At 36.7% G+C, this 221,514-nt stretch overlaps 4 protein-coding genes, 1 non-coding gene and 1 pseudogene across 12 annotated transcripts; 1 reads left to right on the top strand and 5 right to left on the bottom strand.

Moving 5' to 3' along the window:
* Positions 1–5,256: 5,256 nt before the first annotated feature.
* Positions 5,257–81,710, bottom strand: C2CD6 (C2 calcium dependent domain containing 6). Its single transcript, XM_064485101.1, has 16 exons — positions 81,460–81,710; positions 72,398–72,484; positions 68,771–68,822; positions 67,039–67,184; positions 63,952–64,071; positions 60,813–60,857; positions 59,809–59,877; positions 58,015–58,094; positions 54,651–54,797; positions 48,179–48,284; positions 46,263–46,329; positions 41,791–41,834; positions 40,200–40,493; positions 12,948–13,022; positions 8,372–11,896; positions 5,257–5,741 (listed from the first exon to the last, which is right to left on the bottom strand). Exons 1-16 carry the CDS (start codon positions 81,694–81,696, stop codon positions 5,451–5,453), a joined length of 5,385 nt encoding a protein of 1,794 aa, XP_064341171.1. The 5' UTR covers positions 81,697–81,710; the 3' UTR covers positions 5,257–5,450.
* A 1,781-nt stretch (positions 81,711–83,491) lies between these two features.
* Positions 83,492–86,008, bottom strand: LOC116152955 (enolase-like; annotated as a pseudogene).
* On the bottom strand, positions 85,528–102,670 carry TMEM237 (transmembrane protein 237). Of its 2 annotated transcripts, none has more exons than XM_010991725.3 (13): positions 102,488–102,670; positions 100,456–100,487; positions 99,838–99,848; positions 98,859–98,915; positions 96,525–96,662; positions 93,900–94,020; positions 92,961–93,118; positions 91,574–91,697; positions 91,089–91,280; positions 89,932–90,005; positions 89,207–89,300; positions 87,937–88,058; positions 85,528–86,148 (listed from the first exon to the last, which is right to left on the bottom strand). In XM_010991725.3, the coding sequence occupies exons 1-13, from the start codon at positions 102,527–102,529 to the stop codon at positions 86,087–86,089; spliced, it is 1,227 nt and encodes a 408-aa protein (XP_010990027.3). In that variant the 5' UTR covers positions 102,530–102,670; the 3' UTR covers positions 85,528–86,086. The 2 variants fall into 2 exon arrangements, with proteins under 2 accessions (XP_010990027.3, XP_010990028.3); XM_010991726.3 differs by lacking the exon at positions 102,488–102,670 and adding an exon at positions 101,721–102,370.
* A 1,034-nt stretch (positions 102,671–103,704) lies between these two features.
* MPP4 (MAGUK p55 scaffold protein 4) lies at positions 103,705–137,928 on the bottom strand. Its single transcript, XM_010991728.3, has 21 exons — positions 137,841–137,928; positions 136,376–136,497; positions 134,118–134,195; positions 131,914–131,994; positions 130,630–130,761; positions 129,896–129,977; positions 128,632–128,717; positions 127,351–127,422; positions 126,552–126,748; positions 123,739–123,803; positions 121,915–121,932; positions 119,187–119,225; positions 117,224–117,244; positions 115,206–115,220; positions 114,026–114,067; positions 111,780–111,950; positions 110,456–110,536; positions 107,386–107,479; positions 106,877–106,985; positions 105,743–105,877; positions 103,705–103,940 (listed from the first exon to the last, which is right to left on the bottom strand). Exons 1-21 carry the CDS (start codon positions 137,926–137,928, stop codon positions 103,749–103,751), a joined length of 1,920 nt encoding a protein of 639 aa, XP_010990030.3. The 3' UTR covers positions 103,705–103,748.
* On the top strand, positions 104,858–104,959 carry LOC116153221 (U6 spliceosomal RNA). Its single transcript, XR_004137004.1, has one exon. It is a non-coding gene; the product is annotated as a U6 spliceosomal RNA (small nuclear RNA).
* A 7,708-nt stretch (positions 137,929–145,636) lies between the features above and the next one.
* On the bottom strand, positions 145,637–210,621 carry ALS2 (alsin Rho guanine nucleotide exchange factor ALS2). 7 transcript variants are annotated; one of them, XR_010380666.1, is made up of 35 exons: positions 210,554–210,621; positions 199,059–199,138; positions 197,484–197,638; positions 193,660–194,582; positions 190,326–190,683; positions 187,717–187,885; positions 186,707–186,803; positions 184,477–184,554; positions 181,320–181,502; positions 179,481–179,652; positions 177,378–177,558; positions 175,225–175,290; positions 170,795–170,957; positions 168,709–168,840; positions 168,187–168,315; positions 167,746–167,816; positions 167,305–167,371; positions 166,839–167,041; positions 166,655–166,720; positions 165,537–165,635; positions 164,799–164,963; positions 163,576–163,687; positions 163,283–163,360; positions 159,423–159,556; positions 158,352–158,519; positions 154,481–154,598; positions 153,524–153,681; positions 151,408–151,530; positions 149,953–150,129; positions 149,076–149,121; positions 148,791–148,852; positions 148,065–148,214; positions 147,813–147,909; positions 147,172–147,269; positions 145,637–145,836 (listed from the first exon to the last, which is right to left on the bottom strand). XR_010380666.1 is itself a non-coding variant. In XM_031451984.2 (34 exons), the coding sequence occupies exons 2-34, from the start codon at positions 199,076–199,078 to the stop codon at positions 145,798–145,800; spliced, it is 4,959 nt and encodes a 1,652-aa protein (XP_031307844.2). In that variant the 5' UTR covers positions 199,079–199,138; positions 210,554–210,621; the 3' UTR covers positions 145,637–145,797. The 7 variants fall into 7 exon arrangements, 4 of the variants coding, with proteins under 4 accessions (XP_031307844.2, XP_031307845.2, XP_010990031.3 ...); XM_031451984.2 differs by lacking the exon at positions 147,172–147,269; XM_031451985.2 differs by lacking the exon at positions 147,172–147,269 and having other exon boundaries at positions 158,352–158,516.
* Positions 210,622–221,514: the final 10,893 nt, after the last annotated feature.

The raw sequence follows: 221,514 nt of genomic DNA, 5'->3' as shown, positions 1-221,514 counted from the left end.
AATAGATTGTTACAAGATATTGAATATAGTTCTCTGTGCTATACAGTAGGTCTTGTTATTTATCTATTTTATATATAGTACTATGTATCTGTTAATCCCAAACTCCTAATTTATCACTCCCCTACTTCCCTTTTGGTAATCATAAATTTGTTTTGTATGTCTATGAGTCTGTTTCTGTTTTGTAAATAAGTTCATTTGTATCATTTGTTTTTAGATTCCACATATAAGTGGTATCATTTGATATTTGTCTTTATCTGTCTTACTTCACTTAGTATGGTAATCTCTAGGTCCAGCCATGTTGCTGAAAATGGCATAATTTCATTCCTTTTTTTTGTTTGAGTAGTATTCCATTGTGTGTGTGTGTGTGTGTGTGTGTGTGTGTGTGTGTGTGTTTATCCAGTCATCTGTCGATGGCCATTTAGGTTGCTTCCATGTCTTGGCTGTTATAAATAGTGCTACTATGAACATTAAGGTGCATGTATCTTTTCGAATTAGAGTTTTTGTCTTTTCTGGATATATGCCCAGTAGTGGGATTGCTGGATCATATGGTAATTTTATTTTGTTTCTTTGTTAAAAAATTTTTTTTTAAAAAACAGCTTTACTGAAGTATAACTGATACACAAAAAACTGTACATATATAATGTGTATATTTTGGTGAGTTTAGACATATGCAGACACCCATGATACCATCACCACAATTAAGAAAATAGACATATCCATCCCCTCCCAAAGTCTGCTTGTATCCCTTTGTGTGTATGTGTATGGTAATAACATTTAACATCAGATCTACCCTCTTAACAAATTTTGAAGTGATTTGTACAGCAGATGGGAGTTTTATAACACACAGTTTCAGTTATGCAGCTAGAATGTAAATTCTAATTTACATTCATTAGATTATGATTGAGGCTGATCATATCTTCAAATTTTAAAAGGCTTTGCAGTTTTTCCTCTAAATTCATGTCTTTACATAGTTTTTTTTATCATGTTGTTGATAGTTTCCCTATTGATCTGTGGGCAGTGCATATTTTAAGAAAATTAGCTTATTGGCATTATTTTTCTTCAATTTTTAAAAGTGACTTGATATTTGTATATATTGTGAAATGATCATTACAGTAAGTCTAGTTAATATCTGTCATCCTACATAGTTACAACACAGTTTTTGTTTGTTAACCTTTTTTTTGAGGTATAGTCAGTTTACAGTGTTGTGTCAGTTTCTGGTATATAGAATAGTTTCCTTTTCATATTCTTTTCATTACAGGTTACTATAAGATATTGAATATAGTTCCCTGTGCTATATATAAGGACTTTGTGATTTATCTATTTTATATATAGTAGTTAATATCTGCAGATCTCACACTCCCAATTTATCCCTTTACCCCCTGGTAACCGTAAGTTTGTTCTCTATGTCAGTGAGTCTGTTTCTGTTTTGTAAATAAGTTCATTTGTGTCTTTTTTAGATTCCACATATAAGTGATATCATATGGTATTTTCATTTCTCTTTCTGCCTTGCTTCACTTAGAATGATGATCTCCAGGTCCATCCATGTTGCTGCAAATGGCATTATTTTATTCCTTTTTATGACTGAGTAGTATTCCATGGTATATTTGTGCCACACCTTCTTTAATCCTTTCATCTGTCAGTGGATGTTTAGGTTGTTTCCATGTAAATTGTAAATAGTATGCTCCCCAGTTTTTGGAGCAGAAACCCCCAGTTCCAGTTCTAATCAGCGGTGTGAAGTAGGTGGGACTGGCATGCTCCCTTTGGGAAAGGAGCTGCTGTGTATTACTCCCCAGGAGCTGTCCACTGGGATGTGTGCTCCGTGATGTTGCTTGTCATCCAGTGTGCAAGCTCACAAAGTACACTGTTGTTGGCACTGCCCTCGACCCCACCTCCATTGTGGAAATACTGGTAATCCACCCAGATTTCAGCCCACCTCTGCATATGGACAATCCACCAGTGCTTGTGTGCTTCCAGAGGGGAGCTGTGCCCACTGTGAGCATCAGAGAATAGACTGTTATGGTGAGGCCATGCCCCTCCCTTCTCATGCGCATTGACAGTGGGGCTCCTATGGTGGACCTGGGCTTCGTCCTGTGTGCACCCCCAGACCCCAGGTCCTTTGGAGTCTCCATGCAGCCCAACCAAGGCCTCTCCCTGGGTCTGTCTGCTGAAGCCCATGTTTCAGCACCCAGCCACTGCCCACACCAGTAGGTGTGGATCTCAGGCTGGGCAGTGCAACAGGGTGGCCAGTATAGTGTGTTCTGGTCTCTTTCTGTCTTGCTTGCTTCAAGCCAGCTGCTGCACTCTCCTCTGAACCTCTGAAGCTCCCAGTCTGTCTTGACTGACCCCCCAGCTAGTGAAAGGGGTTTGCAGGGTGAGGGAACATTTCCCCTTTCACAGCTCCTTCCCAGGGGCACAGGTCTTGTCCTGATTCTTTTTTTTTTTTTTTTTTTGTCCTACCTGGTTACTTGGTGATCTTTTTTTGCAGCTTTGGTTGTATGAGACCTTTTGCTGGTGTTCTGTTCATGTTCTGTGAGAACTGTTCTATATGAGATGTATTTTTGATGTATTCATAGGAGGGGTGAACTCCATGTCCTTTTATTCCGCCATCTTGAGCTCTGCCCTTCAGTGGATTTTTTTTTTATAAGGAAGTGGCTCCCACGATTATAGAGGCTGACAAGCCCCAGCTCTGCAAGATGAGTGGGCAAGCTGGAGACCCAGAATAGCCAACGGTGCAGTTCCAACCCGACGGCTGGCAGGCTGTGGACCCAGGAAGAGCTGATGTTTCAGTTCGCGTCCAGAGTCAGGAAAAAACTGATATCCCCATTTGAAGGCAGTCAAGCAGGAGGAATTCTCTCTTACTCGGGGCAGGCGGGTGGGGTGGGGAGGATCAGCCTTTTTCTTCTATTCAGGGCCACCCACATCAAGGAGGTCAATCTGCTTTATGCAGTCTACAGATTTAGATGATAATTTCATTCAAAAATTCCCTCACAGAAAGAGCCAGAATAATTACTGGGCATCCTGTGGCCCAGTCAAATTGACACACAAAATTAACTATCGCAGACAGTAGATACTGTATGACATCCCCTCCCTGAAAGTCAGTGCATTTAATTTTGCAGCATGGGCTCCTGGCATGTTGTGTCAGTTTTCTATCACTGCTGTGACAGATTACTATAAATTTGGTGACTTAAAACATTACAAGTTTATCATCTTACAGTTTTGGAGGTCAGAACTGTAAAATACACTGGCAGGGCTATGGTCCTTCTGGAGGCTCTAGGGGAGAATTTGCTGCATTTTCCAGCTTCTGGAGGCAACCTGCCTGCCTTTGCTTCACAAGCCAGCGTTTCTTCAGCTTCTGTTGCAGTGGTCACACCTCCCTCTCTGACTAACCCTTCTTGAAAAAACTTGATAAAACTCTTGATTGTATTGGTCTTATCCAGATAATCCAGGATAGTCTCTCCATCTCAAGACCCTTCATTGAATCAAAGCTGCGAAAGTTCCTTTTGCCATATAAGGTAACATAGTCACAGCTTCCTGGGATTTGGACGTGAATGTATTGAGAGGGAAGGTCATCACTGTGCCTCCCACACATGTCTAATCTCACCTTGGTGTCTGCTTTCTGAAGGATTCAAACTAGCACAGCCACCTTAGCTAAAACGCCCTCCTGTGCACGTCTGCAGTACTTTCCCCACAACACTGACACAAACAACTCTGTTATAACGGCTTCTGTGTTTATGTTCCTGACAGACTGTGGACTCCTTGAGAATATTGTCTTATTCGTGAGTATATTCCTGGTATGCAGCAAAGTGTTTGGCATATTATAGACATTTAATAAATATTTAAGGAATTCTTCCTTGAATAAAGGGCATGGGTTTTTTCTTTTGTTCTTTTTTAAAAGCCTTTTGAAAAAATTTGAGAGATTTCTATAGTAGGAATATTGCCATTAAAAGTTTAATGAGGCAAAGTGACTTGAGATTTTCCATCCAGTAGATATTTCCTCCTTAACTGCAAGCCAGATCAGTGTTTTTCCACATAAATACTGTTGATCAGATTGCCTGTTAGCTCTCAAATCCATTTCTCCACTCTTCCCCTGCTCTGCTTCACAGGGAACTACATTTTGCATGCCCCCTCACTTTTTGGTTTCCAGAGAGGCAACAGCAGGAGATCAGAAGGCAAGAAGAGAGAGAAGAAACAGTTATTTCTCACCCCTTGACCCACTCCCCCATTTCTTGCGGTGTCTCTCTGGGTGGCTGTGTCTTCTTTGTCTTCTGGCTTTAGGACTCTGGTCACGCCCCTTCCTGCTGTCCCTTCTGTCTGAGGGGTGGTATCAATTTGTGCTCCTGCCAACCCCTGGATTGCCTAACCAACCATCCCTTATGGATTCTTGCCTTGGTTCCATCACCCGTGAAACCAATTCCCTGTGTTCTATTTGAAAGATCCAGAGGTATTTGTGATTTCCCAGTCACACTCTGACTGATACATGTACTAGCAACTTTGAGCAGTACTAGAAATTCCTGGTCTCAAACAACAAATGACTACCTTGGTTATACCGTGAAATGAATGTTCAGGAATTATGTTTCCCTCTGTCAATTCTATTTAAACTCCACAGACTTTATGACTTATGGTAGAAAATGGAAACTGGCAAAAATTCTATAAATTGAAGTTCTCACTTACCAAGTGAACCAAAGTTCAACAAGATCCAAATATTGTACTTGATAAGAATAGAACCAATTCTCAGAAGTCTGATTTAAATCCTATGCTGATTTAGCTAATTTTTTATGCAGTTTCTGTTTTATATAGTTTCTTCCTGAGTTTTGTGTTATTAAGAAGCTCTTTCCTAATTTTTCAAGTAAGTCAGAAAGTCACTCCAGCATAGAAGATGCCTCAGGAGTTAGTATTAAACTTGTTCTTTATTATCTTTATAGTGTAAGAAAATATAATATCAGATGATACTGAAGTTAGTAGACGTTCTGTAGGCCCAGAGAACTGCATACTTTTGAATCTGGAGCTGAAGAGTTAGAATAAATTCATAACAAAAGGCTAAGCATACACACATAAGTACAAGTAGAAACCCTGAAAACTGGGTGGCCAGGGATAATTTAGAGCATAGCAAAGATCTGGGACGTCAGAAAACTGACTTGGAGTGATAGTTATATGGTGAAAAAGGGGGAAAGCTGGAAAATAAAACTTCACTAATAAATATGTATTTCTGAGTTTGTTCCCCTAAGGTTCATAAACAAAAACACATTTACATCAAAAGTGTGTTTCTTTTTCATTTTAATTAAAACAAAATGGTTCTAACAGATGAAATTTGGTTACTGACTTCTATCACACAAAAGGACAGATCTCCAAACCATTTTGTTAATTGGAGAAATGATATTCTAACTGCTGGCCTCACATATCATTTTGAACTGTTTAACATTTGGATAATATCACAAATGAGCGAACGCTTTTCAATATGCTCTTTTAAATTTTTTTTTTGGCCTAATTTTATAGATATCAGAATCTGGGATTGGAGGATTTATATGAACTAAGCCTGCTGAAACCATTCGAGGGCTTGTCAATTTCCCAGTGTAGCTTTCTCCTCGTTTGTTAACCTCTGGAGCAGTATACGGTCTTGCAGAGTGTTTTAACTGATTATGGCTATCATCTGGGCTGTTTCCTAAAAGCCTTGCTCTTGATTTTGCTTTTTCAAGATGCTTAAATGAAGTCTCGTGTAAATCCTCAAATCCATCCAAACAATCCTAAATATTAAAATAAAAGATCAGGTTGGTGAGTTAGTTTTCCTAAAGAGCACATTTTAGATTTATAAGGACTAAAATTTGTAATATCAACAAAGAAAATGAGAGCATTCAAATGTTTTATAGGAAGTCCCCAAATTTAGACCCTACACTCAATGCCTGTCATTAGATACCACAGAAATTATACTTTAAAAAATCTTATTGTTTCAAAGGATATTACTTCAATAGGGATGGAAGACATGAAGCTGGAAACCAGGAAAACTTAGTAAGGGAGCTGACCCCAGGGATTAGACTCCTAAGCAAAGCCAGCACTCCTATAATTCTCCTCCTCCAAAATCTCTCTTCCTCAACCTCAAATATAAATTATGAATGCTTATATTTTACTTTTTATATCACCCAAACTTCCATTCTTTAAAAGTTAACAAACATCTTCTTTAATATATACTTATACACACATACAGAGCCCAGCATCTAAGAATATGTTTATAATGTTTATATTAAAATATTTTTGTATATGGTCTGAGGCTAAGCAAGTAAAACATTTAGAAAAATTGCTGGAAAGATACATACCAAAATAATTTTTTTAAATGATGGTTGTGTTAGGATAGTGAGATTATGGGCTTGGTTTTCTTTCTGTATTTTTTTTTCAGATTTGTATGACTGTATTTTATTTTAAAAAAATATAGTCATCTACAAGCACTCATAGGAGGGTATGGAGTTATTAGTCATTTCTCAAATTAATGTAAACTTGTTTCCTCTGCAGTTTGAGCAGCTTGTCCCTTAATGCTTTGCAGAGATGGCCACACCAAGGGAAAGGGCCTGCTTTGATTTGGAGAGGAGGTAAAAGTAGATTAATAGAATTGGAGGGTGGGAGGAATTTAGGCATGACCAAGAAGAATTAGGTCAGCAAGAGAGAAGACTTATCAAAAAGGAAGTATGAAGGGTCTACATTTTTGCCTGGATTTGCAAGTAAACATTCTTCTTCCCTCTTAAGTACATGGAAGCAATTAGGTAAGTCACAATATTAAGGGAATTTCTGCTACACTGGTGAGTAACATAATTTTTACTTCACAGCTGATATAAATGATTACTAGAGTGCTAGTGGAGGGGTGTGGAGAACCACACCACTGGTTATTTTTCTGGAAGCTCCTGCAACTCAGTTTCTCTGTCTTCTAACTTGATTGCTTTGGTAGACATCCTGGATTTTTAGAGAATCAGATAAGCAATTCTTTCTGATGATCTGAAATGTGTCCTTACCACTCAATTCTGTTAATTTCACTAGAGAGAATATAGTTTAGGTACTGTTGGTTTAAAAGAGGGAAATAAAGATTATCTCCCTTGACCACTCTTAGGATAAGGGTTCTAAGATCCTTTATGATCCCATACCATATAATATAAATGCAAATTTTTGTTTTGTTTGGAAAGTGATATTACAGACCATTTTCTGAAGAAACTTGGAGAAAATCTTTCCTTTCCAAAAACTATGAATCCATCTTCTACTTCCTTTTCCTTGTTTGTACACATGTGCACAAACACACACACTCACTCACTTACTAAATTACTGAATTTAGAAAAGAGAAATTGAAATTGAGACTATATGCTATATTCATATTTATCCTGCTACAAATCTGCTTTACTGTTTACTAAAGCTAATAATTTCCTTTACTATGGAAAACAGTTCAAAGCAACTATTCTGAAATTAGATCTATTTTCTCGTTCAGAGGTAGAGTTCTACACATCAAATTATCAATATAATACCACTTCAGAATTTGTGACTTTTCCCAACTGTGGGTCATGCCTGTTTATATATACTAATAGAGAAGAGTAGTGATCCAGAAAATTAAAACAAGTCCCTTCCATTCCTAGATTTTAACTTTGTTTTAGAATGGTCTATATAAAGAAGTATGGTAGCAGATTTACCTCCCTAATTGTTTTATGTTAATATTAAAAACAGACATGAATCCCTATGTTTCTCAGCACAGGATATGGCAGAGGGGTGGTGGTGAAAGAAGAAAAGAGTAGAAGTTAAACTGAAATTTTGCAATTCTTAATTCAATAGATTGTGAATTTTGCATATCTCTAATGCTTAGCAGAATAACTGGCACATAATAAGAGCTTCATATTTGTTTACTGAAACAAAGGTAATTCAGCTATCTGAAAAAAAGACTTTCTACTTCTACTTGCATGAAAAGAAAACCCCAGTATACTTTTCATAGTATACAGCCACTGCAAGTGTTTGTACAGGTCGTGCCTGTGCAACAGCTCCAGCTGAGTCAGGGCTGGAAGTAGCCAGTTTTCCACAGACAGAGCTGTGTGCCCTATCCAGGCTGTCTCAGCCTGCAGTCTGCCCGGAGCAAAGAGTGCTTTTTTCTAATTCATGTTCCAGAGGGGGTCCCCTTTATTTAATACAAAGGCACAGAATGTGTTAATAATCCTTTTGATTTTCTGATTGCATTTTGAATGAGGTGAAGTGATATTTGAATATCAGAAGAATTTTTAAAATCTGAAAATCTGTTTATCTTGGGGCAATTAAGGTTATACACACACTTGCATGCAGACACATATACTCTAAGTAGATTATCTATAGAAGTTTGCCAAATACAGAAATAGAAGACTTGGAAAAACAGTATTACATGTATGGTTCTTCTTGCAGTCCAATGAAGCAGTGTTCTTGGAACAGATTTTCTTAGAATTCTTGTGGTGGGCAGTGTGGTTGGTAGTATCTTAACTATCTTGTTAAATGATTTTTCTTGTTTGCTGCTGGCATGGACTTTTTCTTTTTGGACCCTGGGCTTTAGATGTTCTCTCTTTAATACTTCCGGGAAAAGGGATGGTTTTGAGTTTTTCTCAGCTACCACAACTTTATATTTAAGCAATCGTGATTCAGGGACCTTGGTACATCTTTCGTTGCAAAGTTTGTTTGGTTTTATATAAGGAGTTTGTGTTTCTTCTTTGTAATGTGCATATGTTACTAAATGTCGTTTTTTATTATTGTTATTATTTCCTTTCAATCTCTGACAATACTGGCCCTCTAATTCTGATTCCTCCCCAGCCTCTGAATTGAGACACATTAAAGTGTTATTCTGCCTGGAAGGAAAAGTGAGTTTGGTTATGTAGTCCTCATATTCATTCGGCATTTTGCAGTTAGGAATTCTTGGATACGGTGACAGCGCTGCTTCAGCTTTTTCCTCTACCATCAATTTATAGATGTTATCACACTCCTTTCTGTCAAGGGACTTCATTTTTAGTGTCCTTTCAAAGCAAGGATTTGATCGAGTTATTTTTGATTTACCACTCCAAATATGTGGGTCTTGAATCTCTGTTTTAAAATCAAAATTTTCTGCTCGAGGAAGTTGCACGAAACCATGTCCTTCCCTTTGTTTCCTAAGCAATGTATCTGTCAGTCTTTCTGATGATTTATTTAATGGAATCGCCTGGGTATTTTTGTTGGAAGAAGGTTGTGCTTTAGATAAACTCAGTGTTTTAGCTGCTTCAGGGCAATAATAAATTTTCTGTTCCCTAATTTTTGATGGATTTTCTTCAATATTCTGTAAAGAAAAATGTTCTTTTTCCTCCTTTCTGGTCAACTCTGTTTCTACAAGTCTATCTTCAAGAACTTTTTGTGAAGTGGTTTTTTGAACAGTTTTTGAATATTTATTTTGCTTTTCTGATTGCTTCTCCACAAATTGATTTTCATCTCTTAAAGACAAATCTGGCTTTATACATTTTAATGGTGTGGAACTAGAATTAATCAAATTTATGTGCTGGCTGATCCCCTCTAATTGCCTTTCTGTGATTAGTCCTGATTTTGACAGTTTCTCTATAAAAAGGCTCTGGAGGTGTTTGCTTAAATCAGCTTTTATATTTAAGAGTTCATTTTCTGATAAAGCTGTAAGATATTTTTGTAGGGATTTATTTAAGGGATATTTCATGTTTACTTCAAGCCTTTTACCAAAACTCCCCCTTGAAATATCTTGTCCTAATTTGTTAAAAGACATAGAGGGGCTTTTAGCTCTTAGAAAAGCTACGTTTGAGTGCATAGACTTAGATTCTGCTTCTTTAAATAAACTGTTTTCTGAAAAATTTTTTAGGAAATAGTTTTGGAGAATTTCATTTAAAAAAGACCTTAGCTTTATTTCCAAATGTTTATCTATGAAATGATGATTAAAATTGTTTACAAAAGATATGATTTCTTTTACAGTTCCTGAATATTTCTCTAGAAAAATATTTTGCTCTTTTGGTTCTGCTTTCTCATTCATCAAACACAGATTCTGGTAGATTTTTGGTAAGTCCTCCTTGGTGATATGTCCTGATTCTGAAAGTCTTTCTACAAGGTAATGCTGAATATGTTTACTTAATTCAGATTTTAAATGTTTTATTTCTGACTCTGAGAGTTCTTCTAGAAATACACGCAGGTTTGGACTTAAAATAGGTTTTCTATCTAGTTTGTCTATTTTATCAAAATCCTCTTTGATTTCTTCAAGGTCTTCAGTCTTGTTTGGAAAAGGATGCTCAATTAGTCTTTGTAATTCTTTGTCAGTTTGTCTGCTTTCAGACTTACTATATTTGAAAAAAACATTAAATATGTTTTTCAAAAAGGATTTTAACATTATTACATCAGAGTCATTGAGTTTACCTATTAACGAGTCACTTAAATTTTCTAAAGTAGAACTTAGATCATTTTCTTTTCTGTCAAGTCTCTGACTACTACTTGGCAAATCTGTTTTTTTATCTGGTGTTGACTGATATTCTGAATCTCGTGGGGATGTATTTTGGCTTTTGTCTATGAATTCAACTCTATTAAAAGAAGAAGTGGTTTCTTTGGGAATGATGGGTATATTCGGCTCTGAAAGATGTTCTGTTTTGTTTTTGATTTCTGAATAATATTCTATGGACTCCTTTGGCTTTTCTTTAGCAAAGGCTGTCTCTGTATCCAGCAAAAAACTCTTCTGGTATTCTTTATCTAATTCTATTACTTTGATCACCCCAGAATCTAAAAGAGTATCTACAGGAAATGCTTGTATTATCTGGCTTATAACAGATTTGGCTGGAGGAAATTCTGTTTCATTATTGTTTTCTTCATAGTGAACTAGAACATTGGAAGACAAACTCTCCCAAGCTGTGGGTAACAGACCCTGTGAGTTCATCTGTGTCTCACTTGATTTTTTCACTCCTGTCCCCAATTCTGAGAAGATCGGTGCAGTGAATATTTGCTTTATAATATAATCATGTACAAAGCTATTCAAATCTGGTGTGGAGCTAGATACTTCACTATCTAAATGTTTCTTTTTGAAACTACACTTTTTTTTAATTGGAAAATCTATGTTACCAGCATCTAAGTGTTTTTCAGAGACAAATTCCCTTTCTACCTCTGGGGAATTTCCTGGTACACCTTCTGAATGTGAATCTGCAGGACTACCTTGACTTATTTGACTTAAAAGAGACTTTGAATTTAAAATGTCTCTTTCTGAAAGCCAGGTATTTAAATCTTGAATTTTTTCAAATACTTGGTCTTCCAAACTACTTGGTCGTTCATCACGAACACCCAGAAGTGGAAAACTATGACTCTTCTTTCTTGCTTCAGTGTCCATAGGAACTTCCGGTGTAGAAAATAATTTATCTGAAAGGTCTTGCAGATTTTCACTTAAAATTGACTTGAGCACCATTGACTGTTTTAAATTTTCTATGTGGGAAGTAAGACTTAATGATTTTGAGAGGCGACACTTATTTACATTTACTTTTCCAGTCGTCGATGATTCTCCCTCAAAGTTTGGCAAAGATACATTAGGTAGTCTTTCCGGTAACTTATTAGTATCTAAAGTCTTTGTTGTGGTGATACTGGGATGATGCGCTAGATTATTCTTAGTGTCTAATGTCTTTATTGTTATGATCCCAGGATCACGGGCTAACTTATTCTTAGTGTCTAAAGCCTTTACTGCGATGGTATCAAGATCACGAGGCCAGGTTTTGCCAGCAGGTCTCTCAGTTTTTGAATGTGTTGGGTAAGGAGGATCTTGGTCTTCATGCTCTATAACCTCTGCACTTAAAATATTTCTACATTTGAACATATCATGGTCTTTCCTTTTTCTGACTGACATTTTGTTGTTTATATTCCTTAGAAAGGGATCAAAACTGTTCTCGATGTTGAATTTCTGGAACTGTAACATTAAAAAAAAAAAGGTAAGAAATTGTATAGCATTTATTTTGAATTTATAATAAAATTTCTAGCTAATTTTCTGTGAGCAATAAGTCAACTTATCTATTCATCTTCCTGCCTTTTACAAAGAGAAAACCAACTTTAATTATTTTACAACATTTGAAATTGGAATAATAATAAGAATTTTCATGCAAATTTAAAAAATTTCTAATTCTGGTACTATTTTGTGTTAAAGAGCTTTTTGCTACCTGGAATATTTTTAAATACCTAAAAGAGACTCAAAGTAGTTTTTTTAAAGAACTCAATTTCCAGTGTTAGCTGCATTTGGTTAGACAACTGCTAACATCAGGATCTAAGTCCTACCCATATATTTTAGTAGCAATGTAGGAAATTTTTAAAAATGCAAAGCAAGTAGTAGATACTCCATCAGAAGTATCATAAATATTCTCTCTTGACTGACTTGAGAGGATAGATCACCTGCCTTTATGTCTGAGAGTTCCAACAATGATGAGTTCCACCCAGTCCTTTGTATGTTACAGTAGAATCTTGCTTTCTGATAAATTTTATATATGCCTCAGAAACGGTAGAGAGCAGTACAAATATTTCTAGATTACAGTGAAATTTCAGTGTAATATCTAAAGGCAGTTTTGTGGCTCTGGGATCAGGCTATTCTATGATTGAAAGAGCCTTCAAACTGAAGTCTCTTATTCAAACTCTTTGTTAATACAACTTTTACATTATCCAACTGAAAAAAGCAAAATGTGAAATAATCAGCCTAGTGTTTTAGTTTATATGATTTTCAAATGTTAGTTGATGTCTCGGTGACAGCATAAGAATCCCTGGGTTTTTTCAGAAATACAGATTCCCAGGGTCCATTTCTAGACTGAGATTCACTTGATCAGAGATGGGACCTGGGAATATGTATTTTTGTAAAGATAAGTGAATGTTTCTAATAGGTAGTCTGGTTTTGGAACCACTGAATTACACAAAGTATTAGAGAACCCTAGTATTTGAGTATAACTGATATTGAGATAAGAAAATTCAGGACTCACCTGATATTTTGGTTTGAATTCTACATATTCTGGTCTGAAAGATGGTGAAATGTATTCTTTTGGTGAAAATACCACCTTGTAGAAAGAGAAATTTTAATTTTAGACTGCTTGTAATGAAAGGATATTTCCTAAGATAATTTTATTCATTCAATTGTTAATAAAGATATTAAATATTTTAAAAACTAAGTATTTTTCTCATAACTACTATAATTTGCCAATCATCAAAGAAATGTATATATGTAATCTTAGCTTCCTTGATACAATATTCACCCTATTGAATATGTAAAATCAAAATAATGCTCAGCAACTTCAAGCAGAAACAAAAGTAGAAAAGAAAGAATTGTTAGAACAAATGTAATCTAATTTTAAAAGGTTGTGAAACGCTTTAGATAATAAATGGTGTCTGGTATTATACTGAGATGGCATTTTCAGTAATTCTTCACCTGTAATCATTCAATGGGTACTTAATGCCTAAGGAAATATTTGGTGCTAAATCAAGGTGTGTAGGAAGAATTACAGAATCACAGAACCATTGAATTTTTAGAGATGGAAGACACTTTAGAGAAAATCAAATCCTACTCTTTGTTTTACACAAGAATCTGCAGTTGAAGTTACTGCCCTAAATTATCCAGATGATTACTAGCCTAAATCCTAGGCATCGTAAATTTTCATCTGGTGCTCCTACTACCGACACAAGACTGCAGTGGAGGAGACTGGTGCTTTGGAAGCATCATAATGTGCATCCACATTTCCAACTCATCTGAAGAAAATCTGACATCAACTTTTTGCAGAACACTTTTGGTACTATAAACCACTTTCCTATATATTATATCCTTTAGTCCATAGAAGTTCTATTATATATCAAGTCAGTAAAAATAATGATTCAATGAATGATGCTTTCATAAGAAATATTTTTGGTTTAAGTGTTCATTAATATTAAGCAGTTAATAACATGACTTTATTCTTAAATCTTCAGCAGCTTCCCATGTTTTGTTATGCATTGTCCTCACATACTGACTATATTATTTCTGCAAGTATCTCAATATTCCCCACTATAGTTTCTCTCCTCCAGGTAAATGTGTCTAACTCTGAATTCTTGAAACACATCTCGTACTTTTCCACACCGGTTTTTTTGCTCATTTTGTTTTTCTTTGCTTGAATTTCCTAAAATCTCCCTTTAAAAGTTTAAATTCTAACACTTGAAAATTCATTGGTTTAAATGAATTTAGTAGAAAATTAAAATTAAAAATAAATGAAATATGTATAACAAGGAAGTGGAAAAATAAATAGTAGAAAAAAATATACTCTCATTTTTGTGAAAAACACAAAACAAATAAAAACACCCCCCTAATATAGCCATGGAAAAATATATGAAAGGATACAAAATGCTAACATTGTTTTCTCAAAGGAAAGGAAAGAGGACACTGTTAACTTTTACTCTGTTTAATTCTGTATTATTGATTAGATGAACATAAAATACTTTTGTGAATAAAAAATCCAGAACAACTATATTAGAGGGAGATGCTCAGGATGCTAGGGAAAAAACAGTAAAACAAGCCAATACAGGAGATTCAAGATGGTAGGCTGAACATGTGGGTTTAGTTTCTCCTACCTCCCAAGGGTCCAGCAAATTAACAGGAAATAATACTTCAAAAAGACAAATATGATGACAAATTGTCATTATAATGGAGTAATCACAGTTCAGGCATATAAAAGCAGAGTCTGGCGGCCATTGAGGATCTGGTCTCAGACATGGCTCTGCACCACCCAAAATGTGAACTTTCTTTGTACTAGACCCAAGGACACCACCAGCCATATTCAGAACAACACTTGCCAGCTGCAAACTTATGGTCTTAAGGTCTCCTCTTGTTACTATGCAACCATATCAGACCCCAACCAATCCTTACTTTAACAAGCACCCTTACTTTTTGTCAATTCTAATCATAATTCTTGATAAACAACTCATGTAACTAGCTGTAACCTTGAAGTTTTTGCTTTTATAAGCCTCCCCCATCTTGCAGTCTCGCAGAATACAATTCAAGCACTTGAAACTGTGTCTTCCAGGCTGCAGTCCTAACGAACTCCAAATAAACACCTTTTTATTTCAATCAGGTCTCTGTTTCTAAAATTTTGGTTAACAAATCCCATGGCAATACTGGAAATCAGTAAGGTGAGGCACCAAGATCAAGAAAGCTGAGAAAATTCAGAAAATATGAAAGCAGATGAGACTGACTTAAAAAAAAAAAAACCCCATCAAGAAAAGCAGAGCTTTAAACAACAGAAATCAGGAAGACCTGAGAAGCAATAAATTCAAGGTCAGCATATACAAAGAAAATCAGATGATGCTGCAATCATCATAGTTATTAATTAAAAAGCTGCATTTGGAACAGCTGGATCACTTGGACCCTTCTTTATCACTGTTCTCTTTCTCAGTGCAAACAGAATACATTGCTGGCAGCATTGTCTTTCCCCGGTCACTCACCAAACACCAACAAAACACAACAAAATAAAATAAAAAACAACACCTGCTCTCTAAAGAAAATGTGTAATCTCCCTAGGTGGAGATCCTATATGGGTTCTGAGTCTTGGCAGAGAAGCTTGTTGGCACTCACATTTCCACATCAGATAACTGAAGGGGGATAAAAAGAAAGGAAGTTCTACCCAGGAGAGAAATACATTCATTCTTTGGAAATGTTTTAAGATCTCCAGCCATCCTGCCTGTCTTCTTCCATCCCCACACACCCTCAGGGAAGCCTGCCTGTCAAACAGAGCATACCTATACAACCAATGTATTCCTTTATTCACAAATATAAACTGAGCCAATAAAGCTCACCAGATATATGAGAAAAATCAGTACATGTAAGTGAAGGATCAATAAGAATAAACAGAACTAACCCCAGAGTAAACAAAGTTATTTCTGAGGAATGTGGGGGAAGGATGACCCTTGGAAAAGATTCTAAATAGTACCTTCAGAAATAATTCAAAAGGGTATTGATTTCCACTTAGGTGTATAATAGGCAGTTCAAATTTAATGTATGCATAATAGGACTCTAGATTACCACCCTACTCCACTCTACACTTAAAAAACCCACAAAACATTGGCTATTCTGTTTTCCCTCATTGTCAGTTAATGGTACCACCAGCTACTGTTAAGCCAGAAATCTGTGTCACTCTTTTCCTCCTCCTACTTTCCACATCTAACCCAGCATTAAGTCCTGTAGCTCCTGCCTTCAAAATATATCAAGTTTCCAAACACATCCTATCATCAACCCCTCCCTCTACCACTATAGCACAAGCCACCATCATCTCTCCCCAAATAACAGTCTCTTAACTAGTCGTCTTGCTCCTGGTGACTGATAGTTATTTTCCCAAAGTACATATTATCTCAAGAATCTTAATTTTTTTAGGGGCAGAAATGACCCTTACTCAAAAAGCTATATTTTCCAGCCTCCTTTAAAGACAGGAGTGGCTATATGACAAGGTTCTGGCCAACTGCATACAATTGGAAGTTGTTGGGAGAAGCTCCTGAGAGAGTATCTTAAAACAGGGGCAGAATTAAGGAAATAATCCCACTTACCATCACATTAAAAAGAATAAAATACCCAGTAATAAACTTACCTAGGGAGACAAAAGACCTGGACTCTGAAAACTATAAGATGCTGATGAAAGAAACTGAAGACAAAACAAACAGATGGAAAGATATACTATGTTCTTAGATTGGAAGAATCAATACTGTTAAAATGACCATACTCTCCAAGGCAACATACAGATTCAGTGCAATCCCTATCAAATACCAATAGCATTTTCCACAAAATGGGAACAAATAATTTTAAAATTTGTAAGGAAACACAAAAGACTCCAAATCTTGAGAAAGAAGAACAGAGGTAGAGGAATCAGGCCCTCCGATTAAGACTAGACTGCAAAGCTACAGTAATCAAAACAGAAAGGTACTGGTACAAAAACAGACACATAGATCAATGAAACAGGGTAGAAAGCCTAGAAATAAACCCACACAATTGTGGCCAATTAATCTATGACAAAGAAGGCAAGATTATACAATGGAGAAAATAGTGTCTTCAATAGGTGGTGCTAGGAAAACTGGACAGCTACATGTAAAAGAATGAAATTAGAACATTCCCTAATACCACATACAAAAATAAACTCAAAATGGATTAAAGTTCTAAATGTAAGACCAAATATTCTAAAACTCCTAAAGGGAAAGACAGCCAGAACACTCTTGGACATAAATCACAGAAATATTTTTTTGGGTCAGTCTCTAGAGTAATAGAAATAAAAACAAAAATAAACAAGTGGGACCTAATTAAACTTAAAAGCTTTTGTACAGCAAAAGAAGTTATAAACAAAAAGAACAGACAAGCTACAGAATGGGAGAAAATACTTGCAAATGATGCTACTGACAGGGGCTTAATTTCCAGAATATTCAAACAGCTCATGCAACTTAATAACAACAACAACAAAAAAAAACCCTAAACAACTCAATCAAAAAATGGGCAGAAGACCTAAACAGACATTTCTCCAATGAAGACATACAGATGGCAAATAGGCACATGAAAAGAGGCTCAACATGGCTAATTATTAGAGAAATGCAAATCAAAACTACAATGAGGTATCACCTCACATCAGTTAGAATGGTCATCATCAAAAAGTCTACAAATAGTAAATGCTGAATAGTGTGTGGGAAAAAAAGGAAACCTCCTACACTGTTGGTGGGAGTGTAAGTTGGTGTTCTCTATGGAGAACAGTATGGAGGTTCCTTAAAAAACTAAAAATAGAGTTACCATATGATCCAGTAATCCCACTCCTGGTCATAGATCTGGAAAAAACTCTAATTCAAAAAGATATGTGCACCCCAATGTTCATAGCAGCACTATTTACAATTGCTAAGATATGAAAGCAACCTAAATATTCATTGACAGATGAATGGATAAAGAAGATATGGTATATACATACAATGGAACACTACTCAGCCATATAAAGGAATGAAATAATGCCATTTGCAGCAACGTGGATGGATCTAGAGATTATCATACTAAGTTAAGTAAGTCAGACAGACAAAGAGAACTATCATGATATCACTTATATGTGGAATCTAAAAAAATGATAGAAATGAACTTATTTATAAAACAGAAATAGACTTATAGACATTGAAAACAAACTTATGGTAACCAAAGGGGAAAGGGGGAGAAGGGATAAATTAGGAGTTTCGGATTAACAGATACACACTACTGTATATAAAACAGATAAACAGCAAAGATCTACTGTATAACACAGGGAACTATATTCAATACCTTGTAATAACCTATAACAGAAAATATGTAATATGTATATGTATGTGTGTGTGTGTGTATATAACTGAATCACTTTGCTCTACACCTGAAACTAACACATTGTAAATCAACTATACATCAATTAAAAGACAAAACAAAATAGAACAGAGGCAGACTGAGCTGACAGGTACTTAATTGACCTTCATCCCTTTCCTTCTTCCTGTCTGGAACAGATTGTGATCTGAAGGTATAGAGTCCATTTTGTGTTACCCTGCAGTAACATGCACATACTGAAGATAGATTCCAGAAAGAAAGGAAACATGGGTCCATGATGACATCATGAAACCACTGCACTACTACTTAAGGCAGTGTTTCTAAGTTTTTGTTACTCATAGATAAACATAATCAGTTAAGACTGATCAAACAACTTCCACACATACCGACTCTATTCTTCCACAATGGAATCAAGCTACAAATCAGTAATAGAAGGAAACTGGAAAATCACAAATATACAGAAATTTAACACAGTAGCAACAAGGACACTCAGTGCCAAGAGCTTGGTTTCTAACTATCATTCTCCAGTAAAATAACTAGAACTACTTGTAGAAATGATTGATTCTAGGACTGGAGTAAGAAAAATACAAGATAAGCCTGGAACATCTTATATTACTAAAGAGTATGAAAGTGCTCACAAAACAAAAGGATGGGGGCATGTCAAAGGGACAAAGGACACACCAAAAGAGGTCCCACTGGCCAAAGCTGGAAAAATTTATAGACAAAATAAATAAAACCATATTGGATTATAACCCAAAATAGAAAATATGTAAGAGTTTATAGTCATAGAAATAAATGATATAAATAAATAGAGAAGAGACAAATCTTCACAGAAGAATTCCAAAAAATACATGTAGATTCTCCCCCACCCAAGAAGTGGAGCTTAATTCTCACCCGCCACCCACCACCACACACATATACACTTGAAAGTGGGCTACACTTATGGATTTGCTTCCAAAAATCAGAGTAGTGAGAGAAAAAACCAGTAACTTCACCATGGAGAAACCTGGCAACCACAACTTTAAACAGGTGGTGAAGGTGAATATCACTAGGGTCATCAAATAGAAATCATGAACCCCAGATGTGATGTGTTGAGGAGCATTTCATCATTGTGGTATTTTCCCCCAAATCTCATAACCCAAGTCAAATCATGAAAAAAAAAACCAAAACCACCAGACAAGCACATATTGGGGGACAGTATACAGGATACCTAGCCAGTGCTCATCAAGATTATTGAAGTAATGAAAAGAAACAAAAACAAGGACAATCAGAGAAACCGTCACAGACCAGAGGAGTCTGGGAAAATATGACAACTAACTGTAATGTGGTGCTCTGTATTAAAACCTGGAACAGAAATAGGACATTAGTAGGAAAAATGGTGAGACTCAAAGTCTGGAGTTTAGTTATCAGTAGTGTACTAATGCTGGTTTCTTAGTTTTGGCAAATGTCACATGGTAATGTAAGATGTTAACACTGGCGGATAACAAGTGTTGATGAGATTGTGGAGAAAAGAGAATGCTGATGCACTGTTGGTGGGAATGCAAACTGGTACAGCCTCTACGGAAAACACTGTGGGTTAAGGGGCAGTAGTTCTGAAATTCCCCAGAATAAAGACTTCTCTTAATATTTTTATATCAAGTTATGTGGTCATCCTTGTAGCCACAGAGGCAGAGTGTCAAGTTTGCCAACTACACCAAGGATTGGAGTTGAGGCAGGGATAATATCCTCAAGAAGGGATATTGACAGACAAAAATATGTTAACTATATGAACAGTTAATAAATAGTATTGAGACAATTGTCGATCCCTTTCAGTAAAAATGCCAAGTCTTACCTCATACAAAGAAAATAAAGTATAGATGGATTAAGTATTTAAATATAAAAAGTATATATAGAAAAACAGCTAGGAAAATGCTGACATAATCTTGGAGAGGGGAAGGATGTTCTAAAGAAGATATAAACTAACAGCCACAAAGGAAAAGGTGCCAGATTTAACCACAGAAACATTACAAATTTCTATAAGGACCCCAAAGAAGTTAAAAAATGTGGTAACAAGCAACATAGATGATAAAGCATTGTTATTCCAAATACATAAAGCATTCTCACACATAAAACACACAACCTAACTAGTAAATATAAGCAGAGATTATAAAGTCAAATAACAAATAAAAATGGATAATACATGAAATTGTTTACTCATTAATTCTCAGGAAAATACAAACTAAAATATCAATGAAATATTTTGTGCATCAAACTGGAAAAACAAAAATGACCAGGCTGTGGGATAATGGGTATTTTCCTACATGTTGGGTGCAAATGCAAATGCAAATTAGTAAATCTGGTTTAAAGGACAATCTGGCAGTATCTATCAGAATTAAATATGCTCATACACTTTGATCCAACAATTCTACTTCTCATATTTATCCTGTAATATATATGTCCTGGTGAATAAAGATTATACTTACCACTTAGAAAGTGACTATTATGTTCCAAGCCCTTTAAAATTATTTGGGATAGATTGACAGTATACTCATTTCGCAGATGAGAAAACTGAAACTCAGATGTAAATTGCCCAGTTATACAACCGTGGTAGTGGAAGAATCTCATATGAACCTAGATATTTCTGCTTGGTAAAACCCAAGCTCTTTTTTACTATATTGTACTAGTTCTCTACAATCACCAAACACTGCCTTTCACTGGTAGGTGAAAGTAAATTCCCCATCCCCATTCCTTTCTTGCATCCTGACCTTTAAGGAAATGATTTAGCATCCTGTCATTGTCAGGGTTTAAATAGAAACTTACTAAGCTATATCTTGAACATCTTAATTTATGAAGGGGCTCTAAAAATGTGAAGGAACTATTGAAAGACTGTCACCTGAATCAGCTATGAGTTAAAAGAGATGTTAGTCCTTTCCAATTCAGATTAACACTGCAGAAGTTTGTCTCAAAATACTGCATTTCTTTAACACACTGTCTACCTTGGCTCATAAAAAACTCTTCTTTTAACTTCAAACTTCAAAGTTTATTTTACCATAGAATTCTGAAGAGTTTGTGACTTGTTTATGAAGCAATTAGCTTAGACTTTCAGGAATTTGTTCTAGAACTCTGATGTATCTTCAATTTACAAGCCTGTTACCCCAGGTGACAGATTCTTTCAACCTTCTAATTCTGTTGACTACATGTAAACTATGATTTATGGGTTACCTACTGAATTTATCTTGTTCAACTTAGTTTAATCTGTCATGTACAGGTCCAACTAACACCCTTAAGAAAAATATTTAAGGTAAATCTTCTTCCTTTTTTAAAAAATTAGATTCTTCGTTTTGAAATAATTGTAGACTTCTGTTCAGTTGAAAGGAATAACATAGAGACCATCCACCTCCTATTCAGTTTCCTATTCAAGAGTAACACCTTGTGAAACTTTCGTAAAACATCACAACCAGGATATAGACATTATACAGTTAAGATGTAGAATATTTCCACAAGGATCCCTAATGGCCCTTTATAGTCACACCCATTTCTTTCCTGCTTTCACCTCCTACTTAATGCTTGGCAACTACTAATCTGTTCTTCATTTTTATAATTTTGTAATTTCAAGAATGTTATATAAATGAAGTCATACAGTAATGTAGGACATTTTGGGATTGGGTTTTTTTTAACTCAGCATAATTCTCAGGAAATCCATCCAGGTTGTTGTATGTATCAGTGTTCCTTTGTATTTACTGTTAAGTATTATTCCATGCACAGTTTATTTAGCCATTCTCCAGTTAAAGAATACTTGAGTTGTTTCCATTTTTTCACTATTATAGTAAGGCTGCTATAAATATCTGTGTTCAGGGTTTTTTTGTGATCATAAGACTTACTTTGCCTGGGATAAATGCCCAAGAGTGTACCTGTTGGGTTATATGGCAGTTGCATATTTGGTATTTTGAAAAACTGCCAAACTGTTTTCAGGAGTGGTTATAAAATTTTACATTTCCATCAGCAATTTCTCCACATTTCATCAGTACTGAATTTTATTACTGTCTTTTTATTTTAGATATAAAACTTAGGTCAAGGTTTGGTTTTGTTTGCCCATCACGTCCAGTTGCTCCAGCACTACTTGAAAAAGCTATCATCCTCCATTAAATTGCTTTTGCATCATTGTCAAAAATCAGTTGGGTGTATTTTTGTGGGTCTATTTCTGTGATGTCTCTTCTGTTGTCTTGATCTGTGTGCCTCTCTCTCCTCTAATACCATACGCTATCTTGATTCTTGATTACTATAGTTACATAGTAGGCCTTCATATAGTAAAATGATTTCTCCTACTTTCTTCTTTTTAAATGTGATTTTAGCTATTCTAGGACTTGTGTCTTTCTATATACATTTTAGAATAATCTTGTCTATGTTTACAAAGAGCTGGAATTTAGATAGAAATTGCATTAAATCTATAGGTCAATCTGAGGAGAGTTGACATCTTTACTATGTTGAGTTTCCCCATTCATGAACATGGTATGTCTATTTATTTAGATCTTCGATTTCTTCCATCAACATTTTATAATTTTATCATCTGGATCCTTTATTTTGTTAGATTTATTATTTATTTGATTTTCTTTGGAATTACTGTAAATGTTATATTTAAAGTTTTTGCTTCCACATGTTAGTACATAGAAATTCTGCTGATTTTTCCATTTTGAATTTTTATCCTTCAATCTGCAGAACTCACTTATTAGTACTACTGATTTGTTTTGTTTTTTGTAGACTCCTTGGTATTTTACATAATTCTTTCATCTGAAAATAGAGACAGTTTATTCCATCTTTCCCTTTCCAATCTGTGTGACTTTTATTTCCTTTTCTTGCTCTATTACAATGGCGAAAACTTGAAGTACTATATTGAAAAAGAATAGTAAGAGCATACATCTTTGCCTTGTTCCTGATCTTGGAAGGAAAGCATTCAGTCTTTCACCATTAAAATAATGTAGTCTCAAGGTTTTTGTAGATGCTCTTTATTATGTTGAGGAAGCGACCCTCTAACACTAGTTTGCTGAGAGTTTTATATCATGATTGGGTGTTGATTTTGTGAAAAACTTTTTTGATATGTCAATTGATACAATCACATGATTTTTTTTCCTTTAGTCTGCTGATACGGTGCATTACATGGATTGATTTTCAAATGTTGAAACTAACTTGCATATCTGAAATAAATAACAAAGTTTGTCATGGTATATTATTCTTTTTATACAGTATAGTATTGGTGTGCTAATATTTTGTTGAGGATTTATGCATCTAAGTTAATGAGAGATATTAGTCTGTAGTGGGGTTTTTTGTACTTTTTTCCCCAGGATTTGGTCCATTTCTTCTAAATTGTCAAATTTATGAGCATAAATTTTTTTCATTATTCCTTTATTATCTTTTTATTGATTGTAATATATGTAGGGGTACACTAGGTTTCATTCCTGATTTTGATGATTTCTGTCTTCTTTCTTTTTACCTTTGTCAGTCTTGTTAGAGGTTTATCAATTTTATTGATTAAGAACCAGCTTTCTTCCTTGATTTTCTCTATTTTTTATTAGCTTTCCATTTCATTGATTTCTGTTCTTTATTATTTCCTTCCTTCCTTCTTGCTTTGGGTTTATTTTGCTCTTATTTTTCTAAGCTCTTGAGGTGGCAGCTTGGATTACTGATTTGAAAGTTTTCCTCTTCCAGTGTATGCATTTAGAGCTATACATTTCTCTCAGGGATGTTTTAACTGTGTCTTATCAATTTTGATATGTTGTATGTTCACTTTCATTCTGTTCTATTTTTCTTTATTTCATTTGAGATTTCCTCTTTTACCCGTGGATTATTTAGAAGTGTGTTGTTTAATTCCCAAGTGTTTGGTTATTTTCCTGTTGTCTATTGTTGATTTCTAGTTTGATTCCATGTTATGTAAGCAAGATAAAGATGGCCTCTGTATATTGCCCTCTTGTTCACAGCAGGCTGAGACCTATTAGCTCAAAAGCCTGCCAGCACTTGACTAAAATTTGAACATACTCAATTATCTTAAATACAACCCAACTAAGCAGATTTTTAGCTCTTTAGTGCCTGCCTTCTTTTCATACTCAAGAAATTGTGCCCAGCATATACTAGTCATAGGTAAAATAAACCCCAGGGGTATAAAGACACTAAGACTCTGCTGCACTTTGGAGTTCTCTGACCCAGAGGCTCCCTGACAGGCTGCTGAGTGAAATCACCTAAACATGTAACCCCCTCTCAGATACCCCTCTCCTCTAGGAAATTCCTTGTCCTTCTCTCCTTCTGAGTAGTAGCCTCTGTGCTGTAGCCTCTAGATGGTCTCATGCTGTGACTTGCCCCCACATGCAAACCTGTCAAGATGTCACTCAAATAAAGCTTACATGTACTATTGCCACCTCATGGTTACATATTTTTCCTTGATCAGCCCCCAAATCTCTTGAATCTCTTTTTTCCATTATGGTCAGAGGGCACCACTATATATGGTTTTAACTCTTTTAAATGTGTTGAACTTGGTTTTATGGTGCAGGATGTGGTCTAGGTGAATGTTCAACGTGTACTTGAAAACACGTACTCTGCTTTGTTGGATAGAATGTCAGTTAGATCCTGTTGGTTAATTGTGTTGTCAAGGTGTTCAATATTCTTGCTGATTTTCTGACTAGTAGTTCTATATATTACTGAGAGTAGGGTGTTGACATTCCCAACTATAATTGTGAATTTCATTCCTCTTTCAGCTGTATCACATTTTGCCTTGTGTATTTTCACGCTTTTTTACTTTAGGATTATTACGTCTTCCTGGTGGATTGATACTTTTATTATTATATAACGCCCCTACTTGGCTCTAGTAATTTTCTTTGCACTGAAGTCTATGTACTCTATCTGATATTAATACAGCTATTGCTGAATTTAATGATTACATTTTGCATGACATATCTTTTCCCATTCTTTTGCTTTTAATTTACATATGTTATTGTATTTGATGTTAATTTCTTGTAGGCAGCATATTGTTGGATAATGTTTTTTATTCACACTGCCAACTCTGTCTTCCAAATGGTGTATTTTGACCATTCACCATTTACTTAATGGTGTATTTACATCATTTACCATTTACTAAATTTCCACATCGGTTACTATTGACATATTGGGCTTAAGTCTGCCATTCTGTTATTATTTTCTGTTTGTTTCCTCTATTTCTCATTCCTTTGTTTTTCTTGACTTACCTTCCTGTGAGTTACTTGAATATTTTTTAGGATTCCACATTGATTTACTTACAGTTTTGGAGTATATTGTTTTTTACAGTTTTATTAGTGGTTGTGCCAGGTATTATAATATATTCAGTTAACTTACTATACTCTACTAGTACTGATATTTTACCTCTTCAAGTATAGCAATTTAATTCCAAGTAGGCCCTTTCACTCTCCCTACTTAAAAAAAATAACTGTCTTGAGTATTTCCTCTACTTAACATTGCACATCACAGCAGTAATCTGTGTTGTAATCTTTGTTTCAATCATCACATATTATTTAAAAATTCATGAAAAGTAAAATAGTCTATAATATTTGCCCATCTGATATTTCTTTCTTTCTGTAGTTCCAAACCTTCTTCTGTTAATGGTTTTCTTTCTTTTTAGAGACCTTCCTTTAGCCATTCATTAAGAGTATGTTTGCACCAACAAATTCTCTTCGTTTTCATTTGCCTGAGAATGCCTTTATTTCCTCTTCACTCCTGAAGGATATTTTTGCTGGGTGTAGAATTCACAGTTGCCAGTTCATTTCTTTTAGTACTTGAAAAAATGTTGTGCCACATCCTCTGGTTTTCACGATTTTAAGTGAGAAAATCACTGTTACTCAAGTAGGTATTCCCCTATAGGAAATGCAGTGTTTCTCCTGGATGCTTTCAAGATATTTTTTTCTTTAGTTTTTAGAAGTGTAAAAACGTTGTGCCTTGGTATAGATTTCTTTGGGTTTATCCTCTTTGGACTTTGCTCAGCTTCTTTAATCTATAAATTTATGTCTTCCACAAAAGTTGGGATGTTTTCAGCTATTATTTCTTCAAATAATTTCTCCTTCTCCTCCTCCTCTTCCACTTCTTTTTCCTCCTCCTCCTCCTTCTTCTTTTCTTTCTCCCTCTTCCCATTCTCCCTCCCATCTCCAATTCTTCTGGGATTCTAATAATATGAATATTAACTCTTCTGTTATTGTTCCACAGGTCCCAGAAATAATGTGGAGTTTTTTTTTTTTTCAGCCTGTTTTCTTTCTGTTGTTCAGGTTGGGTAAATTCTATTGATTTCTATTGATAATTCCTCAAGTTCACTGCTTCTGTCCTCAGTCATCTCCACACCACTACTGAGCCCAATCAATGAGATTTTAATTTTGGTTATTATCTTTTTCAGTTCTATAATTTCCATTTGGTCTTTTTTATAACTTGTATTTCTCTGCTGATAATTTTTATTTTTTCATTTGTTTCAGGAGAATTTATGATTGCTTGATGAGGCATTTTTATGGTGGTTGTTTAAAGTCCTTAGATATTTTCAAATCTATTCCTCTTGGTATTGGCTTCTGTTCATTACCTTTTCTCATTGATGTTGTGGATTTCCTGGTTCTTGGTATGACAAGTGATTTTCAATCATATCCTGGACTCTTTGGATCTTACAAGACTCTGGATCTTTCAAAATATTTTTTAGCTGGCAGTCACCCTGTTGAGGTGCTGCGTGGGGGCCAGCCAGGTGGCTCTGCACGTTCAGCTTCCCACCAGGCTCCCCTGACACCGCCCTAGCAAACATGGGGCAATGACTCACACTACCTTGTTGCAGACAAGTAGGATGGACATTGAGCCCCTCCCTCTACCCTGCTGGCATCTTTCCAGGGAAGTGGGGCAGCCACTTGCACCACCTCTTGCTTCCACGTGTGGGTGTAAGGCCATTTCTCCACTAGGCCCCTTGACAACAGGCAGTACAAAGGGAGAAGCGAAGTGCCATGTAGCCTGCCTCTCACCACCTAGTTTTTACTCACTGACGTCAGGTGAGGGTGGAGGCTCAGTTCCCCACTGGATCCTGCTGACACAGTGAGGAGGATGAAGCCTAGTGATGACTAGGACCATACAGCACAGCCTCGTTAAATCTTATTGCCTCTAAGTGCAGATAGGGGCACAGCTGGCTACTGGACCCTGATGGGAGAATCAGAGCATTGCCTGCTTTCACCAGGCAGGGAATGAAAGATAAGCTCCCAGCCTAGCCACACCAACACTGTCCAAGCAGGGGGACTGGTACCATGTGTGGAAAGAGAAGGCATGTGGTTCTTGCATTGGTGTTTGGCTCAAGTAGGGCAGGTATTGCCAAAAGAATTTTCTGCTGTTAGCCCACCCTTTTCTCGGTCCCTTGGCTAGTGGGTAAAGGCTTTCCTTGGAACTCTTTTGTCTATTGGCAGCTTCTAGTTGGAGGCTTCTGCAACACCCTTTTCAGAGTATAGGGGATCCAAAAAAGGAAACTTAAGAGAACTCACCACCATGTCCTCCTCAACTCCTGAGATCCCCAGGCAGTCTACCTTCTTCTTTCCATATTTCAGACTTCTATGCTTGTTTGTTGTGTTATATGTACATTTTTTAGTTGTAAGGGAGAAGACCTGGGAGTAATGGGGCTATTCCATCTTGGCAGAACTGAAGTCTATTCATTTTAATGTAAAACTTCTAAAAATTTGTAGGTTTCTTTAGCATTGCTGTTTAATTTCTCTACACTCTTATAGTAACAATTTTGTACTTTGAACAACAGCAGTACTAGAGTAACAACTTGTAAAGATAAGTTGGGATGTCCTTACCTTAGGAATTAGGAGATCTCATCTTGATTCCTACCTAGTTGGTATATATGAAGGCTATCCTTTCTCCTGCTGTGTTAGCCATTGTGCTTCTCCCTAATCCCGTGATAAATCTTTTTCCTTATCCTCCATTTACCCTTTCTTTTCTTCTTCTGCATACATTTTAAAGTGGTGAACTTTTGTATACCAATTATATAAATTGTATGCATGTGTATGTGTCTGTATGTGTTTCTAACAAAGAAATATACCTATCATTTGCAGGGTTTTCATTGAGTTGAACACCCCTCTCCCCACCTAGGCTTTGACTGCCCCCAGTCTAGACCTTGAGGAGTTATAACATGCAGTTCCCCACATGCACTGGTGGACTTTGACGTTGGCTGCAGGTGATCTTATAGGAAGTGAGGAGTGCAGTATCCCTGAGAATAGGAAAACATATTTAGGGTATACTTGTGAGCATTTGCCTAACACTACCGACACCTTGAGGGGGAAGTTACAGAGCACCTGGTAGACAGAAACTATTAGTGGTAACAGTAATAAACCAAAACCCATATGGTAAATAAGTAAAATACAACATCCACCTGGTGACTACCTTGTACCACTGTGCTAGGTGCCAGAAGATAAAAGATGAGTGAGATAAATACCTTGCCCCAATCTAGTAAAGGCCATGGTCACATAATCAATTATAAAGGATGGGATATTGCTCTAGTGGTAATGTGCCAAATCACCATAGTTAATATGGAGTCAAGCCCAATCTTAACCCAACTGTCAGATCATCTTTATCTGTCAGTTTTACTTTGCTTATGCATACTGTGCTTTATAAATTTATCTCCTTTAGAACAATCGTGTTCCTGTAATGTAATGGTTTATTCCAAGTAAGTCTTTTCCTCTTTCTGGCTATAAAGTCTTTGAAGTCAAGAGCTACATTCTTTTCATTTTTATAGCCACAGTACCTGGCACATAGTAGGCACTTGTTGAAAAACTTGTTGTCAAGTTCCTAGGTTCCAGACATTGTTCTAGATGCTGGGAATACAAGACACAAATTCTTAGCTGTCACGATGCTTACATTCTGGTAAAGGAGATGAACCACTATGATTAAAGATCATAGTGCCCTGTCATTTAGCAGGTGGTTTGTACTTTGCTTAGGAGTCTCTAAGTGAATACTCTGAAGACCCTTAGGGCTGCATATTTCTGATAAAATTTGTCTTTGTTAAAATAGTCAGAGTTGGAATAGACATAAAATCTTTGTTTCTCTAGTTCATTGATCCTATCACAATATGAATTGCTTGAATGGTCCTGCGAATGCCATTCCATGAGGGTTCAGTTCAATTCAACCAACACAATGAAGCTGGCAAGGCACTGGAAAATATTTTACATATATTAATCACACTGGATCACACTTTTTGGTTAAAAAGGCCTTTCATTACCCCCATATCTACCCTCCCTCTCCTGCCCCAGTTCTGTTAGGTACATTCTTCACAGAATGCTCCCAAGGCATCCTATCCACTTATTCAGTATTACAGATGTATTATAATTCCCCTTTTCTGTCAGCTATATTCACTAATACATTTTTAGTTACTTAAGATCAGGGGGGCAGGAGAAGGTGGTTGATCATATGCATTCTAGGGTCAAATCCCAACTCCCTCATCTAAACTTACTGAGCCTCCATTTCCTCATCTGCAAAATGTATACAATAACAATGCCTACTTTGCTGTAAGGATTAAATAAAATAATGCACATAAAAAGCTTAATAGACACCCACCTATAGTATATTATTGTTAACTATTAATCAGCATGGTGCCTGCTATACAGTAGGTAGTCAATAAATGTTACATGAATTAATCTCTGTATAACCCCAGCTAATAGTGAAGAAACTGGTGCCAGAATCCAAATCTTGTGACTCAAAGTCTTGTACTCTTTCTGTAACAATAAGATATCTTGTAGATATTATGCAACTTTTTCCCTAAATAACACTTAGAACAGTAATCAAGTGGGATTTTTGTGCTCTTTTTAGAGCATGAGCCTGGAAAAAGTAGTTTGAAAACCAAAACATTCAATTTCCAGGATATTTTAATAGCTTATTGGGACAACTGGATGGAAGATTAGAATAAGTAATGTCCTGGACAATTGGGATTTCTGTCTTTAAAGTGACTAAGCCCTTTTGCACAGAGTCCAAGACATTCTTATATCAAATTCTACTCTCTACAAAAGAGAGTTAGCATGGTTCTAATGCTTGAATTAAGAAGTCAGTCATTAAAAATTACAAAGAGAAGCACTTACAGGTCTTTTAGGGCTTAGAATCTTTCCCCTGGTGTGAGCATGGTTCATTAACTACTGAGTGCAAAATATGAAGTAGACCAAGTTTTGCTTTCTCTTCTCACCTTTCATCTCTGTGGGGTTTTTTTTTTTTTTGCCTGATCCTCACCCTAAGCCACATAACCCTTCTTCCATTTCTGAAATACTGCTGTTAGCCTGCCATGGCATTTAGACAGTTGAACGCTGAACAACTGAAAATTCTTAAGATGCAGAAAAAGGAATCCAGTATAGTTAATTTCAAGTATTAATGGAAAATTGGGATGAGGAGGATGGCTTCTTTAAAAGTGTTAATATCGCAGCAGCTGGGCAGAGATAGTCTATGTTTTCCTGGTACTACTGTGAGTTGCCTATTGAGCAACAGCCATTTGAGGAGAGGCAGAAGCAAAGAATTAAATAGTACATATTGCTAGAGTTAATTTTATATTTGTATTGCTTTATAATAATTTATACATTTATAATAAACTATGATAAAATAAATACAAGTAAAATTAATTTACAATAAATTAATAAGTTCACAATAATAAAGCATATGCTTTCTTGATGACAGAATACTGTCAGTAAATATTAATTAATTCAAAACAATGTAAAATGTTAACAATGGTTTTTAAAGGATATATCAATCTACTCACTGATTTTCCTTTTCTGTTTGTATTTTTCTGTCCAAAGTCTTTATCTTGCATTAACTCAACTGAAAAAGAATTTAAAAATAATAATTAAGTTAGCATTTGTGGCATTTGACAAGGGTGCTCTATAGACATGTCTCTAACGTGTACAGCACAGCAGTTAAGAGCAGAGGGGGCTGGAACCTGACAGCCTAAGCTCGGTCTCTGCAACTAACTAACCATCTCACAGTGGACAAGTTATCTTCTTGCCTCTCTCTGTCTCAGTTTCATCTGTCAGAGGGTGAAATCCCCTCTCATAGGACTGTGTGGTTTAAAGAGCTAATGCATCTAACACTGTGTCTGGAACCTAATAAACACAACCAAATGTAAATTTCGCTGTTATTGCTACCGTCATTGCTACTCCCTCTCTTCTGACCCCTGACACACTGCCCCCTTGGATCTGTCATCGACTAACTCTGATTGTTAAAATGCATATGTTGTTACTAAAATTAAATGTCATCATGCACTGTATTTTATGTAAATAAAAGATTGTCTTTTAGTCAGATTATAGTCAATGTATTGAATACTTCTACTCTTCTGGTTCTTCCTGCCAGTTCGAAAAGTGAAGTAAAAACTTATAAAAAAAAAAAAAAGAAGTCTCATTACTGCACTCTAGGTGGTTCTGAATTGTCTGTGGCTGTTAAAGATTACGCACCTTATTCAAAGCTGAGCTTGACTTGACATTAAAAAGATTACTTTTACTCATCCTTCTCGGAGCCTCAGTTTAGCCTGTCCTCTAGCAGTCATGTGGGTAATCTTCCATCACACATTTGCTATACATACCCAACTCTGAAAGCTGTGTGGACCAACAGTCTACATCCTAGATACCTTTCATGAATAATTATGTATTTCCTCAATTCAATTCATAACCCTAGAGAGGAATCTTACATAATAAACTCAAGAGAATGTATAAAGTATGGAGAGGAGCGACCACAGTCTTCAATGAATTGTGCTGCTGGGCTAAGATAAATGTGCATAAACATCAGAGCCAGAGGGTGTCTATGAAAATAGCTCCCAAGTAACTGGGCGAGGCATATGCCTCTAATTTGCTTAAAGGTAATGCTAATTTAAGAAATTTAGCAAGAGTGCTGTATGAACCCTACTAAATGAACTCTTTAATGTACTGCATTTTATTTTATATAATGTATCTATAGAAGTATTAGGTTAATTATGTAAGACTAGTCTGCATAAGTAAACCGAAAAGTGTAATGCAAAATATAATAAAGCCATTTTAAAATAGATTTAGGAATCTTGAATAGTTTTTAAAAGACTCTGATCAGATATAAATTTAGGAATATAGATTTTTAGAGAAACTGGAGACCAAACAGTCTTAAAACCATCTCCCTCATTTTAAATATGAGAAAAATCCAAAAAAGTTAATAACCTGACCAAGAGCAAATAGGAGTGAGCAATAAAAAAACCACTGTTTTTAACTCTAAGCATTAACTTTTTCAAAGGTACACCATTGATGTTTTTTCCAATTCTGATTTTGTTTTGACGCTGCTTATAAAGTGTCCTCTTTACTCTTCAGAGGAGAGTGGACCACTGGCTTGTCTCACAGACTTCTTTTATAGAATTTTCAAACTACTTAGCCTTTCTATGCCTCAGTTGCCTCATCTATAAAACTAGGATAATAGTGTCAATTTCACAGGGTCGTATGACTATTAAATAAATTAATACATGTAAAATGTTTACAAAGCTATGAAGATTAAAGAAGGCAATGTAAGACAACCGCAAGGGAGTACTGAAATATTTTCTCAATATCTAGCTTCATTCTTTCATTTTTAAAATGGGAAAATCAAGGCTTTTGTAAGACAAATGGTTGCCTAAAGTCACAAGGCTAGTTAGTGGCAAGGCAGGGGTGAGATCCAATTTATCCCCTCATTAATATTTTCTATTACTTGATAGATAATTTCTCCTTTTTAAGGAATAGTCAGAAATAATAAAATAAGGAGTTTTCCTGCTATTCTATTAGATTTACTCCAAAAGTTCTTTTATGATTAGATTGCAAAGGATATTAGAATGAAAGTCTTGTAGGAATCATATCATGGGTACCCAAGTATCCTAGTCTTCCAGGATGTCTTATTATTCCTAAATGCTATTCCAAATGGTAACTTTTTCTTCTAGAATAAATTGTAAGTTAGGTGTACTTTAAATTTTTCCTGATATTTAAAGTATTCCTGAAACTAACATCCTATGTTTTCAAAAAGCTTCCTGCACCCAATATATGTTCTTAGAATTGTTAGTATTCTACAGAACAGATGTATAAATACATATACATATGTATGCATATGTATAAATACAAAGACATATATGGCTAAAGCATTAATTTGTAATCATTTTCATTTCACTACATTTAACTATTCAAGATAAGCCCAACCTCCCTTTTTGGGGGATTCTTCTAAAAGGATACTTCTCAGTCACACTTTCATCAGATATTTTCCCTGTATGTCCTTTTTAAAAATATATATATATATATTTTTTCCATCTTCTATTCCCCAGTAAGTTCTTAATTAGAGGACACTCTCTACAGTTCAAGGATGCTTTCAGATTACAAAGAAATGTGCTTGCTGCTCATCTTCCCTGTCAAGGGTTTTCATTATCTTATTTTCTCCTCATTTTAATTAGATTACTAATCTCCTCTGGATGAATATTCAGTTACTACACAGCCATGTTCCACTTGTTAAATATTAAACCAGCTCTGTACTAAACTGTAAAAAGTTGTTGCCTCAAGATGTCCAAGTGTCCATCTCACATTCATTGCCCTGGCTACCTTGAATCCCTTAGGAACCTCCCATTTCCTTCAACCCCAACATGGCACAGCAAGGGACCTCCAGAATCCTGGTCCAACAGCGTTGTCTGGTCTGGATGCTCCCTGCTTATACTATACTGGTTGTTAAGTAATTTGAATATCACCTTTGGCTTTATTGATATGTCAAATGTGTCTTCATTAATGATACCTCAGAACTCCTTAAATGTTTCATGCATGTAAAATAAATATCTAGGATCTTAAGGCCACCTGTATTTTGTTTTGCTTGATCTCCTACTAATATTATAATTCCATAGGTTTTCATGTCAGTAATCACAAATATCTTAGTGTAATTTGAAGGAATATCTTGATAATAATTATTTTACATGAGTTCATGTTCTTAATTCACTGAATATTTGAAAATTACAGCTATATATACAAACCATTACTTACCTACACTATTAGGGATATTTAAATTTTCATTCACTGAGCTAAAGGAACAATATGAACTCTGAAATAAAAACAGATGAGAGAAGGCAAATAGAAAAACAATTAAATATCAATATGATTTTTAAACTTGGCATTACTGATGGCTATAAATAATAATAAAGTGAGATCCAGTGTTACCATTTGGCTTTATTTTACATAAGGAAAATAATTCTCTTATTTATATAATATTAGTAGGCTGTTGAGGTAGGAAATGGCAAGCATCAAAAAAAAAATGACATTACTTTGTATATAACTGACTTCTTATTCTCTCTAAGCCCTAGGGAACAAAAATAGTAACTTCAAAGATAAAATAAAAATAAGGTTAATATCAAAGAAAACATATCAAAAGTGAATGGAGAAGTGATATCATGAAAAATGGTAGGGTAAGGTGGTCAAAGAATTCATCTCTTCACTGAAACATATAAACTATCAAAGATTGACAGATAACTGTTTCAAACTCCATAATCTCATACAAAACTCATAGCAGCCAGGGATTGGTTAATTAAAAAAAAAAAGGACAGCTAAATTTTGGTGTTTTAAGAAATCTGTCAGGTCATTAGCTCACCACTGAGATAATGGAACAGAGATTTCAGTGACTGACCACAAATGACAAGGAATATAGCCTTTGTAAAAAAAAAAAAAATAGTTTGGATAGGTCACTAAAGAAATGTGACTGCAGCCCTTTAAAATCAACAACAGTAACTCTGGAGAAGAAGAAGAATTTAATTTCCAGAGTTAACATTATAATATTTAAAGTGCCAATTTCTAACAACAACAAAAAACAAGGCATACAAAGAAACAAGAAATATGGCCCATTCATAGGAAGAAAATTCATTGATAGAAATGTCCCATGAGGAAGCCCAGCTATTGGATTTACAAGACAAAGGTTTTAAAACAACTTTCTTTGGCCATCATTTAAAAAGTCCACAAACAATAAATGTTGGAGAAGATGTGGAGAAAGGGGAAACCTCCTATACTGTTTGTGGGAATGCAGTTTGGTGCAGCTATTATGGAAAACAGTATGGAGATACCTTTAAAAACTAAAAATAGAGTTACCATATGATTCAGCAATCCTACTCCTGGGTATGTATCTGGATGAAACTCTAATTCAAAAAGATACATGCACCCCAATGTTCATAGCAGCACTACTTACAATAGCCAAGACATGGAAACAACCTAAATGTCCATCAACAGATGACTGGATAAAGAAGATGTGGTGTGTGTGTGTGTGTGTGTGTGTGTGTGTGTGTGTGTGTGTGTGTAATGAAATATTACTCAGCCATAAAAAAGAATGAAATAATGCCATTTGTGGCAACATGGATAGACTTGGAGATTGTCATAGTAAGTGAAGTAAGCCATAAAGAGATATCACATGGTATTTTTCCATGTGAAATCTAAAAAAAATTAGACAAATGAATTTATGTACAGAACAGAAACAGACTCACAGGCATAGAAAACAAACTTTCAGTTACTGGGGGCTAGGCGTGGGGAATGAGGGATAAACTGGCAGTTCGAGTTTTGCAGATACTAACTACTATATAAAAAATAGATATACAGCAGGGTCCTACTGTATAGCACAGGGATCTATATTCAATATCTTGTAATAGCCTATAATGAAAAAGAATATGAAAAGGAATATATATATGTATAACTGAATCACTATGCTGTACACCAGAAATTAACATGATATTGTAAACCAACTATACTTCAATTAAAAAAAAAATTTTTAATAAAATAAAACAACTTTTTAAAATATGCTTAAAGAGCTAAAGGGACTCATGTACAAACAACTAAAGGAAACCAAGAAAACAATGAACAAAAAATATATATAATAAAGAAATAGAAATTAGAAAAAGGAACCAAATAGAAATTCATCAGAGAATATAATAATTGAAATAAAAAAATCTTGAGTTCAAAAGCATATTGAGCAGATAAAAGATGGAATCAGTAAATTGAAGATAGTACATTAAAATTATCTAGTCTGAGGAGCAGGAAGAAAAAAGAATAAAGAAAAATGAACAGAGCCTAATGGACCTGGGGGACAACAATCAAATATACCAACGTACACATTATAGGAGTCAAAGGAAAAGAGAGAGAAATGGTCAGAAAGAATATTTAAAGAAATAATGGCCAAATACTTCCCAAATTTACTAAAAGGCATGAATCTACATACCCCCAAAGCTCAACAAACTCCAAGGAGGATAAACTCAAAGATATATACATCAAGACATATTATAATCAAACTCACAAAAGACAAAGAGAGAACTTAAAAGCAGCAAGAAAAAGGTGACTCATCACATACAAATTTCATCAATAAGATTAGTAGCCAATTTCTCATCACAAACCATAAGTTAGTAGACAGTGGAAAGAAAAAACTGTCAATCAAGAATCCTACAACAAGTAAAACCATTCTTCAAAAATGAAGAACTAAGATATTCCTGGATCAATAAAAGCTAGAGGGTTTTGTCACTATTATTTCTGCTTTACAAGAAATGATTAGGGAATCTCCCAGGCTGAAAAGAAAGGACACTAGACAATAATTCGAACCCATATTAACAAAGAACCCTGGAAAAAGTAACCATGTGGCTAAATATTATTATTATACTTTGGGCTGTAACTCTTAAAGTTTCCTACATGCTTAAAACATATTTATTTTTATTGAAATATAATTGACATACAATATTGTATTAATTTTAGGTTTATATAAAGATTATGTGTATATATATATATGTATATATTGCAGCATGGTTACACAATAAGTTTAGTTTATATCCATTGCCACACATTTATACTTTTTTTCTTGTGATGAGAACTTTAAAGATTTACTATATGCAACTTTCAAATATATGACACAGTATTGTTAACTACAGTTACTATGCTGTACATTATATCCCAAGGACTTATATCTTGTAACCAACAGGTTAATAATTTTGCCCCGCAAATAATTTTGCCCTGCAAAATGCACCTCTGGTAACCAACAGGTTAATAATTTTGCCCTGCAAAATGCACCTCTGGTAACCACAAATCTGGTCTCTGTATAAATGAGTTTGGTTTTTGTTATTTAAATTCCACATATAAGTGAAACTATGCAGCATTTGTCTTTCTCTGTCTGATTTATTTCACTTACCATAATGCCCTCAAGATCCTTCCATGTTGTTGCAAATCACAGGATTTCCTTCTTTTTTATGGCTGAGTAATACTGCATTGTGTATGTATACTACATTCCCTTTATCCATTCATCTATTGATGGACACTTAGGTTATTCCATATCTTGGCTATTGTAAATAATACTTCAGTCAACATGGGATGCAGATATCTTTTTGAGATAGTGATTCTGTTTTATTCAAATACATACCCAGAAGTGGAATTACTGTACCGTATGACAGTTCTATTTTTAATTTTTTGAGGAAACTTCATATTGTTTTCCATAGTGGCTGCACCAACTTACATTCCCACCTCTTATTTATTTTTAGTATTATTTTGTAATAAGAAAACTTAACATAGCAAAATTTTAAGTATACAACAGAGTATTGATAACTGCACACACTATGCGGTTCAGTAGATCTCCAGGATTTACTCATCTTGTATAATCCAAACCTTGTACCCTTTGACTAATATTTCCATTTCCCCCTCTCCCAAACCCTGCAACCACAATTTCACTCTCTGCTTCTGTGAGTTTGTCTATTTTAGATTCAACACATAAGCACCATCATGTAGTACTTGTTCTCTTTGTCTGGCTTATTTCACTTAACATAACATACTCCAGGTACATCCACATTGTTGCAAAAGGATTTCCCTCTTTCTTTTAACTGAATAATATTCCATTGTATGTTATATATCGTACTTTTAAAATCCATCTGTCAATGGACACTTAGGTAGCATTCATATCTTGGCTATTATGAATAATGCTGTGATGAACATGGGTAGGTAAATATATCTTCGAGATCCTGGTTTCAATTCCTTTGGATATATACCCAGAAGTGGGATTGCTGGATCATACGGTAGTCCTATTTTTAATTTTTTAATCAACTAATTGGGATGTCCATGCATCCCAACTGACCACAGAGCTTTAGCTGTTCCCATCAGGGTGTAGGACACATAAGTGAGCCATCATGAGTGTCCCAGCCCAATCAAGCTCCCAGATAGTTACAGGCAAGCCAAAATCAACTAAGCAAAACAACTGCCTAGCTAAGCACCACACAATCTTGAGAAATATATATAAATGGTAGTTTGTTATGCAGCAATAAATAACTCACTTACCAAATTAAAACTGAATATTTTGGAAGTCAGACTCAATAAAGAAATTAAAAGGCAAACCACAAACTATGAAAAAGTATGTGCCATGAATATACATGGTTAATATCCTTATAATAACCAAGAGAGCTCATTATAAAACCTAAACAACATCACCAGGTACTCAACAGAAAAAGAATGGACATAATCTGTCTACTCACAGGGAAAATCAAAATGGCTAATAAGCATGAAAAAGTTTTCATCATTATTTAAAGTATCAATACGCAAATATCATTGGTGAGAATATAAAGCGGTACAGTCTTTCAGGGAAGCAATTTGTCAACTTGCCATTTCTATAAATATATGAGGAGATAATCACAGGTAGAAATAAACAGGTAAAAGGATATTAATTTCAAGCTTAATGTCCAAAAATATAGAAACTGTTTAAAATTATTGAATATCTGTATTTAATAATAATCTACATCTTCTAAATTTTTTAAAAAATCCAGGTAACATGCTTATAATGTCAAGTTTAAAAAAGGATAATATAAAATTATATATACATATAGTTTAATCCAAGTTTTCAAAAATAAATAAGAGATATATATGTGCATAACAAAGACTGATAGGAAATAAAATTATTAAATGTGGCAGTACAATTATAACTACTTCTATTTTCTCCTTTATGCTTCTATTTTCTAAATTTCCTATGATGATTGTATATTACTTTCATATTCAGTAAAAACAAGAATGTTTTTCTTGTTAAGTTACATTGGTTAGGGTATTGCTCTAGGTAATTAAGAGTAATTCCCCAACTAGAGATATTTAATAAAATTGTATCTTTTGGAATTTGGAAAGGAATTTAGAAAGGACCTAGTATGATCTATGCATTCAATAGATGAGAAAATAGAGATTTAGATGCCCAAGCTTGCTGAAGTATTCAGAGGTAGAAACTTACTTAGAACTCAGATGGTTTCCTCACTGACCAGTATATAATTTTAAACTGCTTTAAATAAGACATAAAGATCTAAGTAGAATAACCATCATTTTGAGAAATGCTTTACCCTGATATACCTTTAAATTTACATTCAGATCATTTTCATTTTAAACTATGAAATTATTTGTAACGGGGAGCACACATGCTATTTCCTATAGTTTCATTAAAAACTTCCACTGAAGTACCTTCCCAGACTTCCCTTTGAATTTCGATTTTGTTATGTTACATTTCCAGGTGAACTTCATACCAACCCGTGACACTGCTTTGTATTACTGGTATCTCAGCTCACTTTGCTTTTCCTTCAAGGGTTTTTCCTCCTAACTTGATGAGTAGGGTAGGAATGTTAGATATACTTAGACAGACTTCTGCTTGGAGATATTGAATGCATTTTCAATTTATTTGTATTTAATTTTTTAAATTTATGAATTATTTTGTTTTTCCTAGTCTCGTACTTCTAATATGAGGGCAGATACCTTTAAAGTTCAAGGTCTTCCTTTGGATCATGGCTTTGAAAGCTACCTCTTGATTCTGAATCTGGGGAACCTAAGCTTGTGTTCTTTCTTCAAGCTAAGCTTAGGTTGTTGCTTTGCTACCTAATTTCTATTGGAGATGAATCTAAGTTTCTCCTCTTTATTCTACCTGGATTTATATTAATATTTTTCAATTTTACCTCTGATGGAGATGAGTCTGTTTTGAAAAGGCTTGGACGTCTATCCTTCAATTTTTCTTCTGATGTAAAGAATACATTTTTCACTTTTCTCTCTGGTATGGCTACTGGCTGGTATTCCTCTAAAGCTGGTATTAAGTCTTCTTCTGTTAATGTCAGGCTAGGAACAGTGGGCAACGGAGTATCTATTTGCTTTGTTGACGCACCACTTTTAGGAGCAACAACACTGGAATCATCTTCACCTGACTGGTTTAAAGTTGGTAGAATCAGGCTTTTCTTACCATCATTATCCAGTAACTAGAAAATATATCAAAAAAAAAAAAAAAAGCCACTGATTAATCATTACCGACTAGGAAATATTTTAAACTAACAAACCAGACTTAAAATCATTTGTACTTTTATCTTTTATCATAACAAGTTACCATCAATATTTGTAAATTATTACATTCTTTATTAAAAGCATTGAGAAATTCTCAGCTTGCCTGAAACCATGGACTACAGAATATTATCCATAAAAATGATCACACTGCATTATAAAGTGGTGCTCCTCATATATTCATATTTTATAAATCAGCAATGTCTCAAAGAAGAAAATTGAGAGGTCTGACATTTTACTGTTACTATACTATCACCAATATATCATAAAAGACGAAAGTTTATTATAGCAAATTGGCACAAAGAACAGTATCATAAAAATCACAATTATGTCATAAAAGAAATTTTAACAGCAAAATAGTACAAAGAATAGTATCATAAGAGAAAGGACAGTCTGTTAAGCCAAGTACATTTAGCCATATGAAAAATTCTCTGTGTTATCTTTTTTTTCTCTCTCCTTGGACTGTGGAAAACAGTTTTAGTTGGAATTTTGGGAGCCCCTGACCCAGGAATTGAAATCATTGTCTTAATTGTCAAGTAGTACAGAAGAATCTTTTTATTTTTTATTAGTTTACATGGGAATCCACTGCCCTATGGAACGACTACCTTCTGTAAAATTAGCTAAAAAGCAAATAATATTATGTGAACTCTACTTAATTCTATTATAAAATATAACTATTATTATAGTTCTATTATAGAGAATATATAGTCCTGTTATAGAGAAAAAACTAAAGAACGTAATTAGGTCTGTGACAACCATTTCTAAGATCATTGTGCAGCACTTCATGCTTTAACTTGTTTCTCCCCTTCTGTTCGTGAATACCTTTTGTCTCCTATATTTGTATGTATTTTAAATGTTACATTTGATGCTGAAACTTCCCTTTTAACAGTGTGATTTAACTTAAATAAATTGTGTAAGTGTAAAGACATTCTTATAACAAAAATAAACATGAAAACGTGAATAACTTCTTTTTTTAATTTTTTAATTTTGAGGGGAAGGTAACCAGGTTTTTAATTATTTTGGTGGAGGTACTGGGGACTTCACCCAGGACCTTGTGCATACTAAGCAAGCGCTCTAACACTGAGCTGTACCCTCACGCCCCTTTAATAACTTCTTGAGTGCTTTTTTCTTTACATCTATAAATATTTCTCCATTTAAAACTATTTCATCCTTTTATAAAATAGTAACTATTAGAAATTCTCTCTCAAGTTCCCTTACCTCACTTGGAATAGTTTCAGCTCCCTTCTTTATAAGAGGGTTATCTGTTAAGAATTAATAGTGTTTTATTATATATAAAACAACCAACACATTATTTATATACACTAATAAAATATTATAATTTTCTCACCAAGAACAATTTAAATCAAGGCAGCTATTCAAACATAAACACTACATATTTAGCAAAAATAGGCTGGCGAATCTCTGGAAAGATGAAGGAGTGGTAAATGAGTAAGTGCAGAGATAAAATGAAATGTATAAAATGTTAGGATTTCAGATCCATCAATATAGGACATAAAAACAGTTATATACTGCATTTCGCTAAAAGTCAAGAGGAAATAAAATAAATCCTAGATATTTAGTGACAGAGTTGGGACTGGAAAAAGAGATTAGAATAAAGTTGCATGTAACTGGAGAAAATAGGACCATTCAAGAGAGGCTAACTGAATGCTCCAATCAAAAGACATATGGTGGCTGAATAAACAATAAATAAGACTCATCTACATGTTGCCTACAAGAGACTCTATTCAGAGCTAAAGACAGAGAGAGACTGAAAGAGCAGGTGTTAAAATAATTTGAGTTTGGATAGTTTATGGTGCACATTATAGTTTGGTACAGTCAATCTAGTTTGTGAATCACAATACAGGTGGGTTTTTTTTTTGTTTCAATATAGATGTTTTGTTTGTTCCAAAAAAAAAAAAAAAGAGGCTAACTGAAGTACTTGTAAAATTTTCCTAGAAATATAATACATATTTAACAGACAAAAAAGAAAAACCTAAAAGGGAGAGGGAATAAATAACTGAGACACAAAGGAATGCATAAGTCTAGTAAATAACAAAATTTATTAAGGTCACTGTTAGCTTCATGACTGCTCTCAGCTCATTTTTCTGAGCCTTCGTTTTCTCACATGTAAAAAAAGATCAAGATAGCTTATCTCATAGGTATGGTACAAGTTTATATAATATGAGAGCAATATGGTTAGATGCTTGACCTCTTGGGTCAAACAGACTAGGTTCAAATTAATGGCTGTGTGACCTCTGTTTGATTTGCTCCTCAGTTTTTTCATCTGTAAAATGTGGATAAATAATAATAGCACCCTCAATTGACTGCTGTGAGGACTGATATATATAATCCAAGTCAAGTGCCTGGAACACAGTGATCAACAAATGTTAGCTGTAACTATAGGAAGCTACTGGAATAAAAAAAGGAAAGAAGTCACTAGATGATCCAATAGGAGTTGAAATTAACTCTTTGAATAAGTGAAAAAAAGTAAAGAAAAAAAAAAACAGCCCATGGTAACCACCAGTGCAAAAGAGAGGTTAAACTCCAATCTTCAACAGTGATATTGAAGAGGGAAACTGTGATTCTCCTACAAACTAAAACTTGAATGTTTCATTTAAAGAGATTAAAGATGACTATATGTATGTATATGCATAACTGAGGCTCTGTGCTGTATACCAGAAATTGACACACTGTAACTGACTGTACTTCAATTAAAAAAAAAAAGGAGTATGTTAAAGATGCAATAGCTGGGGAAGTAGAATTAGAGAAGTAACCTGCGTCAAAACCCTTATAACAACAAATCATTAATCCATACCAGCAGAATCCAAGATTTTAAAGACAGAGTATTATGCATCTATTTTAACTTACTAAATGAATCTTTTAACAGAGAGATTTTATTTTCATTGAGTTATAGTCAGTTTACAATGTTGTGTCAATTTCCAGTGTAGAGCACAATTTTTCAGTCATACATGAATATACATCCATTCATTTTCACATTCCTTTTCCCCATGACTTACCACAAGATCTTGTATATATTTCCCTGTGCTATACAGTATAAACTTGTTTATCTATTCTATATATATCTGTCAATATCTACAAATTTCAAACTCCCAATCTGTCCCTTCCTACCCCACTCCCCCTGGCAATACAAGTTTGCATTCTATGTCTGTCAGTCTGTTTCTGTTTTATATTTAAGTTCATTTATTGTCTTCTTTTATTTTTTTAGATTCCACATGAGTGATATCATATGGTATTCTCCCTCTCTTTCTGGCTTACTTCACTTAGAAGGATACTCTTCAGGGACATCCATGTTGCTGTAAATGGCATTATGTTGTCATTTTTATGGCTGAATACTACTCCATTGTATAAATATACCACATCTTCTTTATCCAGTCATCTGTCGAATGGACATTTAGGCTATTTCCATGACTTGGCTATTGTAAATAGTGCTGCTATGAACATTGGCGTGCTGGTGTCTTTTTGAATCAGGGTTCCTTCTGGATATATGCCCAGGAGCAGGATTCCTGGGTCATATGGTAAGTCTATTCCTAGTCTTTTGAGGAATCTCCATACTGTTTTCCACAATGGCTGCACCAAACTGCATTCCCACCAGCAGTGTAGGAGGGTTCCCTTTTCTCCACAGCTCTCCAGCATTTATCATTTGTGGACTTTTGAATGATGGCCATTCTGACTGGTGTAAGGTGATATCTCATTGTAGTTTTGATTTGCATTTCTCTGATAATTAGTGACATTGAGCATTTTTTCATGTGCCTATTGATCATTCATATGTCTTCAGTGGAGAAGACACTTGTTCTTGTTCAGCTCTTCTGCCCATTTTTGGATTGGGTTGTTTGCTTTTTTCTTATTAAGTTGCATGAGCTGCTCATATATTCTGAAGATCAAGCCTTTCACAGTTTCATATTTTGCAAAAACTTTCTCCCATTCTGTAGGTGGTTGTTTTGTTTTGCTTATGGTTTCCTTTTCTGTGCAAAAGCCTGAAAGTTTAATTAGGTCCCATTTGTTTATTCTTGCTTTTATTTCTATTGCTTGAGTAGACTGCCCTAGGAGAACATTGCTGAGATGTATCTGAGATAATGTTTTGCCTATGTTTTCTTCTAGGAGGTTTATTGTATCTTGTCTTAAGTCTTTGATCCATTTTGAATTTATTTTTGTGTATGATGTGAGTGAGTGTTCTAGCTTCACTGATTTACATGCTGCTGTCCAGTTTTCCCAACACCATTTGCTGAAGAGACTGTCTTTATTCCACTGTATGTTCTTGCCTCCTGTGTCAAAGATTAATTGACCAAAAGTTTGTGGGTTCATTTCTGGGCTCTCTATTCTGCTCCCTTGGTCCATATGTCTGTTTTTGTGCCAATACCACGCTGTTTTGATTACTGTAGCTCTGTAGTATTGTCTGAAGTCTGGGAGGGTTATTCCTCCAGCCTCATTCTTTTTCTTCAGTAACGCTTTGGCAATTCTGGGTCTTTTGTGATTCCATATAAATTTTAGTATGATTTGTTCTAGTTCTGTGAAATATGTCCTGGGTAATTTGATAGGGACTGCATTAAACCTGTAGATAGTCTTGGGCAGTATGACCATTTTAACAATATTGATTCTTCCAATCCAAGAGCATGGGGTATCTTTCCATTTTTTTAAGTCTTCTTTAATTTCTTAAATCAATGATTTATAGTTCTCCATGTATAAGTCTTTCACCTCCTTGGTTAGATTTATTCCTAGGTATTTTATTACTTTGGGTACTATTTTAAAAGGGACTGTTTCTTTACTTTCTTTTCCTGTTGATTTATTATTAGTGTAAAAACGCAACTGATTTTTGTACATTAATCTTGTAACCTGTTACCTTGCTGAATACTTTTATTAGTTCTAGTAGTTTTTGTGTGAAACTTTTAGGGTTTTCTATATATAGTATCATGTCATCTGTATATAGTGACAATTTTACCTCATCTTTTCCAATTTGGATCCCTTTTATTTCTTTCTCTTGCCTGACTGCTGTGGCTAACAGTTTTTTTTTAAAAGACTGCATGAAGAGTATCTTTTATTAATTAAATATCTTACTGATAATTTGTATGAAGTTCTCAAATTTAATGCTAACTTAATTTCTTGTCCCTCTCTCCTCCTTTCTCTTACCTATACACACATAAACACACATACTCACACATACCATCTACATAAAAGAGACCAATAGTTCTACAGTTAACAATGTTGACCAAAAATATCTTTTCACAGATTACACTTAAGATTTAACTTTTTTCTTGCTTTTAAAAGAGGAAAGGAGTATTAAAAAATAAAAGTAACTCTTAACTGGATCTAAGTCTTTTCTTTGGAGTGTTACAAAATAAACAGTATATACCAAAACTATAATGAAATGTATTTTTTTAACCACTGGCAGGTTAGCACTTTATTGAGACTATTAACATCTTTAACAATGAAATAACACACTTTATTGCAAATAGAAAAAAGGCAGCTTCCCCCAGGAATCTCTGAGAGGCAACACAAGAACAAAAACTCATGCAATTAATGAAATGTATTTTTATTCCCTAAACAACAACAACAAAAAAAACAAAAACAAACAAAAAAAGAAATCCACTTAAAAAGAAATTACTAGTTTTTTTGTTATTTGTAATTTTTAGTTATTTTTAATAATAAATACAGAAGTAAATTAATTTCTTAACCTGATGTTACAATATTGGCAGGTTTCTCTTCAAATTGGCTTTCAAGTACCTCACTGGTATTACTTTCCTAGATGAAAAAAAAGAAAGAAAACATATTAGAGACATATTTAAAGAGCTAAAAAAAAGTTTTCTTTGCCTTCACAGCTTCTTTCAATACTTTAAAAAAAACTTACAGAAGACAAGAACATGGATTTGTAAGAAAAGCAAATCAAACAGTACTATTTTAAAGAGAGGCACACCCTGGCTAGGAGTTGATGGTCCAGGGAGAGGAGACCCAAGAACTGATAGGGTATTTGAATGACAAATTTGAATGATGAGAGAAGAAGATTACAAGATAAATGACATAATGTTTACCTTCAAGGAGTATTAGAGGATGCCTCCAGGAAACAATCACTTTTTTACTGCAATACATTATGGTCCATCAGTTGCAAAGTGATATGGCTCTTTATAAAATTCCAAGAAGAATTATCAGGTGGGGTGACCACTGGCTCTTATAAAATACTGATTTTTCAATGAGAACCCCAAGTCCAGAGTTTAATGAAAGGCCCCCCAAGTTTTCCATAAAATACTAATTCTGTATTAGTAAATGCTAATCAATTTATCTTATAGCAGCACAACACTGCCCAATTATCTCAGAGGCACTGGAAAACATGAATACATCAATATGTTATGACTACCATTTCAAGGCTGTGATTCTAGTCAATGTTTTTATTTATTCACTGAAATCCCTATGAATCCTTTATTGCCAGGTCAGAATGTATATAGATTAGATCACATTTCTAAATATTAAACCTTACTTATATATCTGATAAGGGTCTCGTATCCAAAATATATAAAATCTCTTACAACTCAACAATAAAAGTACAAATAACCTAATCAAAAATCAGCAAAAGATACAAATAAAAATTTATTCCAAGAAGATATACAAATGGCCAATAATCACCTAAAAAGATGTTCACATTATTGGTCATTAGAGAAATGCAAATCCAAACCATAATGAGCTATCATTTCAAATCCACTAAGATGACTATGATTGTTTTTTTAAAAAGGAAAATAACAAATATTGGAGAAGATATGGAACCTTCATACATTGCTAGTTGAATGTAAAATTGTGCAGCTGCTGTGGAAAACAGTTTGGCAGTACCTGAAAAGGTTGAATGGGGAATTATGATGTAATCCAGCAATTCCACTCCCAGGTATATACCCAAGAGAATTAAAAACATACATTCACACAAAAACCTGCACATGAATGTTCACAGCAGCACTATTTATAACAGCTGAAAAATGGAAACAACCAAATGTCCATCAGCTAATGAGTGGATTTTAAAAAAGCAGTATATCCATACAATGAAATACTTGGCAATGAAATGAAGTATTGATACATACTACAAAAGGGATGAACCTTGAACACACTACACTAAGTAAAGAAGCAAGTCATAAAGGACCATATATTGTATGGTTCCATTTATATGAAATATCTAGAATAAGCAAATCTATAGAGACAGAAAGTAATTAGTTGTTGTCTAGGGCTAGGAGGTCATGGGGCGTTTGAAGGGTATAGGCTAAGAGAAGTGGGGTTTATTTTGGGGGTAATGAGAATGTTCCAAATTGATTGTAGTGATGGATGCACAACTCTGCGAATATACTTAGGGCCACTGAATTGTGCACTTTAAATGGATAAATTGTATAGTATGTGAATTATATCTCAACAAAGCTGTTAAAAAATAAACCTTATAAATTATCAATCAGTATTTACTGAATGTCATATTATCAAAATAGGAAAGTACATGAACTATGAATAGCATTTTACACAGAGGGAACAAATAAGCATTATCTGATAATCATTTTAATTATTATAGTTCTTTAATAAAAAGTAAAAAAAAACTATATATAGGCAAATGTATTATATTAATTACCTTAGGTTCTTTAAGTTCCAACTTTGGGTTAAGAACTCCTTCTAAATAGCTAGCTTTTTCTATCCATGTACTCAGATGTCTATATTCTTTTTTCATTTTTTCCAGCCTAAAGAAAGTTACAGATTTAAAAAGCAAGTGCCAAAAGAATATATATGGTATGAATCAAAGAAGAACACATACAATGTGACACACTGATAAGAAGTTCTTAAAGAAGAAAACCAACACTATATTGTTGAAGGATACAAAGGAAAAGGAATGATTACAACAAAAATCAGGGTAGTAGTTACCTGGGGAGAGTTAGGAAGAGGCATGTAATCTCATAAGAGCACATGAAACACATTTATAATATTGGTGGTATTGTATTTCTTAACCTGATTGTAAAATATCTAGGCAATGATCTTATTATCTTTATTTATGTTATAATACATGTTTTAGAAATTATCCTATATATAGGTCTCATTATTTAAACTATATATACGTATTTTATAAATTATTCAATATATATGTGATATCTTCTGCAATAAAATAAATGAAAAGAAAGAAAAGAAAATAGGAGTAGTGAAGTAATTACTGTGGCAGGAGGGAGACAGGAGGGCTTAGAGAAGTGTAAGTGAGCTAAATTTTCATTTGCCACAGCAGGAAGTTGATAGACAATGTTTAAAATAGATAATACATAAGAACATGACTAATCTTATGTAGTTTAAAATCTAAAAATAGAAAAATAAAATCATATCAATAGTATCTCTTTTTATAAAATAATTTCCGCTGTCTCTTCACCTAGCTAAAGAAATGTATGAGGAGACATTTATAATAATATTTACTTGATATTTCCAAATGGTGGGATTCAAGGAGAGCTTTTATATTGTTCTTTGTATCTCTTTATTCCTTGAATAATTTATATCATTATATCACTTTTATGATAGTAACATCATTATTTTATTGAAGCCTGGCTGATTTACAATGTTGTATTAGTTCTAGTGTACAGCATAGTGATTCAGTTATGTATATATATTCTTTTTCATAATAGGTTATTACAAGATATTGATTATAGTTTCCTATGCTATACAGTAGAACCTTACTGTTTATCTATTTTATATATAGTAGTGTTTATCTGCTAATCTCAAACTCCTAATTTATCCCTCCCCACCACCTTTCCCCTTTGATAACCACAAGTTTGTTCTCTATGTATAAGTCTGTTTCTGTTTCGTAAATAAGTTCATTTGTATCTCTGTTTTAGATTCCACATATAAATGATATCATATGATTAAAAAAAAAGTCCACACTACCCAAAGCAATCTACAGATTTAATGCAATCACTATAAAAATACCTATGATATTTTTCACAGAACTAAAACAAATAATCCTAACATTTATATGGAACCACAAAAGATTTCAAATTGCCAAAGCTATCTTGAGAAAAAAGAAAAAAAGCTAAATGTATCACACCTCCTAACTTCACACTTTACTACAAAGCTACAGTAACCAAAACAGCATGGTACTGGCACAAACACAGACATATATCAGTGGAACAGAATAGAGTGCCCAGAAATAAACCCATGCACTTATGGTCAATTAATCTATGACAAAAGAGGCAAGAATTTACAATGGAGAAAAGACAGTTTCTTCAATAAGTAGTGCTGGGAAAACTGGACAGCTATATGTAAAACAATGAGATTAGAACAGTTCCTTACACCATATAAAAAATAAACTCAAAATGGATTAAAGACCTAAATGTAAGACCTGAAATCATAAAACTCCTAGAAGAGAACCTAGGCAGAACACTCTTTGATGTAAATTGTATCAATATTTTTTTTTGGATCTGCTTCCTAAGGCAAAAGAAATAAAAGCAAAAATAAATAAATGGGACCTAATGAATGGGAGAAAATATTTGCAAATGATATGACCAACAAGGGATTAATATCCAAAATATATAAATAGTTCATACAATTCAACACCAGAAAAACAACCCAGTCAGAAAGTGGGTAGAAGACCAGAGTAGACATTTTTCCAAAGAAGAAGTATAGATGGCTAACAGGCACATGAAAGATGCTCAACTTTGCTAATTATTAGGGAAATATAGATCAAAACAACAGTGAGATATCACCTCACACCTGTCAGAATGGCTATCATCAAAAAGTCTACAAATAACAAATGTTGGCAAGGATGTGGAGAAAAGGGAACGCTTGCACACCATTGGTGAGAATATAAATTGGTGCAGCCACTATGGAAAAGAGCATAGAGGCTTTTCAAAAAACTAAAGATAGAACTACCATATGATCCAGCAATTCCACTTAAGTATATAACCAAAAAAATGAAAACACTAATTTGAAAAGATATATGAAATCTAATGTTCATAGCAGTACTATTTACGATAGCCAAGATATGAAAGCAACTCAACTGTCCATCAATAGATGAATGAATAAAGAGAATGTGGTATATACACACAATAGAATACTACTCAGCCATAAAAAGAATGAAACTCTGTCATTTGCAGTAACATGGATGGACCTACAGCATATTACGCTGAGTGAAGTCAGACAGAGAAAGATAAATACTGTGTGATATCACTTATTTGTGAAATCTAAACAATAAACGTATCTAGCAAAACAGAAACAGATTCACAGATATCTAGAAAACAAACTAGTGGCTGCCAGTGGGTAGAAGAAATAAAGGAGGAGCAAGATAGGAGTATGGGATTAAGAGATCCCATATACAAACAAAAATGTATAAAATAGATAAGCAACAAGGATATACTGCACTTCACAGGGAATTAGAGCCATTATTTTGTAATAACTTTTAATGGAGTATATTCTATCAAAATACTGAAACACTATGCTATAGACCTGAAGCTAATTCAATATAGTAAATCAACTATACGTCAATTTAAAAAAAAAAAAAGAATTCACTGTCAAAGAGAAAAAAGATAGAAAAAGAAATCTGTCATGATTTATACACTAATAATGAACTATCAGAATGGGAAATTAAGAAAACAATCACATCAAAAAGGATAAAATACCTAGGAAAAAATCTAACTAAGGAGGTCAATGACCTCCTTTGCAAAACAACGCAAACAAATAGAAAGATATACTGTGCTCATAGACTGGGAGAATTAATATTGTTAAAATGACTATACTACCCAAAGCGATCTACAGATTCAATGCAATCCTATCAAAGTAACAATGGCATTTTCCACAGAACTAGAACAAATTCTAAAATTTGTATAGAAACATAAAAGTTCCTAAATAGATAAACAATATTTAGAAAGAATAAAAAAGCTGGAAATATGCTCCCTAATTTCAAACTATATTACAAAGTTACAGTAATCAAAACAGTATGGTACTGGCACAAAAGAGACAAATCAATGGAACAGACATGAGGGACCAGAAATGAACCCACATTTATATGGTCAATTAATTTATGACAAAGGAGGCAAGAATATACATTGGGGAAAAGACAGCCTCTTCAATAAATGGTGCTGGGAAAACTGGACAGCTACTTGCAAAAGAATCAAACAGGACTACCTCCTCATATCTACATACAAAAAACTTAACTCAGAATGGATTAAAGACTTAAATGTAAGACCTAAAACCATAAATCTCCTAGAAATAAATATAGGCAGTACATTCTCTGACATCGGTCTTAGCAATATTTTTTTGGATATGTCTCCTAATGAAACCTAATTAAACTTAAAAGCTTTTGCACAGCAAAGGAAACCATTAACAAAATGTAAAGACAACCTACTGAATGGGAGAAAATATTTGCAAATGATATGACTGATAAAGGGTTAATATACAAAGAAGTCATACGACTCAACAACAGCAACAAAAACCCAAACAACCTGATTAAAAAATGGGCCAAGGACCTGAGTATACACATTTCCAAAGGAGACGTACAGATGGCCAACAGGCATATTAAAAGATGCTCAGCATCAGTAATCATCAGGGAAATGTAAATCAAAACCACAATGAGATATCACCTCACAGAATGTCAGAATAGCTATTATAAAAATAGACAACAAATAACAAGTGTTGGTGAGGATGGGAGGAAAGGGAACCCCAGTGCACTGTTGATGAGAATGTAAATTGGTACAGCCACTATGGAAAACATCATGGAAGTTCCTCAAAAGATTAAAAACAGAACTACTCCAAGACCCAGCAATTCCACTTCTGGGTATTTTTCCAAAGAAAACAAAAACATTAATTTGAATAGGTATATGCTTCTCTCTGTTCATTGCAGCATTATTCACAATAGCCAAGATGGAAGCAACCTAAGTGTCCACTGATAGATGCATGGATAAAGAAGATGTGGTATATATACATGCAATACCACTCAGCCATAAAAAAGAATGAAATCTTGCCATTTGCAACAATATGGATGGATCTAGAGTATGTAATGCTATGTGAAAAGAGTCAGACATAGAAAGACAAATACTGTAGGATTTTACTTATATGTGGAATCTAAAAAACAAAACAAATACAACAAATCAGAGACAGAGTCATAGATACAGAGAACAAACAGGTTGTTGCCAGGCTGATGGGGGATGGAGAGGTGAGTGAAATAGATGAGGGAAATTAAGAGGTAGAAGCCCCCAATTACAAAATAAGTCACAGGGATGAAATGTACAACTTGGGGAATATAGTCAACAATAATGTGATATCTCTGTAAGCTGACAGATGGTAACTAGACTTATCATGGTGATCATTTTGTAATGTATAGAAATACCGAATCACTATGTTGTGCACCAGGAACTAATATGGTGTTGTGGGTCAGTAATACTTCAAAACACAAACAAACTAATAGAAAAAGAGATCAGATTTGGGATTACCCAAGGCAGGAGGTGGTGCGACAGGGAATTGTATGAAGGTAGTCAAAAGCTATAAACTTTCCAGTTATAAAATAAATAAGTGCTAGGCATGTAATGTACACATGATTAATATAATTAACACTGCTATATGCTATATATGAAAGTTATTATGAAAGTAAATCCTAAGAGTTCTCCTCACAAGGAAAAATCTTTTTTCTTTTTATTTTATTTTGAGTCTATATGAGATTATGGATGTTCAGTAATCTTATTGTGGTAATCATTTTATGATGTATGTAAGTCAAATCATTGTGCTGTGTAGCTTAAACTAATACAATGCTGTATGTCAATTATATCTCAACAAAACTGGAAAAAAATAAATAAATGTTACTGAATGAATAAAACATAGGACTAGAGGAAAAAGAGGGTCCTTGGTCATCAGCTCAGTGTTTATGAATTAATTTATAACTCTGAGTAAAAAGTTGTTTAGTTATAATTGTTTATACACATAAACAATTATTTAAAAAATATTTGGGAGTTCTGTCTCTAGCAATGATGGAATAGGTTATTTCAGACAAACCATCTCACTGCTCATCTTAAAAAGCTAGAAAAAAGATTTAAAAATTTTTTGTTTGAGATAAGTATATAAGGATGGGGAACAAAAACCAGAATTCAGACCCCGTTAAGGATGAGAAGCCATGGTAAACACCTAGGCTTTCTAAAGCACCACACAAGAAAAAGTGCCTCCTTAAATATTGTACCCTAGTTGCCTCACACTAGTCCCAGTCTTGATGCTAGAAATAAGAGTAAACCAGAAAACGACTAATGCTCACAGGAACTAAAGCCCAAGTCATTTCAAACCATTTCAATCTCATCTCAGTTGAATTAAAATGATCTGGGATCGCTAGTGTTCCTAGGATACCTGGCTGCCATGTAGAAACAAATGTATATATTGTCTGTAAAAACATATAATCAAGAGCCTCAGATTAGTTCTACAGATTTTCAAATACAGTGTTTGGCACTCGATAAAATCAACTAGGCATATGAGAATATATGATTTGACTGAAAACTCTGAGAAAAAAAAACAATAAAAATAGACTTAACAGGAAATTCAAACAATCAAGTTATCAGAGATGAACTCTGAAATAATAATGATTAATATGTTCAAAGAATTAAAAAGTAATACTGAGGATTTTGGTAGACAAGTGAGAACTATAAAATAAAGGAAAATTCCATAACTGAAAAGGAAATAACTGAAACTAAGAATTCAGTTGGCTTAACAGCAGGTTAGAAACAAAGAACAAAGAATAGGAATTATAAGACAGACCAGAAAAAAATATCTGGACTAAAACATAGGGAAAAAAGATGGAAAAATACAGAAAAAAGGATGAGACCGATAGAATATATTGTTGAGTGAAGAGGCAGAACAAATATTATACTTTCTCCCTTAAAAATGAGTTCTCATCTCTTTTCTTGACATAGCATTGACTTTTTTAAACAGACACTTAAATATGATAAGCAAAACTCTGAAAGAACCTCTGAAACCCATGAAATATCATGATGAAGGTTTCTGGACCAGTAGCAAGCCCACGTGTCAAAGGAAAAAATTAATCTAAAGAACATATAAGTAAGATGAATTTTTTTGTTTTGTTTTGTTTTGTTGATTTTTACCTTTCCCGAGGTTGTTGCTGAAGTTTTTCAAGTCGCACTACAGGTGACTGGTTGGATTGGGGCACTGTAGTGGATGCCCCAACAGTAACATTCAACTCTGGGGATAAGAATGCTGGATATTCTATTGGCTGTGGTATAATAACATTTCTGCAAAATGATAATAAAGTTAAATATTAAAATTATACAAAAGTACACTTCTAAAATCAGTGTTAGCTATCACTTTTTAAAAACTGAAGTATAGTCAGTTATAATGTGTCAATTTCTGGTGTTCAGCATAATGTTTCAGTCATACATATACATACATATATTCATCTTCATATTCTTTTTCATTAAAGGTTACTACGGGATATTGAATATAGTTCCCTGTGCTATACAGAAGAAATTTGTTTTTTAATCTATTTTTACATAAAGTAGTTAATATTTACAAATCTCAAACTCCCAATTTATCCCTTCCCACCCTCTTTCTCCCTGGTAACCATAAGATTGTTTGCTATGTCAGTGAGTCTGTTTCTGTTTTGTAGATGAGTTCATTAGTGTCTTCTTTTTTCTTTTTTTAGATTCCACATATGAGTGGCATCATATGGTATTTTTCTTTCTCTTTCTGGCTTACTTCACTTAGAATGACGATCTCCAGTTCATTTAGGTTTTCCAGTTCCGTGACTGTGCATCCTACTGTAAGGTCAGGCCTACAAAGAAGAGCAATCACAGGGTTCTACAAGGGTGGCTTCTTTCACAAACTTATTTCTCACAGTCGTGGTGAAAAATGTGTCTTCTGAAACCTCCCAGGGTGAATAAGTAGGTCTTAAGTGACAAATCCACTCTAACACTACAATCTCTCTAAAGTTTTGAATCCCTCCTCTACATTAAATCAAAGTAGGTCTGGCATTTTCAGTTCATTCACAGTGGCTATCTTTTGGTCCATGTTTCAGTAACCAAACTGTTGGGAGTCTTTTTTAACTTCCCAAGCTGCAAATCAAATGCAGAGGCTGACAAACTGCAAGATCTGCAGGATGAGTCAGCAAGCTGGAGACCCAGGGGAGCCAATGGTGTAGTCCCAGTCTAAAAGTCTGCAGACTTGAGATGCAGGAAGAGTTGATGCTTCCATTCAAGTCCAGAGGCAGGAAAAAGCCAATGTTCCAATCAAAGGCAGGAATTTTCTCTCATTCAGGGAAGGGTCAGATTTTTTGTTCTATTCACTTCTTCAACTGATTGGATGAAGCCCACCCACATTAGGGAGAACAATCTGCTTTACTCAGTCTACTTACTTAAATGTTAATCTCATCCAAGAACACCCTCACAGAAACACCCAGAATAATGTCTGACCAAATATCTAGGCACCGAATGGCCTAGTCAATTTGACAGAATTAACTGTCACACCCACCAAGTCATTGCCTTCATTCCAATTGTCAGTATCTCTCATGTACACTAATACAACAGCTACCTCCAATCTTAAACCATTCTGTCCATATTCAATCCTACTGACAGAATCATATAAAAATGCAACTTGATCATGGTATTTCCCCCACTAAAAATTCTTCAATGGCTCTACATCTGAAGCACTTCCAAAATTTTCCAATAAAGACTCCTGCGGGTAGAAGACAACGAAGGTCTTCAGGGGTGTAACTTAATGCAATCAGACACAAACCACATCATTTCTTGGAATCATTTTGTTATCTTGAAAATGTATGTGACTTTTATATTCCAAGGCATAACATGTAGATGTTAATTTTAAGATAACATTTCCCTCTCAAAATCTCTGAGCAAAATAATGCTCCAGAAAGATGCACTGTATTTTCCAGTGCCTTTGTGTTGCTCTGCCACACTCCTGAGGACTCAGAGGAACAAAATTTACTCACACATGAGAGCCCTAAACCTTCAATGATGATGATGGTGATGATAATATATTTATTACTTTAATAAGTAGCCAACAACTAACTAGGAATTTTACCATTTGCTTTCATGTTCTAAGTCTTTATATGTAACTTACTGAATCATCACAGTAACTTAATTGGGTAGTTATTATTTTTATCCCACTTAATAGATAAAGCACAAAGAGTCTAAGTAAGTTGCCTAAGGTTGCACAGCTAGTACATGGCAGAGCCGAAATGGTAAGCCCTTGTAGTCTGGCTCTAGAGTCTGACCACCATATCTTGTCCCCACCTACTGCTCCAGGTCATCTCCCGTTATTCCCCTCCATGCTCCTATGCTCTTAGCAACCCACAACTAACTACTCACTGTTCTCCAATATAACATACCCTCTTGTGGATCCCACCTTTTACTTACGTGTCTTTTGGGGGCAGTGTGTCTCCTCACCCTTATAAAATCAACCCGATGCATTACTATTCATTTTTCAAGTCTTACTTCAAGACTTGAAGTGGAGCCTTACTTGATAATACTTTCCTCCTAACTCCCCTGAGAAGTATGAGAAGCTCCATGGCTGTGTCCCACAGTCCTTTATGTTTACCTCTAGGAAGGCTCTATCTCATCTGTATCATCACATTTCTTTTTACATGTTACCTTTGCTACTTGAGGGCAGGGACCATTTACCTTTGTATTATTACTGCCTCGTGAAGGTAGCAAACATTCAGTAAGTGTTGAATCAGTGGATGGATAAGGAAATAACAATCAATAAACATAAGAAAATCATTCAACTTTACTGTTCCAACAAATCACCAATATTAAGTGAATAAAATTTATTTTAACAATAATACCCAGTGTTGATGAGACTTCAGAACAATATGCACTTCAGAAAATAATTTCCCATTCTATACCTAATTCCCTCAATCTCATTTAAAGTATTTTCCATTCCTTATTCTTGGATAGCACTGTAGATTAAATATCTCTCCCTCAGGTGATCTATTTTTACTGTTGGCATTTCAACACTGTTTGACATACTATATTTTAAGCTTTGGTCTGCTAAAGACATTTTTTGACCATAGACTTTTTGCTGAAGATTTTAAAGTAACAATTGGAGTATGTGGAAGTGGAGGTAACACTACTATACTGCAGAGCAGAAAACTGACAACTATTAGGCACCTTGATCTTAAAAGTTCCTCATGTCTTTCTGCAAAAGGAATATCTCACTGGCCAACCTTCCTCATCAGGTTTCTCCTCTCTTCCCTCCATCAGCCATGAAGTTGGCAACTTCTCTCTTCTTCTTATCTCCAGACTTCCTCAACTCCTCTCTCCAGGGTTACCCCCAGAAACTCAAAATCTCTTCCATCTTAAGCAAAACAATTCACTTTCTTTACATTGGAGTCTAGCCCATTCAAGCCATGCCTTAAGACAACCAAAATGCTCCATCAATGGATTAAATATTTTAAATGCCACATGATATGATTGTGTTAATAAGACTAACACTTACGTCACAGGGTCTGTTCTTTCTGGAGGCGGTGCAACATTCATAAACATACATGGCTCAATCATTCTCTGAAGAGGTTTTAACTGAAGAAGATAGTAAGTATATATTAACACTGTTTAGTTACCATTACAGTTCACCCTAATGCTACTATCCCCTGGGACTACAGAATAGGCCTTAAATGATACATATATGGAGAAAAGGAATTAAGAGAGGAAGAAAGAATGAACACTGAGCACCAAATATCTGCCAAGAATTTTACAATTTTAATATTATTTAATCCTTTCAATAATCCTGTAAGGTAGATAACTGCAACTATTTTACAGATAATACTGAAGACCAGTTCTTTGTTCAGGGTTACCCAATAGGCATGAGAGGCAGGATTTAAACGCAGCGCTCTCTCCCCCAGTGCAGTAGTCTTCACATGCTATCATGATAGGTAAGTAGGGGACTATATTACTGAAAGGTTCACAGAAATGAACTTTTATGAAGCTGAACTTATATGAAATTTCCCACTCTTTTCCTTACAATACCTTTGCTCTGAGTTTTAGTAGAGTCCACCTACATAAAACAATACAATACTTGCCCAGTCTTACTTGAAATGGATGTATCTCCCTAAGAATGGGATTGTCACATGATATACTTATATTCAGACAGAACACCTACTTCTGAAGTTGGTGCTCATAAACTACGACTGCCACAAAAAGGATTAAACAATTAGGAATCCCTATTAGGCCTAATTCATGACAAGAAAATAAAGAAAATAGGCAGAAAGAAAAGAAAAATAAAAGCAGAAAAAGAAAAGCTCATGCCTAGTATCAGTATATTACTCACTTGTGATTCAAAATGTGTTAAAAAAACATTATGATATATACCACAGGCAAAATTTAAAAACACATTTCACAGGGACTTCCCTGTTACCACAATGGCAGACATACTTAATAAGACTTCTGTATCAACTCTCAATTCATAATCAAAAAACAACCAAGAGAACAAAAAACAGCAAAAACTGAAAATTGAAGATTGTATGTAAAGTATAGGGGTCATTTCCCCTATATACCAGAAGTACTAATGGGAGCAGATTTATAAATTCCCAAAAGCTGTGATAATACCCAGGGATAGCAAGAGTTTTTTCAAATGTGTGGTGAAAATATGTGTTGGTACTACTTTTCTAGGACAATTCCTTGGTCATTACTGACAATAACTTCAATTGTCATTACTGACAATTCCTTCTAGGTCATTACTGACAATAACTTCCATTCTAAGAATCCAGCCTAAGACATAATGGAAGAAAATGATATAGGTTAATGTACAAAAATTTTCACTGCAACATGGATATATGTCATAAATTTAAAGGGGCAGGCTAAAGCTAGGAAGGGATCTTCTTTGGGCATATTACTCTCTTGACGAATCAAGAAGGGCTGATGTTGGAATAGTCATGGGGAGAAAGGATTGTATGTGATCAGAGTACAAAATATTAACTGAACAACATCAAGGACTCCATTTCTAATAATTGCTTTTAGATATGAAAATCCACACTCACTTCTTAAATACTTAAATTTTGTTTTCAATGTACATACACACGCAAACAAGTTGTATAGTAAAGACATTTGAATAAAATATCATTATTTTTAAATGTATAAACAAATAATGGAACAGTTTCATTTTTCTTTAGGCCAGAAATGGCATTCCTTAAAAATATTTATTTTAAAGAATTTATCAAACTGGAAAGAACAAAGGCTGAGGAGGATGATTTGACTAAAGAGTTAGAGTAGAATTATTTTCAAAAAGGGAACTAACCTGATGTGAAAATCCATAACCAAAGTTTCCATAGGAGAACATAAATTCCACTACCACCCTGCAGATAAACTAAACATGTGCCAAGTTTATTTTATTGCTTGATCGGAAAGCTATTTTAACAGAGAAGTGATAGCAAGTGATATTTTTACTTCACAAATTTGTAAGTTAGAAAAACCAAAACATGAATCTGTTGATTAAAAAAAAAATTTACACAAGTAACACCTACAGAAGAATCCATGATGTTCCTGAAATGTTAAAAACCTTTTATGCTAAAATTAAGGAATATTATATGATTAAAATATGAAAAATATTCATTTATAATTGTTAATACAATTATGCTGAGATACACTTAAATATATCAGCATTCTTATCCATTATATATATTTAAAGTATTTATTCACACTTTTCCCATCTCCACTTCCATTTTCTGATAAAATTTTGATTTATACAAGTGATTCCTTCTCTCTGAACCCCAGCTTGCTCACATGTGAAATGAAGGAGGCTGTCAGAGGTTGTGACCTCAAATGTCCATCATTCTGTTTTTTATGTCCCTTGTCCCTGATTTAGTTATTGGCAGCAGAAGCTTCTCTGAGTAGAAGATCAATTAATCAAGATAGTAAGTTTTAAGTATTTAAAAAGAAATTCAAGTAAGAACTATAAACAACTCTTTAGAAACTCTTCAAGGAGAAAAACAATACTTCCTCAATTTAGCAAGTGAGGATCCTGAGGTCATGCAGTCAAAGAAGCAGCTGGAGGCATTTCACTCTCCCACCCAACAATTTCTAATTTTCTTGTTCACCATTTGGCAGTAAGATAGCAGCATTTTTAAAAAGGTGGAGATGAAGATTTTCGTGAGCAAATATTATACTCTCTATTTAATACATTTCTATTCATTCAAATAGTCACTGGTAGGGTAACAAAAGAATAAAAACAGTATCGGAGTAAAGTTAGATGAAATGTTAAATGTGTGCACAAAGCTTTGGAAGTTTCAGTAAAGTTCTTACCATGTGTTTATTCAACATTTGGAGTTCTTCAGTAAAGCATCCTTTCTAGAAAACAGTAAGAAATAATAAAATTCTTAAATATAGAATCACTGATGTTGGTCACTTGTATATTATCTAAACCATCTCATAAATTTTAAAAAATTAGGTAATGATTTTAATGTACTTATTAATTTAATAGCTAAAATACAAATACAGTGAATGTTTAGAAGAAAATAAAAATTCCAGATTGTACCAGAAATAAATGTTAATATCTACATTTATGTTTTAAAGAAAAATGTTCCTGCTACTTACACTTCCCCTTTTTGGAAGTCTTAGAGGAAGAGCCATGCCTGCACTCCTTTGAGGGGTTACTTAAACATAAGTCTACCTGATAGGCTGACTCATGACAGAACTGCGTGCTTCTCTCATCCTTTGGGGACTGTTGGGATCTTTTTGACCAGGTAAACCTTTGGTATCCCTGGTCATCATTTCTGGTCATCATTTCTGGTCATCCCTGCTGTGCTAATCCAACATCCAATGGTTCCCTTTCTTCCCAGCATTTTCCACTGGGGCTCATGAAATCCCCATTCCACAGTTAACAAACAACTTTACATCTTCAACTGCTCCACTAAACATTCCCCCTTTGCTTTCCCCCAGACCTGACTCATCACTAAGGATGCTGCTCCCCTTTCAGACTCCTCAAGCAAAGGACCACATAGCTCAAGGTCAGGTGGTGGAGTAGGATCCTCCACACTCCCTTCTACTGCTTTCAGATCTTATTATTTTAGGTAGATAGAAAGCTTTCCTCTTTTATGCCTCATGCTATCTGGCATGTCTTTCAGACATTCTGGTCACTAATGCTCACTTGGCAGAAACTTCGGCACCTGGTCTACATGTCCTCTGTACCCGCAAACGTAACAATCCACAAGAAACTATTTATCACCTGCCCTCTCAGCTCCTGGTGAGGCATTATAATGAGGAAAATAACAGGTCTAGAAATTGAATTTGGTTCTTTTTATATTTCCTATTTTTCTGCTTATGTTTATGAAAAAAGAATTAGAAGAAATTTTTGAGAACTTAAATGTTATATTAGAACTGTAGAATAAGGATAATATTTTTCATTTAAAAAATTTACTCTTATAAAAATAAACACTGGAAAGTTTGCCATATAACTATAGTCCAAACATAGCTCCTTCAACAAAATGTTACTAATAAATTATGTCACATTTTTCTGACACCTAAATTGCCATACAAAGTAAAAGGAATTTTAGTCATTTCCCAGATCTTCTCCCCAGATTCTTCTGAGAACCCTCAGTTGTTTACTCTTATTCATAGTCAATATGTTCTCCTCTGTGATCACCTGATGCCTCTTTGCTAATTTATTAGAAAGCTATCTGATTTCCTAAGCTCTTATCACAAAAGGTTTCAAACATATCAATCAGTTGAAACACTACACGTTCCATATACTTTCCATCTAGATCAAATGTAATTACTTATGCTAAGTTCAAGCTCTTGGTTAAGTGGTGACTATCACTTCTTCTTTTTTTTCACCATAAATTATGAATTTATTATTAGCTTTTAAATTTAGTTTAAAAATCAAAGTAATTCATATAAATAGTTTTAAAAGGAGTTAAATCATAAGTATAGCATTATATTTCCTTTCCTGTAAACTTTTTTCTTAGAGCTAACCTATTTTTTAAATTTTTATTGAAGTATAGTCAGTTAACAATGTGGTGTCAATTTCTGGTGTAAAACACAGTGCTTCAGCCATATAGGAACATACATATATTCATTTTCATATTCTTTTTCACCATAAGTTATAAGATATTGAATATAGTTCCCTCTGACATACAGTATAAACTTATTGTTTATCTATTTTATATATATTAGTTAGTATCTGCAAATCTTGAACTCCCAATTTATCCCTTCCCCCCAGTAACCATAAGTTTGTTTTCTATGTCTGTGAGTCTGTTTCTGTTTTGTAAACAAGTTCATTCGTCTTTTATTTTTTTTAGATTCTACATATAACCGATATCATATGGTATTTTTCTTTCTCTTTCTGGATTACTTCACTTAGAATGACATTCTCCAGGTCCATTCATGTTGCTGCAAATGGCATTATTTTATTCTTTTTTATAGCTGAGTAGTATTCCATTGTATAAATATACTACCAGTTCTATTATAGAGGAACATTTTCCCCTTTGCAAAAATTATTCTATGTGCTGTTACTTTGGTACCATGTAAATATCTTGTCCTCCAATAGCCTAAAATTTTTAGTACCATTACTAAGTCTTAACTGACTTAATCATTATTCACTATGAAGAGTTGCAAAAATGTTGAATTTGTAATTCTATCATCCCTGCCATATTTATTAACTGACATTCTTCTGTTAAAAATGTAAAACTTCCTTTTCTCTTCCCATGCTCTTTTTTTTTCTTTTTTGAAGTTCACCAAGGATTCATCGATTTTTCTTTAATCAGAATTTGTAATGATCTTTTTGGTGGTTAAATTATCCTCAAACAGGCCAGGAGGAACCCCTGCAATCTGGCTCCCATGTCTTTTGAAGGAACTCCATTACTCTTTGAGGGCTTCCTTGCTTTATGTCCTAACAAATACTTCTGAAAACCCTTCAAATTGTTTATACTTGTTCACTAATCAGTTAGTCCTCTTCCTCTGAGTTCAGGGCAACTATGGCTACTGGAAAGTGAAGCAGGGACTCCTAGAAAGGAAAAATCAAGAGGGAAGGTACCACAAAATCTATGTATAAACTCTGCCCCAAACTTTGGCTGACCCCTAAATGACACATGCCCAGGGCAGACCGCAAGCAGCCCAGCTAAGGATAAAGAACTGAAACTGGTGCTGCCAGTTAAGAGAGTTTGTGGTTTGAGTCTTGTTTTAAAACATTTCAGAAAACAAAACAAAACATGCTTAGTCTTTTAGGTTGTATCACTGCCCTTCTAGAAAATAAATTTTTAAAAACATTACGCTGTTACAAACCAACTCTTTTTTTTTTTTTGAACCAGAGGGAGATACTGTTTACTAAGCACATGAATTTGATGACAGATAATAAACAAAAGCAGTCCATCAGGTATAAAAAAATCATAACAAACATCAACTGGACAATGTGATATCAAGGTGAAAAAATGATTTTGATACATACCTGAATTACTTCATAAAGATGTACCTGAACACTCCCTAAAAAATTAGGCCTTTTTGTATCATCATATCGCATTAGTTCTAAGTAAATATTATTCTTCTCATCATCTTGACGTCTGGGAACCTTCATAAAAAATACATATGAAAAGAATTAAATTTTCAGCCTGAATTTCTGACAGAATTTCTGAATACATCTATAAACTACGTATATATATGTACACACCTAGTGATTAGTTTTTATGTTATTAGCCAATCTCAGTCACATATACCCTAATGCCAACAAAAATAAGGTTCTTGTTTATGTCTAATGTCACTTATAGTCTTTTTGAAATATCCACTGCTAACACTCTCTTTTTAACTCTACACGAAAGTTTAGCCTCAATACTCTACTGAAACTACATTTTCAAAGGTAGTCCAATACCCAATATCCAATCCAAAAAATGTAGGTAATCCAAACATCTAATTTCAAAACACATCCAATATCCTTTCCAGTCTTTGCTCTTTAACTTTTCGATAAAATTCATATCATTGTCTCAACTTGAAACTCTCTTCTAACCTTGAACCCTGTAACACAATACCATCATTATGTGACCTTTAAAATTCATACACCCTTTTGCCAATTTGAGTATTAGAATATTAGTGCCTTTAAATTTTTTAATTGAGATATAATTGACATATCACATTGCATTACTTTTAGGTGTATAACATAATGATTTGCTATTTGTATATAATATTAAGTGATTATCACCATAAGATTAGTTAACATCCATCATTACACAGTTACAATATTTTTCTTATGATGAGAACTTTTAAGATCTACTCTTTTAGCAACTTCCAATTACATAATACAGTATTGTTAACTATAGTCACCATGCTGTGCATTAGATCCCAAGGACTTATTTATCTCATAACTGGAAGTTTGTACCTTTTGACCACCTTCACCCATTTCACACCCCCACCTCGACCAAGCCCCAGCTTTGGCAAACACTAATCCATTCTCTGTGTCTATGAGTTTGGGCGGGGGTGGGGGGAGGAGCGGCTTTATTATACATACAAATGATCAAACAGTATATGTCTTCCTGTGTCCAACCCATTTCACTTAGCATAATACCCTCAAGGTCCAACCATGTTGTTGCAAATAGCAGGATTTTTTTCTTTTTATGGAACATGTTTCTAATCTATTCACTGTGGATGGACACTTAGGTTGTTTCCATGTCTTGGCTATTATAAATGCTGCGATGAATGTGGGGGTGTAGATATCTTTTTGAGATAGTGATTTTGTTTTCTTTGGATAAATACACAGAAGTGGAATTGCTAGGTCATCCGCTGGATGGTTTAAGAATCCTCAAGCTTGACACAAAATGGTTAAAGTGATAAATTTTACATTATGTGTATTTAACCATTAATACAAATGAACAAAAACTATTTTTTAAAGCCTTCAAGTATGGAATATAAAGTGTTCAAGTGGCACCAAACCGGCAGTGGCCTCAAGTCTCTTAGAGGCAAACACAAGTACTCCTCAGAGATGCTACTTTCATCCTAGGCCTCAAAGAAGGCCCAAAGACAATTTTCCAAGGAAAATGAGTACATAAGGAATGAATTTAATTACTAAGTCACTCCCAAACTTTCCATTAGAGTTTCACTAAAACTCTCCTCTTATTAGACTCAAACTAATGACTCCTATTAAAATAAATACAGGGAAAATATTTTGATTATTCTAATGAAAATAAGTACCCTGTTAATATATATTGTTTTCTGGTATTAATTTAAAGTTTTATTTAAGTGGACATATATCCACAAAATTCTTGAAAACTTTTCAATGAAGCTGAGGAAAATTATTTGCAAAGTAAAAGAAATAACACAGATTTCCCCTAGCAAAACAATGCCTTTTTTAACCTATGTTTAAAGAACTATCTTCAATACTCAATACTTAGGCAAAATGAAATATATATATGGCATAGAGGAAGTGTTTTAGGACTTCACTAAAATTCAACTAATGTAATAAAATTATTAGAAACAATTGGACTAATCAATGAATCCTATGGCTAAATGAAAGTGTTGCTCATTTAAAAGACAGTTCAGATACATTTAAGATTCTAAGAAGCTTAACTATAAACAGAAGCAAACTCAGCACAGCAAGCTCTGTGTGAGAGGGAGTTTAATGAAGTGAGCCTAAAGCCAGATTGCATTCCCGGCTCCACCAATTACTAGTTCTATGACCTTAAGAAAGTTCTTTAAACCTGACACTACCTGTTTCCTCATCTGCAAAACAAGGATGACAGTAAGTGTATAGATATTCTGAGGGTTTGTTATAAAGACTGAACAAGCTAATCCATGCAAAAATAATTAGAGAGAGTATATATAAGAAGAAAGGAGAGAGGGAAAGGAGCAGGAGGCAAAAAAAAAAAAAAAGAAAAGAAAAGGTGTGCTATGGACTGAATGTCTGTGTCACCTCAAAATTCATATGCTGAAGCCTAAATCCCCAATGCGACGGTATTTGTAGTGGGGGTGTTTGGGAGGTAACTAGTTCATAAGAGTGGAGCCCTCGTGAATCTGGTAAGTATCCTTATAAGAAGAGACGCAAGAAAGATGGTCTCTCTTTGCTCTCTGACATGCAATGAGAAGACAACCACTGGCAAACCAGGAAGCAGGTTCTTACCAGACTCCAGATAAGTCAGCACCTTGATCTTGAACTTCCCACCAACCAGAAAGGTGAGAAATAAAGGTCTGTTGTGTAAGTCACCCAATCTATGGTAATTTGCTTTAGCAGCCCAAGCTGACTAAGACAGAGTGGAAGAGGATAGATGGGAAGAGAAGAATATGACAGAGAAAAATGTGTGCCTGCATGATAAACACTCAGAATCACAGACAGCAGGATCTCAGAGAAGAACACCATGATGATGTATTCTAGAGTAAATTATAAAAACATCAACATAGTCTATAATATAGAAGTAGAATACTATAAAATATCAAATAAAAAAACATTGCTTTGGTTTCTTTCCTATCCCCTGGAAAAAAAGATACTGTAAGTGTAGAATATTTGAAACTATAAAAATGCATACTTATATCTAGAAGAGAACTTTAACATTACCTTTACAGAAAAATACTTCACATCATCAAATGTAATTATAGTGTTCTTTTCATTGTTTGAGGATAGCAAGCTATAAGTTTTTGTACATTTCACCATGTTGTTTATAGAGATGCGAATGAATAAATTATTACAATATTGTAAATGGACTGAAAATAGATATTTAGGAAGCAAATCTTGTTGTAACTGATTAATAACACATTACAAAATTAATCCATTAAACAATTGAGGAAGTATATTTTGTTGTTACTGAACAATAATACACTATAAAGTTAATCCATTAAACAATCCAGGCTAAAACCTAAGAATCAATCAAATAAATACATAAATAATAGAGCATATTAAACAATAAGGAAAGTCTTTTAAAAGAGTATTTTTGCCCATCAGTGGTAGGCACAATATAAGGAAAAGGTTGATTCTTCCTTAGATCACTTCTCATTATTATTATCCTCACATTTCCATTATAATTCCTTTGCAATTTTTCCTTTATATTATTTTTAAGGTGACTAAAACATTGGCAATATATACTTGAAAAATTTTTCCCAAGCATAATTATGTAGATATTTAAAAGATATGTCATTTCAGAGTAATTTATTCTTAATTTTAAGACAACAAAATTTAAAACAGCATTCTACTTTTTAACTCATTTCATTATATACTTATACCAGATTGGTCTATATTTTTATCTTTCATAGCACTTCATGCATTTAAAAATTTTGTTTTTATGATTGTCTTCAAAACTCTTTTTATATAGAATTCTCTTCAATAGTTCACTTTACATAAAAAAAAACACCAAGTCTTTATAATGAGACTGGTTTTATGCCATGATAAATCTAATAATAAGCATTCAGCTTATTTAAAGGCACTGAGAAAAATAAATCCTTTAAAGAACGTTTAAGAAAAGCATAGTTATTACTTAGAAATAAATTAGTATTGGGGGGAGGGTATAGCTCAAGTGGTGGAGTACATGCTTAGCATACACAAGGTACTGGGTTCAATCCTCAGCACCTCCTCTAAAAATTAATAAGTAAGTAAACCTGATTACCTACCCTCCAACGAAAAAAAAAAAAAAAAGGAAAGAAAGAAATTAGTATTATCATACAAGAAGATATATTTTTTTTAATTTATATGATGATCGGGATGGATTACAGACAGTTAAAAATGTCTTGTCACTCTCCACATCAAAAAGTGGAGTTTATTTTCCTCTGCTCTTGAATATGGCCTGGTCCTGTGACTCCCTTAACATGAGAGGGACATGATCACAGCTGAGACTAGGATAGGCTGAGAGAGGCACCAGCCAGGGTGCAAAATTTAAAGTCACATCAAAGTTTCAGTAATCAAGATTGTATTTCAATGTACTGTTTTTAAAATCAAAATTAATGCAGAATTTTTTTTTAATGATGACAGATAAGACCCTGAGACTACATGGAAAGAAAGGTCTAACCCTTTCAGCATCCCAGCTAAGTCCAGTCTTTCAGGCATTCTCACCAAAGCACCAGACATGTAAACGAGCCATTTTAGATACTCCAGCCCCCCTGAACTGCCAGATGGCGCAGGCCCGTCTGTGATAACATGAAACAGAAGGACCACCCCGTGAAAGCACAGATAGTGACTGATAATAAAATGGTTAATGCTTTAAGCCACCAAGCTTTGGGGTGTTTTTTAATGCAGCAAAATATAACTCAAACAGTCATATATAATCATAGTGTGGTTCTTAAATCAAAAGAAAGGATACTCCTAGGCGTAAAATTTCTGCAGTTCTTTACATTAATAGCCAGACAGCCAACCTGTAACAATCAAAAAAACCACAGTGAATGAATTTTTAAAAGTTAATTTTCCTTCCATTTTACTCTACACAAACTATATTTTTAAAAAGTTTCACTTAGTTTTTCTCATTAGAAATAATGCTTCTTAGGGGGAGAGTGTAGCTCAAGTAGTACAGCGCATGCTCAGCATGCATGAGGTCCTGGGTTCAATCCCCAGTACTTCCCCTAAAAATAAATAAGTAAACCTAATCAACTTCCCCACCAAAAGAAAAGAAAAGAAATATTTTTTTATTAGAAATAGCTAATTAATAGAAAACACCAGAAAGCAAAAATACATAAGAAAATAGGCAAGATTTGGTCCAAGTAAACCTAAAATAAACAAGAATACAAAGCAAAAAAAAAAAAAAAAAAAAGTCATTTATTAACTTCAGTCCAACTATCCCCCTTTGAATCATTTTTATTTTACATTAGGTGAGAACTGATAAAAACAATCTTGCATATAATAAGAAATATGACTTGCTTCAGATAAGCTCTTATCCAGCATCCTAAAACCACTTCATTCATTCAACAATCATTCATTGAGTATAATATGTGAAGGGCTATAAAATATTCATTCTCTCTTGTGTAAAGTGTTTGTAAATGTTAAAGAAAATTGTACCCTGTGTTTAACCATAAAATCAAGCACCAAATTAATACAGGAATACTTGAATACTAATATGCAGTATTAGCCAAATATAAGCCATTTGGTCTTCAGTGATGTTTGGTCTTAAAATCCAAGTAAAAACAACAGCAATATTATATTAAATACTGTGAAGCAAAATAAATGTCCCAATAGTAGTTTCAAATGTAATGTTAGTAATTATAAAGATTTGGTTTTAGAATAATACAGAAAAAGAAGTTAGCACTCAATACTTAAAACTACTGTATCTGAATGATGAAATTCTGAAGAAGAAAATATGGTAGTCTATTTCTTAAGGAGACATAAGTACGAAATGTTATGTTCTAATCCAGGTGGTACTTAAAATGGTATTGCCACAGATGAGTCCATGAATCATGGATTATTTCTTAAAATTGAGTGTACACAGGAGGGTAAAACAGAGAAATACAGCTACAATTTTGTACTGCATAGTTCTGTATATCAGCATTCTGTCATACATCACTTACCACTTGCCCAAGAATCTCAACATGAAGCCATTAATGACTACCCTAACTTTCCTTATATTTCAATAGCTTTTATACTTTTACATAAGAGATCCATATAATATAAAAATAGAATAAATTTCTATTGAAGTATAGAAAAAGATTTAACACTCAAAAATACAATGGTGACAAATGACAAATGCTGGAGAAGCTGTGGAGAAAGGGGAACCCTCCTACATTGCTGGTGGGAATGCAGTTTGGTGCAGCCACTATGGAAAACAGTATGGAGATTCCTCAAAAGACTAGGAATAGACTTACCATATGACCCAGGAATCCCGCTCCTGGGCTTATATCCAGAAGGAAGCCTACTTCAGGATGACACCTGCACCCCAATGTTCATAGCAGCACTATTTACAATAGCCAAGACATGGAAACAGCCTAAATGTCCATCAACGGATGACTGGATAAAGAAGATGTGGTATATTTATACAATGGAATACTATTCAGCCATAAAAACCGACAACATAACGCCATTTGCAGCAACATGGATGCTCCTAGAGAATGTCATTCTAAGTGAAGTAAGCCAGAAAGAGAAAGAAAAATACCATATGAGATCGCTCATATGTGGAATCTAAAAAACTAAAACAAAAAAACAAAGCATAAATACAAAACAGAAATAGACTCATAGACATAGAATACAAACTTGTGGTTGCCAAGGAGGTGGAGGGTGGGAAGGGATAGACGGGACTTTAAAATTGTAGAATAGATAAACAAGATTATACTGCAAAGCACAGGGAAATATACACAAGATCTTACGGTAGCTCACAGAGAAAAAAATGTGACAATGAATATATATATATGTTCATGTATGACTGAAAAATTGTGCTCTACACTGGAATTTGACACAACATTGTAAAATGATTATAAATCAATAAAAAAATGTTAAAAAAAAATACGATGGTGACCATTCACAGGCTGCGGATAACAGATTCTGAGACACATCTGTGGCCCAAAGCAGTAACGGCATCAACACCTTCACCCCCAGATGCTCTCAAACGTGCACTTAAAACAGGAAAGCAACCAGAACCCTGTTCACAAAAACACTTCATGTGCCCAATTTTAAGACACGGCTTTTTCACATTTTTTTTTTCTGAAAATGGGATGTGACTTTTAGAAACAGGAGTAGTGGGTTGTGAGGCAGTTATCATGGCCTACATACATCCCAACCTCGCCAAATTGCTGAACGTTCAAAGAGGAGGTGATGTGGCTGAATCATGCACTGAGAGGAGCCATTAGTCACATACCAAACATCTCTCTGTCAAAACTTCCAGCTGGCTCTTAGGAGAAGCTTTTTAATATCTAGCAACATGTAATTCACATGAGGGAAATACAAACATTGAGGTTAGGAACTGTGGGTGAAGTAGAAGTATTCCTCAAAATGTGAGTTCTAAAGAGATGCAGAATCATATTCAAGAGTATGAATTATAGAAATTAGTACATCAACGTAACGACATGCACAATAGTTTATGGACAAAAGTGATTTCAAAGAGCCTTTCCTAAGTTTAGATTTAGACAGTGAAGGCTTATACTCCAGCTTTGATTGCGAAATAGGGAAGAAAGTGTTACATATGAATAAAGGTAGGCCATGGTCATTTAAAAAAAAAAAGTATACATTAATTATTCTTACTCACCCCCCAAAAGGTGGTGTTAAATTCATCATATATTTTTTACTCAAGAAAATGTATTAGTATATGATAAGAGAAGAGAAGAGGGACAAGAAAACTCTCACTTTATACCCATTAACTCTTCTCATGGTGTTCAGAAAGTACAGGTAACTGTAAAAGAATACAATACTTGACAGCCGTAAACGCACACAGATCCTCGTGGCCTGTACTCTTTCTATGGCAACCAAAAGAGAAAACAGGTTTTTCTGGTTCTCAGCCTGGATATTAGGTCCCAGCTGTGTGTTTGTGTGTACACGTATGACTGATAAGTGTGCTTGCTTTTGTTTCTGTGGTTTATTATTTTTGGATGAGGGAGAGTTGTGGGATCAATTTTCACTCAAACTTTCCTAAATCTGACAATATATATAATCATCTGAAGAGTTCAACAAAAATACTGATTCCCAGACTCCAGTCTCAGTTTCTAAGTTATCACATCTTAGGTGGGGCCCAAGAATCACTGTTTTTAAAAAGTATCCCAGGTAATTCTGATGTAACTAGAGTTTGGGAAATTCTAACACAGACAACATTTTTTCAGTGAATCAGGATGTTTTCCATAATTTCAGCAATTATTAGAATGCTTTTTTGACTCCTAAAAATGAAAAATTCATAAATATCTTTATCAGAGGACCATTTTCTATACATACTTTTTTGATGCCAAATAATAAACATTAACCAGTCATCATATGAAATAAGAAATAATTTATAGGTTATTGAGGCTTAATTCATACATACCACATCCCCAAACGGCACCAAGGCTGATGTTTCAGGTGTTACTGCCAGTTCTTTACTTTCAGACCCTTTAAGAGTTTTCCTTAGCATCTACAGTGTAAATAAATTAAGACTTTAGAAGGCAAAGAAGAATACAATTAAAGACTACTTCAATTCAACAAACATTTTATGAGTATCTAGTATGAGGTATTATATATTTTATAATATATATTCTATGACTTGAAAACTCATCCCTATCCTCACTAAGTTTATCAGTAAGTTATCAGAGAAACAAAATGTATACAATTAAATATAAAATCATTAAGGGCGTCACGAGAGAGAAGAGAAGTGCATAATAACATGAGCAATGTGTTCTCCTTGCGAACTACAAAAAATTGTCACTACCATATTCCAGACTCAATCTGATGTGAATTAGGTCCTGTATCCCACAAATGGCAGTAATCCTGCTTGGAAATTATCCCAGTATTCCTTCAGTTAATAGCCACTGAAGGAATGAGAATTTAACCCTTTGGAATATTAGGCACACTGGGAAGGAGCTATGAATAGATGGCTTTTGGTTTTTAGTTGTGTGATTTTGTCCAGAGCAACTTCACTAACTGATACTTGTGGGTTGATATTCAACTTTGTCCTTAAGGGCTCTGGTCACTACACATAATGGTGAGCCTTTAAAAATTACAAGACATTTTAATATACATTTTTAAAATAAAGTAAAGAGAAAGGGAAGGGAGGGGAAAGGTAAAGGGAATCGCAAATAAACTGCCTATTAAAAATCTAACCTGAAAAGAATTATATTTATCCCCAACCTTAGCTGAATTTGAATCAACATGGACTTATTTATGAGCAATAGTTTCTCAGGAATCTTTGTTGTTATATGTCTTTCAAGAATCACTTGTTTAATTTTTATAGTTATAATAAATCCTTAGTTATGCTGAAAACTGTTTTAAAGTATTCAACAAATATGTCAGTTGTACTGAAAACATTTGTTTTACATATCTTGGATCTTTTTGTTATTCTTGCAACTGATTGGTTTAATGTGTTTTACACATGATTAATTCATAGTTTAAGGTAACTGAATGACAATTACTGGACTGTTATTGTCACAAAAATATCAATCTGTATACAGTGTATGTATTTAATACGGAACCTCATACTTTCTAATGATTTAATAACCTTATTATGGAAGTCTACTTTGAATATGCAATTTTAATAGCTACAAAATAATTGGGGGAAAATCCTTTAGAATACTAATACTTAATTTACCCTTAACAACCTGGCATTTTGGTAACAACTCCTCATTTTATTGGCTTTTCACTTTTCCTACCTCATACCGGCAGAGCTCTCTTCAACAGCATCAGCTGAGCAAAACAACTCTGCCAAATTCTATTAGAACCCTGAATAAAATTTCCAAAGACTAGTCTCGTAAAGCCTCTGACACCACCTAGAATTTCTCCTGAACCCACAGAGAATTTTAATTTTAGTTAATCCCACTATGTCTTTCCGCCCTATTGCTTTTGGCCCCACCCTGAACAGAAGTTCCTGGTGGCACTTCTCTTAAAAGGCTGTACCCTCACTCACACTGATCTGCGCTTCCTCCCCAGTGACCTTTCTGGCCCACTCTCCTCCCCTCCACAGTTTTCTCTGAAAGCCCACTAGCCTACATGCCTACCTTGTCCTAGGACGCTCCCACTCCTCTTGCTAAGGGCGACCTCACTATCCTCACAGAGAATTAACATTCACTAATGTGCTGGCACGACTCCTTGCCTGGCACTGCACTGATTTCGGCTTCAAGCGTTCCTGCCCTTGGGAAGTTCAGCCTGGTGTTGAAGGCAGGTAAAAAGCAATGACAATGTGGGGTTTTGCCATCAGTTACTACAGTGTTTTATTTATATTTTGGCTGTATATTGAAATATACAAGAAGAAAGAGTTTTATCTTTACTCGTTCTCTGCACAGAATCGTATACATGGAAAAAGAATAATTTATTTGTGATCAGTCAGACCTTGCCATTTATTATAAAAGCTACAGGTAAATGGAATTAAACTCTAAAAGAGATTTTTTCAATTCTTTTTCCCTGCCCGAGCTCAGGAGCAATGACTCCTTTTCACCCTCTGTGGTTCTCTGTCCCTATGAAACAAGGACATTCACAGCAGGGCCCAGGGGTTATCCTCTAGAGTAGTGGGAGAAAATATTAGAATTTTCCATTTTCTTTAACAAATAAGAAAGCAAGCACATACAGCCGACTATGTAAGTATAGAACAAAAATTCTGAGGAAAAGTGAGTTTCATGCTCAGAGAGGTTCATATCAGTGCTCTCCTGCTTTCAGGGTATTGTGTTTGCTAGTTCAGTGGGTTAGCCAATTATATTACCTTGAGTAGTAGAATATTTAGTCTGCTTTGCAAATAGAAAAGAACTGATCATACGAAATCTCACAGTAAGGCATTTTAAAAAGTTGGCAAAGATGCATCATGCACTTCAGTTTTACAAACAGAAAAATGTTCTGATTTGCTAAACTTTTGTGTGATGACTGTCAGTAGTATGTAAACTGGCAAATATTTAAAAATATGTATTTCTTAATCTGTCCTTTCACAGTAAGTAGGTGACCTTTTAATGAATGTGAATATGACTTTCTTTTTAAAATAAACTCATGTTAAGGTGAGAACATTATGAAAACTATTGGAAATATTTATAGTTAATGTTATTTTATGTGCAAAAATGTATTATGAGCAGCATAGAAGGTCATGGTATCTCATATAAAAATCTTAGAAACAATTTTATTATTTGTTTAAAAATCTCATGATGTTTCAGCAGGGTCAGAGACCATTTTTCCTTTGAAATATAAAAAATGCAACGCCCTCCAATTAGCTTACCAGAACTAATTAATCACAGAAGTAACATTTTACTCAAAAAATCTGGACTAAAAACTTTGAATAATATAAATGAAAAATCAGTACTGTAATTTACTAGGCTCACCCAAGATACATCTCTTCCATTTGGAACTTCAAATCTTTGAAGGTATCTTTTTCAATATAGCAGTATTAAAAATCAAATACTGGGTTACCAGGGAAATGAAAGTTTAACACCTCAAAGAGATACAACTACACATCTCTCAGACAGCTAAACATAAAGAGACTGACAATATCAAGTGGCAAGGACATGGAGTAACTAGAACTCTGATACACTGCCAGTGGGAATTTAAATTGCTATACCCTCTTCGAAAACTCTTTGGTATTTTGTACTGAAGTTGAGCATACACACAATAATGACCCAGAAATTCTATTCCTAGATATATCCCCAACATAATGTAGGCATATGTGTATCAAAAGACATTGCATCATTCACTATAGCCAAAAAGTAGAAACAACCCAAATATCCATTATCAACAGAATGAATAAATACAATGTAATATAATCACACAATATTATAAAGCAAAGAAAATGAGTAACCACCCACACACAACATGAATGAATCTCACAGAAAAAAATATACTGAACAACAACAAAAAAACCAAAATACATATTTTTAAATGCATATAGGACATTCTGCAGGATATACAATATGCTAGACCATAAAATAAGTTTCAATAAATTTTGCAGAATTGAAATCATACAAAGAATGTTCTTCTATTTCAACAAAATAAAAGATAAAGAACACAAGGAAATTTGGGAAATACACAAATCTTGGAAATTAAAGACATATTTGCAAATAAGCCATGGGTCAAAGAAAAAGAAAAAAAACAGAAATCAGAAAGTATTGTGAGCTGAATAAAAATGAAAAAACAACATAAAATTCATGGAATGCAGCTTAAGTGGTACTTAAAAGAAAACTGATAGCATTAAACACCCATGCTTAAATAAGAGCAAGCTAAACCCAAAGTAAGCAGGAGGAAGAAAATAAAGATTAGAACAAAAATCATTGAGATTTTAAAAAATAGAAAATCAATGAAAATGAAGGTGAACTCTTGGAAAGATCACCAAAATTGAAAAACCTTTAGCTAGACTGATGAAGAAAAAAGAAGTCACAAATTACCAAAATCAAGAATGAAAGGGGGACGTCACCACTGGCCTTATAAAAATTTATTCTTTCAGAGTTGTGAAGGACAGAAATTTAAAATCAGCACCCCTGGGCCAAAATTGAGGAGCCAGTGGGGCGATACACCCTCCAGAGGCTGTAGGGAAAAATCCATTCTTGCCTCTTCCAGCTTCTGGTAACTGCCAACATTCCTTGGCTTGTGGTCATATTACTCCAATCTCTACCTTTATGATCACATTGCCTTCTCTTCTGAGTGTGCCCAAATCTCCCTCTACCTCTCTGTTATACAGACATTTATGATTATAGGTAGGGTCCATCAGATAATCCAGTATAATCTTCCCACCTCAAAATCCTCAACTTCATTGCATCTGCAAAGTTTATTGCCATATAAGGTAACTACTATAACTATAAACAGTTTCATGCTAACAAGTTAGACAATTTAGATGAAATGGAAAAATTCCTATAAAGACATATATTACAAAAACTGAATCAAGAAGAAAGAATATCTGGAAAGACCTATAACAACTAAAGAAATTGAATTAGTAATTAAAGCTCTTTCTACAAAAACAAAAACAAAACAAACAAAAAAACGTAGGCCCAGATTGTTTCATTGGTGAATTCTATCAAACATGTAAAGAAGAAATAATAACAATCCTTCACAAATTCTTCCAAGGAAAAAAAGGAGAAGAGGAAGGAACACTTCCCAAGTTATTCTATGAAGTCAGTATTACATTAATACCAAAGCCAGGCAGACATCACAAGATGACAAAACAACAACAAATTTGTATCCCTCACAAATAGACGCAAAAATCCTCCACAAAATATTAGTAAACTAAACCCAACAACATATAAGAAGGACCATATACCACGACAAAGTGGGATTTTTCCATCTGAAAATCAATGTAATAAGATTAATGTAATAAGTCATATTAATAAATATGTCCAATAGAGGACAAAAATCACATGATCATTTCAATAGATACAGAAAACGTATTTGACAAAATCCAAAATGCATTCTTAATAAAAACTCTGAACAGACTAGGAATAAATGGGAAATTCTTCAACATCATACTCAAAGGTGAAAGACTAAATGCTTTCCCTCTAAGATTGGTAAGGCAAGAGTGTCCACTCTCATTACCTTTAATTAACATTGTACTGAAGGTTCTATCCAGTGCAATCAGACAAGAAAAAGAAATCAAAAGGTATCTATATTTGAAAGAACTATCTCTATTTGCAGGTGACACAATCCTGTATATAGAAATTCCTAAGAAATCCACCAAAAAAAAAAAAAAAAAGGGAAGAAAGAAAGAAAAAAGAGAAACTACTAGAACTAATAAATGAGTTCCTCAAGGTCTCAGGGTACAAGAACAAAACGTAAAAACTGCATTTCTATATAATAGCAATGAACAATCTGGAAATGAAGAAAACAATTCTATTAGAAGTAGCATCAAAATAGTAAAATACTTAGGAGTAAATCTAACAGAAGAAATGTAAGTCTGGTACACTGAAAAATACAAAACATTCCTGAGTGAAATTAAAGATCTAAATGAATGGAAAACATTCCATGTTCATGGGTGGAAAGATTCAATACTGTTAAAATATCAGTTCCCAAACTGATCTAACCACTAGCTAGCTTAATCAGTAAATGGGGATAAAACATAAATAAGAAATGACAAGATTTTTAAAAAATCATAGAAGACCAGTTTGCAGAACTATGAATATATTTTAGAACCTAAATGAAATGTATCATTTCCTAAGGAAATACCATTTAACAAAACTGATTCTGCTAGTGTAAACAGCTTAAACAGACCATTTTCCATAAAAGAAATAGAGAAAGTTAGCAACTATCACCATAAAAAAGCACGAAACCTGGGTGGTTTCACAGGGAATTCCACCAAATTAAAAAATTAGATATCCCATGGCACCATTAAAGAAGACTTTCTTATTCTTTTTATGAAGCAAGCATAGCATTGATACCTAAACTCATAAAGAAAATTATAGATGAATATCCCATAAATATGGATACAAAAATACTAAATAGTAAAAACAGAATCTAGACAACTTAAAGAACATAACAACATAAAGAAATTAATATGCAATAACCAAGTGGGATTTATTCTAGGAATTATTAGTAAATTCATTAATATGAAACACCACATCAACAGATGTAAGGAGAAAAATTATATGATTATCTCCATACATGTTTAAATGGCCTCTGACAAAATTCAACACACTTTCCTGTTAAAACGCTCAAGAAAATAAGAAGTAAGCCAGTCTTGAAGCTAGTTATTTCATTTGATGGGGAAACACTGAAGGCATTTACTAAGATCAGGAATAAGATTGCCTACTATCTCCACCACTACTCAACAATTAGATAGGAGAAATCAACTAAAGGAAAGTGAGTTGGAAAAATAGAAGTAAAACTATCTCTGTTTGAAGATGACCTAAGAATATACCTAAGACCCTAGAGAATTAATAACAACACTAACTCAAATGTTTTAAAAACTCAATAAGGAAGCAGGATACGAAATCAACACACAGAAATCAATAGTTTTAACATACATAAATAATAACTATAGTTAAGGTGAGGGATAGATTATCCACATTTTCACTAAGGTCATCAACTACATATCCCTCGATCTCTGCACTATCTCTACTTAATCCTTCCAGTACTCTCAGTAATTTACATTTGATAAACCATTTTAAAATTCTCATTGAGATCTCCAGTCATTTACCTCTCCTTTTTCTTTCATCCAGTTCATCAGACTCTTCTGGTTCCACCTGCTTCCTTCTGCAGTCTACACCCACAATCTATAATCCTCACATCAGTGCCTAGCTTTTTCTTCTATATGTAGCGATTCTCAAGCATGAATCTAAGCATCACCTGGGATAGTTTGAGAATTGAGCATATTCACAGGGCCCCATCCTTCTGATTCAGCAGGTTTAAGGTGGAGGCCCAGGAATCAACCAGGTTATAAACAAGCACCCCCAGAATATTTGGATACTGGTGATCCAAAGATGAAGTAAACACTGGAAGAAGAGATGCCCTTCTTCCTATCTCAGGAGGATACCTCCACCTGTGCTCCAGAACTCATACTTTTCTACCCTCTCAGAGATCTTACTTTATCGGCCTCACTCTACTATTTCTCTAATCTCACCTTAAATCCTGATAACCAAAACAATTTTTTCAGCAAAGCATATCTGATCTATGTCATCCTCCTGCTTAAAATCCACCAGCTTTTCCTATGACCTGTAGCAGGTTCTCAACTTTGAATATCCTTGAAATCAAACATGTTCGAAGCATTATCTGCAAAGCACTATTTTCCAAAATGTATTAAGAGATGTGAGACATCTCTGAGAGACATATTTGCCTTAGTTTTGAAAAATTTGTATTTTGTACAGAAAATACTAAACCTACTTATATAGCTGTTCTCATTACCCTATGATAATCCACTTTCAAAAACCATGTGCCATACACACACCAAAAAATTCCAAGAAGTCATAGAAGACATTATCTGTTGCCAAATATATAATGTTCCATCTGTGGTGTACTGATGCATAAACAGAATTTACTACATTGAAGAGGATCACCCATTCCATGTTCAATGATCTCCATCATGTATATTATAGTAGTTGTTATAATAATTTAAATAACATATACTTATCATATTTCTCTAAGTTTACTGTATAATAAACATTTGTACTACATAAACTCATTCCTCTGGGTCTGTTTGTCTGAAAAGAATTCATTTATTAGGTCATTATAACTAAATCCAAGTGCATATTTCCTAAGCTCTTTTTGTTGTTCCATCAAAATATTAAAATATTCTATGGTCAAATAATTTGGGAAATCAAACTTGGATAAACAATATACCTTGCATATATGTGCACTACTCTTTTTTGAATGTATGTAGATGTTATTTTGTCCAAATTTAAGCAAATTTCATTAACAACGCTGTGCCATGGGAGCTTTTTTATCATTATAGATTTTCCCAGTCAGTAGATAGTAAAGAGCCAGCTACTTTCATCGTGGAGAGATTTCTTTTTTTCTTTTTTTTTTTTTTTTTTTACAACAAAAAGGGATCCTCATATTCAAAACAGTTGGAAGTCACCATTCTACAGAATAAAGTCCAAATTCCTTAATAGTACATACAACAAACACTCCTAAGGCCTAGGTTTCCAAGCACATGTCTTTCAACACAAACTTCACAATTTTTCCTTGTATTATCCTAAAGCTAAAATCCTACTGTGCTCTCAATTTATTGTAACAATGAAGCAAGGGTATCCTAAGTTTTCAGAATTAAGAGGGTGCTTTACACATCAAGTAATTCAACCCCTAAATTTTACAGGAAAGGACATCATCTTTTTGTGTACCATTTGTTGCCTGATAAATATTATAATATTTTAAATAAATTAAAACTAACAGAGAATGTAAAATTTCTTAATAATCCTCTAACAAACTTTGAAAAAGTGAGTTTCAATGTGATTCCCCAATTCCATTTCCTCTATGCTCTGGCAGTACCACTAAATGGTAAACTCAAGAGTTTCCCACATTTCAAATATAAATTTACCTAATTAGGAACAGGAGACCAATAATTCACTCTGCATACATGATGCAGGTTTGGTCCTACAGGTTCATCTGTAAGAACCTCAGGAATTGAAAACACGGGTAACTAACGTTTCAGGAGTGTAGCCCTTTAACCACGTAAATGAAATCCCAATGATGGTGATGACGATAGTGACAACAGCTAACATTAACACTTTACTTGGTGCTTTGCACTGTGTTAAGTACTTTCTATCATTACCTCCTTTAGTTCTTCAGACAGCCCTCTAAAGTAGGTAGTAATTATTGCCTTCATTTAGCAGTTAATTGATAATTACCAGGGTCCCACAAGTAAACTCTTCCTCAGGTGCTACCTCCTCTCTCTCTTCCTCAGGTCTCCCTCCCTCCCATCTGCATGCACTGACCCTTTTGTCCTTTCCGATCTTCTAGGTGGTCGGGTAGAGAACAGACTCTGCCCTCCAGGCCTCAACTCACATTTAGTATCCGGTGCCCAGTGGGCTTCTTGCCCTCGTCCTTGGGCAAATCCGACGTCTTGCCATGCTCCTGGAAGCTAAGGGCTGCGGAAGAAAACTCCGACCCCCTGGTGTGCGTGTTTTCTAAGTTGGTAGGGGGAATCCTCTGAAGTACTGGCTCTGTGTATAGGGAATGGACCCGCCTGTTGTGGTTATCTGCTGTGCTGGAAACCTTAGCCATCTCTTGGGGCGGCTCCATCCCTCCATCCTCGGCTGGGCAGGTCTGCGCCTAACCGACGGCCCGCTACTGCGCAGGCGCAACCCCCTCCCCGCCTGTCCCACACTTTTCCTGCGCACGCGCGGACCCGCGTGACCCGCACGTTCAGGCCAGGCTCCTGGCCCCTGGCGGGCTCGGAGGGCAGACTAGTTAAGCGAGCCTGGGGGGTCAGCTGCAAGCACTTGGCCAGGACATTTCAGTCCCCCTTAGAAGGAAGTCAGAGCATGCTGGTGGACCAGAAACTTTCAGAGTTTCTTTACTGGCCACACAATTTTTGATTCCTTAATATGGAAACCAAGGGACTCCAAAGTGTCCTCTACTGCCTCAGGATCATTACTTGGCGGCAGTTCTGTATGGAATCTATTTTTCTTTTATGCAGAGGCCACCTCAGAGTTAAGCCTTCAGTTAAGTCTTATAACCCTGTACACGTACCCCCAAAGCTGATTTAACTGCTGTCTCCAAGCTGCTGCTTGGCATGTCCCTACCAGTGGCCTAACACTATTAGAATTAGTTGAGTTTGGGGGGGGAGGGGTTCTTAATTCTTATTTAAGTGTAGCTGAATTTTTAGAATTAGTTGTATCAGAAGATAGAGTTCTTATGTGTCAGGAACCTGATCCTCACCTTTCATTCAGGGTGCATGGCACAATAGCTCCAAACCCTTGATACATGTCTGTGGTCACTTTGGGGTCTGTGATGTGTCGTGTTTAATCACTGTGCCAGGGACTTGCTGTCCATCAGCACAATGACTTCCTTAGGGTTCATGTGATGCAACATTTTAAAAAAAAAACCAAAAAACTAACCTAAATTTAATTAAATCCTCTAGACCTAACATTCTATCTACAGGAAATTCAGGAAACAGAGAAACAAATTGAATGATACTTTTAGGGGGGAAAAAAACAAACAAAAAATGGAGGTGGAGCATTTTTGAAAAAACTGGTTGGATTCTTCACCAAAAAAAAAAAAAATCATGAGGGAAGTTACGGGGAAATGTAGAATGGTACAGCCACTCTAGAAACAGTTTGGCAATTTCTTTAAAAAACTAAACATGTAATTACCATACAATTCAGCAATTACACTCCTGGGTGTTTATCCAGAAAAATAAAAACTTAGATTCACTCAAAAACCTATATACAGATGTTCACAGCAGCTTTACTCATGATAGTCAAAAAGTGGAATCAGCTCAGATGTCCTTAAATAAGTAAACTGCATTATATACGTACCTCGGAATATGACTTAGCAGTAAAAAGGAATGGACTAGGCCATACAGCTTAGATGAATTTCCAGGGAATTATGCTGAGTGAAAAAAAGCTAATCCCCAAAGATTACATAATGAATGATTCAACTTATAACATTTTCAGTTACAAAATTTCACAAATAAAAAGACAGATTAGTGGTTGCCAGGGCTTAGAGTTAGGGGTGCAGGGAGCGGGATGTGGGAAGGAGGTACGTGTATTTGTAAAAGGGCAACATGAGAGATTCTAATGGTTTGGGGGCTTGTTTAGTATCTGGACTATAGTGGTAGATACACAAACCCATACAACTGATAAAATTGTATAGGCTTAATACACAGCTACACACACACACCAGTGCATACAAGTATAACTGGAGGAACCTGAACAAGATTGGTGGGTCAAATCAATGTCAATATCCTGGTTGTGATATTACACTATCAATTTGTAAAATGTTATTTGGAGGCACTGGCAAAGTGTACAAAGGATCTCTCTGCATTATTTCTTAAGTTTGCATGAATCTACATTTATCTCAGTAAAATTTTCAATTAAAAATTGTCCTGGGGGAAAAAGATAAGGAGACCATTTTAAATTAAGAGATAACCAAACGAAATGTGTAAAACTTGACTAGATTTTTTTTTTTAACCTTGACTAGATCTTGAGAGACAACTGGGAAACTTTGAGAATGACTTGAAATCATTGTTTCCCAGCTATTTGAATGATGTTGTGCTATGTAGGCAAATTTTCTTTTTGGAGGATGCATACTTAAACATTTGGGTGAAGCAGCATGATGTCAGCAACTTACTTTCAAAAGATTTAGCAAGAAGAAAGGGGGATGTATAAAGAAGGCAAATGAGCAAATGTGGCCAAATTTTAACAACTAATAATCTACATTGGTGTAGATTACAGTTGCTGTTACTAGTCTTTCAGCATTTTTACATTTGATAGTTTCCAAATAAAAATCTCTCAGAGCTCGCTCATGTGTATGGCCTTTTCCTTGCCCCCACCTCCTTAAAGGACCTGCACACACCCCTTACCCACAATACTTTCCTAGATCCTTCAACTCCTGTGCCCATCTATGTCTTCTGACCAGATTATGAGCCTCTAAAAAGGCAAGTACCACATTTTATTCATTTCTTCATCTTTTTTGTCCTCTCACAAACCTAGGAAATTTGGTCAAGATCAAATCATCTATCGCAATCCAAGCTTTGTTTCATAATGAATTACAAGTTCTACATGTAGGCCAAAGGTCCCAAATGCTGGCTAGTCTACTGGCTATAACACAACCACCAGCATATCTTTTCTAAAAGGCAGTGTTCCAGGTACTACCTCAGACCTAATGAATCTGAATCTCTGGGAATGGGGCCTAGCAGTCTATATATGTTTTGTTCTATTTGGGGGGTATTAGTTACTGCATATTTTGTACCCAAAAAAACAATGACAAAAACCCCATGGGGCATCTTACCTTTTGACACTTCAGTAACTCTACTGAGCATATCGCTGTAACCAACATGTGATACATGGAGAAAGGCGAGAAAAATTACGACTTTGAGCCAAACATGGAGACACACATTAGCAGTGAACTTCCCCCAAGTTTCCCAGTCATCATGGCCAAAGGATTTTTGATAGACATCACTGTTCTCTTTGATGATAGATTTGTATGGCTCCACCAAATTCCAGGGACTGGGACATGGACATCTTTGGGGGACATTATTTAGCCTACCATAATCCCTTACATTGGTTCTTTTGGATTTCTCCTTGATGACACTATTCAGGTGTGGTAAGCCTCAGCTCTAATGAGCATGGCTTCCCTGAAGTTTGCTGACGGGGAGGATCACAAACTCCTGGGCTGCCAGCTTGCTGCCAGCATAGGAACCACTGCTGATCACAGTGAAAGCTGGAACTGGCAGGGTGACTTCAGGATTGCCGGTTGGTTTACAATTCTATGACAGCGGGGGAGTTCCGTTTTCAGCAGATCCAGCCTCACATACACCAAGATGTTCCCTAAGGTGTGTGTACCAAATTTAGACCTATTCTCAGAACCAGCTATCTCCAGCATCAATTTCTCAGTCCTCTTCGGTTCCACAACATTCAGTGGCTTGCTGATCAGGAAGGCCCAACAGTTTTACTGAGGTGCTTCAGAGCCTTTGAGACAGATTTTCCCATGGTGAGTCTTATCACTGTCTTGAGCTCTAGGTCTCAGGCCAGTTGAGGCACCACTGGGTACAGCTCTGAAGAGACGTCTTCCAGTGCAGGATCCACCTCAAGTGTGGAATTTCCATGAGAGCCAAAGATCTCTGACAAAGAGCTTAGGAATAGGCATGATGTATTTCTACTCATGCTTCTTCTTGTGCAAAAAGAGACAAAGGAAAGGGTCTGCAGAGGTCAACTGAGTGTTAGCTTAATAAACTCAGAGGCCTCTGCTTTATTCTCCTGAGTTCTTGGCCTGCTCACCTTCTCTTTTGCTATATATGGTTTTTAATGCTCCCTATATGATTCTGATGTGCAACCAGATATGGGAACCACTGGTATAAGTTTTAGAGGGAAATAAACTTTTATGGTTATAAAATTTTTCAAACAAAAGTTACATTTCATTTTTATTAGCCATAAAGCATCTTTAAAGCTGCATAACATTACATTTATACTTATTACATGATACACAACCACTGGGCCAATTTCAGAAAAGACAAATTTCATATTTCAATTTATTCAGTAAGGAGACATTAAGTAAATAATGAAGATCTTTTCCCCCCTTCTTCCCTATTCCCTAAATTTATGTTGAAACCTGATATATATTTCATAACACTAAAGTTATGGCTTTTAAAAAAAACACTGTATTAGTGCTTTTAAAGATAATGATTATAAATGAAACTAACTTGAGAAAACAGGAAAAAACACTTTCACCTGCTGGTTCCTAGTTCATTATCTTTGTCATTAAGACAATAATGCTATAGAAACTCATGTTTGGGTATAAATTACAGATATAGTTTTAACATTTTCCATAATCTTGAGAAATTTTTCAGTATCATGTAATCAAAAAATCAATTCCAAATACATCTGTACATAGCTTATAAAAATACGTTTAAAAACCAGAATGGAAAAAGTTATAAATACTGGGTCATTCTTCTGAAGGTGAGTTGGCACTATGAAGAGGCTTTGATTCCTTTATCGGGGTAGTCTTCCACATCAGAGGAGAACATCAGCTCTGGGAGAGAAGATGAACAAATCATACTCAAAGTAGTTTCCCAGTATCTCAAAAAGAGTTGTACAGCTTAGTTATAATCAGTCTCTTAAAATACTGATATAATACATGGTAATAGAAAGCCCTCGAGTACAAGTGTAAGAATTACTGATATTGAAATCTGATTTAAAAGGTGAGCTAATGACAAATGTACAAGTTTTGCATTTTGAAATGTACAAGTTTTGAATGTACTGTCAACCCCCCAAAAATAAAACATATACAGTGGAGAAAATATAGTTACTCTTACCAGGAAATTTAAATCATTTAGAGAATCCAGGATCATTTAACAGCTAAGATGTCTAATTCTATAGTGATCATGAAAACTTAAAAAGTAAGAGGTAGATGTAGAGGAGGACCTGGAACTAACATGAGGTGTGTGTGAAATTATTTGTGTAACTTCTGCCAGCAGATAATCTAGTGCACTTATTCGGAGGTCATTATGAAAGGATATCTTAAATATGTTACCACATTTAATCACCATGACAACCCTAAAAGCAAGTATTATCATTCTCATTTTATATTTACTTTTTTTTAATCCACATGGAAATGTTATTTGACTCACATGGCCCTAAAAGAGAGCAGGATTCTGTCAATATTTAGTAAGTAACATACACTTTGTGATATAGACTGAATACTATACAAGCCAGCTGGGTGCACTTCAATCCCAACCACAGTGCAGAATGTTACTAGTTTACATTTCTACATTTAAACTATTACCTAGCATAGACACATAATTTATTAAAATCCCAAGAAATATAAAAAAAGAAAACCTTAGGAACCTAATAGAATAAAGTGCCCTGATGTATTAGGTAAAAAAATCTTTGAATGACTAAAAACTATACTGAGTGAAAGAAAAACAGTGAAATACATAAAGCCTAAGAAGATTTTTTTTAACATTTAAATATATCAAAAGGAATAATTAGTGAAACATCATGAGAAAAGGTACATTCATGAATGAAAATACATAATACAATTACATTTTTCTGTCTCGGTTTTTACAAATGGAAATGTTGGAAAGATTCTCAGTTCCAAGACTTCTGAGACATAGGTTATAATCAGTTGATCAAACTGCAGTTAAATGCTCAGGATGTTTAACAAATCAATAATAAAATAATAACCAAAGTCCAGGAAATATCAGAGTCAATGGTAAAATCGTGGAACACCTGCCCAGGAAATACCACTTACAATACAAATACTAAGCAGTCCCTAAAGCAGTGCTGAAGGACAAGGAGTTTGCTTGTGTGATTCTCCTCCTTCAGGTGTTCTGAGCAGGGTCTGGGGACTAGAGATTAGTAAATCTCACTTCACCCTGGGCACAGTGAAAGTAGGATTACTAAACACTTCATTAGACATTGAAGGGTTAAGAATTTGTGCCAGGTAGAGGAGGAGGTAAGAATAAACTGAATATGTGTCTAATAAAGGCTAATATATGAAGTGTGATTTATTTCAAATTAAGAGATCTTTGATCAGAAAGAGACTCAGAGAAGTGAAGACAGTTCCAAGAGAAGAACTACCTCCAAAATATGCAGGACCACAGAAGCCCCTCGATAAGTACTTTGAGGCTCCAGCTCTCCCACACACTCCTCCCTGCTTCTCTTGACGTTCTGTTTCACTACTTTACTGTTACTCTTCTTGTGTTATTTTATTTTAAATATACCTTTGTTATTGGACTATTATAAGCTCTACTCATTAAAATAAGATTTATAAAGTCATTATAGAAGATTTCATGATACACTATTTTTTCTTTAATACCTTCACTAAGATCCATGCCTGGCCTGTAAGACAAAAATAGCCAAGATAATCCAACCAGAAGGGTCACCACCAGATTCACCACAATCCATGGCTGGAGAACCTGTTCCTCAATTCCTTCTGCCCTAAAGGTACAAAAATAATAATTAGAAATGTCTTCATTTTGGTCCATATATCCAAATACATCTATTTTATAAACTTAAAAAAAAAGTAGGAGGTTCCTCATCTAGAGGAGTAACAAGCATAAAATAAAACTTCTGCTATCAAATACACCATATACACCACGAGAACAAAGGCACAAAGGTTACTGAATTCTAAACAGATTTGCTTTGTACACTGTTGTGAATAGAAATTCAGTGTTGCTAAAAGTTTTCAAGTTTCCTTTCCAACTACTGTAGTGCTACTTGTCAATCTTTTCTTTCTCTCTTTATCTCATGCCCCAGCCACTTTCTCAAAAAAGAATGCCCCTCTGAGTTCTGCAAACTGGAACCTCAGCCGTCCTGTCACCCTCATGCTTGACCACTGATCTGCGGAGGCTGGCTGTCCCTGGTCTGCTTTCCTTCTAGCACCGCTTGGTTTTCTGACTCCGTCTCAGGTACCCACTCCCATCACTATTCTGGGGTATCGGGCTCCCTGATTGTGGGTAACGGGGTAGAGCTCCTCCAGTTCATATGTAATGGTTTATTTTAAAGCCATAACTTGAGATTTTCTCTCTTTTTTTAAAATTGAAGTATAGTTGCTTTACAATGTTGCGTTAATTTCTGGTGTACAGCATAGTGATTTAGTTATGCATATATATTTTTTCCTTTTCATATTCTTTTTCATTATAGGCTATTACAAGGTAGTGAATATAGTTCCCTATGCTATATAATAGGACCCTGCTGTTTATCTATTTTATTTACAGTAGTTAGTATCCGCAAAGCCCGAACTCCCAATTTATCCCTCCCTAACCCATTCCCGCACCCCTACCCCATAATCACAAGTTTGTTTTCTGTGTCTGTGAGTCTGTTTTGTAAATAAGTTCATAACTTGAGATTTAAAAAACAGATTTATAAAAAGCAGACATTTCATTAAAAATGCAGGAGTAAATAACAATAGTTACCCATTAACCAATGGAATAAGGCTTTTTTTGCTATAATTTTGAAAATGAAAAAGGACCTTCATTATTATTTATAGATGAAAAGAAGTAAAAGAGAGGATAAGGACAGTATCATTACTCCCACTGCTGCTGTTATTACCATCAACAGTGACTAATGCTACTGCGAATTCTTACCAGAGGCTGCCGTTAACAGAAGAAGGTGTGTAAAGGTGGATTCTGTCACTTGTCATTTGCTGACTCAGAGATAATATAAGAGCAGTAAAGTACACTGAGAAAAAGACAAACGAATTACTAATAACATATTTTTAACAACCCAGTTTATTTTTTATTTACAGACTAAGGTCAAAAATAATCTGTACTTTGGGGAATGATGATACAAAAGTATTTCACTTGGTCAATCTCAATAGGCTAGATAGTCTTACATTATTTTTTAAGAATACAGGTAAAGAAGGGTCTTTTGATATGCTTACTATTTCATCATTAGACTGACAAGAGTCTAGATCTTTTAAGAAATTAAATGATCTACTCAAGGTCCTAAAATTAGTTTTATTAATATTTTCATAATTAGAACAAAATTTATTGCAAATTATCAAAAAGATATAAAATAGTATTTGTTACTGAAATGCCGTATCAGCTTAATCTGTATAATGTCAAGTAGAAAACACAAAAGTTAAATATTAAGCAATACAGATAGCAAACTTTTAAAAGTTATTTAGATAACCTCTATTGAAAAATAATTCTAACAAAAGTATGCCGACCATGGTTTTTTAATTAAAAATTCCACTGAATATCTATAAGTCATATTTATAAGTAGCAATAATATATAATCATTTTAAAAATAAATTTATACTTTTCCTGATCCAAAGTTACACAGTTATCAAATTAGACTATTTACTTACAGAAAGATGCTAAAGCTGTTGGATCCAGGGCAAGAAAATTTCTGATTGCTACTGATGTTTTAGCAAAGTCGATCCTAGAAAATATAAAAGCCTCCTGTCACAGTGTAACTGTACACTTCTTACAAAACTGCACTCTCTGGACTATATTTTCTTCCTTCTCTATTTTAATGCTACCATATATATTGTCGATTACTGAGCTTTAGCTACAGTTTATTCTTAATACTAAATACTTAATACACAAGAAAGAATCTTATTTACAAAGGCCACATAAAACATTTAACTAGAAGACTATTGTAGCCACCATTCCTTTAGAGTTAAAAAGGAACAATTTAAACTTGACCTGCAAATTTCATCAGATTCTACCTCATCCTATTACCCATATCATTACGGTATAAGTTGTTTTTCTTAATAGGTTGAATTGTGTTCCCAAAAAGATATATTGAACTTCTAGACCCTGTGAACGTGACCTTATTTGGAAACAGGGTCTTTGCATATGTGATCAAGTTCAGGTGAGACCATTACAATGGGCCCTAATCCAGTATGACTGGTGTCCTTATAACAAAAGACACAGACCCAGAGACACACAGGAAGACTGTCATGTGACAACAGAGGCAGAGAATGGAGTAAAGCATATACAAGCCAAGGAACACCAAGGATTGCCAGCAACCACTGGAAGCCAGGGGAGAGGCACGGAATAAACTCTCCCTTGGAGCCCTGCAAAACCAAATCGACCTTGCTGATACCTTGATCTTAGAGTTCTAGACTCCAGAACTGTGAGAGAATAAATTCTTGTTTCAAGCCACTGAGTTTACAGTACTTTATCACAGCAGCCCTGGGAAACTAGCACAGTACCCAGAGTCCTGTCTATACCTGATCCAGTTTGTTTGGAAGATATCTGGGACTTTTTGAGTTGATTATATCTGGATGAAATTCTCGACTTAGAGTTGATGCAGAAAGGCTTAAGACTTTGGGGGATGTTTTCATCCACAGTAGCCCCATCTCCACCAAAAAGCACAGAAACAGAATGGCTTTTTTAAAAAGTCAAAATAATATTAAATCCTATCATTCTATTTTGAAAATATCATAGTCAGGGACACATTTTGCTCAACACTTCCTCCTGAAGAAAAGTTAGAGGGATCTGCAGTCACAAGTCTTACCTGTCAAAAGCCGAAATTGTACTCAGAGCCAAAAGCAAGTAGAGAAGACTCTGGAATGGATATGCTAAGGTCTTGTATTGTTGCAGAAGGTTTGAGAGGTTAGAAAGCTGATCTCCTGCTAGAACATATATCACAACAATATTCCACACAGCACAGCCAGCCAAGAAGCCGTGAGAAAAGAGACCGATCATCCTGAATGGAAAAGGGTTTCATCATTATGCGTGCATTACTAAAGTGAAAAGCTAAAATACTCTTTAAAGCTCTTCACATGTAAGAATAAAATTCAAGACTTCACAAAAAGTAAAAACAAATTTTTCTTTTTACTACACTGATAGGCAGATCATTTAACTCTAATTGAAAGCTTAAAAAAATATACCCACCCACCATTTCAAGTTTCCAATTTTGTTAAGAGTATTGAACAATCAACACTTTTTTTTTTTTTCACAGAACACTTGTTTTAAGAAAAGCCCAACAAAAAAAGCCACCTGAAAGCACGGTGCACTGACAATGCAACATCTCTAGTAGTCCAGGAAGGCTTCACATCCATGGACACATCTATCTTTTCTGTGGTCTTTATCAGCTCTGAACGATCAGCAGCCTGGAATCGCCCTAAGGACACAAAACACAATTACAAACAACTAGCAAGGGGGAATGCTGGTGGTCTTTTTCATTATTCCACACTTCAGAACCCAAAGACTAAGACTGAAATTTTGCTGTTTTCCTATGTAAAAATTATCCCTGATTCAGTCCCTGTTTCAGAAAGCTCTTTTCTTTTGGTTGCTAAAACATTTTATTTTTTAATCTTTAAGAAAAATAAACAATGTCCATGTACTTTCTCCTCAATCCAAAATAGATATTAAAGTAACAGTCTTAGAAATCAATCACATTTAATGAAATACAATAGTGAACTTGCAACTCAGAAAAAGTCTAGAAACCTTTAACATGACATAGTCTAAAAAAATCCTAATTTATAGACTTTAAAAATATTAAAGTTTAAATTTCAACACTATAAATGTAAGTCAATATTTGAAAACACTTTAAATGTCTTAAGAAAAGATGCCAGTGTGCACAGCACAGTGTTCCGTGATGACAGAAGAGAAATGGGCTGTTTCATACACTTCTCTTAAGAACATTCCCATGCAAAGTATCAGGTCAAGTGCCAGCACTGCAACACTGGGAGCAGAGCTTTATGCTTTTACTGCTGGTGAGGAGGCGCCTTCTCATTTAACTACCGATCCACAAATGGACCTTAGGAAGCAGAAAAGGTTCCACTTCAATTATTCTAGCCAAAGCTGGCTGTTAGATATTTTGGAGAAGAAAAGACAAAGATGCGATACCTAATTTTCCCAAAGAAAAGGCAACTTCTGGGCAGACAACTGGTAACTTTTATGGTCAGTTACTCTAGTGGGTAGATTTCTATGATAAGGGAAGCAAGAATATAAATGAGGATTGTGTGATACTGCTTGAAAATAGACAGAAGTAAATTAAATGGCCTTATGGTATACTAATAAAAGCCCTTAACCAGAAGTCATGAAACCTTAGTTGAGTCCCAGTTCTGCACTAATCAACCGCCAGACCCTGGGTAAGTCAGCCTCTCTGGTTTCTCACTGGCCAACAACTCCAAGATTCCACAGGTGGGCTCTTAAGGAATCAGAGTTCTAAAACAATTTACATAAAATCTTAATTGTAAATTTTAAGGCCTAATCTTTCTACTCTCACGAATAACAATGTGATGATTAGCTTTCTGTACAAATTTGTATCCATATTTTTGTATATTTACTTAGTTTAGATTTCCAGAAGTATAACTTCTAGGTCAAAGGCTATCCCTGCATGATTCTTAAAGAACATGTTCCCAAACAAGGAACTACTTACGGCCTTTTTCCACAAACACTTTGCCCACAGGCTGGCTAACGCCAGTGGGCGCAGTGAACACAGACTGCTGTTCCAGACTGCTCTGCTCATCAGTGATGATGTCTTCATCTTCCACCCCTAGCTCATTGGCGTAATGTAATTCTGCTGGCCGTGTTTTCCTGTACTCCGAGAGAAGATAAGAAAAATGAATGATTATTGACTTTTTACAGACCCAAATAAAGACGTACCTGTGAGTCTAATGGAAAGAGCCCTGGACTTGGAGTCAAGAAATTTGTTTTTTACTCAAATGGATCCATTATTAACTGCTATGTACAGCAAATCATCTATATTTCTGTGGGCCTCAGCTTTCTCATCTGAAAAATGAAGTGACAACTAGATTTGTCAGATTCTTCACAGATTCTTCACATAATTCTTAAAATTATGTGATTCTATAATAATACTGATCACTACTTGTAGGGTCATTTCCAAATACAAACAACAGTGTTATAAAACTTCCAGTGTACTTCTTTAAAGAATGCCATTCTATTTTATCTGAGACTTAATTTCCTATGCTAAAATGGACATTTTTATTTACTGCTAAAGTAATCATAAGTTGAATTCTGTTAACATGAGAAAATAAATAGCCTATTTTATTAATACAACCTTTAATTTTTAGTATCTTTTACATGTATTTTTTTCTACTTATATAAAATCTTCTATTTGTGTTTCTCTTTTTTAGAGGCAGCGCCTATAATTTTTAATTTAAATACAATATTTTACTTTTCTCAGTGGTTTACTCTTTCCAAATTTATCCTTAGATTGGTTTAATTGATATTTTTGTAATATTCCTTATCCTAGAGATATACAACCACAAGTATTTAATAAGACTTAGTTAGAAGCTACCAAATTAAGCATCAGAGTACCTCTGGAGAAGATTTAGGAGGACAAATAAATTCTTACTTTGTCTTCCTTCGAGGTTTTTGAATAACTGGCTCCTCAGCTGGCTCCACGTTGATACCATTTTCATTTGGTAATAACGATGGACTAGACGTCGTCTTCTGGGTAAAGGCAGTCTCCAATTCTGAAGATAAGGTAGATTAAATTTTCAAATTACTACAGTGTAAAAAGAAAAGTAATGTACAAGACTTCTGTAAAATAACAGAACTCTAAGAATTTTAATTGGCCTCCAAATTTTTAATCACCTTACAAAATTTTTAATTTTTTAAATTTTATACCTCTAAAACACTTAACAGAAAACTTGAAATTGCAATGCCAAACAATATGGAAAAAAATTAAGTAATCCAACACCCAGGGTATGTCAAGAGATCTCCAAGATTACATCCAGGTTCTGTGATTCACTCAAAGGACTCACAGGACTCAGTCATTACACTCACCATTATGGTTTATTACAGAGGAAAGACATAAAGCAAAATCTGCAAAAGGAAAAAGCTTTGGAGCGTGAAGCCAAGTCCAAAAGAAACCAGGTACAAGCCTCCAAGAGTCCTCTATCAATGGAGTCACACAGAATGTGCTAATTCCTCCAGCAGCAAGTGGTGACAACACACGTGGGGCTCTCCCTTCCCGGGAAGCTCATCAGACACTCAGCGCCCAGGGTTTTTATTGGGGGCTGATCACACAGGCACCCTATGCTGAGTGCATAACAAAATTCCAGACTCCCAGAAGGAAAGCAGGTGCTCAGCATAAATCATACTGTGTGCACCCTTATAATTTAGAGAAAGTTTTCTATCAGATGCCAGTCAAGAGGCACCCTTACAAGTGGGCCTTTCCAAGGAGAGCAGTCTCAGTCCCACTGTCTTAACTCTTTCCTGCACACAAGGTATTAAGTTCAAGTGAGTCAGTGGAGCCTTCTAGCCCACTAGCAACTCTTCCTACCTCGAAATACAGACAATGGTTCCTGGAATGCCCTCCTAGATTCTATTTTAAAAAACATATTACTAGAAGCAGTAGAATCCACCACAGTTGTTCTGAACAAAACAAAACTCAAGATCCTGCTATCTTCTAAGAGGGCAACGAATTAGTCAGGAAATTATTTTGTAAAAAATTATTCATAGGGGTTGATGTTAACAGGAGAGAGCTAATCTCTCACTCCTCGTTCTTTACTTTGTTTTACTCTATCAAAACCTGCTGTCTTTTTTCTAATTATTATAAAAACTATACACACATAATATATGAAAATTAGTAAAGTATAAATGAAGAAAGAAAATTTTTTTAAATCCTCCCTAATTCTTCCTCCTAAAACAACTACCACTGTTATTACTTTGCTATATTCCTCTAATCTTTTTACTATATGTGTCTGTACATACGTATGCTCTGGATTGAATTGTGTCTTCCCAAAAGGTATGTTCAAGTCCTAACCCCCGATACTGTCAATGAGATTTTAGAAATAAGGGCTGTGCAGATGTAATCAAGTTAAGATGAGGTCATGCTGCATTAGGATGGGCTCTAAATCCAATGACTGGTATCCTTATAAAAAGTGAAACCTGGACACAGAAACACAGGGAAAATGTGAAGACAAAGGCACAGAATGAGTTATGCTATCACAAGCCAAAGGTGCCAAAGATTGCCAACAACTAAAAGGTAGAAGAGGCCAGGATGGGTTCTTTCCTAGAGCCTTCAGAGGGAGCTTGGCTCCACAGATACCTTGATTTTGAACTTCTATCCTCCAGAAATGTCAGAGACTAAATTTCTGTTGTTTTAAGTCAACCACTTTATGGTAATCTGTTATGGCAGCCCTAGGACATTAATAAAACATATTTTACAAAAATGGGATCCCTTGATACATTCTATTTTATAATCTTTGTTCTTAACAATATATCACTGATGGTTTTCCAGGTTACTATTTCACTTTAACAGTCTTTTAATGGGTACTTGGTTTCTATTAAATGGATAAAACATGGTTTGTTTAGCTAGTATCACATTGTTAAATACTTGGTTATTCTCAGTTTCTACTCTTACGCTGCAGTTAGCATCCTTTAATTACTATAGCTATTGTAGTTACTTCTATTCCTAGAGGCTCCGGCAGGCTATGTCAATTTATACTTTCTATCAGCAGTGTACTAGTGTCTGTACCCAATTCTCGTCAATTCTTTCATATCTAACAACAGTTTTGGATTTTATAATTTTTAAAAGCACTGCCAATTTGATAAGCAAAATAAATGATATAATATTGTTTACCTTGCGAATAGTGCCTGGCACACAGCAAGACAAAAAATGTTGGCTGTTGTTTCATTATATTATTGTTAATATAGAATTTATCCTTTCTCCAGTAATTTCAATGTCCATTTCATAATATACTACATTTGCGTACATACCCAGATCTAAGCTTTGTGTTTTGGTTCTGAATTTGTACCCCTTCTCTCATAATCTGTACACATAACGATGAAAAGAGATCCTCTAAAAAAAAAAAAAAAAAGAGAGATCCTCTAAAGTATTCTTGACTTAACCCATTGGAGTTACTCTAGTGATTAAAAATTTTAAGCAAAAAAGAAAAAATGGGATATGGATGGGGAAAACTAGGAACAGACAGGTTTTTAAAAATACCCCCCAGTCACAATCTGTACGTACCAAGAGAGAGCCTCGGCTTCCTCTGTCTCTTTTGAACTGGAGCTTCCAGATGTTCTACAGGTTCTTTAGCTGGTGGCTCACTGCCCTCAGATGGCTTATGAATGGCCGTCTGAGCGAGACCTTCTAAAGAAGCGCTAGCTACAGAAAAACAGAGTGGAAAAAAATGGGATAACCTGAGCAGGGATGACTGAATCTTAAAAACATGGGGGAAGAGGGAACTGGAATGTTTCCTCCGCAACAACCCCTTCTCTTCCAGAATTAACTGTGCCCCAAATCTTGATTTCCTTCCTCCTCACTTGTAACTTTGGGCTTTAAGCTGAGAAAAGAAATAAATGAGGGGACAAGGAAGACTGAGGAAGAAAAAAAAAACAGGGGGCTAGAAAGAAGAACAAAAGGAGAGGAAGCAGAAAACTGCTTAAGACTTTCAAAAAGGTGAAAACATAATGGAAACTGTCACCATAGGAAACTCTCTTACTTGCCGTATGCCTTGGGAATGATCAGCTTCTATATAATTTACCTGTCACTAATACATTAACACATGACAACATCATCATGGATAACTGGAGTTAACAGAACTTATCCTTCCATTTGATCATACATTTCAGTGTCTCCCCTAATCAAATCTTTGAACAGATTTCAACACATTTTGGCAGATTTGAATTTTACTTAACTAAATTAAATTCCCTCGCCCATTTCTTCACAAAAGAAGAAATACAAATAAATGAATAAACAAATGAAAGGATGCTTAACTTCATTAGTATTCAGAGAAATGGAAATTAAAATAAGCTGTTTTTTGCCCACTGGGTTGACAAAAAAATTTTAAAGGTTAATATTGTTCAGTGTTGTCAAGGATTTAGCAAACGTAACACTCGAACTCTGTTGGTGGCAAGAAAATAACCAAAACTCCCTTGATGGCAATTTAGCAGAAGTCAATCATATTAATACTACACAGGTCCTCTGCCTAGTAGTTTCACTGCTAGCAATCCACCCTACAGAAAGATCTCTTCTTCCCCTCCACCTGCTACACTATGCAGAAAAACTGCAAATTGTAGGAGTGAAAATTTTGAAATAACCTAACTGAACAACAATTTTAATAAAAGCCTCAGGATAAATCCCCTTTTTTTGTCTGGAGCTTTGATTTTTTTTTTCTCTTTCTTACAAGGAAAAAAAAACTGGTAGCTGGGATAGAGCCATACCTCCACTCCCTCAACTCTGTCTTTATTGCATCCTTCACTTGTGACCATTCTAAGTCCATATGTACGTGTCTCTGTGTATCTGTGAGTAATTTTAGAGCCTAGCATTTCAGTGAGCATCTTTGTGAATCTAAGTCTCTTTGCCTCTCTTTTCTTTTTGACTGTATGTCTTTCCTGCTCTATGCTTCCATCTCCATTTCTCTCTTTTTCTCCACCCACCATCTATTCCTCCATTTGTTAGGCAATGATAAGCTAATACAAGTTTCTGACCAGGTGGAAGGTATGATCAGCTATGAGCTTTAGGAAACTCATACAGCAGTGGTGGGCAGGACCAACTGGAGCAGAAAAAATTCGAATTACAGAGCAATGTCAGAGGCTGCCCCCAGCAGCTCAGGTGAGAAGAGGAAAGGAGCTAAACTAACTACAGCTGTGACAGTGGAAATGAAAGGCAAAAAGAGACACAAAAGATACTATAGAAGAAGCAAGCTTGTGAGAGGCAGCAAGGAGGTGACTTTGAGGTTTCCAGCCTGAGTCACTGGGAGAGTGAGGGTCCATTAACATAAATTTTAAGTGAGAAGTAAAACTTGACTTGTTGAAAGTGATGATAAATTCTGGACATGCTGGGTCTGAGTCACTGACAGAACATCCAGGATTATTAGCAAATAACTAGGATAAAAAGCAGTTCATAGAACTTGGTCATTTTTGGAGCTTTAATACCAGGATGATAATGGCCCTGCCTTCAGATTCATGCTCTAATGTAGAGATTCTCTGGCTGAAATGAGGGATCCAAGAATCTTGTGCCTCTAAATCCAGTATCCTGTTCAAGGGTCTGGAACCAATCACCAACTTATATTACCTAGAGATAAAAGACCTCAAAGAGTCAAAGAATGCTGCAGAAGTAAGATTTGGGGTGGCACAGCTCTTTATAACATGAATGCTTCAGACATTCTTCAGGCTACCCACTGCCTTATCCCTCACTACCACCAAGAATCCCACTGCTTCAAAGTGAATTTGATTCCATCCTCAACACAGCAGTGACGTGGAAATGCGGGAGTCTTGCCTCTTCCTGATCTGTGATGTTTACCATGCTCAAGGTCCTGGAAAAACTTGTGATCCCACAGAACAAAAAACAACTTCTTACCTAGTGTGGTTTTTGTTCTGGGCTTCTTTTTCTTAGGACGACTAAGTGGAATATCATCTATAAAACAGAAAGAACAACAGAAAAGGCTGCCCAAAAGTCAATGCAGGGAACAGTCCAAAGGGAACTTTTAGTAGGGAAAACCTTTCCCTCTCTTCCTTGGGTCCAGCCAACTTCTATACATTAGAGGAAGAAGGCAAGAAATTGACAAAGTCAAAGAGAGCCAACAGTGTGGTACTAGTAGCTCCCTGCTGGTCAGTAATGTTAGAAACTGACAGAAAGTGGGCTCACCAAATATTCATCTGATCCCCTACATTTCCCAGCCCCCTTGCACTCAGGTGGCTTATGACTGGTTCTGGACAACAGGCTGTGAGCAGAAGTGAGTGGTATGTGTCATCTGGAGGCCAAAAGCTTGAAAGAGCTAGTGAGTTACCCTCCAGCTTTCTCTTCCCTTGCTGTGGCAACTGAGGAGGCCTCATGTTAAGATGGCAGAAACAAAAGAATCAGTAAAAAAAAAAAGATGGTAAAACCACAGCAGGGAAGTAGCCTGAATCACTAGATGATTAGTAAAGAGATAGTGAAAGGTAACTATCCTGGACTGTTGCTACAGTGGACTTTGCATTAACCAGAAAAACCCTGTATGATATTAAGTCATATTAACTGGGATTAGTGTGACATAATCCAGTCTATCCTGATGAAACGAGGCAAAGGAAGATGCAGTCCCTGTTATGAAACCATAAACTAGCCAACAGTAATGATCTGGGGACTCAGTTCAGGGATGAGTGCTTTTATATCTGTAAGGTCAAATAGCAACCATCATTTTTAAATGGCAGTCATAAGAGATTATTATAATTTTTAAAAAGCCCATAGCATTATAAAGTATACTATTCAGATTCAATTTTAAGAGAAAATTAAGGAATCTAACTTTCAAACACCAAATACTGTATTTAGAAAGTTTTACATTAACAGTGAACTAACTCACCTTGATTAGCACTTTACATGACACCGACCAAATTTAATCAGGACAAAGACAAAAAGAGAAATTGTATTAATTAGAAATCTATTATATTCTCAGACTGAAAATTGACTTAAGTCCTTAGAAATTTAAAATAAAATTAGCTTTCACACAAAGTCAGCTAGTTTACAAACCTAGCTTAATATTTATAAGTCATAAGCTGTTAGATAAGATTCCTAACAAAATAACCCCAATATATTCTGAACCTACATATACATATTCTCTACTGTCTATTAATAAAGTGGATTAAACAGATTAAGAACTCTTATTTTGTCACTGATTAAAATCAGCTTAAACTCTGAGGAAACTATTCTAGCAAACAAGAGAGGATCAGAATTCTGATAAACAAGGAACTAAAACATGCAGAATGGATCCATTATCCTACCATGTGGACACTTGGTCTTTGAAATCGAACATTTAATTATAACTGTTACCTTAATGATTCAAGGATTTTTCATCTTTAAACTTTTAGGAAGCCTTTTCTGAATTATTATAGTTGTGTAATGGTACTAGTCAATTTTTTTTCACTTTATTCATTTTGCATTTTTAAAACTCAATAATAAAAGTACTGTAAAGTATTTTTACCTTGGCACAGGTGGAAGGGCTCGTGGAGGACGCTACCAGGATGGGGAAAAAAAAAGAAAACAGCTTGTAAATACAAGTCGTAGAGCATTTTTACTTCAAGGATTTCAAATGTTTGATAACCCTGTTCCTCAAGTGAAACCCAGGAGGTAATGATGGGAATCAGATGGACAATTTTAAGTTTGTTCTATCATTTCTGAATTTCATATAAAATTCCTTCCTTCCTATATTCCCTATCCTCTACAGGCCAGGCCCTGTTCTAAGCATTATGGATACATTAATGAACAAAACAGAGAAATCCTTGCTTTTATGGAACCTACATTCTAGTAGTTATATATTAGAATATTAAAAATATATATATAATCATATGTATTATTATATATATTATATATATATACATATATATATATATATCATGGCTATAAAATATAAATATAAATAAATGAGGGAGAGTGAGAAGTGCTACTTTAGTTAGGAAAAGTCTCTCTATGAGCTGAGACCTGGAAAAGAAAAGAGCAAAAAGGGGGCAAATATAAAGGCTTTTGGGAAGACTGGGCTTAGAGAGTTCCAGATAAAAGATCAGTAAGAATGAAGCAAGTTATCAAGGCATGAGCAGATCAATTAGGAAAACCAAGGTAAGGAGCCTAGATTTTGTTTTAATTCAATGGGAAGGCAATGGAGGTTTTAAACCATACAGTAACATACTTTTTAAAAACATACTCTGAATACAGCCTGAAGAACGCAATTTAGGGCAGAAAGAATTTATTTAAAACGTAGAAATGCTACTTTACATGAACAAGAAAAGCGTAGTTCAGAGAAATTACAGCTAAGTAGCATTCCGGAAGCTTTCAAAATAAAATACTAACAGAAATGCCTAGAAATGAGTTTAATGTTCCAAGTACCTCAAGCTGCTTGCAGAGGACATTGATTTAAAAGGGATAAATTTTAAACACTCTTGTAGTTTGTTCCACAGCTGTCCCATTTAGTTATCCATTCACTCAAAAAGTGTATTAATACAAATGGTACAAGATTAGGACAAGGCCGGCGGTCTTAACACCATCCAGTAGTCAAAATTCAACTGGAAAAGGAGTTACATGAAAGCGCTATTGTTCTAAAGATGCTATGGACAGCGTTCTAGCCAATTACTCAGTTCACTTATTTTAAAAGTCCCGCAAAAACGACGTGTCATCCATCCAGAAAGCCAACCTCCACACTCCTCAAAAGTAGGACAGCTCAACTGAACTCACAAGTATCTAAGGCTCGCTTACCACCTGCTTCTTCCCCATTCAGTGTAACGCGGACTCCCGGAGGCCGCCGGCTCCCAGGCGCTAGCGGCTCACACCCGGCGGGGGTTCACACCGGCCCGCCCCGCCGCGCGCGCAGGCGCAATGCGTCATCGGGCTGCGCTGCACAGGCCGCTCCCGCCTGCAGCCTCCTCCTAGCGAGGTGGGACCCAGGGGTAGCAGGGGATTTGGTCTGGCCTTTCCAGTCTACGCCTGCAGGAAAGGGGGCGTTGGAGTCGGGGCTGACGTGTCCCGTCAGCTGGAGGAGAGACGCTGGCGGGTGCGGGGCGGCAATCACGATTTTTCAAATGGTTTCCCTAGTGGTTGCGGTGATTTGTTCCCAGGGACGTGAGAAAAGACGAGGATTAAAAGTCCCCGCTGACAAACGGCGATCTCTTTCCCGGGCGGCTAAATGCCCTCCGGGAGGAGTCGATAGGAAGGGCCTCGCTGGCAGCCTCGGAACCCGCAGAAGCCGGGGCCGCAGAGGAGGGAAGTGTCGTCATGGCAACAGGCGCACTCAGGCCCCCGGAAACTCACGCCTGGCTCCTCTGCCCGCTCCTGCTGTTCCGGTCCGGCCTTGGGAGAAACTTCCAGCCCCCACCCCAACTCTACCCTGTGAGCACCCAAGGGGCCGATGCGCGCGCTCCGGGAACTGGGCTCCCGGGTTCTGATCCCCGGAGCTTCGGCGTCCACCCCGCCCCAGGCGTAGCGGCTGCGTTAGAGCAGCGGCCGGCGCGCCCCTCACCGCTCACCGGATGGTCCTCCTCCACCCGAAGTCCCGAGTCGGCCCTCATGGCCCTGTCCCCCCGGGGCTTCCTCAGCGCAACCGCGGCCTGCCCGAGCCTAGTTCACCGCGACGCCGCGGCCTCCAGGACCTGCGGGAGGCGGGGGTTTCCCGGGGCCTGTCTAGGTCGCCGCCCCGGGGCCGGGTCTCCGCCCTGCCAAGATCCTCGATGCCTGGCGTCAGAGTCAGAGACGCACGCGTTTAGCCACCAGGCCCAGCGTTTAGGTTCGGGTGTGTGCGTGTGGGTATGTGTGTATACAGGCAATTCTCAGATTTTCTCCAGTTACTTACTCTCCATCCAAGAAGCGCCACAAAAAATAATCAAATCCGGGCTCACATAAGTGTTTAAAATGACTTAATTCTCTTTGTTTTGTTTCGTTGGATTTCTTAGAAAAATAATACTACAGATACTTTGAAGTTTACGCTCAATCTGTTTTACAGTTAAGACAGAGCAGGGAGATGGCGTGCATCTGGAGAAAGTTAGGGAATGATGTAGAAGAGGAACAGATCGGGGCAGGAAGGGCGCCTGGGTTAGGGAAGAAAGAAAAACAAGACTTCCTGGACTAACATCCTCACCCCATGGTTTTCTCACATATTGGTCTCTAGCACTAAAAACTATTGCTCTTTCCCAATTTAGGCATAAATGTAGATATTGGCTTTGGGGAAAATTAATGATTGTTACAGTTCTGATCAAAAGAAGCATTTTTCCTCGTAGCCTAATGTGTAACATGACGATAACAGTGCTGTTTCTGATGTTAGATGTGAAATGTGTGTATTAACCCTTTCTTGCAGAGTTAGTCAAGTGGGCACTTTATGTAAAACCCATATTCATAAAACAAGTTTCATAAGGTAAATACAGTTTCTGAAATTAAATACTAATTTTATTTCGGGAAGCTCTTTTAATCTGAATCATACAAAGACCATATGAAATCTATGAAAAGTTCTCATAGTCGGGGGCCTTAACATTATTCATATTCCTACCAATTGCTGCATATGAGGTAAAGGAAAACATTTTTTTCTAAAAGCCGAAAAGCCAAACTCTACATAACCATGCAATACACGTTTTTTTTTTTTTCAAATAAGATTAATTAACAAACTGCAGCACTTTTGAAGTTGCACGTATTATAATAGGGCAAATACAATACTGCTGTTTTAGTTTACAGCTGTTTTGCCAGCTCTCTGTAACAGATGAACATTCTTAAAACTCCACTATTAAACAGAAGGCCTCCTTAAGACTCAGTATCAGAGGAAACCCATGTTGCTGGTACCCACTGAGGCTCTTCCTGAGCCTTCTGAACTGCAGACAACAGCTGGGCACGTGCATCATGCAGGTTGTCGTTCACAATCACATGATCAAAAAACTGACCAAACTGAGTCTCCATTTTTTGGGCTAAATCCTCCATCTCTTGTAGATCTTCATCCTTTAGGAGAAATAGAAAAACACGCATAGCACCAACTTAAAGAGATGAATAGACTTAATATGCAGTTTGTTACGCTATTACGTTCCGTTGTATGGCTATTCATAAAAACAATTAGGTCATATCGATGTCTTCCATTCTAAACCACATAACTTATGTTTCTATCATTAGTCTTACTTAATGTCTCCCAGGTCACGTTTTTTCCAAAATTGAGTAACAGTTTGTAGACAGACCAATCCTCTCAGCCTCCTAATTGGACTTAAATTATATTCTATTATCATAACACTTGAAGCTTTCAAATCATATACTACATAAAACCAGAGAAATTTTACCAGTTGAATATAAATAAAACTTAAATTTCAAGTGAACGTTAATCTGATAAGAATGACGTTATTTTGCAGATACAAAATGGCCACTTTGACAATGAGGATGGTATGACCTGGTTCTTTGAAATCAGGTATATAATTAAATTACTGTTTGCTTCACGATGACCGAATTCACCTATTGTCTATTTCTACTATTGTGAAAAGTTCGTTTAGTCGAGGTCATTTGGCCTTCAGTTAGCACTAATACATTAAATTCATTGCTGTTATTTTCTTATTTGTCCACATTAATTAAAATAGTACAACTTGTTGCCAATGCAATCATAAACACAAATACAAATGCAGGCACTGAGATCTTGTGGTAGTGCTCCTTTAAAAGGTGACCATACACATGATCCAGAAACAATTCTGTTAATTTGTTTAGATTGCCATAAAAATGAGAACAGAATTTTAAATGCCCATAAGATTCAGAGAATATATCCATAGACTCCACACTGTCTGAAATGCAAACTGGAGAATCAAACTGTCATACAGTAATCATTGAAAAAGTAATGAAGATAAAAATAAGAGATAAAGGATAATATAAAAATACCCCATGGTCACTTCAGCAGCTCATATACTAAAATTGGAACAATGTAGAGATTAGCATGGCCCCTGTGTAAGGATGACATGTAAATGTGTGTAACAGTCCATATGTTTAATTTCAGTTTTGCAAGATGAAAAAGTTCTGGAGATCCGTTTCACAATATAAATAGGCTTAACACTACTGAACTGTACACTTAAAATGGTTAAGATGGTAAGTTTTGTGTTTTATGTTTTTTTTACCACACACAAAAATAAGAGAATGTAATATCTTGATCTAGGTAATGGTTACCTGGGTGCATACACATGTAAAAATTCAGTGAGCTGTACACTTACGATTTATACACCTTGCTGAATGTATGTTTGACTTAAAATATTTAAAGTGGATTTAATGGGGGAGGGGGAAATATATATATGGGGGAAAAAATCACCTAGGAAGAGTTCACTGATTAATCCCACCTGGATTGGCCCCCTATTTTTTTCACCAAAATCATGAATAAACATTTTTTGTGTTTTTAATATATATACTTGGATATTTCATATTACAGATGAGATAATTGGAGCATTTTTAATGTAAACTCAAATGCTTTTATAAAATAAATAACCCATTTTAAATACAAACACCCAATTTTTGTGTGTCTTTGCAAATTGGGGGCTTTTTTTAAAAACTAGACCCAGAAAGAGGAGAAAGAAAATAAAAGTAGCATCATAATAGGTATTAAATTTTATTTTAACATATATAAATGATGTCCAGTAAAAAGGATAAATCATAAGGGCATTATTCATTAGAAACAAAAATTATATTCCTTAACATAGGGATGCTGTGGAAACAGTACAGTGATTTTTTTGACTGGGAAAAAAAGAAAAAAAACACTTTCATCCTTTTCCTCTGTATCTTACCTTGAACTTCATGTCCACAAAGTAGTCTGTAATGATCTTGGCATTTTTCCGAGATCGCTTCATACAACTCATGCTAGATGGCTTTATAAATATGACATAAGGCTTCAGTTCATGGGTTCGAGCCACTTGAATACCCTAAACAGAAAAATTAAGTGCACATTTAATATCAGAATTCCTAGTGGCCAAAACACCTCTGTTGGAAGAGTATTAGGCTGACAGATCTAAAAACAGAAGGCCTAATTTCCTAGAGTCAACATGAATGTTCTCGAAATTTCTAAGACTAGAAATTAGCGGTTATTTTTAGCCAGAGTATACTCTCATGGGCTCCCAAGTGCTAAAAAAACATTTTAATAATTAAGAGATGGAGCTCTAGAATCAAAACTAATTTCAAATCCTGGCTCTTCCTTTTACTAGCCATTGACACCCTTATTGAAATCTGAGAACAGGATCCTATACATGATCTCATAGGGAGAGACAAAGACAGCCTCTCAAGGCTGATAAGCTCTGTTTCACCCTCCTTCCCTTTTTTCTTGCCATTGTTTCACATTGGCTGCTACTGACATCTTCACACTGACCACCAGCTTCGACCCAAATAAGAACAGTAAGAACAAATCTCGTCCCCCGATTCTCTTTAGCACACAAGATATATCTTTAAATGACTACAGAAAACACAAAGAAAATACAAGGATTATAAAAATTTGGACTACACATTGTATGTTCTTTATCTTTCCTTAACTCACTCACTCCTGCCCTATTCCACATATGGTCTCAGGGAGGCAGCTAGCGATACAATAACATAGGAACTTTACCTCCTTGGGTAAAGCAACGTATTCCCTCCACAAGAAGTTACCTTCATGCCTTTTGATCAAGGTCAAAGCAAGATTCTCAGTTTTCTCTATGGCTACCCACTTCTGTTTTTGTGTCTGAGAGTCTAGATTGTTCCCCCCAACTAAAGACAAGATATTCACAATTGATCTTTCATTTAAGGTCCTGGTCCTTAGATATGGGAAGTGGTCTCATCTTTAAAAGGCTAACAGAATAAAGTGTCTCAACTACAACCTACAGCACGTACACAAAACGGATGACATGCACTCATTACTTTCGGGAGGGGGAAATTTTCCACCACAGACCTACCTGAGGCTCTAAGTCCATGACACAGATCTTTCCTCCATCGAGGACTGCTTGAACAGCATCCACACTGGTGCCGTACAGGTGGCCTTTGTACTCACCATACTCAAGCATCCTGCAAGGGTGGGATGAAGAAAACAAGAACTCTTTCTATGAATAAAAGATTATTAGTAATAACATGAACATAAACTCCAAGAGAAGAGAATAAAATATGTGGATCTTGCTAGCATGAAAGGAATTAGTGGATATTGGACAGGAAAAAATATATATATTAGGAGATTTAGGTCTTAACTACTTCAACTACTTCAAATTCTCTAATAATTCATAACAATTCTGTTCCCTCTCCAAATTCAAAACATTGGTGTATCAGTATATCAACATCCATTCCCTTGCTTAATTTTTCAGAAACAAAAAGAAATTACCTCAGAAGTTTTGGACAGTGCATAAAAATAAGGAATCTATTTTGAATGTAAAACAACCAGAAAGGAGAATCAGATTCTGAATGTCCAGCTTACCTATGACTGTACATAAGGCTTTCAAATGTTTCCTTCGACACATAGTGATACTCACGGCCATCCATTTCATAACTCTTTTTGGAACGAGTAGTATCTATCAAAAAAGAGCATTTTTAAAAGGCTTTATGATCTTCAAAATGTTTTGATTTATTACCAGTTTGCATCTGGATAAAGATGTCTAATCAAAATAAATAAATGAATGCATAAACAGATGGATAAATGAATAAAAATGCTGGAACCAAAAGGAGGGAGACTCAATTGGTGATAAGGAAGTCGACATTCTCACATCAAAATCAGTTAATCTATTAACTTTTGTTAAATGCTCACAGTGTAGACTAGACAAGAAGGTATTGTGTATTAAGCCAGGATAGGGAGGCCCTAAAGGAACTCCTGCTATTACTTCAAAACAAGAAGTAGTGAACTACATGTGAGCCCTAAGATGCCTAAGGCCCCAGGTAGCAAAACCAGCAATATCTTATGTTTATATAGTACATTTCCCAGGCTCTCATTTCATCCCTATACTCCTAGCTAAGTGAAATGTTACTATCCATGATGTACTGATAACTGAAGATTTTAGAGAGTAACTAACTTGATCACATTCAGAAGATGAATGAAAAGCAAAGTTAAAAACAAGAACCTAGGTGTCCTGATTCCTCCTAATGTCTTCTACTAAAGCAGCCTATCTCAGATATGAAATGGAGAAAGCCCATGACCATCTGCAGTCTTGCACAGATGCATTAATATCCAAGTAAGACGGTGATTAGTTTCAGGGATCTCCCGAAAGGAAAGATTGGTGGAGTCTGGATTCAATCTGATTCTTTGATATAGTTACTTTGACTATAGATTCTTCAACTTAAATAGTACCTGGTGTAGAACACAGGAGTTCATTGAATACCTGCAAGTGATTCATTGTCTGCTCAGCCATTTCTTCAGCTAACGTCTACTGAGTGTTTATGTCCCAGCTGTCATGTTAGGTTTGTAGAAAGACACAGTTCCAACTCTGAGTCCTGTATATACTGCAAAGCTGCTAGTCCCTTAACCTGCATTTCAACAAATTCTCTTTATTCAGGAAAAAAATTGTGTATTCACATTTGAAAAAGTTTAAGAATGAAATTTTAAGAATTAAAAATTAAAAAATACTTAAAAAATATAATGAAATAGATCAATGCCTGATGATATCAACACATGGAAACGACCAAGTAGGAACTTGAAATAGGCCCTAAGTGATAAAAGGAGTTACAGACATTCAAGAAGCTCAAGAAGAAAATGTTATCTGGGGGTCATTTTTGTTTTATGTTTATTCAAGCCTCTCTAGATCCTTAGAATTCCTATAGTTATGTTATTTCTCCTATAACTTTGTACTGAAAAAAATTCTACTAAACATAATTCTCAGATGATAGTAAATTATGTTAATGTAAACCTAAGATGACCCTTTCTCCTTGACTTGTGTTGGACTGTATTTTATACAGTAGGTGAAAGTCTGTGAACTGGTACATAATTTCAGTGTAAAACTGTTCACTCATCTTAAAAAAGCAAAACATGGGCCACATTTTCTCTTTGAATGATGGTTATCCATACTCCTTACAATTTTCCTATGTTCTATGGGCATTTTATTTTTATCCAGATTATTGAAAAAAGGTGGATGCTTTTCTAGTTTTTGTTTTCGAGATTAATGCCCATTCTGACAGATGTAGACAGTACTCAGAAAGGACAACCTGTGGCTTATGATCATAAAGCAACTTCATTTGTTTGTTCCGGGCCCTGGAGGAAAATCTAGCATTTCCCGTGACTCTCCAGATGACTCTTAGGTTTATTAAAAAAGTTCATTATCACTCATAGCAAAAACTCAGTATCAATCTAATCATTAAAATTCCATTCCCATGTAATAGTTGAAATTATGAACTTCATTTGTATTTTTGGCTTCTTCTCCCCACATCTGGCTCAGACTTGCTTCACCCAGTGAAGCCTGCAGTCAGAGAAGCCAGAGGTCAGGAAAAGGAGTTTGATTCATTTCTTCTCCTCCCTTTCATTGCATTTCTACTGCTCCTCCTGCAGTTTTATAACTCTCCACGGCTAGCGTGCAGAGAGAGGAGAGACCAGCAGGGCAGGAAAATTCTTACTTAATTGATGCTGATGCTGGCTGCGTTGGCTCCTTTTAAAACTAGCCGATATTTAAATCTGGCTCTTTACCTACTAGAGGATGTAGTGGGCTATTTTGCAAACCCTACCACCACCACCTCTGGGTATCTTAAGTCCATCTCTAGTCCACCTAGTCATTTGTGAATTCTTCCCCACTCTCAGGTATCTGGGCATTTGCTTTTGACCTCCTTTTACTGAAGCTTCCTCTTGGGCAGGAACCAAGATAGCCCCAGCCTGACTTCCTCTCCCATTATCCATCCAGATCTGGTCCTTGGGAAAAATCACAGCCCTTTTGCTGTAACAGACTCTAAAAGGGCAGCTACCTTCCCAAATACAGCCATTGGCCACTTCCTCTAAGCTCTCATTCTTTAGATTTTTCAGACATAATTCTGACACCAGGTTTCTGTGTCACCCAAACAGCAGGGAACACATAGTATGCTCTTTAAGTTCTTTCCCTAAGATCCTCTCTCTTGTCCTGAAGTGAAGGGGAAGCACCTACACCCACACGCTCCTCCCACCATGGATGGTCTAATACTTAATAGATTTATATAAAATTATACATGCATATATTAAAATTTTTAAATAAATAAAATGAAGCATTTAAAGAGCCAAGTACACTGCTGGGAAGATAGTAAGTACTCAATGAATGTTAAATAGTATTGCTAAATATTTAGTTTTCCTTAAAGGTTATCTATATGATTGCTAAGAAACGGGGGGGGGGGGACCTTTTAAAAGCCTAGCTAACTACATGCTAGTAAATCAATTTTCTCTATTAAAATAAACGTAGTTAGAAATATTGAGGACTCTCTTGTGTTTTATATTTTTATATCAAAGATGGTATAACATAGTTAAGTTTGAGATCAGTACATCTGTGGAGGCAAAGAAAGTTTTACCAAAACATGAACATCTATGAAAGCAAAAGTAAACGTACGTGGCACAGCACTTTGGAAACGGTTAGGATCAAGTTCAATAAGTTGTCTTCTCAGTTCATTTACTCCAACACCAGAAGGTCCTAAACACAAAACGTCACATACAGAAATTATTAGAGGTGGATAAATATAGTTATGTGGTGAAATCATCATTTTAGTCCTTCTGTTGAAGACAACACTTGAGAGCACATGTCTTTAGGGAAATAACATAGCTTCCATTCTCATAAATTATAACAACCCCAGAGAACTCAGGGATTTTCCTGGTGACCCGTGGAGTAACCCACACTTCTTCAACATCCAGAAATGAGACAAAGAATTGCAGAAGCCTGTCACGTGAGCAAACTTTGTCTAATATTGATTGCTGTGAAAATTCTCTGGCCTCATTTTAGATCATTTCAGACAAGTTGCCTTTTCTCTTCCAATGAAGCTTCAGTCACATCACAGCCCAGAAACCAGCCTCCACAATTACAGAATTCAGGGGCACATTTCTTGACAGATAGAGTCAACACCGCCATGTGCAGCTGGAGGCAGGGCAGACGTTGTGGTCAGAGGACTACGCAGTACACAAGCCCATGCTTAGGATACTGTGCTTGGCTTAATGCTCTTCTTTTGCTGCATTCTTAATTATTTTTGAGTAAGGGGCTTTTGCATTTTTATTTTGCTCTGCAGCCTGCAAATTCTGTAGCTGGCCCTGGCTGTAAGGCATGTTGTTCTGCCCTAAAGGGACCTGCCTTGATCACAGCTGGCATAGAGAAGACAGCATTAAGAGGTAGGTTCCCACTGCTGCGGGAACCAGCTTTGCAGAGATCTTGGTCACAAAGCAGGTCGTCCCAGCACTTAATTTGCCCTGTTCTTTAGCATCAAAGATACAGTCAAGACTTTCAGACACTCTTCTAAAGGAGATGGTTACAAATTTCTTAGGAAAATGAATCTAGGATTTTTATTTCTAATATAGACTAATGATTCAGGCTAGGGGAACACTCATCTATGCTTATGGAACAAATTCTAAACCGGAGCGGGGGGGGGGGGGGGGGCGGGGTGTGTGGGGGTGTGTGTGACATCTCAGTTATAACCTCATCATGTTATATCTTGTTATTATACTGGTTCATATACAGCATGGCATACCGCATTCAACTGTAGATAATGAAAGCACGATCAATAATGTTTTATTTATAAACACATGAAAATTAGGCTTTATTATATTTTAAAAGGTGTTTATACGGAGGCCCCTAAAGAGCCCTGCTTTTACCACTGCTCCCAGCGCAAGACTGAATCCAGAAGGAGACCTGCGCTATGGAGGAGGAGCCACTGCCTGCGGGGACCTACCCACGAGCACGATGAGACGGTGCTTGTCTTCAGGGCGTCGCTGGTACCGCACCACCTCCTCGTACGGGGCACCCGCCGCGCCGAGGCCGCCGCTGGCGCCGCACACCTTGGCGCGCAGCTGGCTGAGGTGGGACTTGCGGCGACAGAGGCGCATGCTGCGGCGGAACCCGGCTGCGAGGGTGGAAACGCACAGAACGTGAGCTCCAGGGCAAGGGGATCGCCTCCTTCTGCACACCTGACGGAGCATGCGGTGACTGTGATCCAGAAGTGTGCTTTTGTACCTGTCTGTCTGAAGGTGGAAGATCGGAAGCAGTATAAAAGGAAAACAGCAGAATGCCCCCAACGTTAGCTCCACGTTGCGTGCAGCGCCCCCTGTGTGCCCGGCATTGGACCCCGCGCTGGGGATATCATAGTCAACTAAACCAAGTCCATTTCCTCGTGAAACTTACGTTGTATGGGGGAGGAGAAATCAAAAACAAGTGCTTAGAAGAAGGGTAAATGGATAGAGAGTGACGGGATGCTTTTTCAAGTGAGTGGTTCAGAGCGTCTCTGTAAAGCTGATGTTGAGCAGGGGTCTGAATGAAGTAATGGAGCCCGGTGAGGCGGCATCTGCGGGGAAGCGCAATCCAGGCGGAGGGAACAGCAACGCAAAGGTGCAGAGAAAGGACCGTGTCTGGAGTGCTTGAGGAAGAGCAAGGAGGCCCGTACAGCTGCGGGGCAGTAAGCGGTAGGGAGAGTGGTAGGAAATGGGGCTGGAGAGGAAGCCGGGATGTCACACAGAGACTCAGTCAAGTGCAGGATTGTGGTAAAAGTGGGATGGGACAGCACTGGACGGTGGAGAGTTGGTTGTGACATGATTTGATTTCTGAAGAATTTCTGGTTGCTGTGGGGAGGGTATAAGCAGTAGGGACAGTGAGTGTCGGCTCAGGGGAGGGCAGTTAGGAGGTACCGCAGTGTCCCGGGTGAGGGAGGACAGCGGCTTGGGCCAGGGTGCAAACAGTGGAGCAGGCTTATTACTCACATTTCTCAGATGGATAGACTAAGACACGAATAGGTTAAGTGGTTGCCCAGAAGTGGGTGGTGATTTTTGGTAGAGCTGGATACCTTAGCCGTGATTTCTGAACTCCTAGACCCCTGCTTTATCTGCCTACTGAATCACAGGGCTTCTTCTCAGAGCTGTTCCCAGGTCCTCTCAGAAGACAGAGTTAGGGACTCCCTCCCTCCCTCCCTCTGTCTCTCTATGCACATTTACATTGCTTGTATCTGTATAAGTTGAACATCGTGAGTTCACACCAATACCTCCAATGCCAATTCAACAACACAGTTTTCATGCTAGCCTTCCCCCTTTCCATATGCACAACTCCTCTCTCTGAGTGGAAATCTGGCTCTTATTCTCCTCAATATGTCTACTTATTGTATCAATCAAAAGCACCTGTGCCAGATGGGAGATGCACGGTCTCAGTAGCCTTGCAGAAAGCTCCAGCCCACGCTGGATGAAAAGGGCATCTTTGTAGAGGCTGTGAAGTATCAGGGCCCAGGTGATGACAGCTGCCCTGCTCATTTCACTCTGGCTCCAACCACCTGCTCCCGGCTGCATCACCCTGCAGAATTGCCCTCCCCACCCTGCTCAGGCTCTGATGCTCCACCTTTGTGCAGATGCCTATCCTGCTCAGCCTGCCTAATGGCTTTTGCACTGAATTATTCTGGAAGGGATGCAGAAAAGTGGCTCCATGTTTGTTTTAAAGCTCGCTGATGATTCCAGTGTGCATCCAGGTCTGGGAACCAACATTCTATTTTATGTACTCTGCAGCCCTGTTGTTCTCCCACTGTCTCCCTTAAGGAGGGAGCCCAGCATGGTTTTAAATGAGTGGTGAATGTGCCTGGTCCTTCAGGAAGCTCTGCCCAGTTGACGGATTATGGAAATGGGGCTATAAAAACTAAGTTTAGTAGTCAGAGAATTGATTTCTTTAGAGTAAGAGAAATACAGTATGGAACAGTCTGGAAGAAAACAAAAGATTTGTGTTTGATAAATAATTGAGCTATCCAGTGTAAACCAGATGAACTATAATAAATGATCAACACATTACAATATTGACTTTAGAAAGAGAGAGATAAACCAGAACAAGGTACTAGTTTGGGAACGTCCATTAGCAAAAGAAGCTTTCAGAAGAGTCAGGCTCATTCATAATGGTATGAATGTAACTTAGCAAGTGACAAAGACCCACCTCTTATTAATCATTACCTACCAATAAAGAACTTCTGACCATAGCCAACAAATTCTTCCTTGTCTGGAACACAGCAAGTGGCAGGAACAGAATATGTGGAGAAGAGGGAGACGTTTACTTAGAACAGATGCATGAAATTGTCTGCAAATCTTCAAGTGACAGTATTTCAGTAGATGGCAGCACCGCTGAGTCTATCCTCGGGTGGCTATTGAAGAGCGTCCTGAGCACTTTCCATCCTATCACACACACCAGACTATACAGAGACGCTCTTCAGAAATTTAGCAAGTGTTGGGGGGAAAAAAGCTATGCTAGCCTTATTTAAAGTTATAAGAAAGATATTGAGTCATAGTAAAGACAAAAATTGGGGTACACATTTTTAAATATGTTCAAAGAAAACTGATTTTTAAAAAAGGAAACAGATAAACTGGTGTTGGCTTTAACTTGTAGATATGAGGTCCTGTAGATTCTACAATTAATCTCTTTGTTAGAGATGGGTTTTTATCTTCTCCCTTATGAAATGGTTCATTCTGTATAGAATTGGTATTTGCTCTATGGCTACCAATTGCTTTTGACTGTCCAGGACTCTGAGAGATGAAAGTAAGGAAAACTGTGCCCAGTGGCTCTGAAACATCTAGAGCTGATTGCTCTGGTCTCTGCTTCCACTGGGATCTCAGAAAAATTGTTATAAACTCCAGGAATAAATGTTACAAAAATATCCTTTGCAAATTACTTTTTACAACACTACTTTGAGGAACACACTTGGTTTTACTAACGTGTTCTTTTTCACTTAATACAATTCTGTTCTGATCATTAAAATAATATAGAAAGAACATTTGTTCATAGAAGGAACAGTCACGTACCTTTTTTCTTAACCTTTGTGTTTAAACACACATTTGAAGATATAAAGAAAACGCACCAATATCAATTCCATCTTCTGGGAAGTAAGCACATTTTTTCTAACTGAAAATTGTCAATAAGTTTAAAGGAAATGTTTACTTAAGGATAGAGTCACAAAGCTTAATTACTTTCATGTTCATTTTACAGTATTTTCTGTGAAGTTGAATATTTTATCACTGATTTCACCCTTAAAATATCATTTCTTATCTTAAAGTGTATCTCATCAAGTATTCATGTTGAGGAACTGAAAGACCTCAAACATAGCTCTATTTGCCTTACCAAGGACATAAAAATGAGCAATTACCTTCTGAAAGTTCCTCTGGATATTTGGGTAAATGAAGAAACAGAGCATTAAAAAGTTAAGCTGAGAAGATCAAGTTGGCAAAATAAAGACAAATAAGAGTAAAGACAAATGACACAAGTGAGGCATTCATGTCACCCTTACAGAAAGGTGTGAGCTGGGTAGGAGCCGCCAAGGCGTACAAACAACGCGCAACTGGAGACTCAGAAACTCATTGGACCTGCCGCTCCTGCTCAGTGGACAATAACTTTTCCTGCAAGCTGCTTATCTAGACTCTTTCCGAGGCTTTCTCTCCATGTAGACTCCTCTCCACTTGGTTGGCACAGAATGGGGCTTGAAAGAGAGAAATCATAGAAAGGCAGCTGATTCAAGCCTTCGCTGCCCTGCTCTCCGAGGGGCCATCTGGCTGCAGGCCTGTGAAGTGAAGTGGTGGATGGGGTGGAAGGGGCACTGGGCCAGGCGCTGCAGCAGCCTCTGGCCCAGGCATCCTCATTCCTGACCCGTCCCACATTTCCACTCTTGGAGACCGCTGCAAATGAACTCAAGAGTGTACTGTTTTCTAGATATTTTGAGACATCCACTGTCCCTAGTTTTGTTTATTTGGGGGCTTTTTTTGGCTTTTGTTTTTGTTTATTTTTCAAATGGCATTCTTAATTAGGCAATATCATCACCTCCAGGGAAATTCAAGGAGGTCACATGGTACTTCATTCAGAGAAGACTTTGGACCAAAACTGAAGAAGCTTAACTGCCTACTAAGTGCTCTAAGGAACAGAATTAAACATCATGAATGAATGTCAAGGGTTATTTAACTAGAAAAAAATGCCAGCTGGGTGCCAGTTGTTCCTTAATTGAGCTCTTAAGTGAGCTGGGTTCAGAATGCACTGGAGCATTCTCACTCTTCTAACTCTTTTAAGAGGAGTCTGCAAGGTGTGCTCTGCAGTAACTAAGGGCATCTGCATTCCTTGGCAGAGCTGTTATCAGAGGACCATGCCGACTGCCCCTGTTGTTTTTTCATAATAGTGCTAGCTAACACTTATTCACTTACATTCTAAGCACTTTACTTATATACATTATTTTTCCCGCTTTAGACATGGGGCAACTAAGGGACACGGAGGATAAGTGATGGGGACCCCCAGTTAGCAAGTAATGGACCAGGATCCATACTTGGACAATCTGACTCCAGCCCGTGACTTTGACCACTTCTCAACACTGCCTCTCCTTTCACAGACACCACAGAGACCTCTGAGTCTCAACCACGGCTTTAGCATGTGGACTGTCTTTCAGCAAAATGATGAGTTTGCAAAACAGAGCAAAGGAGAATGACTATAATCCAGAGGAATTGAAACGAAACCAAATCCAAACACTGAGTTAAATGCAGACCATTCAGTTACCCCTAACAGGCCAACTATCTAATTGGAAACAGGAAATTTAGAAACAACATACACAGTAAGTAAATAACTTAGCTGAGTAGTTCCCAGCTCCATCTGTCTCAATGCCATCTTTTTTGTAAGTAATATCTGAAATGATCTCTACTCTGACAAAATGAAAGTCATAGATATAATCTAACAAACATACTTTAAAAACCAATGCAATGCTCTAAATGTAACATAAAGGAAAAATTAAAAGGAAGTAATTTATGTTTTAAAAGTATTTATTTCAAAAAGTATATATTTCAAAATATAAAGCTTTGGGCATGACTTCTTTAGAAGTCAGAAGAAACTATTAAATACTTATACCAGTTATACTGAAGACGCATAGATTTAAAGGAAGTAGGAAGATCATAAAATATTCCTTCTATGAAGTATAGAAAAATAGAAGAGCAAAGTAACAAGTGGGCACTGGAATAAAAAGTATTCTGATAAGTAATAACAGGCCAGATTTATTTGTATATACAGGAAACTGGCCTAGTTGAAGTAGGCGTATATATGTCTATTGTATCATATCCCTAAAAAGTGTTTAAATTATACAAAATTTGGAATATAGATTTAAAAATCAGTACCAAATACTTATTTTTTACTTACCAGATTCAAATGTTTCTTCATCTAAGGTTTTCCATGGAGGCAAAAAACCAAAAGTGTCATTGCATTACTATCCATACTGAGTCTATATTTCAGCAGTCTGATTCCCTGATCCTGTGATTCTGCACACACACCACCTTTAAAATGTTTTTCCTAAATCAAGGCCAACTCAGAGGTGTCTCTATGGCACATAAAGCCTTAAATGAGATATGGGTCCTAAGCAATTGGGCTGTGATGACAAGAGGGATCGAGTAAGAGCTGAAAATAAACAAATAAAGTAATAGAAGAGAATAAGAAAAATAAAATTAAACAGAGGCTCAGTGGGAAGGGAAAGGTGGAATGTCATGGTAAACTCCAGTAGGTTGTTGGATATTGTACAGCTTTGCTGCTGGAGGCTTGCCTGAAGATGTGGGGGTCCAAAAGCAAGGGGAGTGTGACAAGGAGAGTGAGTATATGAATGTCTCACTTGGGTAGGCTTGTTTAGGTGACAGAAAGACCTGAGATAAACCAACTTCCTCATAAGTTAAAACAAGTCTTGTTAGGGTTTTAAAGATACATTAAGCATAAAGAACCTAGAATTTATATGGAGAGCAATTTGAAATATATAGCAATATTACCATGGCATACATCCCTGGATCAGGCAATGATGCAGCTAAAGTTTACTCACGTGTGTAACAATGTATTTATAAAGCTATTCATTGTAGCACTGTTTATAATAGAAAAATGGACATAACTCAAATGTCTACTAATAAGTGATTGTATAAAAGCACAATAACTTATTTAACTAATAAGCTATTTTAAAAAAATATATGAGGAAGCTCTTTATGCACTATAATGGGATCATCTCCAAGATACATAATATTAAGTAAAAGAGACAGGAATAGAACAGTGTAAGTAGCATACCATCAAAGAGTACATGCCTGTGTGTTTTAAAAAGATGTGAGAATGAGGGTGTCAGAGGGGAGGAAAAAAATTTACATCATTGCACAGAATACATCTGGAAGGATGCCCAAGAAACTGAGCATATTTATTGCCTCAAGAAAGAAACTGAGTAGGGGAACAGGAAGAGAGATGGAATTTTACTGAATATACTTTTGAAGTTTTTGAATTTTAAACATGTGAATGTGTTACCTAAAAGCAAATTTTAATTAAAATTATGGAAAGGAAATGAATATTACTGCAAATTGAAAAAAATAAAACCAGGATGTGTACTTGGTAAAGAAATAAATAAGTATCAGTATTTTTCTGTAGTTTTTCTGGGAAATACATGTAAATGTTTGAAATACCAAGAATTTAAAATTTCATATCATTCTTTAATTTCTAAAAACTAGATTAACCTATAACGCCAAGATAAACTCTTCCATCAGACTAGAGACTCTCCAGCTAGTCTCCCAACAAAACCCTAGTGATTCTTGGGCCAATCTTGGCTGTGCCACTAAATTTGAAAAATCTTTTCCCAATTTACAAAAAGGCTTAAGAATAGAAATGTGAAACGTTTTTATGTATTTCTCAAAAATTTGGAACCCATGATTACTTCTCTATACAAAAATCTACCAGAAGATGATACCAGGCAATAACAAAATAGACATTTTGATTTTTAAAAATGTGGTATCTCAATATTTTATAGTATTTCACAAAGAGCACTGGTGGTCTCCAGATGTTCCTCCTGAATGTTACTAAACGTTAACACCTAACGTTACTATGTGTTCCTGTGATCATTTTCAAAACACTGCTTTCTAGAACACTGTCAAAAATGTTGGCCTGGAGTTGGGAGATATTCCTAGAGCTGTGCTTCCCTTCCAAGAGTCAGAACCACAGATAAAGGCTGCGGTGGGAGGATTTATTTTACACATTTCTTCCAGAAAAAGGGGACTATGGCCCCTCTACCTGACTCTGCTTCAGAAAATCTATAGATGAGCTGCTTCGTATTTCTCCTGGCAGTAAATCTATCAAGAGGAAGTGCTACCTGCTTCCACACATTTCTCGTCAATCTTCATGTCATCTCCTATAAAAGAGCATAGAAAAGGAAAGACTGGACTTAAAATGTGTTAGTATCACAAACAAAATTCCATGTGCATACACTTATGTCAATAAAATCGAGACCACTCTATAATTGTGTTACTCTTTACAACTATTGCTTCCTTGGAGAGATGAAAAGGACTCTACTGAACTAAATGAAAACGTATGATAGGGGAGGCTACAGGACAAAAAATGGTTAAAAATTTTAAAGCATAGGCTTTTGAATGCTGGACAAATTAGTTTACCTCTAAGCCTCAGTTTTCTATCTATAAATGGGGGTAGTAATAATACCTACCATATAGGATAGGATTGAGATAATGCGGGAAAAGCTCAGGCATGTGGTAAGTCCTCAATAATTATTTTTACCTTTAGCTTGGGTGTATATAAGAGAATAAAAGAATATCACTTTTAAAACCATTCATCCTAATACTCAAAACTCATTACAGTGTGACCCAAACTCAGCTTTGAAAGCTCATCTCTCTTTCATATTTCTTACACACTGGTTCAAGCAGACACCATTGGTTCTTCCTCTGTGCCTTTGCGTATGCTGTTCCCTTTGCCTGCAATCCTTCAAAGTCCATCTCCAACGCTGATCAAAATGCATATCCCTGCCATGGACTGCACAGCATTTTCTTCCTACCACCTTGAATTCTCTGCTACTGCACATCTACTCTGCCTTGTAATATAGTCATTTGGGTGTTTGCCTTATTCACCCTCCTGGACAGCTCCTTGAAAGTGGAAACTGTCTTAACTGTTTTTTACATGTTTTATAGAGCTTAGCACAGTGTCTTCCACGTAGTAGGTACATGATAAATTATTGATTAAACTGAATCAAATTTTCCTTTTAATATCAAAATAGTTGATTTGAAAATACGTTCTAGAAAAAAAATTTTTTTTCCTTTCAGCATTGTACATCTTGTGCCTAGCTCAGTACCCTGCAATTCCCAGGCAATCAATAAACAGTAGTTTAATAAATAAGTCTCATACAAACGTACAAATTACAGTTGTATAATAAGCTGTAATATTTAAAGTAATATAATAAGTTTATTACCACCTCCTTACAGACCATATCATTAATTAATGTTTTTAAGTAAAATATGCAATATGAAAACTTTTATGAAATAATACTGTTTTACAGAGGCAGGAGCACAGATAAACAAGTGACATAGCTAAGATTTTCAACACTGTCATTCAATTCCTATATTCATTGATTATTTTCCAGATCAGTTATTTATAACAATAGTGAATTCATTAGTTTCTAGGATGTAACTGGAGGATTTTGCTTTAAAATGCAGACAAAAACTACAATTGTCATTCCTATTTTACAGAAGCCAGGAGAGCTTCTCTAAGAACAGCACAAGCAGCCCCGATTTTTCTAGCATGGAACTCTGCGAGATAAGAGAGCCACTGACTTTGGTCTCTTAGAATGAACAATTCCACACTGTCAGCTGGGGGAACTGATTTGTATCCCCCACAAAATGCATACATATGTCGAAGTCCTAGCCCCTGTATGACTGTGTTTGGGGATGGGGCCTTTAAGGAGATAATTGAGGTTAAGTGAGGGCATAAAGTTGGGAACATAATCCAAAAGAGCTTGTAGCCTTGTAAGAAGAGGGAAAGAAATCACATCGCTCTCACCCTCTCTCTCTCCCTCCTCCCTCTCCCCCACCATCCCCCCACCACCCGGCCTGCATTCACAGGGGAAAGGCCCTGTGAGCACAGAGAGAAGGCAGCCGTCTGTGAGCCAGCAAGAAATGTCTCACCAGAAACCAGCCCTCTCAGAGCCCTGATCTTAGACTTTGAGGCTCCAGAGCTGTGAGAAAGAAAGCCACCCCGTCTGTGGTATCTTACAATGGCAGCCTAAGACAGTGGGCTGGTTACCCAGCAAGACCACGGAGACCAGCCGTCTCCCAAGGCCTGCCGTGGTCCTCCCCTTCCCCTCTCCAGTGTCGGGGATGAATGCGGGTGTTGTGGGTGGTGTGGGTGGAGGCTGAGGGGACTGCTCTTCTCTCTTCTCTCCTCTCCACAAGCAGACAGCATCTTGCTTTCTTGCTCTGTGTGTGTGTGTGTGTGTGTTTGTGTGTGTGTGTGTGTGTGTGTGTGTGTGTGTGTGTGTGAGTGTTTGTGTGTGTTTGACACCACAGAATCATCTGGGTATCTGAGCATGGAGAAGGGGGGAGGTAATAACTGGAGGCCCCATTTGCCCCTGGCGTAGGGGCCTACAGACAGACAGACACGTCAGTCCAGACCACATGGCTTGCAACTTCTGACAATGTTCTTACATTAACAGTCTTTTCATCCATACCCTGGGAACAATAACAGTTTCTTTATAGGGTTATTTTTAGACATTGCATATAAAGCAATTGAAGCAAAACAGTGGAACAGTTTCACAACTTTCATTGAGTTCTTATCATGTGCTAGCTGTGTTAGACTCTGGCGCAGCATGTAAACCCTGGTTCTCTTCTTTCATTCCTCTCGGTGCTAAGGACAATTACACTGTGTGTGCATTCTTTTGAACAACATGTTTTTATAAATTAGGGCATTAGTGATTAGCACACCACTAGGCACAGGAAGAACTTAATAAATAGCTGAACTGAAGTGAAGTGCATTGAGAAAAATACAGGAAATCTTTAGGAGACTTTGGAGATGAGTTTTTCCCCAAATACTGTTCTTACCTTCTTCCATAGAAATCGCTGGGTGCAGACAAATGATAGCAGTGGGGAAAAAAGAGAGAGCAAGCCTGATAGCTTATGCTGTAGTTTCTTAGATTAATTAACAGTAAGAAAATCAAAGTGCCAATATTATTCTCTAAAACTTCAGTAGAGATTTAATAACAAAATGATAAGTGAATATTCTGTAGAAACCAGTACATTTATGAGCCTCGTTAGAAATGGGATCTCTTTGCTTTTGGCAAATCTTGCCCCATCTGTCCCAATAAGCGATGTGAGTTGCATTCTACGCATGTCCGAAATAATGCTCCTGTTACTTATTCATTATATTTTAGGAACTCAAATCTTGAGGGAAGGAAAGGAGGAAAAAGAGAAAGAGAAGGGAGGGACAGAAAGAGGGATGAAAACTACAAGTGCATCTTCAGTAAATGACTGTTTAACAACCTGTAAATTAACAGCCCTGGGATTTTTCAGTAACTCTTGATTAATAAAGTTGCCTATACCTCCGGAGTCAGTAACCCACTTCTGAGATTTTTTTTTCCTATGGTAACATTCAAGCAGAACCGAAAGATACAAAATAATATTTATTTGCAGCATCATCTACAACAGCTAAAAACAAATGCCCTAATCGTTTAGAAAATGATGTGCTCCATCAGAAACATCCCCGTAAGAGGTGTCCCTTTAAGTCAGTGGCTCCAAACCTGGGGTTCCTGGACTTAGAGATTTGTGAGGATAATAATACGGGCTGCAAACACTTTTCAGGATGGACTTTGCAAAAAGTCTAATATAAATGGCATGTTGGCTATGCAAGCAAATTAAAGGTCAACCAGTGGTCCTCCTAGTTATCAGATACTGATTGGAAGCTTAGTTAGCAGTTCCAGGTGTCTTGGAAATAGGAAAATGAGTTAAAGAAGTACTTCCATACGGTTTGGTCTGGCAAACAAACTTTGCAATGCACAGGGGAAATAACCAAAATATTACTATGTACCATGACAGATGTTCCTGATAACAGCTGTTACTGTTGACCATGTGAAATATGTTTCCATAACTGGAAGGCAGTATGAAAACATTGTCAGTGTAAAGGAGTGTCAGTGTAAGAGGGTCTTCTTTCAGAGATGTCTCTATAGTTGTCATCATGTCTTTTCAAACGAATTAATAATAATTTTCAACTTAGAGAAGTGCAAAGTAAAGTGGGTGAGGAATTTCCATGGGCCAAACTATGTCTGCCTTAGTGCCCTCCCAGTCCCCTGGCCGTGTCCCTCTCCCTCGTCCGGTGCCTCTTCCCCTCCTCTAACTCCTACATAAGCCCTGATCAGCAAGTTCCTGATGGGCACCCTTCAATCAGGCAGTGAGTCATTCACAAGCATTCACCACTGTGGATCTCTTTGCTGACCATTCTTCCCCTGCCATTTGAAAACACTGTATGGTGGACAAACTACACTCATTAAATAATAATTCGGGCCCACCTTTATTCATCAAAGGTACACACAAGTGTGCCACTAGGCAGCTTTGCTTGCCAGTATGTATAGACTAGCTGTAGAAATCTTGGGGGACTTCAAGCCAGGGAGCGTGATCACTGAAGTTGTTACTGACACAAGAATGTTTGCATTTTCACAAACAAAAGGCTCTTCTAAATCTAAAGGAATGAATGTCTTTGGTAGGATTTCAGATGGCTGCCCAGACGTTATTGGGGGGGGGGGGATCTTTAAAGCTCCTCTGCTGGGCAGGAAGCCAGCCCCAGGGGAGAGGGGGCAGGCTCCCCCCCCGGTCCCGCCCTACCCCCCCCCCCCCCCCCCGCACACGTTGGGTCCAAGGCAACAGCACACTTACATATGGTGGACTGGAGGTGGTTGTGAGGCTGGTATGGCTGAGACCACCAGAACTCCCGTTGCTTCCTATGCAAAAAGAAATACACTGTGAGAAGAGAAACTAAATTAACCCAGGTTAACCCAGGTGAAATAGATCCAGGACAGAACATTTCCTAGAATCCTGTTGCCTCTACCCAGGTGAAAAAGGAGATTTTACCTCCAAACACATTGTCAAATACATTTCCAAATGCACAGCCTTTCTTATCATTTTTCCTGCCTCACAGCATCTTTTTCAGAGCCGTGCTGGCTTAGAGTGAAAATCTGGCCCATGACCACTAGTTCGCATCTCACAGGGCTTTTGCACAGGAGCCATGGCTCATGCCTCTCCGGCAGGTTAGCCTGTTCCAGCAGGTCTCGGAATTTTCACCGCATGCTCTGGTTTCCCTCCCTGGCTGTGATGCTCTCTACAGTCCCTTTAGAGCCACATGAATTTCTGCTCCTTCAATTGCCCTCTGTTTGTGTGCTAATCCAAAAACCTGTCATTTCTGTGTGCTTCTCGCAGGACCCCCATGGGAGCCACTCTCTGCTCTGAGACCAGGAGGACTAATCTCATTAGGCCTTTATCCCTGTGTGTGTCCTTAGCCCCCAAAACTCAGGTCATCCCTTATCCTCTGCACTTTAATCCCTACAAGGCTCCGTCCACCACCCGCCCCTCCCTGAAGCCCTTTCACACACCCTCTGGATCTGGTAGTAAATCTTCAGCAAAATCTCTCAGACGTCTGCCTCTATTTTGAGGGAGCCCTTCACCTTCCTGCTCTAAAATCCAGGTCCCCCTGAGTTTGCTGCTCCCCTGCCCCTTTCAATAGGTGGCTCCTTCCTCTCCTAACCCCCGTGGTGAACCAGCTCTGGGGGAGGGGGACCCTGACATGCAGCTTGGTTGATTCCCTTCGTGTCAATATTCCCACTGTGGCTGATTTCAAGCTGCCACCCTGCCGTCACCCACGGTGGGTGTGAGAAGAGGTGCACATGGGCTCTGGGAGCTGGCGTCGGTGTGCCACTGCACGAGGCCCTCACTCCATGGGGCTTGGAGGTGGGGGTCTGTGTCCTGCTTCGCAGGACCATCTCCAGACCATTCTCCCTTTTCCCTAGAATCTGTCGCTTTGAGTACCATTCCCCTCACTCTGCTGGTAGCATTCTCAGGTTATTCCTGCTCACGCCACGCTCTCAACATTGTTCTGTCACAATGTGATGATTTTATTAGGCACGTAAATGCCCCTTCCAAAACCTGGCCTTTTGGTTCCTTTATCTCCTCTTTTTCAGTGACCTCCCCCTCATTCCGCCTCATTCTGCCTCCCACTGTCATACCCTAGATCTTTCCGTTCCAGTAACTACAGTCTCTCCACAATTTCGATTTCCAGCATCTCTTTCTTCTACCAACGCCTCCTATCTTCCCAACCCCTGTAGTCTGCTGACCTCATCGGGACCTACAGTCCATTGATCACACTTGTTTCCACTGACCCTTCCCCTGTCACCTCCCTCCCTAACAAGCTTAAGTGTCATGGTCCTTCACTAAAACCACTCCTTCGGCCCTCTCTTGATTTACTGTTAAATCTAACTCTCTGTCTAATCTAGACCTACCCACCCAGGAAGCTGACAAGAATCACTTCAAATTTATGGCCTTTAACCTTGTGTGGGCCCTTAATGCTGATGCCACTGTATTTAATCAATTTGCTCTCCTGTTCTCATAGAAAGTTTTGAAGGTTTCTCCTCTCTCCTTCCCAGTTCCTCCTTACCCACCCTTACTCTCAGCTTAGGCCACTGCTTATTTCACCAAGAAAATACGAGCGAATGGAAGAGAATGGCCACAAGCCCCACCGTGTCCCCTCCCTCCACTGTGCCACACTCCGGGTTCCCTACTGTTACTATTGCTGTGGATGAACTGTTCGTGACCCTATAGAAGGCCAACCCCTCTGCTTGCAGATGCCACCACATCTGCTTCCGCCTGCTCAGGTACGTCCACAGCAGCAACTCAGTCATCTTTTCTCTTGTACCATAAAGTTTCCCTCTCACTGGGTTGTTCCCGTGAGCAGTATCCACCCAACCACAGAAGTCCTCTCACCACTTCACTTTCCCCTCTAGATGCTTTTCTATTGCTCTGCTCTGCTCTATACAAAATGTCTCAAAGAACTTTCCATGCTCCTTGGTGCCATCAATTTCTTCAAACCCCGTTTTATGAAGATTTTGGCCCCACCCCTCCACTGAAATTGCTTTTATCCAGATCACCAGTGGCCTCCAGTGCTAAATCCAACAGTCAGTTGTCAGTCCCTCAGCAGCGGCTGACACAGCTGATCGAGACACTGCACCGACCTGATTTTCATCCTGACCCACTGGTCATTCCTTCTCAGTCTCCTCTGCTAGTTCCTGTTCCTCTACCTGATCTCTTATCACTGGCCGAGCCTTGGGCCCCTTTCTGTCTTCTGTCTAACCTTACTTCCTTGGACTTCAGTAGCACAAAGGTGAGGATGGTGGGTTGAGATTCAGTAACTAAGTCTTTAACTCAGCCTTGAAAGATGAATAGAGGGAGTCAGAACTACTTTCTAAAGTTTAATTTAGTTTCCCAAGTTCTTTTAGCTCTATTCTAGTTGATATGACTAGTCTGGCCTCTTTGGTATGTAAGATGCTTAGGGCACATTAACAAGTTGGTATTTGGATTTATAAACCACCGTGTGTGAGTTCGTCTGTCTGTTTGTCTCTCTTTGTCTCATCTTAACTGCACTAACAGAAGCCTGAGAGAATGTTTTTATTTCCTGAGTCCAGCAGTGATAATTTTCTTACCTCTTCAGAAGGTGGTTAGAAGGGATCAGGCCAGCACAGGTACCAAGGTCCGAGATTTTCCGGGCCTGCCACCAGAGGGCATCATTCTGGTCCACAATCTGGAGGATGTCCCCCTTCTGGAAAGGCAACCCCGCATCTATGCAGGGGATGGCGGGATCCTCCTGGGGCCAGTATTCGGTCATGGCACGGACGTACATCTGACAGTAGGTGCATAATGGCACCATCAGAAGAATGCTTACCCATGGGCTGCTGAGACTTCACACCATTTCTCCCGTTCCTCTGCCTACTGGGGCTGTCTTCCTCTCCATCCTCAACAAAATAAACTTCCTTCCTGAAGTTTAAGTTCTTAGACTTTCTGAGTCTAAGAGCCACAAAAAAAAAAAGTGACTCTGGGAATAGAATCTTTTAGCTCTGAGAGGATTTTGCTCAAACGTTCACTATTCTTTTTTGGGGGGTGGGTGGGTAATAAGACCGATTGATTGATTTTAATGGAGGTACCGGGGTGAGCCAAGGACCTCACGCATGCTAAGCACACACTCTACCACTGAGCTATACCCTCCTCTCCCAAAGTTCACCATTCTTGTTGTTACTTCTTAACTTCTTGGTACCCCGTCTCCTTTTATTGTGTTCATTTCCTGACTTGCCTTTCCTGTCATCAGTATTGAAAAACATGCAACACGGTATTGAAAAAAGTTCAACACGTTATAGACGCTAGTAATAAGATGCAAAGTATTTTGTCACTGTTATTGTTATTGGAGGATTTACTCAGGGTGGGTGTGAAGGCTCAGCTGGTTCTTACCATCTTCTGGCTGTTAACAGGAGGGTCAGAAACTGGAACCACCTTGAACATGATTGTGCCACGAGACATGGCCTAGAAAATGTCAGGGGGAAGAATGACAAATTGCAGAGTTTGCTGGGTTTGGCAGATGGAGTTACAACTCATTGTGTGCAGGTCAGATGCTGACATCTCCCGCAGGGGCTTTGACAAGGGTTCAACAGCTGAATATCACTGCCCAGAAACAGCATTAGGATGAAACTGAGCTCCGCTTCTGCCCCACTGTGGGGCTTCCAGGATCACCGGTCTGTTAAACCCACACTAAGGCCTGGCCTCTTGCTGCCCCCAGGACACCCCACTTAGCAAGGCCTTCTTCCCACAGGCTCTGTGGGAAGGAGAGAAGCTCGCGGTCTGACTTCCCCTCCTGGAATCTCAGTCAGCCTGTCTTTCCTGAACACTTGTTTCTGCACCAGGCAGCCCAGTCTGATGGGGAAGATGATGAGGGGCTCCCAAGTCTTCTGGGGGGAATGACAAGCTTCCAAGCTAATCATGGAGGAGACAGAGAGCCTCTTAGCCTGAAGGGGAAGTTAAGAATCCTCTGTTACAACACCGTGACAGGCATGGGAGATCCAGACATTAACAAGAAAGATCTCGGTCTCACTCAGGAATTCCACGATCTCACTCCGCGGGCAACCCCACAGCTGGCACCGGAAGGGCTAAGGTGGAGGCACGTGGTCTGAGGTTGACAGACCCCAAGCTCCCGCTGCAGTATCTTGTGTGCCACACAGAACCTTGCACCCGCGGTTTGCAAAATATTTAGGTGCTTGTTATACTCCTTATAATAATACCAACCTCTCATCTCAGTCCCCAGGGGACATCCATGAAAATCTAGCACTCCCCGCAAGAGCCCAGTCTGGTCTATGTGGCATATAGTAAACGACCCTGGGCCCCACATGGGGGTGTATTGGGGGGAGTGCTGCTATGACTGATGACAGCTGGACTGTGACTCAGGCAATGGTTTGAAGGATGGGAATGGCGACCAAAAAGAGACCAAAGGCTCATATAATGGGGTCATAAATCCCCATTCCAACCACGAGGACAATGGAGGACCAACCAGCAAGGATGTCCCCCTCCCTGTATGCTGCCCTCTGGTGACTTCTCTTCTACCACAGAGCTTCCTCAAGGAAACCATATTCAAATGTTAGGGGAGCAAGGATTTTTTGCTCAAGTTCAGAACCTCCTCCGCAGTCTCACTGCACAGAAACAGATGAATGTGCGTGAAGAAGGCCAGGAGGAGACTCTTACCAAAATATGGATCACTTGCTCAGGGTCCAGTCCTTCAACCGAAACTCCATTCACTTCCACCAGTTTGTCTCCAGCATACAACAGCCCTAGGCAAACAGGAACACAAAACAAAGAAGGGTACAAAGGAATTCACAAAAAATGGGGGTAGCTACCCCAAAGCTACTTAACAAGTTCACTAACCCAAGCATTGACATTTTAAATCTTTTTGTAAAATAATAATAATAAAGCACATTGGTTATTCCAATTTACAGCATCAGCAAAGTGCATACGAACTGCATTTTCCACCTCTTCACCGACTCTGGGTATTAGCTGATGGTGATACTTTTATTTTTGCTAGTCTGATGTTGTGAAAGGGAACTGGAACACCGGTAAGAAGACAATACTAAAAATAAAGATGTCAGAGTTGTGAGTAAAATGGTGAATGAAATGCAAATGGGGTAGGGGAGGGTATTCTTCAAAAGAGAAAATGTGGAGACACTTGGGGGTTAAGGCTGAGAAATATGAGGTAAGACAGTGGGGAGAAGAAGCAGGCCAATATCAGGGAACAAAAACCAAGAATGATGAAAATTTCAAGAAAGGTACTGTCAGCAACATCAAATGTGCTAGAGAAGCAAAAATAAAACCGAGGCTGAAGGAAGGGCCAGTGGACTTAGGGACTAGGACGTCCCTGGGTGGTTTTTTTAAGAATGTTCGGCTACAAATCCTGCAGCAGGTTTCTGGGGCGGTGAGCAGTGAGGACACGGGACAGCAGGCACAGAACAAGTCATTTCAGAAGCACAGCGGTGAAAGGAAGGGAATTCGATTTCCTGGTAGAAAAGGCAAGTGCAAAAGGCATTTGAAGACGGGAAGAGCTATGCCTGTTTGAAAGCAGAAGGACAAGTGAAGAGTGAAAATTGAGAGTATAGAGTGAGGCAGACCTGGACTTGAATTCTGACTCAAATTGTGTAACCTTGAGCAGATGAGTCATTCAATCTCTTTGAGCCTCAGCTTCCTCATCCATAAAATGGCATAATACTTAGCTTGTTAGGTTGCCATAGGAATGTAAAGTGAAAGAACAGTGATATGGTGCCTAGAACAGAGGGTCTCAATGCAGAAGGTAAAATGGGGCTTCTCTGGGATGTTTCTTTCTTTCTTCTTAGTGAACGAGCAATAGAACTCATTAAAGCCTCGACCATAGTTAGGAAAGGGGTTTCCCTGGGAAGATTAAACAGGCAAGGGTTTCCTACTTTCCTGGTCACGCTCGCACCCTGCTACTCCAGCTCACCACTCCTCTCGGCCAGCCCGCCGTGGATGACTCTGGCCACCAGGATGTCCCCTGTCATCTCGTGGCGTTTGATGGTAGCTCCCTGGGGAGAGAGCACAGTGGAACCCCTTTGTACCTAACATGACCACTTTTCTGGGGCTTCCCTCAGTGTCACCCTGCTCTTTCAGATGAGGGTATTCATACCAACCAGCGCCATACCACGCCACCGTCAAAAATGACAGGCCATTCCACCTTCGCCCGCCAAAGTCTCTACCCAGCCAAATAAACATCAAAGAATATTTAGATGCTTCCAAAGACAGAGAAAACTCCCACAATTACAACCTAATCAGAGGGACTATTCTTAGAAAATTAAATTACTGCCTTCCTCAGCTTCCCTCCAATAAAGGAAAAGACTTAGGCCAATGCCTTAGAACTGAGTGAAATATGTGTGCGTGTCAGAGAGCCAAATAATGAAATAAAATAAAAAGTCTTCTTTCTCACAGCTCTTTCAAAAAGAAAAACACTAAGCAGAAATCTTTCCTAGTGCAAACATTACAACATGTGATGTGTTTGAAACCACAGGCAAAATTCATTAAGATACAATTTAGTCATTATTACCATGGGTTTCCTCTCACATTTTCTGAGTGTCTCAAACTGTATCTGTGCCCATGGACAAGAATATTGCCCAAGTAACCCTGGAGTTCATAATTAGCCCTGGTATAATTCTAAATGAAAAGACAAAATGATTTCCTTACCAGGGGCTGTTGGTTTTTCACCAAACAAACAATCCTCATTGCCTCCTCGCTCTCAGGGATGTTGTCTGGCAGTGGGGGGAGGAGGGGTTCAAAGTCTTTCTGGGCCACAGTGTCGTGGGCGCTGAGCAAGGCCTGGGGACAGAGAAGGAAAAGGTGAATTAACGTCACACACAGCACACACCCATCTAGGAGATGGTGACTCAGTCTGTGCAAGACACACAACAACCACCAACACATGCGTGCCAGGCATACTTCTCAGCATTTTATGTGGATTAACTCAGTCTTCACAATAACCCTGAGGCGAGTATGTGTATTGTCCCCAGTTTACAGGTAAGGAAAGAAGGGACAGAGAGGTTAAGCAACACATAATATATTCTTTCATTTCTGATAAAATGTATACTGTCACGTTCTCATTCCCTGGAAACCCATGTGATCCATGGTGCTCCTATGAACTCGAACCACAAAACAACTTTTGTAATAGTTTTCCTAATTAAGGTGGAATGAGGGATCAAAACATCTTGTTGGTTTGATTTGTCAGTGACACCCATGGACTCATGTGAAACAGAATGAGGAACAGTAGTTCCCTGCATTAGGACATGATAGTGCCTTCCAGCAGACCGCTAGGTTACACATCATTTCATGGAGTGGGGGAGTAGTCATTCTACAGCTCTGTCTGAGATTCGTGGACAGAGCTTCATTGGCACTCAGAGTAAGTTCTCTAGGTTTATCTTGTGGACTAAAACTTTTGACTCATAAATTCCATTGCTCCCAATACAGACATTCTCTTAAAGTTCTAACGTGTTGATAAACTGATCTCAAATCAATAAATACTGAGAGATAGGTTTCTGTTCTGCAGTCAGATATTCTTCATAGACCCCCTCACAGAGCTAGTCATCATTATAGTGTATTTTCCAAATACCTTCACACACTTTTTCCAAAACTTAAAATATTCCACAGTTGGAAGGGACATATACTACCCTGATGGCCCACCCCTGATATTGGATTTTAGAGGAACAATAGCTTAGCTTTGTGGTGGTGGGGGGGGGGCGGGTGGGACGGACAAGACACCATGAGAAGTTCTGGGTGCCTCCTCATATATACGTCAGGCTTGGCTCCGTGACAACATTAAGCCAGTCACATCTGAGTCCCACATCTTTAGGTACACTCTGTTGGTCACCCACATACAGTAATAGAACATCTATTCAGAGAGCACATTTTCTAGCACATTTACTTCTTTCCAACTTTGTCTATGTGCCAGATATGTCCATTTTAGCAAGCACTTGCCTTAAAGTGTGGAGACTGGAGGATCTGTCTCAGCTCTTGGATCTCAGGACACTTGGGGGTTTCACGTAATATCTTCACTACCTGGTTGATGGAAAAACATACATTGTGAATTTTTAAAAAAATCTTCATCACCCAGTTACCATCACCTAGGTTGGATAACAGATATACTGGTGAGCATGGTATTGACCTAAGAAAAGCTGTTACTGAAGACTTCTTTTTCATCTGTAAAGTCAGGGCTTAGAATCTTTCCTTATTCATTAATATTTATGACAGCTGGTAGAATCCAAGATTTGAGGTATATCTAAACCACAGTGCCCCAGTCCTGGCACATCCCAGGCTTGGAAGAGGAATTAACATAATTTTGTAATATCTTATATACTAAGGCAAAAGCCCTCTAGTGGCTCTAAAACGGCTGTTTGCTAATATGAATGCTCTACGGGCAGGTTAAGGTATCTGAGTTCTCCAAGGACAGGCTCAATTGCCTGGAGAACTCAGGGAGTTTAATTCTATGAGATGCTCTATTCTTCTACTGGAAAATGGGAACAGTAATTTATATTTTAGGGCTTATGATTTGAGTCGCAATTTTAATGTTTGTTTCAACAAAAAAAAGTGCTAAACAGCATAAACTCCGATCTCTTTGCTGTAGTTTCAGTGTAGACCTGCTTCCTGACAGGGCGTAGACCTTCCAAGGCTTTCTCCAGCTCCATGAATCTTCAGCAGTCAAGCACCATTACACACAGGGAAATGAAAACAAGCAGTTCACCAAGTTCTCCTCAACCCACTAGGGTTGCAACTGAATAAAATTCAAGTGTGTGTTTCCCTGTGAAAAACTGAAAATAATCCAAGTTATTAGTTACTGGAGTTGAGGTTAAAAGTTTTTTCTTTTTTCCTTTTTTTTTCCTATTTCTTTTATTACAGTTTAGGCAATAAACAAAGACAAAATGGATTGCATTTATTCAACCACTCAGCAACTACAGATTGACCATCTATGATGTGCTAGACACTGTTTAGAGTGATGTAAATACAGCAGTGAAAAGGCAGACAAAAATCTCCATTCTCACAGAGTTTATAGTGTCATGAAGAAACACAGACAATAAATAAAATATATAAGGAAAAGAAATAGTTTTATTTGATGGTGAAAAGAGTTAAGAAGAAAAGTAAAACAGGGAAGGTGGACAGGGAATGCTGGGGGGGGGGGGACTGCAATTTTAGATGAAGTGACCAGGGAAAGCCTCAGTAAGAAGGTGACATTTGGGTGGAGACCAGAAGGAGATGCGGAAGCAAATAGCATGAATAGATGGGCAAGAGCATTTCTGACTTAGTGAGTAGCAAGTGCAAAGGGCCTGTGGCAGGAGCACATCTGATTCAAACAACCACAAGTAGTTCATCTGGCTGGAGCAGAGGGAACAAGGGAGAGACTGGTGAGGGTCATGTCAAAGGGGAACAGGGGCTACATTGTTTGGCTGTGTGAGAACTTTGATGTGACTCATCTTCAAAGAGCATCTTTTTGGCTACTGTGTTAGGATACAGGATACGCCACAGGGGAGCAAGAGCAGAAGCAGGAGTCCGGGGAGGAGGCTAAATCACAATTATCCGTGTGAGACGACGATGGCTTATATAATTTGGCACAGCAGAGGTGGTGAGATTCTCGACAGATTTTGAAACTAGAGCTGACAGGATTGGGTGTGAGTATGAGAGAAAGAGAAAATCAAAGGTGACCCCAAAGATTCTGGCTTCAGTACTCCAAGAAAAAAGATGTCCTTACTGAGATAGAAAAGGCTGGGACATGAGTGGCTTTGGGGGTGGGGACGATTAGGATCTCAGTTTGGGACATGTTAAGTTTGAGGACACCTGAGTAAGACGGGAAGCAGGCAGTTGGAGGAAAGAGTCTGCAGTTCAGGGCAGGAGCCCAGCCTCGAGAAGTAAATTTGAAGATCATTAACAGAACAACATTACCATTTCCATAGGGTCCACGGTTTAGGGAGAAAGAGAAATGGACACATGCTAAAAATATGTTTTGTTTTGTTTCACTTTAATTTGGGGAGACAGCATGCCAATTCTCTTCTATTAAAGCTCAGTTAGAAACACTTACTCGATGCACAATCACCAATTAGACTTTTCTGTTGGAGCCTTTAAACTAGCACTGTGAGTGAAAAGACATCACATTAAAGCTCTCCTATTCTCTGGATGAAAAATCACCTCACCTCCGAGGACAACGCCTGTGCGTGGGGTGCAGCAGGAACGAGCTTCTTTTCTTTGAATTCCTGGAGGGAGTCATAAACCTGCAGAGGGCAACGAGGAGAGAATGAACGCCACACCAAGGGAAGGTCGCCGAGGGGAGAAGCAGCCCACGCAATGGCACAAGCAGCTGAGTAGCATGTGCTGGGCCTTTCATGGGGTGTCTCTAGGTGTCCAAGAGAAATGAGCTCAAGGTTGGTGGCTCTAATGCTTCAGAGGCTTAATTACTGGCTGCCGCCAGAAATTGATCTTCCCCAACCAATATCACTGATAAAAAGAAACTCAAACTCTTGCTCTTGTTAAACTAAATTAGAGTGGGGTATCTAAGCTTGAGACCAATAGAGATCTGGGGCCAGAGACCTCTGGGAACTTCCAGGCTGGGCAGCGGCACAGGGCAGGAGCTATGGGATCAGGGTTCCCCGGGGAACTGAATGAGAGGTTGGACACACAGTACCTGCTTAATGCTCTATGCTCATCTTGTGTTTGTTTCCTTTCCTCCCTTAATTCTCCAATTATAAAAATTCCAACTTTGTCTCTGGTGACCCTTAGGAATTGTCTTCCGTACCAGGATCCAGGGTTGAGCCTCTGCAGTGCAGCCCTTCATCCTATTTTAGGAATCCAGTTTCTCTTACAGATGGACAAATGAGGCCCAGGAGGCCAGCTCAGCCCCATCTTTCTGACCCAGATCTGGTGCTTCCTTGCTCTACCTCAGTGCCCACGCTCAAGTTTACCTGGACAGGATTAAGGCTGATGGATGGATTCAGGGAGCACAAAGCACAAGCTGCCTACCCATGGTAGCAAGGGCAACGTCTTGAGTGACATTAAAACTCCTGTTTTAGCCAATCCCAGGAGGAGAAAGTGCCTGGTAGAAATCAGGTCATTTCCCCCTCAGGTTTATTGAGATATAATTGACATAGAACACTGCGTAAATCTAAGGTGTACAATATGTTGATTTGATACACGTGTATGTTGCAAAATGATAAGAACAATAAGTTTAGTTAATACGTCTACCAATTCACATAATTACTATTTTGTGTGTGTGTCATGATAACATTTAAGATCTACTCTCTTAGCATATAAAACAATATTGTTAAATATAGTCACCATGCTGTATGTTAGATCCCAGAACTTTTTCATCTTATAACTGGAAGTTTGTACCTTTTGACCAAAATCCTCCCTTCATCCCCAGCTCCAGCCCTTGGCAACCGCTACTCTACTCTCTGCTTCTATGAGCTCCACATTTTCAGATTCCACATGCAATGAGATCACACAGTATTTGTCTTTCTCTGGCTTATTTCATTTAGCATAATGCCCTGAGGTCCATCCAAGCTGTTGCGAAAGGGAGGATTTCCTTCTCTTTTACGGCTGAATAATATCTCATTGGCCATCCCACTTCTGAGTATATAGTGAGAGTGAAATGAAATCACTGTCTCAGAAAGATATCTGCACCCCATGTTTACAAAAGCCAAGACATGGGGAAAAAACTCTGTGTCCAGCAATGGAAGGATGAATGGATAAAGAAATTAGGTGTTTTAAAACCAGTGCTGTGAGGAGTACATCTTTGCTTATGCTAAATATGTTGACCCTGTTCTCTTATTTTAAAAAATATAAATATAAATATAAATATTAACATGCATTATAAGGCTGTCCACATTTCACACTTAACTGAAGGAAACATATCCCCCCAAAATAACTTCAAAAGTATCTTTCTTGATAATAACATTTGTTCAGAAGAACAAAATTATAGTCAGATGCTATTGTATCTGTATATGAAGTTTTAGCCAAATTTTTAAAAAAAGAAGAAATCTTCAGAGTAAGAAAACTTGAAATACCTAAACAGAACAGTAGATATCTCATTTTGTAATTTGTAAAAACCAAGAGGAATAACTTTTAAAAGCATTTTTATTTGTCCTGAGTTGTCCTCAAGGACAGAGGGTTGTAGACAGCTGTAAAGACACTGCCGATAGTCATTTGTGGCAGCTGCTTTGTGATCCAGGGGCCTCTGGAAGAAGAGGAGTTGGGGGCAGCAGAGAGAGGCACTGCCTTATTATTTTCCATTCAAGTAAATCCCTTTCCAAGCTAAGGGGGTTTGTAGCTCTTATCTGAGGATTGCCTCCTGGGAACTTTTTCTAAGTTGAAATTTCCTGCCAACAGACAAGTGACCCTGTCGGATGAGTAGGTTCTGTTCCCAAGGCTAAGGGCTTCTGTGAGACAGATCGCTCACCTTGAGCAGGGCCCGCAGCCATGGGGAGTGGAGGAGGTCGTACAGGAGACACACTCCGTTCACATCTCGGCTGTAGAACAGATTCAGCTCCTGTAGCACAAGCCTCAGGATTTGGGAGATACCTAGAGATGGGAGAGGGCAGGGATGGGGTGGCAAGTGGGGTGGAGAGAAAGGCAGGTATAAATATGAAGACAATTTGAACAGCTGGGACGTTCCAGGGGCTCACGAGGAGAGGAGGGGACACTGAATTTGAGGCCCCAAACTCTGCCTTCCAGCCCCGTTCTCTCACTTATTGTGTGAACCTCAGAAAGCCACCCAATTCTCTGGAACCTGGTTCCCTTGTGGCAAAATGAGAATATTCTAGCTTTCCCACACGCTTGATGCTAATATTAGATGAAGTAATAGACCATAGCATACAGATGTAAGATTTTATGGGAGCAGTAGTGTTTTCCCTTCCCCAATCTTACCAGCTTCTGGTTTATGCCAAAATTATCTAGCTGTTTTCCGAGTCTCCTCCTCTAATTCAAACATTTGTCTTTACCCTTTCTGAAAATTCTTATAGAGCTCTCCTAACAGGTTTTTTAAAATTTATTTTAAAATTTATTTAAAAATTTTAAATTTGCATTCTTTTTATTGAAGTTTAGTTAGTTTACAATGCTGTGTCAATTTCTGGTGCACAGTGTAATGTTTCAGTCATACATATACATACATATATTCCTTCTCATATTCGTTTTCATTATAGGTTAACCACAAGATATTGAATATAGTTGCCTGTGCTATACAGTAGAAATTTGTTTATCTCTAATAGGTTTTTAATACAAATCTCAGGATTCCACTGACTAAAGGGACTTAACAGATTTTAGTGAATGCTGGATTGTTTTTACAAGTATTTTCATAGAAATTCTATTAGTTGCAGTGATATTTTGAATGTGAACAAGTTGTGAAGCTTTAAGTTGAAGTAAAACATTATAGGGTAGGGGAAAAAAGTTTCTGAATCCGCTGTGTCCATTTCTTTCTTTCCTGCCTTGAAAATTGCTTAGACTTAAAAAAAATTTTTTTAAGTATAGTCAGTTACAATGTGTCAACTTCTGGTGTACAGCATAATGTCCCAGTCACACACACACACACACACACACACACACACACACACACACATATATATATATATATATATATATATACACATATATTCATTTTCATTAAGGGTTATTACAATATATTGAATATTATTCCATGTGCTATACAGAATAAATTTGGTTTTTATCTATTTTTATATACAGTAGTTAGTATTTGCAAATCTAGACTTATCACTAATAGATGCAATAGCACAGTTCAAAGTATATGACAAGTTCCTTATAGAAATCACAGTAAATCTAACAGAGTTTCTACCCCTAAATTTGATCACATATTTAGAGTGCTATTATACTGCCTTTCCGGCCTGGAAAAGGAATCTGGCACCACATACCATTCTCTGGATTGGCTGCCGCAGAAAGTGCCTTGTCCTTCTCATCCTTTTTGTCCGGCGAATCTGCTCCTTTGTCTGACTGTATCATCCTCTCTGCCCAAGCTTTCAGAAGGAATTCAGAGCTAGGGAGCAGATTGACAAACAGCATATAGCCCGTTCCATCACGCTGGCCCCACAGCTCTTAATACATACATAGGAATATATTTCCAACAGCATTTATTGAGCAAGTCAAGCTCTGTGCTACATACGCATCAGAATCCACACCAAGTAAAACAGATTTGCCCTGTGGTGCTTCCTCTTTAAATGAACCATCTCCAGCTGGGTGAGCAAGAATTTACTGTTTCATAAAACATTCCTCTACTCCCCTCTTTTTTTTTTTTAAACAAGTGACAGATAATGTTATATTTGTTTATTTTCCACCTCTTTGCCTAGTTGACTTAATCATCATTAGAGCCCGATTCCATTTAGGTCCCTGTTCCCTCTCGTTGGACCTATAGTTCTTCATGGCACTGATCTGATCACAGTCACCAATGTTTTGGGTTACTGCTGAGGAGATTCTTAGGGTTTATTTTATCTATTGCTTTATGTAGATTTAGTTTTAAAAAAAAAAATCAGAAACCCAAAATAATAGTGGCTTAACAGAGTAGGAGTTTATATTTTGCTCATGTAAAAGTCCAGAGACAGAGACAGTCCAGGGCTAGAAAGGCAGCCTTGCTCTATGAAATTCTCAGAGAATGGGCTCCCTGCAGCTACTGTTCTGCCATTCTGGGGTGTGATGTGGTCTTTATCTTCCTGCTTCCAAGCTCCAGCCACCACTTCTACATTTCAGCCAGCAGGATGGGAATTAAGAAAACAAGAGCAAAGGGAACATGCTCACTCCTTTTTGAGGAAGTTTGACAGAAGTTGCTCTACAAAATAGGAAATCACCTCAGGCCCTGTATGACTTTCACATGTCCCATTGGACTTTCATGCTGCTGGAAAAAGAAAAAAAAAAAAAAAACCTTATAATTATCTGAGCCTAAAACCCAACTTCTCTTTACATGTAAACTTGAAGTATTTTTGCACAGTTTTAATAGACATTCAATTTTCTGGAATTCTACTACCATAATTGAAGAATGAATTTGTTTTACATGGACTTTATCAAGTTTACTGTTTCAGAAAATCATGTCATTAATGGCAAAGCTGCTCACAGTATATAACACATCATTGCAACACAACACTATCAGCCTATGGCTGTATCTGTGTCTGCATTCAAAGTTGCTGCATTCCTGATGGATTCTTTTACAGGTACAAACGTGTTACTTCATTGTATCTTTTGGTTCAGTGATATCTCTTATCTACATATTGAAATAATGTCTTATCAGCTACATTTAATTTATCTCTATTATTATTATGAGGGTGCTATGTATATGGATTTTTTTAAGTTGTGGGCAAATAAATGTTTTAGTTTGAGTTCTCCCAGAATCAGACACAGAGCAAGGATTCTAGAGAGGTGATTTGTTTTGAAAGTGATCCTAGAACACTAGTAGGGGAACAGGGTAATAAGGCAAGGCAAAGGGAAAAAGTCAGTAAAATGTGTTATCAAGCAAGTAACCACTGTGGACAGTGTGGAGCTTAATCCTATGGAGGAACAAGGGACAAGCGCATGGGGATATTTATATTCCAGTGCTGCCAGACATTGGTTAAGGGTTTTTCCCAGAGAGCATTACTTCTGGCCCTTCCAGCGTGCTACATGCATACTTTCCGATAGAATGTGCAGGTGTTGGGAGTTGGAAATTGGTCCAGAGTGCACCAAAAGTGGTAAGGACCAAGGAGATATGGATCAGGCACTGACAGCATGTTACAGCAAGAAAATAAAGGATAAATCAGGATTTTTTTTTAAAGGAGCATTTCATACTAATTATTAAAGATTTGGGTATTGAATCTGATATGGTTGAGAACCACCATCTGGAATGTAGACAGATTGTGGGGTTGAGTCAGGGAGGCTATCTAGAAAAAGACTGATCATTATTATGTTGTCTCTAAATTCTAAGGCAGTGAGAAGAGCAACACAGAAAGCTGTTGTGGAGTTTTAGACAGCCTTCCCGTACACATTCTTTTCCAGTCACACTGCAGGATCCTACTCGGCTAGATTCTACCCAAGCTTGGCATCCTATGCTTTTGCCTTGCCCACCACCACCCACCCTACTCAGCCCAACTGAGTCAGTTAAACCCAGCCTTTTTCCTGCATTCCAGTTCTGGGGCTTCTATTGAATCATTTAGCACAACAACTGCATACATGACTCATCTTCCTCCCTGGAGGGGAGCACTTCCAAGGTTGAGTTTGAAAAGGGAGATGCAGTATCTGCCAGACAGACAAAAATCAGAGCTAGCAGATGGGTCTGACACCAAGCCATCATATTCAGGCAACTTCTTACAATGCTACCGAAGGTTTCTCACAAGTCACATGCCCTTGGGGAGGCAGCACGAGCTAAACAAGCCAACTGCTATGTGTGCACCGTCAGGTGGACACAGCTCCTCCGCATCTGGTGCTCAGAGGACAGTGTGCCGACCAGGCCTGCCCACGCAGCAGACGAGGGGGCTAGGGACATTATTGACCCCTGAGATGAAATTGTGAGAGGAATTCACAGTTAGACTGTGGTTCCTAAAGTGAATTTTAATTACTAAAATAGCTTCTACTAAATCTATAGCCAACTCCAGGCTACACAGACATCTAATTCATATATTCTAAAAGGCTCATTTTGACTAAAAGTTTCTCAGCCATAGAGGCATACACTAATTTTCATCTCCACAATTCAGGTGAAATTCTAAGAACTGTGCTTACCAGGTCATCCTCAGGTTCCTCAGACAAATTTGCTATGGACTGAATTTTGTCCCCCACCCTATTCAGATATTGAAGCCCTAACCAGCCCCCCTACCCAACTCCAGTGTGATGGTGTTTGGAGGTGGGGCCTCTGGGACATAATTAGGCTGGATTAGGTCATCCTGTGAGGCCCTCACAATGGCACTGGCGCCCTTGTAAGAAGAGGCACCAGAGAGCTTGTTGTATTTCTCTGCCCTGTAAGGATGCAGTGAGGAGGAAGCCACCTTCAAGCCACGAGGAGGGACCTCACCAGAACCCCACCAGGCTGGTACCCTGATCTGAGATTTCTAGCCTCCAGAATGGTGAGAAATAGATTTCTGTTGTTTAAGCCACTCGATCCCTGGTGTTCGCCTAAGCTAAGACAAAAATTCATAGAAGGAAATCTCAGAAAATGGCTTTCCCTCCTTCCAGGGGGCTAAGAAGACTGTTGCGTTTTGTCCTGTGGCACTCATCAAGTTTCATGAGTCTCCTCCACATAAACTTGTTCAGTGTCTGGCTCCCGGGTGCATCAGGTCTGTAGAGGGTCTGAGGGCAGACACCTTGCTTGTCCTGTTCACTGCTGAAGCCTCGGCATCCGTAATGGTGCTCAGGTCACAGCAAGCACTTAGTATTTCCAGTTATTTCAGGAAGGGGCAGAAAAGCAGGAGGCCAGACATGGAAGTAAAAGGCTGATACCTCCCCAAGGAGCCCAGGGGAGGCTGGGACATCAGTCCTGAGTCGGGAGCAGCTGGACTCGGGGGCCTGTGCCTTCCTCGCCTCAGCCTGGTTATATTGACTTCAGCCTTCTTCTCCATCAAACTTTGAAATTGGTACCTGACAGATCTTGGAGGCAATCAAATGCAGCCTTCATTTTACAGACAATGAATCTGACACTCAATGGGGTGTTCAGTAGATTTCACAAGTAATAAAATCAAAAAGTTTCCATTTAGTCCTGAAACATGCCAGTTCCTGGCAAGAGACTGATGTCTCCCCCTTGCCTGCCTTTTCATGACTCCTGGACCAGCTGTCACTTGAGGCATATTTCTGCTGTCTTGAGAGTGAGAATTCTAGATGGAGACTGTAAATAAGCAAATACCCAACCACATACAACCCTGAACTGATTAAGTAACACAGGAAGGACGGCCAGTTCTTACCAGCTGCATTAGTGTTACCGAGCCCTAAGAATTCATCCTAAGCATTACTTTAAAATCAGTATTTCCATGGCCTTTATAAACGGTCATATTAATACAGTGATTATTCTTAAATGCCACACTCCTTACCCCTATTATGCTCATTTGTCAAAACAATGCTCTCTACTAGACAAAGCCTGAAAAAGCACTTGAAAATTCACCAATAAGAAAGGCCTGTACAGAAATAGCTGGCTTCCCTTAGGTCAAAATGCTATTGATTTAGGACTAAAACAAATGCTCCATTTTACCCAGTCTCCATGACAAATCATTATTCCATACTTAATGGTTTTTCAAAGCAAAACCTACTCTTTTAAAATCACAAAATTCTCCATATAATATGTAATACGATGAAACTAAACCATTTGAATAAGATTACCAAGAGTTTTGTTTTTAGCTCTTAAAAACTGACAGAAGGGCAGACATTTATAGGAGATCTCTTCTGGGAACTGGGAATCACTTGGCAGGGTCTCTTACCTGCAAGACTGCAAACATACAACGTCGCTCCCATGCAGAGAAAAGCTTTAGTAGAAAATACCAATGGGCTATTAGGTAGCAAAGTCACCTCACTGTTCTAGATAAAATCTCTGCACATCCTCTTCATTTAATCCACAGAAGCCTAACCCAGACTAACCACTAAATTACTCATAAGCCTCCCCTGTGACAAATCTTCCCAAGTATTCTGTGCACTGAAAAGTCTAATTTATATCATTTGCAACCTTCACTTTAGTATTTTCCAGTTGCCAGCACATAGTTAATATAAAAAAAAAAAGAGTATTTTGTTAACTATTGCAGGATAATGGACACCCTACAATAGACAACAAACAGCATTTTTATCTAAGGGAAAACTAGAGGCAACTGAGAGTAAGCTGACTTACTAACCTTATTAATTTTCTCACATTATGGTGAGGAAACAATGGAAGACTCTTCAGCCAATATAGTAATGAGGCCTGCTACTGAAAAAAGTCCCTTCTGGAAGGTCCCCTACCAACTGGCTGTTCTGAACCTCATGGTCCATTCAATCTCATATTGGGGCTACTTCTTTTTTGAAAATTTTGTGTTGCAGGAAGGGCTCAGTGGGAAGAACGTTTGGAAGCAGAATGACAGAAAGGCAAAAGGTAAAGACCAAATGGCAACTGTCAGAGGCTTATCAGCCCTTTTATCCTAAAAGGACATATGGTTTTCCTTTGTTCTCTGTTGTAGATGAAAACACAAACCGGGAATGTGATACATTCGTGACTGCTTTGAGCATAATGTATTTTATCAAAAACACTTAATTTTGTTTAAAAATTTTGAACTTATTTTTTACTTTATGAACTTTTAACGCATAACCCAGTATGAAATGACAGCTCTGGCAGCTGCCAGAGGAAAGATCACTGAAACAGGAGCAGGGAAGTTCTTTTTTTTTTTAATTTTTAAAATTATTTTTAAATAAAACATTTTTTTTAATTAAAAAAAAATTTTTAATTAATTTCTTTACTGAAGGTACTGGGCATTGAATCCAGGACGTTGTGCATGTTGAGCAGGCACTCGACTACTGAGCTGCACCCTCCCCCCAGAGCAGGGAAGTTCTAGGAGGGAGCCCCAACTCTGACAGTGGGCAAATCACAGCCTCTCCTTGTCTACAAAATCAGTGGGGTTAGTACCTGCCCCACAGGCTGCCGTGATCATTGACCTGCATGTGCAAGGTCTACGTAAGCTGAGGCATGAGTGCTAAGTATTCTATTTACAGACAGTGGCCTGGTGACTGAGGGGTTTTTTCCCCCAAGGGAATTGAAATTTTAGTTTTAATATGCTTTCTGAAAAGTATAAATCTAGTATGAAGAATCTTAAGTAACAGGGCAGTTTCATTTAAGACATCAATAAAAGGATGAATTACAACATGTTTCTCTTAGAATTGAGCCATCCTACCATCATTTGAGAACTCCTCAGTGAGTTTCAAGTTTCACTTTGTCCATTCCCACAATTATCCTTGTCTTTCTCTCTTAAGGAGTCATAGACATTCAGGAAACTTGCTCTTACAAGCCAAATGCAGAATTTTGTGTTTTATTCCAAAGTCAAAATAATCCCGAGTGGAAATGTGTTTAACATAAATTAAACTTTAAGTGTTGGTCCCTTTCCAATAATGGGCAGGCCCGTCCTGGTTGAAAGCAGCAGTGAGATGTAAACGCTCACTGAGAAGACATCACACCTGGCAGGTAATTAACAAATGCTTAATATTTCTAGGCAGATTTTTAAATCCTCCCTTTTCCCTTCCCTGAATCTATCTAGGAGAAGAAGGGAAAAAAAAAAAACAACTAACCTGTAACTATCACAATGTCTTTTATTCACATAAGTCATGGTAGTATTTAAGACCCCTGTGCTTGGTTTATTAAGGTCAGAAAGTTAATTTGTTCTTTGTCAGCAAAGGTGCTGTAAGTTCATTATTTATTTTATAGAGAGATCTCCAAAACCCCAGCAGGATCTCTGAGGCCTATAAAAGAGGCATGGATTAAAAAGTGGGGGGTGGGGGGGTACCTAAAGTTGAGCTTAAGTTTCTAGGCTGCCCTGTATCATTTCTTTTGCAATCATAAACAACCTCATAAAGATGAATGTCTTTTATTATGAAAATTGCTGTTACATCACAGCCAACATTCCGAAACAGTATTTTATTAAACACTTGTCTTGATTATAAAGTAGAGCAAAAACCATGATCCTTTCTCAAAACTGATTACCATCTGCTGATGTTAACACAAAGCAGGAGGAGGACACTCCGTGTGCTCACCCTGGTGAGGAGATGAGATGAGCTGGGGAAGAGCACCTATGTTATCCAAAACAGCTAGTGTTACTTGTGCAGTGTAAACCAACCACTTACAATAGGACATAAAAAAAAAAACAAAACAAAGGCGAAAAGCAAACACTAAGAGGTTGAGGTGTCACAACACTTCTGAGATGGGAAAAGCCAAAGCGTGTTTCCTTTTCCTTCCCCTCTGTGAGTTCAGCGCGAGGTGCGGGGAAGAACCACAACACTAGGTCAAGGATGGCGCAGATCTTCGCTTCCGTATTTCCCAGTCTCTAGTCCTGCTCCAGAAAACAGCCCACGTGCAAGAGCTCTTCAGGCTCTCATTCACAGGCCTCAGAACACAGCGTTTACACGCGGACAAATGAGGTCCTGCAGCAGTTCAGAGTCAGTCAGTGTCTGAATTCCAGTGTATTCACTCCACAGCGTTGTAAGCAATCCAAGAACAAAATTCCTATGATCTTTCTAGTCAGGAAGCAGAAGACTCCTATTTGGATGCGTTCCATGTTTGGGGTCAGGGTGTGGTAGTAACTGCACAGAACCTCTTCCATCATGAATACCCTGGTAGAAAAGCTTAGAAAAAGTTAAAACTGCAGTTTGAAAGTTCCTCTTTCCACCCCCCAGCAAAGAAGCATGGTGCACACATGATTGCAAGGGATTTAGGAAGGCATAGTGTGGCCAGGGTAGTTTCAAGTACAATCTGCTCCTTGCAAAGGGGTCTGGGGTAACTGCAGGGGAACCAGAAACTCAAAAATATTCATCAACTTCTTTAACTTAAGAAGCTATACTGAGAACTTTTTCTTACAACTTCAGGAGCCGGCATACTATTTACCATAGGAAGGAATACCCCTCTTTTTTCCAACAGTAGATGTATGATATTTGGGGAACTTGACATAGCCCACAGACTGGTCTATTCTGATTTCTACCTCCTTTCCAATCCTCCCTTTAAATTATTCAGTCCTTTTTTTCTGCGCTCAGGGCTCTGATCCTGCGCTCAGGGCTCTGATCATTAGTAAGGCTCAGAAATAACAACTGAAATAATACAACGTCCTAATTTCAACACTGCTCTTTTTTTGCCACTACAGGAAGACACCAGATGGTGCTAAAACACTCTGTATAGATAATCCAGTTGTCAAGCTATTATGCAGCCTAGTTAAGCTTCTCACGCTGGATCTGGTAGTAACATGCCTGAAAAAAAAAAAGTTCAAAACCATTTAAAATTTACTTTGAAAGAAACTACATAAACATAGCAATGCACATGGGACTAAGAAAGGAGAGCCCTTATTAAAATACTGATAGCTCAACAAAATCAGTTGCTTTCATTTTCCCCCAGCTTCTTCCAGTCCCCCTACCCAATGTCTATTTTGCTTAGCTGTAATTAATAGAGATAAAATTTCATAAATTTTCCTCTAATGCTCAAATGAACAAACTTTTTTATAAGCTGTACAATAGTCTTCACCAAGTAGAAATACCTTAATTTGCTAAGCCACTATCGATTGGATACTTAGAATATCCTGATCATTATAAGGTCCATGAATAACTGTAATCAGAATCACCTAGTATATTTGATAAACACACAGACTGAGATTAAGCCTTATCCTGGACCCAGTCAATCAGCATTTCCAGGAATGCATTCCAAGGTGATTCTGAAAATAGCGTTTTGAGAGTTACTCTCACTACAAAGAACACCTCATAAAAATAATGTATAATGTTTTCCACTCTTTAATTTCTTGGGATAAATCTCCAGGAGTAGGACTAGGCAAACTCCACAAACATTTTTGATGTTGCTGATACCATCATTAACCTCTGTTTTCCAAAGGGGTGACTGCTACTTAATCCAGGATCAGCAATGTAGGAATAATTCTGATTTCACTATAACCTCACCAGCACTGGGTATAATTTTATAACATTTTTGTTAATTTAGCAGGAACAAATGGCACCTTTTAAAAATCTGCAGTGAAACTGAGCATTTTCCTACATATAAATGTATTTATTCAGTTTCTTCCTTGGTGATACGTTAAAGATGCTCTTCATATAACATAAATACTAATAATGTAAGTCACTGGTGACCAATATTTTCCCCAGTTGTCTCCACACTTTTCAGATTACTTAATATAAATGTTAATGGTATTTAAGCTGAAAAGTTTAAACAATTAGCTCAAGTCAGAAACCTGACATTAAATTCTAGTGGATTTTTTTTTCATTTTAATTTGCTTGTCTTTCATTCTCTCTTCCTTTTTCTATCTTTAAACCCTAAGGTGTCTATAATTTGCTACATGACTGATTCCACCCTGATTCTACCCTCCCTTCAAAACTGCTAATATGCTAACTCAACACTTTGACCATTTATTAAATAATTCTTCTCTTTTTCCATTTTTGTGCCTGATGTTTCCATTTTCGTATGTGAATTTTTTATTATAATACTGCCCATGTGGGGGCCATTCCTTCCACTTAGGAATCTGCCTGTTCCTGTAACAGTGACATACAATCTTAATTACCGTGATTTCATAATACTTTACTAACCGGCAGAATGGGTCTACTTTCTGTCTTTTTTCAGAAGTGTTTTTCCCATTTTCTATTTGTTATTCTTCCAAGAAACTTCAGAATGATTCTATCAAATTCTAAGAAAAATTAAGGTTGGGAAACTGAAATGACTTCCAACAATCCCTAGAGAGCACCTGGATCAGAGAACCTCATTTGTAACCTACTGGTTACAGTAAACACATGGGAAAGAAAGGAAATGCCACACATATTCATTACATACATCCTGCCTTTGGTGTTTTACCTTAATTCCAATAAATAGCTCTATGGCTGGATACTTTTTTTGGACATTAAGAACTCTTTCTTTTTTTTTTTTTTTTTTTTTACAGTTACATGTATATAGCTGGTCTACATCTATAAGGATTTGTTAACGATTTGAATGATCAATTTACAGGGAAGACTGGGTGGTGAATAATTTGCTTTAGTATTTTGAAGAATAACTGACTGATTCTACTTTTCTTTACCTTATCATATTTTAAAATTTAACAATATGTGCTCTAAAGGCACTTAATGTTTGCAATTAAACTTTTTTTAAAGAAGAAGGTGGTAAATGACAGATTCATAATATGGTAAATGAAAGAAATTTTTAACATAAAAAAAATTAAGTAATACCTATACTTTACCTTCAAGGTGGTGAACATTATACCCTGTTCCCCATGCTGAAGATATGGGTCCATCAGATCCTCAATGAGGTGCACCTCAGAGCCTAAATTCCTAATCCTGCCCCAACGAGAAAAAGATATTGAGTTATTTCCACCTTAACAAAAGAGGGTTTTTCCAGTGGGAAAGCATATGCCTGTCATCAGCTCAGAAAAGCAAGGGGCTGACTGGTTAAAAGAATGCCACTAATACTAAAGGCAGAAGAGACTGGTCACCTGGCCCGTAGCACCACGTATAAGAAAACAGGAAACAAGTCATCCATGGACCACAAGAAGTCTTCCTGAAGTGATGCCAGGACACTCTGAGAGATTTCTTCAAAAGTCTGCTGGATGACTTTAAGTTTGTCTGATGGGGTAAATGTTGTGCTGTTGTTTAAAAAAAAAAAAAGACAAAAGACAAAAAGATATCCTATAGCTTAACTGTTTGACATTATACCCCTAGGGCTCATGTGCCTTAAGTTGGACACATCAGGCAAAATGAGTAGCTAGAAGGGACGACCACTGTAGTCCTACAGTTCTCTGAGAAAAGAAGCCTCAAACTATCAATGGTTCCCATGGAAGAATCCACTGAGTCATAGATTATCTCCTTTTACCCAAGTGGAATCTTATTTTCCTAACACATGCTTTTCTCTGAGTAAGAAGTTGGTTAATTTCCATTTGGCTAAAGATGTGATTATGTAGATAAATTTCTGGATAGATTCTCCACCACTTTTGAAAATGCAAGGGCCCTGTGGAGTAAAAGGTAACCCAAATGTCTCAAAAGAGCCTTTCTGATCTCTAGCCTGAGTTTGACACCATGTTTTGTGTTTTGTTTTTTTTTTGCTGGGGGAAGGGGGTGGGGTGGAGTGTGCTTAGAGTTTAGGTAAAGATAAGATCTCATTAATATCTTAATAGCCTAACCACTTCTTTGATTTATGTGATTTTCAACAAATCAGAGATTACCTGATCTGCTGTAGACATTCTACAGCTGAGGCAAAACAAGCATCTTTTGTGGTTGGCAAAACCTGCAAAAAAGAGAATTTATAAAGGTCAAAAGAGGAAAGGTGCCTTTTGCAGCAACAATAAACATAAATGAAACCGATGGCAGGATGCAGGTCTTCAGTGAAGAACTCATGCAACTCATGCTTGGGTACTATTCTACCAAAGTGAAATGGAAATTTTTTGCTATCTCGAATACTCCTCACCAAAGAAAAGCATATTTGCTGAGGAAACTAAAATCTACTATACCTTTTTAGTCTCTCCAAGGATTGACAAGGTCACTGGCCAAAATTTCCTACAATAGAATACATACATTGTTAACACGAGTTGTTATTTATGGTAGATTAATCCCCATATAAACAGTTAAATATATATTGGCTTCCCAGTCCCCATTTAAAATAACTATTCCACAGATAGGTTAAGTTGTAATAAACATTCCAGAAGTAACATAACCCTATACATTACAAATATTACCAAATATTGGCCAAAACTTTCCTTCACTCAATTTTATCTCATTTTCACTATTAAACTATTCCACTGAAAATATTTACTTTCCAATTAAGGCTTATTCCTTTTTTTTGATAGCACAAATATTTAATTATTGGATGTTGGGGTGATCAGCTTTATCATAGCACTAGAAAGAAAGCATAATCCCTTGGTATTCCCTTGGAATAACAAGAAAAAATGCCTTACAACAAAAAGACCACTTCTAAAGTTTTAAATTAGAAATTGTAGATGTGGAGGGAGGGAAGAGAAGAAGGGAAGAAAGAATATCAAAGACTGGATATAATTAACTTTTTCTGAAAATGTGAATATATGTATATTGCTTTAAAGTACCACAAAATATCAGGCAAGATAACTCTAACTATACATCTACATCTACATATATATATAAATCCAGAATATATATATTCAGAAGAATAATCAAATTTCATACTTATCTCCAAAAATTCTCAGAAACTTTATGATTATTAAATATCATTATTTTGCTGAAGACAGATGTGCAATAGATAAATAAACAGCAAATTATATAGAAAATTCAAAAATCAAAGTACCAAATTCCTGATAATGCTGTTTGCATTTTAAGTTAAAACCATTCGATTCCATTCATAAGTGCTGCACTTACCTCTGCACCCCGAGGAAGCCCAAAAGAGCAATATCTGGCTGCTTGTTTAGTCGCAGAACACATTCCCAGTAAACGTCCTCCTCACGATCATTCTCCAGGGCATAGAGCATGAACAGCGGTGGGTAGAGCCGAGGTAGGAGCACAGGAAGCAGCAACCCAGACCCTGTTACCACATAACTACAAAACATCAGAGGGAGAGGGAGAGGGAGAGGGAGAAGAGTTAATCTTAAAATTGGATACAGAATCAAAGATGGAGCTTCATTTTCTAAAAGCTGGAAGTAAAGATGGGAAATTTTGAGTAAAAAAGCAGTTAAATCATAGCAGCACTATATACAATAGCCGAGACATGGAAACAACCTAAATGTCCATTGACAGATGACTGGATAAAGAAGCTGTGGTATATTTATACAACAGAATACTATTCAGCGATGAAAAAGAATAATAAAATAATGCCATTTGCAGCAACATGGATGTAACTGGAGACGGTCATTCTAAGTGAAGTAAGCCAGAAAGAGAAAGAAAAATAACATATGATATTACTCATATGTGGAATCTAAAAATAGAGAAAGAAAGAAAGAAGGAAAGAAGGAAAGAAAGGAAGGAAGGAAGGAAGGAAGGAAGGAAGGAAGGAAGGAAGGAAGGAAGGAAGGAAGAAAGAAAGAAAGAAAGAAAGAAAGAAAGAAAGAAAGAAAGGAAGGAAGGAAGGAAGGAAGAAAGAAAGGAAGAAAGAAAGAAAGACACTAACGAACTCATCTACAAAAGAAAAAGACTTGCAGACATAGTAAACAATCTTATGGTTGCCAGGGAAAAGGGGTGGGAAAGGATAAATTTGGGAGTTTGAGATTTGAAAATATTAAACACTATATATAAAAATAGGTGAAAAACAAATTTCTTCTGTATAGCACAGGGAACTATATTCAATATCTTGTAATAACCTTTAATGAAAAAGAGTATGAAAACAAATATATGTATATATATGCATGACTGGGACATTGTGCTGTACACCAGAAATTGACACAATATAACTGACTATACTTCAATTAAAGAAAAAAAAAAGGAAGCAGTTCTAATATTACTCTTCTTTTATGTAAGGAGTTTACATGAGAAGTGTGCCTATGGCCTCAGAGTTTTGTCTTAGGCCAACTGTGAATTCTTTTCGTAAACTCAAAATCTAACAGAAAGTCCACTTTGTTTCTATTTTAAGGCTAATTTTTCTGTTGTCCTAGGGCAGATTTACTTTGCCTTTGTGCCCAGTCATCTGTGGTTATACTTTTATGGGGTTTGCCAAGTAGAACTCGAGACATAAAAGGAACCTGAGATCACCTCGTCCAAACACATCATTTTAGAAAGAAGGAAACAGATCTAGGGAAAAAAATAACTTCTCCTGGGATTCTTTGCATAAGATCATCTAGTCTCCACCCTCTTTCTTCACAATTTCCACCCAGCTCTACTCACCCTGGCTCTGGTGATTCAGATCTGGAATCTGACTTCGCAGTGCAAAAGGATTTCCTTTCATTTGGCAGAGGAGCAGAAAGAGGAATTGTGCTGCCCTCCTCAGGAAGCTCAGGAAATAAGAATCTAAGGAAGAATAAAAAATATACAATTACACCTCTAGAGCAGCTAGAAAGAGTACAAACACGTTGCTATTATTTAATCTATTTAAGGCCTGATGAAATCAAACTTTATATCAACTAAATATTTTAGTTTCCTGAGATTCTTTTTTCTTTTTAGTTTTTTATTGAAATGTAGTTGATTTACAATGTTAGTTTCAGATGTACAGCAGAGTGATTCAGTTATACATATATATACACATATATACATATTCTTTTCAGATTCTTTTCCATTTTACATTATTACAAGAAATTGAAATATCTTCCCCATGCTACAAAGCAGGTCCTTGTTTATCGATTTTATATATAGTAACATGTGTCTGTTAAACCCCAACCCCTAGTTCCCTGAGATTCTTAACTGATGGTTCTTACAGGATAAAATTAAGAATGTAGCTAATGAATAACACTACTTAAATCTTTTTTTTTCTGTCTAGTTACTGAAGAATGAAGAATTCTAATCTATATGAAATATGTTTTCTTACTGGCAAATCTCATCTTGAGGTCAATGTGCCCTGACTCTTCAAGGAGAGACCACTGTTTTCAGAGTATTAAAAAAAAATCACTGGAAATACTTAAATGTCCAACATTAAGAAAAAAATGAAAACTCAATTAATGTAAAAATTAAAAAAAATTTTTTTATAGTCAAGTTATTGAAAACATTTTCCAAATGATCAAGCTACTAAGTTGCTGAGGATTTTTCCCTAAGCTCTGAATTTGCCCTAGATTTTATTTTCCACCTCTGGTATGCAAATGATGGGTTCTAACCATAAACAAAGTTTATTGTCCTCTTTATTTTCACAGGCTTAAATCTTGATCCTTAAAGGCAACCTTCTGTATTTTTGTAGATTTATACCATGCCCCCGTCCCTAATTTTATAGTTGAGAAAACTAAAAAAGTTCAGGAAACTTATCTTCATTTTACCCAGCTAATGTCAATGCTGAAACAATCCGAGTCCAGCAGTATTTTTAGTGGATATATTGTCCCCTCAAAACCTGAAACACTTTGAAATGCATTTATCAGTTTTGAGGCTAATAATAGAGAAAGATTTCTGAGACAAAATCCATAAAATTCTGTACAACTATCTCAGTATAGTATTTACTTGCCCGCTTAAACCCAGTAAAATATCTTGAATTTCAAAAGTTCCTAATTTGCTTGCTGCCTGAAACCTTCCTTTGAAAAATGCCTGCTTGCTTTCTAACTTCCTTCAAAGCCTGTGCTCAGATATTACCTTATTAGTTAGGCCTCCTTGACCTTCTGTTTGAAACAGCAGCATCTCACCTCCAGACTCGTCTCTTTCCCTCTGTCATGTTTATCATTATCTCACATATTTTGATTACTCTGTGCCCACTTAATTGTCAGCCGCATTAGAGTACAGATTCTTTTTTTTTTTTTTTTTTTTTTTTTTTTAGTTTGTTCACTGATAAATTCCTCCAGGGGCTAGAATGGTGGCTGACACACTCAATAAATATTTGCTGAATAAGTGAATAACTGAATATGCTGTTGTCAAGGGACAGGACATAAATATTCAGGGATAAAACTTCATATTAGATTTTACCTTCTCTGTGCTTAGGTTTTAGAGACATGATTTTTGTCTAGAGATTAAATCCAAATAAGACTACTGTATTTCATACCAAAATTGGTATTAAAAAAAAAACATTCATTTTAGCCTTCTATTGTACTTAATGAGTAAGGAAGATACAAAGGAAATAATTAACAATGGCTAAGGTCCAACTTTTTTATAGTTACAGCATAAACACAAAGTAAAAACATGTTTTCGTTATATAATCTAAGGATCTGTGGCATAAAACCATTTTCTTGGTGAATAATTTAATTTCTGTGACAAAGAGGACAATTCATGACTCTTTACAAAGTTGTATCTCTAGATTCAGGGTGAAGATACCCAAGCGTAAGGATAAACTAGTATTCCACAGCTTCCAGACTTCGATGAAAAGATCTCTTACCTCACCAGCTGGAAAATTCGCTTAAGGTAGGACTTAATCTCCTTCACGGCCTCCTGCAGTAACCGGCGGTTGGCTCCCACACCCACATATGTCATTCTATACACTGCAACCAGTGTCTCCACAAGCCTGCCCAGAGGGTGCAGAGGAGTGTCACAGGCCTGGGCAGGAAGAGAACAATGCAGTCAATCAATGCACACTAATAGCAGAAACAATCAATCAAAAATAAACAATTTCATAAATGATAATTTTCAAAATGAAAGTAATCAAGAGTCTACTTTTAGACCAGGAAAATTCAAATCCTTTAACTTTTCTGAAACTGTTGAGTCTACCCAACTTTTCTGAAAATGTTGAGTCTCTGAAAGCAGAGTAGGAGTTCCTAATCTTAATCAAAGAATCCTTTTAATACTTTGGGAAAATAGTTTTGGATACATTGATATAGAATATCATTGAAAGAAAGGTTCTGATATTTTAAATGTCATAAAAAATATATGAAATGTTACCTTGGAGAAAATTTATGACAGCTGATTATGCTCTGAAACAGTAACTCTTCACTTCCCTTGATTTCTCCTAATATTCCTTCCTGTACCCCCATACAATGCATGTCATACTTTAAATTGTAACTGATCTTATAGGGTTTGGGAAGAAGCAAAGAGAGCATAACTATGAGGTGAGGGCAGCATTCTTTATTTATACAATCTCTGGTTTGCTAATGTTACTAACAAAAAGTCATTTTAAACATGGACCCTAGATCCAGAACCCCCTTGAACACTTCACAAAACTTAGAAGATTCCATCATCATAATAGGTCAATCTCCATGTAGAAATGTGTTTTTAGTAGCCAGATAATTAACAAAAGAAATACTTAGAAAGCAAAAACAGGATTAAAGTATCAATAAGCTGTGAGTACATCTGAATGATATATTGTTGTACCTGCATCATGGTTTTGACTCTTGTTTACCTTTATTAAATATTTCCTGATGTCATCATATTTCTCGACAGAGAAGGCACCAACATGCTGAGGAATGAATTCCAAACTCTCTAGCGTCTGAGTCTGTGAACGACTTAATATCTCTGGACTACAAAAAGGGAAAAGAATGCCTATTATATATTTCAAGAAAGCAAGATAACTGTAATGTGCACAAGAAACACAGTCTCCAACTAAGGATGAAATGGAGTATTCAGCACAGTGTTCATACCAAATGTGCTCATAATTGGTAACTAACCTATTAGGTTTATGTAACAGTCATTCCAAACAGCATTTAATGTTACTCCACACCAACTACAATAAATTAATGAAGATGTTGCTCCAATCTAAACCATGGTGTTGGGAAATGCTGTTATAACATTAGCTTGAAGAGAAAACTGGCGACAGGCTTGTTAGTGATGAGAAAAAAATGGAATTAAGGGGAGAGAGTGCTAAGGGAAAAGGAAAACAAGTCAAACAGCAAAGAAAGAAATGCAAATGAGCTCAAAAAGTAAGGAGATGATGAGGAAGTTACTATAGGTGGTGAGGTAAGCAAACAATGGGCAAAGGGAAGCTTTTGATGAAGCAGCTAAGACAGAACACATACTTGTAATCACATGAAATTTTTACTAGACCCACTAGATTACAACCAATTAGAAATCAGAAACAGTGAACAATGTCGGGGCAGGGCAGGGTATAGCTCAGTGGTAGAATGCAGTGCTTGGAAACAGTGCACAATTATTATAATACTATTTTAGATAACACATAAGATTTTTGTGATAGCAACATGGTTTTATATAAAGTTCATTCATTCTCACTCCTTGGAAATACCCACCAAGAGTTATCCAAAGTTACCTAGAGGATATTATATTCAGTGAAGTCAGGCAGAGAAAGACAAATACTATATGATCATTTATATGTAAAATCTAAAAAATAATACAAATGAATCTATATACAAAACAGAAACAGACTCACAGACATAGAAAACAAACTTACAGTTGCCAAAGGGGAAAGAGAGGGTAGAGGGACAAATTAAGAGTGTGGGATTAACAGATCCAAACTACTATACACAAAATAGATAAGCAACAAGGATTTACCATATAGTACAGGGAATTAAGTAAATATCTTGTAATATCTACAATGGAGAATAATCAGAAAATAAAACAACTGAATCACTATGCTGTACACTTGCAACTAAGACAATATTGTAAATCAACTACGCTTCAATTTAAAAAGGAGTCAACCAAGGTTAACTGGAGGTCTCAAGTCTCAATGGTAATGCCTACCGGCTCTATCAGTGAAGGCTGACCATCTGTATCAAACACAAGAGCAAGTTCACATCAGTAATAAATTCTGGGAGTTTCCATTTCTTCTACTGATAGACACAGTAGAAGGTAAAAAACCATTAACTTCACAAAGCACTATAATCAATTCCTATTTATCTCAAATACAGGGGGAAAAAATTTCTTTCTACATTGCAGAACTTAGCGAGTTCTTTCAAAGGCTAAGCAATGCTTGTGGGAATTACTGGCCAACTTAAAGAATAAGGAAATACGAAGAAAGGCAGGTGGAGAAAAGAAAAGCAAGAGAAAAGGGAAGAAAATAAGATAAAGAAGAGAAGAAATAAAAAAGTACATCTGTAATTTTTCTTTCAGCACTTAAAACCTGCGGTGCCACTTCCTTCTGGCCTCCAAGGTTTCTGATGACAAATATGCAGCCATTAGAATCGCTAATTTAGATGCATAATTTTTCTTTAGCCGCTTTCAAGATTTTTTTTCTTTCAATTTGAATATTACGTGTCATCTGTATATGGATATCCCCACTCCCACCCAGGATGCAGTTTGTTCAGCTTGTTGAATGTATAGGTTTATGTCTTTCACCAAACTTGGGAACCGTTCAAACATTATTTAGTCAAGTATTTATTCAGCCCCGTAATTCTTCTCCTTTCCTTCTGGGATTCCAAGGACACAAATATTGGACTCCTTAGTTCCTTAGAGCTCTATTCACTATTTTTCCCCACATGCTTTTATTATTTAGTTTGAATAACTTCTATTAATCTATTTGCAAGTTCACTGACTCTCCTGCTGTCATCTCTATCCTGCTACTGAGTCCACCCAGTGATTTTTAAAATTTTGGTTATATTTTTCAGTTCAAAAAATTTGACTTAGTTCTTCTTAATGTCTTCTATTTCTTTGCTCATACTTTTGGTTTTAATATTTGTTTCAAGATGTTTGCAATTTCTCATTTGAGCATTTTTATAATAGCTACTTTAAAGTTCTCGTCAGATAATTCCAAAATCTATGTTAGGGCATCGGTGATGTCTATTGATTGTCTTTCCCCAAATGAGTTGAGATTTTCATGATTCTTTGATTGCCAAGTAACTCTGGTTTATTTCCTGGACATTTTCAGTATTACATTAATGAGATCTAGGGTCTTGTTTTACATCCTATGGAGAACTTTGACATGCCTAACATTGTAAAACACAGCAGAACTGAAACTGTTATCTTTACAAGGACCTGCTTGTAAAGCTGGCCCTTGGCTGGTACCCAGGAACTAAGCTTTCTAAAAGTTCCCTATACTAACATGAACCATTTCCTAAACAATAAAGGTATTTTGCTGTCAGACTGTACTAACAAAGTGATTTACGGTGAACATCTGCTTTCCTTCTGGGACTGTGGAATTTTGGTAGTTGCTAAGCACAGGGTGCCTATGAGACCAGCACCCAATAAAAACCTGGGGCACTGAATCTCTAAGGGGCTTCTCTGCAGAAACACTGTACATGTGCAGTGCATTTTACTGCTCCAGAGTATGTGTGCTTTGTGCAACCCCACACAGGGATTCCTCCAGACACAGCCCATGTCTCCTTCCCTTAGGACAGGGCTGTGGATCCTTACTGCGTTGCTGAAATAACTCTTACCAGCAAATACAACTATCTGTTGAGCCTTATCAGACCCTCTAGTGAATCACTGAATGTGTAGGTGATTTTGGGAAATCTCTGAAACAGCTGATATTTTTGTTTTAGCCTTCTGTGGGTTACAGTTCCAATGTGAGTTCACTTTATAGCTTTCCAGAGCTCCTCTCTTTCCGTTACCTCCACGGTATTTTCTGGTTCCCCTTTTAGGTCCCCCAGCAAAAAAATGCCCACTTCCATGAATGTGCCACATCCGGGGCCAAGTGGTGGGAGGATAGAGAGGTCAAAAAAGCAGTGAGGTCTGGCCATGACTCTTGGACCTGAGGATCCATCAACAGAGAAAAAGGGTCCACTCTCACCGGAATGCTGGCTCCTGGAAGCATCCTGTCTCTTGCCTGCTCCAGCTGCTGCCATCGCTGTCCCTGCCACAGAAGTGGCTGCAGGCAGGGGCATGAGAAAGTGGAGGAAAAGGAGAGAGAGAAAACCCAGGGTATCTCCTCCACTCTATGAGCTTTAGAAGCCTCTTTTTCATATCTTGAGCCAGAAACAGCAGGCTTTTTTCTGCATCTCTGTCTGCACCACAGTGCTTACTTCCAGTTTCAGGTTATACTGAGTTCAGGCGGGGGACACTGTAGTTCAGGCTGGGGGACACAACCCAATAAACTCACCATTGGTTGGATGGTACTCTGAAGTCAGATGTTCCCCAATACACCTGCTGATATTTGTTTTTCAGGGTTTCAAATAGCTGTCCGTGTATTCTGCTTGGGTTTTAAAGTTGAGCTCAGTAGAAGATATGGGAGGTGTGTTTTACCCATCCTTACCCAGAAACAGAAGTACATCATTGACTTTTAAATTATATTTAAAAACTAAATGTAAGAAGCCTTGACAACTTACTGGTTTTAAGTTTTGTCTTCCTACCAGGCTCTGCCCTATGCCGGGTGGGCATTCACTCACCTGTCTCTGTGTTGGCGCCGGTTGGTGGTCAGGGCCACAGCAATGTTGTCCCATGCTTTCCAAACTTCTCCTTGGCCTGGGTTCTCACAGCCGAGCTGATGCCAACACTCATCAAACACTGCTTTCCACTTCTCATCAGCCGGCACTGCCAGGTTTCCTAGCTTCCTGCTAATAAGGTCATGTTAGCCTTTTACCATTCACTTCTTTAGTGTAAAAATCCTGAAGAACAGAAACTTTCTAATGTACAACTGGGAATACATCTGTGACAAAAACTGCTTGGATGATGGTGGTTGTATTGTTTAAAAACTGAATGAAAATTTAAAGGAATGGTTTTTAGCTACTTAGTGTTTATAGACAGTGAAGTACATGAGCTGTTAAGTGTGAAGCACATCAGAATTCTTGTTTGCTTTCTACAATTCCACAGAATTGATTTTGCAAAATTGATTCCTGCTAAAACAAGAACATTCTGTGCCTTGCACATCTCATAATGAGAATTGTGAAATGCATTACCCATTGGGTTCTAAAAATACTCTAATAAAAATGCTACACAAAGTATATCAAGTTCCCACAAGAAACAAGAATCTGAGATGCCATCACAATATAAAAACAGCTAAAGCTGCAGTCAATAAAGGAAAATAAACATATGCCAAAACCTTGGAGGAAGAACACAATACACCCAGAGACTCTGAGTTTTCCCCATATATGTAACGTATTCTTTTCCACCTAGTGTATATATAGGGTTGATCTTTACTTTTCAAAAATCAAGTTGTGTAGGCTTCCATTTAAAAATGCTCTTTCAGTCAACTTGGATACCTGCACCATTAACAATAAGATTATTCCCACACACAGAACTTTCATATTAAACATTTATGCTCTGAAGGCTATAATCTAAGCCAAGACTATAGATTTAGCAACCTATAGCAATGTCAGTTTACAATTCAAGATCATACTTTGTTAGAAAAAAAAGACTTTAAAAACTTGTTCTACATTTGAAATATTAACCAGCTTTGATAAAAGCAAGACAACTCAAAACATTCAATAATTAATCTAGAATTAACACTAGTTACTCACAAAACTTTGGGTCTGTCTTTATCACTCTCATACAGACTAGGCTTGAAGTAGGTCCCAGTGATTTTTATCCCAGATCCCCATTCTCCACTAAAATAACCTTCAATGTAATCTCCATTTGGCATAGTCAATGTTCCCTAGGGAAAGTCAGAGAAAATGTGGAATTAGAGAAACCAAGTATTTTCCATTTAAAAACTCAAGGGGAAAAAAGGCACTAAATGGTTAATATTTTCCTTTTTAACTTACTCTAGCCCCGAATTGTTAAAAAAAAGTGTATGCACACGCATGAGTAAAAAGTGTATGAAAATAATCCATGAGTTAAAGAAAAAAAAAGTAACAGGAAAAATTGGTAAAATATTTTTAGCTAAATGAAATGAACAAACAACTTATCTAAACTGATAGGATGCTAATAAAGCAGTGCTCAGAGACAAATTTAAAACTGTAAACATCTGTATTATAAAATAAGGGAGATTTCAAATCAGTAATCTAAAATTCCACCTTATAAAGTTAGAAAAGAGAAACAAACTAAACCCAGAACAAGGAGATAATAAAGATTAGAGCAAAAACCAATGAGATAGAAAATAAATAATGTAGAGAAAAAAATCAATGAAACCAAAAGCTGCTTCTTTAAAAAGATAAACTTGACAAATGCTTAAATAGGTTGATCAAGGGAGAAAAAAAAAGACATAAAATTACAAAATCAAGAAACGGGATATTACACCAACCTTACAGAAATTTACAAGATTAGAAGAGAATACTAAGAGAATAACTTTATGCCAACAAATTAGACAACTTAGATGAAACAGAGAAATTCCTAGAAAGACATAAATTCCCAAAACTAAGGAAGAAATGGAAAATCTGATCAATTATATGTAAGGAAATTGAATCAGAAAATTTAAAACCTCACAAAGAATGCTCAGGCCCAGGTGATTTCACTCGTGAATTCTCCAAAGCATTCAAAGAAACAATACCAAGGCTTCACAAATTCTTTCAGAAAATGGAGAAGGAGAAAATCTTTCTCAACTTACTTTATGAGGCCAGTATCACCTCAATACCAAAGATAGATATCATGAGAAAGAAAACTATAAACACAAATAAATATCTCTGATGTAAAAATCTTAACCAAAATTTTAGCATTAAATCCAGCAATATATAAAAAGGATTATACACTAGAACCAAGTATGACTTGTCACAGGAAAGCAAGGTTGGTTTAGCATCAGAAACGCAACCAATATAATACACCATAATAGCATAAAGAACAAAAAACACACAATCATCTCAACAGACACAGAAAAAGCCCATTCATAATAAAAACTCTCAACAATTATTAGGAAGAGAAGGGAGCTATCTCAATCTGATGAATCTATGAAAAACCCTTAGCTAACATCATACTAAAGGTGAACAATGCTTTACCCTTAAAAAAAGGCAAAAGTCAAGGATGTCCACTCTTACGACTTCTATTCAACATTCTTCCAGGGAGGCTAGCCAGTGCAATCAGACAAGGAACAAAAATAATAATAAAAACACTTTCAGATTGCAAAACAAGAAGTAAAAACTATCTTTATTTGTAAATAATATGATCCTGTATGCAAGAACTCCTAAGAAATCCACACATAAAAAAAAAAAAAGCCCATAACAAAACAAACAAAAAACCCTACTAAAACTAATAAATGAATTCAATAAGGTTTCAGGATACAAGAACAAAATACAAAAATCAATTGTATTTATATAATAGCAATGAAAAATCCAAAAATATAATTAAGAAAACAATTTTATTTACAATAGCATTAAAAAGAATACTTAGGAATAAATTTAACCAAAGATATTCAAAAGATGCACACTTAAAACTACAAAACATTGCTGATAGAAATCAAAGATGATCTAAATAAACAGAGAGACATTCCAGATTCATGCACTGGAAAATTCAGTATTATCAAGATGGTAATTCTCCCCAAATTGATCTGTAGATTCAACACAATCCTTATCAAAATCTCAGCAGGCTTTATTGCAGATTTTGATAAGTCAGTCCTAAAATCTACATGGAAAGGCAAAGGATCCAGAATAGCCACAAGAATTATTAAAAAGAACAAAGTTGGAAAGCTTATACTTCATGATTTCATGACTTACTGTAAATCTACAGTAGTCAAGACAGGGTGGTACTAGTTTAAGGAGAGACATATAGATTAATGAAATATAATTCAGAATCCAGAAATAAACATATTTTATGATGAGTTCATTTCAACAAGATGTCAAGAATATACAATTGGCAAAATTGCTGGGGCAGCTAGATAATGCACATGTAAAAAGATCAACTCAGACTTTAAATCACACCCTACACAAATCACCTCAAAATGAATCATAGACCTAAACATATGAGCTAAAACTATAAAACTTTTTGAAGAAAACACAGAAGAAAATCTTAATAACCTTGAGTTAGGCAAAGATTTCTTAGTTATGACATCAAAAGCATGATTCATAAAAAACTTTTTTGATAAGCTAGACTTTATTAAAATTAAAAACTTCTGTGCTTCAAAAGGCACTATTAAGAAAACAAAAAGACAAGCCACAGACTATAAGAAAATATTCATGAATCCTATATTTGATAAAAGATTTGTATCCAGAATATATAAAGAATCCTTACAGTTCAATAGTAAGACTATAAACAAATTCTTGAAATGTCAAGACATTTGAATATACATTTCACCAAAGAAGACAGATGAATCACTAGTAAGTACAAAATGATATGCTGTATAATGACATTATTAATCATTAGGGAAATGTCAATTAAAACCATGAGATATCATCTCACATCCACTAAAACGACAAAAAGAAAAGAACCAGAAAAAAAAAATATTGGCAAAGATGTGGAGAAGTCAGAATCCTCAAATATTGATCATGAGAATGTAAAATGATGCAGCCACTTTGGAAAACAGTTTGGCAGTTTCTTAATATGTTAAACATCAATTTTCCATACAACCCAGAAATTATATTCCTAGGTATCTACCCAAGAGAAATGAAAACATGCTCACACATGAAGTTGTAAATGGAAATGGAAAAAAGAAACAGACTCACAGACATAGAAAACAAACTGTGATTACCAAATGGGAGAGGGAAGGGAGCAAGGACAAATAGGGGCTATGGGATTAACAGATACAAACTACTATATATAAAATAGATAAGCAACAAGAATATACTGTTTAGCACCATTATCTTATAATAACCTATAATGGAATATAATTTGCAAAAAAACTGAGTTACTATGCTGTATACCTGAAACTAACAACATATTATAAATCAACTATTCTGTTAAAAAAAAAGAAAAAGGAAAAAGAAAAAAAGAAGTTGTAGTCAATTTCATTATTCATAGTAGCTTAAAGTTGGAAACAGTCTAAAGTTGGAAACAATCCAATGCCTGTCAACTGGTGAAGGGATAAACAAAATGTGGCTTTGGAATACTATTCAGCAATAAAAAGGACTGAAGTACTGCACGTGTCACAATATGGAGAAACCTCAAAAACATGCTAACTGTGAGAAGTCACACAGAAAGGAACACTTGTCATAAGAGTCCATTTATGTGAAAGGAGCTGAAAAGGCAAATCTAGTTATAAAGCTCATTAAAGGTTGCCTGGGACTGGAGGGAGAACCAGGGAATGACTGCATATGGGCAGGAGATGGCGAAGGAAATCTTTTTGGGTGACAGAAATGATCTCAAACTGGATTGTGGTAATGGTTGTACAACTCTGCATATTTACTAAAAATCATTGAAATGTACCCTTAAAACAGGTGAATTTTATTTTAGGCTAGCTTTTTTAAAGGTCAAGAAAAAATTAGTGAATGATTTTTAGAGAGAAAGAATTTCCAACCTTCCCACTCAGGGTCCAGTCATCCGAAAACTCTCCCTCATAGATAGTATCGTCTTCGGAAAGTAAAACCCCATTTCCCTATGTGAAGAAACAAAGCAAAAATCACAACACAGAAAATGCACAGTAAGTTGGGGTACCTGCAGCCACATCCTCCAAAGCCTTACATAATCTTGACACAAGAAAAATAGTACTAGGGAAGACAGAATATTAAAAAAAAGATGACTAAACAGTTAACTGAGGACATAGGAGTTTTAAAAAGTCAACAGCAACTATATGCAAACTATCCCACTCACCATCATTTTATTAAGTTGGAAGTTGCCTTCATAGTATAATCCAAACTGAGTAACTACCACTCCATTCCCTTGACATACATCATCTTGCCACATTCCCATATACTTCTCCCCCCTACAAAAGTAAATAGAACAGGAAAAAAAAAATCAAACTCGATGATGAGGTGGGGAGCAAACAATGATCACGTAGGAGATACCAAGAATCACCCTCAGGTTGGTTTCTAGTTAAAGTGGTTAACTGTCTCCTTAAACACGGGACAACGTGATTGCAAAACACTTCCTACTCAGAGCAATGTTCTCTTAAAAATTTAATATAGTCTTCCAGACACAGATCTGTGTATCCTCCAAGTATTCCTTCGCAACTTTAAAATATATGATTGAAAAATTTAATGCCAAGAATTCAACTCTAAATAACTTTGTCTAAAATGTAATAGATAAACTCAAATCTATGTACAATTTTTTCTTACCCAAAAGTTTACTAATTAAAAAAAAAGAAATGGGGTTTATCATAAATGAGGGCTCATTCTTCACTTACTCAAACTCAGAGAAATCTTACTGATTTCCACTAAAAAGATAAAATTAGTACAAACTGGTTAAATTAATCGTAGATTTTAGTGATAATAGCAAAAAATTTAAAATTCCACATTATGACAATAACATGAGGGAGAAAAGAGTATATATTAAGTCCAAAAACAAATCAGGCCAAACCAAACACAGAGGCAAAAGAACTACATTTCTCCCCAATGTTTAGTTAACTGAATTTATCTAAGCTTGATTCCTGGGCTGCTGGCATGGTAACAAGTCTCCAACCTAACAGGAAGATCTGTTTAGATATCATTCACTAACTTCAAAAGGGAATTTCAATCGATCCTTCCCCCTCTTCTCCCTTTTCCTCTTATTATCTATTGATGGCATTAAAGAGTTTTTTTATGTAATAGTCAAAGATTTGGTAGCCTCTCTGAGACACTAAAAGCTTTGTATGTGTGAAGTTTTAAGGAAAATGGCACCAATGTTAATTCTGAATGATTCTGATCTTGTAACAAAGTAAACTTGTTTGGTTCACAAGCAAATGCATAAAATAATGCCTGATAACTATATTCTTATTAAAAATGTTCTCAGTACTATCTAATCAAGACACTTAGCCTTCATAAAATCATCACTTTTTGGAGAAGTATAGGAACCTTATCCTCTCCCACTAAACTGCGATTAGAAGCAGAATACTGTACCTAGTGATATCATCAAAGACACCATATCCTGCTTTTTTATCCATCACCCACTGGCCAATGAACATACTGGGAGAAGAGGAAGTCAATTTTCCGCTTCGTAGGAGACCATGACCATGACGCATGTTGTCTTGGAAACAGCCTTCAAACACTTCACCAGAGGCGTAACTGGTTAGAAAGAATAGATACAGATCACAAGCACATTGAATTCTGATGCTTATTTTTACAAAGTTCAGGAAATTCAAAATTATGCTTATGTCTCACTGATAGCTATAATTATTTATTTGTTTATATGACTATTTTTCACCAATCAAAAATCTTAATGATTGAGTCTAAGAAGTTGAAGATATTATGGGTGATATTCTGTGTTAAAATCGGGAAAAAAGTGTATATATAGTCCTTTATGGGAAAATAAAATGAGTGATCTCTGAGATAATGACAGGTGTTGTCCATATTAGTCATGTAATCAACATAAGATAAATTTACAGATGTCCAGGAGATTCTGTGAGAAAGTTATGGTTTACAAAGTTTGCACAGTTTTGTTAAGAACTAAATAAGAATCTAATGTTTTCATTTTGTCATAGATAAAAAGGTTGATCTTTAAAAGAAGACTCTATACAGTTTCAGTTATAAGAATAAATAAAATTTACTCCTTGGAAATTTTGGCTACATAAACATTTAGGTTTACATGATTCTTTGAAAAAGCAACAACCAGTCTAACAACCTTTCCAATGTTATTACCTAAAGACTCCTTGACCACACATTTTTCCTTCTTTCCAATGGCCCACATAATGGTCTTCTTTGTTCAATGCTTTATTTGGGATTCTGTATTCTCCATACCTGCCAAGGAGAATAAAAACATCAGAAGATGCATTTATGACATATCCACCTTTTGTATGCATACATTGGTATAATGAGACTAGAGAAAAGATTTGGCTAGAGGAGGAAAGCGGTAAATGGGGTCTTGATTTAAGCTGTTATCGACCACCTAAGCTATTCGGCAAGTCTTAGAGGGCATTAACCCCACTACACAAAGCGAATAGGTGTTTTATGCCAAGTATTAAGGAGAAACAGAAAACCTGCGCCCAAGGCCTATTTCTGCCACTAATTAGCTGTATCACCTTGGTTAAGTCCAGGTACCCAGCTCCCCCATCTGTGTAATAAGAGGGGTAAATTATCTACATTTCTTCTCATTCTAGAATTTTATTAAAAGATTAAAAGACATCATAAAAATTTACACTATCACACACACACAAAATCACCTACCTAATTCATACAATAATCTTTCTTATACAATAAGATAAATTATTTCTCTAACATGATACAAAATACTTCACTGTCATAAATTTTCTTGTAAATTTATGTTAGAAAACGTGACAAGCTAATATAAAAATAATGTCATTTGAGTACTATTAGGATAATACATCATTTAGAAGACTTTCCCTTCAATAGATCACAGAAATTAAAGATAATTTAAAACTAACTGAAAGGAAAACTTCTCTAAGTCCTTTGTATAAAGGAGGCACTTCTACCTTGATAGTCTCAACATCAACATTACCCAAGGTTCTCAGTCTTCACAACTGAGAAATGGATCAAAAACAGGCCCATATCAACAGGTGGAAGGCTGTGAGGTCACACAGCTATCAAGGTAAATAATTCATTCTAGGTAAATCAAGGCTGCCCCCTAGATTCCTAGCTCCCTTCATGTTCACACATGTGCACTGTAAATCCTAATACACTGGATGCATCTCTGAAAAACCAAAAATCTACTAATCATCTTGAAAATAACTCTGAACACAAAATAACACAGTTTAAGACTGCAGTTGCATTTACCCTCATGTTTTACACAATTTTCTTACCCATCTTCCAAGCCATTCCTGAACATACCAGAATACATCTTTCCATCTGGCCACTTCAAAACCCCTCTGGAATGCATAAGCAAAGAATAATACATGTCAATTAATGTTTCAGATAATCAATACTTCTTGGTAATTAGACTATCATCCTCACTCCAGGCATAAACCAAATCTTATACATTTTCACCTGCCATGAGGTTTCCCGGAAAGCCAGCGGCCATCATAGGTTGCATCTTTTAGACGAGGATCCTTGTAGAAAGTATATTTGGCACTGCGTGAAATGGGTGGTTCCTGTCTCTGAATATTGCTGCCACTTCCATAAGGTGGCAGATCAGACATCCCCCTTAAAGCCTGATCCACAGCTTGGCTTATGGCCCGGAGCCACTTTGTCTAGGAGCAAAAAGTAAATGTCAGTAAGTTTAAGGCAACAACTTATCAAGCATTGCTGATTGGCTTTTGAAATTCACTGCTTTATGTTTTAAACTGTCACATGAAAACAACAACAAAAATCTACAGCCTTGTTTTACTGAAGATTCATCAGGCATAATTATGGATCGCAGGCAAGCAAGAACAATTTTTATTTCTTCCTCATTAGCATAAGAGAGAGAGATAGCCAGGCCAAAGATGGAAAGAAAATACCATGAGGGACTAACCTTCTCCTGGGGTGTTGAGGAAATGAGAGTGAACTGCTCCTCAGGTGTAGTTATCTTTAAGCCATTCCTAAAATGTTCACAAGCATAAATGCCAATAGGTATGACAACCTGTCATTACATCAACCCTCAAATACAAAAAGCAACTTGTTTATCTCAAGGGGAACAGAAGTCAATTAAATGTAAATACAGTCATGCCCCCGGTTTGGTTCCCGCAGTTACTCTGCTGCGTGCCGAACAACGGGGAGGTGAGTAGTGGAGAAGCCCTTTTAGCGCATGGCATGATCTGTCCTGACCTCCACAACAGGCCACTTACTATCAGTGTGCTGGGAGGGTGAGCCTTCTTATGCAGACCAGGGAGGCCTCCTGAGCTTTTATTCATGTCTAAGAAAACAACCCGGGTAACAGAGGAGGGGCATAGGGGTGGGGGTGGGGGACACTCACACACCACCAGCTTCTTCAGAAAGCGGCTCTGCCCACAGTGTGGCCAAAGGGAAAACGTGGTGTGTGGAGAACTGAAACAAAGAACATGGAGACACTTCTGAGCAAGCTGTGTGGGCCCTGGGGTTGCTGCTGCATAACACCTTCTACATGGTTAAATTATGCAGGTGCCACCACCTCAGCTACATGTAGTCAGTCCCAATGCGTCTCACCTTCTCTGCTGCAGGGACTCCTTCATGTGGCTGATACTCATTTTCAGGCTAGAAACTGAAAAAGCTCTCTGAAATCTAGCCTGTACCACAAATTCAAGCTAAACATTCTCTTTTACTCAATAGTTTGAGTAAAACCACAATAGTCTGGAACACAAACTGATGGCACAATAAATCAAATGAGTATAGTACTCCACTTTCCAGTGTCTCTTTTAAGGCTAGGAATCCAGCCTACCTGAGCATGGACTAGGGCATCATTAAAGAGAATAAACCAATTCACAGAAAACCTCCCCGCGTGCTGCAGAGACAGGGCTCGGTTACTGCTCTCACACAGCAGTCGACGCTCTGGCTTCCTCAAGGAATCCTGGGATTAAAAACAAATACGAAATCAAAGTATCAAGATTATTTCATGTGAAGAGAAAATAAAAAAGATACAAATCACATTTAGGGGAATTTGTTGGTCCTAGCGTAGCTTGGTGTTAATGCTAAATTCAGATGGGATCCAAACATTTCACAAAATCAGTGCTCAAAGGGAAATAAAAAGACAGGAACAAACAAAAAAAGATGAGACATTTATTTAGAAAGGATTCCTAGAAATAACGTTTCGAGCACCCATTGCCGTTGTCCTCCGATCACCCTTGGAAAAGGTGTCATGAAAGCATTATTATCGTAAAGAAGTGAGGCACGGAGAGGACTGTGGCAGTTGTTACGGATATGCCTGCTCTTTGCTGGGATAATGACAATTGGCATGGCTTACCGTCATTTTTCCAGGAAAGGTCTTCCAGAAGCCCAGTGTGTATTCTGCTTCCTTCCTTTTCCTGCCGAGATGGAGAGCAAGAGACTCATAACAAGAACTGGAATCCTGCAGTTTCTGGTATTCTGGAGATGTCTAGAGGCCAATAATTAAGGGGGGAAAAAAAGAATATAAAACAATTGTCCAGAATCTGTAGCCTCAGTGTGGTTTAGATATGTAGTAGTAAAGTGAGGGAAGAAATCCGGCCAAAGAACAGACCTGGTACACTAAAGGGAGCTGAGTAAAAACAAGATCGGTTCCAGAAAATTCTACCACATACAGGTACATATGAAGTAGGGGAAGAAATCAAGGGGAAAAGAAACAAACACTGGCAGTTATCACTGAGGAGAGCAGCAGAGAACTCATGATAGGGCCCGAATTCTACAGGATTTTAGTCTCGGGATCCCCCTATTTTGCTCATGTGGGTTATATTACTGATACCATATTAGAAAATAAAGCTTTAAAAATGTTATCTTTACCAATTCACTTCAAATACAGTAACATTTTAAGTGAAAAAAAAAAACCCTAAATTTTCCAAAACAAAAAAATGTTTAGTGGGAAAAGTAGCATTGTTCTTCATTTTTTTTCAAATCTCTTCCTTATCTGGCTTAAAAGACAAGAACTGGATTTTCCGATCTGCTCCTGCATTTAATCTGTTGCATGCTGTTTGGCTGAAATGAAGAAAATGCTGCTTTATAAAGATATATAGTTGGAAAAGGGAGGAGTATTTTAGTAGCCATTTCATATAATTGTGGATATTCTCTTTCAAAACTATACTAAAACTTCAATGGTAGTTTCTTACAGTGTAGCTGAAATGTAGAATCTGAAACTACATCAAACTTTTTGTACTGTTACATTAAAATCCACTGGTCTATTTTACACTTTGAATAGATTTTTTTTTAACCTACACATGATTTTATAACATGTGATTGGACATTTGGAAAATACTGGTTCAGTGAATTACACAGATCTTCCAAATGCTGATACATTTTATTATACAACATCAAAAATCACATGTTAAATTATCACCAATCTCATCAGAAAAAGTCTTTAAATACTGGGAAAAGCTTGCAATGATAGATACATGTTTCTAACATTTAATTTTTGCTTAAAAATTCAGGTTTTATCATTGGCAACAAATACTGCTAGTTGTTCTCTTTGAAGTGACAGGCTCATTTACTCATTTGGGGGGGAAAATATCTCAAATATCCAAGTATGAACAACCAGACAAAAGAAAAGAGCTACAAGACCACAAAAGGACGAAACGTAGAACACCATATCAGTTCCTAGATCACTATGGAGACAAGTCTGTCTAGATAAGGAGATAGAGCCCAAGATTTTTAAAAATCCAGAACTATAATAAACCCTAGAATCATTACGGATTCTCTAGAGCCCTTCAGAATGGAAACAAGATGAAACTACATATTTCAGCAGAATTTCAAAGGTGAATGTCTTAGGACCAGTTTTAGCATACACTTATATACTAGAGCAGTGCTAATTTTCTAGGACTCTATCTACCTAATTTTATACAGAAAGTGAACTAGTTAACAATTGAGAAAATCCTGTACCACTGTGATTTCTCATAGCATATGCCAAGGTGACCCAAATACCTGGCATAAGTCTATCATGAGTCCAGGCCAGGTGCTAACTCCACTGCCTTACAGGTGTGTGTCATTACACAAAAAGTCAGGGTTTTAAAGAGCTCTGTGTAACTGGTACTCAGTATGCACTCAGTAAACTCAGACACTATTGAATAAATAGCATGACTGGGTCTCAACTTTATACACAGTTTCATAAAATGAATACAATTAATCTTGTTAAGGTCCTGAGAGGAACCTGAATCAATCCACAGCAAAGAAAACCAGATTTATCTACAGATATACTTTCTTTTTTAATTTCCCTGAAGAAAAATAAATTTAATTAGACACATACAAACATTAAATTAGTGGAGTTCTAGATCTTGGGATGGTATAATGCAAACAAACAAATAAACAACAACTATGATCCTTGGCTTCCCAAGTGTCCAAAGAGGGTATACATGTAAGCTTACCACTTCAAAACAAGTAGCAAGCTTTAGCAATACTTTTGCATAATTATGAAGTCGTCTGATTGGCAAGAAAAATAAAGTATTCAATATTTCCATCAACTGGGTGTTTTCATCATTCACGTCTGCTAAATCTTGCAACAGTTCCTGGTTTTTATTTAGGAAATCACTGAAGGTAGAGAAAAAAAGAAATTCAGTTAATCATTTTGTATCAATATGCATGATACTGAATATAGAAATAATTCACTAGATACTACTTTTTTCAAAATGTACATTTTTAGGTGCTATGAAAGTAAGAGAAGATTAATACAATGAATTAAGCCAGGTGTAAGTAAAAGAGTTTCCCTGCCTAGAAAATAGGTTTTTTGAGTATAAAAAGTAGCAAGTGGTAGCATTAGTAACTCTGTAATAGAGATGGTTAATCGCAGACTTGTGCCTAAAGTTCTAGGAAATGTATCATACATTCCAGTTTCAGGGAATAACTGACCAGCTGACACAGTTACCTGTTAATTTCCAAGCCAGCAGTCACAATAATACACAGCAAGACTAACTGCTATAATCAGTTGTACTAAACAGAAATACTGGGGGAGAAACAAAACGCTTTGCGCCAACAGAATTGGCATGGAGTATTAAAATACTTCTAATTTCTTCTTTTTTTTCTTCAACTGTTGATAATCTAGTAAGAGTTTATTACAGGAAGGTAATAAAAAGCTGTGGTATCAGTACAACAATTAACAGGAAATAGTAAAGCAAATTATATATGCAAAATTTAATGCTGAGATCCTCAAAAGCATTTAAAACTGAAGCCAACATTTAGTTTTTATATTCAATTTTATGTAAGTTCATTATTAAAATTTTACTGCAAATCTTAAAGCTGATCAGAAGCCCACTAAGACCATGCTCACCAGACCCGAATACTTTATAAAGAAGTAAAGATTTAGTGGAACAGAATAATAATTAATATCTGCTACTTAATGAGCAATAATTATGTGCTAGGTACTACCCTGAGTGCTTTACAAGCACTATACTACAAGTCTTAGCTACAAGGCTTCAAATAAAAGTTATCATACAAGATCACAAGGCAAAAATGAATCATTTTATAATCTCTTAGAGAACTATGGAATAGAGATGTTTAACTCAGAAATGCAATAATTTCCAGGAACCCAAAAGTTCAATGGCACAAATTGGACTGTTCTACAAATGCAATTAAGAGATCTGAAAGAGTGTGCCCTGGGGAACATGGCCTAGTTTTTGTTTATATTTGGCTTGTATATATGTTCCTACTTCCTCCTCCATGCTTTGCTGCTGAGATCAGCTGGGGAAACTCATTTAGCCCCATAGAAGTATTCTGCTTTGACGTGCTCTGAGAGATGGAGGTAGTACATGGTGAATACATACTCCCTCTGACCACATTTCTCCTGGATGCCCAATAACAAGCCAAGAATGTTCCAACTCTTGTGAATCCTATTACTTTTCTGGACTCACTCATATCCTTGCCTATAGACTTCCCCAAAAGGGGCCCTAGTATGTGCTCAGAAAACCTGAACTACTCTGCTTAGCTTATCTTCCCTTGGGAATTTTTAATCTAATAGTGGCAATATCGCTGTTTCCTTATATGGCTAGGTTTGCACTTGTTAATCAAAAAATTAAAGGTAGAAACAATTCAAGTGTCCATCAATAGATGAATGGACAAACAAAATGTGGTATATACATACAATGGAATATTATTCAGACATACAATGAAATGAAATTTCAATATATGCTACCACATGGATAGGCCTTGAAAACATTGTGCTTAGGGAAATAAGCCAGACACAGAATGACAACTACTGCATGACTCCATTTATATGAAATTACCCACAGTAGGTAAATTCATAGAGACAGGAAGTAGAACAGAGGTTGCCAAGGGCTGTGGGGAGGGAGAAAGGGGGAGCTATTGTTTAATGGGTACAGGATTTTTGTTGGGGATGATAAAAAGTTTTGTATACAGACAGTGGTGATGGTCTACATAACATGTGAATGTACTTGATGTCACTGAATTATACACTTAGGAATGGTTAAAATGATAAATGTTATGTACATTTTACCATAATACTAAAAAAAAAAAACAAAAAAACAAAAAAACTATATGACGATCAAACCACCAGGCTAGCCTGAGGTTAAATGGTTAAGTGATACACCAGCTGATTGATGAAAGCTTGGGCAGACTCACTAACTGCCAGGGAGCTCACTACCTATGCTCTAGAAAGTCTCAAACTGTTCTCTTTTTAAATGAATACCTTAAAAAAATTTTAAATATTGACTTCATAAATAGAAGTTTAAAAAAAGATGTTATTATTGACTTTAATTATGTAAAACCCTGGGGTTCATGAATCACTGTTTCAGAAATGCTGCCCAAATCCAAACTTAGTATCTGCTTCCACAGCTCAGAGTCACCCACAGTTCACTAATTGCTTTCCACCTGTCCAGGCTCTAGTAAGAGGCTTTCACTTATATCATTTGCTTTAGCTGCTCTAACAAGGAGTTTGGCCAACCCTTGAGAGCCGTGAACTCGATTCTGAAATACTAGAGGAAGGTTTTATCGCAGAAATCTAAAAGTAAAAGAATAGAAAGTGGTGTTATATTAATATTTAACAAAATAGCAAGATCAAGGAGATCAAAGATTTAAAAATTACTACATAAGTTTAAAATATAAAACTTTTTAACCTGTCATTTAAAAAATGAAGGCCAAACCCCTATATTTCAAAATAAATGAGCACATGACATAAGTCAAATCATGATGGAAAGCAGAAAAATATTTAGAACTGAATGACCACAAAAACAAAATGTATCAAAAAATTTTAGATACAGCTAAAGCAACACTAAGAGGGAAATTTAGAGCCTTCAACGAGTACATTAGAAAAATTAAAAGACTGAAAAATTAATAAACTAAATGCTAACTCATGAAGTTGGAAGACATGAACAGGTGAACACAAAGAAAGTAGCAGGAAACAAAAAGTAGAAATTAGTGAAATAGAAAACAAAGGAAGGAAAGGATTAACTATAGCTTAATCTTTGAAAAGAGTATAAAAAAAGGTAAACTGCTGACAAGACTGACCAAGATAAACAGATAAAAGGCTCAAATAAATAAGAAGAATGGAAAACAGGGACTATGACTACAGTTATTACAGAGGTGAAAACATCTTAAGACAATGATAGAAATATACCAATAAATTTGAAAACAAGGATGCAGTGAACAATTTTCCAGAAAAAATATGAACAATCAGAGCTGAAAGAAGAAATAAAGACCTGAGCAGACCTATTCACGAAAAAAACTAAATCAGTAATTTTAAAATGCCCTATAGGAAATGACCACATGAAGACCATACGTAACAGATGATTTCTACCAAACCTTCAAATTTCTACCAAATCTACAGATAATCCTGATCTCATGCAAACTATTCCAAAAAAGAGAGGAAGTTTCCTCAGCTCATTTTATAATTGCTACTACAATCCTCTTACCAAAATTGGGGAAGTTCAGAAGAGAAGGAAAACCTCATATTCACAGATACAAAAATCTTACATATCAGCAAACTGAATCCAGCGATGCATTAAAAAACTAATCCATAAAGACCACTGAATTTTTCTTGGGAACTCAAGGATATTTAACGTTTTTAAAAAATCAATTGCTCTTCAAGTTTTAGAAGGGAGCTCTTTAACCCTATAAATAATACTTACCAAAAACCTAAGGCAATCATGTTAAATGGTGAAATATTAAAAGTATTCCCTTTAAAAAATCAGACATGAGACAAGGATGTTATTACTCTTTCTATTAGGATATAAGATCAAAACTAAACATGGCAAAACACTGATGTCTGGGTTTACTTAAATCTGGGTTGTGAGTATAAATTTGAAATGTCTACTATTAAAATATAACTGATTTTTTAAACCTTCGTTTCTTGCTAGGTCAACAGTTGTTCAGAAATTACACAGTTTAGAATGATTGGCCTCATGTAAGAGGCTTTTATATTTATTACTTATCCAGAAGCTAAATGCAAAAGGTTTGCATTTGTGCAACACTCTGCACTTTTCTCTGTAGCATCACATACAATATTTGCTTCTCACAAGTGGGGAGAGAACATTCCCATTTTTCAGAGAAAAAAATTAGGCTCACTTTGGTGAAGAGAGTTCTCCAAAGTCTTAGGGATAAAAATGGTAGCACTGAAAAAAAAAAAAAAAAAAAAAGTCCAGATCTTGTGGCTTTTTCAATACCATACTCCTTCCAATCAAGGGCTAATAACACCTGTTTCTTGTAAGAGTTAGTAAGAGTTTACATTTTAATTTTTTTGGTAAAAGCACCAAGTCAAAGCTTTTCCCACGCACTCAAAACCACAGAACGCTATAAACCATGGTCTTTTGTTGTTAGAATAATAACTGGAATGTATATACTTGCTTACAAGGCAGGCTTAGCAAGAAGCTGGAATCCTCCCATAACCAGAAAATTTGTCATAGATGTACAATACCTTGAGTAAAAGAGAAAACATATGTAAGTTAGTGTTAAAAAGTAAATATGCTCTTCAGAGTTTTCAAACAAGCATCTGGAACAGATACTTCTTGGTATCTCAACAACAGTTTCAGAACTTTTGTGAGAAAGGCAGATTATGTGATAATCACAATAGTCAGGGGAAAAAAAGAAATTTTAGTAAAGATGTTAATAGGAATTTTTTAAAAAACCTAAAGTTATGTAGAAGATGCTAGAATTTACTTGGTATATTTCCCATTGGTAACTTAACAAACTTGGAAACTATGATTCAAATTGTTAGGTTTTTAATAAAAATTTTCTCTCATTTTCACTTTAAGTTTCCCAATTACGTCTTTGGAAGTACAGAAGCAGGGGGAGGGTATCTCTCAGTGGTAGAGTGCATGCTTAGCAAGCATGAGGTCCTGGGTTCAAGTCCCAGTACCTCCATGAAGATAAATAAATAAATAAACCAAATTATCTCCCCCCAAAAAGAACAACAAAAGAAATAAACAATAGAGAAGGTAAGAAAATAATGCTAAAAGAGCTTAAGTGAAAAAGTGTTAGAAAATGTTGGTTAAGTACTGATGTTCTGTTAAAGAGTTTTTAGTAAGTCTTGATATACTGCTTTGTGCTGTGTACACTTCTTCCACGCTCTCAGGCTGGCCAATGGAATCAACTGACTTTGAGAGAGAAGGTAAATTCCCACTAAAAACAGCCCAAAGCATACTGTACATTTAAAAATGGTTACAATGGTAAGTTTTATGTGTTTTTACCACAATTTAAAGTAATTTTTAAAAATCCATAAACAAATCGAGTTTTTTTTACTTGCGTGGTCTATGTGAATACATTATGTTAGAAAAAAAGCCCAAGTTATCAAAATGAAAGTGCTTCCAATCATAAGTCCTGAAGTATCAGAGCAGAAAAAGTGAAATAGATTATGAGTACAAGTCACACACACACACAAAATTATACTGGTAAAAGCTGAAACTTTCACACACAAAAAATCTAATTTAAAAAAGTAAATTGGTATCAAATTATGCCATTTTTCATGCCTGAAAGATGATGATGAGACGAAAGACTCTAACCAGAGTATTTCCTCTCAGACAAAAGCTTCAAATATAATCAATTCTGTTTAGAACTAAAATCACATACATCTATCTGCACATATATGCCTAAGTCTAAAAGAAAATACACTAAAATTATTAACAGTGGTTATTTCTGGTGGTAGGCTTATGCACAACTTTAAATATCTTTTTGATTATCTTTATTTGTATAGTTTTCTATAATAAGTACGCATTACTTATATTACTAATAATCTAAACAGAATACAGTGAGGCAGATGCTTTCTGTTGGAGCTCCACACAGTACCTGGCACTCAGTGGGTATTCAGTCAGTATTTGTTGGATAGATAAGGTATGAACAAATAAAGAATAAAATCTACACTTCAGCTATACAACAGCATAATCTAATAACACTAAAATAACACAAGTTATGCCTCACATCATAACATCAAAATACAAATTAAGAAAAATTGAGAAATGTTTAGATTTTCAAACATAGTTGGGATATTTTACTTGAAAAACATGAAAAGAACCTTGGACCACTATCCTAGGTTTTATTAAGAAAATATCTTTATTTTAAAAATAGCTTGGTCTTTAAACCCTCCATATACATTAACAGTGAAAAGTAGACACTGGAACAGCTCTATTTGCAACCAGCGGCAGGTATCAAAATAATTTGTTTAGTTATTTATTTCCTCCAATTTCAGTATATTTTACTTAAGTAAACAAGATTATTCTCTAAAGAACCATATTTATTATTTTTTTGTAAATTAAGTACACTGTCAATCATTCTGCTACTGCTAGAATACAGGAGGAAATTTGAGAATTCATTATTTTTAAATCTTTTTTTTCCCCTCTTAGAGCAAACTGAAATTTAAGCAATGCAGAATTATAATTAAAACACTGCTTTGCAATTTCTGTTACCTTATATCACTCTCCCTAATCTAGTCTCTTCTGATTAAGGAGCTGTTCTCCTTGGCAGAATAGCCCTGCAGAGACTGAATATGACATGGGACTGGATACTTGCTCTGTATAACTATCCAAGAAGAGACTTGCATGCTTCAGGATGACCAAACTCCTGGCTTCCTTTATCCCATGAAGGAAGATGCCCAGTGAGGTTCCATGCTGACCAATTAGGTAACACAGCTTGCTGAACCGGCTTGCCACCTCCTGCAACAGCTGGACTGTACTTGCAGTGCCCAAATTTTCTGTAACAAAATAATGATGATAACATAACCTAAAGATTCATTATCTGAATACTTTCTTATGATCAAGATTATGAATTTCCCTTTTCTAAAAAATATTTAATATGTTGAGATGTACTCTCAACTATGGAACCTAAATAACCAAGTGATTCTGAAATCACAGAATCCAGTCATTTGAGGAACTTGTTAAAAACATTCACAGGACCCTATACATTCTGAATCAACAGGCCAGTTAAGATCCAAGATGGATATAGTAAAAAGAAAAGCTTTCCACGTAGTTCTGAAGACCAGTCAAATTTGAGAACCACTGAGCTAATCCAGCTCTCCTCTAATTTTAAGCTAAGTAATCTAAAACCAAGAGAAGGGAAGTGAATTATCTAATTTCACACTACTGGTTAGGAATTAAACTCACTTCTGTAGTTACATCTTGGTTAACATTTCCCACTTTTGTACTGACTTCTGCTCTACCTGCCCTTTGGACAAGTGCAACCCTTCAGTGCAGAGAGGGCAATCCAAAAATCAGACTGCCTAGGTCACTCTTAACTTTAGAGGGCAGCAGGAGAGTATTGCTTTTTCCCAGTCCACAGCTCCCAATTTGCAGGACTTCTCTCCAAGCAGCGAGGCTGATGACCAGACCACATAAGACCAACATAGAAATCGGGAAGTCAGAACAGGAAAAGGGCAGGTTTCACCTTCCTTTCAGAGCAATCCAGGAAGCTTCCAGCTTAGATTGCTTGCCATTCCTTGCCAAAGTCCAAGGAGCCCACCCACTGGAGGGGAATTTATAGAACAGGAACACTTAAAAAAGCAAAACATATTAAAAAACAAACAAATATATATGTTGATATATAACTGAAAAATTGTGCGCTACACTGGAAATTGACACAACATTGTAAACTGACTATAACTCAATTTAAAAAAAAAGAAAGAAATTTAGACAGGCCCAACTTACAAAGGGATTGAATTCAGAAAGACTGTTTAAGTTGGTTGTTTGAAAAGTAGACAGTTTCCCACCAAAAACAATGAGCTGACCTACACAAGCCAATGTCACCTTAATGTGGAAAAACTGATGTAGTAACAAGGCAGGATTTAAGTACTAGAGTATTGGTCTGAATTCTGCATCCTCACAGAGGGTAAAGGAGTTCAGGAGAAAGAGGAAAAAAACCATCCTCTCCATTTTCTGAGTGCAGGGCCAAACGTGGTAAAATATTTGAACTAGAAGTTAATCTTTAATAGCTCACCCTTCCATCTCCATTTTGCATTCCCTTCTGACCTCCTAGAGACCCCAGGTACCTAGTATATCTGGACAACAGTACCTCATCTAGGACTATCATAATCCATTTCCTCTGTATTATCCACTTATCTTCATCCCTCTTATAACTGATTACAGCTACTAAGAAAGCAGATCAGACCTAATCAATTCCTGTTAATGTGGGTTAAGATCCGTAACACTCTTACAGCTATCCACATTTTGAGAGACTGCTTGTAAATCCAAATGAATCTCTCCTTAATAAAATTCTAAGAACCAGAACAAAGAAAATGAAAAATTCAAGTAGTGTAACGTAAGATATTTTAGGACTAATGGGGCTAGAAGTGTTGTTCAGAAGTCTGGCTCCTAGAATCAACTTTCCCAAAGTTGTTCTGCTTCTCTACCATCAATCTTCTGAAAGCTCCATTTTTCTACTTCCACAAGTAAAAGGAGCTCGGGGTGGTAGGATGGGGCAGGAGCAGCTTGGCTGCTATCGACAAAGTGGAAGTCGTTTGTAAGTTGTTGACAACCTATACACAAAAAGAAGAGACTGGAAAGAAAGGAGTAAACTACAACTCAAACAAAAAGTTTTATTTGTGATACAGGAAGAACTGATAAAACAAGAGTCCCAATAATTGAGTGGGTGGGGAGCTGGGAAGGGGGAGGTTCTACTTACCTAAACTGAGAAGAGGCCTGAGAATCTGAGATTTGATATCACTTAGTTTTGAATAGAACCGTCTTTCAGTAGTAGCCAACTCATGGAGACTGGCAATATATCCCATAATATTTTTGTCCACCAAGGCTAGATAGCTGTCTTTTCCTGCTGCCACTCTGCTTATATATCCAAGCTAAAACAGAGGAGAAGAAAAAGATTAAATATAAAATATAATTTACAGGGAGAAATTTGGGTGCTCAAGTTGGCTCATATCAGCTGGTGACAGCCAACTGGTAAATACTAAGGAATTTTGCAAGTTGGTTATCAAACCATTAGCAGCTTGAAACTGGCAATAGTATAATTAACAAGAACGACAAAAAAAAGGCGAACACTACAGATCAGGGATTTTGGTTTTGTTTTATTTTGATTTTTAGGGCTGGTTTACTAGTATACCATTGTTATATACATATATATCACAATCTATATAGAACTATACACACCTGTACTTTTATTTATTGCCACAATACCTGTTATTTCATTATACATGGTTAGAACCACAGACACCCTAAGTATACAAAGACCCAAATGACCCAGATATGTCTCAGGACCCCTTTCTGCATGAAACAGATGAGAGCAGAGAGGATGCCTATGCTATATAGCAAAATCTCAAGGATCTAGGAGCTACCTTTTAAAAGTACAACCCAAAGGGACTTTCTTTAAAAGGGGACTTTGTCATTTATTCATGGCATTACTGAACAAAAACATTCAACATCTTTTGTCACATATTCCTATTAAACTAGGAAACCAAGCTGAAGGCCCAATTGACCATTAACAGCCCATGGTAACTAAAGACACATATTGAGCCTCATCCCTTTCATCGGCCTATTTCATCCTTTATCTGGACTGTGGAATCATTAATGAGGAATGTGGAGCCAGGGCCAACAACTACAAAGAGTCAATTAGAATGTCTGGAGTAACAGGCTATATATAGGTCAAGAGCCAAATCTTGGCCAGTGTCACCTTTAACAAGAAAGACCTCACCCTATATACATCCATAGCTTACATATTTAGCCAGAAAAACAAACACAAAGGATTAAAAAAAACAGCCCATAGGCTACATTATTCAATAAGAATGAGAAATCCAGAATGTATTAGCTTTGAGGGTTAATCTCCTTGCAGAACATCATTTTGAGGATGTGGGTTACTGCAGTGGGGAAAAGAAAACCAGAAACAGGCTAACGATCTTAAGTTTATGAAAAAGAGATAAGAAGTAGAAAAGCAAAGAAATTCAGATCAACAAATGAAACAAGGAGTAAACAGTAGTAAATAAAATGAAAAGCTAAGAGAAGAGGGGAAGCGATGGGAAACAGCACTGTCAGTGGCCTGTCAGGTCTGCCACGAGCCCATCTCAGGCCCCTGCAACTTTTAATTTCCATTTATAGTTAAAAATTCGTCTATACTATTTCTATTCAGATTCACCTCTGAGGGTTCCGGGAACATAGTCAGAAAACTCCACTGGGAAATATACTTTTTCATATTCCTACATGAGGGCGTTAATTCAACAAATATTCAAAAAGTATTTACCATGAGGATACAGACATAAATGAGAAAGTCTAAAACCCCTACTTTTATGACTCTTATAGTTGAGGAGGACAGACAATAGACCAAAAAAAAACACACTGTGGAGAGAAATAATTTAGGAAAAAGAGATAGGGAGTAAAGACAGGTGGGAAATGGCTTGCAATTATAAAGACATTAGTCAGAGAAACTTAATGACAGACATACATACAAATAGAAACAAAAACAAAAGAGTTCTCGTGTGTTATAGGATGTGGGCCTTAGGATCCAATTCCTGTTCACCTTACTACAGGAGAGAAGTACTGGAGCCTTAGTACCACTGTGATTCTCTGCAAGGCTGTCACCTTCTGTCGGGTCCTGTCGGCCACTGTAATATAACCCAGGCTGGAAGTCTTCTGTATCCACTAAAAACAGGGAATAATCCAGGCCTGCAGCTATACTCCAGACTCCATGTTCACTGTTTATCTGCAACGACAAGAAGATATTGTCTGCCCAAGATGAAGGAGTCAGATGGAACTTCAAATCCACAGGAACTGAAATGTTACGTTACTTAAACAGGCGGAGGACAAAGTCAGTCATATCTCAGATGGCAAAACTTACCCAACAACACACCTGATCAACTGCAGACAGATGCAGGAGTGAGAAGGAACCCTTGTTCAGCATATGTAAATTTAGAACTGGTTTGTTTTATAAAAACTGAAAAATTGGAATGTAAAAAGGAAAAATCATAGATCTGATTTTTTAATTGTTATTTTTGGAAGTTGCCACAGGACGTAGACTGTACTACAATCAAAAGGCCTAGAAACTTCTAGAGCCCTATTCTGACAGCTAGGACATACCTCTGTCTATTTATATTTTGCTATGTGCACAAAATTCAAGGTAAAAAGAAAATCTAACAAAGCGAAATTCCATTCTGGCCAACTAAACCCTTGGGTGCCAAAAATCAATTTTCCCACTTGGAACTCACAATCTCTCTGATGTGACTTCACTGTGCCAACTCCCAGGATGTTGAAATGGGCAGGACCCCTTAGAAGCCCATCTACATGGATCCCTAGACCAGTGGTTCTCAATGAGTAGCCTCTGCAGCAGGAGCAGCAGCAATCACCTAGGAGCATGTTAGAAATGCATACTCAGGCCACAGAGCTACTGGGGGGTGGGGCCTGGCAATCTGCTTGCACAAGCTCTCCAGGTGATTCTGATGTATGCGAAAGTTTGAGAACCACTGCCTTAAACCAATGGTTTTCAAAACCTAGGATTCCACACAGTGATTCAGGAACCACCATGAAAAGGTAGGTGCCAGGGTTCTGCCCCCATCCACTTCCATCTTTCAACTAAAATAGTTCCACAGTCACAGTTCATGTGGGGGCTCTGCACAAGGTTTCATCTGAAAAGTGCTCTGCTTTGGAAACTACTGCCCCAACCTCCAGACCCAACTTCAGTCGTGATTCCTACACCAAAAGCAAAAAACTTCTAATCTGTTAGAGCCTCTGTGTCGAGAAGGGTCCAAATCCTAGGTGATTAGGTGACTGTGTATGTGTGTGAGTATGTATGTGTGTGTGTGTGTGTGTGTTGTGTATTTGTGCGTTTACACATGTCTCTAGAACTTTATAGCTATCCTCTTCCACCATGACACCATCTTCTCAGATTCAGGCTATCCAAGTAATTGACTTGTCAGTTTTGCAAAAAATGAATCAAAATTCTTGCAGGATGAAAGTCGTGTCTCTTAGTCTCTAATCAAAAATAATTCAGATCTCCCTCTGCTTTGACTTTATTATTTTTTTCTGCCTTGACTTTGATTCACAGATTTAAACGACTTCAAAATGTTTTTCTCACCTTTTCCTCAAATAAAAACCAAAATTCTGATGCTGTACTTTCATCTGTACAGTTAAAGAGTAATGAAACTAAAACCTTATAACAAATTCTATTCTCTCTTGTCTGACTCAAAAATGTTAAATAAAAATTTTATTCCCAGAGTTTCCATGCTGTATTACAAAACTTTCCTTAGTATATAAATGCATGTTCTACTTTAGTCAAATAAATAGAAAATAAGTAACAATGATTTACCATCTCTATTTGTGATAAAATACCAGAAATTGAAGTTTATCACTAAAATGTTTTGTGCTGAAACTATTTAAGATTGGAGCTAGTTCACTAGATGGAAAGGCAGTATGTAAAGGTCTTATATAGTGATGGCTGTACCGTGTACACTGAATACCTGAATCACTGGAATATGTATTCAAGTTAGCTTACATTTGAATCATGTTCCTGAAATTGAAATAATCATCCTTTTTCAGTCTCTCTTACCCTCAGTGGAGAGAGCATGTATTGGAATAGGAGGGGTATCAGAATCAAATCACAAATACATGAGCTCCATATTCCATTCTGTTCGGCTATCAGGCTATCACCATGCATACTCCCCACCCACAAAACCCTGAAACAAATGAATCTTATATAAGAAGTCAGTACTACAGATGAATTTTGTATTTCTGCTAGATATTGGGGTAGGAAAAATGGTTGAGAAACAGTCCTCTAACTTGCATCAAAGGGACCAGAAGTTACCAATTTCTGGATAGCATTACAGAAACTAAAACCAATTCACGCAACAGTGAGGAAATCATCTATACTTTTAGCTTCACTATAGAAATTAAAAGGGTTACAAAAAGGTTTTACTATGATTATGTATGTAAAAACAAAACAAACAAAACAAAATAGACCACCAGCTAATGTTATTTAAGTCAAACTTAACTGAGAAGTCAAAGACTAGGCATTATTTGGTAGCATTAAAGCTCAGAAGTCAACACGATAGTCCTAGAAACATTTGCTTTAATAAAGTGGAATTCAAAAAAAAAAGACAAATGAACTTATTTACAAAAGAGAAACAGACTCACAGACACAGAAGACAAACTTATGGTTACCAGGGGTGGAAGAGGGTGGGAATGGATAAATTGGGAGTTTGAGATTTGCAGATACTAATATATATAAAATAAACAACAAGTTCATACTGTGTAGCACAGGGAACTATACTCAATATCTTAAAATAACCTATGGTGAAAAAGAATATGAAAACAAATATATGTATGTTCATGGATGGCTGAAGCATTATGCTGTACTCCAGAAACTGACACATTGTGAATTGACTATACTTAAATAAAATATATATACAAAAAGAACTTCATTTTTACTTAAAAAAAAACTACGAATACTCAATGAACAGTGTAAGTTAATAAGAAAAGAAATATAAACTAACACATCAAAAAAAAGAACATTTAGCTTGAAAATAAGTGGCTTCACATTTTTTTAATCTTAAAGTATGTCATAACAAATTTAGCTTACAAGTATATAATTCTCCTAATTTTATAAAATGTGAAATGGAGAAATATATTAAGTGTTAGAATTGTGCAGTAAGTTGCTATAAAAGTTATCAAATTCACAAAAGTACCTTTGCAAGACGAGGAACTGTTGTTGGAAAATCAGAATGCCCAAGTTGACCAAAGGTATTGCTACCCCATGAGTAAACCTATTAGAAAACCACAGGAAAGTAGGTAAGAGATGTGAATCTGATTTTGCATGTCAATTCCAAACTTTTATAATAACATATATATACCAACAGTTACACACAAGTTACTTATACTAGTCTTTCTACCCTTTAAAATAACAGATACTAAGAAACTACATTTTGTTTGTGAGGGCGGTGCTAATTAGGTTTATTTATTTACTTATTTTAAGGACGGTACTGGGGATTGAATCCAGGACCTTGTGCATGCAAAGCATACACTCTACCACTGAGCTACACCCTCCCCACCTTCTAATTTCTGGTTTTGATGTCATGTCTTTTTCTACTCTTAAGATAACTGAAAAAAAATCACCTACATTTATTCTTATACATGTAAGGTTTTACTTTTTAACATCTACATCTTTAATCCATTGAGAATTAGAATATGTAAAGTTATCTTAATTTTCTTCTGCAAATGAGAAGCCAGTGGTTCCAACATTATTTATTGAATAGTTTTATTCCCCCAATTGATTTGAAATGCCTACTTTTAATCGTATACTAAATTCTCATTTATACTTGGGCCTATTTCTGGTCTACAGGTGTATTTCTGTTCCAATGATCTGTTTGTAGTTTTACATTTTATAAGGCTAGTTCTTACTCTTCCTTTCTGTTCTTCATAATTTATGTGGCTCACCTCCTATATTTATTCTCCTAGAATTATTTTGGGGTCATTTTATTAAGTTGTAAATATTATACTGGAATATTTTAGGGATGGTACTGAACTGACACTCTACTGATTTAATAATTTAGGGAGAAATGGCATATTTGCAACATTGATTCCTCTCATCTAGAAATAAAATTTCTCTCTCTTTACTATTTTCTTTTATAACTTAGAAGAGTTCTTACTCTAAGTGAAGTAAACCAGAAAGAGAAAGAAAAATACCATGAGATCGCTCATATGCGGAATCTAAAAAAATAAAACAAAAACAAACAAACAAAAACAAAGCGCAAATACAGGACAGAAATAGACTCATAGACAGAGAATACAGACTTGTGGTTGCCAGGGGGGCAGAGGGTGGGAAGGGATAGACTGGGATTTCAAAATTGTAGAATAGATAAACAAGATTATACTGTATAGCACAAAGAAACATACACAAAATGTTATGGTAGCTCACAGAGAAAAAAATGTGACAATGAGTATGTATATGTCCATGTATGACTGAAAAATTGTGCTGAACACTGGAATTTGACACAACATTGTAAAATGATTATAAATCAATAAAAAATGTTAAAAAAAAAAGAAGAGTTCTTGAGTTTGTATCATATGGGATCTACACTTTCATATTAAGAATATCCTATTTCCTTAATACTTCTGTTGTAATTGCGAACAGCTGTTTTTTCCCCTAGATATTTCTGCTATACCTTACAAATATAAGAAAGCTAGCAATTTTTATGTTTATTTTGTAACTTACCACATTCCTAATTTCTTATTTTTAAGTTTTTTGATGATTCATCATGTTAATAACAATAAAATATCCTTTTCTTTCCTAATATTTATATTTATTGATACGAGCTATATTAGCTTTTTGGCTAGCCTATTATGTGATATTTACAGTATTTAAATGATTTAGAATCTTTTATGGACTTTTTCCTAAAAAGACAAAGGGACTGATGAAGAATCATTACATGAATATATTTAAGAATAACTTAAAACAACTACTTTCCTTAGGAGGGTTTATATATACGGGCATGGTTTTAAATGATTTTGGAGGTCACTTTCAGGTCTCACAATTTTAAGAGAAATGTCTTTTGCTTTCTTAGTGTCTCACTTACAGATTTTCTTCATTAAAGAACAAATAAAAATTCACCAATACCCTAGAAAATTTTGAGTTCTATTTTTCAGTTATAGAAAGCTTCTTTGTCAAGTAGACCAGTGTTGAATCCAAAGTCTACAGTTAACGTGTGTGACTCTAGTTGAATTACATGATTGCTCTAAACCTCTCTTTCCTCATCTGTAAAATGGAAATAATATGGTGCAACGTAAAACACTGAAAAGATCAAATGAGATATGGGATTGTTGACTGACACATAATAGATACTTAATAAATGATGGTCCAATCTTGTCATGTTGGCCTTCCATGAAATTAAGCTCAGTTTTTAATAGTTTGCTTCCTACCTGGGATTTCGCAGTAAGTGCAAGAGAATGGTAACCACCTGCCTCCAGATGGATTACTTCTTTACCATCCAGACATTTTACACACAATGGTTGAAGCCTTTGAAAGAAAAACATACACATACACATAAAAAAACTTAAAGTAAGAAGTATTCTCATCAAGAATCATGGCCTTTTTCAAATTATACAGTAGATGCTTTCAAGTAAAAATAAACATTTCAAAAGAAAACATTAACATAAAAATACTGGATTTACATTCTACTTCTAAAATATTATAAGTAGTTTTGAATGGTTTTAATCTAATCCTAATCACCAATTAACCACCATAATTCAGAATGGTTAATAATCATAAAGCAACTAAAGGATTCATATGGCAGAGAGTATACGTAGGATAATGAAATAAGACCAATAGAGGGGAGTTGTCATTTTTTTTAATGCATTAGTTGCCTTCATTCTGTTAAGAATACAGGAGACATTCATATTAACTGGCTGTTTTAGATTCAACTCTATTTACACATCTTGCAAATATCTATTGTTAATATCTTAAGAGTTCCTCTTAAACCAAATAGTTTTTCTGTGATGTACGTGAACAGATACGGTTTAATGCTGTGGTCATAGTTATTCTGACAGCAACAGAGAGTTTCAGGTAAAACAAAGCAAAATAAAAGTTGGTTCTATTTATATGTTAAAAATTTGAACCATTCAAGTGTTCCAATGAAATACACTCTATTCCAAACACCCCTTCCTGTATTCCAAAATTAACATACACCAAAGAAGATAGGGAAAGATACACCGTGGACACTTAAGTACTTTATTTTTAGGAACAAATTCAAGGCTTATATGATAGGGTTTGTTGTTGTTGTTGTTCTGTTTTTTATCAGAGTTAAAGATGTATAATAATCTAGGGCTAGAAGGGACCAGATCTCCCCCAGGAGGAAATGGAGACAGAACTTCACAGGAGAGAGGTGATTTGTTCGAGCCAATTCCTAACAGTACAGACTGGCAGCACTCACCTAGGCAGAACATCACCATGTCCCAGCTGTCCTTCCTTCCCTTTCCCCCATGTCCACACCTCTGTCCTCAGGGAAGGGAGGAGTGCATCTGCTTCTCCACTGTACGTAGGGGTCAGAACTACTGTCCGTGTTTTCACTCGGGCAGCTTTTCGCAAAAGCCTGGGGGAGACTGAAAACAAACCAGAAATATCATGAGGGAATAGGTGGGTGGGGAAAAAAGGTATTACTTTGATAAACTGTTGATTTTCAAAGAAATACACTAACATGGTATTTGTAAAGCATATTCTATAGGTTCTCTGCAAAAAAACAGAGATTAAGTAGTCGAACAAGTTTGGTAAATACTGCCTACTACATTCTTTCCTCCCACCACCTGCCCTGTAGAGATTCACACACGCATTAGCATGCTAAAGATGCTGACAAGTCCTGCAATTAAAAGCCCTGTTTAAATCTGTTTAACCCTGCCCTACTTCCAAATATTTGGCCATAGAATCCTTTTCTGTGTAACACTGGTTATATAGTATATCTGTGCGACATCCTGTCACACAGAATGGAACTTGTATTCTAAAGAATAGGCTTAACAAAATAACTACACTAAGGTTGACAAGTATTTTTCCCATTTCAAAGCAGAGTTAAAAGTTGAGCCTTTCCTTGGGGGAGGGTATAGCTCAAGTGATAGAGCACATGCTTAGCATGCAGGAGATCCTGGGCTCAATCCCCTAATTACCTTCCTGACAAAAATAAATAAATAAAAATTTTTTTAAAAATTAAGCCTTTCCAAATTAAGGTCTAAATTTAAACACATTATAAATATTATAATCGAAGATTTATTTTAGACATAAAATTTGAAAGTTTCTACAGTGAGAAAAAGATTATGAATGGGAACTACTAAAAAGCTCCTATAGTTTGCCTGCCTACTTTAAGTTATTTTATAGAGAATGTAATCTTTTAAAAAAGAGTGCTGACATCTTTTAGACTGTTCAAAATTATAACAAAGGAATATAACACCATTTAAGTCTTATATACCAATTTGGTGACAGGGTATGTTTTGAAGAAAATTATCAAATGTCACTAAGTGTAGACTTAGTCACTTGGTCATTAAGTTGTGGGACACCAAAAAGTGATCATCACTGGCTAAGATCAAAATCTTTTCTAGTAAGTGTACCATCCATTTGTACAGAGATTCAAATATACTACTTCAAGTTTCCTCAAAGATGTATTCCAGGTCATTTTAAAACAGAGAGAAAAAGAATACATGGAAAAATTTTCTAAAAATACTTCAGGTTACTAAGGAAATTTTAACCTAAGGAAATAAGTATATTAGTAGAATTGCTTATTTCACATGATCTAATGACATGACAGAAATCAATATTCCACATTTGTGGTTCAAGGAGATCTCAAATACTTTATTTACACTGAAAATGCTGAAAGACATTTCAGAATAAGAAAACTTTGGCCCAAGATTCTCCTTCAAACCTAACAGAATTCATGGGATACACACACACACACATTAACCAGGACTAGGATTTTATTTGCACAGATGAATCTAGTGATAAAGAGAATAGCAGGATAGCAGAAGTGCTCAGAGGCACAAGAGAGAGCAGTTAGTAAGTAGAACAGTGTAGGGAACGGGGCAGAGCAGAAAAAGGTAAGTTTTAGTCTAGTCTAGGATTCCAAATTTCCTCATCACTGGTTTACATCATTTTGTGCAAAGCTCTAAACTATAGCCCATGGGTCAAATACAGTCCACTGTCCATTTCTGTAAATAAAGTTCTACTGGAATACAGCTCATTTATTGATGTTGGTTGTCTATGGCTGCTTTTGAACAAAGCTGAGTGGCTGTAACAGAGACCACATGGCCTACAAGCCATGAAATATTTCTCTGTAGCTCTTCACAGAAAAGGTTCACCAACACCTAGTCAAATCTAGTGTTTCTCAAACTTTAACAAGCACACTAACCACCTGGGGATCTTGTTATAGCGTACATTCTGACTCAGTAAGTCTGGAGTCAATAAGAAAGGAGCCTGAGAGCCTGCCTTTCCAACAAATTCCCAGATGCTGTTGATGTTGCCAATCCTCAGGCCGCATTTTGGGAAAGCAAAGGTCTCGTGACTGAGATTCCTGAACTGACTGAGAAATGCAGAAGAACCAACTGTGTAACAGCCTCATTATTCTAAGAAGTTTATTGCTAATGGTTTCAGAAAATGAAGTTTTCTCTTACTGAAGCTGAAAGTCATCTTCATTTTCAGGTTAAGTACATTAACTTCTCATTTATCCAGTGATCACATCTGAAAATTCATCTATCTGAGCACAGGCCTCAACTAGGAAGTAAGGAGGCTACTGCTACATTCCAGAACAATAAAATAAGATTCATAGTCAGATTCATAAGTAGAAATCATGAAAAATTAAGGGTCTAAAGTTACTTATAAAAAAGAGAAATATATAAGTCTCTTTTAAAACAATCTAAAATGACCAAAATTAAATAAATTTTGACATTTGAATATGTCAGCTTTAGCAATTAGGAAAGCGAAGTTATTATAACACAACATGTGCTGTTAGGAGCATCTTGGAGTCATCAAAAGTCAGATCATAAAACCTGGTTATTTCCTTACCTTGTGACAACAGTCCAGGGAGGGAGAGTCTTCGGCTGCCTCCCTCTGACTCTTCTTCTCTGATATCCACAAGACTCGAACTCTTCTTTCCTTGCATTGATTCCTGTTTAACCTGTTCTTCTCTGCTATCTTTCAGACCTTCTGGGCCTATGGGACCACTGCCTGCCTGAGCTCCAGGTTCACAAGGGACTGTACTATAAAAGTTCATAACTTTTTTAAGAGACAAGGCCCCAGCTTCATAGGTAGCAGCCACTCTCACACCAACAGCAGATGCACAAGAGACCACTAGGCTGTTTAGGGCTGAAGTGCTTGTGGTTGGTAGGCTGTGAAGATTAGGAATTGCTTCTTCTATAAGAGGCTAAAATATACACACACAAAAAAGTATGTAAAAATAAAATCTCTCATACAGCAAGCAATCAGTAAAAAGAAAGTGTAACATCTATCACTATTTGCAAATATATGAATCCAAAAGAACAGAAAAGGTCTCTTCATCTCCAACCTAAATATATCCCTTCTTGGTCACTGATTTAACAGTTCCTTATCAAAAGTACTTCCTTTTGTTTGAGTGGTATTTTATCACGGTATTTAAAAACAGGTCCCAGCTGCTTTTATAAAATTAAACACAGTAGAGGGGAGAAGGGAGGGAAGGTATTGAAAACACAGCCTTTAATATGAGGTAATTGCCCTGGATAGAAGGCTAAAAAAAAAATGCAAAGTTTATTATTGATTACTTCTAGGAAAATTTACACAGATCACTACTAAGAAATAATCAGAAAAATACATATATTTTTTAACAAGAAAAAGCTTTTCCTACTTATCCTAAAATTCTTTATAAACAGGAATTTATATATGGCATACACAGGCAGGAAAAATAAGTTATACCTCTGAATTAACAGCCCCCAAATTATGTTCTGAAATTCAAGTTCATCTACTGTCTCATCAGTGAGTTCTTTTCCATGACTCAGGGGCAAGGTAAACTGAAGAGTTACCTTTGCTCTCACTACCACTGAGTAAATGTGGTAGATTAATAATTAAACACTTGGACCAATGTTCTTAGTGTTATTAGTCATAGCTGTATTAGAAAGCCAACTAAAATTTTATAATATCTTAGTGAAAAATCAGTTAAAACTTACTCTGAGCTGTCAAGCATCATAGTTTACTAAAGAAGAAAGTCATCAGATGTACCCACTAAACATACAAAAAAGCTTTAGGCTTATGAGCATAGGTCACAATGAAAAGTTTGTTTTCTATGCTACCCAAAGATCCCAGGGTATTATATATATTTCTTAATTTGTTCTGAATTGAAAACTAAAAACTTTTTTTAATTAAAAATAAAAAAATTAAAAAAAATTTTTTTGTGGGGGGAGGCAATTAGGTTCATTTATTTATTTTTTTAATAGAGGTATTAAGGATTGAACCCAGGACCTTGTGCATGCTAAGCATACGCTCTACCACCAGGAGGGAGCATACCTTTTCCCGCAAAAAAAGTTTTTTTAACATTGGTTTCTGATTTTCTTAAAGGAAATAATTCCTGTTCCCTGTACAGTGCCTGACATGTAGTAGGCGCGCGATACATTTTGCTGAATTAAATATTAAATCCAAAAGAGCTATTTCTGTGTGAGTCTCTAATTAAATATCCAACAAAATAAACAAATAAACCATATAAAACAAAAGACAAATATAAAGCCTGCTACTTCTGTGGTGACACAGCTTCCACGATAACTTGTTCAGAAAAACTAGTGTCCATATTTCCACAATCTGTTTACAAAGGCTCCTAAGAGAAGCAGCGATAGTATTTAGGGGTGACCAATTCAGGGAGTTCTTACCATTAGGTGAAGGAAAGTCATAAAACTCTAAACTATTGTTCTAACTGGCTCCTCTACGTAATTATACTTAACAATACATAAAATAAACAAAACAAAAACACATAACCAGTAGTTTTGATGAAAGACATAATTTTAGGAGTCCCAATCAACCAATAATAAAATTCAGTAATGCTTCACTGTCAAATATTTTGGTTTATTTCACAAAAGTGAAATAGTCTCTCAGTTACACTTGGCCAGAAGAAAAAAAATTTGTCCTAAGTCACATAAACTCCTAAAGGTTAGCTGTATGATTGAGATACTATTTACAAAGACAGAACTAAATTTAGTGGAACAAACACTGCTAAAACTAGCATAGGTAACAAAAACTTTAATGTTTAACCAAGTAAGTCTAAAGGAAAATACATTTTCAATGATGATAATCTATTAATCAAATAAACTATATATAATAAACTTTGGCATCAAAATTAATAAATCAGAGGAAAGGCTTTTGAAAAGTCAGAGTTTAACATTTCTAAAAACATGTACAAGTCCTGTTAAATTATTACTTTTGCCTTGTTTAGTTTTTTCTTTCTTTCTCCAAACAACTTCCTCCTACTTGAAAAAAAAATCAGATTTCTACAAGGTTCAGTGATTACCATGAAATAAAAAGTGTTTCTAAAAACACCTCTAAGCCATGTTCTTATCCTGAGCAAGGAAACAACAGTAATGAAGAATCAAGAGGCTCCCAGGTTTCAAAAACCTGAAAACAACGCCGTAGGGTAGTTCTTTGATAACTGGATGTTTTTGTTTAGATTTGTTCTCTTGCAGTTTTGGTAAAAGCAAAAGCAAAGGACTTCTTCTAAGAGTAAAAAAATCGAGTATCCTTTAGGACAATTTGCCTTAAGGAGGGAGACAAACTTTACTGTATGCCCTGTTTAAATAGCTTTTCTCCATTTACTACAAACTTCCAAATTGAGAGTAGTTTAAATAAGATGAAGAAAATATTAAACCCTCCCCCTAATGACACCCAGTAGGGACCACTGGTATTCAAGAATTCAAACAATATGTACTGCTAGTAAGTTTTAAATCTGCCTACAGTTGAGGGATCTTCCACATAGCAACCTTTCCTGATAATGAAGGAAAGGATTCTGAAGAATGCTACAAATATAGATCAGATAATTCTTTGTGAATACATAGCCATGACAGATTAAACTCTTTAGGGGCCCACCACAATTCAGTACTTTAACCATGGGGGAAAAAGTACTAAGGAAAAAAAAAGGGATTTTGTTACTTATAAAACAAGCCCAGAATGACATCTTTCAATATCATAAAGGACTAGAATTTGAACCTAACAGTAATTTTGAACTAATTCAGTTGTGCTTATCTAGGTTTGCATGGTAAGACAGACTTATAGTCAAACTCAAAAAATAAAAAATGATACCAACCCTTAGGCATTTTAATGTTTCTCAAGAAAAAGTCATACGGTTCAACTCCAGAAATACCTTTACATTATAAAGTTTAGCAGGTACCTGAGATGGCACTGGCTTTTCACCATTCTCTGAGTTCTCTCTTATTAAATGATCTGACAGTTTCTGCACGTATTCATTTACTGCCTGAGTGTCAGGGTACGATGGTATATTTCTTGCAGAAGAAATTTCAGCTGTTCCCATGACGTCTTGTGGGGAGGAAGTGGTCTGAACATTTCCAACATTCAGTTCAGTAGCAACAGGCAGCTCATTTTGTACGAGAGTGTTCTCAAATACTTCTCCCTGGCTGTCAAGGGTTTCAGTGGAGGGGCTGATGGCAGTGCTGGCCTGGTTTTCTGCCTGGGATTCTGACAGCGTCACGCCTAATGGACAACAATGGCTGTCTGATATAATCACATGGTCTTCCTTGTCAGTCATTGTAATTAAGAGCTGGCTGCACTGGTTGCATCTTTCTGGTACTGGCTTCAGATCCTGGGAAGGGAGGCACTGTACCAGCGCTAAGCTGTGGAATGCACCACAGGCGACTTGGAGCACTACTCGCCCCGCAAGATGTTCCACCTTTTGTGGCTTCGTCACTGGAAAGGTAGTGGTAATGAGACCCAACTGACAACCAGTACCCCATGCCCAAATCTCTCTGCTTATGGACAGTGCCAGAGTGTGCTCCTCTCCGCATGCCAACTGCAAGATCCTGACTGCTAACAAAGGACTGGTCTCAGAATCAGAAATGCTGACAGGATTCGGTTCCGGAACATACTGCTGGTTAGCTACCGCACACTGGCCAGCAGAGTTCTCCCCCCACATGTACACTACACCACTTTCTGTCACTGCTCCGTTGTGGAAACTCCCTGCTGCCACAGTAACAACATATTGCCCAACCAGGGCATTTTCTAGAATAGGGCTACTCAGACAAATCTCTGCTGGTTCACTTCTCCAGGGGAGAGTCCCAAAGCTGTAGACCTCACCATCTGAAGGTCAAAACAAAACAAAACAAAAACACAAGGGAGGGAGTTAGTGATCAACTAAAAATTTTATCAGCTAACTTAGGTTTAACTAAATAGAATTTTTTCTTTTTTTAATTTTCAAAAGCACAATTGTAGCGATCTATTTCAAGTATATGATATTCCACATTTATTCATCTTTTAACAAGTAACATTTTTCAACATTCTGAAATATAGTGACAATCTCTACAAACTGTAGGATCTTGCTCCTCTCCTTCAGCTTATCCTACAAACACTAAGCATGGATCTGTTACTGTCAGCTATTGTCATAGGCTATTACAGAAACAGATTCCAAGAGTCCAAAGACAAATAATGATTGTGACAAGATAAAATAAGCAGAAGATAAAATATACACATTCACTAATACCTATAACATTCACTACTACTGAGTAAGTCAGAGCAGAAGAAAATTATGTTATTGCATAAAAACATTAGAGATTCATTTTGGCCAAAACTATGAAATTAGCTTTATACCTCCAGGTTGGACTGAAATCACTAATGTTAACAAGACCTGACTGTCTTCATGCTGTGTATACTATGTATAATTTTTAAATGCTGTATATAATTATATATTGCTTACTAGATAGACTTTTTGAGGTGCCATTTGTTTAAAAAGCAAATCACAACAAAAAAAAAAGCAAAAAATAAATGAAGCTATGACTGGATAGCTTTAGAATGAAGGGTAACTGGTTAGCTTTAGAATTAAAATGGAAGGTACCAGTGAGTTGGGTACATGAAAGATGATAACCTGTTTGTGTTCAGTTGTGCTACTAAGTCATAGTTTTACTGCAGGTATTACAGGAATTCGGGGGCATGTGCATATGATCTATGCTAGCTAATAAACTCAAATGGAACAAAGACTTGGCAATGGGTTTTGAAAAATATTAAACCAAGAACACTATCCTTTCTTCCCTATGTGACCAGAGACTCATTCTTTTTTTAATAAATGACTAAATAAGTACTATTTTCCCTCTACAAAGCAGTAATTGATGGGGGAAAAAAAAAAGGATACTTTATCTTTGGCCTATATACACAGCAGATACATTTATATACTCAAATTAGCTGACTACAACATCTACATAAGGAAAGATACAACAGCAGCTAGAGGGAAGATACAGCTTTTATTAGGGACTTGCTAATTTGGATAGAGTACTGAGAAAATAAGCTCACTGGTTAAGATCTTTCCAATTTTTCTTCCCAAGTGATATGACACACTTGCAAAGGCTCACCAACACTTTCAATTATTCTATTAGAATAATATTCTCTCTAGAGCAAAATTGCAAAAAAAGTGAGTATTTAGACAGCATTAGTTTTTAATCTGGAGTACCTCAAAAACAGTGAGTCAGTGAGGTGTCCTCATTGAATGATGACTTAATGGTTAAATTGAATAGAGACAAAGAAGCCTGAAAAGTTCTAATATTCACTCAGTGCCATTTCCTCACTTTCAAAAGAAAGCACTGGATATCTTTGTGCCATTTCAAGTTACACACTTGTGTGAGACGGGATTTTTTTTGTAACTTTGACACTTAAACCAGGACACTGTTTAAACATAAATAGTGATAGGTAACTGTTCATACATTTTTTTAAAGTTTTCACTCAGTTGTCCCAGGCTTTTAGGTTTGATTCTAGATGATTCAAGATATCATGCTCATGAAAAGGTCCTAAATACCTTACTGAAGGGCTAATAAAACAGTAACAATAACAGAATTCCATTTATGTACACTTGAGAACTATAGATTTTAAAGCTCCTAGGACAGGTATTGAACATAGTTCACATTTTAAAAATAAGGCTTTTTCCAATTCTGGCCTAATATAATAATAGTACTATGTATTAATATAATAAAAGCAACATAATAATAAAGAGGTTAGAAAGAAATCCATATTTATCCCATAAAACCACCACGATCAGATTTTTTTTTCCTTTTTTTTCCCCCTGCACCATGATCAGATTTAAGCTTTGCTTCCTACAATTTGCCTTCCCTTAGTTCCTACAAGGAAAATACCAAATCATTTCTAAATACTTAACAAAGGCTTACATTTATTTATAAATGTATATATTCATATAATTTATAAAACAGTAATAGAAATTTATAAAATAGTAAAGTTGATGGCAGTCCTGACCTAAATTAAATTTCCCATGAATGAGCTGATACACTGTTATCAAAATTAAAGGCAGCTCTCTATATAAATTATAGCCTGTTTTCTGTCGATTGTAGATTCATAGATTTTATTCTAATTTCTTATAAGCTGCTATTTATGCCTGAGAAAAGCAGTACAGCCAAGTGATTTTTTTAAAAAAAGGGCTTTGAGATCAGGCTTTCTCAGTTCTCATCCTGACTCCAGCCCTTTAAATAGCTATGTGTGCTTGGGGAAATGATTTAACCTCCCTGAACTTCAGCTTCCTCATCTGCGAAGTGGGGATAATGACAGTAGCCACCTCATAAGGTGGCTGTGAGGACTCTATGACATACCGTATATAAAGTGCTTAGGGCCATGCCTGGCACACGTAATTGTTTACTAACATTAGCTATTATTAGCATTATTATTCTGATACATTTAATGAACAAAGGTATAGCAAAAGGGTCTCTGAATAAGTAATCTTTTAAAAAATCAATTTTTTTCACATACTTATCACTATAAAATTTTTTAAACCATAGTTCTCCCTTTTATTCTAGGTGTGGTACATCTGAAATTTAAGAACTAATTTGATTTCTGATAAGGGAGTAAGAACATATTTTGGAAACAAAAAGAGCATAAGCTCCAGCCAAATTCATTCAGAACCCCAGGTACCTAGTAACTCTCTTACCTGTGCTTACGCATTCAGACATTTGTAAGTTTCAGTATTTGCTAAGCCACTCTTTTCAATACCTTCAGTCAGAAGAACTCCATGTTTCACTCCAAGGGCTGCTTGAAGAACAGTCTTTCCTCCCCAGCCTGGCAATCTCTCTGGTGTTACCAAACAGGATCCTGCCTGCCAGACGTGGACCAGGCCTCTTTCTTTGGATCCTTCAGCTTCTGTTGAGCTATAAACATCAAGAAAAATAGCTTAATTTGTTCCTGTAGTTCAGAATTGTTATCTTTTTTTCTTAAAACTTTCATGAGATTTGTACATTTTCCCAGTACATGGGTGAGTGAGTTAGATAGTTTAGCACTTATTTTATGATTTGGTTATGACACAGGAACAGAGAGAAAACAACTATTTATGTTAAAAACTTAAGAATAAACTCACAAATTACTATACCCACAAATTACTTATCTCTAAGAAGCAAAAAAACTTGGGCTATTTTCTGAAGTTTTCTGATTTAGTAACATAAAATTTCAAGATTCTAATTTCTTGACACATTAACTCCTTGTTTAGATACTAAAGTTATAACATGTCCTCAGTTCGAGTCTTATTTTAAAATTTTAACTCTTAATTTGGTTAAAAAAAACTATTTGATGAGAAAGACAGATGGAATAGGGATCCATATTTCACTTTACACTGAATTTAAGCTCTATAATTCCAATTTAAATTTTTAAGAATTAAATTTATAACAAGTACCAGTAAAATCCTTTGTGCTTTACTCATGTTCCAGCTAAAGAATTCTATCCATTTGATGGCTCTGGTTCAAAGAACATAAAACACACAGCTGCATAATAATGGCCATATCTTAACTGTTTCCTTTACTAAGAAAAGGCCACATTAACATACTCTGGGTTTGCTTTATATAAAATTATCCTTTGTGTTGCCACTCAAGGGACTTTTTTTTTTCATATTCTTTTTTCTAGAACACTGACACCAATATTTTAATGAGGCACAAAAACTTTTTTTGGTTTTATTTTATAATATCTAGAATTTTCTCTACTTTTGCTAAATGATATTCCTCTAAATTGTAATTAGGCATAACCATGGTTTTATGAAAGGGAAGCCAAACATAACCCTCCTTTCAAAATATCATTCATGACTAGGTTTCTAAGGATAGAAGGTGATTACAATTAATAAGGCTACCTTTGAAAACCTGAAACTATGTGTGAGAAAAATGGCTTCAAAGCTTTAAAATGATGAAATGAAGACACTCTGTGCCTTTTACAAGCATTTTAAAAAGGAACTAGCAAGGGAGAGGATATAGCTCAAGTGGTAGAGTACATGCTTAGCATGCACAAGGTCCTGGGTTCAAGTCCCAGTACCTCCTCTAAAAATAAATAAATAAACCTAATTACCCCCCCCACAGAAAAAGTAAAAAAATAAATTTAAAAAAACTTTAAAAAAAGGAACTAGCAACAAAGTATCACTAATTAGCTTTATTGTAATTATCTTCATCTCTTTACCAATCAACACAAATGTCACTATTACTACTTAGTAACTATCATCAAGAAAATTAAACTGAAGAGAAGCTACATGGAAGTGGAACTGTCTGTTCTGTTTTCCTAGAAGGATAGGGGACAAGGAAGAAATGGCTTTACTTTCTCTTCTTTGAGTCCATCGGTCAGTGGGAGCACTCCATCACCAAATCACTCCCTCTTTGCAAAAGGTTTATGAAGACCTAAATGGCAAAACACAGGTAAGCACAAAGAGCAGTGTAAGAGTACCTTGCTATTTTACTTGTCAGATTTTTAAAAAGAAGAAAAAAAAAAGGCAGTCCTCCAACAAGTGCACATTCATTGGGCAACAAATACGCAACAAAACTATTTAAACTATTTCATACCCCGCCTGCCAAAGTTGAATCTCTAAACTGAGCCTGCCCACTGAGCTTATAAAAATGTCTGTTGATCATCAAATGTAATGTCAAAGCAAGAAAAGACTACCTACAATTTAGCTGTACTTTGTCAGGCAACAGATTTTTTTGGCTTGTTTTTCATTATAAAGAAGGAAGTTCAAATCTGAAAATTCAGTACGTTAAGTATTATACACACACATTAAGGTTACTTTTTAAACGCTTCTGGAACATACAAACAAATATGTAAATATCAATTAAATAAACAACAATTTCTAAAATCTCCTCAGTAATGTATCAGATTCACATAGTTTTAATTTACATTTTTAATTTAATTTACACACACACACAAAACATCATTAAAACAGAAAGTTTTCCAGTTACTGGAACTAGTATTATCTTTCCCAAATCAACTTCAATTCAAAAACCATAATCCAAAGGGCTAGAAGAAAAGAGTTTGAATTTTAAAATATCTGCTTTAAAATCTACCATTTAATAAAAAAAGAGCCATATAAAAATTACAGTACAAATATCACGACCCATCAGTTCAGAAACTCAATGTTTAATAAAGTTAAGAGCTAGAAATATAAACAAGCAGACAGAAATGCTCAATACATTTCAACTAAAAATTTCACATCTTTAAAGACACCAAAACCCATGAAAATAAGGGCAATGAGGTTTTAGATGTGTGCACAACAAAAATATTGGGGCCAAATTTGTTATTTTCCTGCAAAAGGATATGGCATGATCACTGTTCTCTGAAAACAGTCCATATCAGCAGGAGTGATGTAAGACCCATCTGTTTACTCCAGGTTGCCTGTGAATTCTTACTGTTTTCCATCTGTATATCTGGAGGAAGTTACTCTATACCTAATGCTTATTTTAGAAAGATTCTGAATCATTCAAAGTTGGATGAAGAGTACTATATAAATGAAAGATATACCTGAATAGATTGAATAAATGCCATTCATTTAATAAACATGATAAATACTAAGTGGTACCATGCTTTGTGTGACAGTAATTAACTTCTAGTAAAATGTACAGTATATGGTGTACAGAGAAGTTCCAAAGTGAGGTCTAACCTGTGCTTATCTATCAGAGATCAAGGAGTAACCAGTCCCTTAATTAAAGTTAAACAATGCCCAATGGAAACCAGAGAACTCCTCTGGGAGCATGTGGAATTGAATTGTGGCCTATTGCCTGACAATCAAAAAATGTTGAGAATCTTTTGGTAAAGTGAATAAAGCAGCTGACCTTTCTTCTCTTTTGGTCAGACTTTTCTTAAAATGGATTACACCTTATGCCATATGATTTCTCACCATCGCTCATCTTTTTAAATCCAAATGGAATTAAAACACTACAAACTGTTTTGCAACGTCTTTTGTTACTTACTGTATACAGTGGGCAGAACAATGATTCCCAAGATGCCCATGTCCTAATGCCCAGAATCTGTAACTATGTTAGGTTACACGGCAAAGGGGAATTAAGGCTGCCAATCAGCTGGCTTTAAATTGGGGGGATTATAACCTTGTTATCCAGATGGACCCAGTGCAATCACAGAGTCCTTAAGAGTGGAAGGAGGCAGAAGAGTCCAAGAGAGAGATGTGATGATGCAAGCAAGTTAGAGAGATGCTGAACTGCTGGCTTTAAAGATAGCAGGGAGCAGCCATGGCCAAGGAATGTAGGTGGCCTCTACAAGCTGCAACAGACAAGGAAACGGATTCTGTCCTAGAGCCTCCAGAAAAAAAATGCTGACATTTTGATTTTAGCCCAGCAAGCCCAGCAAGCCCAGCAAAACTTGTGTCAGATTTTTAACCTAAAGAACTCTAGGATAATAAATTTGTGTTATTTTAAGCCACTAAGTTTGCAGAAATGTTACTGCAGCAGCAACAGAAAACTAATATATTATTTCATAGACATCTTTCTTGATCAGTATTTACAGATCTAATTTCATCTTAATGTTGTTTAATATATCTGACTTCTTCTGAGACATGTTTGCCTGGCATTCAAATAAGACAATGAGAAAAAAAGAAATGACTGCTAAGGAAAAAGGAACATTGCACCTAAATGTGGGAAGCTTATGTTAAAAAAGTTTTACCTCAGATATTTTATGTGACATTTACCAACTCCAGTTAATCTAACATTCTTTCTCTGTATCAGCACAGAAAAAGTAAACCAAAAATTTTTGTTTTTCTAGTATTTTTATGATCCCCTCTCTGGGAAATCTATTAAGACTTGCCTTGACCATTCAAATAGCATTGAAACTTCCTTACATTCTTTCACTGCTTAACATTTTAAATTGTTCTAAAATTGCCTAATCTTAGGGCTTCTTCTGGGGATATTTCTTCCCAGGTGAGCTTTCAGGTCCTTACTCTACATTCCTTTGGGGGTCAAGATCCCTGTACTCTGCTTCTTTTCTTCTGTTACAGTAACTTTCCCTCAGAGGACTTTATTATATCAACCAGCGCTGAAATAGAAGCTGTGTGATATATACAGAGTCAGAAAATGTGGGCTCCTCTTTTGCCTCATATGGCCTTCCCAGAGATCAATGGCGTCTGTAAAAGGAATAAGCTAGACTCTAGCATCCCCTTCAGCTGTTAAGTACTATGAGCCACAGAACAAAGCGACATTCATTTTAAAGTAGAACACTCTATACTTTGTCTCTTTTACAGTGAAATGTAAAGTAATTAAACTCTCAGGTGATCCTTTAAGGGGCAAAAAGCAAACCTTGGTTCTTAATGAATTGATTCCACTTTTAGATCCCACTGGATGCACACACCCTCCTGCTATTTAACAGAGAATTAGGCTATATTGTACATGCAGAGTGTATGGTTAACACCATGCTCTGGGAGTGCCCTAAAGAAGAAAAAAAAATCCAATCTAGATGTTCTAATTATTCCTAGGAAGAAAAGCTATAAACTATCAATGGGTCCATAATACTTTAACCAAAGTCCAAACATCTCTGAAAACTAAGTTTTTTCATCTAAGTCTTTTGGTGGCAAAATCTAACCTGACCTGAACTCATCCAACAGCAAAATCTGACCTGAACTAACATGATGCTTTTAGTTTTTACCCCTTTAGTGTGCATATCCATACATTTTGTCACAGAAACATTAATATGACTGTAGGGTGGTACCAAAGGTCTCATGGGAAGTGTTATATAACATGGTTTATGCATCTTATTTTAAAGATCAGAAAAACTCTGAATTTCAAAACATGCCTTACCCCAAGGGTTTCAAGTAAAGGACTAGGGATGTGTGTCCTAAAACAACTATCATTTTGGGTAGGGGTCCTCAACTTTTTAATGGCAATGATTTACATCATTTGTTTCAAAAGTTTCAAGTCAATTTTATGGTGATCATACTCACATACAGTGCCCAAATTAATTTTGTAAGGACTATCCTGCCTGCAAATACTCACTTGGCTCATCTTAGTGGAGGAAGGAGTTCCTGGGCTCTTTAATTTCTTATGAGAATGCCAATTTGGTGGAAAGAGGTAAATAATGAGAATAGTTAGTGCTCTGTCTCAGGACAACTAGGACTTAGTGACGTACTGGATGTAAGTAGGGGATAAAGGAGAAGGAGGTATCAAAAATGACCTCAACTTATTCCCTGAACAATTGTATAGTGGTGGTACCATTCACTGAAATGAGGAAGGTGAGGGGAAAGGATTCTGAAGTGAAAGATAAAAAAATTCTGGTAAGACAACATTTTTTAATAAGTTCAAGATACCTGTGAGAAATCCAAGAGTACATATCAAGTGAGTAACTGAACATATAAGTATGCGGTTCAGAAGAAAGGACTCAGCTATTGATATAAACTTGGGACAGCAAATGGACAGTATCTGGAATCAGGGCAATGGATAATACCACTAGAGTGTGTATTAAGAGAAAGGGAAGACACAGGATCAAACTGTAAGGAGCCTAGATAGGATGAGGAATAAGCAAAGATGACTGAAATGAGAAGTGGCCTGAGAGGCAAGAAACATGAGCCTGATGTGTGGGTACACAGAGCAAAGCAGAGAATGTTTCCAGCAGAAAGGACTGGTCAACACAGCTGGGGTTTCAGAGGATGAGAACTGAAAAGTGTCCACAGGATATCACTGCTGAGAAAGGCCACAGTCTCAGTGGTGTGGCTGGGGACTGAAAACCACATTGTAGTAGGCTGACTATAAATGGGAGGTGAGGACATGAAAATAAAGTTCATGTAAATGATTCTCTTTAAAGATGCTAAAATAGCAAATAGGGAGTAGCAGCTGGAGAGAAACGTGAAGATCAGGGTATGTTTTGTGGAGGGCTGGGGATAAGAGACAGTTGAACATGTTTGCAGGACAATGACACTGATCCTAGATGCAAGGGAGACAAGAGGAGAGGGGAGAACCAAAGGCCTAAACAAAGTGAGAAGAAAGCATCCAGAACACACGTGTGGTGGGACTGGTCTTTCCAAAGAGGCAGGGTCTACATTTTAAAAAGAAAGAAAATGACAGGCTCAGATACAGGCAGGATTACAGATTTTGTGGTGGGAGGATGAGTCCCACATGATGGCACCCGTAAGTGACTAGGACTTCACCGTAGGTGTGCTATGTATTCTAATCTCACTCCTGGCCATTCATTCTGTTTCTTTATTTTACTTTGGCATATTTACACATCTTTGTATACTGCCTTAAATCCTTTTAGTAACAAGGTACAATATAAATTTAAAAAATTTAAATGTGGAACAGAAATGTCTTAGTGAACTATTATCCCAAATGCAAAGAGAAAATTAAATCACATAGGATTCTATATATTCATCTCTAGGAAAGTTATTCTCTGGATAAAGTCCTTTTGCCTTACTAATTTAGTGAAAGGTAAATTTGCAAGTCATAAGTGTACTAACTTTAAAATGCTTAAATTTCAACAACTAAAACAACATGTATTTTTCTCACCCACTAAATCTCAGGTATGGAACTAACCTAAAACTTTCATGGAAGCCAAAAATATCTTACGCTCTATTATATCCCAGCTGTTTAACATAGTCCTGATATACAATAAGTACTCAATAAATATCTGTAGACAGACAAGGCCTATATAAATAAACAAGTTCCCGCCTTAAAGGAGTTCATATACTAGTATGTTCTGTCTGACTATAATGATGGCTGTCTCTAAGTAGACAGTACCCTCAAGGCATAAGAAAGCTAACTTAGCAATAGCAAAGCTGTCTAATTCTCCTGTCTCACTTACTGGTTGAAAATAACTGTATAGATTAAAACAGTAAAATAATAGCAATAATTATAGTGAACAAGAGTAATGATAAAACTGTCTAGAATGACACGACATTAAGGTAGGAAGACAATAAAAATAATAATATAGGAGCAAACTGCATCATAATGCCTTGAAAAGATTTTGGATAAGAGTGAATCTGATATAAAATTACTACAGATTTCATGCAGTCATTTACTCTTTCTTTTTAAAGTTTGAGTTGCTTGTGTTTTATTACAGTGTAGGAAATCAGTTTATATTGTGAATGAAGTAAACAATAACTGAAGACACTATGGCATTTTATACATGGTAAATGATTAACAAATGTTTGCTTTTAGAGGCTCAGTCAATATGTTTACACATGGATTAAGGCAACTTCTGACTTAAACCCCTGATTTACAAAACTAATCTATGCACCAATAACCACTGCTTTCTGGATATCCTGCCACCCAAGCCTTCATCCACCACCACTGAAAGTTGAGGAACACTCACCTTGCACTGAATCCTTGACAAACCAACCACTATCAAAGGTGGAGGCCACTTCAAATTCCAGCCCTCTCAGCCTGAATTGCTGCACCCGAGGCATTGCCTGACACCACTATGGGAGGTATTGGCCCCTTAAATCCTGACTGAGGGTTCAGGAATTCAGTAAATTAATGCATTAAATAAAGTCAGTAGGCTGGCCTAGACAGTACTTATTATTTATAAGTACTAATGGGATAATGCACTTACTAAGTCATTGATTCAAAACATACTATAAACTCCTGGAGGTCAGAAACTATGACTTATTCATCAGTACACTCTTGTACCCATAGTAACCACCAGGTATAAGCTGGCTACACATTAAATGAATACTCAGTGGAAGACAGCCCTTGGTCTTAAGTTCCAGCCCATGGACTTCCAAATGATTAGAAGGTTTCCAGTGCCTGTTATAAAAGTCAGTATCAAACACAAAAGCAAAGAGTCTTCTCATAACAGAAACTCTCACACATAATTCCTAATGGTACTTCCTAACAAGGAAGATGCTTTTATTTCATGTCACTTCACAAATGTTAGATAATCCAAGAAAGAACAGTCCACTTTTCCTTAGTACGTGGAGACAGTTTTTGGTGCAACCAGGGACACAAAGGTGTCACAGTCTCGCTTTTTCTTTTTTATTTTTTTACGGCGTGCTAATTTCACCATGAAACCTATTAAAACTACACTCTTCTGATTGTGAGAATCCTCTAAAATGAATGCTACTCATGAGGGAGGAAAAAAAATGGTAAAATAAACGTCTAGAATACCTATTAAGCTCCTTTTTGCACCCACTACATATTTTTAAAATGCATTTTTCAGAAATACTAAAATTCCCATGAAACAGTCTGATGAATATTATAATACTAGCAACTGACTTTCAAATTCCCAGGTACAATTTGTGCCTATTATTACATGATACCTTGTAATTTCTGATATAAAATGTTTATTCCTTCAATATTTTGCTACTATTCTTTTACTAAAATGGTCACTGAAGAAAAAAGGCCAATATTACAGAAATACAGTTCAAAGTATGTTGGTTTATTTTACCAATCAATAATATCTAGTGCTTAAGGTCATCAAGGGGCCACATAACTGAACATGGAGTACACACAAGCCTAAATATACTGCTTTGGAGATAAAGGTTTCACTTAGAGTATTTTAAAAGTGCTAATAACAGGTATTCTTGATTAGGAATAAAAATATTACTTAACACACAAGTTTTTAAACTTGTGTTTAAAAATACTAAGGATCAGCTTTTAAATTAACTATTCATTACTCAACCATTTAACACATTGTCATTATGTTTATATATTATCACGTAGAGAAAGAGAATTATTTTGTTTGAGCAATATCTAGGACACTTACATTCACAATATAAAACTCAGGTTTACTACACTGTAATAAAATGTAACCTACCCAAACTTTAAAAAAGAAATGTTAATGGTAGATACTGACAGGCATATGTAGAACAGATAAACAAGATTATACTGTATAGCGCAGGGAAATATATACAAGATCTTATGGTAGCTCACAGAGAAAAAAATATGACAATGAATATATGTATGTTCATGTATAACTGAAAAATTGTGCTCTACACTGGAATTTGACACGACATTGTAAAATGACTATAACTCAATAAAAAAGTGTTTGAAAAAAAAAAAGAAAGTGTTAATGACTACAGGATATATGCAGTAATTTCGTATCTGAGTCACTCTGTCCAAATTCCTTTATGATACAACGTACTCCCCTCTACTTTGAGAGTTCATGATCAGTATATGCCTGCACTTCTTAAGAGTCTCTAGAATTTAAATTCCCCTACAGCCTTTCAGGAAGGATCATTCCTCATATAATAAGGAAAGCATTTTCCCAGGAGCACAAGTCAAACATCAAAGTAAAATTAACTAAATAAATAGATGGTCTGTTTGTTCTCTTCAGAAAAGCTTTACACAGTGGAGCTGACTGGCACATCCTTTTCTTACTGCAGGGAGAGAATAATTATTTTTTTCAGAGTCTACTTTGATGCTACAGAGTAAAATAAAGTATATGGGGAGAGAGTCCTGGTTGTAAATAAAAATTATAGGGTGCTAGTTTCACAAACTATCTTAATCATACACAAATCTGTTTTTAAAAATTATATAATAATAATATACAAGTCTACATACCCATCACTCATATTTTAACAAATAACATTTTCATATTTCCTTCAGCTCTCTTTAAAACAGAAGAAAAAGTTATACATAGATCTGAAGGCATTCTACCCATCTTCCTGCTCCAGAGTTACCCACTATTCTTAATGTGTCTTATTTCCATGTATGTTCTTATACTTCTAATTACTTTCATTAGATACACACATATCAATAAGCAGTATATGCTATATTGTTTTAAAACTCTACATAAATGCACAATACTGTACGCACACATCCTTTGTCAACTTGCTTTTATTCAATATTATGTACTTGAGATTATTCATGTTGATAAGCAAAGATCTAGTTCATTTTTACTAGAGGGTAGTATTCCACTGCATGAATAAACCATAGTTTATCCATTTCCTTATGAAAGTACAGCTGGATTTTCTACTTTATTACTATTTTAAAAGTTACTATAATCATCTTTGTTAGATGTTAGCCTGGGCAATTGTCCCAAGTTTAGTTAAGAATTTGGCTCAACAAAAATTTAGGTTGTGGAAGAAAAGAACCTTGGAATGAAAGTTACCCATCCAGCTCCCACTGTCTCATCTTTTTCTCATAGGAGTTGAGAAAACTACATTTTCTTCATAAAGTAACTCTACAATAAAAAAAAAAAAAAAAGATAACTCTACAAGAGCCCAAAGAAGTACTCATTACATTGCTGATTTGAATATTTTTGCTCTATCCATGTGGATCAATTAGTTCAGCTACTTTACCAGTTGTTCAGCTATTTTACCAATTGTGTGATACAGGCAAACATCAAGACATAATGTAAAAACAGCGCCATTACATCTACAAAGGAATAGGAGATGGGGATAGGAAAATCAATGCAACACTAGAAAGAATCAAGTGATAGTTTGTTGCTATTTTACTTGTGGTTACCGTGGATTTTCTTAAGGACTGATATCCTACTAAATCTACTACTTTCTTATTACTGATGACTGAGTTATTTGGTCATCAACGAAGAGTTAAAAGAAAAAAAACATAAAAACAAAACAAAAAAACTCTACCAGAAAAATTCCTAATACAGTTGGAATATGCAGTAGGTTTAATTCCACAAAGTTATTAAAATCCTCACAGCGTTCCTCTGAGTGTCTGAGAAGAGGGCTCAACCTCACACTACACCCAAGCAACCCTTCTTTTACACAAGCTCAAAACTCACCTCTACCTTCCCTCCTAGTTTTTCAAATTGTACCTTACCTAATCTCATACTAATCCAGAATTATAAAAGTTTTTTTACAAGTCAGTCATATTCTCTGGAAATACCCTGAGAATGGGACCAGCAATACTGCATGTTTTTCATGAAAACATAGAAGATTAACAGTATTCTTTCCACCTGATCACATGAAAACTAAAATCAGGTCTCAGTGAGGTTCTTACCATGCCTTTCTTTCTTAAACAGTCAAAATGCCCTAAGTCAGTCAATGACAACCTAAATTCTGAAAGGTTGAAATCTGAAGAGAAGGGATTCCAGTCCACATTGTGTAAATCAATTTAAAAAATAAGAGCCTTATATAATGTCACTCAAATTTTCCTCCCAAAATTATGTTTGGTACTTTACTTTCTGCATCATTATCTGTTCAAATTTTAATATTGTGAAACAGCTTGTAACGTTTCTTGCTATAGGATGAATCTTGAATCTGCCAATACTAGTCATAGTTTGGGAACCAAGTAATAAATTTAAACTAAGTATAGATTCCACCATAATTTTCCACATTAAAGGCTCTAATGGAACACCAAAGTTACTAAAGACTAACCTGAAATCATGTTTTCTCTAAATACACTCCTATATCATAAAATTATCTGGATACTATCCCTTGATTTTAAAAAGTGAACTATAGTTCTTTTCTAAAAATACTCAGTTCTCTTTCACATCATCTGGAAAACAATGAGTCAGTGGGTCAACATGTAGTGGAAAAGTAAACTAATTATAAAAATAGCTAATATGTATTGAATCTTTATATACAGTGCCAGGCACTGTAATAAGTACATGAACCATTACATATAAAGGTACTATTATAAGGAAGGTACTTTTATCCCTAATTTAGAGATAAGGAAACTGAGGCAGGTAAGTTAAGTAACTTGTAAGTAACTTGCCCAAACTCAAAGATGTAAGTGTATGTGATTCCAGGTATGCCCAGGCCTAAAGCCTAGGATCTTCACCACTATGCTTGTATTATTAAGATTAAAATACTGTAATTTACTGCAAAAGCCAATTTTTCACTCCTTTAAATTTTTAAAGTATTCATTAACTCAAAGGTCAAGGGGTCACTCCAAATCACTTATATTTATGATAAATTTAAATAATATTGAGCAAACAAGTTTGCTGAATTTCTGTACCTGTTCAGAATAAACACACATCACACAATTTTATTCTCTGAAGCCTTTTAAAGAACATTTATAGCCACCAACAAATCCAAAAGGCTATAGACTAAGGATTGACGTTTTTGTTCAACAGTTACTTCCTTTTCCATTCTAAACCAGAAAGAGAATACTTGAATAAGTCACTTTAACCCGTGTTTTTTTTTTGTTTTTGTTTTTTTCCCTTCCCTCATCAACAAAGCCCTAAGCAGTACACCACCACTTAGGCCAACCTACGGTTGGTCAACCTATAGGGCTACTGTCTCCAAAGTAGCCCTATTACCCAGAGGACCAATACCAGCGTCAAGACCATTATCTCACGATAGCCCCTATGTTATTTTCGTATCTTCACTTCTCAAAAGAACTTACCACCCTCTGCTGGCTCACTTGACACGCCAAAGGACTTAGCTAAACTACTAATTCTTAATAAAATCATTTTCTTCATTCGCAACCGCTTTTTCAAGTCACCGAAACCATCGGTCTACTCTCCACCGCGATCTGCATCCAGGGGCAAACCCACCAGGACACTCACCAAGGTTCGCGGCCAGAGACCCCAGTTTATCTGCTCTGCGCCTAAAGTGGGTAATCAATAAATCCTCCTGAATGAATGGGTGGAAGGCAGCGTGGGTGGAGGCGGGAAGGGGGGCGTGAAGGAATTTCACAAGGCTGCGTCTCTGCTGCGGCGCCCCGACTCCGGAGGGAGAAACGGGGGCGGGTGGGAGAACCTAGGGCCGTCGGGTGCTGCTTCACAGGCAGGCGCAGTGGGTCGGACGCTGGCTTGGGAAGACGCGGGCGCCGTCTACGTGGGTCCCCACAGCTCTCTCCCGGGCCTCGGCCTGCGCCTCCGCCTTTCTCCCGGACCCCGGCCTCAGGCACACTGGAGGCCCCGGCCAGTCAGCCCCGAGAAGCCGCGGGGCCAACCCAAGACCCGCGCTCGCTCACCTGACGCTCCACCGGCAGCACCGCGGTCTGCATCCAGCGCGAGCCCGGCAGCTCCGCGGGTTCGCGAGATCAGCTGATTCACGGGGGGCGGGGCCTCCGAGCAGGGGCGGGGCTGCGAGGCTGTGAACGAGAGTGAAGGCGGGAGGGAATCACCCCCGAAGTAGGTGGGGTTAGATACCAACGGCGTCTGGTAGGGGTCAAAATTAGTCCACGGGCGTCAGGCACCGCGGGTGGTGTTCCCAGTAGTCCTGTCCTCCCTTAGATCAGGGCGGAGCCCCCCTCCGGAGATACACTTGGGCAATGACGTAACATGTGCGTCGCCGGGCCGAACTACCAGAGTGCTTCCATGGTAACAGATGGTGATGCGAGTGGTTGGAAGCTGCAGTCTTTTTGTTGCTACCTCAAACTGCCGGAGTCCGAAGGGAAAATTCGCTACTCTTGACAGTGAAAAGGCTAAAATGTCTTCAGACTGCCTCTATGGATTATACCCTGACGGTAGTCGCTTCCTCCCCCGAGAATGACGTCATCGCCGCGCGGCGCTGGTTGGCCCTAGTATCCACACTGTGTTCTTTAATGTTTAGTTGCAACCCTGAAGGATGGAGTGTGGTAGGAAGGAATGGGTTGGCCTCTCCTATGATCCTCACTGGGCTCCCCAATATACAGTCTGAGTAAAACCAGTTTGTTTGCCCAGCACACAGTTTCAGTCTAGTTTTGTTGCAGCCACAGCCCCATTCTGACTCAGCTCGCACCTCCGAAGTTTCCTCAAGAAAGTATTCCGGAGCCGCTACTCTTGGCACACAGAGTGTGCAAACTCTACTGATAGGCAATGTGCCGTCGTTGAACCTACAAGCGTGCATTCAGGCCATCAACGACAGATGTGCAGTCAGGGTCTGAAGCTCCTGCGCATAAATTGTCTATTACGTTCACCAGCATCCTTAACTCAGTTGCCTCCTTGATCTTCCATCACCTGCAAAACCGTTAGTATGCAACAATTCAACTAACCTTGTACACTCTTGCACCAGTGCTGGAAATTACTTAACACTGAGGATTAGCACCACTGCAAACAAAAGGTGTCCAACTTCAGTCAGCCCCTCCATGTGGCCAGGCAATTTTGCTAAGCCCAAAACTGTCGTTAACACATTGCTACTCAGAATTTCTCCTATCCCCAACCTCAGTTATTCCCAACCCACACACTCTTCTAACTTCTTACTGAACTCTACCCACGTACCCTCTTTGGTTAAAAAATAATAAATAAATAAATAAATAAATAAATAAATAAATAAACAAACAAACAAACAAACAAACAAACTTTACCTTCTACATTTCTGAGGAAAATGACACCATCACGGATTAATTTTCTTAATTCCCATCAGTCACTCTTACAAAGCCTATCTGCAGCCTCAGCCTTACTTTCTTTCTCCTTTCTCCTTAGAAGAAGTGTTCTGCTGTCTCAAGGTTAATCCCTTTCAATCTCCTTAAAGGCTTGCTCCATTACTTACCCCTTCTCTGTGTATTTTCAATCTCCCTGTCTCTTGTTACTCTTACTCTTAAGGATATAAGCCTGTTCCTGCCTATCCTATCTTTAATTTGCTTTTCCTCTGTCCTCCTTTCTTTTGCAACCTACATTTTCACCTCTACTTTTAAGATCTCCCAATCTTCCTCATCCCAATCTGCAATCTCTACTTTTTCAGGTCTACTGAAACCAGTAGTCACCTTCTGATTTTGGAATCTAATGATACAGTCTGAGAATGGGACCATTCTATCAACCAACTAAAAGAAAGAAGATGATCTATATTTATTGATGTGGAATGATCTGGAAGTTAGGTTAAGAGGACAAAAGCTAGATGCTGAATCATGTGTATTGTATTCTACCAATTTTGTGTGTCTTTTCACAGGAGGAAGAGAGAGAAAGAGAGAATATATATCCTTGTCTTTGTATGTGCACATCTTAGTTCTGAAAGGATGCATTAAAAAGCGACTGACACTGGGGAGGAGAACTGGGAACAAAGGTGGGAAGAAGACTCACTTTTCACTCCATGCTATATTGCACTGTTTGAATTTGTAACTTTACGAATATAGTTTGAATATGCTTTTTAAAATTTAAATTATTTTTAAAGCTTTTAGATGTAAATAAAAACATATCAATCAATCAATCAATCAATCCAAAAAAAAAAGCATATAATTTTCAGATTTATCTTCCTTTCCCTCTTTTCCTCCTTGAATTCTGGGACATATTCCTTCTGGTTTTCCTCCTGCTCCTCAGACCTTTCCTCTACCTTTTCAGACTCTTTCTCTCACTTGTCCCTTAAATATGAGGACTAAATAAATATTTATTGAACACTTATTGTGTGCCAGGCACTGTTCTAGGCATGAGAGAGGCACAACAATGAACAAAACAGGCAAGAGTCCCTGCTCTCGTGGAGCCTGCACTCTGCTGGCATGGAAGACGGTCTCCAGAAATGGCAGCCATCAGTTCCTCCCTTCAAGTGTACAAATGCCACTGTGGACAGCAAGAGATGGAGTCTATTTCCTCTTCCTCTGAATATGGTCTAGCCTTTTTTTTTTTTTCCAATGAATAAAATGTGACAGAAATGAAGCTCTGAGACTTCTGAATCAAGACATTAAAAAGAACTAGCAGCTTCCACGTTTCCCTCTAAGAAGCCGGCTGCCATGCTCTAAAGAAGTTTCAACGACACCACAGATTGATAAGAGACAATGTGAAGGATAGGCCACATGGAGAAGCATTAAGGTGCCAGCCTTCTGGGACCTTCCAGGCCAGCCCAGTTCTTAGTTAAATGCAGCTGAGTGATACCAGCCAAAGTAAAGGCTAGCAAAGAGGGAGGGTATAGCTCAGTGGTAGAGCATATGGTTAGCATGCCCAAGGTCCTGGGTTCAATCCCTAGTACCGCCACTAAAATAAATAAATAAGCATAATTACCCCCTTAAAAAAAAATAAGTTGAAGTTTAAAGTATAGCTTGAATGGTAGAGCACATGATTAGCATGCACGAGGTCCTAGGTTCAATCTCCAGTACCTCTATTGAAAAACCAAATAAATAAATAAACCTATTACCTATCCCCTAAATAAATCAGTCAAGCAAGCAAGCATAACAGCATAGTCAAGCCCTGCCTGAATTCCTGACCCAAGTTCCCAAGAAATAATAAACTGTTGCTTGAAGGCATTAAGTTTGGGGATGGTTGGTTATGCAGCAATAACTGAAGCAAGTGGAATGGGTGAAAGATAATGAACAAATTCAGCAGTGACTAGGGCTACAAAGAGGCAAAACAAGAATAGCTCAAAGCCCATGCCAGACAGCCTAGGTTCATACCTCAGCTCTAGCACTTACTAGCTTTATGACCTTGGCACAAGTTATTTAACCTCTATACCTCTGTTTCTTCATCAACAAAACTGATAGTAAAGTTCCCTACTTTGTAGGGTGATATGAGAATTAAATATAAGGTGCTTAGAATGGTACATGGCACATATACACACACACATATAGGAGTTGTTGTTTTTGTTGTTATGAACAATTTTTTAAAAGGTAAGGGAATAGACAGGGAAGAGTTCAATTTTATATAAGGTGGGCAGGGCAAGCCTCTCTTCTAAGAACATGTCTGAACAGAGATCTGAAAGAAAGTGAGGGCATAAGCCATGTGAATGTCTGACACTCTAGGTGAGGAACAAGTCACTGTGAAGGCTAGGAGGGTGGTGTGGCTGAATGAGAAGTTGAAAGAGAAGATAAGATAACATCAGGTAGATATTGTTCTGGTAGTGAGGACAGGCCACGGAAAGGAGTTTGGGTTTATCTGAGTGATATGAGCAACCATTGACGCTTTGAGCAAAGGGTGTTGTAATCTAACTTCTGTATTAAAGGGATGACTCTTCTGATCTGTGGAGAGTGATCAGAGTGTGAGTTTAAAAGGGGAAGCAGGGAGATCCATAGGAGGCTATTGTAGCACAACTGAGTCATCCCTCAGTCTCCACAGGGGATTGGTTCCAGGACCCCTGTGGATACCAAAATCTGCAGGTGCTCAAGTCCCTTGAGCATCAGTATTTGCTCATGGATAAGTCATGAGTGTTGAGAGGTAAAAAGGAATTAAGGCCTGAATTATCGGTAAAAATGCTCTGTCATTTACTGAGATGGAAAAGACTAGGAAAGAGAATACGTCTGGGGAAATGGGGCGGAAGTACCAAGTATTCAGGTTTGAACATGTCATAGTTTATATGGCCAGTAAGCATCTGAATGGAAATGGCAAGTAAGCAGTTGGACATCCAAGATATAGTCTTGTGTTGAGCGGAAGGATCAGGGCTGGAGATAAAATTTAGGAAGTTGTCCATGGAAAAGATAGGCAGCCTGAAGCCTGAAGGCTGGGCAACTACTCTATTTAGAGATTAAGAAGATCTAGCCCAGAACGCTCCTAGGTTCTCTAAGAGGAGACATAACTTGTGTTTGAGAAATAGAAGGGAAAATTATCTAGCAGAGAGGAAAGAGTGGTAGAAAATGAGGTTGTAGTGATCATGTAGGCATTGGTAGGCCAAGATATGGCTTTGTTTTTTATTCTAACTGTAAGGAGAATCATCAGAAAGTTTTAAGTGTGGGAGTGTCCTGGTCTGATTTATATTTTTGAAAGTTCATTCCGTCAGGTGCTTTATGTATACCTCCTACTTTACTACACAGAATATTAAAAAGAATTTTATGTAAGAGTTGAGATTTAGTAGCACTGGTATTTTTAAAGTTCACTCTGACTGAATAGATTACAGGAGAGTAAGAACAGAAACAAGGAGACCACATAGAAGGTATTTCATTAGGCCAGAGGAGAGATGATGATGACTTGGACTTGGGTGATAGCAGTACAAACTGAGAATTAGATAGATTTGAGATACTCTCTGGAGGTAGAATTAACATTATTTAATGATGGATTAGATTTCATTCATATGCTGCCTGGGTTTTTTTACCTTGAGCAACTGATTAATGGGCATTCCATTTTCTAAATTGGAGAAGATTAAGGAGGTCTGTTTTTGATATATTGACTTTGGGATACCTTTTTGGCATCCAAGTGGAAATATCAATTTTGCAGCTGGTGTTCTAGGGAGAAGCCAGGGCTAAAGATAGAGATTTGAGTAATTTGTTCATAGGTGCCATTTCAATCTGAAAGAACTAGGTGAAATTACCTGCGAGGAAAGTGTAATCAGAAGGTATAGATAGCCCAAACTTGGAAGTTGAGCAAAGGAGCAGGAGCCAGGAAGGATGATTGCAGAGGCGTCCCCAAGAGGGAGGAGGAAAGCTAAGAAAGTGCCCACTTCACAGAAATCAAAGAGTCTTTCATGAAGGATAGCATGATAAATAGTGTTGAATGACACTAAATGGTAATGTAAGACAAGATGTGAGAAGTGATTTGATAGGATGGAATCTCTGTGACTTTGTGTGAAGGAAAAAATGTTACCTGCCATTTTGGTTCTACAAGAATCAAGTCTTTAGCCACAGCAATTGCCCACTGACAAAGCATCCTGAGGTACATCCATTCAGAAATGGATAGAGAAAACCAGGAAACATTCTGTGCTTTGGGTATACTGGCCCTTAGATAGTTAAGATGCATATCTAAGGAAAATTTTCAAAAGATCCCAGATTATTGTGTCTTCTCATACATAGAAAAGCACTAAAATCATTAACTTGAGATGTCTGTTCTTGTGATTAGCAGTAATCTTCTGATGCTTGACTACATGTTTTTCCCAGTGAAAAACTTTACATATATCCTGGCTCCTTCCTTACCTCCTCAGGGCTATCAGAGAGGCTGCCTCCTGGGCTATCATCCTCAGAAAGCTCCCGAATGAAACTTAAGTTTTATGTTGTGCATTTTTCTTTCAGTAGACATTGACAAGAGCAGGTTCAGTAGAGCAATAGACAGAGAAGCTTTATTGGGTGTGACTTAAAGAATAGTAGGGTAGGGAGTAAGGACGTTTTCAAGAAGTTTTGCTGTGACATAGAATAGAAAACTGGAGCAGTAGCTGAAAGAGATGTGAAATCAAGTTATAGAATAGCTACCCCAAACCCAAGCATTGAAAACATATATAGTTGATATAATAACAAACCTAGATTTCCTATTGTAAAGAAACTGACTTTGTAAGGAAAAAAAAGAAAAGATATCCAAATGTGTCTTCCTATATGTTGTCATAGACTCAATACTGTTAGCGTACAACCTGAGTTGAATCTACATATAAATAAAAGCTCTTTTGATATGGCATGTATGGCACTAATTTGCAGACCAACGTGTCTCCTTTGTTAGAATCAAAGCTCCCAGACAGTGTTTTTCTCATTTTTCAATTCTTTAGAGACTAGCAACAGTGCCTTGAACTTAATAATTGTTCATTAAAGTTGTTTATTGAAATCTAGCAGTTTAACAATTTGTTGAAATGTAGTTCATTGAAATAGACATAAGTGCTTGCCTCTTCCACCAGCTACCCTGACTCACATTGGCTCTCATTCCTATAATCTGATTGATTGCCCACACTGGGAGGAATTGAAGCATGATTCTCCCACTTTCCCATCCTTAAAAATGATGAAATAAAATTCATATTTTATGCCAAGATTAGAAAAATTAAAACGTAAAATGAGCTATGACAATCCATGACCCACTAATCACTTTGTATATGTAGATCTGGATTGTGTAAACTGTCAACAACATGCCATTTGACATATAACCCTCTGTCTTAAAAACTTATATAACTGTGCTTTGACCTGTCTAATGGGTGGAACAGTCCTCAGAGCTTTTTGAAAGACTGTCTCCTGGCTTATAATTCTCAGGTTGGCTTGAATAATATTTTCCATTTCTTTCTTAGATTGACTGCTGATTAATTTTTCCTTTGACATGTATGTTGTAGCCTGCAGGATATAAGAAATACCCATCAGAGGACACCTGGAGTCTACCCTGAACTGGTGCTCAGTACCAGCATGGGCCCACTGAGCCCCACTGGCTTCTCGGTTCTCCTCGGGTGTTCTGGTGAGTTCTCTTGATATCTGGATCTCATTGCTTTTAAGTGATGATCCCCCCAAATTTTATTCAACCTGGTTTTACTGAAGAGTTGGAGTCTTAAGGAGCACTGGTGCATTTCCTAGGCAGAGACCTAGGGCAATCTGGGCAGGAGGTCCAAGGAAGCATAGGTGGCTGGGTTTCTGTTAAATTTGGCTTAGACTGAAATTTTTAAAAAGTTGATATATGGTCTGAACAAAACTTTTGCTAGTGAAATTTTAAGCAGATAGGGTAGGAGAGTCCCTGGAGAAAAAGAACCAGGCTTTCTTGATAGAATAGAAGCATTTTTGGCCTAAGCCATTTTGTGATCTAAGCCTGGCCATAATGCTTGCCCCGTAACAAGTCTTAGTAATAGTGATCTCAAGGGAACAAAAGAATGCATTAATAAACAAGTGCGTCAGTTATAAAGACTCCCGTATCTGTTTCAGTGGCAAAGATTAGCCTGAAACGCCGAGCCACCAGATCAACTAGAACATAAGGGACGATACCATTAACCTTTTCTGATCCTCCTGATTTCAATCAACTAAAGCTTGGATTCTGTCTGTCCCCCACCCCAAGCCCCTTCTTGAATATGCATGTATCCTTAGCTTAAAATGTCCCCAACTTTCCAATTCAGGGAGACACTGCTTTGGGAAAGGTCCCCAGTGTTCTCCTTACTTGCTGCAAGTAATAAATCCTTCCTTCCCCTATTTTTGGCTTGGTTGTGTCTTTGGCTCAACATCAACCAAGAGGAAAATCAGTTTTCAGGTAACAAATTAAGAGACTGAATTAATTCAGCTCCAAAGAACAAGGGACATCTGCTCCTTCCAGCCACAAGGTGTTCTCAGATGACTGAGAGTCTAGTGGTAGTGTCTGAGGATCAATCCTCAAGAGGTGTAGGGATCCTACAGTGGAACCCCACTACAACTATTGAGTAAATACTGCTCTTCCAGGGACATGTGATATAAAGACTGACCATCTTGTGCTTTGAGCACCCATGGAGGTTTTAGACTGTCAGAGGGGAAACTGAGACAGGTAAAAGAGTGGAACGGATCCAAGGGTAATTCCTTAAGGAGACAGACTCAGAAGCAGCACATATTCAGTTCACCACACCATTCTCAGGAAGTTGTTCAGATCATATCTCATATCTGAATTAGGCTATCAAATTGTAATGGAAAATTGTGCCTTAAAGGCCAAAGAGCTCCCATGCAGACAGCCACCCTTCAGGGTACCAGCTGGATTTATGTATTCTTGGAAGTACTTAGTTTTGGAATTAAAGGAAATCAGGCCCCAAAATGGCCAAGACAGTGTTCTTTTGGCACTCCAAAACTGAATTTTGCTCTCACAGTTGAAGCCAGAAGTCTACTGGAAACAAGAACAGTAAGAGTTTATCTCTTTTCTAAATTAGATTAGCAGGAGAAAATATTTGTAGGGCTAGCTCCTTGAATCTTTTGAAATTGTTAAAGTTTCTTCTAAATAGTTAAAATTTTAGAGAGCTCTCATCTTAAACTATTGTACATATTTTAATTGGTATGCAGAAGCCCCAAAAGATTTCACAATTCCAAAGTAGCCTCATTGAAAGATCTTCTGTGCTAGGGGGCGGGGGGTGGGAAGAGATAGACTGGGATTTCAAAATTGTAAAATAGATAAACAAGATTATACTGTATAGCACAGGGTAATATATAAAAGATCTTATGGTAGCTCACAGAGAAAAAAATGTGACGATGAATATACACATGTTCATGTATAACTGAAAAATTGTGCTGTACACTGGAATTTGACACAACATTGTAAAATGATTATAAATCAATAAAAAAAAGTTAAAAAAAAAGAAAGAAAGATCTGCTGTAGAAGGCTAATGAAAGATTAATGATATGAAAGTTACCTAAAACAAAAAACTTGAAGATTGATGTAACTACTGCTCCCCTCTGTCCTCCTTTATTTGAGCACTCATTCTAGTCATCCTCTGTCTGAATTGTCTTTGCACTCTGAAGACACTATTAAAGGGTCACTTTAGAAATGAGACCATCCGGGACTGTAGGTGAGCCTCTTCAGATCAAAGGTTGAACTGAGGGCCATAGTTAGACAATTTTTAAACCCAGCGAGTATCCTCAGAAGTTTTTGTAAATGGATTACCAAGCTGGGAGGCCACTGGTCTGACTAAACTGACCATTACTGATACTCAGAGCCTGATAGGAATTTTTTCCTTTTTTTGGCCTTCTCCTGTAAGCTAAATGAGAGAAAGTAAAACATTCTAACAAAGAATTGTTGCAGGAGAAGGGGGCACAAGAGGATGGTCACATCCCTGGTCTTAGGCGAATTCCTCGGATGAGCCACCAATGAGGGTCCTTGACTTTGCACAGGAAAGAATTCAAGAGCAAGCCATAGTAGTAAAGTCTATTTAGAGAGATACACGTTCCATAGGTAGAATGCAGTCTGTCTCAGAAGGTGACAGTGGCCCTGGGGTGTGGAGGGCATTTACTTTTTAATGGGCTGGGTAATTTCACATGCTAATGAGTGGGATGATTATTCCAACTATTTTGGGGAAGGGGAAGAGATTTCCAGGAATTGGGTCACTGCCTACTTTTTGACATTTTATGGTCAACCTGAGAACTGTCATGGTGCTTGTGGGTATGTCATTTAGCATGCTAACATATTACAATGAGTGTGTAATGAGGCTCAAGTTCTACTGTAAGTCAAATATCTGCCATCTTGGGCCTAATTAATTCTAATTAGTTTTTGTCTCATCCTCAAGGATTGTGTCATTCTTTTAATGATGTACCCTGCCCCCTTTCCTCTTGTCTCAAGTAGGATTTTCAGTCCTTTGATATCATAGAAATGGCCACCCAATTCTTTGAGGAATTATAAATAGCTGGCCTTGTTTTATAAATCTAGTCTTTACAGAACCAGGGGTGTGGCTCCAGAAACAATCCAAAGCCCATCAATCCTTTTCCCTCTCCCCAAACCTCACTTGTTTATCTTACGAGGCTTGTAAGTATTGAGGGGGGGGAAAAATCTGGCCTTAAGGGAACAAAGTCTTCCTAGAAGGAACTTGCATTTCTCCTCCTATGCCTTTGAGATGCAAATATTCTACTTGGTCTTCTCCGGGAACTCTTATCTCAGCCATCTTTTAAAATGCAAATTTCAGGAAGGTAACTACTATCCAAAGGAAAAAACAAAAGGGAAATAGATAATTTAGAACTTCACTTGTCAAGGACGAATACATATCTTAAGTCTTCTCTATAAATATTAATAAAAGGGGTTTAGCCAACTAGGCAGGTGACCTTGATTTGTTCCATCTGCCAGAAACTCAGTTTGTATCCAACCTCTTTTGTGACTGATGGGCTTTATATTATTGTACCTGATTCATGGCTGAGATTTTGGAATAGGAACTATGTGGTCTCTGTGTTTGTGTTTTGTATGTATCTATATATGTATGTTGTAGATGTGTAGTATTGCCAAAATTATTTTGTAAAAGAGCTCTATTTAATTGGCTTAAAGGAAATTAAGTGCTTATGTAAATACTCAGAAATATAAAAGAAACTATCCCAAATGAATATCAGGATCATATGATCTAGGATTAATTTTAATTAATGAAAACAAGTTTAAGTTTGGTTGGTTTAACAACATGTCTTTAGAGTCATCAACAATAAGTGCAATACTTCTATTGTTTCTAGGTTTACTAGAAATCAAACAAGATCTTATTATTTCTGGAACAAAATTTGTCAAGAAAAATAACTTGGTATTGAGATAGGATGGAAGAGGGCAGGGCACAGCCACTCAAGGAATGACAGCAATTTAACACCAAATGGTGGAAGATTCAACTCCCAGTTGGCCTTGAGAATTAAATTGGCAGGAGGTTTGACTTCTAGTAGACCTTGAGCTTCATTATATGCTCATTGTAACAGCGTGATAAATAACATGCCTGCAGGCGCCATGACAATCCCAAGGCTAA

This window comes from Camelus dromedarius, chromosome 4 (genome assembly GCF_036321535.1).
Source record: "Camelus dromedarius isolate mCamDro1 chromosome 4, mCamDro1.pat, whole genome shotgun sequence".
Lineage (NCBI taxonomy): Eukaryota > Metazoa > Chordata > Mammalia > Artiodactyla > Camelidae > Camelus > Camelus dromedarius.
This window is presented reverse-complemented; position numbering and strand designations above follow the sequence as displayed.

Bases quoted from the DNA above. Each gene is read 5' to 3' on its own strand.
- C2CD6 (XM_064485101.1), bottom strand. From the start codon at position 81,696: ATGGAGCCGCCCCAAGAGATGGCTAAGGTTTCCAGCACAGCAGATAAC. The intron at 67,185-68,770 runs GTATCCTTTCTT...ATCTATTTTCAG, and splicing joins CAGAAATTTTACGCCTAGGA to TCCATTTACAATATTGTAAT. The intron at 58,095-59,808 runs GTTAGTTCCCTT...TATCTTCTTCAG, and splicing joins GTTATGGATTTTCACATCAG to TTAAAACCTCTTCAGAGAAT.
- TMEM237 (XM_010991725.3), bottom strand. From the start codon at position 102,529: ATGAGGGCCGACTCGGGACTTCGGGTGGAGGAGGACCATCCG. The intron at 96,663-98,858 runs GTAAGAAGTTGT...GTTTTTCTGTAG, and splicing joins CAGAACAAAAACCACACTAG to CTAGCGCTTCTTTAGAAGGT. The intron at 88,059-89,206 runs GTAAGAATTCGC...TTGTACCTTTAG, and splicing joins TCTGTTAACGGCAGCCTCTG to GGCAGAAGGAATTGAGGAAC.
- MPP4 (XM_010991728.3), bottom strand. From the start codon at position 137,928: ATGATACAGTCAGACAAAGGAGCAGATTCGCCGGACAAAAAGGATGAG. The intron at 128,718-129,895 runs GTGAGCTGGAGT...CTGTTTGCCTAG, and splicing joins CGGGCTGGCCGAGAGGAGTG to GGCTGTTGTATGCTGGAGAC. The intron at 110,537-111,779 runs GTAGGTCCCCGC...TTTTGTGTTTAG, and splicing joins CCGTCTCATCGTGCTCGTGG to GACCTTCTGGTGTTGGAGTA.
- ALS2 (XM_031451984.2), bottom strand. From the start codon at position 199,078: ATGGACTCAAAGAAGAGAAA. The intron at 167,372-167,745 runs GTGAGTGTCCCC...TGAACATTTTAG, and splicing joins TCTGAAGAAGCTGGTGGTGT to GAATGGCTTAAAGATAACTA. The intron at 159,557-163,282 runs GTTGGAAATTCT...GACTTTCCCTAG, and splicing joins ACTGGACCCTGAGTGGGAAG to GGAACATTGACTATGCCAAA.